Source organism: Rhinichthys klamathensis, unplaced genomic scaffold (genome assembly GCF_029890125.1).
Source record: "Rhinichthys klamathensis goyatoka isolate OS25496 unplaced genomic scaffold, OSU_Roscu_1.1 h1tg000006l_1, whole genome shotgun sequence".
Taxonomy (NCBI): Eukaryota; Metazoa; Chordata; class Actinopteri; order Cypriniformes; family Leuciscidae; genus Rhinichthys; species Rhinichthys klamathensis.
In genome coordinates this window covers 6,489,710-6,778,067 of record NW_026606559.1, presented here as the reverse complement: position 1 = coordinate 6,778,067, position 288,358 = coordinate 6,489,710, and the positions used below count along the sequence as shown (strand labels likewise).

At 40.2% G+C, this 288,358-nt stretch overlaps 5 protein-coding genes across 7 annotated transcripts; 3 read left to right on the top strand and 2 right to left on the bottom strand.

The window, feature by feature from the left end:
- The first annotated feature begins 70,709 nt into the window (after nucleotides 1-70,709).
- Nucleotides 70,710-125,715, top strand: LOC130090414 (lysophosphatidylcholine acyltransferase 1). The gene is made up of 14 exons (XM_056257775.1): nucleotides 70,710-71,066; nucleotides 101,024-101,163; nucleotides 103,851-104,065; nucleotides 106,843-106,955; nucleotides 107,784-107,844; nucleotides 108,226-108,284; nucleotides 112,069-112,103; nucleotides 112,328-112,382; nucleotides 117,296-117,378; nucleotides 118,335-118,460; nucleotides 121,626-121,779; nucleotides 122,592-122,690; nucleotides 122,800-122,941; nucleotides 124,336-125,715. The coding sequence occupies exons 1-14, from the start codon at nucleotides 70,953-70,955 to the stop codon at nucleotides 124,494-124,496; spliced, it is 1,557 nt and encodes a 518-aa protein (XP_056113750.1). The 5' UTR covers nucleotides 70,710-70,952; the 3' UTR covers nucleotides 124,497-125,715.
- LOC130090425 (uncharacterized) lies at nucleotides 109,410-110,985 on the bottom strand. 2 transcript variants are annotated; one of them, XM_056257796.1, is made up of 3 exons: nucleotides 110,852-110,985; nucleotides 109,925-110,643; nucleotides 109,410-109,824 (listed from the first exon to the last, which is right to left on the bottom strand). In XM_056257796.1, exons 2-3 carry the CDS (start codon nucleotides 110,413-110,415, stop codon nucleotides 109,428-109,430), a joined length of 888 nt encoding a protein of 295 aa, XP_056113771.1. In that variant the 5' UTR covers nucleotides 110,416-110,643; nucleotides 110,852-110,985; the 3' UTR covers nucleotides 109,410-109,427. The 2 variants fall into 2 exon arrangements, with proteins under 2 accessions (XP_056113771.1, XP_056113762.1); XM_056257787.1 differs by lacking the exon at nucleotides 110,852-110,985 and having other exon boundaries at nucleotides 109,925-110,827.
- Nucleotides 125,716-138,021: 12,306 nt separating the features above from the next.
- On the top strand, nucleotides 138,022-160,924 carry slc6a3 (solute carrier family 6 member 3). The gene is made up of 15 exons (XM_056257766.1): nucleotides 138,022-138,207; nucleotides 139,106-139,450; nucleotides 140,506-140,637; nucleotides 146,112-146,325; nucleotides 147,096-147,234; nucleotides 148,257-148,391; nucleotides 150,049-150,152; nucleotides 150,390-150,514; nucleotides 152,454-152,566; nucleotides 153,034-153,162; nucleotides 153,332-153,431; nucleotides 157,058-157,158; nucleotides 157,284-157,451; nucleotides 159,181-159,252; nucleotides 160,501-160,924. Exons 2-15 carry the CDS (start codon nucleotides 139,162-139,164, stop codon nucleotides 160,522-160,524), a joined length of 1,845 nt encoding a protein of 614 aa, XP_056113741.1. The 5' UTR covers nucleotides 138,022-138,207; nucleotides 139,106-139,161; the 3' UTR covers nucleotides 160,525-160,924.
- Nucleotides 160,925-224,165: 63,241 nt separating this feature from the next.
- On the top strand, nucleotides 224,166-260,217 carry LOC130090389 (doublecortin domain-containing protein 2-like). Of its 2 annotated transcripts, none has more exons than XM_056257755.1 (9): nucleotides 224,166-224,760; nucleotides 227,963-228,014; nucleotides 236,185-236,243; nucleotides 236,908-237,042; nucleotides 237,800-237,949; nucleotides 238,715-238,769; nucleotides 238,843-239,017; nucleotides 258,811-258,863; nucleotides 259,580-260,217. In XM_056257755.1, exons 1-9 carry the CDS (start codon nucleotides 224,474-224,476, stop codon nucleotides 260,135-260,137), a joined length of 1,524 nt encoding a protein of 507 aa, XP_056113730.1. In that variant the 5' UTR covers nucleotides 224,166-224,473; the 3' UTR covers nucleotides 260,138-260,217. The 2 variants fall into 2 exon arrangements, with proteins under 2 accessions (XP_056113730.1, XP_056113723.1); XM_056257748.1 differs by having other exon boundaries at nucleotides 224,168-224,760; nucleotides 236,167-236,243.
- Nucleotides 260,218-270,979: 10,762 nt separating this feature from the next.
- On the bottom strand, nucleotides 270,980-284,662 carry nrsn1 (neurensin 1). Its single transcript, XM_056257737.1, has 3 exons — nucleotides 284,557-284,662; nucleotides 280,309-280,515; nucleotides 270,980-272,990 (listed from the first exon to the last, which is right to left on the bottom strand). Exons 2-3 carry the CDS (start codon nucleotides 280,504-280,506, stop codon nucleotides 272,592-272,594), a joined length of 597 nt encoding a protein of 198 aa, XP_056113712.1. The 5' UTR covers nucleotides 280,507-280,515; nucleotides 284,557-284,662; the 3' UTR covers nucleotides 270,980-272,591.
- Nucleotides 284,663-288,358: the final 3,696 nt, after the last annotated feature.

Sequence of the window (288,358 nt, the reverse complement as noted above, 5' to 3'; positions counted from 1 at the left end):
TTTCAGCTCGACTAGATGGTCCCAACGAGCTCGGTGCTCGCCGAATCCGTCAAGTATTCGCCGAGATATTTGCGTAATAGACGGTATTGTCTATGAGTTCGAGCACGAGCGCTCTTGTAAAATTTGGTTGCAATCTGAAACATCACCACTAGAGGCCGCTAAAAGTTACGTAGAGCACCTTTAACATGAAGCTAAATTAATGCATGCTGTGAAAGTTTTGTTGGTTAATGTTAAACATTGCATTAATGTTAACAGGCAGCTTTACTATAAAAAAAAATACTGGATGTAGATTTTATGGACACAGATAACAATGTCATTGCACAATGTTAAATGAAGACTTTTAGTGCTTTTCTCATAAGAATGAGCACAAGAGTTTGAGTTTCACTTTGCTGAATCACAGGATAGAGTTTCAGATGGAAAAATGTGAGTTTTAGGAAAATAATTGAACAATGTTCTCGGTCCCCATAAAAGGCTCTGTTTACACCTGGTATTAAAGGATAATTCCGGTAATTAACACTTTGAGTCTATTTTTTAGTTTGTTTTGGATGAACTAGAGTGGTGGACTTAGAAATGTTGACGATGGGTCCTGTCTCGACTTTTTGACTATTTTAGAATCGCCTCTGACCGCTTCAGATTGGATGTCTATGGGCATGCTCAAACATGTCCTTAAAACAACCCTTAACGTTCGTTTTCAAAACTGTGCAACTCACCGAGTGGTTAGTGGTGTTTGTTGATGATTAAAAACAAATATATCGGCGCAATGTATGCTTTCAATCTGTGTTATTTGCAATAGTGGAACTATTTTTTTCAGATACCTCACAACCGCGTATAAACTTCCGCTCGATATTTGAGTCTGAAGCGTTAGCACACTCCCGACCACTTGATGGCGACAACCACTTTGCCGCAGTTGCTCAGCTCACGCTAGCCTTCTGAGAGACGGAGAACCGAGCGAAAAGACTACAACCAAATGTAAACAGACCCCTTTCCGTTTCCGGTAGCGCAGTAATATCAACGAGCACTGAGACCTCCAGCAGACATCAATGCGATTTTAAAAAATGGCAAATAAAACACGACAGAAACTGTATTTCGCTACGCTACTTGTTTTGGAACATCAACGAACACCACTAACCACTCGGTGAGTTGCACAGTTTTGAAAACGAACGTTAAGGGTTGTTTTAAGGACATGTTTGAGCATGCCCATAGACATCCACTCTGAAGCACTCAGAGGCGATTCTAAAAAAGTCAAAAAGTCGAGACAGGACCCATCGTCAAAATTTCTAAGTCCACCACTCTAGTTCATCCAAAACAAACTAGAAAATAGACTCAAAGTGTTAAATACCGGAATTATCCTTTAAGGTAGTGGAAAACGCATTCGACCGGATTGCTTTTGCAGAGTAGATGCTTATGTGTTAGAGTGTGTTCAAACAGCCACAAAACACCATCTACTCTCCGCCTACTGACCAAATGCGTAAACATTATGGGAAGCGTTCAAGCCAGATGTGACTTGAATGGTTTTATTAACAGAGTTCGGGAGGAACACGTTCAAATTATCTATCCAATCAACATGAGAGAAGGCCTATATATACGCAGCCAACTCACCTATATTCCTTGACAGTTTTCAGCATCCCTCCGCCACCCCGACTATGGTTCCTACCACAGCCAGGGATACTCTGGTCTCGGGCCAAAATACTGAGCTCGGAGCCCTCTCCTTGGACAGCACGTCAAATACGCATACTCATACTGATTATTTGTAAGTGCGAACTCGTAAAACTTTGTCGGCTGAAGACCCAAGCTTGCTTTGAAGATGAAAACATACCAAGCACAATGTTTTTTCATCATTCCTGATTTCCACCACACGCTCACAGAGTCAGGCGTGGTCTTGCGGCTATCAGAAAATAAACGCAAGCTGCTGCTCTCCGTATGTTTTTCCGTCGTCTTTTTTCACGTTCATATGTAAATTGGGCAAGCTTATTTTGTCCATTACATCGAAAGATCTGAAAAACCCCATACATTTACCCGCCCGAACCTGCCCTAAGAAATCATGACAGAAGTGCTGGAAAGTGGAAAAAAGAAAAACACCAGGTGTAAAAGGGAATATGTCTCCCTCATATACTTGTGATCTGATCGACCAAAACTCATCTTAATAGCAGTTGTAAACAGGGCCATAGAAGAAGCTTGTTTAACTGAACTCGAGTCATAGCATGTGTGTGGTGGGTTTTTTTTTTTTCTAGGTGGCTATTTTGTTTTCTTGTGAACAGCTTGCCATGAAAAATTTAGCGAATGCTAAGTGACTAATGCATTTTCTCAGTCTTGGATAAGAGCAATGAAAAATTAACAATGGAAATAATTAATTTTGATTGCTGCCTACAGAACAAAAAACTCGTGTTGTGCTGGATTACTTATTCATGCCAATGCAAATTCCTCACTCAGCAACACCCAAAATAACGTAAGAGCTTGTTCTATAAATTCTGGAAGACTCTTAACTTATGTTCCTGCGTGTAGCGATTAACGCATGCTCCCCTGCACATTGCAATGCTGAAAATTTAATTGTTTTTATTTTCAATTCAGCCCAGGCATTTAAAATGCATATAACCAGAGGTAAACAAGCATTCCTAGCAGTGTTTCATTTTGTAACTATTAATGCTTACCTTATTTCTGCCATGTCTCCGTGTCACACTAACATGCTGCTTTGTTCTCCTCTGGCTCCTTGACTAGTTGACGCTGCCACAGATCAACATTACATTGTTATTTGCTTTAATATGGCACCTGCTTCAGATTCCAATGAGGTGTCCTTTTCAAAATTAAATTTGATTGATTAGTGGAATAACACATTACTGTAATACAACAACAAAGTCTGGCCTAAGCTTATAGACTATAAAACCCTTTTGAGAATTTGACATGTATTTTAAACAGCATTTTGTCCTGATATTTTTCATAATTAGGCTATACATGCAGCTTTTATGGAGCTCATATCAAAGCGTTTATTTTATTTTTTATAAGCCCTTTTTATTATACTGGTTTAAACTCTCTTCACATCCTGACAGCAATCAATCAATAAAAGAAGTGGTCTAAATATAAATCTTCTGTGGAAGTCTCAGGACCAAAAAATGTTAGTTCAATCATTGCATTTGGTCCGGATGCAATATGATTTCCTACCCACTTGTCAACATATGTATTTCCATACCTCCACACACCTGCTCTCGCAGACATCACACGTCATCAGCGCGTTCCATGAGGAGTTGTAGACAGACAGTCAGTGAGTGCTGCAAACAAACAGCAGACATCTTTTCTTAGACTCGGATTTATGCATTTCTATAACAACACTATCGACGCCGAAATTAATCTGCAGCAGTCAGGTGGTACAAGTAAGAGCTCTGTAAGTTGTTTACGTTCATTATTATTGTAATGGGATGTGCTATGAGGTTTAACGCCATTTCTCCTGACGCTTTGCAGACTCTGCTGTGTGTTTATGTGTTTTGAAGGAGGCGTGGCTTTGGAGCTTTGAGTGGTACTATATAGTAAGAAAGTTATTCATTTCTTGGAATTTCCGGGGCTTTTGGGTCCCTTAACATGCTCAAAAACTCATGAAAATTTGCACACTGGTTTAATAAACAATTACCACTCAGTGTTTGCTGGACAAACAGGTTAATTGATTGTAGTATTAATTCTGCTAAATTAACTTAATGCTATTTACTGATCCAAATATTTCTAATTAATTATAACTAGCTGTAATAAAATATTCATATTTCCCTTGAGCTAATTTGCTACAATATCTACGTAGGTTTGTAATCAAAAGGATTAGGACTCATGCTGGAATTGATAGGGTAAATCTGACGCCATTGATACTGAGCTGAAATATGTAATGGACTTTTCTTTTCTGTTGACACTGTGAAAACAAAGAGATGGTGTGCAATGTATATTATGAGAAAAATTAAAGTGTTTTTTGACCTTGGGTGCATGTAATCTTTTTGTAGGAGACCTCCAAAACAAAATTAGAAACTTAATAGCATAAACTGGGCACTTTAAAAGTCATTTGTCTCAGCAGAATAATTTAAAATTAACTAGTGGATAAAAAAGGTGAAAACTATGACCAGTTACGGCACGTTAACTATACACTTTCACTGAAAAAAATAAAATAACACTTTACAATAATATTCCATTTGTTAACTTTAGTTAACCTCATTAATTAATGACCTAACAATTAAAAGTACTTCTAAAGCATTTATTGATCTTAGTTAATGTTAATTTCAGCATTTACTAATACATCCTGTTAGTATTATTTAATGGACCTGAGATAGCATGTACTAACAATGAACTGTTGTGTTTTTACGAAGATTAATAAATACTGTGACAAATGCATTGTTCATTGTTATTGTTAGTTATTGCATTAAGTAATGTTAATGGAACCTTATTGTAAAGTGTTACCAAAAAACAATACTAATATTCTTGCTATTGATTTAAAAAAGGAAGTGTATGTAAGAGTTAATTACTCTTACATACTGTAAGGAATATAGAAACTTTGAGCTGCATAAATGAGAGACTTTCTCCATCTCAGTCCCGACCTTAGAGCCCAATGCATCTTGACAACAAATGGATATAAGCAAGAGAATATGTTTCTCTTCACCCCACATGTATTACTAATACATATTCTGTTGGTTGCATGGCATAAATACTTGAATAGATCTCCATTTGTAACTTGCGGCAAACATTTCGGGAGATATGAAATATATATTGTCGTTTGTAATGGTCCTACGTGTCACGGTCTACAGGGACGATATTGTTCTGTGCGAGACAGAGTAAATTGAAATGCTTTCTGTGGGGAGTTAGCTGAGTACAAAGAAAATACATTTCATCTGACACTGTCACTGTAATTATCCTCTCCTATTATCTTTTACTGAACAGAAAACGAATCTCGCCTGGTATGAGCATGTCACTGTGCTTACTGAGGCGACCGCATGGTTTGCACCAGGGATGTGATCTTTTAAAAGCAGGTAACATCCAATGGGTGTGTGTGTCTGTGTGTGTGTGTGTGTGTGTGTGTGTGTGTGTGTGTGTGTGTGTGTGTGTGTGTGTGTGTGTGTGTGTGTGTGTGTGTGTGTGTGTGTGTGTGCAAAGACGCAAAGATCGTAGAGGTCTGATGTTCATCTCCACATCCTGGAAGCCCTGAGGTAAAGGACACCGAATGCCAAAGGATGTCTCAAAACCAACAAATGGAATACAACTTCACCACAAGCAAGATGGTTTTAGCAAGCTTGTCCTACATCTCCCGTACAACTACAAACTAGAATCCACGGCTGCTTGTGGTACTTGAAACATCTGCTCTGCTTGTCTGAACCGTCAGTAACACAGCAAATAGATTAGAGTTACACAGCAGCTCACGATGAGCGGGAGCAGCGTGTCACAGTTTAAACCTGTTCCACATGCACCGATGAGATGTGTTTTACACTATTAGTTATGGCCTTTTCTTTTTGCCTTTATCAGGGACTGAGATCAGAATCACAAGCCAGACTCAAACCCAAACCGCTGTGTGAAGAGCACTGCTTCAACGCGCTACAATCTGCACCAAGACTCAAACATGGATTTGGGGTTTTTCTTTGCAATATTAACGGACTAGTTCACTCGCAAATGTGCTCTTCTTCTTTAATCACTGTCATGTCTCTGAAGTTAAGTGCAGTGAGAAAAAAAATGGTGTAGAAACAGTTTTCATTCAGAATTTACAAGTTAAATTAACAAATAATTACTTGAAATAAACGTGACATTTTGAAGTAGAAAGACTGAAATGATGTTGTTATGAGGTATGTTGATAAGGTTTAGGGAAGAAGGAGGCTGGGACACTGCAAACACGCAGTTCTCTCACGGCTCTCGGCTCGCACTGCTTGCCACAACTGTTCTCTTACGAGAGGTTCTCTCGTATTGCGTAAGCTAGCTTACGCTACGGGAAAGATTCATCTTTTCTGAGAAATTGAAGCCAAAAATTATCCTATAATTTTGTATCTATTCACAACGCAGTTCAGCTGCAGCAGAGCATGAGCAGGCTAGCTAGCAGCTCATTGGCTCGCTCACAGGGAACTGCTTAAGCCTATGAGGAGACACGAATGAACTCTCGGCCAATGAGAGTCTGACCTGCTCTCATTGCGTCAGAGCCCGCCGAAACGGGCGTGGCCAGAGAGTATAAATTCGCCTCTCAGGCTGTAAATTCTGATTTTTCATATCTTCAGCGAGGCTACACGCATCTGCTGATCCTGAGAGAAGCCGCCGTCGTGGAAAAGGCACCTTCTAGCGAGCATCTGGGAGTCTGAGGAAGCCGGCCGTCTTCGCCACCTTCAGCCGTCCTGCAAGCTAGCGCCATCCGACGGATTCATATCCTTTACCAAAAAAGCTTCTTGGATTGTGTGTGTGTATCTAAAAGAGCAGCGAGCGTCTTTTTTAAGATGCCTCGCACACCTGCGGCTCATGCCGCGTCCCTCTCAGCGCCAGAGCCCGCCTTCTTCTGCGCTCTCTGCCTGGGACTGGGACACGCAGAGTTATCTCTTATCTGCTCGCGCTATTAAGCCTGTGTCTTCCCCCTAGCTCAGTGGTGGAACACAAAGCTTTTCGCGCCAGAGACCCGTGTTCGATTCCGGCTCTCGCAGATAATTTTTTATGCAGCTCTGAGCTCTCGGCTAGCTTTCTTACGTTACAGAAAGCGGCCGCGCTCTCCCGCCTGCATATAACGCCGCTACATAAAGGGTTTATAGTGTATCAGTTCCGCTGAGGCCGAACCTGTTTCTGCTATCACGCCCTCTTATCTGCTCGCGCTGTTATGTTTGTGTCTTTACCCCTGGCTCAGTGGTGGAACACAAAGCTTTTCGCGCCAGAGAGCCGTGTTCGATTCCGGCTCTCGCAGATAATCTTTATGCAGCTCTGAGCTCGCGCCCAGCTCTCTTACGTGACAGAAAGCGGCCGCGCTCTCCCGCGCTCATGAGAAACGTTCTCATTTCCGAGCATAAAGCTGGACAAATGGGTTATAGTGTGTTAGTTCCGCTGAGGCCGAACCTGTTACTGCTATCACGCCCTCTTATCTGCTCGCGCTACTGTGCTTGTGTCATTACCCCTGTGGCTCAGTGGTGTATCACAAAGCTTTTCGCGCCAGAGACCCGCGTTCGATTCCGGCTCTCGCAGATAATTTTTATGCCGTCACAAGTCCAGCCTCTGCAGGCTAAAAATAGTCTCGTGCCCGCTTGCAGCGCTCACGTTTCTAACACGCACTTGCACGCGACGCACTTCACAAGTGCAGCCGATTTCAGGCTATATATATATCCCGCTGCAGGCCGCTCACGTGACCAGCCTCAGCTGAGAAAAGGACGGCTATTTCTCACCATGGCTGAACCGCCATCAAGGTTTCGCCCTCTGTCAGTCCCCGTTCACACGGCTACTGCAGCAGTGTACACCGCCATCAACAAGCCGGTCTCTTTTCCCGCTTGCATGTGCACAAACGCCGTTTTCACCGCGTCCCAGAGAAATCCAAAAAAAAAAAAAAAAAAAAAGTGCATAAAAGCCTCTTGTGTAAAAAATGTGCCCACAACACTGTGTTCACTCATACACAAAACACTGCATGTGCACAAACACCGTTTTCACGGCGACCCAGAGATATCTCAAAAAGAGCATAAAAACCTATTGTGTAGATAATGTGCCCACAACACTGTGTTCACTCATACACAAAGCACTGCATGTGCACAAACACCGTTTTCACGGCGATCCAGAGATATCTCAAAAAGAGCATAAAAGCCTCACGTGTAGAAAATGTGCCCACAACACTGTGTTCACTCATACACAAAAGCTTTTCAGTTCCCGTGTGTCTCACAGAGCCCACTCTCATAAAGCGGTTCCAACCCGCTCGAGTTTCAGAGTGCATAAGCGCGCCCACGAGCCCGTGTGCGCGTCCCACCTCTGCTCACTCTGTTACACGGCCCTTAAACTCCTCTCTGAGTGTAAGTCCCGCTGTCATAAACACTATGAGCGCGCCCGCGCGGCCCGCTGTGTGCAGCAACGGGGACCATGTAGCCATTCACCCCTTAGCGTTACGCTTCAAGCATGGGAAGCTATTGCGGGAATTTCCCAGTGGGTGCTAAACACAATAAGGCTAGGCTATCGCTTACAGTTCCACCGCCGCCCTCCAGGTTTCCGAGCGCGGCTAGAAACTATTGTGAACCCAGAAGCAGTGACTCTGCTCCGTTCAGAGATAGCAAAACTATTGTGCAAAAGGGCTATAGAGAGAGTTCCTCTATCTATGAGCGAGTCGGGGTTTTACGGCCGTTATTTTCTGGTTCCAAAGAAAGACGGCGGCCTCAGACCAATCTTAGACCTCAGATTTCTGAACAAAGTTCTCATGAAGAGACCGTTCAAAATGCTCACTATCAGAAAACTCCTCGCGCATGTGCGCCAGGGGGACTGGTTCATTTCACTAGATCTGAAAGATGCCTACTTTCAGATTCAGATAAATCCCCTTCACAGGCCATTCGTACGTTTCGCCTTCGAAGGCCAGGTTTATCAATACACCGTCCTCCCGTTCGGCCTATCCCTAGCACCCCGCACGTTTACGAGGTGCATGGATGCGGCGCTCGCCCCCCTGCGGAGTCAGGGGCTGCGAATACTGAACTATTTGGACGACTGGCTGATTTTGGCACAATCACAGAGGGAGCTACTGTCTCATTGTACAGTTCTCCTCGACCATCTGAAAAGTTTGGGCCTCTCTGTCAACTGGACAAAGAGCGCACTCCAACCCAGTCAGACTATCTCCTTCTTGGGTATAGAGCTAGACTCGGTCTCAATGACGGCTCGTCTGTCTACACAGCGCGCGCGCCGTGTGCAGCGTCTCGCCGCATCTTTTCAGATGAACAGACTCACACCTCTGAAAACTTTTCAGAAGGCGCTGGGTTACATGGCCTCAGCCTCCGCAGTGCTCCAGCTGGGGTTACTGCGCATGCGCCCGCTTCAGTTCTGGTTGAAGAGCCGTGTGTCTCACCGCGCGTGGACCACGGGCCGCCAGCTGATAAAGGTAACGCAGACCTGTATCACAGCTCTGCAGCCATGGACCATGACAGAATGGTTTCAGCGGGGCGTTTCCTTGGGGACCTTTTCTCGCCGAAAAGTCATTTTCGACAGACGCATCCAACATGGGTTGGGGTGCGGTCTGCGAGGGCTCACCGGCCTTCGGCCCCTGGTCAGCTCAGGAGAGTCTCCTCCACATAAACTGTTTGGAGATGCTGGCGGTCGAGAACGCGCTCACGCGCTTTCTGCCGCGCATTCACGGTCACCATGTGCTGATCCGTTCGGACAATATGGCTGTGGTCTCCTATCTAAAACCGTCAGGGCGGCGTCAGATCCATAATTCTCTTCCGGCTGACAGAACGCATCCTAGTTTGGTCCCAGTGTCACCTGCTCTCGCTCAGAGCGACGCACGTGCCGGGCCATCTGAACGACGGTCCAGACAGTCTGTCCAGGAACCCCATTCCCCCTGGCGAATGGTCCCTGCACACTCTTACAGTCCAAAAGCTGTGGCGAATATTCGGCAGAGCAGAGGTGGACCTCTTCGCCTCAGAAGAAAACACCCACTGCCCAATATTTTTCTCAAAATGTGAGGACGCGCTAGCCCAGACCTGGCCCAGCCGCCCGCTTTATGCATTCCCTCCGGTGTCTCTGCTACCACAGGTGCTTCAGAGAATCAGGGAAACACGCCACTCGGTGCTCCTCATAGCCCCGCGTTGGGAAGGTCAGACTTGGTTTCAGGAGCTCACTCAGCTGTCACAGACAGCCCCGTGGCCCATTCCAGTCAGAACAGATCTCCTCTCCCAAGCTCGCGGCACGATCTGGCATCCCCACCCAGAGCGCTGGGCGCTTCATGCGTGGGTGATCAACGACTACCCGTTGCTTTGCCAGAAGGAGTGTTAAACACGATCATGCAGGCTAGAGCGGCTTCTACTAGAAGGCTCTATGCGTCTAAATGGTCTGTGTTCTCTAAGTGGTGCACCGACAGAAACTTGGACCCACGGTCATGCGAGGTTCCTTCCTTGCTAGTTTTTCTCCAAGAGATGCTGGATAAGGGCAGGTCCCCTTCCACTCTCAAGGTGTATGTGGCAGCCGTCGCGGCGTTCGCTGAACCCCGGCGTGGCCAGTCACTGGGCAAAGATGGCTTAGTCATCCGCTTCCTCAGGGGAGCTAGAAGGATGAACCCCTCACGCCCCCCGTCGGTGCCGATTTGGGACCTTTCCATAGTTCTCGAAGCTATGAAAGCCCCCCCATTCGAACCGTTAAACACCGTGGAGCTCAAATACCTTTCGCTCAAGACTATCTTCCTGCTCGCGCTCGTGTCAGTGAAGCGTGTGGGGGAACTTCACGCGCTGTCCAGCAGCGCTTCCTGTCTGGAGTTTGGGCCCAATGACTCCTTAGTCGTTCTCAAACCTAGACATGGTTATGTCCCAAAAGCGATTGGTACCCCATTCAGGGCACAAGTTATTTCTCTATCGGCTCTGCCTGCATCCGATAGCGAATCTGACTCTAATCTCCTGTGTCCGGTCAGGGCCCTGAGATTATACTTTACTCGCACTGCTCCGGTCAGACGAGCTGAGCAGCTTTTTGTTTCGTTCGGTGGGCGCACCAAGGGGTTGGCCGCCTCGAAACAGACTCTGTCCAGATGGATAGTTGATGCCATTGCAGCCGCATACGCGTCAAAAGACCTGCCATGACCTCTGGGCATCAGGGCCCTTTCCACTAGAGGCATGGCCTCATCGTGGGCTTGGTCCAGCGGAATTTCCATTCATGATATTTGTGTGGCAGCGGGATGGGCTTCCCCCTCCACCTTTATCAGATTTTACTATCTGGAAGTTCCCGCCTTGCAGGCTAAACTACTAGCAGTCTAGTATGTTACAGCTCTTCTGGTTGAGCTGCACTATAGGGAGTTATTCACGCAGACCGGTCTCGTTCTGTCCCTCCTTATAATGTGCTTATGTACTTCACAAATCCCCGGCCCGCTCCGCTGGCCTTTGTCACATGTACATATTTTATTCCCACTCATAAGGGTTCCCCGGGGTCCCCCCTGGGACTCATAGTGGATGCTTAGCACGCACGGCGTTGACCAGGTGTTCCCGTAGCGTAAGCTAGCTTACGCAATACGAGAGAACCTCTCGTAAGAGAACGAATCGGTTACCTAACGTAACCTTGGTTCTCTCTAGATGAGGGAACGAGTATTGCGTTCCTGGCCGTGCTTGTGCTACTAGCGTTCTCGCTTCATTCTATGAAAACCAGAATTTACAGCCTGAGAGGCGAATTTATACTCTCTGGCCACGCCCGTTTCGGCGGGCTCTGACGCAATGAGAGCAGGTCAGACTCTCATTGGCCGAGAGTTCATTCGTGTCTCCTCATAGGCTTAAGCAGTTCCCTGTGAGCGAGCCAATGAGCTGCTAGCTAGCCTGCTCATGCTCTGCTGCAGCTGAACTGCGTTGTGAATAGATACAAAATTATAGGATAATTTTTGGCTTCAATTTCTCAGAAAAGATGAATCTTTCCCGTAGCGTAAGCTAGCTTACGCAATACTCGTTCCCTCATCTAGAGAGAACCGAGGTTACGTTAGGTAACCGATTCGTTTTCTTGTGAAACTTACTCAAACAATCTTTGTTTTACTCACAACTTCAATCATTTAAAGTAAATCTTTATGTGTCATTTCATAATTACTTCTATTGTCTTTGAAATATGCTTAATGCGTACTGCCGAATGCACTGACAAGCATTTATGGTAAGCTAAACGTACTTTAATATCTTTATTATACTTTAATAAAATATACTTTAATGAAATGTATTTATATGTATAGTATTTATACTATTTCTAAACTTGTATATCATACATTTAAATATATTTGTTATTACACATTTGTCACGATGAAGTTGCAATTTAGTACATTTAAAATAACTTTAAATGTAATATCGAATAACACTACAGTTAAAATTATAATCAGGTACTTTACATGTGCTTTCATATGTTATTCAGCAAATGTACTACTTTAAAGATTATTATAACAATGATGTAAAATGTTCTTTAAAGAAAAAAAAAGTTTTAATTTGATATTACAAAGTGCACGTTTTTATAGGTTACATTATACATGTGCTATTGGGTTTGGTTTAGGGTTACTTGCATGTAATACAAGAACAACTTTTAAATATATATACTTTTAAGATTTTAAGTACAAGTTAATGTTTAATACAATTTAGCAGTTCTTTTTTAGAAGGGGTTGTTCCAAAGTTATGACTTTATGTGTAACTCTCGCAAAAAGAGTTTATCAAAATATTCACACTGCTCGATTCCATACATCAAAGGTAAATGAGGACAGAGGCTCTTAAGCTTTTTGTATATATTCCAATATGGGACAAGAAAATGCATCATGGCACATCAAACCTGGCTTCGTAACTCTTGGAATATAAGTCGCACAAACTGCTTTCATGATGCTTTGTTTTTGGGAGTTTGCCAGCATCCATCCCTGTTCATTATAGAGAAAAGCTTCTGCAAAAGATCTTCATTTTTTTTACACTGAAGAGGCAAAGTCATATGCATTTGTTACGGCATGAAGGCGAGTAAATGATTTTCATTATTGTTTGTATTAATCTCAGTTTGTTTGTTTATAACAGATTATTATTCAAAGGTTTGAAGCTGCTAACATCATCCGTACGCGTTTCCACTCGGGGCGATGCAATCTTTCTCGTAACCCCTGCTGGCTGCAGACAGACTGACAGCGGGCAGGGGGAATTCGTGCGTCTGACCCCTATTTTGGAAAGGCCAAGCGGTATGTGTTCTGGACTCAGGCTACAGCGTAGAAGGAGGTCAACACTGTCACTCAGCCAGTCCACACACACACACATACAGCTGGTAATACACAGAGGCCCAAGCACACAAACACACACACGGTTTGCCGTGGGCCTCATTACCCCCGTGTCTTAAACACACAGCGGCCGTGACCCGGGCAGACGGGAATGAAAGCAGCCTGACACCGTGTTCGAGCGTCATCCAGATCCTCTGCTCTGCTCTCTCTACTCTAGAAGAGCCGACAGCTACAGTCAACACTCACACAAATACACACAGAGTCGTTCTATAGGGGACATTTATGTCCCCCACACACATACACACACACTTTCCCGGTCCAATTGCCCTCTCTTGGAAAAAAAAAAACAAAACAACAACACTATTGTTCGGTTTATTCAGAGGCTATATTATTCCAGGTTGAAGTTAATTTATAAATATAATATTGCTGATCCTTAATTCATGTATTGTATGTTCAGTAATACAACATTAACATTACTGGGTTTTTTTTTTTTTTTTTTTTAAATTGATATGTTTATGCGCAAATGTTGGATTGGAACACCAAGATGCTAATTAAATCTCCAAAATGTACATAAAAATGTATAAGCTTGATATATAATTTATAATAAAAAAATATTTATAATGGAATAATCAATAATAAATTGATGCACAGAAAAGGGTTGTAACTTTTTCTAAATAGGTCATGTCACCAAATTATTTACTCAGAAAAAAAAAATGAAAAAAAAAATATATATATATTTTATTTTTTTCATATTTTTCCATGTTAATATATATATATATATATATATAACAATTTGTTACAAGTTTAACAATAATTACATTTTAAGGCCCTATGAAATCTGTTTTTTTTCTTCCATTTTAATATTTCTTGATCCCGTTTTAGTTCAATTAAATTTGATAATCAAAAGTCCAATCAGTTTAATTAAATTGAAAACTTTAACAATTGAATGATTTATAAATAAAACAAATACAAAAAATTTTCAAAAGAAATGTTTTACCTTTTCAGAAAATCTGTTGTCTTTTTTTTTTTTTTTTTCATTTTTAATAAAACGTAAATGTAACATAAATGGCATAAAACATAAATGTAACAATTCCTTTCACATTTATGGCAAAGTGCTGCAAAGTTTATACGTTTTATCATTTTATTATTTATATATAATTTTTGTATTGTTGTTACTTTGAGAAGAACATTCTACTGCACAGTAGTAATATATGTCTGTCATAATTTCTTCAAGTTAAAACAAACTTTTATTTCAGCAAGTGGTCCTGAAGAGCTTGGACTTTCTGTGTGTATCTGATGATACTTTTCTCAAATAAAAGGGTGAAATACTAGTGATAGTTTACTAGTGACTATAGTTTACAGACGATTGATTGCGTTTCGATTCATTCTACAATCACCGTATCAAACTAGTAAAGGTCCCCTTCACAAACACAACGCTCACACACTCAAACACACTCTCCCAGTCAGGACCTCTTACAAGCTCTTTCATCATTTGACAAGAATCGGATTGAGCCAAGGCTGCGGAGAGCCGCTCTGATCGGATGAAGGCCAGTGAGAGGTTATCTGGCACCTCCTCTCCCTCTGGACCTTTATCTAAAGCCTCTTTGATTGGAGGCCCGAACTCAGTTTATAGTGCAGAGAGAAGCAAAGCGGCAAGACAGGCAGCGGCCCGCTGATATATGAGGCCGGTCGCTGTAACCAGCATCGGCACTGAGAGTGACGTACACCCTGCGGGTGGATTTCTGTCCCAAAAACATTCACCGACCCCTGTAGATCCGCTGTGACCTTCATGGCAGGACTACGGCACAGGTACAGTATTTGATAAGGCAATCTAGTGTCCGAAAGCCCGGCAGATTAAGGCACAGAGAGCGTGGCAGGAGAGATAGAAGCGCCACCCTTCGATCCGTCCAGATAATCTTTTTATCCTGCTGTGATAAGTATATATTGGATGGTCTGGTCTGACTGGAGGCTGTCTGCTGAAACACACAGGGGATGGATAACGTTACAGTTAAACACTTAGTGCCAGCCGTCAGGACGAATGCGTCCCGCTGATGGATACTGGGCTAATGGAGAGGAGAGGGGGCGAGTGCTCGCTAAAGGTTAATACGTCTTGGAGGGAATATTGTATGGCAGGGATGGTGATCTCTTCATAACTATCCCGTCTGTTTCCATTAAGCCGTCTCACCCACTGGCACAGCGCGGGAGAGAAAGCGAGAGGCATTGAGAGACTTAATCGTTTTAAGATCCCTCCATGGCAGTAAGGTTTATCACACGCCATTGAACTTCCATTTTATTTGATGAGTTAATGGACTGGCATAATGTTAACAGTGGGAAAGATGCTGCGCTTTACATCTGAATGTATTAATGAAAGGGGTGAATATTTCACCAGTGGAAATGGATTCAGACTTAGAGAGATCAGCATTATATATTTGCGTTCACCGACACACCAACAGTTTCCAAATCGATTAGAACTGCTGGTTTAACGAAGCCACTTAAATAAGGAACTGAAAGCTGATTCTGTGTATCATGTGTTTCTAGTGTTCTCATGAATGCTCATACTGTATTTGGACCCATCCTGTGATAAGTTGGTGGTATATACGGCCTACAGATTCTCCCATGAAAATCATGTCCTTGGCCCGTGAATTGAAAAACATGCCCATTTACATGTCGTTTTTCAGAGCGGCTCTTACAAAAGTGGTGAATGGGCAATATTTTTCCCTTTTCTTTAACTATTTACTAATGCTTAACTAATGATTCATAGCATGCAGTTATTATAAAGTGTTACCAAAGTGGGCAATGCAATACGTCATGCAAGTGAAAAGGTACACTCTAAAAAATGCTGGGTTGTTTCAACCCAAATTTGGGTCAAATATGGACAAACCCAAATGTTGGGTTAAAAATGTAATTAAAAAAAATTACAGTTGAAAGTGAAAGTTGAAGTTGGGTTAAAATTTTAAATTACATTTTTAACCCACCATTGGGGTTTGTCCATATTTGACCCAAATTTGGGTTAAAACAACCCAGCGTTGTTTAGAGTGTAAAGATGCATATTTGGTTCAAATGGATCATAAAGCAACAATACTATTTAAGAACTTAAATGTAAATTTATGTAAAAAGAGAAATTGAGTGACGTCAAGAAAAGAAACATGAAATATTTATACTAATTGAGTCCCTAAGTGGACATGGTGATTGAAAAAAGTACGAGTTGGACATTTTTATTATTATTTAATTATTTATAATAAAAAAAAATGTCATACAAGACAACACATTCAATAACAATACACGCATTATTTCTATGATAAAAAAAGAGGATTAATATTAATATGGAGACAAAATTGTTACTGTCACGTTATGTCTGAGTTTGTGTTTAGTTTAAGTGGGACGGCCGCATTTACAATGCAGGTCTTGATGCCCAATTCTGATTTGTTGACTTTATGTCATTTGTTTGACAGCCAGCTTACATCTTCTTTTAAAGTGATCCATTTCCGATATCTGCATTTGCATACACTTGGCGAAACAACTGAAGACATACTGACCTGGGAAAAAGCTGAAACGAAATAAAATTCCTTTTCATATAAAGCCCCGAAGATATGGAATGTGCTTCCTCTTAGCCTCAGAAATGCACCAACGTTGGAACATTTTAAAAAGTTGATTAAGACACACTTATTTAAGACTGATTTTTAATTGTTGTATTGCTTTGCTGTTTTTGTGTCTTTTACTGTAGCGCTTTGGGTTTAAGAAAAGCGCATTTAGAAATAAAATGTATTATTATTTTATTATTAAAATGCCACGATTTGCAATGGACTCAGATGAAATAATACAAGCTATTCCTTTCCACACCATCTTTAAAGGTCAGCAAAACATTGGGTTGAGCCTTTGTCCTCCATTGCGCCATTGAAAAGAGTCATGTGACTGCCACCTGAGTTGATGTCATTCGCCACTGTCACTTTTTCAATGAGGTATGACTCGCATTGTCTGATTTTCGAATATCCGATCTGTCTGCTTACATGGCAGACGCAAATGCACATATCCGATTCATATCAGATTTATTTCCACAAATGAATGAGGCATGAACCGATCTGAGAATATCGGACTCCATGTGCTTTTTTCCTGCTTTACATGTTCGTGGGTCATATCTGATCTGTGCCAGATCCGTTCCGTTCTCGTCTCAGTGGCTGTTTTGTTGCTTCGTATTTATATGGCCAGCACCCATATCACCCTCTAGCCCAAGACTGGTTTCCCACTGAAGCTAAGCAGGGTTGAGCCTGGTCAGTACTGGATGGGAGACCTCCTGAGAAAACTAGGTTGCTGCTGGAGGAGGTGTTAGTGAGGCCAGTAGGGGGCGCTCACCCTGTGGTCTGTGTGGGTCCTAACGCCCCAGTAAAGTGATGGGGATACTGTACTGTCAAAGAGCAACGTCCTTCAGATGAGACGTTAAACCGAGGACCTGACTTTCTGTGGTCATTAAACATCCAATGGCAGTTCTCATAAAGAGTAGGGGGTGTCCTGGCCACATTCCCTCCAATGGCCCTTGCCAATCATGGCCTCCTAATAATCATCCAATGGGATGCTGCACACTGGTGGTGGATGAGGAGAGACCCCGACATGATTGTAAAGCGCTTTGGGTGTACATCTGAAAAGCGCTATATAAATGCTTGCTTCCTTCCTTCCTTCCTTCCTTCCTTCCTTCATTCATTCATTCATATAGTGCAATTACTGAGTGTTTGATATTTTTATTTAGAGTTTATTAAAAACACTGCTGTGAATAGATCATCTTTATCTTCCTTTGCTGCATCCATGACAGTTTCTAAATATGTTTGTCCTAAATCTTGAATACTAAAATCTTTAATTTTCCAAATGTTTTGTATTTTCAGGTTTACCTATATACAACAAGCAGTCCATTTACAGTTCAGAAAAAAAAAACAAATTAATTAAATTAACATAAATTAAACGTTAATCAATTTTGATCAAGTATGATGTTTTCTGTAAATTCGCTATTTGAAATTTTATAATCTTCATTTAGATCTGCATAATTTCACCCTAAAGGTCTGTTAAAAGTATTAATCTCATGTAAATATTTTACACAAATTTACAGTCATGAGCGTCAATATAATGCATGTATGGGTTTATACAGCAGTATCCACATTAAGGATGATGTTGTGTTCACTGAATACTGTGTTTATTTCCAGCCACTGTAATGTAAGCCATCAGTATGCGGTCCACGTCCGCTGTTCAATAAGTTTCCATGCAGATGCAGGCAAACATTACAGTCACTGACAAATGAACTAACAGACAGTCCTCTTTATTTATTAGCTTGTTCTCTCTAATAAGAGATATTATTCACCCAAATGCAAATGTAGTTTCAATCAATTGGCAGCGTGTCTCACATAATAAAAGCTATCCATTTCACGCGGCTCCTTACATGTATCTAACAAGGTCCTCGCAGTGAAACTACAGTCTTCACGCTTGGCTCAAGAGCCAGATAACACATGCAAAGGAGAGAATTAACCAATAGTCAAATTTAATTAATGACTTTCCCATATGCATCAGGCGGATAATTAAGCATTCGCAGGTGAAAGGGACCGATAGGAGTGGCCTTCCTGGACAAATCAAATGAGTCGCGATAGCATCGATGGCTCGTCTCGCTTTTTTCAGCCCTTTTTTTCCAGCGTTTTCCCTCTAGTGTCCTTTGGTTATCAAATTATCAAGAAAATTTGTCCACCGTCCTTTGGCGAGAAGAGGGAGGGGGAAAAAAAAACTTTAATTATGGTCCTGTCTGATGGCAGGTCATTAATAAAACCTAGTTATCTTCATTCAGAGTACTGGGAAGGCCTCTCTCCGATCCCTCCCTTATCTCATAAAGAAATTTGGGATTTTCCGCAAGAATAATTCAAGATGGTATCCGGCCGGATATTCAAAATGTTGTAACATGATAATCATTGTGTAATGGAAAACTTCCATGTGTGTGTTCTGTGGACAAATGTGCTGGAATTACATGGACCGGCTTCATAAACATTGATGGATCTTACCAACCTGCGAATGCAGATAAGGACCGAATAACGGCCAGGTTTAGTTCTGGCAAATTTATATTTAAGGGCCTATGGGTTACATATGCATTACTTATTCCTCGGCCACATACATCAATGCCATGGCAGAGAAAAATGATCGGCCAATAATAATGCTCTGCTTTGGCCGTGCATGTGTTGCCGGCTGGACTATCACTCACAAATGGTTGGTAATAGTGATCTCATTTCCTTGACTCTAACCTCTATGGCCCGTGTGCTGCAACTAACCACAGATAGTCACAGAAGCATGTTGTATATCAACCCGTGGAGCACAGAAACACTGTTTAACCAGCTCTCATCCATCTTTCCCCACTAAACTATAGTTTCTGTGAGGGAAAGCCATGCACCATTCAGGAGTCGCATATGAATGGTCAAATCAGTCATTTTAGGACCAATTTGAGGAGATTGCACTTGCACCAATAATAGTAGAGACTTAATCGCAGTACGATGACACAAGCAAACCTCTTCACTCCCGTTTAAATGCAATTTTCATGATTCTGATTATTCGCTAAGAATTGGGGCTATTTTTATCACCATTATTCCCACATCCCGATGCACAGCATACATTAAATACTCACATACTGTACAATAGGTGCTACTGGCCACCGTTTTAATCCATTTACGTCAAAATCAAAACTCATTTCTGGGTGTATTGGGTTTTTTCTGTGACATGATGCTTAATATCTGCATTTCAGTGTTTTTAAACATCAATATACTGGATTATATTCATGTCGCACTACGTTGTAAACATGAACGCAGTTTCTTCAGCACCCCAAAAATGTGAGGCCTTCTTTACCACTATGTTTATGAATCTGCACATGACAGCATCATCCATGTACATCACAAGCACTTTCACACAGTCAGAGGGGAATAGATGTGAATAGCATATTAAGGTCAAGTCAAGTCACCTTTATTTATACAGCGCTTTTTACAATACAGATTGTTTCAAAGCATCTTTACAGCGATAACAGGAAAACAATGCAACAAAGAAGAAAATAGCATCATAGTCCAGCTTAATTAAGGTGTTCATTGTGATGCCTGTTTGCCTGTTTATTATGATTTAAATCGGCATACGCCACATATTTTACTATGATTATGGTTACTACGATTATGAGCTCAATCGCATCAATTTGATCAAAGTATTGTGTTGGTAACATGAGGTAATTTATAATCGCAATGTTGCCTAAATCATGTAAACACAGTCACTAATATGTTGTTCCTTGGAAAGAGTTTGCGATCAATATGAGATATTTTAATCCAGGTATTCTTCAAAAACTTCATAAAAAAATCACATAAAACATTCATTGATCTGATTCACTGTTTGCATCGCACAGCAAAGAATTAAAGTTTGTCAAATTAAGAAAGATAATAATTAATGTGACAACTATCAGGGGTGCGTTTCCCGAAAGCATCGTTAGCCAACTATGGTCTCAAGTTCCGTCGTTATCAGCATAGTTCAACAAGTCCATGTTTCCCAAAACCATCGTTCCAACGAACATTCGCAAACTACATCGCAAAGTTGTGTGGTTGGAACGACAACTCTCGAGCTGTGGTTAGAAGCATAGTTTCTAGATTACATGGCATGTGGACTTAATAAATCCTTATCTTGAGCAAAATAAGCAAGCTGACATTCAGTACAACCTGTGTCTTTTATTTAGAATACATACAAATGTTATTTACGTCTTTGAGTTGGTCAACAGATTTAAAGCACCGTTTTTGAAGACTGCGCATGTGCGAACGTGCTCTACTATGCAAGAAGGAGCATATTATTGAATCTGGAAATAAAGCGAAATGACTGAGAAATAGTCTTCAGATGCCATGTCTGTAATTTATATCAAAACATCTAACATTAATTCGATCTCAAACAGTTTCATTAAAATAAGTTATTACTCCACCACGTGTGTGACGTCCATCAACCAACGTGGTTGAACGACCACTTTGCGACAATATGGTTTCGGGAAACAGTCGTGACTAGCTAGTTGATTTCTTCAACGATGCATCGTACTATGGTAGTGAAGCATCGAGTTATGTCGTTGTACGTGAAATGTACCCCAGATTAGATGGACACCGACTAACAAGGGACTTCACTGTAAAAATCTCTTAAATGTTGCTGCTCTCTGAAGCTCTTTCCAGTGCAGTGTTCAAGACAACTCATTTTACTAGTCAACTAGTCCAGACTAGAGGTCAACCAATAGTCCAGGGTTCCTCAAATCCGGCAGCGTTTAGCTCAAACCCTGATCAAACTCACCTACCTGTGATTTTCAAGTAATCCTGGAGACCTTGGCTGAATCCGAAATCACCGCCTAAACCCTCAATCACTATTCCCTACGTTAGTCACTAATACAGTTCACTTGAAGGAGTGAATGAAAACAAGTGAGCGAATTCGGACAGCTGTTGAACGTACATCGGCTGTACACTCGTTATTGCGGTGAAATATGGGATTGAATGAGTGCACTCAACAACGTCCACTGTGGTTTTGGACACCACTACAAATGGCTGTCCACTCAAATAATGCCCTATTTGAGGGTATAGGGGGCGATTTCGGATTCAGCCCTTGATTCGCTTGCTCGTGTGTTTTTGATCAGGGTTGGAGCTAAACTCTGCAGGGCATTGGCTAGTCCAGACTAGAGGTCAACCAATAGTGCAGGGTTCCTCAAATCCGGCAGCGTTTAGCTCAAACCCTGATCAAACTCACCTACCTGTGATTTTCAAGTGATCCTGGAGACCTTGGCTGAATCCGAAATCACCGCCTAAACCCTCAATCACTATTCCCTACGTTAGACCACTAATACAGTTCACTTGAAGGAGTGAATGAAAACAAGTGAGCGAATTCGGAAAGCCGTTGAACGTACATCGGCTGTACACTCGTTATAGCGGTGCAATATGGGATTGAATGAGTGCACTCAACAACGTCCACTGTGGTTTCGGACACCACTACAAATGGCTGTCCACTCAAATAATGCCCTATTTGAGGGTATAGGGGGCGATTTCGGATTCAGCCCTTGATTCGCTTGCTCGTGTGTTTTTGATCAGGGTTGGAGCTAAACTCTGCAGGGCATTGGCTAGTCCAGACTAGAGGTCAACCAATAGTGCAGGGTTCCTCAAATCCGGCAGCGTTTAGCTCAAAGCCTGATCAAACTCACCTACCTGTGATTTTCAAGTGATCCTGGAGACCTTGGCTGAATCCGAAATCACCGCCTAAACCCTCAATTACTATTCCCTACGTTAGACCACTAATACAGTTCACTTGAAGGAGTGAATGAAAACAAGTGAGCGAATTCGGAAAGCCGCTGAACGTACATCGGCTGTACACTCGTTATAGCGGTGCAATATGGGATTGAATGAGTGCACTCAACAACGTCCACTGTGGTTTCGGACACCACTACAAATGGCTGTCCACTCAAATAATGCCCTATTTGAGGGTATAGGGGGCGATTTCGGATTCAGCCCTTGATTCGCTTGCTCGTGTGTTTTTGATCAGGGTTGGAGCTAAACTCTGCAGGGCATTGGCCCTCCAGGGCAAGATTTGAGGAACCCTGCAATAATGGATTTAGCTAACACTGAAATGGGAACACAGAACAATAACTGATTGATTGCCAGATGGTTTCAATGATTATAAAACTATGCTGAATTTCATTGCAAAATTAACAATAGTGACTAGTGATGGGGAGTTGACTCCAAAAGAGATGGAGTCAACTCCTAGTGTAGAAGTCGACTCCAACAAATCAATCGACTCTTGTTGTCATTGCTGTTTCTGAAATCACTCACTCACTCGTGCATCAGAGAACTGGACCTGTCACTGAAACAATGTCACAGTCACATACTTTTATGCTTCATGTCGCTTATTTTACAAAAATAAACAAATAAGCAAATTACAATGTAATAATACAATGTAGCCCCTTGCCAGCTTTGTGGTTTCATCTAAGTAGTAATACAATGAATATTAATTTGGTTTCCCATGGTTATCCTAATTTGTGTTCATAATCATTAAACTAATCATATTTTTTTAAACTGCCAACAAGAATAAACACAACATTAATAAGGTTACTTTATTGCATGTATTTAGGCTAGATATTATTTTTAGTATCTTGAACTCTCCTGTCCAAGCTGTTTGTTTGCACTATTATAAGACGGCAATGCGCTTACCACCCTCACCCAACCGTTTAGATTAATTATTTTAAGAAATTTTACCAGGAAGTCTCATTGAGATCAAAAATCTCTTTTACAAGAGAGACCTGGCCAAGGTAGCAGCCATACATAAACACAACATATTAAAATGCTACATACAAGGTAGTAGCCATACATAAACACAAAATAGTAAAAAATGCTACATACTTACTGTTACGGCGTCCAGTCTCCCTGAGTCCATCATTTCTCAACCACGAGCGCCCTCTCCTGAGTTCTAGTGTGTTGCATACTCTCTTATTAGTATGCATCATCTGCGCTGTGACTACCTTCACCTGTTCTGCATTAATCATTGCTCAGCCTTTATCTGCTTCATTGACTCAGTGTTCATTGCGAAGTATTGCCTCTCTATGTGTGCATGTCCTAGCCGTTTCTGTGTATCAAGATTACCCGTATTTCTGATCCTCGCTATACTAACCTACTCTGATTGCCTGCAGCCATCCTCTCGACCCTCTGCCTGTTCCGGACACTGATTCAAGCCGCCTGCCAAGACCTTTATGCCTGTCCCTGTCTATGAACGCTCGCCGCCTGCCCAGACCTTTATGCCTGTTCCAGTTTGCTGCATGCACGCCGCCTGCCTCCGACTTCCAGCCTGATTTCACCCTGCTGCCTGCGCAACCTCATCAGTGGCTACCTGAGTTTATTTCTGACTGTGTCTTTGAGTTATCCTCCAAGAATTCCTGAGTTTATTTCTGTCTGCCTTTGAGTTATTAAAGTTGTTGCAAATGGATCTGCCTCAGCCTTCTGACTCGTTACAGAATACTTCGCCACACGAGGATCCAGCAACTATGACCGCATTAGCCGCAGCGTTCAACTCACAAGCCTCGCAACTGGCTTCCCATCACCATCAGCTTACACGTCTTACAGCTGTGACGGAGGAACTGGTAAAGGCTGTACAAGCTCTACGTACCTCTTCCTCGGGCGCTTCTTCTGATTCTGTCTCTCCGTCGCCGGCGCCGATGTCTCCACTACAGACCACCGCGAGCCCTCGACTCGCGTTACCGGAAAAGTTTGACGGTAATCCAGGTAAATGCAAGGGATTCATCCTTCAATGTTCTCTGTTTCTGAGCCAACAGCCTTCTCAACACCCAACGGACGCCAGCAAGATCCATTTCGTCTCCTCCCTGCTGACCGGCCGCGCACTGGATTGGATGACGGCCGTTTGGAGAACGGATGGCACTGCATTCCGCTCGTACGACGCGTTTCTTCAGGAATTCCGGGCCGTCTTCGAACATTCCAAAGAGGGGAAGGGAGCGGAGGATTTGCTACTGGAACTCACGCAAGGACGTAATTCTGCAGCTGAGTATGCACTAGAATTTCGCACTTTTGCCGCGCAAACTAACTGGACTGATGATTCCCTCAAAGTGATTTTCCGGCGTGGTCTGAGTCACGTGTTACAGGCAGAGCTGGCTTGCCGCGATGAAGGAAGGGATTTCAACCAGTATGCTCAACTCGCCATTCAGATTGATAACCTGATGCGCTCACGCCGCGCTGGCATGCGCCCCTCTACCTCCTCTCGCAGTTTTCCTGCGCCACGGTACCACGGTTCCATGCCTTCTGATTCAGGTGAACCTATGCAAATCAACTCGTTTCATATTTCAGATGAGGAAAGAGAACGTCGCCGATCACAGAGACTATGCTTGTACTGTGGAGGGGAAGGTCACGTTCGTCAAAACTGTCCACGTCGGTCTGCCAACAGAGAGAGTGCTGCGGTGAGTCTAACCCTTGACTGTTTAAATCCTAAGTCATGTGTTGTAGTGCCCATAGAATTAACTGTCAATGGTAAATCCGTTTCCACATCGGCATTGTTGGATTCTGGCGCTGCTGGGAACTTCATGTCACAAGAATTTGCTAACCTACATAGGATTACTCTAATTCCATGCATTTCTCCCCTTTCTGTCGAGGCTGTTGACGGTAGACCGCTGGGCACCGGTCACGTCACTCACCTGTCTCAAGAGTGGCGCATACACACCTTCAGCGGGCTGTCAACCGTGGTAAGAGGCAGGCTGATCGTCACCGCCGTCCCAACCCAGAGTATCAGCCAGGTCAATGGGTATGGTTATCCACGCGTAATTTACGTCTAAACCTTCCGTGCAAGAAGCTCAGTCCAAGATTTATGGGGCCTTACAAGATCTTGCGTCAGATAACTCCAGTATCCTTCCGTTTAGCTCTGCCCAGGCATCTGCGAATATCTCCCACTTTCCATGTCTCACTACTCAAACCCGCCACACCTCCCCCTGAGGAGAGGAGGGGAGAATCCGCTGAACAGTCCTCCCAAGCCATCATTGTGGAGGGTGAGGAAGCCTACCGTGTTCATCAGCTACTGGATTCCAGACGTCGGGGGGGATTTCTGCAGTATTTGGTTGACTGGGAGGGCTCCAGTCCAGAGGAACGGTCTTGGGTCAACTCTGGTGACATTCTGGATCCCTCGCTCACTCAAGAGTTTCACCGTACTCATCCTGACAAACCTGCACCTCGTGCTCGTGGCAGACCCCGCCGTCGTCAGCATCCTCGCGCCAGGAGTCGCTCGCAGGGAGGGGGCTCTATTACGGCGTCCAGTCTCCCTGAGTCCATCATTTCTCAACCACGAGCGCCCTCTCCTGAGTTCTAGTGTGTTGCATACTCTCTTATTAGTATGCATCATCTGCGCTGTGACTACCTTCACCTGTTCTGCATTAATCATTGCTCAGCCTTTATCTGCTTCATTGACTCAGTGTTCATTGCGAAGTATTGCCTCTCTATGTGTGCATGTCCTAGCCGTTTCTGTGTATCAAGATTACCCGTATTTCTGATCCTCGCTATACTAACCTACTCTGATTGCCTGCAGCCATCCTCTCGACCCTCTGCCTGTTCCGGACACTGATTCAAGCCGCCTGCCAAGACCTTTATGCCTGTCCCTGTCTATGAACGCTCGCCGCCTGCCCAGACCTTTATGCCTGTTCCAGTTTGCTGCATGCACGCCGCCTGCCTCCGACTTCCAGCCTGATTTCACCCTGCTGCCTGCGCAACCTCATCAGTGGCTACCTGAGTTTATTTCTGACTGTGTCTTTGAGTTATCCTCCAAGAATTCCTGAGTTTATTTCTGTCTGCCTTTGAGTTATTAAAGTTGTTGCAAATGGATCTGCCTCAGCCTTCTGACTCGTTACACTTACTATCATCCAATAATCATTTAAACACAATGGCCTCTCAAGAAAAACAACCACATGTCTCCTTTACCACATTTTTTAATGATGCTCTTAAATTGATCAATCGATATACACGTTTCTAGTTTAAGATCTTTTTGCAAATTATTCCATGCACAGGGTGTATAGTGTCAAAATGCAGTTTTCCCCAGATATGGGTACATTAAAAAGCAACCACTTGGAGGAGCGTAGCTGATAACTGATATTCTGATAACAGAATACATTCCTCGTTTATTTAACTCTTAAATAATAACTCTTTTTCTTGTGACTTTTCCTTCTTTAAAATTAGGCATTGGCAACAATTATGAAACAGTGGTGATACTCATTTCAAGGTAATGTCATCTCTAAACTGGACTAATTTGTCCTGTCACGCTTGTTTAAAAAGGGAGATTTAGGCTTTGTGGCAGAAAAAAAAGAATAGCCAACATTTAGTGTGTAAAAATTATGGCAATCTTGTATTCTTATTGCTGACCCAGTTTTGCCTTAAGGTAAATGGAGTAAATTGAGTCGATTCTGGGAGTTGATTCCATCACGGTGGGAGTCGTCTGCCAAAAACCGGAATCGAAGACCTCTAATAATGACTTAACCATGACATTGTTTAGTAATTAATAAAATAAAATAAATATGTTTAATTACCACTGATTAACTTACAATTTATATTATTTTTATTGTATTGTCATATGAAATGTATGGTATACAAGAAAATGAGAGTAGAAATAAACTGGTAACACTTCACAATAAGGTTTCATTCGTTAACATTTATAAATGCATTAGCTAACATGAATTAACAATGAGCCATATATTTTGTACATCATTTATTAATCATTGTTAATGCAATTCTTCATTGCTTGTTCATGTAAGTTCACAGTGCATTAACTAATGTTAACAGATACAACTTTTGATTTTTATTAGCCTGGGTTACCCCATGCTGCCTTTGCGCAGCGTGATTTTATTCATGCTGCTAGGTAGTCTGGATTCCATGGACCAGATTTTCGCCTCAGCGAGGGGACCAATCACAGAACGGGGAGGGAGCAGCAAGACGATGACGACGTCTATGCGACACACCGAAGCAGTTTGTTATGGATCAAACATGGCAGCAGACGCGAAGTTACCTTTCGATGCAGCCTTAGATATTGTTCTAAGTAGTTTAGAACGCAAGTTTATTTTGAAAAAAGAGCAGCTTTTGGCGTTAAACCATTTCATAACCAAGAAACGATTTCAAACGTTTGAAACTATGAGCTACGTAGCTCGATTGAAACTATGAGTTACGTTGTAAATGAAACGATTGGCAACGAGCTACGTACAGGCGCATTTGATAGACATTCGTAGCACCCAATAAACGGCTCTGGGCATTCGTAAACCACGCCTCAAATTCGAGAAAATGAACATGCGGTTCCCAGACCCAAGTCTCAATGAGAAGTGGTCTGACGTTAGCCAGGCTAGATTTTTATAGTAATTGTTAAAAATTAACATTAACAAAAAATAAAAAATTAACAAGGTTAACAAATGCTATATAATAATTGTTCATTCATGTTTACTAGTGTAATTATCATGAAACCTTGTTGTAAACTGTAATCAATAAACTTGCACCTTTTAAATATCAGTTTAGAATATACATAATATATACCCAACGACGTGTCAACTAATGGCAGAAATAGCCATACACTCCACTCTGGATCTGACCCAAAGCACTGCATTCAGCTGTGTTTGTGAATATGAGGCTCTTGTGACTGAACACTCGTCCTCTTGATGGACGGTAGGGCAAAGGGACACTGTAGACAGAGACATCAGGAGAACTTACAGCTGCCTTGTGCTTCTCTTTTTATCTACATCTCTGTCAAGCGTCAGTGACGTGATCTGAGGTTAAACTGGACCCCAGGGCTCAACAGGTGCACAGGTGCCCTACTACACAAGAGAATGCATGCTGTTATCACAACACAGCGACTACATGTCCCATTTCACTCATGTTTCCTTTCTCACACACACACACACACACACACACACACACACACACACACACACACACACACACACACACACACACACACACACACACACACACACACACACACACACACACACACACACACACACACACACGGTTTCCAGGTCAATATCTGGCATGTATTTATTACTCTCATGAATCAAGCTTGAGTTTTTCTTCAGCAAATCACTCAATAGTTCTTGTGTTCAATAACAGTTTGTGATCTAGACTAGTCTATTCCTCATGATGATTAATTATCCACATATATCAATTATATGGTGATATAAAATTGTATGAAACATAACATTCTTTATTCATTCTTTCCCACAGCAAAAGCCTGCACCGGGGCCCCGGATACCCCAGCCACGGCCCTTACTGCAGAAGACTTATAGCGCACAGGTCAAATGGACCGATACTTTGATGGGTTGTTTTAATTTATTTATTTATTTACGTGAAATGAGTCTAGTGCAGTTCTAAAACAACATGAGAGTGAGTAAATCAAGATAGATTGGGTAACACTTTACTTGAAGGGGTGTGCATAAGACTGACGTGACACCCGAATAATCATGATATGACACATGTCATGAATACGAAGGAGGTTTTATGCATGTTTATGACAACTAAGTGTCATTCGCTCAATTATGACATTTTTAATGCAAATATGACATTGTTTGAGATGTCTTTGTTATGACAACTTGACATAAACTAATACATCATAACCTGTCATAAATATGTCATAAACATGACATAGCAGATTAATTATCAAACTTAAGTAACCACTTATCTTTATGGGTTAACATTACATTAAACTGTCAGGTGGTTGGTTTTGACATTGGCTGTCATGAGGCCATTATAACTGTCATGAATATTTTTCTTGACCTCAACTACAGTGGTACAAATTGAATTTGTCATTAAAATGTTATAATAGTCTCATGACTGCTAATGTCAAAACCAACCACCTGACAGTTTAATGTAATGTTAACCCATAAAGCTAAGTGGTTTCTTAAGTTTGATAATTAATTTGCTATGTCATGTTTATGACATATTTATGACAGGTTGTGTTGTCTTAGTAATGTCAAGTTGTCATGACAAAGACACTGACAGGTTATGATGTATTGTTTTATGTCAAGTTGTCATAACAAAGACATCTCAAACAATGTCATATTTGCATTAAAAATGTCATAATTGAGCGAATGACACTTAATGACAGTTGTCATAAACATGCATAAACCCTCCTTCATATTAATGACATGTGTCCTGTCATGATTATGAAGGTGTCATGTCACTCTTATGCACACTCCTTCAAGTAAAGTGTTACCATAGATTGTGATATAAAATCGTATGAAACTCATATGACATGCTTTCTTCCATGGACGTTTTGGTCTGTTCCTCTCTCAAAGCTTCATATTTACATTTACATTTATGCATTTAAATTGTGAACAAGCTCCTCTTTTTATTATAATACTCAGCAGTTTTAACACAGTCTTTCGGCTTGTGCAGCACTTGTTAAAGTAAACTACCCTCATTTGAGTTATTAAGACACAGATTAAAGTCTCAGTAAGACTCAGAGTGGAAAGTTCTTCAAGTGGAAAATTTGTTTGCTGGTGAAGAGGGAGAGTTTGGTTCTTTTTATCGTTTGGAGAGTAACTTGTGCCGTCTCTTCAACTCCAGTGTCAACATAATAAAAACTAAACGCACCGGTGCACAGACACAAATGCACAAACTGCCATTCTTTAGAGTTGATGTGCATGTAACTCCAAGCAGCTTTTATAACTTAGTGCGCATATTATAACGGATTATTGTTCATATTCGAACAAACCCCTACCCAAAGTATTCAAATCTAGGTAACTCATCCTGCAGACACATCTAAATGTACGGCTTGTTGAGGAAGACGCTCTGTAAAGCCTTGCTGGTATCAAACCTGTTTCCCAGTTTTATTTTATTTTTCAAAATTTCGTTTTTAGGATTTAATTTTTTTATTTTCTTTTTTTATGGTTAAATTACATTTTAGTAATCAAAAAGCATTTGTAATAAATTGAAATCATGAAACTTAGACAATTTAACAGCAATTTTTTTTAAAGTGTAGAGCCCTATAAAATCTGTTTTATTTTTCCCCAAATTCTGTTTCATTAAAAATTCCACGTTTACTGTTAAAATGAAACCATGGAGAAAAATTTTGATATTCCTTATAAATATTATTATTATTATGGTAACACTTTACAATAAGGTTTCATTGATTAACATTAGTTAACTACTTTAGTTAACATGAATTAAGAATGAACAAGACTTCTACAGCATTTATAAAACTAAATTAATGTTAATTTCAACATTTACTAATACATTATTCAAATCAAAAGTTGTATTTTTTTTACATAAGTTATGCACTGTGAACTAACATGAACAAACAATGAACGACTGTAGAAGAAGTTTTTAAGAAGGATTCGTTTTTATTAACCAATATTAACAAAGATTAATAAATACTGTAACAAATGTTTTGTTCATTGTTAGTTCATGTTAGTTAATATAATAATTACTAACTTTATTGTAAAGTGTTACTATTATAATTGTTATTATTATATTACTATGAGAAGTAGATTCTACTGTACAGCCATATACTTGCCATCATTTCTTCAAGTAAAAGAAAAAAAATATATATTTTGGCAGGTGAAGACCATTGAGTTTCTGTGTGTAAATGATATGTATAGTATTAAATGAAATGGTAAATGTGGCGAGGGGGGCGTGGTTCAGCGGAGTCTGTAGCGGGAGAGCGAGGGCGGAGCCGAGCGGTGAGTAAGTGGGTCAAGTTCAAATGACAAACACCTGTTTGTGATTTCAGTAATTGGCGTGAGGAGACCGCAAATAAGCGGGCTGTGCTGATAACGGAAGGGAGAGAGAGACTGGAAGCTCGTGCATGCTGACGATCGGGACGAAAGGTTTATGAAGCTGTGAACAGTGGAAAGAGTGCTGCCTCGTTGGTAACCTGAGAAGCTGTAGTTAGCGGGAAGAGTATTGCCTTACATGTGAAAATTGAGTGTTTTGTTTTGAGTTAATTCTGAGAGCGCAAGAAAGCGCTGTGCAAAGAGCATCATTAATAAAGTACCTGCGGTCTCCTCACGTCAATCACCTGACCCACTTCCCGCCACTGGGATGGCGGGGAGGCCTGGGCCGGCCTGCTGGCGTTGCGGGGACCCTGGGCACTTCGTGGATAGGTGCCCGGTGATGGAGGTCGGAACGCTGGTCAGGGTCCCCGACGCGCCACAGGTTGCCCCCGATCAAGCTGGGTTGTACCAGATACCAGTAAGTGTAAAGGGGGGTACCTATCAAGCTTTGGTGGATTCAGGTTGTAACCAGACCTCCATCCATCAAAGTTTAATATATCCAGTGGCATTGGATAGGAGCCGCGTGGTTAAGGTGCGGTGTGTGCACGGTGAGGTAGTGGGTTACCCCTTAGTGCCAGTCACTATCCAATTTCGGGGGAAAAAGCATAGTGTAGAGGTGGCAGTTAACCAGCACCTCCAGCACCCGTTGATTTTGGGAACCAATTGGCCGGGGTTTAAAACATTATTGGCTTATTTATGTACGGGTGCTTCTGGGATTAAAAGAAGGCAGGAGAAGAGAGCGGTGGTTCAGGTTGGAGAGGCTGTGCCGGGACCCTCGGGGTCTGTCTCAGAGGAACGGAGCGCTTCAGAAAGGGAAATCCTTTTTGAACGCGATGATTTTCCTCTGGAACAGTCCCGAGATGATACACTTAAAAATGCGTTTGATCAGGTCCGCGTGATCGACGGACAGCCTGTCCACCCAGACCAACCGCTCTCGTATCCTTATTTTGCCGTGATAAAAGATAAGTTGTATCGGGTGACCCAGGATACCCAGACAAAACAAGATACAACTCAGTTGTTAGTTCCAAAGAGCCGCCGGGAAATGCTTTTTCAGACGGCTCACTGTAATCCGATGGCTGGCCATTTAGGGCAAGCAGCTACACTGAATCGTCTAATGACCCGATTTTTCTGGCCAGGCATTCACGAGAATGTGCGCAGGTGGTGCGCATCTTGTCGTGAATGTCAGTTGGTGAATCCACCGGCCAACCGAAAAGCACCTTTGTGCCCCCTTCCATTAATAGAGGTCCCCTTTGAGAGGATTGCCATGGACCTCATCGGGCCGTTAGAACGATCCGCACGGGGGCATTGCTTTGCATTAGTTCTGGTGGATTATGCAACGCGATACCCCGAAGCAGTGCCGCTTCGCAACATTTCTGCTAAAAGTGTTGCGAGTGCACTGTTTCAATTAATCTCCCGGGTGGGAATCCCGAAAGAGATTCTCACCGATCAGGGCACGGCGTTTATGTCACGCACAATTCGCGAACTGTACGAATTATTGGGTATTAAATCGATTCGTACCAGCGTCTATCACCCACAAACAGACGGCTTGGTAGAACGATTTAATCGCACGTTGAAGTCCATGATTCGTAAGTTCGTACAGGAAGACGCCAAAAATTGGGATAAGTGGTTAGAACCCCTCTTGTTCGCTGTACGCGAGGTCCCCCAAGCCTCCACGGGGTTTTCCCCTTTCGAGCTGCTCTTTGGTCGCCAGCCCCGCGGGGTGCTGGATGTACTTAGGGAAGCTTGGGAGGACGGACCTTCGAATAGCAAAAACGAAATTCAATACGTCCTGGACCTGAGAACAAAACTCCACACGTTGGGGCGGCTCTCTATGGAGAATTTGTTACAGGCCCAGGACAAACAAAGTCGGCTGTACAACAGGGGGGCTAAACTACGTAAATTTGCACCGGGAGATAAAGTGCTTGTATTGCTTCCCACATCCAGCTCTAAATTACTCGCCAAGTGGCAAGGACCGTTTGTGGTCACACGGCGAGTCGGGGATCTCAACTATGAGGTCCTTCGATCAGATAGGGACGGAGCACATCAGATTTACCACCTCAACCTGTTAAAAAAGTGGAATGAGGCGGAGTCAGCGATGCTGGCGACGGTAGTGAGTGGGGAGGAGGATCTCGGGCCAGAGGCGAATTTAAAGTCTCAATCCTCCGCTCTGGCCATTTGCGGAGACCACCTCTCACCGTCCCAGATCGCTGACATTCGAAACTTACAAACAGAGTTTGCTGATGTGTTCTCGCCCCTCCCTGGTCGAACAAACCTCATACAGCACCATGTTGAGACCGAACCGGGTGTGGTAATACGCAGCCGCCCATATAGATTGCCTGAGCATAAAAAGAAAGTAGTTCAGGCTGAATTAGAGGCTATGCTGGATATGGGAGTAATAGAAGAATCCAACAGTGACTGGGCGAGCCTGATAGTTTTAGTGCCTAAAACTGACGGCTCAGTGCGGTTCTGTGTGGATTATCGTAAGGTGAATGCTGTATCGAAGTTCGATGCATATCCAATGCCACGGGTGGACGAATTGCTTGATCGGCTCGGCACGGCTCGATTTTACTCGACACTGGATTTAACAAAGGGTTATTGGCAGATCCCCTTGTCTCCAATGACTAAAGAAAAAAACGCTTTCACGACGCCGTTTGGATTACACCAATTTGTCACCCTTCCTTTCGGCTTGTTCGGGGCACCTGCAACCTTTCAGCGCCTGATGGATAGAATCCTCCGGCCGCATTCTGCATATGCCGCGGCGTACTTGGATGATATTATCATCTATAGTAATGACTGGCAGCGGCATATGCAGCACTTGCGAGCTATCCTCAGGACGCTGCGAGGGGCGGGGCTCACGGCCAACCCAAAGAAGTGTGCGATTGGGCGCGTGGAAGTCAGGTATCTGGGCTTTCACTTGGGTCATGGGCAGGTGCGTCCCCAAATTGATAAGACGGCAGCAGTTGCGACCTGTCCAAGACCTAAGACCAAAAAGGAGGTTAGACAGTTCCTGGGGCTAGCAGGATATTACAGAAGGTTTGTACCTAATTATTCGGACCTTGCTAGCCCGCTGACTGATCTAACTAAAAAGGAGGCACCAGATACCGTCCAGTGGATGGAGCAGTGTCAGCAGGCTTTCACCCAGATAAAGGCTGCCCTGTGTGGCGGGCCGCTATTACAGGCTCCTAACTTTTCTCTCCCTTTTTCCCTGCAGACTGACGCGTCGGACAGGGGGCTGGGCGCCGTCTTGTCCCAGGAGATGGAGGGTGAGGAACGGCCGGTGCTGTACATCAGTCGTAAGCTCTCAAAGAGAGAGACTATGTACAGCACCATTGAGAAAGAAGCTCTTGCCATCAAATGGGCCATCCTCACCCTCCGCTATTATCTCCTGGGGCGAGAGTTCACCCTCTGTTCGGACCACGCTCCTCTGCAGTGGCTCCACCGCATGAAAGATACCAACGCGCGGATCACCCGTTGGTATCTAGCTTTACAGCCTTTTAAATTCAAGGTGATCCACAGGCCGGGTGCGCAGATGGCGGTGGCCGACTTCCTCTCCTCCGGGGGGAGGCTGCAGGCCGGACGGCTCCCCGGCCTGAGACGGGCGGTGGGGGTATGTGGCGAGGGGGGCGTGGTTCAGCGGAGTCTGTAGCGGGAGAGCGAGGGCGGAGCCGAGCGGTGAGTAAGTGGGTCAAGTTCAAATGACAAACACCTGTTTGTGATTTCAGTAATTGGCGTGAGGAGACCGCATATAAGCGGGCTGTGCTGATAACGGAAGGGAGAGAGAGACTGGAAGCTTGTGCACGCTGACGATCGGGACGAAAGGTTTATGAAGCTGTGAACAGTGGAAAGAGTGCTGCCTCGATGGTTACCTGAGAAGCTGTAGTCAGCGGGAAGAGTATTGCCCTACATGTGAAAATTGAGTGTTTTGTTTTGAGTTAATTCTGAGAGCGCAAGAAAGCGCTGTGCAAAGAGCATCATTAATAAAGTGCACGAGCTCCACTACTTGCCAACCCCGAGTCTCCTTCCATCACCCACACACGAACCCTGAGCTACATCACAGTAAAATTCTGGTTGAAGTGACTCTTGAAGAAGACTCTTGAAGCTTCATAATAAACATAATAATAGTTTCCTTATGAAAGCATATTGACCATTACCTGTGGGGTGATGTTCCCGACACAGTAATGATGTTGCTTCCAGTTCCCAGGTCTGAATTTTTCTCCACATTAAAGTTACACCAAAGAACCCGTATCGGAGAACAAGAACAGTGAGCAGAGCAAGAGCTTGATGCTGATTAAAGGATCAATAGCGAGTTCTGTCGAGTCATTGAGCGGCCCAGATGTGCCTGTTGTTCAAACGTCCCGATCTATAGCCGTGTCACTTCTCACGGCTCTCGAGTAAGCCAAAATTTGTTTAAAGAGAGACCCGAATCAAACATTTCACGTGAAACTTTCATCAGGATTTTGATACAGAGAATTAAAGACTGCCCAGCTAACAGCTAAATTCTCATAGAACATATTTCTGTTAGTTGGGTGGTCTCTGAAATGATTTAAATCACTGTATCAGCTGGAATATAACTGGTCGGTGTAATGTTGGAGAGCATCTATCAAAGTGGCCACACTAACCAGGCAAACCTTGACCCTCGTGTCCTGCCCTGGCATATTAATTTCCCGTTCAAACGATGTATTAAATGATCTGCCGTTCAGGTCCACATCGTGAAGTATTGGGGGGAAACACATTCAGGCCCTGATAAGAACGTGACCACAGCGGCGTCTCTGGAGAGGTCCTATCAGCTTTTAAACAGAGACGTTGTATGCAAGTGAGATTGATGATTAGCATTTGCGGCCCTGGAGAAGAGGGTCGCCTGCGCCTGCGATAACCAGGAACGGAGAGAGAGAAGAAAGATAGACTAACCCTTACCAGCATGCAATTATTTTCTGCATCCTCTCTGGCAAACAAACAGCAAGAATAAGCTTGTACACCATTGTCTCACAGTCTGTGTAATCTGTAAGAAGTGGACAACAGAGAATCCCTCGTGTCACAGCCTTAGACTTGTTACAGCAAACCAGATACACGCTGCTATGACACACATCACAGACAGGATCAGTCTGCAGTGAGTGTGAGCTCTTACATTCACAACACAAACACACGGTTACTTCTTGTGTTTCATCAGAGGGCTTTTGATTTGGATGTGTTTTTCATGAGGGTTGAGCATTTCCTCTGTGTGTGTGTGTGTGTGTGTGTGTGTGTGTGTGTGTGTGTGTGTGTGTGTGTGTGTGTGTGTGTGTGTGTGTGTGTGCGTTAGAGGTCTGCACGGGCTTTAAACTGAAGCCCGAACCCGGCCCGTACCCGCGATCATTTAACCCGACCCGACCCGACCCGACAATTACATTTACATATTAAGCCCGAACCCGACCCGAACCCGAGGTCCATTCTGTTTCTCACAGCAATAGAATTTTTGCAAATATGCAATGTTGGATTTAATGATTGCTTGACATATTAAACAAATACATGTAGGCGCAGCGGCCCTATCAGCAGGCAGCACAGCAGTAAGAGAAAAAACTTACCAAGTAATTTTTAGCTTTATCAGACTCATGGTTTGCTTGTTGTCGTCGGCTGTTTGAATTGTGACTGAAATAGCGCGCGAGAGCGGTAGCACATGCGCAAAACAGTTTTGTGATATAAATGATATGATAAAATAAAACAAATAATTAAAAAAATTATATTTATATATCATTATATTTGAGAGAGAGAGCCTGTATGCACATATTGCACATCTGCGGACGTAGCCTATACTTTCTCTCTCGCGCGTGCCGGTCACCACAACACAGCAAGCAGGCAAAGCACACGGCACGCAAACTATATAGCCTATTTAGTTTTTCTTAGTTAAACCCGAACCCGACCCGAACCCGAGGCTGTTCATTAACATTAACCCGAACCCAACCCGAAACCCGCACATTTTTCGGGACCCGTCGGGCTCGGGTCGGGTAGCAGACCTCTAGTGTGCGTGTGTGTGCTCTTGTTTTTATTACATTATGTGAGGACCAAATGTCCCCACAAGAATAGTAAAAAGTGTAATAAACTCCTAATTACTGCTTATTAATAGTTAGTAAGGTAGTTGTTAAGTTTAGGTATGGGGGATTTAGGGATGTAGAATATGGTGAGTAAAGGAGTGAGTGAGTGTATTAATTAATACATTTTAATTCCTGTGATGCAAAGCTGTATTTGTATCATCATCATCACTCCAGTCTTCAGTGTCACATGATCCTTCAGAAATCATTCTAATATGCTTATTTGGTACTCGAGAAACATTTCTTATTATTATCAATGTTGAAAACAGTTGAGCTGCTTAACATTTTTGTGGAAACCTGAAACCATAGTACAAAAATTTGATTAAGAGAAATTTTAAAAGACCAGCATTTATTTGAAATATAAATCTGTTATATTTAAAATTGCCGTGTGACAAGAAAACAAGAAATGATATCACAGACTTTAACCCTCAGGATCAGGTAGTGCAGACTGCAGAGACTGTTTAGAGAAGATGACGGTACATGTATGAATGGGAGAAACTGTAACACTCGATTTGGCGGAAAGTGTCACCTTACAGTTACAGAACCGAACAGCAGGGAAATATGTAATCTTGAGCAATAGTTCTTTTTCTCGAAGTAAATGAATCTTTACTGTAAGTGACAGTAAAGACGTTTATAATGTTACAAAAAAAATATATAAAAAAATGCTGTTATTCTGAACTTTCTATTTATTAAAGAATTTTGAAAAAACGTATCACTGTTTCCACAAATATATATATATATATATATATATATATATATGTGTGTGGAAACAGCTACATTTATATATATATATATATGTTATTTATATCTGTTATATATATTTAATATATATTTATCACAACTGTTAATATATATATATATATATATCACAACTGTTTTCAACATTGAAATTAATAAGAAATGTTTCTTGAGTAGCAAATCAGCATATAAAAATTAAGTAATTAATGATGTTTGATTTCAGAAGGATCATGTGACACTGAAGACTGGAGTAATGATGCTGAAAATACAGCTTTGCATCACAGGAATACATATATTTTAAAATATATTAAATATTTTACTAAACAGATTTAAATTATAATAATATTTCCCAATATTACTGTTTTGACTATATTTTTGATCAAATAAATTACCAACCCCAAACTTTTGAACAGTGGCATTGAAAACATGTGCCTTTTTTTTTTTTTTTTTTTTTTTTAGAAAACATGTTATTACTTTTTACTCGATTTCTACTTCATATTTTGTTATTAAATCATTTTTTATATTTTTTTTTCTTGGCTATCCTTATTTGAAAAAAATATATATATATATGTTCTCTGATGAATGGCAGACTCCTGCTTTGTTGATCATCTGGTTTTGTATTTCCTCTGTCCTCAGAAGCCTATCTTCAGTCTCACCCATGAAGAGAAAAAGCTTGACATGTGATGCCTGGATGAGATATTTGGTCTTTCGCCGTCTCCATCTGTGGCTCTTACTCTCACTCACTCACCCAGATGATGGTAAAAACATCACTAGAGCTCCTCCATCTGGTGTCTGGCAGCACTGCAGCTGCATTATAGAAAATATTTTGCTTTTAAAACAAGTGTCTTACATTAGAATGAAGTCATAAAGATCATAAAGTTCAAAGAGAGACTAAATCTGGTTTTAAAGTGAGTGACAGGTTTTCAAACCACCCTATATTCCTCTATATGGGACATTTTGCACACATGTTTTGCTAATTCAGCGGTTTAACAGTGCTGTTCAACATAACATCCTGATATATGAATGACCCTTGTGTGTTTACCATTCCGGTCTCATTGACTTACCAATTACAAGGGTGTTTGGGGTTTGAAGGGGCTTTTGGGTCACTGATCTTTACTGGTCTGAGTGGCTAAGAGAGAAAAAACAAAAAGTGTGAGACGGCCCTTGAGAGCCATATAAAAGAGGGGTTTTGTTTGAGACACTTGAGCCCGCAGGAGGAAATGCACGAGGAATTTCATCACTTTGATACGGCACTCATCACCACAGATGCTTTCCGCATTAGACCAAACAGCATCTGCCTCTAGCAGGCATTCTTTGTGTGAGATGGTTGGGTCAGAGTACACTGCTGCTCAGTTTCAGCAGCGCGCATTTGTCGCGATGTTGACGGACAAAGTGATGCGAAAGGGCACCTTCCTACGTTTCCTGGAAACATAAGAAGGAACAAATACGGCAGTGAGACCCACTCGAGCCAATCAAAGGGGCTGGTTTGGTTGCGGTCTTTTTGATCTGGCTTGTCGAGCAAGCATTTGTGGTTGTTCAGACTTTCTTCTGTCGTGTTTGACATTGGGCCGTCTGCTGACAGACGTGGCCGCTAGCCTTTGATGCCAGGGTTTAATTATGGCAAAGCTGCCTACACTGACTGATTGTGTTGCTTGCAGTGTTGTTAATTGTGCTTGTAGTCGCGCATTTGAGCTCTGCTAAATCGGCGCATGACGTTCAGATCAAATCGCCCCGGCAGAGAGCAACTGAAACAATTAGCCCGACACCACGCTAAGACGATAACGGCTTCCACGATAATTGTTTTATTTCAAGAGCTCCGTTTCAGAAGCCCTTTCTAATCTTCGAAAGCTAATTGAACTCTATGAAGTCGCCATCAGCAGATAAGATGCCATGCAAAACAACCAAACAAGTGCTATTCTGACCATTTCAAATCAAGCACTCCACTGAAACGCTGGAGGACGGGACGTACGCGAGTCACGGATGGCGAGAGGAGATGCGTTCAAGAGCTTCGTCAAGGACTAAAACTCTAGATAACCTTAAAATAACAAATGATGCTCGGGTCAATTGCTGAGACTCTTATCGGCTTTAGGCGGAGGTGGAGATCAGTGCTCACTGTCAGCTAACACTCGGCCCTGTCGATACCTTGCAGGTGTTGAACATCCCAACGGCTCATCAATTTGCATTCCGCGAGTCAATGCGCTCAAATCAGGGGCCAGTTGCATAAACATAACTGTTATGTTAGTCACCATTAAAACTTGACAATTCTTGTTTTTTAATGCAATATTGCTGTATTTTTTAAAATTGAATTTATCAGTGCACATATTTTTATTCATGTGCCTCGCGTAAAATTCAATCAAAATAACTTCCCCTCCATCTTGCAGCAGCATTTCTTCTCTGATGACGTGTTTACTGGCACATGGGCAGGACCATAGACATAATAAATACATAGACGCCCTATCGGCCGCTGGAGCGTACGTCAACGGCGCCGCCATATTGGGGATGGCAACTTTCCCATACCTCTCATACCGGGAATTGAGAAAAATGCCTGTTTTGTGCGCTGTACAAATCGCCACACAATTGAAAATAGCTTTCGAGGAATTACCTTTCACAAGCAAGACTGAACGTTTGTTTTTGGTTGTATTTGGTCATGATTTAATTAGTAATAGTAACGTTCAGAGGTTACATTTAAAAATACTACTGTTATTGTGTCACGAAATGTAGTTTTAATAGTTTTTCAGTCGACAATGTAGTTGTTTAAAGCTCAAATATGTGGTTTGTTTATAAAGATAGCGCCTATTTAAAAATTTGATGTAAGTTGTAAGATGCTATCACCGGGCGCTCAGCGCTCGTCTACCCCGCGTGGAACAGCCGTACCTCGGCCAGTGCTTCTGACGTTTCCCGCTGGCTCGGATGTCTCTAGGCTAGTGGTTAAACATGAGATATAATTCGTCTTGTGCATATCTAACGGGCGATCTTTGGTCTCATTAATCTATAAATGGTTCCCTGGTAAATCGTTTTTGCTGAGGGCAAAGTGAAGTTTCATAACTTTATATTTAGGCTATTTTAACGTTGTATCCTGCTGTATGTTTGACTGAAGCTACTTCTGTTATACTGATCAATAAAACTGAAATTTAACAAAAAGAGTTAAATATTAAATATAAGTCACTATTTAACTTATTTTTTATTGTGTATATTCTGTAATTGATATTTCTTATTCTATTGCTATTATTATAGTATTATTAATAAACTATATGCTATTATCAATATTTTTATGATTGTCTTTTTGTACTTATGGTATTATATAATTATACTATTCATTACTATTTTATTTGCTGTATACTATTTTTTTATTTTATTGACTAAACTATTTACTATTACTTCTCACTTTATGTTATATTTACTATTTGCATTGCACTGTAGTTGTACCATAACATGTATTATCATAAAGGATCCATCAGTTATCTTTGTTATTGCTAAAATCTGGTCAATCACAGAAAATGCTTTTTCCACAATAAGAAAACTTAAATTATATCTCAGTATGGGGGTCTTCACCATTCTTATCCAAGAATAAAAAGCCAGATACATGACAAGCCTGAGCTTTGACCATTCTTTATTAAAAAATATATTTTACAAGTCTAACTATCGAGATTTTAAATAACTAGAGATGGAACTTTTTGTACACCACATACAAACCACTGAAATCGGTTGATAAATGTAAAAACAGTTTTTGTTTTTATCCAGAAAAAACACAGCTCACCATTTACTTGCATTTGATTACAGTGCAGTCTTGCCCTCCGCAAAATGGCGGACCCGTTGACGTATCGCTGCAACGTTCCAAAGTTGCCAATATGGCGTCTATGTATTTATTATGTCTATGGGCAGGACGACCTGTTACTCACATGAGATCGACCAACAGCAAACCCCAACCACCCGATCAAGTCCCGTCCTACATTTCCTCTTGTTCCAGAAGCCGTTTCACTCAGATATACGTCACGATAGGGAAGAAAAGATGATCACAGCCCGTTTCATGCCAACTTTACGACTGTGGGTGCTTCCCAATTCACGTACTTATAAACTATTTTAGGACGTTTTGTAGTATACGTAGTTTAAGTAGTGTGTTTACACAAAAAAATACCAAAAGAAAAAGGGTCATGAAACCCTTTAACACATTTTTTGAGATGTTAGATATGTACAGATAAGTACAAGTTCCACATTAATGAAAACAACTATAGCACACATTGGGCCCTATCATACACCCGGCGCAATGCGTCGCGACGCAAGTGTTTTTTGCTAGTTTCAGCCCGACGCAGTTATCATTTTCACATCCAGCGCCACATTGTTTAAATAGCAAATGCATTTGCTCCTATTTGTGCACCCATGGGCGTGCTGGTCTGAAAACAAGGTGTGTTCAGGCGCGTTGCTATTTTGAGGCAACTGAAATAGACTGCGCCATTGACCAACTCATGTCATGGGTCATACACATACACAAAATTGTATTCCCTGACCAATTATGCCTACTGTAAAAATACAAATAAGTAAATATAACTACATTTAAAATAAAATATAGCAAAAAAATATGTAAAAACAAGGTTACAGACCCATCAGTTAACTACCATCAAGAAATCTTTAGTCTCTCGAAAATATTTGAATTGTTGTGATTAGAGAGATGTTTGGATAAAATATCCCGTAAACAGTGAGAGGCTACGATTTATCTCCATAAATACTATTTCCTCAATTCTGCGCGTCTGAACCGCAAAAATCAACCGGAGAAAGAATGAAAGATAATCTCTGCGTATCTCAATGAATTACAACACAAAAGTACACAATAATATAAGAATGATGTTTTCTTTCATCTCTCATAGAGCACCATCTTCTCTTAATTTTAAAAACATTCATTATATATAACCAAGTTTCAAATGCAAGTTCCTCCTTACAACAAATGCGAACGTCGCTAAGACCGGAGTGAAAGTGAACATACTACATATCTATACAAAATGTCACAAAAGACAAAATAACACTGACTTGGATCCCTTCATGCAATTTAAGATAGCTTGGTCTGTTTTAAGTTCTGCAAGGTGAAAATAAAAAGGCAGAGTCTCCTCAACAAAATTTTATTTGAGGAATCATTCATGTCTGAAGCACAAACAATGACGACACAAACTTAACTTATTAAAATACTCAGTGCTAGAGGTTTCAGCACATCACTAACCTCAAGAATGAGCAATAGTGTAAAAGTGCTAACACAATATTTGTTTTCTTTCTTTGAAAATAGTTCAAAATAGTATCTATGTTCTAGATAAAACCATCTGTTATCTCGGTTAAGTGTTAGTGAAAACCTTTTGCAGTATCCCCAGTTTCGCACTGTCAGAAGAAACAGTGAAGAAGAGAAAAAAACACAGAATACCACATCACAAAAACTGAAAGCAGGAACCAAAGAGACACGCACAACACTGACACGCAGCCGACCTCAGACGAGATGTTTCTCCATGACACCTGTGAGGCCTTCGAGAGACCTGCTGCCCCTTTTATCTGTCAGACTCGCTTTGCCATTTCTAAGCAGGTTAAAATTACACAGCGCAGGTGTTTTGGAGGCAGGATTAGGCTGACAGACGGGTATGTCACAGCACAGCCAACCACTTGTGTTCACCACAAAGATCTCTCTTGTCCGACAACAGCCTCGCCACTGTAACATCATGGCTCTGGTTACTGAACCGCCCTCCATCACATGTATCGCAGCAGTGCAGACTGAGTTTCAAAGCCAGCAGATATAGTTTTTTAGGGGGTCTGTTTGAAACGCAGAGCACCTGTCACTGATGAGACCCATTCTTGGAATACTTCGATCTTTAAAGGACTAGATAAATGTTTAAACCGTCTCATTCTAAGATGCTTCTCATAAAATGGAGGTAAAAGACATGAGCTTGGTCCTAATGATGGTGACAAAAGCAGAAAATGTTAACGATTACGTGCGGACCATCCACTCTCTCCCTGGCTTCACAGAGTCCAAGTAGTGTGAGCATATGATGATAACTACAAGAATATAGACTAAAACATTAAGGTAGATTCAGGAAAAATAGCTGTGTTGATTGTGTTCATTATTTTTAATGCATTAAGCAGCAAATATTAGTCTTCGAAATGAACTAAAAAAAACAAATTGTCAGAATCAGAACTGTGAAAAGAAGTTAAGTGTTAATGTCAGAGATTAATATAGAACCTACCATTACATGCAATCTGCAAGCAATCACATCATTACCGCATGACACAAGCTGATTGGCCTCTGCTCAATGAGATTGCTTGCTCAACAATTTTTTTTTTTTCAATTTAAAAAAAAATAAAAAATAAATGTAATATATTTTATTTCGATAATGTTTTTATTTCATATTTTGTATTTTTAGGGGATTTTATAGTACTAAATTATATTTATGCTGTATTTATAATCCATTTATTCACTTTTTGAGCATAGACCTGAAAATTAGAACTTCGTAACTGTCGTAAATATTGAATGTTTTAGAGGACAGACTTAAGTTTGATCTCTTTTCAAAGACGACACTTGGCAGATTATGGCTGAAGTGAAAAAAGTTTACTTTAAAAAAGTTACAGAATTGTACTTTTATTGTTATGAAAAACGTGCAAAAATACTATTTGCAATTTGTATATGAAATATATATATTTTCAAAAACATGTTTTAAAACTGAGAAAATCCAATCCATAAATCTAAACAAGTTGTGATGATAAATTGAGGCTGATATCTAAAAAATTAGCTTTCAGTAAGATTTTGTTTAGCCACAGTACCAAAAGTTTTCACTAGATGAAATTAGTCTCCCATTCATTTCTACGGAGCCCGGGAAGTCACCTGTTGGAAAAAAAAAACAATTCGTGGCGACGGTTTTGCAATCCGTCCGCTCAGTTTATAAACCGTACTCACGAATTCTCAATCTGTTCCCTCGGTTTAACAAATCGTGCTCACGGATTAATAAACCGTACCCACGAGTTCCTAATCCGCGCTCTCAGATTTGTAAACCGTGCCTTCAGTTTTTGCAATCTGTACCCACAAATTCATAAACCGTGCCCACGCTTTCGCAATCCGTTCCCACGGGTTTGTAAACTGTACTCACGGATTTGTGGCCTCTCCCCCAGTCTGTGCCAACCAGGCCTTCTGCGGGATGCATTTAGGCCTATTATGTTTAAACTTAATTCTTTTGATGGATAATTTCTTGAATTTTCTAAAAAACGACATTTAGGCTACTTGTATCTTTAAAGTCCATTTGTTTAGGAGGAAAAAGCTCAGTATAATAGAATAAGCAAAAAAAGACTTCACATATAAAAAAAGAAATATAACACAAGGTTAGGTTATATAAAAATAAAACATTCATAAATTATTTTATGATTAAAATATTACTGTCTTCAGTGAACTCATTTATAGTTATAAACGCAAATGATGATAATATTATTAGCCTGCATAGGCCTACATTTAGAAGGCGCTTTTATCCAAAAAGGAACACAGCAATTAATCAAATGTCAGTCATAATACAGGTTTGACAATAATAATACAGGGCTAAGATTATCACAAATTAACACAAGATTTTGAGCATATCCAAATGTGTGTGGGAGTGTGGAGCCCCCGTGCCTGCATGGCACGGGGGCGCGCGCGTGAACACTTGCATTTTCTTATCAACAGTGGAAACAACTTTTACTCCATCATTTCTGGTCATACAGAAAAGAATAATACATAATTCGCAACTACTTTTATTTGTCCAAACTCACATTACAAGAAAATGTAATACCCCTTTATTAAACATTTAAAATATTCACAAATTAATATGGGGGTAAAAAAAATCGATTTTACTGGTTTTCTAAGGCCAAATTAGAACCTGGAAATAATATTTTTCCCGCAGTGCTGAATGTGAAGAGCCATGTCTCTGGAACCTTAGAGAGATGGTTTATAGGCTAATGCTAATACATGTGTCTGAAAAAATAACGAGGCATTTTAATTGTTCGTTTAAAAGTGAACATTTCAAGCTTTATATAGGCTATGCTATATTTTGTTTCAGTTAATTTAGTTCATTCTTATGAGACGCGCTCCAGTTCACGGAGATCATGAAAGCGCGCCTGATTGTTTTATTTTACAAAAGCACAACGTTTTCTTGTGAGTTTGGACAAATAAAAGTAGTTGCAAATGATGTATTATTCTTTTCTGTATGACCAGAAATGATAGATTTCCACTGTTGATAGGAAAATGCAAGTGTTCGCGCTGGCGCCTCCGTGCATAGTGCGCGCTCCACACTCCCACAAACACTTGGATATGCGTCAAAATCTTGTGTTTATTTGTGATAATCTTAGCCCTGTATTATTATTATTGTCAAACCTGTATTTTGACTGACATTTGACGAATTGCTTTGTTCCTTTTTTGGTAAAGCGCCTTCTAAATATAGCCTAAATGTAATAGTAATAATATTATTATCATTTGCGTTTATAACTATAAATGAGTTCACTGAAGACAGTACAATTTTAATCATAAAATTATTTATGAATGTTTTATTTTTATATAACCTAACCTTGTGTTATATTTCTTTTTTATATGTGAAGTATTTGTTTGGTTATTCTATTATACTGAGCTTTTTCCTCCTAAACAAATGGACTTAAAAGATACAAGTAGGCTAACCTAAATTCAAGAAATCATCCATTAAAAGAATTAAGTTTAAACATAATAAATGCATCCCGCAGAAGGCCTGGTTGGCACAGACTGGGGGAGAGGCCACAAATCCGTGAGTACAGTTTACAAACCCGTGGGAACGGATTGCGAAAGCGTGGGCACGGTTTATGAATTTGTGGGTACAGATTGCAAAAACTGAAGGCACGGTTTACAAATCTGAGAGCGCGGATTAGGAACTCGTGGGTACGGTTTATTAATCCGTGAGCACGATTTGTTAAACCGAGGGAACAGATTGAGAATTCGTGAGTACGGTTTATAAACTGAGCGGACGGATTGCAAAACCGTCGCCACGAATTGTTTTTTTTTTCTCCAACAGGTGACTTCCCGGGCTCCGTACATTTCCAATGCGGTCAACAAAAATTAACGCCAGGAGCACAAGCACAACTATTTTTTTCAGGACCATTTAACCTGTTCAAATCATGTCCATGATTTTTTTTTTTTTTTTTTTCAAATAGCAAGTGCCAAAACCTTTACCAAGTTACGTACCATTCCGAGAAAAAAACTAATTTAAAAATTTTCGGTCAAAAATGACCGAAGAGCACCAGAGGAGTCTGGTTCATTGTTTGCTGTAAGCTAGTCCTGCAGCGTCTTTTTATCCAGCAGCATCAGAAATAATCAACAGCAGCAGCTTAGCCGATAAAGTACATAGTACATTAAAGTACATTAAAATACATTAACATTGCCATATTCAGTGACATGGTAAAACTATTCAGAGAGTTGTCACGATATACGCACACACTCGCTTTCCTGCTGCTCCAGAGTGATTGACTTTGTATAAGAGGTATTTTAACATCAGAAAGTGACACACTTCACCTCTACATTCAATTACCTTTTTAGTTTGTTTTGTACTTTTTAAAATCTACATTTTCCCATGCTCAACTTTATTGTGTGAGAACATTATTTGTTAACACACATTATGTGTGAAACTACAGCGCAAAAGCAGGAAACACACGCCAATCAACATGCCCCCCTTGAGGCTGCATTTCTTGCAGCTAATGCATGTTCATATTTGTGTTTGGATATGTTGGGAACACGGCCGGGTTTGATTGACATCCAGCTGCGGCTGGTAAAAAACATTCTGTTGTGAAACAACATCAGTTCTTCTGTCACTGGTGCTCCACTGTGGCCTGAGGCTTCAGTATAATGCAGCTGAAGCAGAAATATATCCGAAAATACAGCTCTCAAACATCCCGACAGGCTGGAACTTCTGTTTCTCCTATTTCTATTTCCCCCATTTATGTTATCAATGAAGGAGAGTTATTGGATTAGTGGCTTTATAAAACCAATACACTTAGTAAAAAACTACTAAAATCCACTTGGTACTAATTGGAATTTTGGAAACAGTACAATGGCAATATCTAGTGTTTTTTGCACTTTCCACTTCTGCAATGTAATGTGCCATATTGTGTAAAATGTATTTTAATGTATTTTTAATCCATCTTTTATTGCAAAGATCAATAAATTGATTGATTCACTCTCTTTCACTATTAATTGCATTGATTGTTTTGTATTTGTAAGCACAGGATTACTTACAAAGATCACAACATGAATATCTTCTAAACCTTGTTCTAATGTCAATGAATTTGGCATATTAACAAGTGGCTGCGTACCTGAGGTAATTTGCATAAAACACGCCCAACCATCTTCATTAAGGTTTTCTTAACAAGCTTTCCTTTACAACTTTTCATCAATTTCAGCAAAGATACTGTGGCCCTCTCTAAAGCAAGATCCTCAAGCAATGCCAAACACAATCACTACCTTTAAAACAGACTCAGATTACAATGCTCTCATTAGCCAGCTGAACATATGGATACTAGCATTGTCAAACAGAGAAACCTCTTTAAATGCAGATTTTCTTAGTCTTTATATATATATATATGGTGAAATATACTGTATTTAAGATGAAATACCTGAAATTACATCACAATTATAAGGCCACCTAGAGTAGGCCTATGTGACTTTTTGATACGTGTGGTTTAATTTTTTAGTAAGTCAGAATTTGCGAGATATAAACTCGGAAACAAGCTTCCATACATTTTCTTGCACTTTTGCTGCATTGTAAAACATTTTTTGCTGTGATTATTTATCATAAACTTAAATTTCAACATTAGAATAAGAAATAATGTGTTTCGACTTAAAAAAGAACGTATTCGTGCTTGACTTAAAATATTAAGTTGAGTTAACTTTAGTTGTTTATTAAGTTGGATATTTACTTTATCTCAACAAATTTTAAGTTTTTATAACTAATTGCAGCAACATTTTATACAGTGTGCTTTTATCAGTGACATCAGGGCCTGAAATCCTGTGACATGAATCTATGGCACAGCTAAATTATGGTCATGTTAGCAGAGACTTGCTGGTGATGTAAGACAACAACCAACTTTTTCAGTCACATCAGCACTTCAGTGTCCCATGCAGAATAGACTCAAATACACTCTATCCCTGAAGTATTCTCTGAAGTGCTTCAGATCACAATATTATTTAGGTGATCATTCAGTCCCAAATTATAAGTCAAAGTTCACTTTTAAAAATAGACCATTACATTTACGGTAAAAAAACAACAAAAAAAAAACCTTAGAGTTCATTGTAGGCGGCCTCTCCATAAAACATGGCTAATACTCTTATATAGAAGTTGAACATGGTTATACACACAAATAAAAACACCATCAGGCTAACACACATGCCATTAAAATAATGTGATAAACATTTAGGGGCCCTTTACACGACACCGTTTCCAACTGAAAACATAAACTTTTGTATGCGTTTTGGCCGTTCATTTACACGACAACTGCGTTTTGGGGGCCTGGAACCCCAAACTTTTGAAAACGGGTTTCAAAATGCACATTTTTTATTTATTTATTTACAAAGCGGCATCGCCAACTACTGAATAATATAGCGTTTTAATCATTTTCACGGATCTATGTGATTGTGAATAGGGATCATTTTGACAACAATGTCGTCTGTATGCAAAAAACGTAAAGGAAAAACTTTTTAATTTGTAGTACATCGTTGTACTAACTATAAATGACATAAAATTTAAAACAAAACACTTAATGTGCATTACCGATAACAAAAATAAGAAGAAACAAAATTATTTATAAAAAAAATAATCATAAGTGATGTGTAACACAGGGACTTCTGGGAATGTCCTTTTCTGTTTTTTAATTATTATTTTTTTACTGTAAATTATATGGTAATTCGTAAACCCATAAACTTGGAAGAATTGTACAGTAAAACTATGTTTAATGTGATGTTAAACCATTTACATTTTTTCACCATATATGTTAAGGTAACTTACTGTTAACCAATTAATATGTTTTTAACGTGTAATTTTTACAGTATTTTTCTGTAAAAAATTACTAACATGGCATGACCATCTGATACCATGGTACGAACAGTATACAGTATCTTTGCAAAGGTAGTTATGAGAATGTACTCCAAAAAGCACAATCCATTTAAACTCACTCCATGGCAAAAGGTTTTTGTACCGTACCGTACTGACAAAGCGACGTGTAATTGCTTCTCCTTTCTCTGCAATGCAGTTGCACAGTTAGGCTTAAAAGTTCATATTATCTTTCTTTATGAAACAAATCCTTTTATTATTCGTGTTTAGTAAGCTATAGATAATAAAACATAGCCAAATTTAGACTTTAATTTATGGGACAAGCATGGCGAATACAGCATCTTCGAGATGCTGCTTGCTTGTGTTGCACAAGTAGTAATTGTCTCCCGTCTCTTGTAATTGTGTTGCAATGCATTTGATTTGCAAAGAGAGACTTCGGGTTTGTTTCTGAGAGGGAAACAGAAGTGCTGCAGTATATAAAACACAATGTTTGATTGTGTGAAATGTCATAGGGATTGATTCTGCTCCTGCATTACCATTCTAATCAGTGGTGTAGAACCACATGTAAAAAAAAAACACACGGCGCCCCGGGCTACGACGGAATTGGACAAGGCCCGGGAAATTGTGTCCGTGCTTGAAACAAGTGTTAGGTGATTGTTTACTTCATGTCTTTAAATTGCATTTCTTCCGTTTTAATTCCTGCGGCGTTGGGAGAGGGACGAATGGGGCTTTTTTTTCCCACAGTCATCCTCTTGCGATGTGAACGCAGCCTTTTGGATGCTTACCAAATGCAAATGTCACGACCCGAGGGCAGGAGCGACAGCACTGTCTCCACGGAAATTCAAGGCAGAGTTGAGGGACACAGTGTGGCAGGTGACTGCTGTTGACACACGCAATTACAAATATGGGCCGAAAACACGCCGCGGCGCTCCGACCCAATGACTTGTGCGCGTATGAGCGAGCAAAGTCTGTTGTATATGATATTATAACTCAATATAGCGTCATGTTTTCCACTCCAGCAACTGAGAACAGAGTTTTAGCAAGGTTGTCCGATCCGCTTCTCATTTACAAGAGTAAAGAAAAATGTTCTGCAGTAATATTTCCATGGCTCAGAGAGATGTCCATCACTGCAGTCACTGCACCACTGCGGCACAAAATTCACAACTGCAGGAGTACATGTCTGCGCACAATGAGATTGTAATAATATGTCCTCAAGATGTTTCATGGGTACAATTCCTCTCTCATCATCACAATCATCACAACATGTAATAGGGGGAAGTTACATTTCTGCCTGACCATGATGAACCACAGTAAACTACAAATGCTACACAAGGAAAACATATACTTATATATAATGTGGAAGCAAATTTAGGGTTACACTTTATTTTAAGGTGCACTGTAAATTCATACAGTTTTTTAGATAACTTTACTTAAAATGTCTTGTAAAAATCTATTAATCTGTACTATTCACATACGTTGCCTTGGTTACTTCCCAAGTTAAGATTAATTGATTGGTTTGTGTGCCATTTTGTCAAGCAAAAAAAAAAAAACATTTTTTTAGGGCAAGGCAAATCTAAACCCATTTGTGCCCAAATTTTTCTGAATGGTTTCATGCATATATAGTAGGCTAATCATGTTAATAGTGTCCTATGTGAACAGGTTCCCGACGTTTTAGTTTTTTTTTTTCTTGAAAATCGTATTTGAATGAGCGGCAACTATAGTTGCCGATGGGCAAATATGTTGTATGCACCCCCTCAATGTCAAATTTGAATTGGAGGAGAAATTTGACACCTAACACAAAATAACTGCTTTCAACAGATCAATCTTTATTCTTAAACAAATTTATTATGTATAAAAGTCGAAGAACATTCGATGTAAACCCAAAAAGCTGCATCTAGTTTATAATCTATAATCTTATGAAAACACAACAAACAACAAATCCATTTGTCTTAACATTTGTCCCTGTGAAGGCCTCCTTCCCTTTCCTTTACCTCCGTACAGATAAAACGTTGTCAAAATGATTCCAGTTCACATGGATACACGGAAGCGACAAACAATTCGGTATTATGAATTTAAGGCCAGACAAGTAACAAGTTGTTGAGGTCAATCTGTAAAGAAAGACTACACACCTGCGCACATATATATTCAAACGCGCATACCTATAGACTAAACACGTAAAACGAATGTGCGGAAATGTGAGGAAACCTGCTAGCGGCTGCTAGCAAATACAATAGACCAATACAGCAGAAAACTTTGTTGCAGCTCAAGAATACAGAAAGAAAGCCAGAGGTAACCTACCTAGAGTGTGAGTCGTCGGCTGAATGAAACTTTCCCTGGAACAGGTGTGAGATTTTCTTCTTGAATCTATTAGCCTCCTGACGATGCTAACACTAACCATCGTCTAAAAGTGACAGTAAGTGTTCACTGGATATTTCGTTCTGATAGTCATAGAGCTTTACTTAAAGAAATCCTACACTACAGTGACTCTTTTATACAAGTGTTTGTGAATACATAAGAAGATTAGAAGCTGTGGACAATACCAGGAATTGTGACAGTTTTGTGTGAAGATTTTAAAGTGACATGACATAGCAGATGAAAGCGCAGCTGCGTGTGTTGATCAAAAGAGGGCGCCAAAGCCCACAGAAAAGGCTGTAGAGGAGAAAATACAAAGGCTGAGAGGAGAAAGCAAGGGAAAGTTGGCACAAATAACCAAACAGAAGAATGATTTAGCCAAATTGAAGGAAAATGAACACAATGTTATTTTCATTAAAGATGAAGCATTGCTAAGGTTTGAAGGATGCTTAAGACAGTATGAACGGATTAATGAAGAGTTGTGTGAGTTAATAGATTAAGATGATAAGAAAGCTGTTCAAGATGCTTATGAGAACAAATATTCGGAATTCAAGAGGTTTATAGAAGACACAAACAAATGGATTGCAGATGTCTTAAAAGATGAGGAAGATGATATTAGGCCACATGATAGCGTATCCAAAGCTAACTCTGTGGTAAGCCACACTGCCAGTACTAATTCTGCAATCCTGAGAATTGAAGCTGAACGTGAAGTGTTGTTGGCAAGAGCTGCAGCAATGAAAAAGAGAGAAGCAATAGAACAGGAAGATATTCGCTTGAGAATTAGAAAAGAGCAATTGGAGCTTGAAACTGAGCTTGCTGCTTCAGATGCCAAATTAAGTTGTATGAAGAATTTGAAGATGCTCATGAATTTAACTATGATTTATTAGAGCCACCTCCAGGACCCAGATTTGAACCCCTGATGCGTAGACAAGAAAAACACAATGCGTCGTGGAGCTGGTAAGGCGTCCCTTACATTCAATCCAAAGCCAGCCACTCAAGTTGGTGCTTCAGATAGAAGAAAGTCATTGTCAAGGTTTGATGCTGTCAGCAGCATGCCGCATCTTAATCATCATGATCACACTGATTCTTCTACAGATAGCCTGCACGAAGTGCTACAGCGTCAAAACGAACTCACCGAGATGCTCATTAAACAACATAGTTTGTCTCAACTCCCTCAAAGAGACATATCCATGTTTACAGGAGATCCTCAGACTTACAGATCGTTCATAAGGGCATTCGAGCATGCTATCAACAGTAAAACCGACAGTCATCAAGACCGGCTGTACTACCTCGAACAGTTCACGAGTGGAGAGCCACTTGATCTCATTCGGAGCTGTGAGCACATGAGACCCGACAGAGCTTATAAAGAAGCTAGAGAACTGCTTGATCGTCACTATGGAGATGAAATGACCATCACTACAGCTTATATCAAGAAGGCTATGGAATGGCCTCAGATAAGGCCCGAAGACAGAAAAGGATTGAATGCTTTTGCTTTGTTCTTAGTTGGATGTTAGAACACAGTAAATGATGTGGACTATATGGACGAAATGAACAATCCTACCAACATGTCCATTTTATCCAAACTTCCATTCAAACTGAAAGAAAGATGGTGAAGTTATGCTTATGACATTCAAGAAAGAACAAGAAAAAGTTCTCCTGATTTAGTGGAATTTGTGTACCGCCAAGCAAAGGTTGCCAATGACCCGCTGTTTGGAGATATCTTGGACTCCACTTCAAGTAATCAGAACAACTCAAAAAAGCAACTAAGCATTAGAAAAAGTGAGTCTAAAAGAAGCAGCTTTGCTGTGAATGTGTCTGCTATCGAAAATAATGTCAGTAAAAGCCAACCTGAGAAGAAAACTTTTGCAGTCAAATCAGCAAGTTTCTTTCAAAGTCCCGGTCTTTACTGCCAGAAGAACCATGTACTGAATGCGTGCAACAAGATTCGAGAAGAGCCTCTGAAAGAAAGAATTCAGTTCTTGAAAACGAACGGCCTTTGTTTTGGGTGTCTGACGGCAAGTCATATGTCCAAGGACTGTAGAAAAGGGCCTCTTGTCCAGATTTTTCACTCAAGCACCCAGCTATCTTGCACGTTGTTAAGGAAGATGCTTTATCAAAGAACAACAGTGCAGATGACAGCTCACAAAGCACAAGTGAAGTCACAAGTGCTCTCGTGTCTGAAGGGTGCAGAGAGGTGACCATACTGGGGCCGGGAACAGTGAGGTTTCCCATCGTACCTGTGCAGATAAAACACAAGAAAGACACAAAGATAATCAAGACCTATGCTTTCATTAGGCTATATTTGGAGACCAATGTTCCCATAGCTCCCTCTGCCATAGTGGCCTGGGAGGCTATGAAGGCCTTTCTAAGGGGATTTATTATTCAATATTCTTCTCATAAGAAGAAGGTCAATGCTGCTAAGCTCATAGATCTAGAAAAGAAAATTAAGAACATTGAAGCTAAATCAAAAATAAATATATCTGAATCTATTTTAAAAAGGATTGGCCCACCTTAAATATGAATATAATACTATAACATCTACCATCAGGTAAATCTCCAGGCCAAGTATTTTTTAAATGTTATGCAGAAGACCTATTACCATTATTTGAAAATATGCTTGCAGAAGCATTTGAATTTGGCAACTTACCTCCCTCCTTAAAACAAGCAATTATCACACTTATACTTAAAAAAGAAAAGGACCTGACTGACTGTAAAAGCTATCGTCCAATAAGCTTAATATCTGTTGATTGTAGAATTTTATCTAAAATACTTGCGAATAGATTGGATAAAATACTTGGGTCACTTATCCATCCTGACCAAGTGGGCTTTATTAGACAGAGAAATTCTTCTGATAATGTGAGAAACCTTATAAATATTATGTGGTCGGATCCAACAGCAGCTATCTCAGTTGACACTGAGAAAGCGTTTGATAGGTTGGAATGGAGGTATATGTTTCATACGCTTAAAACTTTTGGATTTGGTCAAACATTTCTCAGATGGATAGATATTCTTTACAAAGACCCACAGGCCGCAGTGAGAACAAATGGTCTGATTTCCTCTTATTTCACACTTTGTAGAGGTACCCGGCAGGGCTCTGCATTGTCGCCAGGGCTTTTTTGTCTAGCCCTTGAGCCTCTTGCGGCAGCTATTCGCAAGAATCAGAATATTCAGGGAGTTCAAATTAATGAGTCTACACATAAGCTTCTGCTATACACGGACAACATTTTGTGGCTTGCCTCGGACCCAGCCAGATCTGTCCCAGCACTATTGGACGTTATTGAGTCGTTCTCCAAGATATCAGGGTATAAAGTCAACTGGTCTAAGTCAGAGGCCCTCCCGCTGACATTATACTGCCCAAAAACTTTATTTCAGGCGTGTTTGTTTCAGTGGCCAACTGAAGGTATAAAATATCTTGGCATTCTCTTCCCTCACCACATTGATAAAATAATCTAAAAGAATTTGGACCCACTTTTTAAGAAAATTTGATTAGATACAAATAGATGGTCACCACTATTCTTATCATTATGGGGAAAGGTCAACGTCCTGAAGATGAACTGTATCCCGAGGTTGAATTATTTGCTTCAATGTCTTCCTATTGCAATACCCCAAAAGTACTTTAAAAGTTTCGACCAAATTTGCAAAAAGTTTTTATGGAATGGTAAACGTGCAAGGATAAAATTAGAAAGGCTTCAGGTGCCAATCAATAAAGGTCCTTTCACACTGGACGCGATTTTGACGCGCGAATAATTCGCGCAATGGTTTTATTTTTTGATCAGCTGTTTGTGTAATGAGGGCTTCCACACCGAACGCGAATCTGATGCCGCGAAAAAACTACTTTTATTTTTTTCGCTTCAATGTCGATTTTTTTTTACTTTTGCAGCGACAGAAAAGGCTTCGGCCAATCACATACAGGGAAACAAAGGTGACGTCACAGAAACAGTGACAGATCTTCTGATTGCGTGTGTAATAAACTGAAAGGGGAATAAACAACCCCTTTCAATCCGATCGAAATTTCGTTCGGATCGAGCCCAACCGGATCGATGTGTTTACATGAAGGCTTTTCGGTCCAATTGAGACGTCAATCTGATTACTAATGGATTGTTTAACATTATTTGATTGCATGTAAACGTAGCCCCTGATGATTTTAAGAGGACAGCTCACCTTAAGCAGACTACCAGACAGTGCTCCGGGTCGATTGGTTCCCTGAAGTTTGTGGTTTGTCTTGTCAGATGCGGTGCCACTGTCTGAAGAAGCTCCTCAAATTGTCCCACAGACATCCGAAAGTAAGTTCGGAACCGGCCATGATAAAGTTTTAGCTCCTGTACAAGGTTAGCATACTCCCCCTTCAGACTCTCTGTTCTTTAAGATCAGGTGCACCCAAAACCTTCTTTTCTGTCATTTAAATAAAATGAAAAGCTCGTCTTCACTGGATGACGATGATGAAGTGTCCATGTTTTCTCAGCTGTCGGCGCGAACGTTTTAGAATGTTGAAGCTCTAAACGTCGCAAATTCGCGTCGTGGCTGATGTGAATTGTTTTTAATCGAACTATTCGCTTTTTCGTTTCATTTTTTCGTTATGCGTCCAGTGTGAAAGGGCCTTAAGGGTGGCATGGGCCTCCCCAAATTAGCGCTGTATCATTATGCCTTCTGCTTGAGACATATAGCTCAGTGGACACTGCCCCCTGAGAGAGCCCCTCCCTGGTTTGAGATTGAACGAAGATTGTTCTCCCCACTTACCTCTATAAATGCTCTGTCTAGCAATATACCCTCTGAATTAAAATCTCACCCTATCATACCCAATCTATGTAATGTGAGGAAGAAGTTTTCCTAAAGCTTTTAATATAAATGTCTATCTTAATTCTGAATCTTGTATTTGGAATAACCCAAAGTTACGTATTAATATGCATTCCCTTCTATGGAAAGATTGGGTTGAAAAATGATTTATTACACTAGCATTACACTAGCAAACCTATATGATAGGGATAATATAAAGTCATTTGAAAGGTTGGCTGGTGAATACAATCTGCCCAGAAATAATTTCTGGAAGTATTTACAAATGTGTCACCTGTTAGTTACTGCCATAGGGAGAGGAATAGAACCTCAGCAGTCAAACCTTCTCTCTCAGACTACGAAGATAATGGGTCTGGGGCATGAGGCTGCTATCTTTTATGCAATGTTATTGCTGTTACCATATCTTATGCAACAATGTTAACTTGGTCGGCAGATTTGAACATTGATGTCACACATAAAGAGTGGGATCGTATTTGTGAAAACAGACATTAAAATTAGATTAATCCAGTTTAAGATTCTTAATCGCTTTTATTGGACCCCGACCCGGCTGTTTAGGCTGAAGCTGAGGGATAATACAGACTGCTGGAAGTGCTGCAGCTCAGAAGGGACTCTTTTTCACCTGCTCTGGGAATATCCCATGACTCAGAATTATTGCCTAAAGATTCATGATCGCATTGAAAACATTACCCACACTGTAACAAATTGCTGTAAAAATTACAGCAACTTACTGGCAATTTTGGTTGCCAGTAAGCCTGTACATTTTACAAGAGTACTGTAAATCATAAACTACAATTATACTGTAAAAAATACAGCACACCTGTAAAAACAGCAAAACAAGACCAGCTGTGAATTTACAGTTCTTTACTGTATTATTTACAGTATGTTACTGTTATTAATAATGCATTGAATTAAAACCTGAGACAACTCATTTCATTTGAGGAAATTTGCCATGAAATAGTTATACCGTGAGCTAATTTCATTTGAGTCTACTAAGAAAAAGACTTTATGAGTTAACTAGAAACATACATTTAACTAAATCCTACTAGATAACAACAGCAGCACACATGAATGAGTTCAATAACTTTAATGCATCAGCAAATACACAGTCGCTACCTTTAAATAAAGCAACATTCAGCTTAACCTCAGTGTTTCTCTGCTCCTCCTGAACTGAAGCACAGGCTCTACTCTTCAACACAATGGTGACACACAAATCTCAACAGAAACACTTTAAATCCCAACAGATTAAACACTAACAGATCTCCACTATATCATTATGTGCAAAAACACATAAAATCACATAAAGTAATTCACATAATTTTACTTTTTTGTTTAGTACATTTGACTGAGATTTTTCAGGAAACAACTGACTTCAGCCACAGCCTTAGAGGAAATCCACTGAGGAGAAAAGAAGACATTAAATCTGTGAAGATCTCAGCAGAGGAGGATTAAACAACTCCACAAACAGCATTACCAGCTTCACTTATTACTAACCAGACTCTCTTTATTTCTGTCATAATCAGACTTACTGAGAAATAGCTGAGGGTTAGATGTGGATGATTTATTGAAAATATTTCATTTGAAGTTACCATGATCGTGATTAGTGTTTACTTTAGTTGGGCTCTTGACTCTTGATAAGTTCAACATTAGTTTTACTTTGACTACTATAACCACGTCTTTATGAGACACATTTGTTATGGCAATAAAAGTCAAGTAAAATGATGTTCAGGTGTTGATGGTTGTCTATTGATATCAGCCTTGACAACATCTAGTGGCTGATCTTGATCAGAATAATTTTTTTGATTATGAAATTGAGGTTATAATAGATTTCTCCTTACTGATTGGTGTAGTCGTGTGATTCTACAGCATGATGATGTTCAGTTGTGATTATATCAGGTAATTTGTGTTTGACGTATATAAGATTCACAAAACCTTTCAAGCAACTGGAACACACGTGTATCAAGAGTCAGTATATGAACCTCAACTATGGTGACAAACATAATATAGATATATCAACTCTGAACATCACAAATCAAGCTACTAAAAAGTCACATCAAAAAACAACAACAAAAATAAAAGCACATGGTAAGAAGAAAAGAAAATAAGACAATTCAGCTGCATAATTTATGCATGCTGCAATGCATGCTGGGAGTTCTGTATTAAGGTGATACCCAGCATGCATTGCAACATGAAGCGTTTCATTTGAGTGTCACCATTGTTGAGATTCATACGCTGATTGTTGATGTCTGTGTGTGACTTAATAACATGATGTTTTTTTAAACTATCTATGCCATATTGTTTTTAAAATCATTCAAATGATAATGCTGTTAAATTGTTTTATGGAAAATCGCTATATCAATCAATTATATGGAAAGAACCATAGGACTGAGAAGACATCCAACTCTGGGTGAAATGAGGTGCTACTCATCTGTAAGCTCTTTTGATGACATCATCAATACACAGTCAGAGTCGCCAGATTTCTTTTATCTTGGCTTTATTGCTATAACTGTTGTGCCTTATAAACACACAGGTAAAGCAGCCAGAGAAAAACTAATGTTGCAATGTCAAGGGTAACAGCCCAACTAAAGCCAACACTTATCACCATCATGGTGACTACAAACTAAACCATAAATCATCAACATCTAAACCTCCGTTAATTCTCAAAAAGACCTTGACAAGTGATGCTGGTAATGAGTTATTTACTCCTCCTCTACTGAGATCTTTAGATATGTACTGTCTTCTTTTCTTTTCAGTTGATTAAATATATGGCTGTGGCTGGAAGTCAGTAGTTTACTATACAATCTAAGTCAAATTTACTAAACAAAATAAGTTATTTTCTGTGCATGTATTTATGTGACAATAAATGTGAAATGTAAATATATATTTTTATGAATGACTGCTCAGGAGAGTAAATGCTGAAATGAAGTGTGATTTTATGTGTTTTTGCACATAATGATATAGTGGAGATCTGTTAGTGTTTAATCTGTTGGGATTTAAAGTGTTTCTGTTGCGTTTTGTGTGTTACCATTGTGTTGAAGAGTAGAGCCTGTGCTTCAGTTCAGGATGAGCAGAGAAACACCGATGTTATGCTGTGTGTTGCTTTATTTAAAGGCAGTGACTGTAGTTGCTGATGTATTGATGATCTTTTTGTTAAGTTCGTCAATTCAGGTGTATGCTCTTGTTAACTAACAATTATCTGCAAGAGGATGGAGTTAAATAGATGGTTTGTTAACTCATTTAAATTTTTTTTTTTTTTTTAGTGGACTCAAATGAAATAAAATCACAGTATAAATATGAAATGTCAATTGACCAATTTAAGATAATCGGTTTCCTCAAATTATCAAATAATCATACTGTAAATAATACAATAAAGAACTGTAAATTCACAGCTGCTCTTGTTTTTCTGCTTTTACAGGTGTGCTGTATTTCTTACAGTTAATTGTAGTTTATGATTTACGGTAATCTTGTAAAATTTACAGGCTTACTGGCAACCAAAATTGCCAGTAAGTTGCTGTAAATTTTACAGTAAATATTTATACTGTGCAGACTAGCTTGGAGTTCTGCCCGAGGTTGTATGTTTTAAATGATCCACAAATCACATCGAACTTTGGAGCAGTGGACTTTATTTAGACCTGTATAATGATTGGAAAACAAATAAAAATGAGAAACTGGAAGAACCCAGGTGAGCCCCCTTTCCAGGAGTGGAGCAGGAGTTGGCAAAAGTGGCATCATACGAAAAAATCTCTTTCAACATTAATGACAGGGCGGAAAAATGTGTGGAGAAATGGGGGAAATACGTGCAATATATTGCTACCAGATGAGAGCATGGTGCTTATTGTAAAACTGTACATTTGATTCATGTGTTGTTGTTTTTTTCTTTTTTTTTTTCTTCTGATTTCTATTACCTCTTCTGGATTATTCATTTCAGGGTTTTTTTATTCATTTATTTTTATTTAAAAATGTATCATCACTGTGCGATATATGTTAAGATGTCAACTATAATGTTGATTACAATGTAACAGTGGTGTTCAAAATATTAATTATATAAAAATAAAAAAAAGACCTATGCTTTCCTGGATCAAGGAAGTACAGCGACTTTCTGCACTGAAGACTTGGCGAAGAAGTTGAAAATGCGAGGCAGAAAGACAGAGTTCCTGCTTCGCACTATAGCGCAAGAACAGAAAGTGAATAGCTGTGAACCTACCGATCTGGAGGTGTGTGGCTTAGAGGAGCTAGATTACATTCAGTTGCCCAATGTGTATACTCAGCCAGATATACCTGCAAAAAAGGCCAACATCGCACAGGAGAAAGATTTGGAGAAGTGGTCTTACCTGAGTCGAGTGCATCTCCCAAAACTTGAAGCAGAAGTTGGTCTGCTCATCGGTGTCAACGCGTACAAAGCCGTGGAGCCATGGGAGCTCATTAATAGCCAGAACGACGGACCATACGGTGTGAATACAGCTCTTGGTTGGGTCGTCAATGGGCCAATCAGCAGATGCCAAGAGAAGGAATCAGATGATGGCGAAAGACAAAGTTTCCTTGTCAACCGTATTTCTGTGATAAGCGTTGAAGACATGCTGATTAAGCACTACAATGTAGATTTTCCAGAAAGAAGATGTGACGAAAGACGAGAACAGTCTCAACTTGACAAGCAGTTCATGCATACGGTGACAACATCAGCCCAGCTTGTGGATGGTCACTTCCGCATCAAGTTGCCTTTGAAGGATGACAAGGTGAAGATGCCATGCAACCGTGGTATTGCTGAACAGAGGCTTAATTCTTTGAAGAGGAAGTTCAGTAGGAATACAGACTTCTTTCAAGAGTACAAGGCTTTTATGGACAACATACTGGAAAAAGGCTACGCAGTAAGGATTCCAGAAGAACAGTTGATTTGCAGTGATGGAAGAGTATGGTTCATTCCACACCATGGGGTGTACCATCCAAAAAAAGAGGAAACTCCATGTCGTCTTTGACTGTACCAAGGTGTGTCCCTAAATGACCAGTTGTTGCAAGGGTCTGACCTAACTAACACCCTCATCGGAGTGTTGCTGAGATTCAGACAGGAGCCTGTCGCCATGATGGCAGATATCGAGTCCATGTTTTACCAGGTGTGGATTCCAGACACGGACAAAGATATGCTACGCTTTCTCTGGTGGCCAGGCGGCAATCTGAATGTGGAAGCAGAAGAGTACAGAATGTGTGTGCATCTTATGCAACAATGTGAGGGAGCTGATGACGTTGTGCGCCAGTGGTGGTTTCCATTTCACCAAGTGGGTCAGCAATAGCAGAGCCCTGCTGGGCTCCATTCCTGACCATCAACGAGCGGCTGAAGTCAAAGATCTCGATTTGGAGCATGATGAGTTACCAGTGGAACGGGCATTAGGCGTGCAGTGGTGCACAAGTTCTGACAGCTTCAGGTTCAAAATACATCTGCCGGACAAGCCATGACCAAGACGGGGCATTTTATCTGTAGTCAGAATGACCCAATGGGTTTTTTGGCACCTCTCCTACTACCTGACAAACTCATTTTAAGAGATCTCTGCCAAGAGAAGAAAGGTTGGGACGAAGAGATCCACGAAAAGACATGCCGGACATGGATGAAGTGGTTGACAGACTTGGGGACACAAATTCTGCTCAAATCCACAATTTCTCAGATGCTAGTCAAGATGGATATGGCGTTGTGTCGTATCTCTTGCTGACAAATGACCGGGGTGAGAAACATGTATCATTCTTGATGGGAAAGTCCAGAGTCGCTCCACTCAAACAGATCACGATCCCGAGAATGGAGTTGACAGCAGCGACGGTTGCAGTCAAGAACGATCGGATGTTGAAAGAAGAACTTGAAGTTCCCCTGATGGAGTTGGTCTTCTGGACGGATAGTACAACAGTACTAAAGTACATTGAAAATGATGCCCTTCGTTTCAAGACGTTTGTGGCAAACCGTGTCTCTTTCATTAGAGAAGTGACTACATCTTCTCAGTGGAATTATGTCAACACCTCACAAAACCCAGCAGATCAGGCTTCCAGAGGTTTGAAGATCTAGAGCTTCATGGAAAGTAAGAGCTGGTTTCAGGGGCCTAGTTTCCTGCTAAAAGAAGTTGAATGGCTGGAACAACCTGAACAGTGTACTTACCTGACTGAAGATGATGTCGAGGTGAAGACATCCGCTGCAGTGTCATGTACAAACTCAAAAGAGTGCACAGATCCACTGAACCAACTCGTTGAGTATTACTCCAGTTGGTATAAGCTGAAAAAGGCGGCAGCCTGGATTTTCCACTTGAGAAGGACCTTGCGGCACCTGAGCAAGAAGAGAAAAGAGTTTGAGCAGAACATACAGCAGAATGAGAATGATCCAGAGAAATGCAGATCTATAGTTGAACAGCAAATGGTGTTGTGCAAGAAGAACCTGGAAAAAATAATACTTTATACAAATTAAATTAAAAACAGATGTTTGAAATAAATGATAAACTCTAAAGACTCCTTCAAAGATTTTTCTCTTTGTAACATCCTGTTTAGGTTTGATTTTAATCATAATGTAACATTGTTGAAAACCTGATTTTTTTCAGTACAAAAACTGCTAAACTTTGACGAAAAGTAACTTTTATTGTTATAATTGTTGATTTCATAATATGTAGATATGAATCCAACTGGAAACACTTTTAAAAATATGTATTTTAGTTAGTAAAATAGAAAATAGCAAATAGGGGAGCTCTGCAGCCATCTACTGGTTAAAGTGATATTTTTTTTTACTTTTAAAACTGCATTTTCCAAAATATGGGCAAACATCTTACACTAAACCATGTCATATAATCCATGTTATCCCTATGAATGAAATTCAGAAATGTGTGTCTTTTATAAAGTGAATTTTACAATGTCCAAATGTGGAGTAAAAACATTAATAAACTGAGTAAAATTTAATTTGTTTAATATATATATTGTTTCCTGGGGTCTCTGGAGACCGCAAACGAATAGCACACAAGGGTTAAAGTGGTGGAACATAGTGCAGAAGAAAGTCAGCCATAACAGGGCATTGCCATTGTTAAATGAAAATAAATAAATAAAAATGAATAGAATGAAGAAAAAAATACATCTATATAAATAGCAAAAATAACAGTGCATGCAGACAATTTATGTACAGTAGATATATCATTTAAAGGGTTAAGTTATGCTTATGCACTAAACAAGACCAATAACCTTTTATTAACCTATTATCAGTATACCCCAACAATAGTTGCTGCTTGGACTTTTGACTAAGTATACAAAAAACTATAGATCTCTTGTAAGATTTGTTTTGTTTGGATGATTCTAGAGATCTTCATGATTATGTAGATATATGTCAACAAAAAAAATACTTATTAGTAACATGAAAATTACCTTTCTTTAGAGGGTTTGCCATCGCCATGCTTCCTGGAAGTAGGGGAAGAAGTTGACAGCCTCATGTGACAGGAAGGAAGTGAATACCTTTTTTTTTCTTGAAAGCCTTTATTAAGATTAAAAAAATGTGATCAGTTCTTGCTTTCCCTTGGAAACTGAACCTTAGGGTTGCTAGCACCACATTCTGTTTGAGCTACAGGAATGTCTATAATGAAAATGTCTTTATAGTTTCTATTTATTTTTATTTTATTTTGTTATTTTAGTGCTTTAAAAATGAGAAATGATGTCTCAACTCATGTCTTATATGGTTTAATTTGAGTTAAATATAATAACCCTGTTTTTCGCACAACAAATGTGCTGCAAAAAGGACAGAAAAGCTCAATAAAAGTGTTGTAAAAGCTGTTCATATGACCTTTACACTTTATTTCATGTTTTCTGAAGTCATAAAATAGCTTTGTGAGGAACAGACCCAGATTTATCACAAGTCTTGTGACCAGCTGTGGTACCTTTCTTTTTTTCTGAATTAAAGCATGAGACTTTCAGCAAAAAAAATATATATATATATATATATATGTGTTTATGGTGCTGTCAGAATGTTTGACAGCAAGAAACATATATTCAGGAGAAAGAAAGTCACACGAGTCTGGAACAACATGAAGGTGAGTAAATGATGACAGGATCCTATTAAATGACTCTCAGTGTAGAGACACAAATGTTCTATAACACAATGGCACGTAATGGGCAGTTTGATAAGAAGACAACCATACATCATCCAAATGCATAGTTATGAATTAAGTGCTTTAATAAGTGTCAAATATATCTAGTAAATAGTTTAATAAATTATTACATAAATTCCATAAATCTATAATTCCTCCATATTTTTAACATTATTTTGTCTCGAAATGTATAGGGCTTTAAATTTATATTTACAACTGTTAAGCTCATTATGGCATCATTTATTTTTTTAGTTTATATGACAAACACAGGGCATAAAAGCAAATGATTGATTATTTAATTCCATGTAGGGTCTGGAGGCCTGTTTGTGCACATTTGTAAATTTCTACAAAAGGACTTTCTCACAGAGCAAAAGTTAAGATAATATAATTAGACAATAAACAGGAAAACAATTCCCTCCGCCAACACAAGATATGTTGGCGCCCTCTTGTGGCTAATATTGTTGAACTGTAATGATGTCAATGCCGATGAGCAGCCACAAGAGGGCGCCAAAGCCTGTAGAAAGAAACACCATCACTGACCAACGCGTTCTGGTGCGCTTCCAGGCCGTAAAAACAAGCTTGAAAAAAAATACCAAATATGACATAAATAACAGTTGGTAAAATAGATTATTCACCACAACACGTTTACAACAACGGACGAGCTTTTATGGGAGGTTTTTCTCAATGTTATCACCAGAGGACTTTATAGCCTATATGTGTGTAGCCTACTATATATATATATATATATATATATATATATATATGCTCAGTGTGGGCCTTTGAATAAAATTTGAGTATATCCTGGAGTATAATCTCCATATTCTCACGTTATCGTAGAAAAAAATAAAATTATATAAAAATATAATAAAACAAGCAACGCATAGGCTATGCAAACCTTTTAATATTTCGTGTTAAAGGTTTAATACACTTTTTTTTCGGACTATTATTATGTCAGGCTTTATAGGGTTAATACCATAGACAGTAAAAGAATACAGTTGGAGAGGAAACTCGCAGCTCTTCTTCTTCTTTTGTGTTTTATGACGGTTTATGACATTTCCGCCACCTACTGGAATGGGGGGGGGGGGGGGGGGGGTCATACACGCTTAACTGTTTCTCTGTTTCTAAATATATTCTTAAAGTTAACTGACATTAATTTCCATATCTCTTAGTTTTTCAACAAGCTGATTTCTTTCTCCTTTTTAGCCCTCACAGTGTAAGAGCACATGTTTCTGTTATTCCACAGTAATGGCAGCGACCTTACTCACTTTTTCCTATAATGTGCAGGGAATAACTAAGGTAAGAATGTCCTACGGAGCCTGATTATAATCTTCTCTTCCCCCACTTTAGGTTGAATGCTTAGTGTCTCCCTTTTGACTCCTTGTTCCATTCTTGCCACATGTTTCCAACTGCTGTTTTAATAATAGCCTACCTTTTACTTCTGTTTTACTTAATGGAATTTCTGAGTCAATCTCTTCTTTTCTACATGCTGTCTTGGCCAGCTTATCCACCACCTCATTCCCTTCTACCCCAATGGGTATCCTTAAAATTAAACTCTACTCCTGTTTGATTGATTATATAAATTCTGTCAAATGTCACATAATATGTGCTGTTTTATAATATATCCTGCGGATTTCCTGCTCTTTAAACTGTTTAATGCTGAATATGAACATACACTTATAGGAATTTCTTTCACCCACTGCATAGCCAATAGAATTCCCATTATTTATCTTGTGAATACAGATGGTTGGATTATCTCTTATCAATGCTGTTTTTAAAATAAGGAATATGGCCGCTACTGTATTCCCAGAGTCTGGATTTGTTTTACCCATCTGTATATATTTGAATACTTTTGAAATAGTTTTGTTTCAAATATTGATCCACTGTTATTTCTTTAGGCATAGGTCTACACCTTTCCTTTTTATTTATCTACATAGGAACATGGGTTGGAACATGGGTTCGGTATTACTGTTGAGCTTGTTTTTGTCATCAATTCCTATTCTTGGCATCTGTAGGCTATCAGTATTTCATCCCAAATTATAGTACTGTAATTTACATATACATGTTCCCAAATTTTTGTAATACCTCTTTGACTGGATGAGTTACTACATGCCCCCTTAAAGAACATCAGTTGTCCATCTTTAACTTGAGTCTCCGGAGGTCTAAAGGCAACTCTGAGACTGTTGATGTTCTAAAAGACCCATGCACTTCCTATTCTTAGTGCTTGAGATTGAATACTTTCTTTAACAGAAATAACTTTACTGATGCCATGTACTATCCTGACATAATCTATCATTGGTCTTATCATTGCACAATATACTCTTTTCTGTTCCTGTCGGGTTGCAGCCCAATCTACCCCTGCCAAGCATCTTAAAGTAGTTATTCCCTTTTTACATTAACTGTTACTTTCTTTATTTGTGATGCAAAAGTTAGTTTTTAAATCCATCCATTCTGCTAAGAACCGAATTTCTGATACCTGCTCTAACAAATGCCCATAAGGCTTCAGTTCGCTTTTTGAGAAACGTCACTTTAGTTTTAATAATTTACTGATAATCTAAAACTTTTCACTTCATTAACTGCTTTTTGCACACACTACTTTCCACATATGCTATACATTTCTTCCCCTTTTCCACAAGGCACCATCAACTGATTTATCAATTCCTTGTCCAATCATTGCAAATATGTCATTTATCATTATATTAAATAATACACACACTTCCTTGTGGGGTCCCATTATCTGTTGAATAAATCCTAGAATAACTTGTTCCGACCCTTACTTGTATGGTCCTTTTAAGGAAAAAGTCCATTATCCAATTGTAGGCCTACATTTTCCCTTTAATTCCCATCTTATCTAATTGTATTAAAAGTCCATTGAAGGGTCCGATTCCGGAATGCACTGCCGCTTCACGTAAATGCGTCTCTATAGCACACATTGTGTTTTATCGTGCGAATTATGCGCGAAACGTGCATATACGCAGTTTTCGCGTGCATTTGATACACAGTTCATTTGCGTGTAATAGCCTACACATGCACCCCACACACTACCCAAACGTATAATACACATGCACCCCACACCACTACTAAACCTACCCTAACCCATGCGTATCCTGTGGACGTAAAAACTCATTTTCGCGTATAAATTGCATGATAAACACACTGCGTGCTATAGAGACGCATTTAGTGTGAACGGGCTGGTATAGGCCTATCTTTTTGAGTGATTATTAATCAGTAATCAATATTTTTCCTTCTACATATTAAATGATTTGAATGACTTCTTCAAGATGATATTGTCTGTGCCTCTCACTGAGAGGAAGAACAGGTTATCAGGATGTTTTGGGGAAGTTTTCAGTTTAGCTCGGCTAATTTCAACCTTGACGCGGCTGGATCCTGTGAGCTGTGTGTGTGTGTTATTCTTTGTTACAGATTTGTGAAAACACTGGCACTATTGAAAAATGTAATGACTTCTTGTTCCGGACAAGCTGGTGCCCAGAAATGCAGTTCTGCCCTGGAAGGTCACTATGTGCCGAAAACCAGGGTCCGGGTGTCAGCCTGATTATCAATTGATATCTGCTTCTGCCTATCTGTCCATGTGTGGAAATGTGTACAAATGTTTATCTCTTTCTTAGACAATCAGAAACATTCAACCTGAAGTAATGACGTAGCTTAGACCTTGGTGAAGGGTATAATTGTGGTGTAAAATGTATTGTACGCGGGGCGGCCAACGAACTCCTCGAGAGTCTTGAAGCTAACTTCTGCCTGGTGAAATTGAAAATTGAAATCTTCAGTTTAGTATAATTCTGACTCTTGTCTTCAATTGACTGCACTTCTGACTCCGGGTTATCATTCATCATATCTGGGTCTTTAACTGTAAATTCCCCAAAGCATAGCCTTTTCCACATCGAAGAACACACTTACTAACACCTCCTTATTCACTATTGCCTATATCTAATTTCAGATTCTTGACATTATTGAATCCATTGTATTACATCCTTTTCTAAAGCCACTCTAACATGAGCATATTAGGTTTTTCCTTTTCTATTACATAGTTTAATTGGGTGATTATCATTCTCTCCATCACTTTAAAGATGTTAACGCAATTGGTCTATATTTGATGCTATTGAGTGATTCTTTCCAGGCTTTGCAATTGGAATTATTACTCCATAACTCGCAGCTCAAGCTAACACATCTTTACTGTTGGTTCTGCCCAGGTGTTTCCTTGCCACTCCCCCTTGTTAACTTGTTTAGCTTGTCCCCCCTTATGTATTTATAGGCCTTGTGTTTTACTTGTGTTTTTTTTCAGTCATTGTGTTTGCTGTTAAGGCGGTCTTCGTGTGAATATGTTTCCCAGTGCTTCCCAGTTTGTTCATTAAATTTTCCTGCACTTAGATCCACCTTCCTGACTGTTCATTAACAAAATCATGGCACTGTGTGTCATATGCGATAGCAAGGAGACATTGTGATACTTTTTTAATATGCAATGACATTAGCAAATCATGCTGATAAGCCTTAAATGAGCAGTGCCTTAAATGGAAAATGTCAGCAAGGGGTAAGAATGAGGGTTGAAAAAAAATCTTTTTTTTTTTTTTTTTTTGTGTGCAGAAAAAGGTTTGTTAACATTATAAGTGAACCTCAAGTAACATATTAAAATAATAATAAAAAATATACATGTATAATGACCACTTTTATATATTTTTTAAATGTTATACATTTATGTAGTAAATGAGAATCTATTACAGGATTTGTTGTGCATATGTCACGTTAACCTGCAGCAATCCAAGAGAGCCCACATGAAGACGAATGTTTAATAAACACAGAGAGAAACAAAGCACTGCACGCTATAACACAATATTAATACTAGACCGGGAACTGAGGAAAACCAAGGGCTTCAATGCACAAGTGAAGTTAATCAACAGGGAACAGGTGTAACTAATTAGAAACCATGGAAACTAACTGGTGGCAACATAAATGTGACAGTGAGACTATTTGAAGAATAAGTAAAAATATGATATTTGGGCTAAAAAGCACCCCCACTGTTGCTAAAGGCACAATAAATTACATGATGGCTGACCTTTCCATTTGTTAACATGACATAAATTCAGGTGGCAAATTCTCCACAATATATATTAAGTAATTAAGTAATTTCATACACATCTGATCTAACATAAAAGTTTTTGATTACATAATATATGTGTGCATATATATGATTATATTCATATACAAACACACATATTATGTTAACAAAAAACTTTTATGTTAGATGAGATGTGTATGAAAGTACTTAATTACTTAATAACTGATTAATAATTGACAGAAATGATGGTCATACAATAGGCCTAGATAGATGCCTTTTGAATTTTAGGATGGGGCTCCCTCATATTTGGAAACTGTTAGCCATCAACCTTTACCGCCCATTGAAGCGGATGGAGGATCTGCGCATGCGTAGTCACATCACAGTGGAGTATCTTATGGCGTGAGCGGAGGAGGAGCGGGCCCACGCATGCGCACAGCCGGCAGGATTCTGTCCCTCCATGACATCCAGCGGGACTGACTGCTGCTGTTGCGCACACGGAAAGAGGAGTGTTCGTCAAATACATGATCCTCCTAATCCCTCAACGCTCCAGGACTGATAGATAATAACGCGCTCGAGTGGAATCCGCAGGCCTAAAGGACGCAGATACGGATATCACGGCGGTTCGGTGACTGTAATTGATTGGGATTTTTTCGAGGATGAGGCTGATCAAGAGCACACATGCGGATGGAGGACAGAAGCGCGAGCTGCCTCCTCCATTCAGGAACCCGTTCGTGCATGACTTAAGATTCACGTCCGTCCAGAAGCTCCAGGTATGTGTTGCGTTTGTGTGTGCTGATGTGGATGGGGATGTAGGCCATGAGATGTTCCTCTCTGGCCTGCTCAGATGAGTTTCCTTCCTGTGCTACATGTTGCACTCAGTCTCGAGGAGCCTATCAGCATTCAGGAATCATGCATGTTCAGCTGCTGCCTGCAGCAGAAGCGCTCTTCAGCACACGTGAGGCTACAACGGGCTTTTGTTTTATTCGCTGATCTGCGCCATCAGCTCGAGTGTATATAACATGCTAGTGTGTGCAACATCCATCATACGTCATATCACTTAGAAAACTATCTATCTGTCTATCTGTCTGTCTGTCTGTCTGTCTGTCTGTCTGTCTGTCTGTCTGTCTGTCTGTCTGTCTGTCTGTCCTGTGTGTGTGTGTAGAGAGATGGCAGCTGCTTGACAGATAATCAGCTTTGCAGGGTGAAGATGAGTCCATGTGTGTTCATGGTGGTCTCTATCAATAAACTACAAGTTGCAGTTTTTTTAAAGCAAAAATCACTAGTTAAAATGTTGCATTTTTTCTAATGAATGCATACTTTTAACAATGTATTCAGCATTACAATTTGAGTGAAAAGTTGAAGTGGAACATGAATGAGAGGTGGTTCAGTGTTCACATGAGCTAAAGCTGATGATTGTCTGTTTTTTTTCCAGCGGGATCTTGATTTTCATCTTTAAATCATAAAACATTTTAATTCAAGTTTGAAATGAGAAAAAAACAACATGTTTCAGTGTAGTTTCAGACTTTAAGATAAGTTCCTGAATTCAAATAAATGCTGTATTTACATAATATAATCAGACTCCCTAAAATTATATATCCCTGATAAATATCAGAACTCCCTACCTTCCCAAGAATGAGGGTATACAGTAAAAAAGAAAAGGACTAGTAGTTTATTTATGCAGTATTGCATGAACTATAACCCTACACACATCTGATCTGCTGATTCTCATGGTAATGTGTGAGTTCAGTATGTAAAGGTGTGTGACAAGCAGTCTTTTCAGGGACAGCCAAGCCATTAACATGGGCTGAATTGACCTCTCCAGGATCCTTTAGCATCTCCGTGTTGAAGGCTTTTGTTCTCGGATCTATGCCTCTGAAATCCTTTAATTCTTCAGCTCTCCAATTAAACGAGAGGTCTTGAAGCCTCAGGTAGTGGGCCGTTTAAGACAAAAGTTTCTTATTTGTCAGACACCGACTTTGAATAATCAGTCTTCATTGCGATTGACCGGCTTTGTCAGTTTTCACGCTTGCTTTGTTTTCGTCTGTCAGGAAAGTTTTGTTACACTTCATATTTGTATAGTGATGCAACCGATATCACCAGAGCACTTTTAGTCTTATCATGTGCAGATTCTTGGCGTTTCTTGCTTGTACAGTGAATGATATCCCTTGAATTATTCCAGTGAAATGCACACGAAATCTCTCTTAGCTTTTCTGTCTTGTACGGTGAACAATATCCCATGAATTATTCCACATGAAATCTCTGCTTTCTCCTCATTTGGACTGTTTTCACAAGGGCAACTTTAAAACTTCACCTTCATTCCTTTTCTTCACTTCTAATCCCTAATAGCATAATTTCCTGTGTGAATGTTTCTAGAATAGGAAAATATAATTGTCAATATTATTGACTGAAAGCATTTTGAATGATCCAACTGTGTTATTTTAAGTTTTTCAAGTCTTATTTTTGTGTTGGACAGACTCGTCCTCCTGAGTCATTCATTCAGAGATTGTCTCTGGCTTGTCTAGTAATGCATCATAACAGTTTATAACCACAGATTTATATGTTTTCAGACTGTTTTCAAAAGCAATACATCTGCACCGGCTTGGGTATTATGACTTTTGTGTAGATGTCAATGTTTAAATGAAAACAACACATCACATGTTAAGTATACAGTTATTGCTTATGTAATGATTGTGTTATATATATACAGCCCACTTGTTTCTCAAAAGGTTTTTAAGTGAACGTCACGTGGAGCCATTAGTAGCACAAACACATCATTTTTGTCCACGCTGGGTGTAATTCTGTGCTTTTTTACTGCTTACTCAGCTTTGTGGGATGTGTGCGTAAAATTATTGTGTGAATTTAAATCGCTCTCGGCTCCTTGAGGAATCGTTATGATATAATGTTAATGTTTACTACAAATGGTATCAGTGCATTAGATTTTTTCCTGCAGAAGCAATTGCTTTCAGTGTGCTAATCTTTATTACATCTGTCATCAATCCTGAGTGTTTTAAGTGTTCATTTAAAGCGTGTTTTCCCAAGACGTTCAATTTTTTTTAACTCTTTCCCCGCTAATGTTTTTGAAAAAAGTTGCCAGCCACCGTCAGCATTTTTGACCAGTTTTACAAAAGTTTCATTGGATATTCATATTTAAATATCCAATATATCAAACGAAGACCCTCTGCTTTTAAACAAAAGACCTGTTTTATGCTAGCTTCATTCTTTTTTTTTTTTATCAACAACAACACTTGAATGTGTTGAAGTTTCATAAAATAAACATTTTGAGCAAAAAGCTGAGAAAATTGCGTTTCTGTCAAAGACTCTCATTCTGTTCTTTTTCTCTTCCCTTCTGCATTTCACCTCTGTTTGAGCTTGTGTACCGATTCTGTGAATCTCTTTGGATAAGTGTTTGCTAAATGAACGATTGTAGTCATAGTGTTTTATCATTTTCTTTAAGAGTGTGTGGGGAGAGGACCACTTCTTAGGGGTGTTCGATTCCTGTTTTTTGGAGTCGACCCCGATTCCCGAGTCGACTCCTGTTAGATTGTGTTATGTTTATCAAAATAGACCCACTGCATTGGTAGTATAGTCTTATGTTGAACTTTATTCTTGTACAAACAGATGCTGTATTAAGCAGTGCTATAGTATTAAATAGAAAAGTATCTGTAATGTCTGTGTATTCAACGCTATCTCACGACCAATTCATACGAGTGATTAAAAGGTGGCTAATTCGTAGCCTACTAATTCATACGACCTCACTTGTACGAATTCGTACGATTTGTCTCTAAACCCACGTGATGGGTAGGTTTAGTGGCGGGGTCAGGGGTAGGTCATTCGTACGAATTTGGTAACTCGGAAAATATGTACGAATTAGCAAAAATCGTACGAATTTGTACGAGTGAGGTCGTATGAATTAGTACGAATTAGCCACCTCGTAAAAATTCGTACGAATTGCCGTGAGATCGGGCTGGTGTATTTGACAAATATTGCATTTATTTCACTTCAGCTGTCATAAAGTATGCAAACACACGCGAGCATCACTACGAGAAGCACAAAGTGTCCGACTTCATTTCTCCATTTTCTGCTCCTCCCCGCCTGCACGCGGCCGACGAACCATAGACTGTAAAAAATAACACGAACACACCTCACGTCTTAAACAGAATCGATACTGGTAGTCGATTCCGGTCCTGGAGTCAATTCCGATGGCTATTGAGAGTCGACTCCAAATCACTACCATTTCTTCTTTTGCTCGCGCAACAACAGACATTTTATTTCTCAATTTTAGGCTGGGCTTTCCATTTAAAGATTATTCAACAAGTGTGATTTGCTCTTACATAGTTTTAAATACTCAATAACTAAGAGGGTTTTTGACACCAAATAATGCTTGAAAGTGGACTGGTTTTGACTCCGTTTGTGAGCTCATGTATGCGGTTGTTTTTTGCAGCCATATCAGGGCTCCAGACTGCGACCAAATGGTCGCATTTTGCGACTAAAATTGGAGTGTGCGACTGAATTTTACATCCAGTCGCACATGTGCGACCAGTAAATTTGCCTCACGTTAAACGCATGGTTAAGCATTGAAGGGGCGCGTCAATGAATCCGGAATGAGTGAGTGTGACAAGAATAGAGAGCGCGCGTGTCTGTGGGAAGGAGAAGGAGACAAATATCACAAGCTGCTATGTGCGTCTGAGCAATGAGCGATCTATCGACTCGTTACCAAGCAGCGAATGCAAACAAAATGAAAGTGGAACGAAAATACGCTACTCATTTATGCTTCACGGACCGTTAATTATTCCGGACCAATAATAGACAGAGCAGCGCATAGCCTTTCTTATGTATATCAATGGAGCAGTGCCCCGAACCATTGACAGTAAAATAAAGACCTGAACTTGCCAGTCGCGGGCCGATCTCGCTCACGCGACACTGTTACTAGGAGATCCAGTGAAGAAATCCATTAAATTCGCCTCAGAATTAATAACATCATCGCTACCAGATCCAGTGAGAAACATTCCGATTCGGCGCAGAGTTCTGTTATAAACCATAGATATCAGATCACACAGTGCTGACGTGGAAACCAGGAGAAAAACTTGTAGAAGTCCACAAATCAGCAACATTCACCATGGATTTAGGCTAATGTAGTAAGTAGCCTAACTCTAACCATAAATATGAAAATGTGAAATAGTCAAACGCAGCCTACACATCTTTTCTAGCACTTCAAAACTATAATATCATATAGAAATGCTTTTTTAAACTTATTTTTTATGTGATGACCAACACATTTTTTGTTCATCCTTCAAACATTGTCCTAAAACTAAACATTTTAAGATGTTGGATAACTCTTATTTAAACACTTATTTTAAAAAAATACCATTGTAAACAAGTCAAGTCAAATATATTTATATAGCACTTTTCACAATACAGATTGTATCAAAGCTGCTTCACAGTATCAGTCAAAACAACTTAACAGTGTTTGTTTATTACTGGAAAAAGACATCCAAGTTTGGTAGAGCTGATCAGTGGTATGATGGGTCATTTAATTTGAATATCCCCACAGGTAGGATGTTTATTGGCTATGTTCACTCCTTAATATACATTTTTTCACTCCTTTTTTTTTTTTAATTAATATTAAGACATAATGAATGATAATAATAACAAAAGTTAATTTCATCTACACCCTAAATAAAGCTTAGTGATTTATTGTTTTTTTCTTTTTGTAGAACTCAGTGTGAGTTCTCATTTGAGGTCATGCTGCCCTCAAAATTGAGTCTGGATCCCTGTGAACTTAAAATAAAACTGCATATCGTAATATCTGTACGTTAAGTCTCTTTATTATTAAAGAATTTGTCAGTATTACAGTTATTTTGGGTAAAATTTGAATAATTGCATTGCAAGCTGATTTAAGGTGTGCCCGTAAATTTTCTGCTTGTGCTCCTAAAATTTTCAGTCAGGGGCAACAGCGCTCCTAGTAAAAAAAGTTAGTCTGGAGCCCTGCATATACAAATAAAGAAGCTGTCACATAGTGCCACGTTGATGCCTTCCTGTGTATTTTTAAGTGGTGATCTTTCACATTTCTTGCTATGCCTAATGTTCATTTCTTTAGTCAGTGAGATTCAGGATTTTTGAAGGAGTCCAGCAACTTTTGTAAAGTTGTAACCTCGTTCTGCAGACCACTCATGTCGTTCCAAACCCGTAAGACTTTCGCTCATCTTCAGAACACAAATGAAGATCTTGCTTTCTGTCTCTCCATTGACAGCTACCATGTTGATGCTTCAAAAAGTTCATAAAGAGATCATAAACTAATCCGTATGAATCGAGTGGAGTCCAATTTTTTCGCTTTATATTATAAACAGATTTAATTTAGTCTTTTATTCATATTTTATTCCCCTCTTCATGTCAAGTTCTCCAGCACAAAGTTTTAATAGTGAAAAAAACTCTAAAAAGTAAATGGGAATTGTGTGATCTCCTTAATCCAAAATGCAAGACTACAGCTCTGAATATCCGGAGCACTTTTTAGAATCTACTTTATATGTCATGAACTTGAAGATAAATCAGGAAGCATTTAGTAGTAGTATATAACTATAAGCAGTTCTTCAAATGTGTGTAAAAAATTCATTTCTCAAAAAAAATAAATATATATATATATAAATATATTTATAATTGGGGCTTAACAGTTAAAAAAACTCACTGTTCAGTTTTTATCACGGTTTCAGTACGGTTCGGTATGTGCTATGTTCAAGACTACTGTCAAATACAAATAAAGAAAATGAGAACAAATAATCTAATTACAAGCAACAGCAGTCCTCATTTGCTTCTGGCTCTTGAATGTTTAAATTGGCAAGACTCTGTCTGTCTGTTTTACACGTTGTTCTTTTCAATAAACCATATTATAGATGCGTCGTCAGATTTAAGATGAACCACGGTGTAAGTGTGTGCCAATCCGGGGGTGGAGAACTGTATGGTTAGTTTTTTTTTTTACAGAGAACCGTTACACCACTAATATATATATTTTCACTACATTATTATTTTGTCCCCCTGAAATGCTTCAGTTCGTTGAACGCATTACTTACTATCTAAGGTTTTGGGTGTTTTCACACTAGCACTTCTGGTGCACAGCCAAGTTCATTTAACATCAGACCTTGGTTCATTTGTATGACGTGAATGCTGTTTTCTGAACTCTGGTCTGGTGTGCACACATGAATCATACCTGAATCTGTTTAAAAGGTGTTCTGGGATATCCAAAGTATACAATTTGATACAAGAAATGCTTTGCATTTATCTGTCTTGGGTGAAGAGCTGCCGGTTTGACTCAAATGCATCGCAGTTCAGACCCAAGGGCAGCCAGATCGGTCAAACTCCTCAGACCAAGCAATTAAAACAGTGAAAGTACCTTTCAACAGTCACTGTGTCGTGATGTAGGCTACTTAAATCATTTAAAGGTGCAGTATGCGATTTTTCAAAATCGTTGTTGAACACTGTTGATATTTGAAATCAGCCCAAACAAACACAACCCTCCCTTCATTGCTCCGCCCCCAAAATGCACGAACACTCGTTGTTTTCGTTGTTAGTCGCCACCAGCACATAAAACAATGTCACTCACGTATGGAGCATACAATGCAACCTCGGCGTCGGTTTTCAGGCCCTCACACTTGCGCCGGGGACACACTTAACGACTGTAAGGCTGATTATGAATGTAATCTGATACTTACGACTGATCGTGCCCAAACGTGCAGAGTCAGAGACAGCTGCGTTCAGTCGGTGTTCACAGTCAATGTTTAAAATCTGCTCCAGTCATTGGAAACAGTCTGTTAGTGTGTTCATTTCAGTCTTAGAATGTTTCAACTAGTCGCTAAGTGTGTCCCCGGCATTAGGACCCTATGATTTCCGTGATGCGGAAAATTCGGACAGAATCGCGGAATCCAGTCATAAACGGAATTCACTGTATAACGCAGAATTTCACAGAATTTGTCAAATTTTTGATGATTAGATAAAAAGCAGGTCAGTGCACTTAAATCAAATCGCAATATAGAGTTGTGAATATTAAACCGCAAAAAGACTATATAAATATGAACCCTGCATGTTTCGCGTGTCTCTTTGTGAATGAATGGCGCAGACGGGCAGTTTCATTTCCCACACACACATGCGTGATGCTCAAAGTGTTTTTAACCTTTGCTGTCTCACTATATGAGGACATGAATGCATGATCTCATCTCCAAAGCGCACACACACTGAAGCAAAAAAGCGAGTCACTTCATGAGGATTTTACCATTTCATTTGAGAAAAAATATGGTCATATCATATACACAGAAACTCAAAGGTCTTTATGGCAAACTGTCAAAATAACTTGAAAAAATTATGACAGAAATATATTACTATTGTAGAGTAGAATTTAGCATTGTCTCAATGTAAAAATAATACTAACACTAATACTAATAATAATAATAATTACTATTAAAACTTTATTTTTTTGTGCAGCACTTTGTTTGACAAAAAAGTTTGTTTGATTTTCATATAATAAAAAGATAAATTAAATTAATGTTTTATGTCTTTATTTGATTGCCAGAAAAAATTAAATACGCAACACAGAATTTCTGAAATAAAATAAAACTTCTCTTAGAAATTAAATTAATTTTAAATTAATAAATGTTTTTTTATGAATTCAATTTGATTATTAGAATTTAATTAAACCATTAAAATGGAATCCAGAAAACTTAAAACAGTTGAAACAGAATTTGAGAAAAAAAGAAATGTATTTCATAGGGGCTCTGAACATGTAATAAATTGTATTATGATTTCAATTAATTAGACATGCTTTTTGATAACAAAAAAATAAATTTAACCATTAAAATGGATTCCCCAAAAATGTAAACGGAAAAACAGAATTTGGAAAAAAATAAGACGGATTTCATAGGGCCCTGCTTAGCTCTTTTCAAAAGGCGTTGTCATTTAGGAATAAGATTGCATTTGTGTTTGAATCAATATCACAATATTTTAATGATTAATCGTGCAGATCTAGTTTCCACTGTCTTTTTGGTTTTCCGCTTCAGATGGTTGATTCCACAGTGACACCAGATGGTTCATGTCGATATGTGGATCTATCTCAGTTTGAGGTGGCTTCAGGACAGGTGGCGTCACCTGCATGCTTGACAGGTTTGACAGAATCACTGAGTGATGAGCGTGAACCGAGCAGGAGGAAACACTCACAGCACTGGGAGACGTTGTGTGGAGGAAATGACTCATGGGTTTCAGATGATGCAGAATGAGTCTTCACTTCAAGACCACTGATAAGGCAGTGGTCAGCCTAGGATGCGTCTTTAAAGGAACGGTTCACCCAAAAATGACTTTTACTGTCATCATTTACTGTCCTGATGTTGTTCATAACCCATGTAAACTTTTTTTGTTCTGTTGGACACAAAAAAAGATCAGATCCAAACAATATTGGAGTTTCATCAAAAGGAAAAAAAGACAAAGATATTTTTCCAAAATATCATCTGATACCATTGTTATACCACCATGGTACTTTTTATAAGGATTTCTTTAAGGAGAAATACAAATGCCTTCGTCTTTAAGTCATTAACGGCTTGAGCATTAGCTGATCGAGACAGTAAGATTTTTATATTTCAGTTAGATTTGATACATATATCAAATCAATAAATCACAATATAGTTATTTTTGCTTTAAAGGGTTAGTTCACCCAAAAATGAAAATTCTGTCAGTAATTACTCACCCTCATGTTGTTCCAACCCCGTAAGACTTTCGTTCGTCTTCAGAACACAAATTACGATATTTTTGATTAAATCTGAGAGCTGGATCACTCCTCCATAGGCTTCTTAAGGGATCGAAACTGACCGGCCCAAAAGTTATTGAAAGACATCGTTAAAATAGTCCAAGTGACTACAGTGGCTCAACCTTAAGTTTATCAAGCGACAAGAATACTTTTTGTGCGCAAAAAACAAACAAAAATAACGACTTTATTCAACTAATCATTTCCTTCTCTGTACGGCCGTGATATTTCACGTAGTGATATTGTGCAAAGCTTCTAGGTTGCACGTCACACGCAGGCTCACTATTGGCCGACGCTGGTCGTGTGTGATGCGTGACGTACAACCTAGAAGCTTTGCGTAGTTTCACTACGTGAAATATCACGGCCCACAGAGAAGGAAATGATTAGTTGAATAAAGTCGTTATTTTTGTTTGTTTTTTGCGCACAAAAAGTATTCTTGTCGCTTGATAAACTTAAGGTTGAGCCACTGTAGTCACTCGGACTATTTTAACGATGTCTTTCAATAACTTTTGGGCCGGCCAGTTTCGATCCCTTAAGAAGCCTATGGAGGAGTGATCCAGCTCTCAGATTTAATAAAAAATATCTTAATTTGTGTTCCGAAGATGAACGAAAGTCTTACGGGGTTGGAAAAACATTAGGGTGAGTAATTACTGACAGAATTTTCATTTTTGGGTGAACTAACCCTTTAAGGTTTTTATGATATCAAAAATGTTGATAGCATTGAAATTTCATAATTCTTATCTCATATGCATTTTCAATATCATTTAAAAAAGTAATACTAGCCTAAAAAAACCTCTCAATCTTACTGAAGACAAGTAAACGGTGATAAAGAAAGAGCAAAGAAAGCAAACTACAATAGAACAAATAAATAAATGAAATAGACCTGACAAACTCAAGCACTCGTAGTCTTTACTGTGTAAAATAAATATACATTCATTCTTATTAAAGTGATTCAGTCAAGAGCAGTGAGATATTTTCTCTCTTTTTTGTTCATTCAGGGCCTGAATTTTTAATTTTTGAAAATGGGGGGAATTCCCTTTTAGGTCACTCTTTTGGGGGGTTTAATTTTTTTTAAATTTGTGGTGCGATGTGGTGATGTAAAGCCATTTGCACATTTTGAGAGGGAAAGAGAGAGAGCAGTTTGTGAAATTACGTCTCACAGAAAGTTTTCAAATTACTTTGTAAGTTATTTAATAAAGAAATATGAATTGTACCTCACCTTCAGCATTGAGGCTGTGCCGCTGCATGTCATGTCATAACTCTCACTGCAGGCGTGCATCTTTATGCGTAATCAGCATGAGATCGGTTTATTAGATCAGCCTTTATAGTGACCGCCGATCAAACTTCCCAAAGCGATTATCGGCCGATCAATCGGAGCACCCCGATTAGAGAGCGCCCGCATACTAAAATGAGTTCTCTTTCACTGCTAATTGTGCGTCAACAGTTTAAAAGCATGCTGTTTTTAAACCGCTATGCTTCAAAACGCTTGCAATCTATAATGGTGTGTTCACACCGAATGCGAATTTAATTATTTGCGCGAGTAGATTACATACAAAGTCAATGCAAAGATGAGAATAGACGCATCATTCGCGCCGGGCGTCGCGAATGACGCGAATTGGGTGACGCGTTTTCCGCGAACGTCTTCCTCGCAAGTTGAACAATTTGAACTCGAGCGGAAGATTCACATGACGCTTTATTGCGCCAGCCAATCAACGAAGAGCTAATTGATACGTCCGGTTTATCACTGTTGTCGAAAATGGAGGAGATGCTAATTGTTGCCGTCTGTGGGTACCCTGAAATATACGATACTACGTTGTATGCTTACAGAGACCGGGCAAAAAAGGAAATAGCTTGTAGAAAAATAAGCGAGAAAGTTGGACTACCTGAGTGATGAAAATATACACAGATGGTGCTGTGAACCCAGACACGTCGCCGTTTGGCTTTCCTCCGTATTTGGGACTTCCACAACAAGTACAGAGCAGCAATATCTTTTATTTCAGACATGACGGAAACGTATGCCAGAAAGAAATTGTGTTTTTTTTTATTCGCGAATGACGCGGACACGCGAATGGGTTCAAAATGTTTAAGCGTCTAACTAGACGCGTATTTGTCGCTCTATTCGCGTTCGGTGTGAACACACCATAAGCTTTCGTGACCGCGCAGCAACGTCACATGAACGTAACCGCGACAGGCAAATATCTCGGTTTACAAATTTCTACTGGTTAATCGTGTCTACTAGGGCTGGGTATCGGCAAGGGCCTCACGATATGATATATTGTGATTCGATACTGCAATAGCCTATATTGCGATACTTAAAAAAATATATTAAATGTAAAGGATAATAGAGCTGAAAATGCAACTTGCTGTGTACCAGCTGAGGTATTATGGTACATGTATCACACATTATATTGATAACTCGGCAGAAAACTAAAAACTTCCATTCCAATTTATTAGGAAAGCTATTTGCATTGCACAGTGTCACTGAACAATGAACACTGAAATGTATGAAGTGTATATTGTGCCACTGAACACTTTTAACTAAAAATGAAAATGCCACAAAATGTATAAAACTGAAATTCCTTCTGTTGAAAATAAAAGTTATTTTTACGAATGTGGGTATCTAAACAGTTGCTGGTCCCCTGTGACTTCCATAGTAAATATTTTCATACTATGGAAGTCAATGGGGAACAGCAACTGTCTGGTTAGCCACATTCTTCAAAATATCTTCTTTTGTGTTCAGCACAAGAAAGAAATTAATACAGGCTTGGAACACTATTAGAGAGTAAATAGGAACACAATTTTCACTTTTGGTTCAACTATCCCTTTAAGGACAAGCGGCAACATGTTTACTTTTAGGCTACTGTCACTTTAATACTGGCACGCATCTAATAAACACACATAGGTATGGCACGCAACTAGGGATGCGCGGTATACCGGTACTGCAAAAATACCGGTTTATATTATATTTCAAACGGTACAATATCATCATTTTGTTCAATTCGGTATTTGATGCGCTGCTGTTTCGAAGTTCACCGCTAGGCGGCAGTTTGCTACCTAAACTGACGTGGGTCACGCGAAACCGGCAAACGGTGACAACAGAGGAACACGATGGATCAAACCGGATCAAACGAAGCTCATTCGAATTTCTACACGCCCGAAATTAATAAATAGAGAGAGCAGTATAAGTGAAATAAGGCATTACTTTGCCAACAAAAGTAATGAGAAAAGTAAAGAAACCGATCTCAATTCACCACTCTGCAAACGGGGAGGCAACACATCAAATCTGCCGAAGCACTTGACTTGTCAGTTGCTCATCTTGACTTGTTCAAAGAGTTCAGAGATCGACAGGTTAGTCCATCATTCAACTGATTTAATTTAGACTTTTATTGAACACTGAACAGCGCACATACATAAGAGCTTATCAATTATATATGATACGGTAAACACGAAAGCTCAAATCTGATTGCATGACACGCTAGAAACAATTAAGATTAGGTTTCATCATTTTTGCACTTTCAAACAAACATATATTAATTGAATTTGAACGAATAAAGAATAAAAATGTGAATAATATTAATTTTAGTATTAGTGATAGTAAAATTAATGGCATATTAGTGCAGCTGTGGTGACCCCTAGAGCAATAAGCCGAGAGAGTAATAGTAGTAATATGAATATTACTAATATTACAATTAAGCTACATTTGTAAACATTAATTAGGTAACCTGACCTAACAATATAGCATTTATTAATCTATATCAATCAGTAATTAAATGACCTAGAAAATTAAATTTACTAATACATGTTTTTACTTTTTAGCATGTTAACATTACTATATGCAATGCATTAAACTAATATGAACCCAAACAGTAACCAAACCAAGATGAATAAATGCAATAAATGTTGATAAATCTCTGTTGATGCATGACAGCTAATAGTTTACATGTCATTTCATTATTCTATTATTATTATTATATGTGAATCTATTATTATAGATATTAACCTATTTTAATTGTATAATTTCAGTTTTTTTTTTTTTTCAAAATCAAAATTTAACCTACTGTATGTTCCCTGACTGAATTTTTTTTTTTTTTACAATTTGATACATTTTCTTTGCACATTTGGTAATGGGTAATTTCAAGCAGTGTTTTTTAAGTGTCACTTAAATTTTGAGACTGTTTTTTTTTCTTTTTTTCTGTGGTATCGATTTAGTATCGATACCGAGGTATTAGGTTCTGGTATCGTACCGAAGCCCAAATTGTGGTATCGAGCCATCCCTACACGCAACCAAATTTCTCTCAAATGTTTGCTTTCACTTTAGACATAACCAACTGTGTTTATGTAAACCTTGTGTGTATTTGACAGTATGAGCGTAATGAGATTCGAAAGAATTGTTGTTGAGATTCGAAAGAATTGTTGTTGAGACAGAGGCTCCAGAACTGAACTGATAGAATGCACTGTAACATGATACTACGATATTTCTTCAAAAGCAGATCGTGGAGGCCTTTTAATCGTCCACGATCAAAAATCGTGATATCGCACACGCCTAAACCAAAGTGCACCCACACGTCGGCTCTGCAAGCTCATATGTTCCGCCATGCTCGCTCCCGCTTACCTCTGAGACATTGGCCGTATGAATCTATATGACGGGCAACTGTTAGCGTTGTAGACAGTGATTCAGCCGTCTACATTAACTGACGATGTAGTTTGACAAACAAAGGGATTTGATGAAATGTTAACGTCATTTTTAAATCCGTTTAAAACATGATTTAAAAAAAAAGTATAGCTACACTGAAATGAAAAAAATTATCGCGATAGTTAGCTGTATCGATATTTTTGCACACCCCTACATACAAGTGTCAAAAATACTTTCAAAAGATGATTACTGTACATTTACATGGCAGCTGCTCTCGCCGGATCAACGACTGTGTGAACGCAGGTTTGAATGGTGCAGTGTGATGATCATTCTTTCAAAGGTTAACCAAAGTCCCTGAAGTCTTTGGTTTTAGTTACACACCATAAGCGTCAGCGGAGCGTGAGCAGCACATGTTTTGTCACTACCCATACCAATGAAAGAGTGCGTTCACATTTTTCAGAAATCCTCAATGACAAAATTCATGACTAGAAAAATAGTATGCAAGTGCATTTTAAAAATGTTTTAACTAATAATCTTCTAATGCATGTCATTTCAAGTCTACTTTATGAGTATGAATTATCAAATGCATTAAAAGAAAACAATATACAAGCACTGTAAAAGGTTTTTACTGACTGGCTTTTCTCCTCAGATTCACATGAGTCACTTTAGACCTTACTGTACATTTATGAGCTTCCAGAACTTCTGACTGAGGCTGTGTGTGACCTCATAACTGAACTGCTTTACACAAATTGAAGAGAAATAAAAACAGTATAAATAACTCAAATAAATACGTTTTTTTAGTTCTTAGTCTTATTAAGTGCAAGTGCAACCATAATCAAAGTACTGTAGCGCATGCACAGACTCGTGAAATTGCTGTTTTATTTCGCACAGGCAGTTATAGGGTTAATGCGGTGTGTTCGTGGAGGGAGCGGGGCTTGGGTAGACAACATATAATTGGATATTGCAATATTTTTTAAGGCGATTACCAATAATATTTTTTACATATCACCCAGCCCTAGTCTCTTTGGATAAAAGCTTCAGCCGATGTACTTGAATGGGCAAATGCCAAAATCTCACTGCCAATCTCACATTTCAATAACATTAGATCGGCAATACAGTCTGATATGAACTTTCCCATAAATGTTGTTTTTTATGCTCCAATAAGCATTAAAAAAGCCTTTGTCTTAGGTCAAATCTACTTTTAGTTGCAAATGTGAAATGCTCACACCGTAGAGCTCTGGTTTTCAACAACAACATTAATCAGTGTTAAGGCCTGTTCACACCGGGACGAATTTCGCGCGCGATATTCGCCGACGTTTAACGCCTCGTGACTAAACAAAGGGCGCCAATGTGAGTGTGCACACCGACACGAAAAACGCCACGCGTAAAAGCGTCATTTTTTAAAAAAACGCCTCGGGTTCGTTTTTTTAGTTTGACGCGCCGCGTCAAAAACTATCCGACCAATGAGATTGGCGCTTTTGCTCACGTGTCTGGAGATTCTGAAGTTACAGTAAAACACAACTTGGGGGCGCTCAAATACAAAACGGTCTTGCCGAGCACACATACGTAACGGCGAAGAAGATATACAGCGTCTACACTCTGCCGGGAAGAAATAAGACGAGGAAGATGCAAGGCAAGATGAATGTAGAGCTGCTGGTCTCGTTGGTGTCGGAACATAAATAACTATATGACAAACGCGACAGCGACTACAAACATCTTGATAAAAGAGAATGTTAGGGAGTGGTATTGCAGAGCAAATGGGTGCCATCTAATGTCAGGGAATGAATTTGCATGTTCACTCGGCTCATCGTCAGCGAAAATCGCTTGGGTGTGAACACAAAAAAACGCGTTGAAAAACGCTGCCGAATAACGTGCGCCGATATTCGTCCCGGTGTGTACGAGCCTTTATACTGCTAGAGTAATGGTCAGCCTGAGTTGTTCGATTCATCAAAAACTATTTTTGTGCTCTACAGAAAAACAAATATGAGTTGCAAGGTGAGTAAATGACATCACGAAGGAGCTCACGGCTGGTCGGCAGGTTTGTGGAATCAGCAAAATCTGATTCCTGAGCTCTCGCCATGTATTTTTAGCGCACACTCATCCCACGCTTCTACTCACTGATATGGGATTTGGCAGCCTGTTGGTCTGTTATCAACTCAAATAAAGCAGCTCATTGGAAACCATTAATATCTTCCAGCGCTCACAACACTAGTGATGTTAATTGGTCACTTTGAAAGCTATCAGTGTGCAAATGCAGCTGAGTGCTGATAGGAGCAAGATAAATATTGACTGGAGATATCCCATAATACCCCTCCGCTGATAAGACGTGTTTCTGTTTGATAAGGCGGCGGATCAGCCTGGTCACTTTAGGATTGATGGCAGAATAAAGCTTTTATTTATGTGTGTTGTAATCTGTGGAATGCGTCCCATGTCACACCTCCTCATGGAAGATCTGTAAGATGTCTTATGTCTCGGTCTTGTCTTGGCATCTAACCTGCTTCCAGACAGGAGGTATAGACTTTATCAGGTAAACTACCGTAAATATATCGACCATAGCAAAATTGTGGTTTCCTGGTGTCAATAACACAGTTTGCCAACAGCCTTCTCTGTGGAAAATACACAAGTAACTCTTGCAAATGTTTTAGTCCGTTAAATCAACTGATTCATATCAAATCAGAGTTAAAATTACTTTAACATTTAAAACAGTTAGGGATGGGACGGTATGAATTTCATATCACGATTATAGTGTCCAAAATTATCGTGACACTGATTATCAATATTATCACGGTTTTGTTAAAATGAGATGAAAGTGTTCAAAAAGAACTGATGCTCACACTGAAAACATTTCAACAAGTTTTATATTTGAAAATCAACAAACAACAAATAAATAAGCAGCTCTATGCAGTTTAAGCAAGATTCTATTCTGTGCCATTTCCTTTTTTATAATTGTGCGTCGTCAATAGCAACGGATTACTGCACAGCGCGCACATCCGTGTATCACAACGGACGCGCGCTCTTGTTTCATTCAAATACAACTTGCTGTCTTGCGTCTAACGCAGTGGTCTCAAACTCGCGGCCCGCGGGCCATTTGCGGCCCGCAGGGTGATATTTTGTGGCCCCCTACTTGACATTAAAGTTTAATGTTAGTGCGGCCCGTCGTTGCGTGTGCCGCGTAAATATATATATATATATATATATATATATATATATATATATATATATATATATACTCACCGGCCACTTTATTAGGTACACCTGTCCAACTGCTCGTTAACACTTAATTTCTAAGCAGCCAATCACATGGTGGCAACTCAGTGCATTTAGGCATGTAGACATGGTCAAGACAATCTCCTGCAGTTCAAACCGAGCATCAGTATGGGGAAGAAAGGTGATTTGAGTGACTTTGAACGTGGCATGATTGTTGGTGCCAGAAGGGCTGGTCTGAGTATTTCAGAAACTGCTAATCTACTGGGATTTTCACGCACAACCATCTCTAGGGTTTACAGAGAATGGTCCGAAAAAGAAAAAACATCCAGTGAGCGGCAGTTCTGTGGGCGGAAATGCCTTGTTGATGCCAGAGGTCAGAGGAGAATGGCCAGACTGGTTCGAGCTGATAGAAGGGCAACAGTGACTGAAATAACCACTCGTTACAACCGAGGTATGCAGCAAAGCATTTGTGAAGCCACAACACGCACAACCTTGAGGCGGATGGGCTACAACAGCAGAAGACTCCACCGGGTACCACTCATCTCCACTACAAATAGGAAAAAGAGGCTACAATTTGCAAGAGCTCACCAAAATTGAACAGTTGAAGACTGGAAAAATGTTGCCTGGTCTGATGAGTCTCGATTTCTGTTGAGACATTCAGATGTTAGAGTCAGAATTTGGCGTAAACAGAATGAGAACATGGAACCATCATGCCTTGTTACCACTGTGCAGGCTGGTGGTGGTGGTGTAATGGTGTGGGGGATGTTTTCCTGGCACACTTTAGGCCCCTTAGTGCCAATTGGGCATCGTTTAAATGCCACGGCCTACCTGAGCATTGTTTCTGACCATGTCCATCCCTTTATGGCCACCATGTACCCATCCTCTGATGGCTACTTCCACCATGTCACAAAGCTCTAATCATTTCAAATTGGTTTCTTGAACATGACAATGAGTTCACTGTACTAAAATGGCCTCCACAGTCACCAGATCTCAACCCAATAGAGCATCTTTGGGATGTGGTGGAACGGGAGATTCGCATCATGGATGTGCAGCCGACAAATCTGCGGCAACTGTGTGATGCCATCATGTCAATATGGACCAAACTCCCTGAGGAATGCTTCCAGCACCTTGTTGAATCTATGCCACGAAGAATTGAGGCAGTTCTGAAGGCAAAAGGGGGTCCAACCCGTTACTAGCATGGGGTACCTAATAAAGTGGCCGGTGAGTATATATATATATATATATATATATATATATATCCCTTATGGTCTACCATAGATAGTCTCGTGACAGCTTACGGTGGGTTTGTAAAAATGAACGGTGGGTTTGTTGTCAATAGTTGTCATAGACAACCGCGAAGTACAAACATACTGTGCCTGGAAAAAATGAGCGCGTCGCTTCAATTATGAGCGCGCTTACCGCGCGCCTACATTTGAAATAACGAACTTGAGCGCGCAAAATATGTAAGCGCGATATGTGAACGGCCCCTTGCCGCGAGCGACGTGTTGGAGAGAGACCCTGCTCTAAAACAATGTGAGAATAATCACTTTGAGCTTGTAATATGTGTCCAACAGGTTGATAAGAAGGTTTGCTTTGATTTGTGCAGTCGGTAATTTGAGACACTACATGTGTAGAAAGAATTCAATAAGACGGGCAGACATGACTGCAAATATTTGTATTTCAAAAGCAATAATTGTTTTTCTAAGTATAATAAAAGGAAATGTCCCTTCCAAAAAAAAATAATAAAAAAAATCAATATCATTAATGTGTTGTATAAAGAAAATAAAAAGGACATAAGCCAATATAAATATCACAAATATGTGTTATAGACAAAGAAAGTTTGTAAATATGAACTAATTCAACTGTCAGAAGGACAGCTCATGAAGAACCAATGATGTACAGAAAGGAATGTTCAAATTCAGAGGAACAGTTCAGAAGAAACGTTAATAATAAATATTGAGAAGATTGGATCAGTTGTGCTCCTTTTTGGGAATATTTGAATTCTATTTTTTGTGGAATACTTGATGCGGCCCAGCCTGACCCAGACTCTACCTCCAGCGGCCCCCAGTTAAGTTGAGTTTGAGACCCCTGGTCTAACGTTACCGTTTTTGATTGTATTGAAAATGAAATCAGAGTTGATTTATTGTTTACAGAGTTTGATAATATTGTTGTGATCATCTTGTCTGGACGATTGTTTTGTACGCTGTACAAAATGGATTTATAAACGGGTAAGATTTAAAACATTAATCTCAATTCAATATGTTCCCGTAATTATGTGGTAAAAATAAAATCGGTGTAACAAGTGTACAATGAATCTATACATATCCCTTAAAATGTCACTCTTAATAATAGTCTGGTTTGAAGTTGTTCGTTCGTCTTTGGCTCAAAGCCACTTGCTGCGAACTTTTCTTCGCGGAAACTTCATGTCTATTTCAAGTGAGTGAGATAAAATATTTCAACTCAAAACAACATTTTGTGAATAATAAAAAAAAACATTGTGCGCTGCGCGCCTGCGTCAGACTGTTGCTGGCTGGACAGGATTTATAGAGAGTTATTAAAATCGCGACAATCAAACACGGTTTTAATGATAATTAAATTTTAAACGATAATACTAACCGTCAGAACATTTTATTATGGTTTACCGTGAAACCGGTAATCGTCCCACTCCCATCCCTAGTTATAAATTAATATAGATACATCGACTTGTAGATGACCCTGTATAATTCACTCTTCCACTTCTTCTTCTCAATCAGTTTCTGTTTTTAAAGTTGATCGAGTGGATCAGAGCTTGTGTGATTGGAGGCGGAGACTAATTTGCATATTAATGAATCCGCGTATACTAAATGAAGCAAGGGTGTAGTAGAGTTACATTCAAGCTATTTTAAAGGGGTCAAATAATGGTACATGCACTTTTACAAGTTGATTGTACTGAAATGTGTGTTGGCAGTGCCTGTACACAACCATCATAAAATGATAAAAATCCATCCAGTGTTTTTGTTTTAATCTCCTTATATGTTTTCCCCTGCCTCAAATTGAGCCGTTCGATTTTGTGACGTCACACGCTCGGAAGCCCCTCCCGCGATTGTTGATTGACAGCATCGTTTCAACACAGACCCGCCCTCGCTCGTGAGGGAGCTGTCAATCATAGTCTGCGTGGACCGGCGCGGTCATTGTTGATATGCTGGAGCACTGTCTATGAGCAGAATGGCGTCTAAGCGATTGTGGTGTTCTGTTCTTGGGTGTAATAACGAACACAGCAGTCATTTTAATGTTCCTAAATCCAAACCACTGAAGACGCAGTGGCTGAGTTTGTTTTCGAAGGGAATATTCCCCACGAGCAATGTCAATGCTTTCATGTTTGCGCGAATCATTTCACACACCAGACTGCTTTATAAAGGAGGGTCAGTATAAAGCTGGTTTTGCTAAGAAGCTGCTCATGAATAAAGGATCGGTACCAGCTATTCGTGTTCCTGCTGAACCTCTAGAACATCTGAAGTGAGTGTAACGTTTTATTAAACTTTATATTAATATTTATATTAATCTTTGCAAATCGCTAGCTGCACGCTTCACAATGAATGCGTCTAAGGTTTACACTCAGGGTACATTACGGCATGTTTTCTATGTATGATGTTCTCAATATAATTCATAATCCCACGTTTTATACTGAACAACGCGTTATGGTTATTGTGTTATTGTGTTACAAACGGTGTACACACAGAACAGAGAGGCGGGGTGAGCAAAGCTCATTATATGCACTGAAACGGCGTGCTGAAAACAGAGCTGTTTTTGACCAAGTAAAATAAGTGTTTTCTTACAATACTAATGAGAATTTTTAATTAAAGTATATTACAAACTTTTAATTTAGACCCTAAAGAATCATACTAGTTTGTACAAAAATGGCATTATATGACCCCTTTAAGGCATGAAGAAAAACAATTCACGGGATTTTTTTTTTTTTAAGTATGTCATATTGGTGATCAAAGATGGGTTTTAAGGGATATCATTATTGACTACAGGGGGACTTTAATAGATTGAATTTAGATTTAATAAAACGTTTAATAAATGAAATGTTCTTGGGAGCGTCAAGTCACCTACACACACACACACATATACTCACCTAAAGGATTATTAGGAACACCATACTAATACTGTGTTTGACCCCCTTTCGCCTTTAGAACTGCCTTAATTCTACGTGGCATTGATTCAACAAGGTGCTGAAAGCATTCTTTAGAAATGTTGGCCCATATTGATAGGATAGCATCTTGCAGTTGATGGAGATTTGTGGGATGCACATTCAGGGCACAAAGCTCCCGTTCCACCACATCCCAAAGATGCTCTATTGGGTTGAGATCTGGTGACTGTGGGGGCCATTTTAGTACAGTGAACTCATTGTCATGTTCAAGAAACCAATTTGAAATGATTCGAGCTTTGTGACATGGTGCATTATCCTCCTGGAAGTAGCCATCAGAGGATGTTTACATGGTGGCCATAAAGGGATGGACATGGTCAGAAACTGCTCAGGTAGGCCGTGGCATTTAAACGATGCCCAATTGGCACTAAGGGGCCTAAAGTGTGCCAAGAAAACATCCCCCACACCATTACACCACCACCAGCCTGCACAGTGGTAACAAGGCATGATGGATCCATGTTCTCATTCTGTTTACGCCAAATTCTGACTCTACCATCTGAATGTCTCAACAGAAATCGAGACTCATCAGACCAGGCAACATTTTTCCAGTCTTCAACTGTCCAATTTTGGTGAGCTCTTGCAAATTGTAGCCTCTTTTTCCTATTTGTAGTGGAGATGAGTGGTACCCGGTGGGGTCTTCTGCTGTTGTAGCCCACCCGCCTCAAGGTTGTGCGTGTTGTGGCTTCACAAATGCTTTGCTGCATACCTCGGTTGTAACGAGTGGTTATTACTTTTTACAAAACAGATTGTTTCAAAGCAGCTTTACAGTGATAATAGGAAATTAATGGAACATAGATTGTTTTGGCTGTACAGCAGCTCTAGAATAATGTCATTGTCCAGTTTAAGTAAGTTTTTGATTGATTAATTTCTGTTGTAATAGTCATTAGTTATTAACTTAGGGGCCACTTACACAACACCATTTTCAACCGAAAACAGAAAACTTTCATGCGTTCTGGCTGTTCATTTACAAGACAACAGCGTTTTGGTGGCCTGAAATCAAACTTTGAAATAGGGTTCAAAGTGCAAGTTTTTGAAAACATGTTTTGAAAAAAGATACCATTATCATCTCCATGTAAACTTCAAAAACTTGAATCTGTGAAAACGGTGGTGGCATGCACATGCTTATTATGCGGTTTTAGTCTATATGGGAATGCACGTTTGAATGCGTATGGGCGCGTAGTCTTTTTTTACAAAGTGACATCAAATTACTTGTCTGACCTGCATAATACAGAGTTTTTAGTCGTTTACATGGATCCATGTGAACGGGAATAATTTTGATATTGTTTTTATCTGTACAGAGGGAAAGGAAAGGGGAAGAGGCCGAGAAGGCCTTTGCAGGGGACTATTGTTAACTATTTGCTACAGTAATGGCAATTTTTCAGTTACCTCATCGAACTTTTACCAACCTGTTGTTAAGATTTTTAGCACAGGGATGAGCCTCATATGAACCATATTATACTCGGATTATCAATTTTAAAACATTTTGAAAATGTATTTTTTTTAAAAAAAATGACAAAGCTGGGTGTGCAAAATGCTGCCTTTGCTCGAAAGACTGAATACATAAACATTTTGACCATCAAGTTGTGGCTGGTGTTCTAAAAAGTTTAAGTGGTTAATAAATGTGCTTTTTTTTACCTGAAGAAAATGTTGTCTTTTCCCTTTATTTTCTTGTCAGAGTGCACCAGAGCGCTGCATTTACATGTGAAATTCATAAAATGTTCCTTCTAGGGGAGATAGCCCCCAGACCCACACCACCAGTGTGTCTGGCACTTTTACTCCAGGTTGCTCCAGGGGGATTCTCCTTGTAATAAGTGCACTGTTAGGATGAAAAAATCAATCAAATGCATAAATGTAAATCCTTTTTTTGAAAGCGCCTCGGGCACAAACACTCAATAAAACGGATTATTTCTTAGTTTATTTCTTCAAGGTAACTACTATAATAGAAAAGCATACATTTATTCCATAGAATTTCTATTTGGGGGGCTTAAAGGGTTAGTTCACCCAAACAGATATAATTCAGTCATTATGTACTCACCTTCGAGCTGTTCAATCCCTGTGGTTAACCGTGTTGACAACAGTCAATTACACTACACTAGGCATGTGCCGGTATCAAATTTTCATGCTGCGATTAATTGATTGAGCTTTTATCACGGTATACGGTATTATCACGATATTTTAATTGCTCAAGAGAAACAGATGGATTGTGGGTATCAAAAAAAAAAAAAACTTGCATCACAACAATGTGATTTTCAAAACATATGGTAACTAAACAGAATTTGATTTAGTGCAACATGTTACAATGTTTACATGGTACAATGACTGGTAGGCTACTGTTTGTATTATTCAATTAAATTCTTGGATTTTTTTTTTATTATTATTATTTTTTATCCTTTATTTAACCAGGAAAAAAAAACCTGGTTAAGGATTTGATTTGAATCTTAATTCAATATTGACTCATTTGGATAAATATTAGGTAGGCCACAGTCTGCATGTTAATTTTTCTCAAGAAAAAAATATATCTCACATAATGCTGTAAACACACAGAGAGAAATTAAATATAATGCGGTTTTCATTATAATAACAATTATGTAATGACAAGTAAACATATAATAAATATGTAATATAGTGCACATATTTAGCAAAATACTCCTCGCTATTTTTTCTAGTCAACTAATGTGCTGGTCATTAAATGGCTTTCCTGAGGTAAATGTAACGTTCTGTGACATAAGTTCTGTTCTCCTGCAGTTTTATTGACCTCTTTCCGTGTTTGAAAAACACTGATTGATCGACATTATGTATGAGGCATATACCTTACGGTAAGTTGTACTGTGTCTTTTAATAAAAAGTAATAGATGATCGGTTTACTTGAACTGAGGCGCAGCGATCTGTCACAATGGACAGAACCTAAGAGCTGATTTATTTATTTTTTTGTTCATATCAAAAGTAACCTGCTCTGTCTAGTCTGTCGGTGCGTAAAGCGCCTTTCAGACAGGACGCGAAACGCGATTTGCTATTTTGCAAATAAAAAGTTTAACTACTTTGAACTTTGACTCCGGCGTGCTTTGGTCGACGCAGCAACAAAACGTCCCCGCGCGTATTCCGCGTCCTGTCTGAAAGGCGCTTGAGTCTCAAGCTGAATGCGTGAGAGTTGGCAGCCCTGCGGGGGGTAAATCGTCGGCAGCGTTCCTCCTTCCGCCATGCTTCTACTCCATGTGAGGATTGTTTACATTAGACTAGAGTGCGCACTGCCGCCGCATGCACACAGTGCTTGTACATGTGGGGATTGTTTACATCAGAGTGCGCACGTGTTTTGCGCAGCATATACGCAGTGTTTAAGCGGTTGATGGAAAATAAGCTAATGCGCGTTCTAAAAGTCTAAATTCGAATCTATTATTTTTCACGGTATTTTGAAGTGCCCGCGATAACAATATCGTGCATATTCATTATCGCGATTTATCGCATTACCGAATACCGGCACATGTCTACACTACACAATAGATAAGTCACAGATACAGATAAGTCGCATACATTATGTGCACCTTGTCAGAGAAGTACGGCTCGTGATCAGTAGTAAATGCTGCTCCATCTGAACACCAGAGGGTGCTCTCGCGCAGACACTCCAAATATGCCCTGCCACAGAAGTACGATAACATGCATCATTCCAGGAAATCCCTATGGGTATCATACTATCTCTGTAGCTGAATAAACAAAAGATTGAAACGCTTTGATTTTTTTTTTTTAAATGTTGTCTTTTCTTGGACAAGAGGTTCGGCGTTTTGCGTGTATTGCTTTTTCAAATTCAGGTTATAAGCGACTCAAACTCGCAGTGCTTTCAGATGAAGCAACATTTACTACTGATAACAGAGCCGTACGTCACTGATAAGCAGCCTTTGCGATTTCATAATCGCAATAAACCAAATCGGTTTAAGCGTGATTTCATGTTAATTGCGATTAAATTGTGCAACCCTAGTTTGTACAGTATAAAAACCATTACGTCTATGGAATGTCCCCATTTAGATAGCCAAGTAAACGTGTGTGTGTGCATGATGTGCCTGCGTGATCACTTGAATATGTTCCTTATTACAGCGGAAACAACTTGAACTTGTCATAAAGTTAAGAGTAAGACATTGTAAGCCCGTCTAGATCGGCCCAATGGTGGCATCCAATAGAACAGGTGAAGGTCTCTGCACGTTACTGTCTTTCCGCGTGGCAAAGTAATTTAATTCCATTTAAGCTTTTATCTGACTCCATTTTATCACGACCTCGAATTTAGGTTAGATTGCCAACTGGTTATTGGTCAATTATATAATACTTCAGCAATACATTTGATTGTTCTATTTAACTCTTTACGGTCCTCACGCCTTCTGCTTAACACGGGTCTCACGATCACAAGCTCATCAGTTTTGGTAACCAAACAGAGGTAATTGCTATATATCTGAGATCGGTTGCATTCACGCTTACACAATCAAAGATATTTTGGTATAGCCCCCGTGATTACATACACTTGAAATGTTTACTTCAGGCAGAGGTATGGCCACTATTACAGATATAAGTTGACCAACATTACTCTTTCTTATAATAGCTTTGGATTGGCCATGCCGTGGTTTTGCACGTACACTTATCTAAAGTAACATTAAATTAAAACCGAGGTAAGACACACCCAAATTTAGATTGGTCAAGCAGCATTTTTGCTGTTCTAAACGGAAATTCACTTCTTGTCTTTGCGAACCACGTACACTTGAATTAGTGCCAAATATTAGTCGCCACTAATCTGACGCAAAATTTGTGGTAACATACAGATTTGTTTAATCTGCGTGCCTGCATACACTCTGCATTACAGGCTAATTTGAGTTACAAATCGCCCTGACTCTGAGCCTCTTGTTGCATTTCTTTATATAGACAGAAACTTCTTTCACATAGAAACATTTGCTAACAATGGGAATTTGCATTCAGAGTTTAGACCTTTTGGGAGCAGAATGCCATTTGCCTGGAAGACACGCCCTCCTCTGTGTGCAAGTTATCTCTAAACTCTGTAAGGTCCACCCATTGGCCCAACACCGGAATCCAATGGTATGGTCGAAGGAATAATGCGTGTATGTCTTTTCAGCGCTCCAGTGAAGTTCACTTAATTTATTGGAATTTAGTTTAAATAATACTTTAGCTCTACGCTTAATCTGACTCCAATTTCAAATGTTAATCAAATTTAGATTGTGTTTCTTATTAGAAAACAGTCATAAATACTGATTATGAGTTAATTTAGATCTTTGATTATTCTGGCCATTTCATAATTTCAAATATTCGTTCATTAAGGACCTGGTGTCGCTTTGAGACGTCACGTCGCGAGTGTGCGCTCACGATCACAAACTAGCCAGTCCTAAAATAGTCAGAGGGTGCAGTGCAAACTATCTTACCCTACGTGGCCGCTCACTGCTGACTCATAGGTGTAATTTTTCTCAATAGTTGCAGCGTACAACATGCTAAGTTAGGAGATAGTCAGGAATCAGAAGGTCTAATTCATTAGTGCCTTAGGTGTGATCTATCCTGGACAGAGATTTGCGGGAACAACAGACTACACATAATCTACTAGAAATAATGATTCCAGAAAACTTCAGAATAATCAAGGTTAACATTTATTTTTGTCAGGAAAAATGTACCGTGCCAATTTCACAAGTAAATGATTAAAAGCCAATTCAGAAATAATAAATGCATGACATCAATTACTCAAAGATGATTCTAAAAGTAAGCAATGCATTCCTGACAGAGACACACAGTAGTGTGTGAGAGCTTTCCAAGGGGATAACACTGACACATTACTGCATGGGTTTTTTTTCTGGTTACAGTTCCCAAAGATTGCTCTGTTACCTAGCCTTAAATACCCAGACCAGAAAAAGGGTTGTACCAATATTTTTCCAGTGTGTTTTGGGTCAGTTCCTGTACCCCAGGGGGTAGCACCTGGTCTTGGGGGAGAGGGGAGATGTCTTGAAGAAACATCACCCAAAGAGGAACACAGGATTCTCCTAAGTCCTCAATCTTTCTCATATTACCAATGACTGCAATGAAATTAAGACCATTTTACCAATCGCACCGAGACACTTAAAATGATGCCAAACACGAAAAGAAAAAACAATAGATTCCCAAGATACATCATATATGATATATAAGCATTCTTAGTGAACTTTTTGGTGACTTGACTCAGGGGGAGAGGGAGAGGGGGATGCAGAGATAAGGTAGGATAAACGTTTGGACAAGACTCCTTGTTTTCGCATGGGTCCGGTTGCAGTCTCTTTTTTTCTGTAAGTTAGCCACTCCGAAGTCCGAACGAAGTATTTAGCATTTTACAACGGGTGAATCTATTGTCACTGGTGATTGTCGTTTGAACCTTTCTCGATCCGCCATCAAATTGATAAGTTTAATTATATCAAGTGATGTGAGAAAAGGCTATAAATCTCCACCTCCAACATCCTCACACGCAATATAGCAGGGGTCTCCAACACGTCGCTCGCGAGCTACCAGTAGCTCGTGGCCTGATTGGAAGTAGCTCGCCAAGGGGCCGTTCACATATCGCGTCTTTTGCGCGCTCAAGTTCGTTATTTCAAATGTAGGCGCTTGGGCAAGCGCGCTCATAATTGAAGCGACGCGCTCATTTTTTCCAGGCGCAGCGAGATGAAAACACCTCAACTTTTCAGAATGCCGCGAGCGCACCGCAGGTCATGTGACAAGATCCAACCAATCAGCTTCACCCTTTCCGTAACAACATTGAAAGCTCAGTCAACATTAATTTTACTATTAATAATAAAAGATAAGTTAATGTGCATTGTAAATGTCCGTAATTTATATTTTTTTACTCATTCTTTTTATAAAAAATGATTTAAAGGCTGAAATATGTGAGGTTTATCTTTTTATAAAACCTTTTTTGTCAAAACTTTATTTGAACTTGTACATGTTAGTAGATAACATGTTGCAAGACACTCCTTTAAAATCTGGCCATCATTTTTAATGTTATTATTTTAATGTTTATTTAAACAAAAAGAGCATATTGATGCTATTTTTTTGTTATTTGCTGGTTTTCGACATATAACTTGGTGAATTGATTTTATTTTGTAGTATTTTTTTAACAGGATTCTGTGATAACCGTGATCATTTTGGTCACTATAATCATGAAAGGAAATTTTCTGACATTTAAGGGTGACATATATAGGCCTAAAAAACTCTTTTAGGTCTAAAACAGTTTGGATAGCTGTTAATATGAGTTATGAGACATTATTTAGGAGATTTAAGTATTGTATTACATGAGTAGCTCTCGGCCACTTTCATTTTTAAAAAAAAAAGTAGCTCTCAAATGAAAAAAGGTTGGAGACCCCTGCAATATAGCTTATACTAGCCGAGACTCCTTCTTTATGTGTATAGATGTGACGTAATGACGCAAAGACATGCTCGAATCTCCCGCGGAAATCCACCAGTACCACTGGAATTAAAAACATTATTACAAGCTTACCGCTTTGAATCGAGCTAAGGCAAGCAGATAGTTTTGAACACTGGCTGGTTATGTATTTTCTCAAATATGTATTTTGGATTATTTTTAACCCCCAAAAAGCTACGGACTGCAGCTTTAAACCATATAGATTTTTGGGTGAATTTTGGTGATCTCAGCATGAGAGAGAAGGAATGGGGGAAGAGGGGAAGAGATGTATTCTGAGGTGAGAGACTTGCGTCTCAAATGTTGATGCTAACTTTACAAGAGAGAGTTCAAATGTTAATTTCCTTTGTTTTCTCTGAGAGTTGCCCTCTCTTCCAGTTCTTCCAGTTTTTCCAGTCTTACAACATCATTAGAAACTGTAAAGGGATTAATTTTATTTGTGTACACACAATACAAACTAAATATTGTGCTTTTGTAAAATAAAGAAAACGAACAGGATGCTGCTTTCTGTCATCTCCGTTTAATTTCTGTTATCTTATTTTTGTAGTGTCACAAAAATGAACCGAAACTACTTCTTGTCGCAGTTTTTTCTTTCGTTTTGTTAATCTTTTAAATATATTTTGCATATTAATTCATTTTAACTGCATGTATTTTATTATGGGTTTTTTATTACACATAAGTTCTGCAGTTGCGTGATGTGCCGATGAATCCTCATTTTCTGTTGTTTATGCTGCTATTTACGCATATCTAAACCTCTGGAAAACAAATGTTGGTATTTTTAATGGGTCACAGACACGTATCCATTCTATTTGAATTGAATCTAATTTAACATAATCTTGTCAGTTTAACATAAACTTGTCGGTTAATGAATGATCGGTTAACGAGCATTGGTTGTCGGTTTGGGGAAAAAACTAAATGAACATCTCTATTCTGGTGGTAACTAACCAAGTACTTGATGCATGTTTGTCAGTACGCTCTCGTTTCATTCTGGACAGTTTTAAGCAGATGTTTGTTTTCATAGTATAATAATGTATTGAAGCCCTTTTCCGAGACACAAAACATTCTTTTGTAAATCATAAATATGACATATGAAAAGTCAGAATTATGACATATTATGAGTTAAAATTACAACTGACATTTAAAATCTTGAAATTGACAATCATAATTTCATACTTTTTTTACAATGTCATAATTGACGTAGTGTGTCATAGTTTTGATGTGTTTTAGTAATTTTGAGTTTTTTTTACATAATTATGATTATGAATTATGATATACATTTTTGACTTAGTATGTCAGTTTTGGTAATATACATTTTTAATGTCATAATTTTGACTTATGTGATAATTATAACTTAGTATGTCATAATTTTTGATTTACTACAACATTTTGGGTTTTCTCTTATGTGTTGGAAATAGGCTTCCCTAAAAATGAACTCAAACAAATGTTTAACAGCCAACGTGACCAATAAAAGGTTTGTGTGTGTGTGTGTCATTTTCTCTGCAGATTGGTTTGATGACAGTGACGGTGTTCCCCATCCGGCTCTTCATAGCGGCGTTCATGATGCTGTTGGCCTGGCCGTTTGCCTTCATCGCGTCCGTGGGCCGCTCCGAGACAACGGTGGAGCCACAGTGCTTATGGAGAAAGTAAAGACCTCCTCTTCCTTATTTCAAATCACAGATAAGACACTACAGCGAGAACAACTGAAGACAAACGGCTACAGCGTTTGCATAGTTATTACTTATTCAGAATTGAAAACACACTCTTTGTATATTTCCTTCTCGTATCTTGCTGTAGTGTTTATGATTGATTTGTGGTGAGATTAATTTGATCCTTCAGATCCTCTATTTCATAAATCAGGAAGTTGATGTCCAGTACAGAAGTCATGCAAGACCAGCATAACACAATCGCAGCTTCTCTGTTTCTGCACCACTGGATGCTAGTGCAAAAAAAAAAAGTGTCTTTCAAATTAGTGTGAAAGCATGCCTACTTCAATAATTATTACACCATTGTTCATACTACACCATTGTTCAAAAGTTTGGGCTTGGTAAGATGTTTTTCAAAGAAATGTCTCTTATACTGGCCAAGGCTGCATTTATTTTATCAGAAATATGCAGTGAAAACAGTAATATTGTGAAATGTAATCAGCATTTAAAATAATTGTGTTATATGCCAATCTATTAAAAAAATATATAATTTATTCTTGTGATGCAAAGCTGAATTTTCCAGTCTTCAGTGTCACATGATCCTTCAGAAATCCTTCTAATATGATGATTTGCTGCTCAAGAAACATTTATTATTATTAAAACATTTTTTTTTTCAGAATTCTTTGATTTATATAAAGTTCAAAAGAACAATGTTTATTTGAAATATAACTTTTATTCAGCAAGGATGCATTAAATGAATCAAAAGTGACAGTAAAGATGTTTATAATTAATATAAATTAATTATCATTGTATTTAATGTCTCTTTGATCGATTTAATGCATTATTTGTAAATAAAAGTATTAATATATCTGCTTACTAACCCCAAATCTTTGAACATAAGTGTATATATTCAGCTGAGGAGTGTTTGAATCGTGTGGAATGCAGATATGAGGCATAGTCACATAGATGTTATGTCACACTGAGCCTCAATGACACACACACATACACATGCTGTTGTCCTTTCAATGGCTATTTCAAGATGCCCACTGGGAAACATCCTCTTTCTGTACAGTAGATCAAGCATCTAATTAAACACTCTTTTTAAAGATGCTAATTACGTCCAGCAACGTTAATAACTACTAATAACCTCACATGACCTCTTAATGAAGCGGTTGTGTCTTATTGAGCTGTGAGATGGTTAAGCACCCTCCTGTGGGCAGAACCTGACTCAGTAATGCTTTCCAGGTGTCTGAGCGTGTGCCCGTCTGCACTGCTACTAATGTTTCTCCCCATTTAAACGTGGTATTAGTATAGTTATCAATAGTGATCTGAGCACTCAAACCACATTCATAGGACATCAGGGATGCATGTGTACTGTGCATGCTGATGCACAAGTGTTGTGTGGTGCGTGATCATTGTACCTCAAGCCTTTGAACTTTGCCTGAACTCAACTGTATAGATTAGCTTTTCGTGACATATCGAAATAAAGTCAATATCATCATATGGCTTAGTGCGATTATGAAATTGCAAAGGCTGTCATTTAATCAAAATAATCAAAATAAAAAAAGAACTGCTGCGTAATGCGTCTTTCAGAGTGACATGTGGCACTGTTCATTTACACGTGAGCAGCTTATGAGCAGCTTATAATACAATGTTCTGCATCATTTACTATGGTCTGTACATCACCCTGAAACCCCCATGCATTTGTTTATTTGCCAAAAAGAAAAGCTTGATTTTACAGTTCAGGAAAATAAAATATTTTTTATTAATAATTACTTTTATATATATATATATATATATATATACAGTATAATAGCATTGTTACTATATGCTCTTTATTATAGCCTGTTAACTGTCAGTGTCAACACTTGGCACACTTTTTTTATTGCTTTTTCCCTTATCACAAATTTTAGTAACCATCATAAATTAGGTATAATTCGTTTGGTGATTGCATTACCATGGAAATGGTTCTTCAAAACCATTTAGCTGGCTCAATGTTTATGAGATCAACTTCAAATTTGGAACTCAGATTGGTTACACATATGACTTTGATTTATTTTTAGCGATTTTAAAATCAGTATTTTAATTTTTGAAATAAAAAATGCTTAGTTCTGTACATTTGCTTTAACAGTAAAATTAAACTTGTGTGAATTAAAAGTGCTTTCACTTCTGCAAAATGCAGTGTGTCTTTAAAAAGAAACCAATATTAGGTCTGTATTCCAAAGCATTCATGAACTTCAATCATTAAAGTTCAGATCTATGCTCAAAAAGAGGGGTGACAGTTAACAGGTTAATATTTTTATCTAATAATAACAGTCACAACAAAAATCATAATAGGTTCAAAAACAGTGGGAATGTGGCCTATGAACTCAAGTGGGACATTTTTTCCAAATAGAGCTATTTAAGTCATCTGGTGTAAAAAGGTAATCTGGTGGGGTTTTTTTCATGTCACAATATATATATATATATATATATATATATATATATAGCAGAAAAACAAAATATCGCAAAGTCATTTTTTCCCCCAGTGTGGTGCAGACCTAGCATACATAACAGCAGTTCACATACAGCTCACTGGTGTTCAGACTACACTCACACTAATGAAACAATCCACCTTGATGTTCCCAAACCTTTCGTCTGAATGACGCTGCATGTGGTCTGATCTCAGACTCGCTCTTCTTCTGTAGGGTGGTGGACCTGGTGCTGAAGACCATCATGCGGGTCATGTGGTTTGCGGGCGGCTTCCACTGGATCAGTGTTAAAGGCAGAAGGGCTCTGCCCGCCGAAGCGCCCATCCTCACCCTCGGCCCTCACTCGTCATATTTCGACGCTATTCCCGTCACCATGACCATGGCGTCGATTGTGATGAAAGCGGAGAGCAAAGACATTCCTGTGTGGGGAAGTAAGTGTGCATAAAAATCTGTTATTTAAAGGCAGTGAAACAAAAAAGGACAGAAACGCTTTTCTCATTCATTCAGCCTGTTCTCATTATCATTGTCAACTACAGTTTATTGACTTGTCTATGTTGTCATTTTATAAAAGGCATTATAAACTATACAAATATTTTTTTTTTATAAAAAAGTACTATATAAATTAGTGGTCAACTGATATATTTTTTTATGGCCAGTGCCACTATCTTATGGGGAAAAAAGCAGATAATATGATATCTATTTATTTTAAACGCATACATGAAATTTATTTATTTTACGTGGTATTTGCTTAATTAGAAATAAATAATAAAATCATCTATTATATGGAAAAATTAAATCTGATATTTTTTTGGATAGCAACTTCTTGATTCTGTAATCCTACTATAGTATTTTTCATAAAATAAATTGTTAAAATATTAAATGAAAAGGAAGTAAACAATAATCAACTGTATACTTTTTTGGACATCATTTACTTCCTTTGTTTAACAGTTATGTCCGATCATTTATTTAGAAACTGAAACTAATGAAAATTGAGAATGGGAGCTCAGGGGCTGGCGTTCTCAGTGCTGTCAAAATAAAAGTCACTTCAGACACATTGGCCAAACAGAAAATCTTACAGTCTGATGCCAAAATTTAAAACATGCAAAATAGTGGCCTTGGTGATAAATGATGGTTGATCATTATTATAAAATGAATAGTTTATACTCTTAATGGTGCTATGCTGAGGGGACCGTGGAGACGAGCAGCAACAACGAATAGAAGAGCCTCGAGGGATTGCTACTGAAATGCACAAGTGAGGGCTACATGATCATAGATAACACTGGTGTCTTTCTCTTCTCAAATACATCCAGTTATGTTACTGAGGAAAGAGACTTTAAAGCATTATTTCACCCAAAAATGAAAATTCTGTCATTAATTACTTCCCTCATATTGTTCCCAACCCGTACGTTCATATTCAAAACACAAATGAAGATCTTTTTAATGAAATCTGAGAGCTGAGAGATTGTTAATGCAAAAATACAAAATAGAATTGTGTGTTTAACAAGGAAAATGTGACAACTTAAGTGTAACTTGGGCATGAATTTACATTTGATTTATAAAAAAACTGAGGACTTTGCCTCCTCATTTCAAAACACTGGTACAAATCATAGACTGTGTGCAAAATGAAAAAAAAAATCTAGAAATAGGCCGATATTGATTATTTTTTTTTTTTTTACCAATTATTTGCGTTTGTGCCCGATAACCGATATATAGAACTGATATTTATTTATATTTGCAGGAATACGCAAAACATTGTTAGAATAATAACAAAACAGAGAATAGATCACCACAATTAGAATTACCGAGTTCACCTGGCATGTTAGCAGAATCATTAATAATGTTTTTTTGTCGGTCTCTAGATTATGATATACCTGCTGACAGAGCACTGTTTTATCATTTATGTAACATATCTTATTTGTGCATATCTCATTTGTGCATTAATGGCTGTTATGTTAAATAAAGTTTATTAATTAAGGGAGGGGACACCGTTGTTGACTCATCTCCCCTCAGACGCAGTGCGGTCTTGTGTGCAATTCTCAAAACAACCACAAGAAAGCACCATTTATCGGTGAATCCGATATTACAAAACCGATACCAGATTATGGGAAAATGCTTAAATATCAGGGAAAATATATATTGGTTGGTCTCTAAAAAAAGGGTTAGTCACATTTAAACATTGCACAGGCATCATCTTTGTGTGCTGATAGTCTATATAATGCACCTTTGAGAGCCGAGCAATTAGATGAAGCTGGTTAGTGCATGCTAATTTTGGTGTAGGCGTTAAGTCCCTGATCAGCCGGGCGACTCTGAGCCTCATATGCTGCAGCTTAATCCCTGGATAGTGACGATCTCTGTCCATATCTGCTCTCCCACTCATCAGTGATCTCAATCATCATCATCATCATCATCATCAGCAGCAGCAGCTCTTCCTCCAAACACCTCCAGAGCTCACGCTCCTCTTCCCTGCAGTGACGAGGAGTTTCAGCAGCAGCTGTAGGGAAGTGAAAGAGGAAGCTTAGAGTGTGACCCTCTGACGTCTCAACATAACTGAACAGAGAATTCTAATGTATTAAATATTAATTCAAATAAATATAAAGTATGTATATATATCGGCTTTACAACGGCCATCGGCCACCCTGCTCTCTAAGATATCCCCCAATATCGACCGACTACTAATATAATAAAATCTAAAGTTTGTAAACCATGAAGATGACAGTTAAGCATATGTAATTCCACACAGCTCGATGTGAAAACATTTCATTTTAGTCTTGCATAAATGTATTTCATAAATTAGATGATCATCATGTCATTGTTTTTACGCATGAAGATATTCATAACAGCCCTAAAAAACATATTTTCCTTAATGCAAAGTTTCACTTTTGGGGTGAAAAATGACACCAAGCGTTTTCTGTGAGATTCACCCTGTAATGGGAAACACAATGTTTCTTTCTCTCTGCTTATTATGCTCAATTTTGACCATTTTGATGAGATTCACCCGATAGTGTTTCATTTAACACTGTCCTCAATGTGTCATTGAATCAGATCCTGCAATCATGCAGCTCATTAAAGTCTCGAGAGTAAAAATAGCTCGTCACCTTTACAAACCTTTGTACAGCCATCGCACCAGGGCAGATGAGTTTTTACAGGATTGTGTGACCTTCTGAACCTGTGCATGTGACCCATGTGATCATATCTCTCCCTCCTCTAGCTCTGATCAAATTCATCCGGCCTGTGTTTGTGTCGCGATCAGATCAGGACTCCAGACGGAAGACGGTGGAAGAGATCAAGAGAAGAGCTCATTCAGGAGGAGAGTGGCCTCAGGTATGACCACCAGGGTTTGAGATGAACTTTTTCACCCACCGGCCAATTTTGCTACTACATTTTTAGGTTACCTGCCATTCAGAACTTCTACTAGCCAAAAATAAAAAATAATAAACCAGATTAACTATGTAACAGAGAGTCGGTGAGACTTGAATATACTGTATATCGTCTACGATTATATTGTTTGTTGTTTTGATGATGTGCGATTTGACATTATCAAGTATGTCCCTCGTTTTACAAAAACACATCTAGCGAGTGCACACATAGTGTTTTAAGTGTTGCAGTCTAGTAGGTTAGGCTAGTGAGCTTGCACATTTAGAGTGCACACTAAATGTTTTAGACACAAACCAACTAACCTCAGCACAAAACCTCAGATCTATTGATAATACTTACTGATGCTTCTGGTGTTGATTTCCCTCCAAAATGATGTCACTTCCTGCAGGATGATGTCATTAAGGACAAGTCTTTTCTTAAATGCATTTTACAAAAGACTAACATAATGGAAAGTGATATCCATTGATATCCAAAAATTGATTATCAATAAAACAATTTAACACAAACATCCACTTAAATCATAGCAGTGAAATGATTTCAGATTTACTCCATGTCCCTTTCTCTGTGCTGCTTTGATGATGATTTATAATTGTAAACATTGTGGGTTTAATATTTTAAAGTCACATGATTGGGGCATTGTGAGTTTGCATTTCTTTTCAAATAATTTCCCTATAATGCAATGAATATGGAGAGTCATTGTCACATACCCGGTACTGAGATTAAGTGAAATAAGGAATAATTGTGGACAGATCAGAAAATCTGTGTGTCTTCCAGATAATGATATTTCCAGAGGGGACGTGCACCAATAGATCCTGTCTGATCACGTTCAAACCAGGTGTGTATGTGCTCTTGCTCCCTAATTATCTTGCAAATTCACTCCTGTTTATTCATATTATCCATAATACTGTAAATATGTTACTACTCTGTAAATATGTCTATTCTAACTTAACCTAACTATGTCTTTATACTTCATATTTTTATTCTTTAATTTTATTGTTATGTGTCTTGTTGTATTTATGTGCGCACTGGAAGCTTCATTAACAAGAACAATTCACTTGGCAATAAAGCTCTTCTGGAATTACAAAATGACTAATCAGTTTTCTAGGGTTTCTGTTCAGTCTGTTCTGTGCTAATTTTATGCAAATGCAACCTTTGTTTCTTTAGAGCATAACAATTGTGCTTAACAAATGTTATGTTGTTTGTTTGTGTGATTCAGGAGCGTTCATTCCAGCAGTTCCTGTACAGCCTGTAGTGATCCGCTACCCAAACCAGCTGGTGAGACGCTTGACTTTTTTCTTGATTCAATATCTGATATGATCATTTTTGAGTGAAAGCAAAAACATGCTGTTTTCGTCCATGTATCTGAAACGCAAATGAGCCGCTGCTTCCCGCCTCCCTATCCAGAATAGTGCTGTGCCTTTACAGCTCGTCCCTCGGATACTCAATCAAAACCAAACAGATTCGTTAGTTTTTGACTGTCATCTCTATCGCAGTCACGCTCATGTGACATTGCAGTTCTTCGTCATCATGAACGTTTAGTATTTGCATGTGTTTTAAAGCCATATCTGTTTCAATTTTTGATATATGGTTTTCTGAGCGCACGCACACAGAAAGCTGGCTGTCAGGCGGCAGACTGTCAGTTAGGGTGCCTGAACCGATACTTTTTTTAAAAGAGCTTCAAAACGATGGTGAATGATATTGAAAAACTGCTTTTTTTATTGAAATTTTTTTTTTAATTGAATATATTAAAATTATTAAAAGTATATATAAATATAAGTAGTCTAAATACAAAAAAACAAATTGACATAATAAGTAAGCAATAAGGTACGAGAGGCTGTGCTGTATCGTGAATAAGTAGCGGCTGAAGGGCGTTGTTAGGCACGACGCGAAGCGGAGTGCCTGCAACCCCTTCAGCCGTTACTTATTCACGATACAGCACTTGCCTCGAGTACCTTATTGCTTTTATAAAACGGTTACCACACAATATTAAAGAAAAAAAAAATTATTAGTGGAAATTTCATGGAAGTTAAATCAATAAAAGCATTAAAAGCATTCCTTCCGCTAGAAAAAAAATAGTCCCTGACCGTGAACAACAACGTTCCAATGTGTAATATGCATGAAAGCTCAAATAAAAACAACAAACCGTTCTCAAACTTGTCTCATTCTTTTTATTTTTTACAACACAATATTTGTGAAATTTCCTCACACAAATAGGCATAGCTTATCTCTCAGCATGAGAAAACGTTTACTTTTTTGTTTATTCCGTTATTTTCTCTCTGCACTAAACTAAATATTTACATAGCCTATAAATAAAAACACAAGGGCACATATTTTGATAGATAACAGTTAGGTCTTTAATCTATTTTATTAATGTTATCAATTCAGTTATTAAAATGCTGCCTAACAAGAGATTCTTTTTTATTGTTGTTTATTTAAATTTATTTGAACATCTCCGTTAATTGTGCACGCATTAAATATTTGTCTCATTTCAATCGGCTCCACTGTGGTGATATTTAACGCGGTTCTCTTTAGTTGGGGCTCAGCACTGTCAGCAGTGTTTTCTGTTGCAGCAAGAATGTCGCTCCAGTGCTTTCTTTGTTTTAAGTTTGGCCTCCAGTAGCTCTGTAGTGAACTTTCACACTTATGTCCACTCACAGACATAATTTCCCTCGATTCGAGACCAGCATCGGACAATCTCTGCACCATGGTGCTGCGAAGGCAGTGATTTGTGTAAACCTTTGAGGTGCCTGCTGCTTTACAAATTCTCTGCAACATTGTTGCGAGGTAGTTCACACCCATAGGCTCTCTTGTGTACCTGCAACAGTCAAAAACGAGAAAAAACTTTAACACAACAAGATTTAACACAAATTATAAATAGCTAATATGATGTATGTGCCGCTGCGTGATCTACGTACCAAACACATTTAGAGAGGTTTTGCTTTTTGGGGTGAAGGTAAAAAGCAGGGGGGTTAGATGGCAGAAGAGAAACGTACTTCTCTAGAGAGGCAACGGGACAAAGCGGGTTCCCAGTTTGTTGGAACATGAAGCCACGCCTGCTCTCCTTATTTCTGTCATGTGGGTCCTTATGGTTTTTTGTGTCTTCATTGAAGCTCATTGTGACATACTTTACACCATTTTCGTTTGTTAAAATGCGGAATGAGTCTGGAATGAGTTCTCGGTTCCCCTCTTTTCCTCTACGTCCGAAGTGTAACTGCACGTCAAACCAGACTTTGTTAACGAGTCCTTCAGGTGTGTTAGGATTAAGCGCATCGGACAGTTTTATGGTGCTGAAATCTTTCGTAGAAATCGATGTGTGATGCTCCGTTTTATCACGACCCTCTCTTCTCATTGTCTTTACGACTCCAACGAAAACATTATTGGATGAGGTGAATTCGCTGTCTCTCATCAGACACCAGGACAAACTCAAAGGTGGATCATTCAGGAATCTGTTCACACCCGCACGTAACGCTACATAGCTACTGATCCCATATTTTTCGCCTTTGGAGCTTCTGACAGTTCCGTAGAAGTCACGGAGAAGTGCGTTGAGTTCCGTCTTGGTGATTTGTTTAAAATCAATGCTGCAACCCTTTTCACTACACCAGTCACCGAAGCATTTCACTGCCCATTGGGTTTGCTGCACGGTATTTTTTTCATTACGAGTCTTCTCGAATGTATCAATGTTACATTTCAGCACTTCAGCATGACGGTTCATATTTGTAGAAGTCTCTACAAATTGTTCCTCAAACCACTTATCCATCGTCATGCCACCTAATAAATCGAAATTTACTTTAAACATTTTAGCCTTTTTAATTCTTACGTTTTTTGTCTGTTTATGTTGATACGTGTGGTTGCTAAGGGTGTTGCTAAGGGCGCAGTGATAAATAGAACCGTTGGGTGAAGCGGTCATAGCCGTGTTTTATCGTGAATAAAGCACAGCTATTGACCAATCAGAATCAAGGATTGTAACTAACCGTTTTATAAATTCACAATAAAACCTATGCCACCTAACCCAACTACAATAATTTAACACTAAAAAACACTACAGTACTAAGTCTGTATTCTTGGTATGCTACAAACCAGCTTTAAATTTCAGCAATTCTTTTCACATTTGTTGCCTTCTCTGGCAAAATACGACACCTCTCCTGACTTATTGCTAATGCCGTGACGCGAAACCCCTCGTGGAAGAAGGACGCCGTCATGTTTACAACTGTGACAATGAGCTCTTATCAGGATCAACTGAATGCTGAATTTCAAAAGTATGCTCTATTGTTGCTATAAACTTGCACAACGTTCTTGAATGATTAATTTATTAGATGGATACGCCGGTCTGTTATTGTAGGGACGTCGACTTCACATTTTTCACACTAAACATGACGCGGAACAAAACGAACTATGATTGGTTGCGTTACATGTCAGTCAGTCTTTGGCTGATATTTTTATTCTTAAATACATAAGTGAATGTGGTTTGTCATTTAAGAAACCTTTATAATGATCATTCATGTTAGTTGATCTGTAACGCACAATGGGCGCACAATGTTAGTTGGCTAAGCGCCGCAGTTCAGAGAATTGTATCTGTCAACACGTCAATTCATCCAGTAACATTCTAGTAAGACATCCATGTCTTACTAGAATGCTGCTGTTAATCTTCTGGCGAGGAGATAATAAAAAATTAAAAATAAACGTTTTTTTTTCCCTCATTTCATCTTGCAATTCTGTTTTTGCCCAGATTTTTGGGCAACATGACTGCATTAACATGCAGAATTCGGAGGAAAAAAAGGCAGAATCGTGAGATACAAACTCGGAATTGCAAGAATTAAAATGTAATTTAACATGGACAGTGGACGGTCAATGACTGCCCTAGAATAAGCTACAAAGCTACATTTCATCTGCAGTCCCATAATAAAATCAGAATTGGGAGAAAAAGAATTGGGAGGGGAAAAAAGTCGCAATTACCTTTTTTTATTTTTTTTATTCCACAGTGGAAACAAGCTTTCATAAGGTTAGGTTTCCACTACAGAGCTGTATTTTGATGGATTAATGTTTTTCTTCCCCATGACAGGACACTATTACCTGGACGTGGCAGGGGCCTGGAGCGTAAGTGCCATATTTCATACCAGAGGTTTTTATTGAACCTGTTATCAGCCTTCATAGCTGCAGTACTGTATGGAAATGAGTGGTCAACCTGGATCTGTACTACCAAAGGACCAACAACACCAGACTGAAATGCAGAACTCTAAAAAAAACACTCTAAAGAAGAGAAATTAATAAAATGTTACACATCAAGAAACATCACTAAGTGTAACCTTGTTCTTTTGCAGATTTAAGATCCTGTGGTTGACTCTGTGTCAGTTTCACAATGAGTTTCAGATTGAGGTGAGTGTCTCTCTCTCTCTCTCTCTCTCTCTCTCTCTCTCTCTCTCTCTCTCTCTCTCTCTCTCTCTCTCTCTCTCTCTCTCTCTCTCTCTCTCTCTCTCTCTCTCTCTCTCTCTCTCTCTCTCTCTATATATATATATAGAGCCTCATGACTTCATGTCTACAGATGACAAAGCAAAACAAAAACAATATATATATATATATATATATTGTTTTTGTTTTGCTTTGTCATCTGTAGACATGAAGTCATGAGGCTGGGTGCTGTGAGGCTTACTAGAGCTTATATGGGATTTAATCAGTATGGATTCAGTCATAAAAATAAAATTTAGTCTATAAACACGGAGTGTCACTGAATTTGGCAAATTTTGGTTGAATAAATGAAAGGTAGGGCTGTACGTTTTATCTAACCGTGATATGGACTAGTGTCAATGAATATTAAAGGATTAGTTCACTTTTAAAAAAACTTTTGCTGATAATTTACTCACCCCCATGTCATCCAAGATGTCCATGTCTTTCTTTCTTCAGTCGAAAAGAAATTAATGTTTTTGATGAAAACATTCCAGGATTTTTCTCCATATAATGCACTTTGCTGGGCACCAAACGGTTCAAGGTCTAAATGACTGTTTCAGTGCAGCTTCAAAGGGCTTTAAATGATACCAGACGATGAATAAGGGTCTTATCTAGAGAAACGATCTGTCATTTCAAAAATAAATAAAAAAGTTAGTTTTATAGGCACAAATGCCCGCCTTGCGAACTCTCCTGTTCGAACTCGTTCATCAAAATGAACCAATCTTTTTTCGAGTCAATGATTTGAAAAAAGATTCGTTCATTTTGATGAACGAGTCAATGACTCAAAAAAAGATTCGTTCATTTTGATGAACGAGTCACTGACTCAAAAAAAGATTCGTTCATTTTGATGAACGAGTTCGAACAGGAGAGTTCGCAAGGCGAGCATTTGTGCCTATAAAACTTTAACTTTTTTATTTATTTTTGAAATGACAGATCGTTTCTCTAGATAAGACCCTTATTCATCGTCTGGTATCATTTAAAGCCCTTTGAAGCTGAACTGAAACGGTCATTTAGACCTTGAACCGTTTGGCTACCATTAAAGTCCATTATATGGAGAAAAATCCTGGAATGTTTTCATCAAAAACATTAATTTCTTTTCGACTGAAGAAAGAAAGACATGGACATCTTGGATGACATGGGGGTGAGTAAATTATCAGCAAAAGTTTTTTAAAAAGTGAACTACTCCTTTAAAGCGCAAAAAGACTGCTATTGAAATCTGACACCGTGTCTACATCGGACGTGACCGTCATCGCTCGCTTCACGCCGCAACAGCTAACAGCTAGGTTGTCTACACTAGATGCGACAAAGCGCCCGTAGCAAAGCATTTTTCCTTCGTCATAAATAGAACGAGGCATCAGTTTACTGTCGAAGATCACTCTCGCACTAGCCGTTATCACTGCGCAGTGTGACGCTCCGCTCAATATTATCTCTCTATGCTAAGGGTTAAACCGATCGGAGTGGATCCGTGATCCGTACGGACCAGGCCCCACGTTTCGGCACGCATGTGTTTTGCTGATTGCTTTCACCATCAAAAGTTTCACCATCAATTCGGTACCACAAAGCGTGCGAACGGCGAATTGATTCCTCTTGCATCGCCGTACGCTTGAACGGACACATACAAATTTATATCAAAATACCAGTCTCTGCAAATATTCCCGTAAACACAAAGATTACAGTGAACACATTTAGGTCTAATTATTACATGTCTGTACCTGAATACACTACAATTAATTTATTTGTAACTTTGTTATACTCTATCTATGCTTGTAATTAGTGTATTTTATCTTAACCCCTCCCCCATATATATATATATATATATATATTTATTTATATGAAGAGTTTGGTTCCAAAACGCAATAAATCCATTTAGATTAATTTGAGTAAAAATGTGTTTTCTTTACCAAGAAAGTAGAAAGATGAAAACCACTATTTTCTGTTTCAAACTTTCACATAGCATTTGTAGGTCATAATAACAACAACAAAAAAAAAATCCAGGTTTTGATTTTCAAAGATTTATTATAAAAACGGATATTTTTTTCCCCAAAATGCAATAAATCCATTTAAAAAAAAAATCAAAATGCAATTAATCCATTGAATCAATATAAACGTTTTTTTTTTCATATTGAAACTGTTGAAAATACACAACAACATAAGTTTATTAGTATAATATTTTTATTAAGAACTGTAAAGAAGATTGAAAACATTTTTCCTCCTCCCGAGTGCCTCATCTTCTTAATCTCCTCACGTAAATGATTCAATTTCGATGCCTTACGCTTCTTACCCACCGCAGAAACAACCACAGGTTCATCAATGCCGTCAAAATTATTCATTTTTTTGTTTGTTTGTTGATCGAAAAGTACAAAATAGATAAGAAAAACTAGGAAGCCGGGTGTATTTAAGGCGCTGCCGTTACTGTTTACATTGCGTGGAATGGTGCGTTGTGATTGGTTGAGAGCGGAAATATCGCATTCTGCAAAGGGAGACTGGCGTTTGTCGCGGTTTGGAAAGAAAGGGAGAAAACATGACAGAAGAACACGGCAGATATCGCATTTTACTTAAAATTAAACATTGACTTTTCAATACCAACCAGATACAATACTGATTTTTGCAGTAACTAATTTTTTTTTTTAAATGGCGTTTATCGCTTATTGGAACCAAACTCTTATATATCACATACACATACAGTCAAAGCTAAAATTATTCAGACAGATATATTTTTTTACTAGTGGTTGCAGGACACTATAGTTAATTTATGTAAGTAAGGTCGTAAACTGACATATTATACCCAACAATTCTTCATACAGTAAAACTACCTGTAAAATGTATAAAAATTTGGGACCAAAAATTATTCAGACACTTTGACCTGACCATGTTTTGCTTAAGTGTTTTTCTTTAATTGCTAATGCAACCCCTTTTACACCACAGACTGAACAAAATTAAGCATTACTTGGTAATTGGTTGACCTAAATTGGTGTTATCTAATTGTGTATCTAAATTTAACAGATGACAGCTATTCAACCTAATTCATTTGTGAGACAGTCTAACAGAAGAATGGCCAAAACCAGTGAAATATCAGCTGTCATATTGTTCTTGTCATTACCATTTTCTAAACTATAGCAAATAAACTGATAATGTGAGAAATGTTGAAGGTTTCTGAATAAATTGTGGTTTGACTATATATATATACACTCACCGGCCACTTTATTAGGTACCCCATACTAGTAACGGGTTGGACCCCCTTTTGCCTTCAGAACTGCCTCAATTCTTCGTGGCATAGATTCAACAAGGTGCTGGAAGCATTCCTCAGGGAGTTTGGTCCATATTGACATGATGGCATCACACAGTTGCCGCAGATTTGTCGGCTGCACATCCATGATGCGAATCTCCCGTTCCACCACATCCCAAAGATGCTCTATTGGGTTGAGATCTGGTGACTGTGGAGGCCATTTTAGTACAGTGAACTCATTGTCATGTTCAAGAAACCAATTTGAAATGATTAGAGCTTTGTGACATGGTGGAAGTAGCCATCAGAGGATGGGTACATGGTGGCCATAAAGGGATGGACATGGTCAGAAACAATGCTCAGGTAGGCCGTGGCATTTAAACGATGCCCAATTGGCACTAAGGGGCCTAAAGTGTGCCAGGAAAACATCCCCCACACCATTACACCACCACCACCAGCCTGCACAGTGGTAACAAGGCATGATGGTTCCATGTTCTCATTCTGTTTACGCCAAATTCTGACTCTAACATCTGAATGTCTCAACAGAAATCGAGACTCATCAGACCAGGCAACATTTTTCCAGTCTTCAACTGTTCAATTTTGGTGAGCTCTTGCAAATTGTAGCCTCTTTTTCCTATTTGTAGTGGAGATGAGTGGTACCCGGTGGAGTCTTCTGCTGTTGTAGCCCATCCGCCTCAAGGTTGTGCGTGTTGTGGCTTCACAAATGCTTTGCTGCATACCTCGGTTGTAACGAGTGGTTATTTCAGTCACTGTTGCCCTTCTATCAGCTCGAACCAGTCTGGCCATTCTCCTCTGACCTCTGGCATCAACAAGGCATTTCCGCCCACAGAACTGCCGCTCACTGGATGTTTTTTCTTTTTCGGACCATTCTCTGTAAACCCTAGAGATGGTTGTGCGTGAAAATCCCAGTAGATTAGCAGTTTCTGAAATACTCAGACCAGCCCTTCTGGCACCAACAATCATGCCACGTTCAAAGTCACTCAAATCAACTTTCTTCCCCATACTGATGCTCGGTTTGAACTGCAGGAGATTGTCTTGACCATGTCTACATGCCTAAATGCACTGAGTTGCCGCCATGTGATTGGCTGCTTAGAAATTAAGTGTTAACGAGCAGTTGGACAGGTGTACCTAATAAAGTGGCCGGTGAGTGTATATCTCAAACATGATGGTTTGGTATGTACCTGTATCTCGGTTTTAAAGTCACAGTTCAGTACGGCTGCAGTACAGAAAACTTAACTACAGAAAACAGTTCAGAAAACTTTTTTCTTTTCTTTTTTTTATTAAACTGATGGCTTTGTCTTCCTTATTGATTATTCAATCCTGCAAATTCTCCAGACTCATTCTTTTCACAAAGAAGCCATGAATGTGGTAAAGTGGCTTTAATTATGAGTGGTATAGAGGGACGAGGTGATGCATGTAAATTCTGGAGTGAAGCGACCTCGTTTTCCCGCCTGCACTCCGGAGCTTGAATCGTGCTGGAAGTGAAGCTTGTCGTGAACGTGTTTGGGCTGCGTCTCTGAGCCTGGACTTCACTTGACCTGGATTTGCACAGACGTGTCTCCAGGAAACTGCTGACTGGTTTTCTATTCCTTTCTCTCAGTATCTGCCCATATACTCGCCCTCAGAGGAGGAGAAGAATAATCCCGCGCTCTTCGCTCACAATGTGCGCCGCTTGATGGCAAAGTAAGATATGAGCTCTCCTCGCTGTCGATCTGTGTCTGGATTGTCTGTCATCTTGTTGGAGGGGGTATCGCAAGATATTGTTTTGTGTATAAACATAAATGCTTGGAAATTAAAGTTAGATAACCTGTTGTAGCCTGTTAAATTATGTGACCTGTCCACAAGTCTATGCAAATAGTTTTTTTTTTTTTTTTATTTAGTTGTAATCAGGCCTTAATGGAAGAATCTCGCCATTTCATATATAGTATAAAAAATATAAACCCTTTTTAGGACCATTGTTACTTATCTTAAGATCTCTGTAAATCAATTAAAGTAATTAATCATGATTAATCTCATAGTATTTTTAGTAGTTTACTCATTACTGCATTCAATTTAATTTAATTATTTAGAAAGCTAAATAATAAGCCCAAATCAAATAAAAAAAAATGTCCTTAATGGTATTTAAATAATCATAATACAGTTTGTTACATAATTTAAATAATTATTACATTCTTTTAATTGAACAAATAAGGACATGCCCCTAATTGTCATGATGTAATGCCGGGAAAAACAAAGATTTATTATTAAAAGCTTAATTATTTATGTATGATGGTGGTAATAACTTAATTTATACAGCTTAAATAAAAATCTTTGTTCTGCTGTTACAGTAATGAGATTCAATATTGTGAATACTGCAGATTGCATAAGACTCAAGTCTATGAGATGAGAGGGTACGATGTGTTTAACTGTAACGTAAACAAAGCAACAAAAAAAAAGTAATAGTCCTAGAACAATTTAAAAAAATATGTATATATAGAAGATTTTTTACTTTGGACATGGATAAGAAATGTGACAGCATGTTAATGACAGGTTTTGTGAGATTCACTCTTATTTTGTGGTTTCTTCTGGATCTGAAGAGCATAATTTGTTCCTGAATGAAATGATAGCGGGTGTCTAACACTGATGTGTTGTGTGTGAAGGGCCCTGCAGGTCCCCGTGACAGACTACTCGTTTGAAGACTGTCAGTTAGCCATGGCTGAGGGTCAGATCAAGCTGCCCGTGGACACGTGTCTTCTGGAGTTTGCTAAACTGGTCCGGAGTCTGGGGTGAGTCTCATTACAGCACTGAACACAAACAAACTATTTATTTGAAGTTTAACAAAAATTTCTTTTTTAGGGTCCTATGAAATCCGTTTAAATGTATCTCAAATTTTTTTTTGTAAATTCTGTTTTAATGGTTAAATGAAATTTTAGTAATCAAAAAGCATGTCTAATTCATTAAAATCATAAAACTGTTTATTAACCCTCTGGGGACGGATTGGGCGGTACCGCCCAAAATGGCATACTTTTACAAATGTGTAATTATCTTAAAAACTATTAATGATAGAGAGATGCGGTCTTTTTCACCGTCTTCCTCAGATTCCGCTGAAAACAGTGATAACTCACCCGGCTTGTAAATATACACACTTCCTTGTTGCGCAATACCACTATGTAAAAGGCCAATGAAATCGATGTTGTTTGGCAGATTCCGCGAACAACAACCAATGGAAAAATTGCCGATGGAGAAATATTTTTCTTACCCAATCAGAGGAAGGTTACCATGACGTTTCTAGCAAATCAGAGGACTCTGTAGCCTTGCAAGGGGTGGTACTATATAGTTAGGGATATGACGCAAACAGCGTTGAATGGAGAGAAGGAGAGAGAGCGAACGGAGGCTTACGGAGCGGATTATCAGAGATTTATGTTAAAGAGAGACAGAACAATTATAATATATATATATATATATATATATATATATATACACAAACAATTATAGCATTATTTATTGTTTTAGCACTTTTATGATGGCAAGCAGTAAACGATTTACGGTGGAACAAGCTCTGGAACAATTACTGGAGAGAGTGACGAGGAGAAAGCATTGCTTAGAAAATTCTAAGCATTCCTAAGAAAAACGCCTAGGACTATTTGTAAATAAAGTCACAGTTTTCATTGTTCTTTACACATTTTATTTAACAATTACACATGTCTGTCAAGCAAAGGCTTTGACAAATATATTTTTTTTTCAAAAACTGTTCACTATTGTTGTGTGATGTGTGATTTTCTGAAATAAATGACAAAAATCTAATTTCCGTTTTTGAAATTCTCTAGTTTATAGTACATTTTTCACTCATACTTCCTTTGTAAACACATTACATGCATGCTTATGTTAGCTTAGGGTCTTCTGAATCCATAGATACCAAACACATAGTGTTCCATCTCCATTACATATGGTTTATAAGGCCAAATGTAAAAATAGAGAAAACGGACCAAAAAGGGCTTAGTCCCCAGAGGGTTAAAAGGCCCTATGAAATCCATTTTATTTTAATTAAATTAAATATTTTTTATATATTTTTCTGGATTTTGTTTTAGTGGTTTAATTAAATTGTAATCATCAAAAATAATCTAATCAATTCAATTTATAAAACTTAATTGAATCATTTATTTATTTTTTACGCTATGAAAGGTTGAATTTTTTGGATTTATGATTTAATACAAATTTATTATCAAAACACTGGTTATGAAATGAAGGCATTAACAATTGAATTAATCTTTTTCAATGTAATCAAATGAAAATGTAACAATTCCTCGTATTTTTTGGCAAAGTGCTGCACAACAGAAATGTACTGTTAAAATGAAAACATGGAAGAAAAATTTAGGGATGTCCCGATACCACTTTTTCACTACCGATACCGATTCCGCCGCTTTGGCTATTTGCCGATACCGATATCAATCCGATATTTTTATTTTATTCTATTTTATTCTTGAACTAATACTAATAGGCTACTAATAATATTATGGAAGCACTTTGCTCAATTAGCAACCTAAAAACAATTAACTCAAATGGAGAACAAATACTTCTCCAGTAGGCTATAGGCTAGTCCACAACACAGTTGATTAGGAAAGACTGCCACCCTTTATTCAAACACACAAAAAAAAAAAAAGTTAAAGTACCAACGGGTTTAAAGTTAATCATTAACAAGCTTTAAAATTACCCATTGATCCGTGTACTCTTGCGTCCATTCGTTTTTCCTTTTTTAACCCCTAAAACGAAAAATTAACGGTTGTATTTTTAAAACGCAAAGTTGAACACCAAAATTTGAATTGGAACTGTATGCACACCAAAAGCTGCGCAAAAAAATTAATTTTGACGTAAGTTATATATAAATAACTTGTTATTTTCTGCATGACCAGAAATGATAGAGTATTTTAAGTTGTTTCCACTGTTGAAAGGAAAACGCAAGTGTTCGCGCCCGCGCTCCGTGCCATGCAGTGCGCGCTCCACACTCCCACACACACACTTGCTTTATGCGTCAAAATCTTGTGTACAGTTTATAAACTGAGGAGACGGATTGCAAAACCGCGTCTATAGTACACCGAAGGTAGTGGGAGGGAGTGTCTGATGTGAGTTTAGGGGGCACGCGTCAGCCAGAGATGTGTGTGTGTGTGTGTGTGTGTGTGTGTGTGTGTGTGTGTGTGTGTGTGTGTGAGTGAGAGAGTGAGACGGTCGCCGAAAGAAGGATCTGAAGTGCCGGTGTTTCGGCTACAAAAACCCGCCGAACTGATCCGAAACCAGCCCAATTTTTATCCACCCGCCCAAACCCATTTTTGCCCGCAAAATAAATTGCAAAACCGCCCAATCTGCAGGCTGCGCCGCTTATCTGGATAAGGGAAATGCTAATATTCAAGCAGGTTTCGGATCATATTTTTTTCTCCCCTCCGATCTCCGATCTAGCGTTCTGGGCCAGTATCGGCACGATACCGATGCTGTGGATCGGATCGGGACATCCCTAGAAAAATTTTGATATTCCTTAAAAATAAAGTTTTAAAAAACGTTATATTCATTTTACTGTACAGTAGTAATATATTTCTGTCACAATTTCTTTTTATTTTGTTGGGTTGTCATGAAGAGCTTTGAGTTTGTGTATCTGATGATATCTTCTCAAGTGAAATGGTAAAATGCTGGAGAAGCGACTTCGAGAAGAAGTTTCTGTCCTCGTATAGTGAGACGTAGACCAAACTGAGACGTGCTGAACATGCAGACTTCCGATTTCAAAGCAGTCTTTTTCACTTTAATATTCACAGGTACTACTCCATATCGCCATATTAGACAGATTAATTGTACAACCCCTACTTTTGATTTATTAGTCCAAATTCTGTCACATTCCGCGTCATACTGTAAATTCCATCTTTGTGACTGGATTCTGCTGATAGTGTGTAAATGTTAAATCTCAGGTTGAAGCGTGAGAACTCGGAGAAGCTCCTGCAGGATTATGGGAACAGGGCTCATAAACTCCAGGGCGAGAGACTGAGTCTTGAAGATTTCGCCGAGTTCCTTGACCTGCCCGTGTCGGACGTACTCAGAGACATGTTTGCTCTCTTTGACGAGGTAAATTGTTCTTTGGCTTTTAAATATTACCCTGTATGGCACTTTCTAAATCGAATCTGCTTCCCTTCACAAAATGACTTGAAAGCATAACAGCTGAACTAAATTAATAGAAAAACTGAGCATTTTATGAACTAAAATGTGCTAGGAGTGCATTTGTTATATTAAACATAACTTAAAGAATCAATGGCTTGTATGTTTGAGACATTAATGTTTCTGTAAAAAAAAAAGACTAAATACTACTACTAATAATACTAATACTGTTACTAAGAAAACCAATTCTGTCTTTGAAATTTTGACAAATTTGGGGATTGCTGCTTGGTCTCAAAGTCTTAGTTTAATGTGAAAAGCTAGTATAATTAACAATTCCAGCTGAATTCTGGTAGGAAAAAAAAAGTCACTTTCTCACTCTTTGCATGTGTATGAAAGAAAGAATCCAAGAGATAGCGCTTTCAGCTAAGAGACGGTAAGAAACGAGCTGAGGATGCGGCGAGTCCATTGATATCAATTGGAAAAGTGCACTGTAAAGATGAAAATCCAACTTTCTGCGGTCCAATTCGCTGTATTCTCATTTTATTTGAATATTGAATGGCTCTTTATAGTGCAAAACAGTTGTAATACACGACGCACAGTGGAAATATATCTGTCCTTAATGTATTTAACGTAACTCAATCACTGGCAAGTGAAATGGATCAAACAACAGGCATTTAGTTGCCTAGCATATGCTTTGTTGTTCCCTCCATCTTTTCTTATACATTAGCTGTTTTTCATGTTCAATTCAATGAAAAAGGTCCATCTTTTCTCTCTCTGAGTAGCATGAAGACAACTCAGTGGATGTCCGAGAGTTCGTGATCGCGTTCTCTGTGGTGTGTCGGCCTGCAAAAACACTTGACACCATCAGGTTGGCCTTCAAGGTGTGTGACTTCTCCTAAAAACGAATAGGTTATGCCCAGTTTTATGGAGTAATTGATCACTACAGTGATGACGCTCAGCTCTGAGATGAGATGTATGCATTGCTTTCAGATGTTCGAGGCAGAAGAGGACGGTGCGATCACAGAGAACGAGCTGATGTGTGTGTTGAGGACGGCGCTGGGCGTTGGAAAACTCAAAGTCAGCCGTCTGTTCAGAGCCATCGATGACGAGGACACTGGCAAAATCACTTTCGGTAAGAGAACCATTCATTCCTGGATGAAAGTCTCAGTTAGCGTTCTTAATCTTTGTATCTTGGAATGGTTCATTAGTGACGTTATTGTTATGACTTGACACTTGTAGTTACCGCGTCAGTTTAGATCCGCATGATTAATTCACCCTTCACCAGGAGACTCATTGACAACGTCACTGTCGCAATGTATTTTTCACTGCGTGAGAACATGACGTGTGGCGTGACAGCACCATGGCTTGTCGACCTAGCAACAGTAACTAAGTTACTGGGGCGGGTGCGAAGGGTCAATTGAAATAAAACAAAAAAACGTAATAATTATTTTAATGAGCACTAATTAATGAGAATTGTGGTAAATGCTCATTTTTAACATTTTAAAAATATTACAATATATATATTTTTTTTATCAAGTCACTTTTGTATTTGTGCGACCCTACAGTGAGTGCATGAGTGTAGTAGTAACTCCGGCCTGCAGTGTGTCAGGAGGTCTCGTGCTTCATTCTGGTGTCATTTAGTGATGAATAACATTAACATCTTTAAAGTCTGATTGTTTTTTTTGGGATAATTTCCACAAGGTGAGCTTAAAGGAGTAGTTCACTTTTTAAAAAAAAATTTGCTGATAATTTACTCACCCCCATGTCATCCAAGATGTCCATGTCTTTCTTTCTTCAGTCGAAAAGAATTAAGGTTTTTGATGAAAACATTCCAGGATTTTTCTCCATATAATGCACTTTACTAGGCAGCAAACGGTTCAAGGTCCAAAAGACAGTTTCAGTGCAAACTGCAAACTGTTCAAAGGGCTTTAAACGTTTCCAGACGATGAATAAGGGTCTTATGAAGCGAAACGATCGCTCATTAAAAAAACAAAAAACAAAATGTAAGTTTTATAAGCTCAAATGCTTGCCTTGCTCTGTTCTGTGTGACTCGGAAAAAGATTTGTTCATCTTGATGAACGAGTTCGAACAGGAGAGTCACACAGAACAGAGCAAGGCGGGCATTTGAGCTTATAAAACTTAAACTTTGTTATTTATTTTTTAAATGAGCGATCGTTTCGCTTGATAAGACCCTTATTCATCGTCTGGAAACGTTTAAAGCCCTTTGAACAGTTTGCAGTTTGCACTGAAACTGTCTTTTGGACCTTGGACAGTTTGGTGCCCAGTAAAGTGCATTATATGGAGAAAAATCCTGGAATGTTTTCATCAAAAACCTTAATTTCTTTTCGACTGAAGAAAGACAGACATGGACATCTTGGATGACATGGGGGTGAGTAAATTATCAGCAAAAGTTTTTTTTAAAGTGAACTACTCCATTAAGAGAAACATTTGGACTGTATGTTCTGTAGAAACATCTCTGTTTCCCACTCTGACTCTGGTTGTTCCTCTGACGCCACCTGGTGGCAGAGAGCTTTAGGGAGTTTGCGGAGGAGCATCCCGAGTTCGCTGAGCAGTTCCTCTACTCGGACAATGCAGGATTCGGCAGCAGCTCCCCTCCTCACGCCAACGGCTTCTGTGCTGATTTCAGCCCGAGAGACCACCACGCTCCTCAGAAGAAACTCGACTGAGCCCATCTTACACGTCCCTGAGAGGGCGAGGGCGGAGCAGCTTTGCAAAGTTTACCACCTGGTATCCATGACATTTGATTGGTTACTTCACGCTTGCCGGTTTTCTCTTCCCCTCAGCATCATTTCTGTCATTTTGAGATCGGGAACTTTTCTTATCACTATTATTGTAAGAGCAAATTGAAGGGAATTTTCTTTCTTTCTCTTTTTTTTTTGTTGTTTTTTTGTTTTTGTAAAACAACTACTTGAAAGCCAAGCACTTATTTCATTCTCATTGGGTGATCTATTTGTGCGAGTGATACTTGACCGACTGTGCATGTTTTTTTTAAATACGGGAGAAAAAGGACGCAAGCGAATAAACGACCCAGTCAGTAACGGATCGAAACGGTTTTCTCGGTTGGCTTGCGCTCTCTTTTTCAGTCCCTCAACCGTCCACATCTTTTGCTTTCTGTTTTCTGACTGTAGATGCCTTTATGAATTCATAAGTATTTGCATGGGCTTGATGCTTGATAGCAGTATTACTCAGTGTTTGACTAAAATGATCGTTGAGCGCCAGTGACAGATATCTGAGCTCTGTCTCCTCCTGCTGGATGTTTATGAGGATCAGATTTGAGGTGCAAAATACGATCGATTAAGTGCTGGTCTGAATCAAAACGAGTCAGTTTTTATTCCTTAATATTTCGTCCCTTAGCTCAGGGGTGCGGGAAAGTGGCTATCTGTTTGTTTTTGGTGTGTGTGTGTTCTTTTCATTCATCTTTTTGTACGGTAAGTTGCACTGTACTTTTGTAAATTCTGGACATCCAATTACCAATTTAATCCATGAGCAAGTCTCAGTCAGCTGTTTCAGCTTGGGTTTTTGGGGGTCATTTTTACGTTTTATTTTGATTTACTTCAGGTATTGAAATAAACATAACATTTTACATTTATATGGACCAAATACAGAATAATAACTGTGGTGTAGTTAGAGAATCAGGATTCTGAAAAATGTTATTCATAAGATATAGTATATATATATATAATGGAGTGTTTACCTTTTTGATAGACAACATTTTCCTGTATTTTTCTATTTTTCACTCAGAGGCAAGTGAAAAATTGACATCATGTCCAACAATTCGACCAAGAAAAGTGTCTCTTTCTAATGTTCTTGAGTAGAGTTTCTCTCTTAATGTTTATCTGCATCTTGCATTAAGTAAAGTCTTCCTTCATTTCTTCACACAAACAATCGGAGTCCAACTAATGTCACATTGAATCCCTAATGAATGATGTTTTGTGGTAAATGGAAAAATGGTGCCTGTGATTGTTTGAAAACATTGACCTAATTAAATTTTTGTTTTTGTTGTTTTCTTTTTCTTTTTGAACCACGTAATGAGGCCGAAGTGAAGTGAAATGCAGTCATTTTCTTAAATTTTGGTCTTGATATTGAATTTACAACAAAGATTTCAAAAGTTTATTTTGCTAAAAGATACTGTCATAACTTTTTATAAGATTTTTTTTTTTTTGTTTATGATTGATTGGCTAATGTGAAGGATACAGATTTGACTTCTTGATGAGTATCAGTTCAGTGTTTAGTCGCGGTCCACAGCGTTTCGTGAGCATGTACGGTTAGACATCTGCATTTATTACAAGATCCTGATCCTGGATCTGTTTGATTCACACTTTAGTTTTCTAGTGAAATCTTCACTGTTAATTCTCAACTAAACTTAACACCACGGCAAAGCAATATTTTATTGATGTCACCACCTTTTTTTAACAAAAAAAAACAAAACACACTTCTGATATGTATTTTGAATATTCCGAGTGCGGGGCATTTTGTGAATTTTGCTATACATAAAAGAATTTCTTCTCACTGCCATGAAAGATCTGTGATCTAAAGTGTTATTTTCAGATTGACCTGGTTTAACTAGATTAGCTCCTTTGTACATACATTCGTGATGTTTTCCTTGGTGATGGCTTTATGTATGTAATTATTGCCGTTACAGATTATTTTTGTCCTATACACATTTCATATTATTGTTGGCCTTGAACTTCAATGTAGTTTTAAAGAGGAAAGGAGAATGTATTGACAATCCATCACAATCAACAGTCAAAAGCGCATCATACTTCAGTATTGGTGAGCGAAGGATCTCGACCCTGATGTACAGTCTCGTGCACATGATGGTTCGATTCTCCGGCTCAGTTCTCATGGATTTCCCCCCGTGTTTTCCAAATTTTGATGTACATTTATTTGTGCTGGCACTTTAGATTTTTAAGCCTTCTTTTCATGAGTTCTCTGACAAATGTGACAGTATGCTGGTGTGCATGTTCAGGTGATTGGTTATGACGTTACAGTGGCTTTGTATCAATATGTACCCATACAGACCACAGATGAAACCGGATTGAGTAGAAAGGGATTGTGGGTTCGCTCTGGATCTGATGGACATTAAACTAGTTTCCCATCTTCTCTGATGGGAATCATTGTTTTTCTGTGTGTATAGAGGTGAATCTCCTGAATCCTTTCAAGAACATGTTCATCTTCACCCTAAAAACCTTCAGTGAAGAACAAGAAGCCTATTTTTAGAAGGACAATTAAGTTTTAGTTTTTTGCTTTGTGACATTTTAATGACTATTAAATGTATTACACTCATTATCATAATCCACGAAGCTAAATTTATGTTTAGAAATGTAAGTATTCTACAATTTAAATAAATAATATATCATGGTTATTGCCTTTGATTTATGCTGATTTAATTTCAAATTTGTGTAACTTAAAACTAATGAGAATAACAAGGCAAAATAGTCAAACAGCTGGAGGGGGAATGTGAAGCATATTTGTATAGGTTTTTTTTGCATTGTGACATTTTCATGACAATTAAACACATTTAACTCGTGACTAATGAGAATAACAAAGTAAAACAGTCAAATAGCTGGAGGGGGGATGTGCTTTAATTGTCATGAAAATGTCACAATTTAAAAATATCTTAATAGTTTCTTTAATATTCAAATGTTTTCTCTTGAGATTCAACCGTAGGCATTGTAATCTTTGATGGTTTGGGGTTATTTGCTGAAATGGCCAGAATATTATTGAATTAAATCATATGTAACAATCAGAAATGTTTGTTGGCTTCAGACCAGAGCAGATCCCAGTCTCCTTTCTCACCATTGCAGAAGCAGTGATTTAAGATGGATTTTTTTTTTATTTCTCGTTAATTTAGCCACTGTATCAAATAGATACCTAGGGTTGCATTTGTTTTCTTCTAAGCGAGGAGAAAAATAAGCAGATCTAGCAGTTCCCTTTCGTTGTCACTCCGAGTTCCGTCGGATGACGACGAATGGGGTTTCGCTTAGAAAGCCTATCGACTTCGAGTATACAAAACGAGCCAATGGCAAGCAAATGCCATGGGTCTGCGGAATTTGCATGGCGCAACTCCGCCCCACCTCGTGGGAATAAAAGGAGAAAGCCGGCAATATGCAGATATGTTTTTGCTTCGGAGCCAAGATGTTCTCTTCACTCCTGCAGTCTATTCTCTGACTATCTTCGAGAATCTTCAAGACGAGCAGCTTCCAGTCGGTGTTGGTGTGATGGCGTGTTCCAGCGAGTTTCACATTCCTGCCTGCTGATTTGAATAGCGTGTGTGCTTCTTCCTGGGCGCTTCAGCACTGCTGCAAGCTTTTATCTCACAAAAAGAGCGTGCACGCGGCGCGTCTTTCTAAAGACGATCTGCCCGTGTATTTCTGAGTGCGGTAGTCTGATAGATTCAGCTGATGGGCACGAGCGCTGTTTTGACGTGTTTGGGCTTCGATCACGTTCGAGCAGCGTTCGCGGATGTGTCACGTTCTCTACGGGGAACATGACCATCGCAATGACGGTCAAGACTCAATGAGCTCAACCGAGTGAGAGTCCCCTCATCCACACCCCGATCTATTATCTCCACGTGAGAGAATACTTTGGCTGGTGGCCAGGGTGACCTGAGATGGCTGGTGTGGAACTAAACCGCCGATTAATATCCGTGGTCCACACCCCTCTCTTTAACATTGCAACCCGCGCGGTTCTGAATGAATTAGCTGGTCAGCTGGGCCGGCATCTCATTCAGTTCCCCGGCTGATGAAATCATGTCTATCGCCGCGTCACAAGGTGAGCTGGAGTCCTTTGGAAGTGAGGGCTCGTCTATGTTGCCACTCTCGGGTGTGCAACATAGCGAGTCTGATCCAGAGTTGACAGCTATGCTTCCCGGGCCGCCGCGAGTATCGGGCATGTGTGGATCACTCTGCCATGTCTCGAGCACTCAAGGCTGATGATTGGTTTTGGGGAGGCGAACCCAAATCCTTTCTACCCGGATGGGCATAAAGAGGTTATGAGATCGTGAGAGTCTCCTTTGACTTTTGCGACTGCTCAGCAGCCTCTTCCACCTTCTCTGCCCTCGTAGAGGCCGCGGCCATGGGTACACTGGGGTTCCCCCCGTGGAGTGTTCTGTGGCAGCACATCTGTGCCCCCACAGCGCCTCCACCTGGCGTGGCGACCCTAAGCACCCCTCCAATGCCTGTAGGTTTTTTGTCTACTCCGGTGGCAAAGACCCACAGAGCAGCGGACAGGCTGCCGTCTCACTGCATGTTATTGCCATCCTTCGGGGTGCTCAATGACATGCACGAGGGTAGGGCTGATTCAGGGCTCATCTAAGAGACTGCCTGCCGCCACCGACCTCGCTCTACGAGTGACGAAGGTGACCGCACGCTCCCTGTGTCAGGTGATGTCCACCTGTGTGGTCAGACATTTCTGGGTTAACCTGGTTGATATGCGCGAGGCTGAGTGAACCCGCTTCCTCAACTCCCCCATATCCCAGGCTGACCTTTTCGGCGGCGCGGTCGAGGACTCTGCCCAACAGTTCTCGGCCGCCCAGAAGCAGACTGAGGCTACCAAACACGTTCTGACCCCGTGGCCAGCTGCTGCCGCCGGCTCAGACGCCTCAGTCAGCTTGCCGCCGAACGCGCCCTCCTGCGACTTTCGCCCCCTCCCGCCCGGCCCCAGCAGCTCCGGGCCGCGCCGTGGAGGTGGTCGCAGGAAAGCTCCCCAGCCCGTACCAGCCCCGCAGCCTGCCAAATGCCAGGCAAAGCGGCGCTCCGTTACGGGCAGCTCAGAGATGGGTTGCAGTTCTCCAGGAGGTGGTTGCAGGGCCACTCCTTTCCCCGGTGGAGGGCCGGGGGAGAACCTCTTTTTTCCAGAGAGCTGACTTCCCATCTCTAAGCACACAGAGTTCTCGGACGACACGGTGCGCCGCCCCCGGGCCGTGCACCCCTCGTCCTCCTCTGTCCCAGAGCCGGATGACAGTGCGCGCCGTCCCCGGACCGTGCCGCTCTCATCCTCCTCTGTCGCCAGACCCCTGGCAGAGCAGACCCCCGTGGAACGTTCGTCCTTCCCTGGTCTCCTCTGTCAGGACTCTACGGTCTATGACTGTACCCTCACACCGGGCCGCTATGCCGTCCACGTCTGGGTCAGCCATACCGCCTCGCTGCTCCACCGACGGGAAGTCTGTGGTTCACGTGACCCCGCTGGTACAGTCCTTGGGAGCCTGGCTAGAGCTTCCCAACCTGTCCCGCTGGGTCGCACGAACGATCAGGCTCAGCTACGCGATTCAGTTCGCGCGGTCTCCTCCCCGCTTCAGGGGAGTCCGCTCCACTATGGTCGGTGGCAATGCCCCTATCATGAGAGGGGAGGTTGCCACCCTGCTGGCGAAGGGTGCGATCGAGACTGTCCCTCCAGCCGAAATGAGGACCGGCTTCTACAGCCCGTACTTCATTGTCCCGAAGAAAACCGGTGGGTTACGGCCAATCCTGGACCTGCGCGTTCAGAACCGCTCCCTTCACAGGCTGCCGTTCAAGATGCTCACCGCCAAACGCGTCTTCGAATGTGTGCGGCACCAGGATTGGTTTGCAGCGATCGACCTGAAGGACGCCTACTTTCATGTCTCCATTCTCCCTCGACACAGACCGTTCCTGCGGTTTGCTTTCGAGGGGCAGGCATATCAGTACGCAGTTCTCCCATTCGGGCTAGCCCTGTCTCCTCGCGTCTTCACGAAGGTCGTCGAGGCAGCCCTTGTTCCCCTCCGGGAACACGGGGTTCGCATTCTGAATTACCTTGACGACTGGCTAATTCTAGCTCACTCTCGAGATCAGCTTTGCGAACACAGGGACTTGGTGCTCCGCCATGTAGCCCGTCTGGGCCTTCGGGTCAACTGGGAGAAGAGCAAACTTTGCCCCGTGCAGAGGATCTCTTTTCTCGGTATGGAGATCGACTCGGTCGCCATGTCCGCGCAGCTTACGAGTGAGCGCCCGCAGTCACTGCTGACTTGCCTGAAACAGTTCGAGGGCAAGAGTGCGGTTCCACTGAAACTTTTTCAGAGGCTCCTGGGGCATATGGCATCTGCAGCCGCGGCAACGCCGCTCGGATTGCTTCATATGAGACCGCTTCAGCTCTGGCTTCGCGACCGAGTCCCGAGGTGGGCATGGCAACACGGCACCCTCCGAGTACCAGTTACTCCGACCTGCCGTCAGACCTTCACCCCGTGGTCGAACTTCCGTTTTCTACGGGCCGGTGTGCCCCTGGAACGAGCTTCCCGGCATGTTGTGGTTACAACAGATGCCTCTGCCACGGGCTGGGGCGCCATGTGCAATGGACGTGCTGCCGCGGGCTCCTGGACAGGACCCCACCGCTTGTGGCACGTCAATTGCCTCGAGTTGCTGGCTGTACGTCTTGCTCTGCGCCGCTCCCGGGCCGTGCTCAAGAATCAACACGTACTAGTCCGATCAGACAATACCGCCACTGTAGCGTACATCAACCGTCAAGGTGGTCTACACTCCCGCCGTATGTCGCAACTCGCCCGCCACCCCCTCTTATGGAGTCAGAAGCATCTGAGGTCGCTTCGTGCCATCTACATCCCCGGAGCCCTGAACTGTGGAGCCGACGAGCTCTCACGGCTTCAGCCCCTCCCGAGAGATTGGCGACTCCATCCCCAGTCGGTTCAGCTGATTTGGGACCAGTTCGGGGACGCACAGATAGATCTGTTTGCCTCTCACGACTTGACCCATTGCGCCCTGTATTATTCCCTGACCGAGGGCACGCTCGGCACGGATGCACTGGCGCACAGCTGGCCGCGGGGCCGCAAATATGCGTTTCCCCCAGTGAGCCTTCTTGCGCAACTTCTGCGCAAGGTCAGGGAGGACGAGGAGCAGGTCACTCTGGTCGCGCCGTACTGGCCCACCCGGACCTGGTTCTCCGAACTCATACTCCTCGCGACAGCACCTCCTTGGCCGATTCATAACCCTATGGCACCCTAGTCCCGATCTTTGGAACCTCCACATGTGGCTCCTGGACGGGACGAGGCAGGTTTGAGTACCCTACCACCAGCGGTGGTGGCTACCATCACTTCCGCTAGAGCGTCGTCCACGAGACACGTCTATGCGTTGAAGTGGAACCTCTTCGTCAACTGGTGCTCTTCTCACCGAGAAGACCCCCGGAGATGTTCGATCAGTGTCGTGCTTTCCTTTCTTCAAGAAGGGTTGGAGCGAAGGCTGTCTCCCTCCACCCTCAAGGTCTATGTCGCCGCCATTGCCGCACATCATGACCCAATAGAAGGTAAGTCTGTGGGGAAGCATGACCTGATCGTCACGTTCCTGAGAGGAGCGAGGAGACTGAATCCTCCTCGCTCTCCTCTCGTACCCTCTTGGGACCTCGCAGCTTAACTGCCTGCGCAGCGCTCCCTTTGAGCCTTTACAGTCGGTCGAGCTTACTTCCTGTCAATGAAGACAGCGCTTCTGACTGCACTGGCCTCCATCAAGAGGGTAGGGGACCTGCACGCATTCTCCGTTGACGAAGCGTGCTTGGAATTCGGGCCGGGTTTCTCTCACGTGATCCTGAGACCCCGGCCTGGATATGTGCCCAAGGTTCCTACCACTCCCTTCCGGGACCAGGTGGTGAACCTGCAAGCGCTGCCCCCGGAGGAGGCAGACCCAGCCTTGGCACTGCTCTGTCCAGTACGTGCTCTTCGCATCTATGTAGACAGAACGCAGTGTTTCAGGACCTCAGACCAGCTCTTTGTCTGTTATGGTGGGAAGCTGAAGGGAAAGGCTCTCTCCAAGCAGAGGTTGTCTCACTGGATAGTGGACGCCATTGCTTTGGCATACCAGCAGCAAGGTCAACCGTGGCCCCTTGGTGTGACCGCACACTCCACCCGGAGTGTCGCGTCCTCTTGGGCTTTAGCGCATGGCGCCTCGCTAACAGACATCTGCAGAGCTGCAGGCTGGGCGACACCTAACACATTCGCCAGATTTTACAATCTCCGAGTGGAGCCAGTCTCCTCCCATGTACTGTCTTTTTCAAGCTAACATGGGACCCGTTAGGTGTCTTCGCTTGCTCGCCATTCCACTCCACGGACTGGATACGTGCGATATTTCCTCAGGTGAGCTTCCCCGAAAGCCCTGAGCTCCTCCAGCACTGCTGACGCTGGCGCCAGTGTCTATTGCCTGCGCGTCGGCTAGGTGCCTTCCGTGTGCATGGTACCTCCTCTGAGCTACCCCCACATGTGTATTTCCACTGTAAGCCTCTCTGAGCATGTGTCTTTCCCTCGGCAAGCCACCTTGCCACCCCTGGGGTTGAAATATTCCACCTGCGGCTGGACACCCCAGTGATTCCCCATATGCATCCCTCGGGTCATATGTGTATTCTTAAGTCCCCCCCCCCCCCCCTCTGGGTTGGCAGTAATCGCATACTTCCCTAAAAACTGGGATATGCTCCCCAGTGTACCTTGGTATTCCTGTGCTAAATAGGAGTCCTTCGTCCGTGCTAGTTCACGACAGGGATCTCAGATTTACGCAGGGCACTGGTAGACAGCTGAGAAGGTGGCGTGATTAGACTGGTATCCCCATTCGTCGTCATCCGACGGAACTCGTAAATACTCCAATAAATACTGCAATTGGATCTACTGTTTCCCGTGTGTGTGTATCGTGACAGTCATTAAGTGTGTCCCTTAAAGCTGCAGTTGGCAAGTCTGGCAGATTGAGTGGATTTAGGAAAATTTTGAATGTTTACAACTCTCATGCCCCTCCCCCACTATCAATGGCTCACCCTCCCACCGAGTTCATGCTTGTCAGTGCGTGTGCACCAGATTTTTAGTGAACGCGCCCATCTCATCAGCATCCATCAACACCATGGATTATTTGGAGGTATGCTGTCCTGGCTAATCTACCGATAGATTGCAATTGCTAACGTAATTTATACTCTAAATGAGCTTACTTGATTTTCCGCCATCACTCTTCGTTACTGCGCGAACTTCCGCGAACTTCAGGCGTGTGCATGTGATTGTAACGTGCGCGAGGGGTGGCGTGTGCCCGATCTGTGATTGACAGTCAGATCTCACACCACCCTGCGCTGATTGGACATGATGAACCGGGAGCTGTGGATTTTTGCAAAACAAATAACACGCTCCAGGTGGAGTTAGAAGCTCTGGGTTTTTTCTAAAACCACTTTATTTATGTTGTTCTGTCAGATTATAGTGTCGATTTCACTGAATATGATCCAAAAAATGTTGCCGACGGCAGCTTTAAGAAAAGTTGTTGTGGGCGTGGCCTCTTCTAAAGCTTTGCTGTCTGAAGCTTCTTTACAAGATGTTTGTGATGTAGCAGGATGGTCCTCTCCACACACATTTATACAATTTTACTGCCTCAATATGAGTTATACAGGCTCCTATAGGTGCTCCTTTAGTTTGTTTACATACAATGTCACTTTGCAAGAGCAAGCATCCTATCAGTATGGCATAGTGGGTATTAATGCTCCCATAGCGTCAACAACCTGACTGATTTCTCCCAAAAGGGAACGTCTCGGGTTACGACTGTAACCCCAGTTCCCTGAGTGTGGAATTAGATGCTGCATCTCATTGCCATAATTTCTTGAGTGTCTTCCTACAGCCAATCAGAAGCTGATGACGTTCAATGCAGGCATAATTTGCGATGCGCCATTTCACGTCATATGACTACCGGCAGCTAATAGAATTAGCGTGATTTCAGAGACTTCAAAGACCGGTCACACAGAAGCTTTCCCATAGCGACAACAACCTGACACAGCATCTTGTTTTTTACTCAGGGAACCAGGGTTACAGTCGTAACCCGAGACTTTCCCTAAATTTTGTCAGTTAATAATGTTTGATATTTTTTTATGTCATTGACAGTTTTAAACTCTTAAAAATAAAGGTTCTTTATTGGCATCTGTGGATTATTAAAATGTTTTTCACACACTCAAAGTTTTTCTTTAAAAAACTGTTCACTGAAAGGTTATTTGGGGAAACCACAATGCTGCCTCTATGGAATCTCTTCAAAAACCTATTTTTGGAACTAATAATAGTGTAGCTCCAAATGAACTGAAACTTAACCTAAAATTAATAGAAACCTCTGTAAATTGTGCTAGAGTTTGAGAAGTGCAGATGTTCTTTACTGTATATGTCACACAGGTCGAGGGGAGGAATGCTCGGATGACCAACCACCCCCCCTCTCTCTTACTGAGCCACCACCGTGGGGAGCCGACACCACAGGCACACAACAGAGGACTACGGAGACACAGATAAGTTTCAAAGGAGGAACAATCTTTATTGAACGATAAAACAAGGGGCATCAATTGGATAGCCTTCACTGTCCTCTAGATATCCTTCTGTCACGGGCGGGCGTGTCGCAACTGTCACGGTGTCCCCTGGGCGACAATTTAGGGACTCCGTTCACCAGCGGTGCTGCATGCTTCTGGACTCAAACAGTAAGTAGAACAGGTAAGGATATTCACAGTACCGAGAACTCTCATCGGCACACCATAATGGAACAATGGTTTGAAAGCTTACTTTTTCCCAGCAGTGCTGCAGACTTCCGAACTCGGGCAGTAAGTATAGCAGGTAAGGATCCCTCGCAGTGCGCGGTACTCTTCGGTCCACAGGAGGGAGACAGTGAGTTAAAGATTTACTTCGCCCATGATGCTGCGTCCTTCTGGACTCAAACGGTAAGTAGAACAGGTGAGGATCTTCACAGTACAAAATACTCTCTTCAATGTACAGCAGTAAGACAATGGATTAAACAGGGTACTTTACCAGTGATGCTGTATACCTCTGGACTCGGACAGTAAGTAGAACAGGTAAGGATCCTCACAGTACACAGTACTCTCTTCAGCTCGCAGTAAGGAGACAGTGAATTAAAAGGCTGCTTCCCAAATGATGCAGTGTGCTTCTGGACTCAACAGCAAGTAGAGCAGATAAGGATCTTCGCAGTACAACGTACTCTCTTCGGTACACAGCAGGAAGACAATGAATTAAAATGGTACGTTACCAGTGATACTGTAGGCTGCTGAGCTCAAACAGTAAGTAGAACGGGTAAAAATCTTCACAGTACAATGTACTCTCTTCAGTGCACAGCAAGGAGACAATGGATTAAAAGGGTACGTTACCAGTGATGCTGCATGCGTCTGGACTCAATAGTAAGTGGAACAGGTAAGGATCTGCACAGTACTCTTCTTCAATTCACAGTAAGGAGACAGTGGGTTAAAAGGGTACGTTACCAGTGATGCTGCATGCGTCTGGACTCAACAGTAAGTGGAACAGGTAAGGATCTGTACAGTACTCTTCTTCAATTCACAGTAAGGAGACAGTGGGTTAAAAGATCGTTTCTCCAGTGATGCGGTAGGCTTCTGGGCTCAAAACAGTAAATAACAATTAAGGACCTTCACAGTACAGGGTACCCTCTTCAGTGCAGCTGTATCACACTGGACTTTCAATGGGGAGCAGATATAGTAACTTTCCACAAACGTGTAAATGGGGCTAGGGCCACTTCTCAGCAAAGGCACAGCACACTTGTGTTCACTTCAATTCCACAGCCACAAATCAATGTGTATCAAGGCAAAAGCACTGCAATTCACTCACACGTTAAGGCTGGTCAGAGGCCCCACTCAGTTTGTTGCGCTCGCTCCACGAGGGATTTCTCTCTCAATTCCTCCTCAACACACTCTGAAACACATAGCTCTTCCGACAATCAGATCCACATCTACTGCATCCTCTTCCAGCAATTTAAATACTCATAAGATGAAATCAGTTCACTTATCTCTTCTCTCTCCTTCCACAGCACCAATCCAGACGATAGCTCAGTCCCGCAGACTTCCCACAAACGATCACTCTGATCCAGCAACTCAAATGGGCGATCTCCACACCCCAACGGTTTTCCTGAGGAAGCTTGTATCCAACACTGCTCCAAGTCAACCCTTTAGGCTCTTCAACACTTCCAACTCATTGAGCAACGCGAACCCACTGAACAAACGCGAACCCACTGAACAACGACCAACACTCTCTGAATGGTCCCTTTTTATCCTGGCTTGCGTAACAGGAAGCCTGTGTGAGCGCCGCTTCTCTCTCACACCTGCAATGCATTAGCGCTAATCAGTGCGGGCATGTTTACATCACCGGAGTGGGGCGTGTTGCACACAATACCTTCCCCTGGGAAACTTAGGACTCTCAAGGGGGTTCCGCTTGCCGAGCGATTTTGTCACCCGTGACATACTGAACTCGATTGGTTTGTCATCCTGTTACAGCATGAACGCAGTGAGTCAGATGAAGGACAGGTGAGTGTGTTATTCACACTGATGAGATTCCGCGAGGTTTGTGTTCTTATCATCATAAGCGCTAGAGTTACAAGCATCTCTTATCAGGAGTTTCCTTTTGTTTGGACATGGCTGTAAGTGCGGAGCATAATGGGTGGTGGATTTGTGGTGTCTGTGAAAGGGTAAGATGATAACTCTCTGTTTGATCTGTTATTTGCTGCGCTTGAGCCAAACTGCTGTCTTACTTCAGCAGATGTCGGCTTCAGATGATTAATTCTCAGCCTCAGGCCAAGATTAATGCTTTGAAATATGACATCGTCACAATCAAACCACACACATCACAAATATATATATACATAAAATGTATTCATTCGAATAAGGAGCTGTTGAGATTCAATGTCTCAGTTGTTTCTCCTTGACAGCATTGAGTTTCTATGGAAAGCAAATAGAGACATTGAGACAGCCTGATCCTCTGACATTTCTCCTTTGTAATCTCACACGTGTATCATCGAGAGATCTAAGCGATGTTTCAAACTGTGCCCGATATTCCTGAAATTTTGAAGTAGAAAGACTGAAATAGTAGTTTCTCGTAAAATGTACTCCAATAATCTGTTTCATCTACAACTTACCACTTACAATTTAACAGTGTTCCTTATCAAAACTGCATTAGGTGTATTGAACTGCTGAGAAATTAACATTGTTTTTTTTTTTGTTTTCCTGCTATAAGCTTTCAGAAATAGTTTTATAAGGGTTTTATACTTGAAATATGAAAGAAATGCAATGCAAAAGATTCTCTGAAAACAAGAATCATTATCTCCTGATGTTGCTTCTGATTTGAGAATGTTTTTTTTTTTAAATGAAGAAGCAGAATGAGGAGGTGTCAGAGAAAAGGAGGAGGAGACACGGGAAGGTGCTCATCCTTCATATTTCATCTACTGTGGTCAGTGGAAGTGTGTCTGCTTCTACCTGTGTGGGAGAAAGACCACATCCCTGCTCATCACCGTCCCTCCTTCATTCACGCCTGCATTGACAAATAATGGCCATAATTATCTCACACATTGACGTGGATCATCAATGCATTAAGTAAGAGGCTTTTTTGGAGAAGTGCTTTACCCCAAATTGAAGGTACGATTCTTACTGTGTTTTTGTGTTTTTATTGCATGATTCATGTTTGGACAGATATTTCAGAAGCTCAACAAGTGCTGTTTTTCTGTCGTGTCACTATTTGACTAAAACAGCTTGTGTACTATGTTGTGATCTTGTGTGAGCAGCAATTGAGTTTGTCAGAGAAATTTAGCTTCAAACTATTTCATTCTTGTGGTTTTTTTTTTTTTTTTTTTTTTTTTACTATTTTGAATTTTCATAGTAATTCCCTTAATATTTTGCAAAATGTCTTTATTTATTTTATGTAAAACGATTCAAGCACATTTGGGTCATCATTTATCAAATATGAATATTATTTGTAAACACTTGCAAGGAGATATTTTATATGATCTAATCCTTAAAAATTCGTTTAATTTCCCTAATTTATCATATATCAATTGATTCAAGCTCATTTTAGTCATCATTATTAAATATTATATTATTTGTAAACAGTAAAACTGCACAGTTGTAAGGTATTTACATGATTGTTAAAATGCCTTTCATTGGTGGAACCAATTGATTTGGTCATTAAATAATGTTTTGATCAGAGGAAAAACTGTTAATTCAGACGAAGCTCATGTTTAGCATTTGCTAGAAGGATTATGGCAGTAATGAATCATCTATTACATGTTTATTACAACATAATGAGTATCTCATTAAACGGATCTAAATGTGACATTCTTGGTTGTTAATTTTTGAATAGATCTGTTGCTTCAGTCTAATTTATTTAACAGCCTGCAGACTCATTGAGCGAGTTTTAGCGGGCGCCATCCGGTTCGGGTTGATCTCGTATCAACATGGTTGATTTGCTCCTCCCTCTGTCTCTCTAATCATCCCTCTTTCCTCCGCGTCCATCACTGCGCTCTCCTCATCCCATCAGAGAGGCTCCTGCATTCGAGGTCTCTCTCGATCCTCTGCACTCCTGCCCAGCGACCCATGCCAAGAGGCAGACTCGCAGTCACACTCATGTCCTCGGCCATCGCCCCCGTTAAACCCTCCAGCACCGCGGGCCCCAAGGAGGTGGAGCTGATCCTGGTGAAGGAGCAGAATGGAGTTCAGTTCACCTCCTCCACCCTGGTCAGTCCCAGCGGTCAGACTCACCCGTCAGGGGAGGAGAGGGAAACCTGGGGAAAAAAGATTGACTTCCTCTTGTCAGTTATTGGCTTTGCTGTGGATCTCGCCAATGTCTGGAGGTTCCCCTACCTGTGCTACAAAAACGGAGGAGGTGAGAGAGACTGGCGTCTTTGAATGTTAAAATAGGGGTGAAGTCTGAGATGCGCTTGTTTGGTCTTTAAGCCATGCGGAGGAAATTGATTTAAACCTATAGTTGTAGAGGAATGTAGATTTACTAGCAATTTACAGGTGAATTAGTCGGTGAAGAGAAATGTTTAGTGAAATGTTAACATGTAATGATATTGAGCCTTTAAAACCTTGATAAACAAATATTGTGAATTCAATGTACATTACCAGTTTGGACAAGGGTTATTATAGTTAACTAAAACCATTATAAAAAAATAAAATAAAAAAAAACTCTTGTTGAATTACAATGGACATCAACTGGGGGAAAAAAGTAATAATAATAATTAAAAAACCTTCAACTAGTTCCCAAAGCAAAATTTATCAGTTTGATTTAGTTTAAATTGATTTACTAAAATAGCAAACTGAAACTGAAATAAAAATTAATAAAAGCAAAGGTAACTTTATTTGGACAGTCCACTTTAGACATTCTACTAACAATATGTAACTTTGCAACTACATGTCAACTAGAAGTCATTAGAGTATTAGTAGACTGTAGCTTAATATCTGAACTTTGCAAGTACATGTCAGCCTATTCTACTAATCCAAACCAGTCTACTAATACTCTAATGAGAGTTAGTTGACATGTAGTTGCAAAATTGCTACCAAGAAGATCTAAAGTGGACTATAAAAAGAAAGTGTAACCAAAACTAAATAGACATATCAATAAAAAACTTTTAGTTGTTACTTTTATTATTTTTAATAAGTTATAGAATCATCATGAAGTGCTTATCACACGTTCCTCCTTCACTAGTCTTTTAAAGTGTTGAAAGTTGGTTGATGAATGTCCAGAGTGAATCTAGACAAAGAAGAAGATCGGATATAAGAGAGATTTCATGTGTCACATGTTTTCATCATGACATCATTCCCAGACTTCCATTTTGTGTGATTTCAGCATTTTCATCACTTTACTCTTATTCTAACATGTATATTTCAGAAGGTTTCATACTCTATAACTGGTTGGTTGGGTTGTGGTTGTGTCAGGTGCTTTCCTGGTGCCGTACCTCTTCTTCATGGTGATTGCTGGGATGCCGCTGTTCTATATGGAGTTAGCGCTCGGCCAGTACAACCGTGAAGGAGCAGCAGGAGTCTGGAAGATCTGTCCTATCTTTAAAGGTAAGCTGTTGTTTCTCGTTTATTGAGTAATTTTATACAGCTGGCACGTGCACGTCTTAAGATTACAGTGCTGTTTTGATCAGATGTTCACTGGCTCTGGAGTCAGAAGGTGTTTGTGTCCCCGAAACGAACTCATCATGGCAAACTCTAGACAGGTGCTGTTTATCTAAAGCTGAAGTCATCTGCAGTCAAATGGAAGACAGAAAAATTGGCTTTTAGAATGAAATTTGCCTGCCAGACCTCAGTTGTTGGTGGGTCGCAAATTTTGCGTCACTTCACATCATGACAGTGGCCTGACACAAGCATAAAGAAAATATTAGCTAAGTGACCTTCACTCTCAGATCTGCATTGTTCCTAAATAAATAAATAAATGTTATGTGATGAGAAGCTTTATATAAAAGAATGTTATCTATATTGCTTTCTATGTTATTTAGAAATCATCTACACTCTTAAAAATAAAGGTTCCAAAAGGAGGTTCTTGCAGCGATGTCATAAAAGAACAATTTCTTGTTTTCCTTTCAGTGAAAAGTTCTTAAAAGAAAAAAAATCTTAATTTAATAATCCAAAGAACATTTTTCCACTATAAAGGACCTTTTGTTCAATGAAAAGTTTCCATGGAAGTTAAAGTTTATTCATGGAACCATCAATGCTAATAAATAAACTTTATTTTTAAGAGTGTATGTGCTTTCAAAATTCCAGAAACTAATGTGCTGATCTGAAGAAACTGTAGTCACATTGAGGACTTTTATTTTTCACCAAATAATTAAATGTGAAGAAGATGGCTCTATGCTGAACATTTTTTTTGTTTTAGATGCATTAGTTGTTTTTGATGCTGCTTATTTTTCATGCATGTTGGATTTCAAGTTGGTAAATAATGGCTCTTCAAAATAAAATCTTAAATATGAATCGAAACACAGTATCTAAAGCTTGATTTTGAACACACTCTGCATGGTTGACAAAGCCATCATCAAATACGCCTGTTTTCCGTATCCGTAACGGGCTGTCAAGCATATCGCGGATGGAGAGAGAAGGAGACGGACATTTTAATCACAAGCTTGGCTCTCTGTAAGCCTGCCACTCAACAAGAGATTACTGTAATTACCGCTGATCAACATGTTTGCTTCCTCAGGATCGATGCCGGGAATCACACATGTGCTGCTAATATATGACGGGAGAATCCTGCTGTTTGCTTTAAGACAAAGAACTCAGTTTGAAGGCACCATGGGGGTTTGATGGCAGTGAAAACTAACTCTGTCTTAGACCCGGAAGCTTTTTTTGTTTTGTTTTAGTGATTATGAATTTTTATTGCACCTCTTTTGTCAATTTGGTTGACTGATATGCTACGAGGAACTTCTTCAGGAGTAAAGACTGACCTAGACATTTTAAAAAGTGAAAACTTTCCACAAACAGTGTAGCAAAAAAATCTATACCTTATTATATTATATTATATTATATTATATTATATTATATTATATTATATTATATTATATTATATTATATTATATTATATTACTATGATTATTTACTATGAATTCACTGCTTTGGATTTGCTTTTTTTGCACTTCTCGAACACTACCTGGTGTAACACTCCCGCCATTGTACGCTAAATGTACGCACCATGTTGATGCTGGAGTGACCACACAATACATGGTCCAGATCAGCCTCCTGACAGCAGATGGACTTCGGGCATCGGCGTACACCATCCACACTTACACCAGGTATTGTTTCCGACCCGCTCTTAATCCCAAACCAGCGGAATCCCAACTTCTTCCACCTGTAACGGTAGTACTGCTCGGTCCCCTCGCCATATCGACTCAAATGCATAAGCAATTGGACTTATTATGGGCTTAATAGTCCTTTCTAGTTCGTCTTCTTCCATTTCAAAACAAGCTTGTGTTCAAAAAGTAAAGAAATGCTTATATTACTTCACTGGCCAGCGGAGCAAACCAATCTCGTGACATCATACACTGGGGTATTGCAAGATGGCGACGCCCTTACTCCTAAAGCTATAACAAAACATATTTTTTTTCTTTAAAATGGTTGCATTAATCGTGTTTGGACTCCAGATCTAAAGTATGAGAAGAAAGATGGAAATTACTGCCATCAATGAGGCACCGCAAAGCTGCGCTGAACTGTGTGGAGGAGTTATTTTTATTTTCCTTGGTGGCTGATGTTTGTAAGATTATGTGGAGTCCACTGATCTGCCACAGAGCGATGTGCGATGACCCCATGCTCATGGAAGGGTTTTGGTGTGGGCTGGACGAGGACATTCGCTTCCTCATGTCCAGAGGGGATCCCTGTTTGAGTCTAGTGGAGTACATCAACTTTGCTCTCTGGGTGGACGAATCTTCCTTGGGAAACGCTGAAGAGGAGAACAGTGCGACCGTCCAGCCCCAGCCAACATCCATCGTCATGTCGCCAATTCCATAGCCCAGCCAGCCATCACCCACTCACATGGACATTCAGCCAGACCCCACCGCAGACGAGGAGCTCAAGCCTGTCACGATGAGAGAGCCAGAACCTGAAAAGAGGACAGTGCCAGCCATCACCCCGGAGCCCAAGCCCCATAAAGAGTCTGACCATAGGACGTGGGACGCCTGGTGGATTATGAGGATATGGACAAGGACCCCGCCCACCATCCCACCACTGAGGGTGAGCTAAAGTTGGTCTATGTGGAGTATAATTATTTGGACATCCTTTTTTCTCCCGTCACCGCATATCCCGCCCGGCTCAGAATTTCTTGTCCCTGTGTCATCACTGATCTCCCCTAGTTCAGAGTCCCATGTGTATTCGTTGTCGCTGTTCCTGCCCAACTCTGAATTACTTTTACCTGCAGAGCACCAGCCCAGCCCAGCCTCCCTCTCCCGCCCCCTCTTCACAATCCAGCCAGCTCTTTGGCCCTGACTCTGCTGGTTCCCTACAGTCCCTCAACATCCCAGTAAACCCTATCAAGTGTGCAGATCTCCCATGGGTCCTCCGGTCGCCAGCACGGTCTTGGCAAGTGGTTCCCATAGCTCCTCCTTCAGCTTCACTCCACATCGGCCAGTCGACTCACAAGCTCAGCTTTGGCTCCTCCCTCCCTTGGCTTCACCCAGAACCTTCGTCCTTCCGCCTCTGACTGTTCAGTCATCGTTCCATATTCTTCCAGGACGTCAGCTACGCCAGAGACAATTTATATAGAGACATGCCACTTCCTCAATCCTCAATACAACTATATAGGGAAAACTCGTAACGTCAAAGATGGCGTTTGTATGCACATGTCCCGCCACTCCCGCTGGAAAGCCAATCATCTGCTATTAACAGTCAAGCCGGGAAACATGTAAGCCTATCGTCTGGTTCCACTGACGCATGCACACAGTTGAGGTTTGCGACAGCTGAGACGATTTGGCGACAGCGAGTTGTTTTGTGCCATTGTGTTGTGTGCAAGATCAGATGGAATCCACATGGAAGAGGGTGATAACAACGCGAAGACCCCGGACTACCAAGGTAGTTGTGGCGTGCAGGCCGAGGACGAGGGACGTGAGAGAGCGGCGCGAGGCCGGTGGCGTGATTACTGATGAGCGGCACCTGCGTGACGCATCGGTCTCGTATCTCTCACGGAGGAGGCATAAAAGGAGGAGCGACGACATGGAGATCGAGAGAGGAACAGGTCTGATTTTATGTTGTGTTTTGTTTCTGTTTTGTGTGGCCAGCAGCTCGTCCGGGGCTGCTGGCATACTTCCATTTTTGTATTTGTTTATTTATTAAAATGGTTGAATGTTCGCCGGTTCCTGCCTCCTTCTTCCCATAACATCTGAACCTTGTTACTGTAGTTAAAGCATTTTATATCGACCAAAAATAAATTACCTTATATTCTAAGTATGTGCTGTAGAGCACAACACTGGCATTCTGGATAGAGACGTAAATGAAGTTGGTGTCGTGAACACTTGCGCATGCGTAAAAATATAACCTGTGGGGAAAAGGCGTTTTAAACCTTCTTTTGGGGCAAAGTCATCAAACTTTTTCAGCGATTTTTATCATATTTTACTGCTGTTTCTATACATGCAGTTTTTATGTCCCGGTGACCAGTGAAAGTGCAGTTCTGACTCTCTGCCCATTCATTTAGATAGGAGCCTAGTCTTGTCAGTCCGAAATAGCTGCCCGGAAGCGTTGCCAAGATGGCGGCCGAGTGGCATGACTTGCCTAAAAGGACTTTGGCTACGCTTAGTCACTCCACCCCTCTGGCTCCTCCTCTGTCCTCCACATTGCCACCTCAGTCCTCAGGCTCCTTGGCTCCACTTCCATCGCTCATCATGGTGGCTTCGCCGTGGTCTCCTTAGCCATCAGAGTCATTCAGCCACGTCAGCTCTCTGTCTACGCCCTGGTCTACTCTGCCAACGACTCCATCTCCGTCCGTCATTGCCATGGTCCCTCCAGCATGGCTCCTCCTTTCATCGACTCCGCTATGAGTTTGGCTACTCCTCCTATGCACGCCATCATGGATCCTTCCGCCATTGGCTCCAGATATTGCCACCATATGCTCCTCCCCTGTCCCTCTCGTTTCCCCTCCTGCCAGTTTTCAGCCCTTCACCAGCTCCTCGTCCTCCTCCAGAACCCCCGGGTCAAGAATCCCTTGGGGGTGGGGGTGGAGTGTTCTGTCACACTTTCATTGTGTTTGGTTCTCATTTTCAAGGACTTTTAGTTTACATCCTGTTTCCTTTGTTCCTTGTTCCCGCCATTATTAGTTTCTATGGTTATTCATTAATTAGTTCACCTGTTTGCATTCAAGTCTTTATCATGTGTGTATTTATATCCTTCAGTTCCTTGTCTTCATTTGTCTGGTGTTGACTGAGTTTTAATACTCACTGTTATGTTGCTTGATCGTGCCGGGATATCGGATTTTGTTTATTTTTTATTAAAGTATTACCTTATTTGTACTTTCATCGTCTCGTCTTCTTCCATTTTGGACTCTACACGTTACAGAAACAAAGATTATTGGAGTACGAAGAAAATACTATTTCAGTCGTTCTCACGTTTAATTCAATGTGTTACTTGCCATTTCTTTGTAGCTGTTCATAAAATTTACTAGCATGTTTTGAGTGAAAACTGTTTCAAAGTAAATCCTGTAATATTTTTTTTCTTCAGTGCAGTTTAAGGATTCTCTCATCTGGATTTTAAAAACGAATCAGTTTTGACATTATAGCTGACAATACTTTTGACAACAACACCTACATTTGTCGTCATCTAATATCCCAAGATGCAAAGATCATTTAAACCCATTAATTCCAGGCTGGTTAGTGCTTGTTTAGCTGGTGGAATGACTTACTATTATTGCTGATAAGGCTGATTGATCAGCATGTTCATTATAAGGCTGACCAAGGAAATCTTGCTTGTTAAATTAGTTATACACCAGCATCAAAACATAACTTGGTGAGCAGTCATGGTCTTTACAGTAGTGATATCTTACTCATGTCAGGTTTGCTTGGTTTTCTCAGGTGTGGGCTTCACGGTAATCCTGATCTCCCTGTATGTGGGATTCTACTATAACGTCATCATCGCCTGGGCTCTGTTCTACCTGTTCTCATCGTTCACCAGTGAACTGCCCTGGATCCACTGCAACAACACCTGGAATAGTCCCAACTGCTCTGACCTCAACGATACTCTGCTCAACGACACGCATAAGGCAACGCCGGCGCTCGAGTACTTTGAGTACGGCCAGCACAAACACAAGCTGTCATTTCAAAAGCATTTCAGAAATACAGAGAAACCCCTCTACAACCATTACTGTACAGTCAGCAAGAACAATCTTCATCTACACTGTAAAAAAAAAAAAGTAATTTTAACAGAATAATTCTGGTAAAAACAGTAAAAATGCAAACATATTTACAGGACAACCTTTACATTTTACAATTTAAAACTTTAATTTACACAAAAACATTACATTTTAAAAATCCAAACAACAGTAAATCCAACAGCCCGAATTAGGAAAGGCCACAAAATCTGTTTTTTACCTTTATAATATACTGACATCCACCATAATAACACGGGTGTTAAAGAAAAAGACATGATGGATCAAAGTTCTTCACAAGTGACTATAGCTGAGGTACAGTGAATACTAATTTATAGAATAGGCACAGTGTCATACACACACAACACAAAACAACATCATGGTAACATACATGACACTAAATAATGTAATAAACATTTAACAACATAAGATGTAACATAAAACCCGAATGTACATGAATGATAATAAAAATTAAGAAGAAACATAATTATTAAAATGAAAACTTATCAAATTTGATTCCAGGAATGTCAGTATACAACTTTCACTGTAAATGAATGTTCTTTTTTACTTCCAAAAACTTTGGAACTTACTGTTAACCATTTAACAGATTTCTACTGTTTTTTTTTTACAGTCTTTTATAGTTAAAATTACAATCAGTATTTGTTTGCTCCGGTGTCTCTTGCACCTCCAGGCGAGGCGTGCTGCACCTTCATGAGAGTACTGGGATAGATGACCTGGGTTTGCCCCGCTGGCAGCTCACTGCTTGCCTGGCCGTGGTCATTGTGGTCCTCTACTTCAGTCTGTGGAAGGGAGTCAAGACATCAGGAAAGGTTCGAGCTCTTACACAAACTCTAATATATCTCTGCGGTCTTGCCAAACTGATGTTTAGCTGGTGTAGCAGGTGCCCTCTAAAATAAACCTGCCCAAAACAGACTGACCGGACTTGGAAACCAGGTAACCAGAAGATTCCACTTTTAGCACTTACCACAAACAGTGTAGCAAAAATCGGTATAAGTATTGTTTACTTAGTATAAGGAGATCAGACAATGGTGATCATCAGTGCCATGAGGCCAAAACAAATGAGCTGTTTTGATAAGAGTTTTAAAAATGTTTCCACCCTGTTAAATACAAAGTTCTGTCGTGAAACTCGCAGGCTGGCTTAAGCTGACAGGTCCTTAACTCAATCCGCTTGCAATCACATCAGTCTCTATAGGGCACAGCTGATTGTTTCCTGCTGTATCAGCAGCCAGTGAGCTCGCATGCGCAACCTTCAAATACTGGTCAGCATTTTCGGTTGGCAGTTACTTTCAGAAACCCTCCACCTTCCCCAGCTCCACCTGTATAGTCTGCTGCGGGTAATTCATGTATGCTATTTTTTACAGCAGCAGATTATGGGTTTTTTTTGTAATGAGGGGAAATCTTGCTGAAACATTGTTCTGCACAAAATGTGTGACACAATTAACTACTTTTTTTGTTAAATACAAGTTCTTAAAATTACTAATTTACAATTTTTTATGAATATGAGACTTCTGCGGTGGGACAGATTAAAAGTACAATTTATTTTCATGCATTATTGTTATGTTAGATAATCATTTAAAAATGTTACTAATAGTTCTCATCACAAAAGAAACAAAAACAAAAAACAAATCAATGTTTCTGATCGATTAGACATGCTTACAAACGACGTATCACAAACACTACTCATGATTTCTTCAAAAATCTGGTTTGCAACTGTCATGCAACTTATCTGTTTTCAGAAAATGAGTGAATAATACTGTTGTTTGGTAGTTTAAGCATCATATAAATATGATGCATTGATGTTGTACGTGACATTCATGATATATGTGTGCAGGTGGTGTGGATCACAGCCACAATGCCATATGTTGTCCTCACTGTCCTGCTCCTGCGTGGAGTCACACTGCCTGGAGCCATGGATGGCATTAAAGCTTACCTGAGTGTGGACTTCCTGCGGTTGTGTGATGCTCAGGTATACACATACACAAGTGTACATACACTACTGTATATTGATCAAAAGTGACAAAGACATTTATAATGTTACAAACAATTTTTGATTCAAATAAATGCTGTTTTTTTTTAACTTCTTATTCATGAAAGAATCCTAAAAAATAAAATGTGCCATGGTTTCCACAAAAATATGAAGCAGCACAACTGTTTTTAACATTGATAATAATAAGAAACGTGTCTTGAGCAGCAAATCAGCAAATTATAATGATATCTGAAGGATCATGAAACGTAAGAAATTATGCTAAAAATTCAGCTTTGCATCACAGGAATAAATTACATTTGAAAATATATTACAATGGAAAACAGTTATTTTAAATTGTAATAATATTTCACAATATTGCTGTTTTTACTGTATTTTTGATCAAATAAATGCAGCCTTGGTGAGCAGAAGAGACTTCTTTCAAAAACATAACAAAAAACAACTCTAAACTTTTCAATGGTAGTGCATCTCAATTAATATCTTAAACTGCATATAAAGCTAATCATAGTATTTGTATAAAAAGGCTAACCCATAATATTAAATAAAATGCTTATTTTGGAATAAAACAATTATTACAATAAATCGACATATAGATAATTTTGTCAGATGTACTGTACACTCTTAAAACAATAAGGCAAATAAAGCCTTTGTGTACAATGGATTATAAACATATTCATAATGTATGTTACAATGCATTATATATTTTCATAAATAATTATAACCAAAGTTAAAATGCATTTTTATATTTGCAGACTTCTTGTTACATCTGAAATTTTTTGTTTGTCATGTGTTTTAATGCATCATACTTTCTAAAGGCCTAAAATAAGTATTATAATATATTATAAGTGTGGTTCATGAGACCATAAAATGCTTTATAGGGTGAATTACAATGCATTATTCATTAAAAAAATACTTTTATAATGCATTATATATAAAGGCTTTAAGGAAAGAGTTACGAATTAAGTTTCTTTATTGGCATCGATGGTTGCATGAAGAACATCCATGGAATCTTTCCAATAGGCAAAAGGTTCTTTATAGTGGAAAAAGGTTCTTTGGATGTTTAAAATGTTATTCACACACACACACACAAAAAAGGTTATTTTAAGAACTGTTCACTGAAAGGTTATTTAGGGAACCAAAAATGGTTAACTAAGAACTACGTAACGTCTCCATTAAATGCACATGCATATACTTGCATTAAAGAGCATCTCTTTATTGCTCTTTGAAAACCAGTGGCATTTATACAAAATAGTTTTGATCAGTCAATAGCACATACTCAGATTCATTTGTGTGTGTGTGTGTGTGTGTGTGTGTGTGTGTGTGTTTACGAATCAATTTCTTGAACGCCTCATAAGAATCGCTCACGTCATCGTCATCGGCAGGTGAAGTTACTATTAACCTTAAGTAAGTTTTTCCACGATCCACGATTCTTTCTCGGAGGACCACTTGGCAAAGAGACCTCAAAGCGGCAATTTCAGAATTAGATTAGACACATGTGTGCAGCAGCAATTTGCAAAATTACCCTGTATTCACAAGTGTCTTTCATCTTTCTGCTGAATGAGTTTCCTGCAATTATCTCTAATGATAGCTGTTGTGCGGGCCCTTTTGTGCGGCCGGCCGGGGCCGTTTTGTGTCGCAGGTCTGGATCGAGGCAGCCACGCAGATCTGTTTTTCTCTGGGAGTGGGGTTTGGTGTGCTAATCGCCTTCTCCAGCTACAACAAATTCAGCAACAACTGTTATAGGTGAGCAAAGTCGAGTCATATACTGGAGCGATAACGCAAACAGACACAGTGGGATTCATGAGCGACACACACACACACACACACACAAATGCATTTTCTCACACTTTGAATTGCTGAATTAAAGCCCCTTTGATGATTTTTAGCACAGAGGCTTTTTGCATGTTCATCTTGACATCAACTGTTTCATCAATATCAGGCTGAACAGAATAAAGCCGCCGATGTTTGTTTGTGTTACAGAGACGCCATCATAACCAGCTCTATAAACTCTCTGACCAGCTTCTTCTCTGGGTTTGTCATATTCTCCTTCTTGGGTTACATGTCACAGAAGCACAACGTCGCTCTAGATAAAGTCGCCACAGATGGTGAGTGAGTGTGTTTGTATTTTTGCACTCTCAGAAAAAGAAAAAAAGGTACAAAAGGTGTCACTAGGGCGGTACCCATTCAAAACATACTAATATGTAGGCCTAGGCTATATTTAATTACTAACATGTACACTTTAGGGTTAAATGTGTACCTATTGAAAGGGAAGGCTACCGCCTCAGCTTTTGTAGGCATACCTTTTTTTTTTCTCAGAGTGCCATGTGATTGCTCACAATGACTTTAATGTATTGTTACCACAGCATTTATTAATGTTCATTTCTACATGTAGCACATTTTTAACACTTCAAGTTGTATAAATTAACATTTACATTTATTCATTTCGCAGATGCTTTTATCCAAAGCGACTTACAAATGAGATTATTACATGAAGAATACATAAAAAAATGAACATTAATCAATGGATTATGAACAATAGTATAGTTATAGTTCATGATAACTTATGTTAACAAATCAGTAATCTTACTGTAAAGTGTTACCGTTACATTTTGCTGAACAACATGATGCCTATTTTCTTCGCAAAATGAAGTTTTGTTTACATCCTTTTCATAATACTTAAGCAGAATATCCCAAAACGTTAAATTACTGTAATGCAATATATATATATATTTCTCATTAGTGTCATACAGAATTTAAATAATATACTGTAGCATATTAAAAATTGAATTTAAACTATTTAGGTAATAATATTATTATTATTAACAGTATTATTAATGTTTCATAGATATTAGATATGCTCAATGCTTCATGTCCTCTGTGAAATAAACACGTGGCACTGGATTCCTGATTGATCTCTTTTAAAGCTTAAGTGTCAGAGCCACTGGAGCCGGTGTTCATTGTGCCATACTCTTCCTAAACACCAGCGTCTGGAGACAGAGAATGATTTCTCTGAGAGCAAAATCAATGTGTGCGATGCAGAATGTCAGTGGAATCCAAACATGTCGATTTGTCTGATTCTCAGCAACATTTTCTGTTGGTCTGATTCGTATTTTCTGGAACAAATGTAAAACTAATGTATGTTTTCTTATGAACTTTAAAACATTTTGATCACAGACTTCTGCCTAAGTGCTACAATATTTTTTTTCTGATAAATAAATGCTATGACTCAAAAGTTTGGGGTCAGTCAAATTTGAATGTTTTTGAAAGATGAAAAAAAAAACAGTATTGTATTTTCAGTACGATATATATAACAGTATTTTTCGATATATATTTTAAAATGTAATGTATTTTTGTGATCAAAGCTGCATTTTCAGCATAATTACTCCAGTCTTCAGTGTCACATGATCCTTCAGAAATCATTTTAATATGCGGATTCGCTGCTCAAGAAACATTTATTAGTAATATCAATGTTGAAAACACTGCTTCATATTTTTGTGGAAACCGTGTTACATGTTATTTTTCAGGATTCTTTGATGAACATATTTAAAATAGAAATATTTTATAACAATATAAATGTCTTTACTGTCGCTTTTGATCAATTTAATGCATCTTTGCTGAATGTATTTTGATGTACGATATAATTCAGATAGTGAAGGAAAATTATAGCAGTGTTTAAAGAGCATCCCAGGAAAAAGGTGGGGAAGGTTTTATATTTTTTTTACTGTTTGTGTTATTGTTATTTCATCATTTTACTATTATTCTAACATGTAGAAAATGGTAAAAAAAAATTAAAGAATGAGTAGATGCATATATTTGTACTGTTAGTGTAAATATAAAAAAATATTTTTGGTGATTCCATTCAGTTTTTTATAAAAACATCTTCAGTGTAAAATCATTTTACAGTGTGTTGGTGTACTTTGTATTGATATGATTGTGATATTCTATTAAATTATAGACTAATACAGTAACCTCAGAGCTGCTCTCTGTGGTTTTTAATGCAGTGTATGTAAAGGTGTTGAATCTTTGCTTTTTGCTTCTCTCCAGGTCCTGGTCTGGTGTTCATAATTTACCCAGAAGCCATTGCTACACTACCAGGTTCATCAGTGTGGGCTGTAATCTTCTTCATCATGCTGCTCACTTTAGGAATCGACAGTGCTGTGAGTCGATGTGATAGACTTGTTCTGTCCATCTTAGCATGCTCAATCTGAAACAAAACTCCAGGTTGCATGTATTTACCAACACAGTCTCATGAAAGTGCGTATCTATACCACGAATGTCATTTCTCGTGCCATTTATACGCCAAAAATGTTTTTTGCGTGCATATGCTACGCACTGAAAACCCCTTGGGTAGGTTTAGGGGGGAGGGGGGTGGGGAGTGCGTGCGTATTACACGCCATAAAGTGCGTATCATATGCACGCGAAAACTGCGTATCATATAGACGCAAAAAACATTTTTGGCGTATAAATGGCACGAGAAATGACATTCGTGGTATAGATACGCACTTTCATGAGATCGGGCTCTGTATCAGTACAGTACAGTGTTACTTAATGCTATACATTAGGTGATGACTGTTGAATTAACACAATGTTCTGTCCTCATAGCCTGGTAAACTCTGTTTTTTAGATGGGAGGGATGGAGTCGGTGATCACGGGACTCATCGACGAATTCAAATGCCTGCACAAACATCGAGAGCTCTTTACGCTCTTCATCGTAGTTTCCACGTTCCTCATCTCTCTCATCTGTGTCACAAACGTATGTGAGAGGCAAACAGTCCTTTAATGAGAACGCTCTCATATAATGAACTTTTCATCTGATTATGAAGAGTCTCTCAAAGACTTATGGGGCGAATGTGTCGAATCTCTCTGTTCATCGTGATAATGTTGTTCTCTTTGGTTTGTTCTCATCTCACTTCTTTCTCCAGGGTGGCATCTATGTGTTTACCCTGTTGGACCACTTTGCCGCCGGGACATCGATTCTGTTTGGAGTGTTGATTGAGGCCATCGGCATCGCCTGGTTCTACGGTGAGGCTGATTGCTCTTCTTACATGTCCAGTGAAGCTGATGTGGCATTAGGGCTCTGATGGGCTTTCAGACGGTTGTGCTCCGGGGCCGCTCGCGCTCATTAAGCTCCCAGGGGTCCTGATATGTGGCTTATGGACTCATGTCTGTCTGGAATGCGGAATGGTTTACTCTTCTTCGCAAGGATTTGAAAAACCACTTATGAATTTGCCATTCAATTTTAACTCTGTATTGATCTACTTGTAATCAAGGAAACATTTTCATTTAGTTTAACAGGATGTACTAAAATAACAAAACTAAAACTGAAAGAAAATTATATATATATACAGTATATATATATATATATATATATATATATATATATACATATAAAAAGATAAAACAGAAAATTGTTAAAACTTCAACAAAAATGAAAATGGGAAATATAAAAATAATAATAATAATAATAATAAACTAATTCATATTAATAATAAAAACTATAATAGCATCTCAATGATACAAAAATAACACTGACTATACTAGCACTAAATAGATTTGGTTTTTACTGAAAGTCTTTTAAAAGAGCTACAAGAAATGATAATAATACTAATCTGAATGATGGTCTTCTGGGCAAATGAAGATAAATTATGATTATTTACCAGTTACCACAAAAGTAATATTAGAAGTTAGTCAGACATTATTATTATTATTATATAACCATGTGCACATGGCAGGTCCTATTAGTAGTGGCATATATTGAATACAATGTTGTTTTTTAACAATCTGAACGATGGTCCACTGGATTAATAATAATAATAATAATAAAAGATCATTCTGTACATTTCAACAAAGTAATATCACAAGTTAGTCCATGGCAATGATAACTATTTTAAATTTTGGTGAATCATGACTAAACTGTATGAATTCGTATGAATCTCATTTGTACGTTCCCAAGACGTCATATAACTGACGTCTTGGGACGTCTTTTGACCATACGTCAATATCCGCCTTTTTAGGGTACCCTTAAACGTCGGTTAGATGACGTTATCGGATCCTAACTCTACCCCAGACCTAAACCTACCCCTAAACCTACCCCGTCACCTAACTGACGTTAAAGGTAAAGCGTCAGTTGTATGACGTCCCAGGATCGTCATAAACCGACGTTTAAGGGTACCCTAAAAAGGCGGATATTGACGTATGGTCAAAAGACGTCCCAAGACGTCAGTTAAATGACTTCTTGGGATGAGACTGTGTTGTTTTAAGACGATCCGACCGCAGTGACGGTTATGTTCAGGGGTGGACCTTCATCTTTTTTCCCCCAAAAAATCATATGTATTTGTACAATACACGGTGTACAAATTGATACGAAATCGCCACCATTTAAAACAAATATGTTTTCCCATGACATCTGGATGGTTAGCCAGAGTGTATATTTTCACTTTTGGTGCAAAATAGACTAGAGGCTTTTGCATCTGGATTGCACATTGGATTGCTCAAGAATATTTAGTATTTAGCCGTTATTTATCCCTTAATCAAAGATTTACGACTTACAAATATATACTGTAACATTTGATTAACTGTGCTAAGGGTGGACATAGACTATTGTGGTTACATAATACGATTGTATCCTGAAAGCTACAGTTAGAAATTCTTTTCAAATACTCAATCCCTAAACGTTTGACGCATTGACTTTGTCCTCGAAAAGCCATTTCTTTGCTTTTGACAAACTGGCATGTGGTTGGAGGAATGTGAACTTTGCAAACATACCTAAGGCAATAAACGATTCTTGGAGACCTGAACTTCAGCGTGACACCATAAGCTCCGGACTGAGAGATCAGCATCAGAGAGCAATGTTTGAACCTCTGGATCTTGAGGTAGCAGGTCACAGGCTGATGCTGTCAGTCAGGCCAAGACCAACCAGCCTGAGGCTTCAGTGGCCTTTTTGGAAGTTCCGTTTGCTGTCGAACACCTGTGCGTTTGGCCCTCTGCTCGTGACAGCTCTGCTCTCGATGTCTGGGGCATTCAGACATCAAGCCTTGATCAAAGCCCTGCGGCCAACCAGACTCACAATGCAAGAGATCTACATGGAAGCCACTATGAAGTTTGCTTCTGATCAGTTAGTCATTTTGTTTAGTTTTTTTTCATAACAAACAAGTGCACAACTCGAAGTGATATTGTTTCATGTGGAGCATGGCTTGATGGTGTCACTCAATATTGGCATTTTCATATATTAAAATATGATTTTAAGTCAAGTACGCCTATGAAGTATAGCGGATAGAGGGGCCAGTTTTCATACTTATTATGTCTTCCTTCATGACTCACTGGCTACTAGAAATCTACATGCCATTTTTGGCATACAATGATGAATATCTATATGTTTCAAATGTACACTACAATTGAAACTGTTGGGGTCCTTAAGATTTTTTTTAAAGAATTGAATATGTTTATTCAGCAAGGATGCATTAAATTGATTACCTGTGACAGTAAAGACATTCTATTTTAAATAAATGCTGTTCTTTTGAACTTTCTGTTCATCAAAGGATTCTAAAAATTAAAAAAGTATAACGGTTTCCACAAAAATGTGAAGCTGTTTTAAACATTGACGATAATAAGAAATGTTTCCCGAACAGCAAATCAGCATTTAAAGAATGATTTCTGAAGGATCATGTGACACTGAAGACTTTAGTAATGATGCTGAAAATTCAGCTTTGCATCACAGGAATCAAATCATTTTAAAATATATTACAATAGCAAACAGTTATTTTAAATTGTGATAACATTTCACAGAATTACTGTTTTTACTGTATTTTTGATCAAATAAATGCAACCTTGGTGAGCAGAAGAGACTTGAAAAATAAAAAAAATGAAAAAATCGTATAACTTTTGCGCGGTCTTGTATCATTGATCAAAGATTAATGTATCACTGATCTGTTCTTCAGAGAAAGGAAACATCAGAGTTCACAATATGCCAGTGATACAATTGATTGTCACAGTGGTTGGAGACAATCACCTGTTTGCCTCTGTTCCCTTGTTCTCCTTATGGCTTCCTGCCATAATCAGTTACCATGGATATTAAATTAACCATCACAGCTGTTCATCATTGAGTTCATCACCATGTTCCTTGCCTCACCTCATTCTTGTTTCCGGTATTGTTTGTGCATGACACACTGTTTCGAGCTGTTGGCTTATGTTTAATAAAGACTGTCGTTATTGTACCTTCTTCTTCATCCGTGGACTTAAACCATAACAACTGTGTACAAATGTGTGTTTATAGTCTAGTGCCTTTTAAATATTTAAAATTGGTTAAACCTTTTTTAAATAAATGCAACTGATATGTAAAAGAAGACAAGTCTTTAACTAGATATTTTAAAGAGTCGGATTCTTAATTCAGTTATACAATTTTCAATTCTTACTTTTTGTAGCTGACCTCACAGCCATGACAATATCTCGGATCTGTTTGGTAGGAGCTGCAGTATCAGTGACATTCATGTTCATATTTAACCAACAACCTTATTAGATTTTAGTTTGGATTCAAAGGTGTCAACAGTTTGGAGAGCAGAAGATACAAAATTTACATGGAATAAAGTATCAACTAACCTAAATAATTTGAGCTTCACCTTCTGGACATTTACCAGCGTGTGTGTTTTTAGGTGTGGATCGCTTCAGTGATGATATCGAGGAGATGATAGGACAGAGACCTGGCCTCTACTGGAGACTGTGCTGGAAGTTTGTTAGCCCGTGTTTCCTCTTGGTACGTTAACAATCATGATTCCTCTGTTAATAACACAACAATGCAAATAATTCCATGCCATTTGTATCATGAAAACTCCTTTATTTAGCATTAAACGGTCCTTGTTTTCTCTTCCCTTCATTCAGTTCATGGTTGTTATCAGCTTTGCGACGTTCAACCCTCCCAAGTACGGTTCCTATTATTTCCCCACATGGGCTACGATGGTGGGTTGGTGTCTGTCCATATCGTCTATGATCATGGTGCCTCTCTACGCCATTTATAAGTTCTGTTCTCTGCCGGGAAGCTTTTGTGATGTAAGTATTCCATACGTTGAATATGCAAAAAAAACTTTATCGAAATTAATTACGTCAAGTCAGATTTATTTTTATAGCACACAATAAAATGCAGATAGTTTCAAAGCAGCTTCAGGTAAAATAATTAAATCAATAATGCAAACTCCATCAATTATGAAACGGCTTTCAGCTGTAAAGCAGCTCTTCTGAAGACAACAAAGTCATCACTCAGCTCAATTCAGTTCAATAACATTGTTGATGTTACAAAGTTAGTGTCATTATCAATTCAGCTCAATTCATTTTTAAATTTTTGTTCTCGTCCAATAGAGTATGCACATGATATCACAGTAATTACACCCACTGAGTGCCAAAAAGACTGAGTGGCAGCATTAGTGTTTTAGATTGAATGCAGGGGATGTGTGACCGGAGAAATAGGATCTAAACCAAGTGAGAGGGACACCAGTAATACCAATAGACATTAAATGACCAGAAATGGTATCGAAGGCCGCACTTAGATCAAACAAGATAACTATAGTTAAGAGAACAGAATCAGCCGCCGTCAACAGATCATTGGTAACTTTTACCATGGCAATCTCTGTACTACAGTATGTAATGGATGGAAACTGAAAGTGTTCAAACAGATTTTCCAAGATTGATTGTACAAATAGATTAATCAAGCTATCTTTTTACAGACTGCCAGAAGCTACAGAAAAGAGAAGCAAATAGATCACAGGCAATTCGCAGAAACAACTAGAAACCTGTCACAGAAGTGTGTAATTACAGTTACCATTTTGTGTCAGATACGTTTAAAATAATAAAGTCCCTGGTAAAATCAAGGGTAAAATCATACCCTAGGTTATATTTTATATTAATATTGTATTGTAATTAAATATTTACCATCTTCTATTCTTTCATATAACATCCATTTTGATGAACCTTGTGTTTTACAAAGGGGGATGGTTGGATAATGTTAGACAAAACCAGTTTTCCTTGCAAAGCAAAGCAACTCATCGTTTGCCTTATGGTAATGCTATCCAGATAACTTTAAAAGTTTCTACAAAGTATTTTGAAATGTCCAGAATATCCAGTGATGTCCTCGTCACTTTAATTTCGCCATCAAACCCTGTCTTGAAGTAAGGCTTAGTGTGAAGTAAAGTAAGACTTCTCAATACACCGTCTATAATGCCTTAGTGCTTTAACAAGTTAAAGGGCTGGGCGATATATATAGCCTAACAATGATATAAGTGATCATCTGGATTTATAGTGTTGTTTAGCAGAAAAAGCGTTCACAGGCTTTGCTTTATATTTCCCCGGCATCGATAAATGTCATGAATTCCTGGCCACATGTCAGTGTCAATGGACCACTGGTTCTTTGGTAAGTTGTAAGGGTCACTGTCGAGTCTAACTGTCTTCAATTTAAGCAGATACTTGTTTGTTTTACTCCCGTTTAAGCAGTTTACCAGCCATGTTGCAGGATGTTTTGCCACTCAGACTGGCTGAGGGGGCGTGGCTTGGCAGAGAAAGTGACATCAGTGCATACCATCTATTGTGTCAGAGAAGCTGAATCGATAATATTACTCAACAATCAATGTCTTTTTTAAACCTACTAAATTCTACTACTAATTGAACCACTTCTAAAGATTCATCATATGCAAAAATGATAACGCATTATTGTTGATATTAACATCCTTGCATTCATCTTGTTGTTTCCATGAATCGGTGCGAATGTGTTGCGCTATTATCTCGACAGAAACTGGCGTATGCCATCACTCCAGAGACTGAACATCACTTGGTGGAGCGTGGGGAGGTCCGGCAGTTCACGGTGAGATCTTATTTTCAGGATCACGGGTTGAAAAAAATCAGACAGCCGTTTCATGTGTACTTGGAAGATTACATAAATTTTATGGGTGAACTTTCAATTATGCTAAACATGACATTTTACAGCACCGTTATCACAGATACAGTACATGACTTTTAGGGCAATCCGATCCTCAGTGCAGATATGCTGTGATTGTTCTAGCCTCACTGATATTCCTCCATAAGAGTAGAAGAGTCTTCAGTTCATTTAATCTTTGTGTCTTTTTTCACACTCTTAAAAGCATAGATTCTACAGTAAATAGAACATTAAAGGGTTCTTTCAGATGCTTCATATGTAGAACCTTTTAAGGGGTTTGCGTCATGAGATTTGATGGATTTAGTTGTAATTAATTCATTAAGTTTTAATTCACTTTTAGTTTTAATTACATTTTATGAATTAAACAGCCCGTAAACATACTTTATCACTAGAAAAGTAACTTTATTTTAAGGTGACGTAGTTACATCTTACTACATGTACTATAGTAATAACAGTAAATAACCTTATAACAAATCCTAACCATAACTCTACAGTCAGTTCATTAATATTACTCAGTACTTATTTGAGTAAGTACAATGTAACTATATCACCTTAAAATAAAGTGTAACCTAAAACATGTTACACATGAAAGTATTATGCAATAATTTAACTTCTAAAAGTTGCTTATATATAACCTTTTTGGCTTATAGTTTTGGCTTTGAAGTTGAGTCAAGAACACTAGGGTTCTATTATATATATAAAAAATGTTCCAAGGGGACATTTACACAATAACGATGTACTAAACGGAAAAGTTTTTCGCATACAGTTAACAGCGTTGTCAAAACGATCCCCGTTCACACGGATCCACGAAAATTACAAAAAACGCTGTATTCTGCTCCCGGGCCATTAGTTGGCAATGTCACTTTGTAGAGAAACATTACGCATAGACTGATTATGTAATGAGCATGTCGTTTTCAAAAATTAACATTTTTGTACTTTACACAGAGACGACAACAGTATAGTTTTCAATAACTTTCCCTTTGTAACTCATTTTCAGGCCCCCAGAACGCTTTTGAAAATAGGGACCAAAAACCCAAACCATGAATGACCAAAACACATAAAAAGTTTTTAGTTTTTAGTTGAAAACGGTGTCATGTAAAAGATCCCTTAGAGTGCATAATTTCTGTAAAGCAACTTCAAAACGACACATGTTGTGAAAAGACTTGTTTCTTACAGCTTCAACACTGGCTGGTGGTTTAAGCGGCGCTCTACATGGAGGTTACGAAGGCACCGGAGGACTCGGCTTGACAAGAGCCATGCGTGTCAGTGCCAACAGAAGCGTATTACTAGTTGTTTCTTTCTCGCATAATCGGATGTGGCTGTTTCGTGACTTCGATCACAATGTGGTTGACATTCTGTCAGTATCAAGTTTTACTCTTCACTATACGATGACTGTTATGATATCTGATGTTGTCCCCACTGAATTATATTGTTCATTTATTTCTTCTTTTTTTGTGATCAGAGTACAACTGAGCCTTATTGATAATTGTGATTGAAGTGTCAAAAACTGTACAAAATACATCTTTAGCAACACTTAAATTTAGAAAAGTGTAAATAGTGCTACTGAAAAAATAAATCTATCCTCTTTGTGTCTAAGAAATGCAAATGCATTTATGTTCAGGTTGATCACAAGTTTCATGCTTGCTTACAGTGTCAATCAGATGCACATTTGATTCATATGACGTCCCAGAGAAGAGCTCTCTTGACAGAAGACTTTAGATTGCATTGGTCATTTAAGGGGCGCCAACAATTGCTCCATGTTTGCAGAACTGCAGAAAAATTCATCTGCATGCAACAACATGCTATGTGTCAAACAACGATTCCTTTTGTGGGCTATTTGCATACACATCTTTGCAATTACTCAATGCTGTGGGAATCTTCCAAACGACAAAACACAGTGGCATTTATGGGATTTCTGTCTCACTGAATGTTGTCATCCACAACTATACTACTGGAGATTTATTTACATGAAAGTTTATTACGAATATAGTCTTTAGATTTTATGATTTCAGTGCCTGCTGAAATTTGTCAACTACTGAAATGTTAATAAAGAGTGTTTATGTAAAAAAAAAAGGGAAAAAAAGAGAAAAAAAAGGAAAAGGGATTTGATTGTTTCTTAACACAAACACTTCACTTCATTGGAATCAATATTTGTGGAAGAGAAAGTGCTGAATTCATGCTGTGGACATACTGTATCACAAAATAGGCAATGATATGGCCAAAACCCGTGTCAAGTTTCTACTGAAACAAATTCAGTTTAGGACATTTTATTCTACTCTATACAGAGATAAAATATAAGTTTCTTTGAAAAAAAAAAAATTCTGTTACTACTTGTTTCAGAACATTCAAAAGTACCGTTCCCATAACGTTTGCAAAATTATCAAATGGATTGTTCCCCTAATGTTCGCATAACCAAGAAGAAACTTTTCAAAACCTAATATAAAAATTAGCAAAACGTTTTTAGAAAAGTTTTTGTTAGCTGGGTATGTAAAACGGAGTCCCAAAACTACACAGTACTGCCAACTCCATCATGTCGGAATCTATAAACAAATCTTAAATATTTTAAGAATATTCTCAGGCTTTTGTTCATTCATCATTCTACTATACAGTAGATGATTCTCATTGCCAATTATTTTATTTTGAAATGACATATGTATAAAAAAAAAGACCTCAAACAAATTGGTCTCCTATCTATTTATCAATTGTTATGAAATGTTCTAGACCTTTAACACAAAAGCAGGAACTAGATAGTATGATTATGCCACATAGAGGAATATAACAGATTCAAAACCAACTCTTCCTAAAGTGCCTGTGTAAGTGACCACAGGAAAACATTTGTGTCAGTCTGTAAATAAATGGCAACAGACACAAAAGTAAATGCAATTGTAATTGGAACTGAGTTCTATTGAAAGAGCATTGGTGTAAACATAATTTTAGCTTGTACAAAATGTTTGTCTATGGTAATCGACAGCATGCCACATATGTTGTCAATAACGTTTAACTTGTATTGAACCTAGAATGTTGACAATACCATTAGATAGCAAGGTTCACTTCAAACTAAAATGTGTTATTATCAGCAATGTGATTTGCCAAAACGGTCCCTCACAGGCTGTAGAACATCTGTGGTATAAGCTTACATTTTTGGTGATTGAATTCCTGACTAAATATATTCTGACATAATATAATATTACAAACATGGACCCTAAACATGATGTTAAAGTCACCACAAAATCAAAAAACATATATTTTTTATGGAATATTGCAATGTTTATTATAAATTATTTATCCTTGCACATCATTTTTTTTAATTCATGTTTAATCAAAATAACTTCCGCTCCCTCTTGCAGCAATATCTTTTCTCTTCTCTGATGATGTGTTTACTGGCACGAGGGTGGGACAACCTGTCACTCACATGAGACTGACCAATAGGAAACCACATCCATCCAATCAATTCCCCATGGACAAAATCAAGTCCCGCCCTTCGTTTTTTCTTGAATGCCGCTTCACTCAGATATACAGAAAATATATAGAAAAGACTATCACAACGTTTCATGCCAGATTTAAAGATGCATTTGTTATTCTGTCATAAATACATGTAGGATATATGATTAAAACATCCCTATATATATATAAACTTCTCATCTTACAGTAGTTATTTCTACAGTATGTGTTTCATCTGACGTGATTGAACATGGTGACCCCTTCTGGATAATTTTTTCACCGTTGCATTTATCCCTTGAATTCTCATCAGTTTGCTCTATTTTCTGAGAACTGGCTGTTGGACGACCTCCATTTTTTTTCTAGTCAGGAATAGATTTGTTCCTGTAATCCTGTCCTTTTTTCCTGTAGTTGTGTCTCTAGGCTTAGAAAACAAACATTTTGATCTACATGTGTTTTGACAACAAATGTTGAAGCTAGTGATGGTATTGAACACAGAAATCTTTATTTATTGGTACTGTAAGTCATCGCATTTACCAGAAAGACCAGTTGCAGTCAGCAACTAGACCAGAACCACACAAGCTAAACAGCATAAACCTGCCTTAAATGCTGACCCAAGCTGATCTATTCAGCAGATATCTTTTTTTTAAATAATCTAAAGAACATTTGGTAACACTTTACTTGAAGGGATGTGCATAAGACTAACATTACACCTTCATAATCATGAGAGGACACATGTCATGAATATTAAGGAGGTTTTATCCATGTTTATGACAACTGTCATTAAGTGTCATTCGCTCAATTATGACATTTTTAATGCAAATATGACATTGTTTGAGATGTCTTTGTTATGACAACTTGACATAAACCAATACATTAAAATATGATGTATTGGTGCCAAAATATGATTTTTGTGACCTTTCTAGTGATTTATAGTTATAGGCCACCTACATTTTCCCCCAAAAATAAGTTCTTTCATGTAAAATTATTATTATTTTAATTACTGTATTATTATATTTATTCTTAAATACTGTAATAATGTTATTAATATAGTGATAATTCTTATTTAAAAAATTGTATTTAGTACTAAAAATAATAAAAAATAATCATAAATATTATTATTAGTCATATTGATATAAGTACAAAATTCAAACACTCACTGGAAGCAGGAATTCAAATCCGAGATTTATCTAAAAAAAATTAATCTTACTTTAAGTGAAGCTGTGAATCTGCAACTTAAGCTTTACCTGAGCAACCCTAGAATCAAAGATGAAGAGCTGATAGAGCGAGTGAATGAAGCGGCAAACAAGAGCAACAACAAAAATTGAAGCAGAGCAGACAACAGAGCAGAAGTCCTAGAAATGAAAAAGATAGTAAATGAGACACTGTAAACAGCTAAGGTGCATGCCATAACAGAACGAGTAATACCTGCAAACGCCAACAGACTGCGAGGATGCTTCAGTGAGCAGTGCAAACACTGTTTCCGTTGTGGACTGGAGGGACACCTTTCCAGAGGTTGTCGGCGACCCAGAGAACAGCGGGGTAATGGGAGGGGGCTCCTGCGTCGGGACCCTCAGTAGCCTATGAGATATGGTCCCCCCTCGATTACTCGAAGCAGACCGTGAAACAGAATGGTCTGAAAAATGTTGTTAATGACACTCCTCTTTACCAAAATCCAAAACTGATAAACCACATTGGTAGCAAATGTCTGGTTCACTGTTTGCTGGAGGGAGTTCCTGTGGAAGTTTTGTGGGACACAGGTGCACAGGCAAATGTTATCAATGAGGAATAGAGAAAAAAAACATACCTCATCGAACGGTGAGAACTCTTCACAAACTGCTGGAGTCCAGTACCATGGTTGGGTTAGCTTAGCTGTAATTGTGCGTACACACCGCCGCCGACTTGAGCTTCTAGCATGGTTTAAATCCAACGCATTCTCATCCTTTGGCGTCATATAGGTGACGCCTGACAAAACGTCGAAATACTACGCACATGGCACCCTTTAGCGTGAATATAACACGCGAAGTGATGGGTAGGTTTAGGTGTGGGGTAGGGTCTGCGTCTCATATTCACGCTAAAGGATGCCAGTCAACTTTATGACGCCTTGGGTTCGCGTGTTATATTCACGCTAAAGGGTGCCATGTGCGTAGTATTTCGACGTTTTGTCATATAGCGTCACCTATATGACGCCAAAGGATGAGAACGGGCTGTTTAAATCATACTTATCTGACCGTTATCAGTTTGTAGCAATAAATGAAGATATGTCTTTTCGATCACAAGTTCAGTATGGCGTACCACAAGGCTCAGTAATAGGACCGTTGCTGTTCACTCTGTACATGCTACCCTTAGGAGATATCATTAGGGAACATGAAATTAGTTTTCACTGTTATCCTGATGATACTCAGCTCTATATTTCTTCACGCCCCGACGAAACTTACCAATTCACAAAATTAACAGAATGCATAGCCGATATAAAAAATTGGATGACTAGTAATTTCCTACTACTAAATTCTGAAAAAACAGAGATTCTAATTATTGGACAAAAAACTTCCACACGTAATAACCTAGAATACTGTCTAACACTTGATGGCTGCTCTGTTAAGTCTTCGTCGTCGGTTAGGAACCTGGGTGTGCTCTTTGATACCAATCTCTCATTTGAAAGTCACGTGTCTAGTATCTGTAAAACCGCATTTTTCCATCTTAAAAACATATCTAAATTACGCCATATGCTCTCATTAACAAATGCAGAACAATTAGTTCATGCGTTCATGACATCAAGGCTTGATTATTGTAATGCTCTACTGGGTGGTTGCCCTGTACGCTTAATAAATAAACTGCAGCTAGTTCAAAACGCAGCAGCTCGAGTTCTTACCAGAACCAGGAAATATGACCATATTAGCCCGGTTCTGTCAACACTGCATTGGCTGCCTATTAAACATTGTATAAATTTTAAAATATTGTTGATTACTTACAAAGCACTAAATGGTTTAGCTCCGCAGTACTTGAGTGAGTTTTTAAAGCATTATAGTCCTTCACGTCTATTGCGATCTCAAAATTCCGGCCAGTTGATAATACCTAGAATATCAAAATCGACTGCCGGCGGTAGATCCTTTTCCTATTTAGCACCAAAACTTTGGAACAGTCTTCCTACCATTGTCCGGGAAGCAGACACACTCTGTCAGTTCAAAGCTAGACTAAAAACACATCTCTTTGACCTAGCATACACATAATACATTATAGACTTCGATAATTCAATGTTAGGCTGCATAGATTAGGTCAGCCGGAACTGGGAACACTTCCCTTAAATCCAGATGTACTCGTTACATCATAAGAAGAATGGCATCTACGCTAACTTTAGTCTCTTTGTTTATCCCGAGGTTTTCCTGCAGCCTGCTGGATCCAGGCCGTATCCAGATCTGACGAAGGAGATTCGCCTGGACACGATGACAATGCAGTGCTAAAGTGTCAACTATCCTCTCCCTATGGAGGATCCCTTTCCCACTCTACAGATAAAGCGTTGTTGAAAATCCGGTTCGCGTACCCCGAAGTGATAAAATAAAATTCTGTATCAAATTTATAGGCAAGACAAGTAGTTTGTTTAGGCATGGTTTGTAGGGAAATTACAAACCTGCGCACACATATTCAAACGAATATAACTATAGAATCAATTTTTAATGCTCATGTGAACGCCATCAGGTCACAGGTTCGCGTTTAAAGTCTGTTTAGAGAGAACGCCGTCGTCTTAGTGGCCCCTAATGTAATAACAAATGATAATTTTGCTGGAAGTGAATCAATCAAAACCAACTTTAGCCGGAAATAACATTATTCAAAATCGCTATAAAGCCAAAACAATCTCTGTTACCGTAAATTGTATGTTTATCTCTGTAAAGCTGCTTTGAAACAATCTCCATTGTTAAAAGCGCTATATAAATGAAGATGACTTGACTTGACTTGACTTCTAAAGTTACCAGAAGTCATTCATTTTGGCTTCTCTTACCTGCAAGGAGCGTCAAATCCATCGGTGTCGTGTTTTGAGCGTTTTGAGCGACCAATCAGAAATTTGAAAGTACCTCAACCTCATGGTAATGAGCTATGACGCGGTTCAGCGGCAAGCAGTGGCAAAACACCAGCAACCAATCGGAATATAGACGTCCTTTGCGCTGGCTGATTCCGGAGAAACATACGATGTAAACTTTCATTCCTACCAAAACATTAGTTCCGAGAAAATGGAAGAGAAGCTAATCATCATCGTTGCTGGGTTTCCTATCATTTATGATATGACGTTGTTTGCATATAGGGACCAGTTACAAAAGAACGAGGCATTGGAAATATTTACGAACACTCCTTTTAAGCGGGAATGCAATTAATTTGCTCACGGTAACACCGATTTGACCAATTGCACTAGATGCAAATAATAATAATAATAGCTAATTATTCTTTCCTTTTTTTTGACCAAATGTGACCAAAACGGTTATAAAAATGCTGTCATTATAAAAGGTTTCTAGTGTCAATGTATTGCTTGTTTTTTTTTTTCTGTTTACATTTCATGTTGTGACACTTTTCTTCTCCCATGATCGAACATAGAATGCTGCTATGTCAGAGCGGCCAAAGCGTCAACAAGCTTCCCCGTACTTTTTGACAAGCATCCTTAACAGGAGGGCCAGAGCTTCTTTGCAGCTCAAGTCGGCGGCGGTGTGTACGTACAGTAAACCAGACTGTCATGTCATTCCTGGGATGGATTGAAGCTGAGTTCAGTTTAGGCCAAGACTTGAGTGCTACCCCGCCGTTACTGGTTCCAATGTTAGTATCCACTGACCCACATGTAGCAGAACAGTCTATCATAGGGTTCAACGTAATTGAAGCAGTTCTCAGTCAAAAGAGAGGCCACAAGTCAGAAAGAGATACCATCTGCGAAGCGAGTAGAGCTTTCTCTGTGCCATTTAAGACAGCAAAATTGGTGCTAAAGGTAATTCAGTCTACAGATTCTGGAAGTGATCAGGTATTGTGCAGACGGGAAAGAGACAGATTTATTTAGCAGCTAACCAAGTCATGACTGCATTGGTTAAAATCAATAGAGGGTCTCAGTTTAAAGGTCAATGCCTACTCTTAGTTCCAAGCAAAAAGCCTTCACTGCCAGAAGGGGTCGCTATTGAAGAAGGATTAGTTACTGTTCCCTCTAGCAGATTTGCAGTTGTACCAATGCCGATTGCTAACACAAATAACTATGCTGTTACCTTAGATCGTCGAATAGTCCTGGGTCATCTTCAAGTCTGTTTTATCTGTGGCTACAAACAGACAAACAGGGACAATTTCACAGAGAGCAACGGCCCGAATAACGTTGACAACAGTAAAAGAAAGGAAAATGTGAGTAAACGTGATTCAAAGAGACAAAAACCTCGTCAATGGGATCCTCCAGTCTTCTTGGATTATCTGAGTGGGACACAGTGGGACACAGTGAGACCGTTGATGAGGGAGGAGTATCATGCTTTCGCCTTTGACGAGGACGAGATTGACTGTATTCCCTCATTGAACCTGCACATTACACTTCACGATACCATACCTGTGAAGAAATCATATGTGTCAGTGCATCAGGAAGTAAAAGAGTACCTACAAGACTCACTGAATCGTGGGTGGATTGAAAAGTTCCGGTCAACCTATGCATCACCGGTGGTCTGTGTAAGAAAGAAAGATGGGACATTGAGACTGGGCTGTGATTACAGAGAACTGAACAGAAAATCAGTACCTAATCGACATCCAATTCCAAGAATTCAGGACATGCTGGACTCTTTAATCTGTAGTTCCTTGTTTTTAGTGTTGGATCAGGGAAAAGCATATCACCAGGGGTTTCTGGACGAGGAAAGCAAACCCCTGACTGCCTTCATAACCCTCTGGGGTTTATACCATTGGGTGAGAATACACTTCGGCCTCAGTTCGACATCAGCCGAATTTCAACAGACTGTGGAGGAGTGTCTGGTAGGTCTTAGAGATGTTGTGTGTCAACCTTACCTTGACAATAATCTTGTCCATAGCCCTAGTTTTGAAGACAATGTCAACCACCTCAGAGCTGTGTTTACAAGAGATATCAGTAGCATGGTGTAAAGCTCAGTCCTGGTAAAAGTGAAATCTTTAAGAGGAAAGTAAGATTCATTGAATGCCTCATGTCAGGAATAGACCATGGATCCTGCTTATGTGGCTCCCATGCATGTCTTAAAAGATTGAGTTCCTGGTAAAGTACTGTAGGTGATTATAGAAAGCTGCTTGGATTAATCTCATATAACCCTGCGTACATACCTGATTTTTTCCAGTCTGGCGAAACCCCTGTACCAGCTTTTGTCATCACCTCCTGAGGAAGCATCTCCTGTTGAGAAAAGAGTAAGAGGAAAATGTATCAGCAGACGACGCAAAGGTTGTCTTTCATCAAACACACTGATAGACATCAGAGACATTGAACTTTCTCATTGACAAACTGACCAACCCAGCAATATTAGGATATCCAGATCTCACTCAAGTGTTCATTCTGCACTGTGATGCATTGTAAGAGGGGCTGTGTTGTATCAGAGGCAGAACAGTAAATTGGTGGTGATTGGTTATGCTTCCAGAACTCTAACCACGTCTGAGAAGAATTACCACCTTCACTCAGGGAATTTAGAATCCTTAGCATTAATATGGACAATATGTGAACGTTTTCGAGACTATCTGTACCATGTTCCAGCTTTTACAGTGTATACTGATAATAATCCTTTGATTTATGTTCTCTCCACAGCCAAGCTCAACTCCACAGGCCATAGATGGGTGACTCAGCTGGCAGATTTCAACTTCTCCATAAAGTACCAACCTGGCAAGTGCAACGGCAAAGACTTTATATATAGGAAGACGGTGCACTCCGATTACTTATGAATGGGAAAAAGTGCAACGCCCATTATGGTAAATAAGCCCTGCCTTCTCAATGAAAGTGGCAATCATTGATCAGTTAAGTCATCGCGTCACTGCAGCTGCCGTTAGAAGCTCTGGTTGCTGTAGAAACAGGCAGTGTTCTGAGACGAACACTTAGGACTGTGCATGCACATTAGCTTTGTCCAGGCTGAAAAATGCAGCTTTTTGTCATGATTTGAGCATTTACATTTAGAAACAACATTTATGAGACAGTTGTTGTCAGATTTCATTGGTGATTTCAAATATGAAATTCAATCGTAAGCTTGGTTAACAGTTTTGGAGAATTTGATGTTTCCCCATTCAAAGAGATAGGAGCTGCACTTGTATGCCAGAGAGGCGTTTCAAAGATGGCCTCCGAGTGAAATTACTTGTATTGAGAGGACTTTGGCAACGCGGACGCTGATGCACTGTCCTGGATACCAGTGGACATGGATCAATTCATGAAGCAGTGCACTGGAAGAGTGAGTCATGAGGCCATCCTTAAAAATATTCTTGTTTGCCGTAACCCGACCGACCCTGTCAATTTTGGACCGACCCAATTTTTTATTTTTTTTCTCTTTTAGTCCGACCGACTTGCCGGTTGTAAACTTGCATTAAGACCGACCGATTTTTTTTTTACTCTTCAAACAACTAATACAAATGCAATAAAATATAAATTATATTATAGTAAGCATAGGCTACGTTCTTTCTTTTAAATAAAAACCCGTGGCGTCATCTATATGATGATTATGTTTACACCATTGGTTTACGCATGTCACACTATGGTCTGTGCGTTCGCTTCATTTCATTCACGGTCAATGGTTCGTGCTCGGTGATGGCTGCGGCGCGGCTGCTTGTGAAATACGTCTGTATGAGCCTACATTTAGGCGCTCATTATTCGAAATTCTTAATGGTCAAATAGGGAATAGATGTTAACGGCCTTTTCTCGGAGCACGTCCAGCTAGTCGTCACGACATGGCCGCCGCGAACGCGCGTCACACAGCAACGGCAGGCTCTGACAAACACACATACCGGTAAGTATGGGAAGCCAAACACACCGAAAGTGGGACGAAACGGCGCGGTGTTACAGAGTTCGCGCAGCGCGGACATGTAATCTGTGCGGCTCAATGGACCGAGACGCGCGAGCGCGACAGACTCGACAGCGCAGGGAGGAAGTGTTTGCTTGCGCGACCTAATCTCACCAGCGCCGCGCTGACCAATAAAACAGCACATCCCATACCGAAATGTACTAAATTACACTAAAGAAAATCGACCATTCCATAATATGTCAGGACTACTTAATATAGTTTCTACAATGAGCCTAGCCATTTGACCTCACTGATTTCCGTTAATAATAGCAGATGTTTATGGGTCCAATTTAAATGAATAGTGCCAAATGCGCTGTTTTATTGGTCGGCGCGGCACTGGTGAGATTAGTCATTTTAATTTATTTGTTTCCCTCTGAAAATCCACTCTTTTCCCCCAAATGAATGCAGCTGGAATTAATGCAATAAACATGTTTTTTGACAAAGATTTCAAATTGTTTGTTGTCTATAACCTGTATCAGAATGAGATTCGCAATGGTGCGCCCAAAGGCATGGGTTGAAGACACTGTCAGTGGCGTCACGATATGCAAATTTGTTTAAATTCATACCGACGTAATCACCATGACCAAAATTGTCCTTTTTTTTTTTTCATTGAATTTTGGGGAAAAAAAACATAGACCTACCTACCGACCCTTTTTTTTTTTTGCTGTTACTGCAAACCAAAATATTTTTAAGGATGGCCTGATGTCATGATGGTGTCTATTCAGAGTCTGTTGGGAGGCAACTCTACTACTGCAACTCAAGTACAAACTCTCCAGATGGTGAGTGATGCTACTGAGTCTACGTCAGACAAACCGCTTTCACTGAATCAGATCTTAGAAAGTCAGAGGAAAGATCTTGTTATCGGTCGAGTTCTACAGTATAAAGTTAACAACCGGAGACCATCGAGACAAGTATTCAAAACAGAGCCGACAGATGTGAAAATGCTTTTGAGACAGTGGCCAAAATTGTACATCAATGAGCATGCCACACTTTACAGAAAAGCCGGTGGAAGAGATCAGCTTGTTTTGCCAAAAGAGTATCACCAGACTGTATTCAATGAGCTTCATAAAGAAATGGGACACTTAGGAGTAGAGAGGACAGGGAATTTGATTTGTGATCGGCTTTATTGGGTTCGTATGCAGAGTGACACAGAGCATTTCATTGCCAATGAATGTGAGTGTTTAAAGCAGAAGAAACCACACAAGGCCACGAGAGCTCCTCTTGTTTCAATCGTCCCCACACGACCATTTTAGCTAGTGTCTAGAATTTTTACATCTGGAAACCTGTAAGGGAAGTAGGTTTTCAACCTACAGCCAACAGAAGGGAATGAGAATTATGCTGAGTATGTGAAGAATTGGCAAGAGAGGATGCGTCAAGCTTATGAGATTGCCTCCAGAACAGCTGACAGGGAAACCTCAAGGAGTTAACCTGGGGTATGACAGGAGAATTAATGGTGTAGATCTTCAGTCTGGTGGACGAGTGCTGGTTTGGAATCTAGGAAAGACGTGGACCTGGTAAGCTCTGGTCGTACTGGGAAAACAGAGTGTATGTGATTGTCAAAAGGAGTGATGAGAGTCCTGTGTATGAAGTCGTACCTGAAGGAGGAGGTAAAATGAGATTGTTACATCGGAATCTACTTCTCACTTTTGCTAGTTTGCCATTGGAGAGCTCAGAAGCAACCAAAGCAACCAGTTGACAACCAGAGACAGTGAGAAAGACAAAAGTAAGGAGAAAAGACAGAAACTGCTTGAAAGAAGTTCAGAGGGATGTGTCAGAGAACAAAGACTTCCAAGATGGTGAGCTGGTGTTACAGTTTCCTACTTCCTTGAGTTAGAGGCAGAATCCGCTTTGTCTCATCCCTGGAGCAGAACCGTTCATGCCAAGTGTAGAGCAGCACTGAGAACGAGAGCCACAGAGGATTGAGGAGGGGATTGCAGATGATATGCTACATGAGCGAATGGAGGATCCTGGGATGCCTGTGGGACAGTCAGAGGTATCAGAAGAACAAGCATCAGTTGAGAGTGAGGATGATTACTCTGATTCACCTGTGAATTTTTATCCAAGGAGAGAAAGCCATCATCCAAAGATTCTGACTTATTGTTGGGTCAGCCATCTGTGGTGGAAGTTGCAATGGATAGACTGAATGTGAGTAAAGAGTCTGCAGTTCAAAGACTGAGGGCACCCTGGACAATGTTGGAGGTAACTAGTTAAACTTATACTGTGTATCCATATTTAACCAGAACTTGCTTGGAAACAAATGTTTTCATGGACAACGATATACACTCACCTAAAGGATTATTAGGAACACCATACTAATACCCTTTCGCCTTCAGAACTGCCTTAATTCTACGTGGCATTGATTCAACAAGGTGCTGAAAGCATTCTTTAGAAATGTTGGCCCATATTGATAGGATAGCATCTTGCAGTTGATGGAGATTTGTGGGATGCACATCCAGGGCACGAAGCTCCCGTTCCACCACATCCCAAAGATGCTCTATTGGGTTGAGATCTGGTGACTGTGGGGGCCATTTTAGTACAGTGAACTCATTGTCATGTTCAAGAAACCAATTTGAAATGATTCGAGCTTTGTGACATGGTGCTTTATTCTCCTGGAAGTAGCCATCAGAGGATGGGTATATGGTGGCCATAAAGGGATGGACATGGTCAGAAACAATGTTGAGGTAGGCCGTGGCATTTAAATGATGCCCAATTGGCACTAAGGGGCCTAAAGTGTGCCAAGAAAACATCCCCCACACCATTACACCACCACCAGCAGCCTGCACAGTGTTAACAAGGCAAGATGGATCCATGCTCTCATTCTGTTTACGCCAAATTCTGACTCTACCATCTGAATGTCTCAACAGAAATCGAGACTCATCAGACCAGGCAACATTTTTCCAGTCTTCAACTGTCCAATTTTGGTGAGCTCTTGCAAATTGTAAGATCAGCACTGTAGAAATCAAGGAAACCAGAGTCTTTGAACAAATGCAGAAACAGAAACAATCTCTTGATACTTGAACAGGAAGAAGATTCAGAGATACTTCAAACATAAACGTTGACTCGCAGAACTCAGAACTTGGTTGCAGACATGTAGAAACTCAGGACTTGCATATAGATTCGTAGGTTCTCAGAACTTGGGTATAGATACAATGATATTCACAACTTGGACACTGCTACGTAGATAGTAGATACAGAGGTCCGTTGATAACACAGAGGATGACTGGAGAATCCTTGAGAGCCACCACACACTGAAGCTGCTGAGATACACACACAAGAGTGATTAGTGATGAACTTGATAATACTTGCTCCAAGATCAGAGATATCCTGGAACCAGTATGTAAGCCAAGGAGTCACAGACATCGAATGACGAGACCGGACCCAGAGTGCAGGGTGAGTGAGGCTTATATCCAATACTGGTGTGTAGAGTAAAGTGATGAGGTGCAGGTGCTGAGAATTCATAATTAGTGAGAGTGCGTGCAGGTGAGGATCAGGGGAAACCGTGACAGTAACACTATATATTATGTTTAGTATTAAATATCCAGTGTGAGCTTAGTAAATGACTGGGTACACCAGGGGCCTGTACCATGAAGGTAGCTGAACAAACTTGGAGTTACAGGATTAGTTTTGAGTTGACAAAACCGAACCGATGCAATCAGGCTTTATTGGCACCATGAAGCAGCTCATCAACTTTCTCTGTCAACTCAGGCTTTGATCTTAAGCTATGATTACTCCACGAGCGCGTGCACATACCAAAGTGACGTTGGCACCGAACAACCAATCGCGTTCGATATGGATAGAGCGAGAGCGATATTTTCTTTCCGCGGAGGTAAGAGATAATCATTCAGAATTACGATGAATTTAAATATGTATTACAAGCTCGAAACAATACGGTCTCTGCTGCCAAAGCAAGAGAAGACTGTTGGAGAAAGATTGCTGATTGTGTTAATGTGTAAGCTAAATAAATACGTTCTTTATTCATGTAAAATGATGTATATATAGGCTATGAATGTATGTGTGTGTGAAATATAGCCTATATTTTTATAATATATAAAAAAATGTGCATGTATATACTAATAAAGATTAATATTCATTGATTTTTAGATGCAACTCCAAACGTTCTTGGCAGCTGATAAAGACAAAATATAAAAATATAATTCAAAGTAGTCTAGTAAGTATTTACACACAACCTTTTTTATTTTTTTTTATTAACACTTGTTTGAGGCAAACCAAAAAAAGAGTGACATTCAGAAAACCAGTGGAGGGCCACTCCTCCAGAATACACTGAGTTGGCTCCGATAGGAATAAGGGACGGCCGATTATGGATGGGATTACAGGTGCTGTACAATCTGACCCTGGTGCCGGCTCCTCGAAGCAAGTAACACTGGGTACGTGTGCGATACATTACTATTTTAAGTTTTAAATATGGCTGACTGTAAGTCTCTGCAGTCGAGGGAAATGCAGTGTCCCTGTTGAAGCCAGCACACACACACAGTCTCCCACACAGAGGTCAGTATGCAGCAGACAGAACACCAGAAACATATTGGCCTACTTTTATTTATCAGGGAGGAGGAAATGATGAAGACACTCTGTCTGTGTTCTGGGACAGTTGCTGAGGTGAATGCACTGGGCTTTTTATTAAGGCAAACATTTGAATGTGTGGCATAAAACAGGGACTGGCCCAAGTTACACATCTCTTTTATTGTAGGATTTTTCACAACCTTTCCCAGAAACTGAAGCCTCTACCTCAACAGGCTTCAAAAGAAATGTGAACGAGGTAAGGATTTAAAACCCTTGACATATATAACAGGTGTTTGTCAAGGAACTTTCAAGGAACTTTTTGTGAGTTGAATATCCTCCCAAAAACTTGTAATGATCATGTTTGTGGTGGAATTATGTTTCAGGTGGAAACAGACTCAGTCAGGGCCCTTTACAAAATGAGCCTATGGAGCTAGACTGCACACTAAAGGAGCCTATAGAGCTAGACTGCACACTAAAGGAGCCTATAGAGCTAGACTACACACTAAAGGAGCATATAGAGCTAGACTGCACACTAAAGGAGCCTATAGAGCTAGACTGCACACTAAAGGAGCCTATGGAGCTAGACTGCACACTAAAGGAGCCTATAGAGCTAGACTGCACACTAAAGGAGCCTATGGAGCTAGACTGCACACTAAAGGAGCCTATAGAGCTAGACTGCACACTAAAGGAGCCTATAGAGCTAGACTGCACACTAAAGGAGCCTATAGAGCTAGACTGCACACTAAAGGAGCCTATGGAGCTAGACTGCACACTAAAGGAGCCTATAGAGCTAGACTGCACACTAAAGGAGCCTATAGAGCTAGACTGCACACTAAAGGAGCCTGACTGTGAGCTGAGGAGGCTCCACATTTAAAAAATAAATGCAACAGCTAGATTAAACTGATCTCATGTGAACTTATTTAACCAAGTAACACTTTAGCATGATTATTTATTAATGCAACTTTCTATTGCTTTCTTTCTCTTCATCGGGGAGAAGCTTTCTGTGGTGGTTCTGGCTCCTTTCTATGGTGGCTATATTGTGCAGAATGGCACATGCAGACACTATCTGTGATGCCCACTGTGGTGACTCTTAAGCGCCGAAGACAGTTGAAACGTGCCTTTAGGATGCCAAAGATCATCTCTAACTTTTACTATGGTTTTACTGACACATGAGGTTCATGATAGGGGGTTATTGTGTAGGTTTTGCTGTCCCAATTCAAATTAACAGTGTTTTGTACTGTACCAAATTTAACTAGCTTTCCTCAAAGCGCTGACACAACACACTCACGGAAAGTAGATTGTTATCTGTTAATTTTACTATTAATTTAAAGATTCATCTCACAGAAAATAATAATTTCACATGTTCACATAATCTCTACCTGAACATTAAGGCTGTGAAAAGACTTTCTATTAACATAATCTGCCTCATGTTCTCCTAGAGAAGTGGAGATTGCAACATGTGTGCAGTGACTCTATAGGGAAGAGTCCAATATACAGAGTCCAATGACTCTATAGGGAATCCTATCATGAGATTAAAATAATGCTTAACATGTACTGTATTATATAGTACATTTGTGAAATTTGCTTTTTGAAAAAGAAAAAAAAACGTGATGTCACCCTATCAATATATTTTACCAGCAATTTTTAAAAACCCTCTCTTATGACATGGTCAATAAATGTCTGGGGAACACTATTAAACTATTAATGTACTCCTGCAAAGCGAGGACCACCTTGCGAATGGTTTGACAAACCGTGTTTTCCCCTAGATTCTGTGCATCACCGATCGTGCAAGTATGCAGGCTACCACTTGCAAAAAAACGCAACGCAATACCATTTATGGTACAGTAAGTAATAATAATAATAATAAATTTTATTTGTAAAGCACTTTACATTTGACCCAAATCTCAAAGTGCTACAATAAAACATAATAAAAAAAATTAAAGTAAACAATACAATAAAGACTAAAAACACAACATGTCAAACGGCGGGACTAAAAACAAACGTTAGTTATTAAAATAAGCCTGTGTAAAAAGATGAGTTTTTAGTCCTTTTTTTAAAATTGTCAACTGTTTGTGGGGCCCTAAGGTGGTCTGGGAGCGCATTTCACAGGCAAGGAGCGGCGACTTGAAAGGCCCTGTCGCCCATTGTTTTGAGCCGTGTCCTGGGCATGACCAAACGGTGCTGTTGGCCTGACCGGGTTCTGGTAGATGAATTTGGTGTGAGCAACTCAGAGAGATAAGTGGGGGCCACACCGTGCAGACAGTGATGGGTGTGAAGGAGGACCTTATATTTTATGCGAGACTGAATGGGTAACCAGTGCAGTGAACGGAGGATGGGAGTGATGTGCTCATGTTTTCGCACCCCCATCAGGACCCTGGCAGCGCTGTTTTGAACATACTGGAGCTTTTGAAGGCTCCTGCCAGAAATCCCGATGAGGAGTGCATTACAATAGTCCAGCCTGGAGGACACAAAAGCATGGACGAGCTTCTCTGCAGCAGAAAGGGAGAGGGAGGGGCGCAGTTTGGAAATATTGCGTAGGTGGAAGAATGCAGTTTTACAGATGGTGGTGACATGACTGTCAAAGGAAAGGTGAGGGTCAAATTTTACCCCTAAATTAATAACAGAGGAAGAGAGAGGAGTGGTGTGTCCAAAAAATGAAACAGTGGAGATTGGAGAGGAGCGGAGTTGATGGACGGTACCAGTTTGAATGGCCTCTGTTTTGGAGCCATTTAGCTGCAGGAAGTTTTGACTCATCCACGCCTCTATCTCCTCCAGGCATGAACTAAGGCGTGCAGCCGTGGCAGAGGGGGAGCTAGAGGGAGTAACTTGAAGGTAGAGTTGTGTGTCATCAGCATAGCAATGGAAATTAACTCCATGCCTGCTGATGACACGACCCAAGGGGAGCATGTAAATGGTGAAGAGGGTTGGACCGAGTACGGAGCCCTGGGGGACCCCACAGATGACAGTGTGGGGTCTGGATTTTACATCCCCCAGAGCTACATACTCGGTTCTATCAGTGAGATAGGAGTGAAACCATTTCAGGGCAGTACCAGAGAGACCCGTGTAGTGCTGAAGTCGGTGCAGAAGAATGTGATGGTCTACAGTGTCAAACGCAGCAGAGAGGTCGAGAAAAATGACGAGGGATGTAAAACCGGAATCAGAAGCCATCAGCAAATCGCTGGTGACTCTGATTAGGGCTGTTTCTGTACTATGGGATGGACGAAAACCAGATTGAAATTTCTCATATAGCCTGTTTGATTTGAGATGATTATGGAGCTGGGTGGAAACAACTTTTTCCAGGAGTTTGGAGATGAATGGGAGATTTGAAATTGGTCTATAATTCGACAGCAGTGTAGGGTCCAGGGTGGGTTTTTTGAGGAGGGGTTTAATGAGAGCAATTTTGAGGGAGGTGGGAACATAGCCCGTCTCTACGGACATGTTTATTATTTTGGTTATGAAGGAACTGATAGAATTAGTGTGAGTTTTAAGCAGAGAAGATGGAAAAGGATCAAGGCGACAAGTGGATGTTTTGGATTTACGAATGATGTTTTCGACCTCCTGCTGCGTTGTGGGCGACAGTTTTGATAGGGTTTGAGCAACCGGTGTTACGGGCAAATCTAGTGAGGTGCTATTTAGAACTGGAAATGAGGAGCGAATATTGTCAATTTTTGATGTGAAAAAATCAAGAAACCGGTTGCAATTTATATCGGTTGGACTATAGAATGAGGAGATCTGTGGTTTGATGATGTGATTTATAGTGGAGAACAGTTTTTTGGAGTTACCTGGGTCGTTGTTTATAAGTGTTGAATAGTGTTCTGACCTAGCCTTGGAGAGTGCTTTGGCATAAGCCCTACGATGCTCCCGGTAGGCCAACTTATGCACCGTCAGGTCAGATGTTTTACAGGCACGCTCCAGGACACGGCCAGACCTCTTCATCCCTCTCAGCTCGTTTGTAAACCAGGGGGCAGAGCGGGTAAACATGACTGTCCGGGTTTTCAATGGAGCAATACGATCCAGAATAGAGGTGAGGCTGGTGTTGTAGTAGTCCATTAAGCCATCAACTGATGAGTTAGGAGGGGGGAAGAGATGCTGGAGATGTTGACTGAGGGAGGTGGCGTCTAAGTTCTTGATGTTCCTGAAGGTCATATGGCGTTTTGGTTTGGTGAGAGGAACTAATATTGGGACTTCAAATGTAACCGCAAGGTGATCAGAGACACCCACGTCATACACTTGAAGGCCTGAAACTGAGAGGGAGTCTGTAATGACAAGGTCGAGTGTATGCCCCCTATTGTGTGTGGGGGCATCCACAAACTGTTGAAGGTTAAGACAATCCAGGGTTTGCTTGAAATCTGAGGCCAGTTTACAGTTATGGGAGTCCATGTGTATGTTGAAATCACCAATAACCAGAATATTTGAGTGCGCTGTGCAGAGGGAGATTAGAAAATCATGAATGTCAGAGATGAAAGTTGGTTGTGATTTGGGAGGGCGATAGACGAGGGCTATTGTTGCTGATAAAGCTTTTTTGCAGCTGAAAACCAGACTTTCAAATGAGCCAGTGCTGGGCACAGACACGAGGGATACTTCAATGTTGCTGCGATGTAAAACAGCTAGGCCCCCACCACGGCCAGTTGTACGAGCCTTATCGAGATATTTGTACCCGGGTGGGCAGGCCTCATTTAGGGATGAGTATATTCCAGGCTGCTGCCATGTCTCTGTAAGACAGAGAATGTCTATCCCCTTATCCAGAATGTGGTCGTATATAAGTCCTGATTTGTTTGACAGGGACTGCACATTCAGCAGTTCAAATGTCATTTGAGCTCTAAAATCCAGTTTATTGATAGGGCGGAGAACCCTGTGATCCACTCCTGGTTTTACAGTGCACCGTTTACACCCAGCACTATCTATGCTAGGAGTGGCGGTACTCTGATGACGCAAACGGTGACGTGTCAATTTCGAAGCGGGACGCGATGCCGACCAGAGGGATGGAATGGAGCTATGGTCATCGGATTTAGACAGAACAACCCGGCGCCTCGATCCCCTATGGATATATCGAGGTCGGTACGGAAGATCCAGTTGCTGCAGGGGAGCTCGGCCCCTGCCATTGAGAGCTCGGAGATGTTGCATCGAGGCGTCGGGCCACAACATGATGCGTGAGGTGTTAGCGGCTAGCCGATATCCAGGCGAGTACCGGTGAAAGACAGCGACACAAGCCAAGGTAATCCACAGGTTCCACAGGGATAGTATTCCATGTGCAAACATCCGCTTGAAGGCAGAGGCAATACAGAACCCAAAGTTGGTTCCAGGGCTCAGGAATTTGAAGTCAAAGAGTGGAGAATACACTCAGACTTTGCCGGTTTCAGCTTTCTATTTCTGTAGCGATTTCAGTACTATAGTAAGAATAGTACAGTAGGGCGAAATTTGCACGAGTTTGCAGAGAAGCGGCGAACAGCCAGGGCCAGCGTCCTCTCAGCCCTCTCCACAACATGAAAAGTTGTTACATTATTCTACAAATTAAGTGCATGAATTCGATGTGTTAAATTATTTATGTGCGGCTCAAGAAGTTCGCAAAGATAAGATATTCCTTCCGCAGAAAATCTGTATCTTTCATACACAAACTCTTTCTCTACGATGTGCTCGTCTAACAATTTGCGCTGAGATGTCCACAGGATTTGAAAGAAAATGTAAAGCCATTGCAACAAACACTGGGAATTAGTTACGTCACCTATATGTTTCTTTGCTCACAGCTGATTGGTCAAACTTCAGTCTGAGATCTCGAATCCAGAACCTAACCTGCCCCGGAGCAGGTTAGCCGTGCAGCGTAAGGTACCATGGCAACGAACACCGATTAAAGCCGAGCTACTTTCATAGTACCTAAAACCCAGGGTTGGCGGAAACTAAGCTGAAACATAGCTGGCTAGCCACCTAAACCGGCTTCATGGTACAGGCCCCAGTAGGTGAAAGTGATTTTGCATAATGTTGGTTATGGAACCGCAGTCTCCTTTGAGTTTGAGAGCAAAACTTCCCGTGAGTGAAGTTCTAGGGAGTTCGAATTTGCCCCCTATACCATCATTTCATATTCCCTACATTACTCCACTAATATAGTCCACTTGACGGAGTGAATGAAAATGAGTGAGTAAATTCAGACACTGAGTGTTCTGGAAGGGCTGCCGCTTCTGCATAGTTTGAGCTTGTTGTTTAATAATTAATTGAAACATAGCAAACTGTCAGCTCCAGTAGTAATGAAAAGATTGATCCTGAACTCTACTATGGAAACTAGCATGTATAAACCTTAATTTAACAATTTAATAATCAATTAAAAATGAATTTATACCAGTATGATATTACACCAGCGCGGTTTGGAAAATGGATGGATGATTGATTCAGCTACGGCACCATCTCCTGGCGAGAGACGGGAATTCATTCGGTGCGCAACTCTCACAGTGCATTATGGGTATTCTCTAGCCATTTAGCATAGATCAGTTGTACACTCGTTATTGCTGTGCATTGTGGGATTGAATGAGTGCACTCAATATTGTCCACTATGGTTTCGGACACCACTACAAATGGCTGTCCCCTCAAATAGTGCCCTATTTAAGGGTATAGGGTGCGATTTCGGACACAGCCCTAGACTTGGTCGGTGTCTAGTCATAGCTAGGGGTGTGGCGGAAAACAATACTTTCCCCCTGACAGGAAAAGCAAGGTGTTAAACCAGTGTGGCCTACGTAGAATCACTTCTGCCGCTCGACAGAGCTACATAGAAAAACTGAGCCATATTGGGTCAGATTGTCCTTACAGTATCCGTGACTGGACAAACGACCCAACGGAAGGGGCAGAGGTGTCGTTTCCCGACATTTTTGGTACCTGAAGGAGTCTCCAGGTAAGAGACAGGGCAGACAGCTAATCTTATTATTCAATCTGACTGTAATATCAGTATTCCAGGGTCATCCAACAGTCTATATTGTTATCCCATGTTCATTAAATTTTAAAAACTAGAAGTTCATTCGTGCATGGTACAAACAACAAGAAAAACAAATAAATAAACAAATAAAGCTACATGCATGACAACAGAAAACAGACGGATATATAAACTTTATCAAAACCATTGATAAAGTGTCATTGATGCCAAAAAACTCATCAATAACTGTCTTTTAGGCTTTTGACAAAAATATTTGTTAAACTTGGTACTGCTGTAAATTAACATTTGACATTAGACTAATTTCATGTTTCTACTCTAGCCCAAAATAACCGTATAAACAAAAGCCCTTTGCATTGCACACGGCATATTCAGAAAAAATACATAAATTTCATAGCACAAGTCTCTGTTTCATGATCAATGTTAAAATGTTAAATGCATGTAATACATTTTATTGACAAGACACAATAGGGATTGTTTAAAAGTGAGGATGATCCAAACAGTAGGACAGGCAGTCAACAGGTGAAAGGGTAGACCGATGAAATCCGACCCAGGCAAGGCTATGCTGGAGAATCGAGGAGATGGAGAAGCACCAGATAAATGACTGGAGATCCGGCAGTAGCTTGAGGAACCAGAGGCTGGAAACTTTGAGCTGCATCCGAAGCTGTATCAGTCACTCTGCCTGGTCTTGAAAGCAGCAGCCAGGATGGATCAGGATGGAGGACAGGAACAGACACAACAAAACAACAAGAGAGAACAAGAAAAAGCAAAACAGAAATAAAAACTGACTCAGCACATCGACTACAGAAAAGAAATAAACTAATGTAACTGAAAATAGAAAATAAAAATTATAACCAAAAAGAAATAATAGGAATAAATAACTGAAGCGACAAACAGAGAAAGGCCAAATCAAAACTAGATACCAAAAAATAAGGCTTGAGAAACCTAGAGCAAAAGACTGGAACTAGACAAAGCAAATTCAAAAGAATAAAATGCAACATCTAGAACTGGCAGGAAACACAGTCTAAAAGAACAGTAGACAAGCAAGAATCTCATCCACTACATACACATGCACCGAACCAACAGAGACATGAGGGAAATGAGCACAATATAAAGGGACCAGATCACATGAGGATCTGAAACAAGGACCAGACAAGGGGTGTTTCTCAAAACCAAGAATGCAAAGAACGGACTTGTGGAGAACGCTCTTGCTAGTTGTTCTTGGAAGAATAAACTCACAAGGTGACGAGCACACAGAACAGCAGCGTTCTGTGTGCTCGTCGCCTTGTGAGTTTATTCTTCCAAGAACAACTAGCAAGAGCATTTGAGATGATGTGTTCTTGCTGGTATTGCGCAATAATACCGCTGCACAGACACCGTCTGCAGTACCCAAACATAACGAGAATTATTGACGATAACAGCCAGGCTGCAATGGTCCTGACTGTGGGGTAAAACGAGTCTGTCAGCAGACTAGCCGGTTGGCTGCTAGCTAACTTAACACCCGCAGGTGCTTATGGAGATTCTCTCTTCCGAAAACGTTTGAGCACAATTTCGATTCGCCATAAATTTTCATAAAAATGCCAGTATTTGAAATCTACACAGTTGATTTGTCGCATCAAATTTTCTCAGAAGTGAATTTAGTGATGAAATAGCGTACGAATTTTTTGAAAAACTAATTACTGTATTGACCTGCCTCTCCTTCCTCGAATGCCGAATTGAATGCTGGGATATTTCTGCCATCAAGTTCACACAAGTTACCAACCGATGCATCCTCGGTAAAATGGGCGTGTCAAGAACACATCCGGGATTTTTAACCGTTCTTGCCAAAATGCAAACTTGTGTATTGGGACAGGGCCACAAAAGATGACGTTTCACATGAACACAAGGACACAAGTACGGACAAGAACACAGATTGAGAAAGGCCCAAGGACTAAACAAGGGGGCGTGGTGAAGGGAAACAAGGGGGTGGTACAAGAGGAGCAAATGGCCAACACAAACAAAGACAAAGCCATGTGCTCAGGCACAAGACAAACAAAGAAACATTGAACAGAGACAAGACTGTCAGGGCAGAACCCTGACAATATTTGGGCGAGCAGCATGCATTTTGATGAGAAAATGTCAAGTGTTGTACAATGTAATGTGACATATATGAGCCAGTGAGCTTGAGGCACAAGTTAACATGAGCCCAGCCCTTCCCATAATGAAACAAAGAAGACTCTTGAATGATTTGTACATCAATTTGTACATAATACGCTTTAACGTTAAGCTGATTGCTTGTCTTGACGCAGTTCCAGTCCCGTAACTAGTATTTTGGTGTTTTTGGTAAACAACCTTTAGCCATTACAAGCAATGAAATTGAAATCTTTACAATAATAACCAGCATCATGTAGTGGAAATGTTGGTTACACTTTATTTCAATAGTCCACTTTAGACATTCTACTAACTATATAAGTAACTTTGCAACTACATGTCAACTAACTCTCAATAGAGTATTAGTAGACTGTAGTAGACTGTCAGTAGACTGTTAGGTTGTTCGAGGGTTCGGGTTAGGAGAATAAGTTGACTTGTAGTTGCCAAGTTACTTACTTAGTAGAATATCTGTTGGGGGGACCATCAAAATAAAGTGTTAGCAGATATCTGTAACGTAAGAACTACGGAAGCAATTGCAAATAACAATATTTATTGGAAAACTCAGAGCACAGTCCACAGACAGGCAAGGTTGGAAACTCAGTACACGATCCACAGACAGGCAGGGAAGTGGCGCAGGGACTCGATGGTCAGATGGATACAGTGCAGGTGAAGTGAGGTGACGATCAACAAGACGAATCCAGAACATCCACAGGGAACAGACAGGAACAACGAAGGATACTGGAACGTAGAGGGATCAAACACCGGACATCACAAACAACGATCTGACAATGGAGATGAGAAATGGGTGAGATTAAATAGACCGGGATGATAGACTGCAGCTGGTGATGAGTGATTACTGAATGAGCTCTGATGAGCAGCCACGCCCCTCTAATCAGCACACACACACATGTAACAACAGAAACACGAGACATGAATGAGACATAGGATTTACCCACCGTGACAGTACCCCCTTCCCTAGGAACGCCTCCTGGCGTTCCCAGACTCCCTTACCTGTCGATTGTAATCATCGATAAGGGAGTGATCCAGAATGTCTCTAGCTGGCACCCAACTTCTCTCCTCCGGACCGTAACCTTCCCAGTCCACCAAGTACTGTAATCCGCGTCCCCTCCGTCTCGAGTCCAGAATACGATTAACCGAATATGTGGATTCCCCATCTACGAGGCGCGGCGGGGGGGGGAACCGGGACTGGCGGATTAATGAGAGCATAAAAGACGGGCTTAATTTTGGAAACATGAAAGACGGGATGGATTCTCCTGTACACTGGAGAAAGATTCAGGCGGACTGTCACCGGGCTAATGATTTTGGTGACAGCAAACGGGCCAATGAATTTAGGTGCAAGTTTATTCGAAACGGAACGGAGAGGAATATCCTTGGTAGAAAGCCACACTTTAGAACCGACGACGTATACGGGAGGCTTCCGCCGGTGGCGATCGGCTTTGGCCTTGGTGCGCGCCCCCACTTGGAGTAGAGTCTCACGGGCTCTCGTCCAAGTGCGATGACACCTCTGGACGAAGGCGTGGGCGGAGGGGACCGGGACTTCGGATTCCAGACTAGGAAAAATTGGTGGCTGGTAACCTACACTACACTCAAATGGTGATAGGCCCGTGGATGACACTGGCAACGTATTGTGGGCGTACTCCACCATAGAAAGTTGCTGACTCCACGAGGAAGGATTCTTGGACACTAAACATCGCAACGTTCGTTCCAAATCCTGGTTGGCTCGCTCAGTTTGACCATTGCTCTGGGGATGGAACCCAGATGACAGACTCACAGTCGCCCCCAGAAGTTTACAAAACTCTCTCCAAAATTTGGATACAAATTGGGGTCCTCTGTCAGAAACCACGTCTGTCGGGAGGCCATGAATCCGAAAGACGTGGTCAACGACAATGACCGCTGTCTCCTTGGCTGAGGGTAATTTGGGCAAGGGAATGAAATGGGCCGCCTTCGAGAACCGGTCCACCACGGTCAAAACTACCGTGTGACCCTGGGAGGGTGGGAGGGCGGTAATAAAATCTAGTGCGATATGGGACCAGGGTCTCGAAGGCACCGGCAGCGGTTGGAGTAACCCGTCCGGAGATCGATTGGAAGTTTTACCTGTGGCACAAACTGAGCAAGCCAATACAAAACTGCGAACATCACAAGCCATGAGAGGCCACCAGAATCGTTGCTTGACTAAAAACATAGTACGATTGACTCCTGGGTGACAAGCCACATTGGAACAGTGACCCCACTGAATAACGCTGGACCGTAAACTCTCCGGCACAAACAACCGGTTCGGTGGGCAACGAGTCGGAGGCGTTACCCCTTCTAAGGCCTTCTTGACCTTCGATTCAACCTCCCATGTGAGTGTAGAGATGAATAGATTCTCAGGTAAAATGCACTCGGGAGTAGACGGGCGATCGGAACGGTCAAAAATGCGCGATAAAGAATCGGGTTTGATGTTTTTGGAACCCGGGCGGTACGAGAGAGTAAAGTCAAAACGTCCGAAAAAAAGAGCCCACCGAGCCTGCCTGGAATTGAGTCTTTTAGCCGTACGAATGTATTCCAAATTCTTGTGATCGGTCCAGACGATAAAAGGTACCCCCGACCCTTCTAACCAGTGGCGCCACTCTTCCAATGCTAACTTGACTGCCAACAACTCTCTGTTGCCAATGTCATAATTGCTTTCGGCAGGGGACAAACGATGGGAAAAAAACGCGCAAGGGTGCATCTTGTCGTCTGAAGGAGAGCGCTGGGATAACACTGCACCTACCCCCACCTCTGACGCATCGACCTCCACCACGAACTGACGTGATGGATCAGGGGTTATCAGGATGGGAGCTGAAACGAAGCAGCTCTTCAGTTTGGCAAACGCAGCTTCTGCTGCGTCTGACCACCTGAACGTCGTTCTGGGGGAGGTCAAGGCAGTCAGAGGCGCGGCTAGTCGGCTGAAATTGCGAATAAAACGCCGGTAAAAATTGGCGAACCCCAGAAACCTCAGTAGGGCCTTACGGGAATCAGGACTTGGCCAATTTACCACAGCCTTAACCTTGTCAGGATCCATGCGCATTCCCTCAACCGAGATGATGTGACCTAGGAAAGGAACAGACTGTGCATGAAACACGCATTTCTCCGCCTTGACAAAAAGCCCGTTCTCTAACAACCTCTGAAGCACCTGTCGTACGTGTTGCACGTGTTCCTGGAGAGACGATGAAAAAATCAATATATCATCCAGGTAGACATATATGAATTGATCGATCATGTCTCGCAACACGTCATTGACAAGTGCTTGGAAGACCGCTGGGCTATTGGACAAGCCGAAAGGCATGACCAAATATTCAAAGTGCCCCCTAGGGGTGTTAAATGCGGTCTTCCATTCATCCCCCTCCCTAATGCGGACCAAATGATAAGCATTTCTTAAATCCAATTTCGTGAAGACGGATGCTCCTTGCAACCTCTCGAAAGCTGAAGACATCAATGGCAAAGGATATGTATTCTTTACCGTGATGTTGTTCAGCCCCCGGTAATCAATACAAGGTCGCAACGATCCATCCTTCTTCCCCACAAAAAAGAACCCCGCCCCCGCAGGAGAAGAGGAAGGGCGGATGAACCCTGTTGCTAGAGAATCAGAAATGTATTTCTCCATGACCTCTCTCTCTGGGACAGAGAGTGAATATAATTTTCCCCCTTTAGGCGGAGACGTACCTGGCAATAATTCTATAGCACAGTCATAGGGACGATGTGGAGGGAGAGAATCAGCCCGAGACTTACTGAACACCTCCTTCAGATCCCGATACTCCGTGGGCACGTTAGATAAATCCACTGTCTCCTCCTGTAACACATGAACAGAAACAGACGGACAAGCAGAGACAAGACAGGACTTATGACAAAAGCTGCTCCAAGCCGCTACGGATTTGAGTTGCCAGTCTATTTTGGGATTGTGACGAGTGAGCCATGGGTGACCAAGAACTATGGGTGCAAGCTGAGTGTCCAGGATGTAGAATGAGATGGTTTCTGAGTGATTGCCTGATGTGGTGAGGATGATATCTTCAGTAACCAGAGATATGGTGGGGAGTTTCTGACCGTTGAGGGCGTGCACTGCAATCTGATGGGTGAGTGGTTTGAGGGGAACTTGGTGCTTGAGTGCAAAGTTGTGATCCATGAAGTTACCTTCGGCGCCCGAGTCCAGAAGTGCATGACAATCGTGACGGTGGTTGGACCATCGGAGTCTAACCGGAAGGAGAGTCGATGTCGATGAGGTCTTCTCGGCGGAGATCCCACCCGATAGTAGCCTCATACTTACTACCGGGCTGGGCCTTTTAACGGGCAGGTGTAGGCAAAGTGTCCCGCTCCTCCACAGTACAAGCAAAGGCCCTGGGATCTCCGCCTTTCCCTCTCCTCCCGGGAAAGCCGGGCTCGACCTACCTGCATGGGCTCGGGATCGTAGACGGGGCTGACCGCGTCCCCACCTCCAGCACGGTGACCCTCCGATTCCGCCGAAGAACGGTAGTTGGGTCCTCTTCGCTCCACACGAGACAGTCTGGCGTCCACTCTCAGTGCTAGCGCGATTAAATCGTTGAGTTTCGGTGGTAAGTCCATGGCATAAATCTCCTTTTGGACGCGGTCAGCCAACCCATGCAGGAACATATCCCACTGCGCCTCCTCGTTCCATTGGCTCTCCGCCGCCAGGGTCCGAAACTTGATCGAGTAGTCCGACACGGATCGATGTCCTTGACGTAACTCGGCCAGCAATCTGGCCGCTTCTCTGCCTCCCAAGGCAAGGTCGAAGACCCGTTTCATTTCGTCGGAGAGCGCTTGGAACGAGGTGCAGCAGTCTTCCTGGTTTTCCCACACCGCCGTTCCCCATAGTGCCGCTCTCCCAGTCAGCAGCGTTAGCACGAAAGCCACTTTAGTTCTTTCCTCCCGGAAGGTTCTGGGCTGGAGAGAGAAATGCATGGAGCATCTAGTTAGGAAAGCTCGACAAAAATTGGGTTCACCTGAGTATGTCTCTGGGGCTGGTAATCGTGGTTCCGACTGGGAGGGGTCCACTGGTGGTATTTGGGGAATCGGCGGTGGGACCGGCGCAGCGGGAATACGCAGCTGTTGGACTTGCTGGGTGAGCCCGGACACCTGCGCCACTAACGCCTGAACAGCACGAGCGGTGTCGTTGATATTTCTCTCTTGATTCTCCATCCGCCGTCTGCTGTTATTGACGAAATCCTCCAACGTCTCAGGATTGTCACTCGCTGCTTCCATTTCTGGTCAGATCGTTCTGTAACGTAAGAACTACGGAAGCAATTGCAAGTAACAATATTTATTGGAAAACTCAGAGCACAGTCCACAGACAGGCAAGGTTGGAAACTCAGTACACGATCCACAGACAGGCAGGTAAGTGGCGCAGGGACTCGATGGTCAGATGGATACAGTGCAGGTGAAGTGAGGTGACGATCAACAAGACGAATCCAGAACATCCACAGGGAACAGACAGGAACAACGAAGGATACTGGAACGTAGAGGGATCAAACACCGGACATCACAAACAACGATCTGACAATGGAGATGAGAAATGGGTGAGATTAAATAGACCGGGATGATAGACTGCAGCTGGTGATGAGTGATTACTGAATGAGCTCTGATGAGCAGCCACGCCCCTCTAATCAGCACACACACACATGTAACAACAGAAACACGAGACATGAATGAGACATAGGATTTACCCACCGTGACAATATCAAGCATGCAGTCGACTAATAATCTAATGAGAGTTAGTTGACATGTAGTTGCAAAGTTACTTATAGTTAGTAGAATGTCTAAAGGGGACTATCGAAATAAAGTGTTACCCAAATATTTAATTTTAATGGACGTATTGCACAGGCTTCACATCTGACGTAAGGTCACAACTTAACACGGTAACAGTTAAACCGTAACATCGGTTCCGTCTATTTATTCGGCAGTATATAAAACTTCAGATTTTTTTTTTTTTTTACTTATTAGAGGTGCAGAACGTCACACAGCAACTTTTCGGCATTGCACCAAGCAAAAATCAATCATAATCATTACAAAGATTAAAGATCAAGCACCAAACAAGGTCTTCACGCGTTGTTGGATAAGACGCATGTTTTTGAGCTGAAATACTGCATGCAAAAGTGATGCAGCTGTTAAGATACTGCATAACAGGAAAGACCTCTTCCGCTGTAGTGAAACTTGTGCACATTAAAGTCAGCATTGATTGGAATGGAAGTTGTTATATTTTTTCTTCCCTATTGTGACATACGGCTTCTGGAACAAGAACACCTGTAAGGCGGGACTTGATTTTGTCCGTGGGTAACTGGTTGGATGGATTTGGTTTGCTATTAGATTGCTATCTCATGTGAGTGACAGGTTGTCCCGTTATTGCGCCAGTAAACACATCATCAGAGAAGATATGTCACTCCAAAAGGGAGGATATATGGTATTTTGATTAAAGATTTGGAGACACGTACATTTAAAAATAATAATAATAACAATACACGGATAAATCTTTTAGAATAAATATGCTACTGCAAAATTGTCATAAATTCTGCTAATTGATTTCATGGTGATTTTAAGAAGTTTGAATCATTTGCGTTCAAACGAAACAATGAGTCTCTGATTGTTGATAAACAATACATTTTTCTGGCTGGCATATTTTCTGAGACGTTTTGGCGGTCAATAAAACCTCAGAAGGAAAGTTCAGAATATTACATAAATCATCTAGCACTTAATAAAGGTAAAAGCAGAGGCCCCGGTGAACTTATGGGTAAATAATTGTTTTGGCCTTTATCGAGATGACTTGCGTGTTCCCGAATCATGCTTTCTGATTATGTGCGACAGCCTCAATCTGAGGAAGAGTTCCCGGCTGAGGACGAGCGCTGGTGAGCCAACCGGAGACAAACGCAGACACACACCTGAGGACAGATGGGAAAATCTGATCACTGCAGTGGTGTCAAGCAGGCAAAGCTTCGTATTAGGCAAATAAATGAGCTGATTTAGACGTGCAAATGAAACACTAACCGTCATTGATTGAAGCTGATCAGCAGCTGTTGACACTTATGAGACAAATTGGCATAAATGTGACCATCTGGAGCACAGAGCTGGTTATAATACACCTGTTGAACTCTGGTACTTAAAAAATGAATACAGTAGCTATGGTTGTGTTTTATTTTTATTTAATTTTTGAGTTTCATTCCAGCTCTTCAACTTTATCAATTATAAATACAGTTACTATAACTTCAAGTTAAAACTTGAAAATGAACAGGATGTTGATAAAAAAAGTGGAAGTCATCGCTCAATGAGGGAATGACATGATGTCAATCTGAAAATCATTTTCATATTTTCAAGCATTTTTTAAAATTTGAATATTATCAAAAATATTTGATCAAGTAGGATGAATCATTTAAAGAGACACACCATTTGGTCACACTTTTAGAATACTGTTCTGTCATTAATGAATAACTAATAGGCAACACATTATTAACACTCTAGACACTACTATTAAGTAACAAGAAACTGATTAACGAATTAGTAATTAGTAATAGTGCTAACTTGAATTTGGGAGTTCTACCAGAAAGACTCGGGAGATAAATTGATATAACAAGCGTAAATGATTGGTTAGAAGTGAGGTAATACGGGGCGCACTGATTGAGTCTTCCTGGCAGAACTTACGCTAAAGCTTTCCTTTCACTATTAGCTAATCAGTAACTACTATTTTTTCATACTTACCAGAGGACTACTAAGAACTACATCTTTATAATTAACATGAAAGATGCATAATTTATAATTAATTCTAAAGTGAAGGTCATGTTAACCCACTAGTAATGACCCAAGATCCTTCAGAAGGTATTACTAATTATTTGGATCAGTATTCTAAAGTGAAAAACATGATATATCTAGTAATGACAAGATCTCCATCTAATGACCTTACAGCAGAATACAGGGCTTTTAGTCGTTTTCGCGGATCCTTGTGAATGGGGATCGTTTTGACAATGTCTGTACGCCAAAAACTCAAAGGAAAAACTTCTCCGTTTTAAGCATATCATTGTTGTGTAAACGAACCCTAAAGTAAAAAAAAAACATGATAACTCCAAAGTAATTACTGCGTCATTGTAAGCTTTTGAGGTTTTTGTATGTTTTAGTAAGTTTTTGGATAGAAATTCCTTCCGATGGATTTGGTAACACTTGAGTCTTTACTGGTAGGTTACCATGATCTTCACTTTAGAATACTTATCCAAATAATTAGTAATTCCTTTAGAAGGATGTAGTAACACTTGATTCATTACTATCCAAATCCTTACAACAACATCAAAAGCTTACAATGATTTCAGTTAATATTAGGGAGTTGCTAATTAGGGAGTCATATGCTTTTCTCTTTAGAATACTGATCCAATCCTTCTGAAGGATACTTGAGTCATTACTTGTGGGTTACCATGATCTTCACTTTAGAATTAATTTATTAAACATTATGTATTATAAACATTAATTAAAAACCTGTAAATAGTAGTTCTTAGTAGTCAAAAAATAGTAGTTAGCCTACTGATTAGCTAATAGTGAACTACCACATTCTAGTAAGCACTATTACTAATTCGTTAATCAGAGTTTCTTGTTAGTTAATATCAGTTACTAGAATGTTAATAGTACATTACTCATTTGGTCCTGTGTAGTTATTCATTAATGACAGAGCAATATTTTAAAGTGTTACCAAATTATAACACTGCAAAATATCATCAGATCTAGTGATAATACTGAGGCTTCACTGAATAAAGTTAGTTAATTTCACACAAATATTACTAAAAGTTAATTGCACTGAATAGAAGTTAAATGAATGAACAGAATAATAGTTTAGGTTATATTTGGAAGTGGTTATTTGTCCCCACAAGGACAAGGTTTTCGGATACTGCAATCTTCGGGGACATTTATCCCCTTAATGCAGAGTTTACCTGAACCACACACACACACACACACACACACACACACACACACACACACACACACACACACACACACACACACACACACACACACACACACACACACACACACACACACACACACACACACACACACACAAACACACACACACACACACAAACACACACACACACACTTCTAAAGTAGTCAAGTCAAGTCATCCTCATTTATATAGCGCTTTTAACAATGATACTGCCATGATACTGGAAAACAATGACCAATCATATTTAAGTCAAGTCAAGTCAAGTCACCTTTATTTATATAGCGCTTTTTACAATACAGATTGTATCAAAGCGCTTCACAGTGATAACATAACATGAAAACAATATAACAAAGTTTGTTTCTAAAAGAAAATTGCGTCAGCGTCCACCTTAAGTAAGGCAGATCAATAACATTATTGAATATTAAATGTCCCCAACGAAGCAAGCCAAAAGCCAAGGCAACAGTGGCAAGGAACCAAAACTCCATCAGGTGACAGAATGGAGAAAAAAACCTTGGGAGAAACCAGACTCAGTCGGGGGGCCAGTTCTCCTCTGGCCAACGAAGGAACAGTGCATGATTCGGGCAGCATTACAAGTCAGATTGGATCGGAACGTTTAGAGTATTTATCCATTTCCATCTTTTGGAAGTCCAAGTAATCACGCCGGTATTAAGACGAGTTGTTGAGGATCAGTGCCGTCCACCATAGAGAGTCCATATCGCCCGTGTTGAGTCGTCAATTCACAGGCTTTGTGATTGGAGCATCTGAAGTCTCCGTGAGAGGCTGGATACAAACTGGAGCTGAAGAACGCCATTTTCTCGGGACTCGCGTCCCGAGATAACAGCAGAAAAGCAAAAAGGGAAAATAATTAGCGTAGCTGCTGTTCATAATGATGATTTCCATAACACAGGCGTAAATGGTAAAACATGAAGACAGTGACTCTTGCGTCCCAAAATCACCCCCCTCCGTCCCCCACTCAACTCAGCCTTGCTTACTGACCTCTACGTCCCTCCTGCTGCTGAGACCTAACCACAATCTCACAATCTCTCCGCAACCCAACCATACGCGCCAACCCGTTGACTAAGGCTGTCGAGCCCCACTGGTGCGTTAATATGCAGTTTCAGTGGACAACGGTTCCGTATGGCATACCACCTACCGCAAAACACAATATCTGCCCAACCACCCGTCATTCACGCAATATACACAGGAACGTAATGACTGTAAATACTATGCAACCTATACAAATAACCTACAGTCTCTTCAAGTTTTATAGTATTAAATGCATTTGATCTGATTCAGCAGTGGTATAAAAGGTAAGCATTATGTAAATGCTTGGCTAAAGAGATGAGTCTTTAATCTAGTTTTAAACTGGGACAGCGAGTCAGAGCCTCGAACAATATCAGGAAGGCTATTCCACACTTTAGGAGCTAAGTGTGAGAACGCCCTCCCTCCTTTAGTGGACTTAGATATCCTAGGAATGACCAGAAGCCTCGAATTTAGTGATCTTAAAGAACGCGATGGATTGTAGGGCGATAGAAGGTCCATTAAATACACAGGAGCTAAACCATTTAGGGCTTTATAGGTCAGTAATAGTACTTTGTAATTGATACGGAACTTGATAGGTAACCAGTGTAGAGATGATAAAATTGGTGTTATATGATCATATTTTCTTGACCTAGTAAGAACTCTAGCGGCTGCATTTTGCACTAACTGTAGCTTGTTTATTGAGGATGCAGGACAACCAGCTAATAAAGCATTACAGTAATCTAGTCTCGAGGTCATGAATGCACAACGCATTCTCATCCCAAAGCGTAATATATTGACTCTTTTGACAAAGCGTCTATATCCAACGCACATGGCACCCTTTAGCGTCAATATAACACGCTTCGGTTTTGGGTAGGTTTAGGTCTGGGGTAGTGTTAGGGTTAGACCACTAGGAGGCGCCATATATCTGCGTCTCATATGACGCTAAAGGGTGCCATGTGCGTTGGATATAGACGCTTTGTCAAAAGAGTCAATATATTACGCTTTGGGATGAGAACGGGCTCGAATGCATGAACTAACTTTTCTGCATCGGAAACAGATAGCATGTTACGTAATTTAGCAATGTTTCTAAGGTGGAAAAAGGCTGTTCTTGTAACATATGAAATATGATTTTCGAAAGACAAGTTGCGGTCTAGTATAACTCCCAGGTCTTTTACCGTAGAGGATAAAGTAACAGGACATCCTTCTATATTAAAGTTGTATTGTAAGTGGTTTTGTGGGTAGTTTTTTGGACCAACAAGTAATACCTCCGTTTTATCTGGATTTAGTAGCAGGAAATTACGCACCATCCAGCATTTTATATCTTTAAGACACTCTGTCAATTTTGATGAGTTAGTGTTTTCATCTGGCCGTGATGAAATATATAATTGAGTGTCATCAGCATAACAGTGGAAATGAATTCCATGTTTTCTTATATTACTACCAAGTGGCAGCATATATATTGAGAATAGCAGAGGGCCTAACACCGATCCTTGCGGCACTCCATAGTCTACTGACGTTATCTTCGATTTTTCCCCATTTAAACAAACAAAATGGTAACGGTCCGATAAGTTCGATCTGAACCAGCTTAATGCCTGTCCCTGAACACCAGTGTAGTTTTGTAGTCGATCCAAGAGTATTCTATGATCGATAGTGTCAAACGCAGCACTAAGATCGAGTAGAACTAATATTGAGATACAGCCTTGGTCAGAAGCTAAAAGTAAATCATTTGTAATTTTAACTAGCGCAGTTTCTGTGCTATGATGCGGTCTGAATCCTGACTGAAATTTTTCATATATCTCATTTTCTTGCAAGAAAGAGCACAATTGAGCGGACACATTTTTTTCTAGTATTTTAGACATAAATGGAAGATTTGAAATCGGTCTGTAATTTGCTAAGTTATTTGGATCTAATTGCGGTTTTTTTAATGAGAGGTTTTATTACTGCCAGCTTGAATATTTTTGGAACATGACCTAAAGATAAAGACGAGTTAATAATATTAAGAAGAGGCTCTTCCACTACAGGTAACACTTCTTTCAGAAATTTAGTTGGTATTGGATCTAATAAACATGTTGTTGGTTTAGATGCAATGATAAGTTTATTTAGCTCTTCCTGTCCTATAGTTGTAAAGCGGTGTAGTTGTTCCAGAGGGGCCATAGTTGAGGCTGAATCATAAGACACCATGTGTTTCGGATGCTTTCTATTTTCTCATTGAAGTAGTTCATAAAATCATTACAGCTATACTGTAACGGAATATTTTGCTCTGGTGATGTCTGTTTATTTGTTAGTCTAGCCACGGTGTTAAATAAAAATCTTGGATTATTTTGGTTATTTTCTATTAGTTTGCGGTGATGCTCTGCCCTGGCTGCATTTAGAGCTTTTTTATAACGTGACATACTGTCTTTCCACGCGATTCTAAAGACCTCTAAATTAGTTTGTTTCCATTTACGCTCTAGGTTACGAGTTTCTCTCTTGATAGCATGCGTAGCACTGTTGTACCATGGTGCTTTAGTTTTCTCTCTAACCTTTTTTAATCTAATTGGTGCAACAATATCTAATGTACTAGAGAAAATGGTGCTCAAACTGCTGGTCATTTCCTCTAGTTCATCTGTTTGTTTGGGTTCACTTAGCAGCAGAGATAGATCAGGTAAGCTATTTGAGAATCTATCTATAGTGGTTGGAAGGATTGTTCTGCCTGGTCTATAACGTGGCGCAACATGACAAATTTCAGCAGTGCGTATTATACAAGTTACCATGTGATGATCAGTGAGATCGTCACTTTGCGGTATAATATCTATATCGGTTAGATTGGTTCCATATGATATAATTAAATCTAGTGTATGATTTAGACGATGAGTGGGACCACTGACGTTCTGCTTGACCCCAAAGGAGTTTAATAAATCTGTAAACGCAGTCCCTAACGCATCGTTTGTGTTATCTACGTGTATGTTAAAATCTCCAACAATTATTGCTTTATCGGTATTGACCAATAGATCTGAGAGAAAGTCTGCAAACTCTTTTAGGAATTCAGCATATGGTCCTGGAGGTCTATATACATTAGCCAAGGCTAGGGATAATAGGGATTTCTTTCTTACATCTAAGAGCGTAACGTTTAGCACAAGTACTTCAAACGAATTAAACCTGTGACCTGTTTTCTGAGTAACATTAAGAATATCTCTATAGGGGGGCGCTGCCGAGCATCAATGGAGTAGGACGTGAGTTTGTTAGCTCCTGCCGATTTCAGTTAATATTGTTATTTTTCTGCGCTTTTTCGTTACATATTTAGTATAGTCTCACTCCGCAACATTTTTTACTAAAAAGTCTAACTCCGGACTGCATAAGATGGCTGGAAAGAATTCTAAAACTCGCAAAACTATTCAGACACAACTGCGGCCTGGTCTGCAAGTTGCGACCGCGTCTTCGAGCGGTTCATCTGTTACCTCAGAGGTCGAGGGCGCCTCGACGGATGCCAACCTTGACATCGCTGCACTCAAGCTCGAGTTATTGGCCTCGGTGAGGAAAGATATTGCTGATATTTTTAAAAAGGAACTCCAGGATACTCTCGGGGATGCTTTGCCTACTATTAAGCTCGACCTGCAAGCGGTGAAGTCACAGCTGGCGAATGATAAAGCTGCTACCGATGCTACCATGTCTGAGCTAAAAGGTACGGTCGGAGAGATGGAGCATGCACTCACCGAGTGCTCAGATGACATCGCCGAGATGAAAACAACTATCGAGCGCCTCACAGCTAACATAGCCATGCTGGAAAATAAATGTGAAGACTTGGAGTCCAGATCACGGCGTAACAACATCAGGATAGTGGGAGTACCGGAGGGCCCTGACACCTGTACCACGGCTGCTGTGGCCGCCTTACTGAAGGAAGCGTTCAATTTGGAAAAGGAGCCGCTTTTGGACCGGTCCCACCGGACCCTCCAACCCAAACCCAAGCCGGGTGATCGTCCACGAGCCATTGTGTGCAGATTTCATTATTACAGTGGCTGTGTTGACATTCTGCGCCGCGCGAGAGAGCTCCGACAGATTAAAGTCAGAGACGTGACCGTCTCAGTTTTCCCTGACCACACTGTCAAGATAGCTCGGGCTCGGGCTGCATTCAACGAGGTCAGACGTCAACTTCGTGGCATTGACGGTGCTCGATATGGTCTGTTTCATCCAGCGCGTCTTCGCATCACATACAACGGTGTTGAGAAGGATTTCGTTTCTGCGGAGGAAGCCAGCGACTTTGTCAAAACTTTGGTTCCTGGGTGAGCTCCAACTGCGTATCTGATCTATGTTCTATTAGGCCTATTCCTTAGAGGTTGTGAATACACCAGTCTTAATTTGTTTAGTATTAGGTGGTTCTCTTATGAGAGTATCTCTCGTACTGCGTAATAGCTTACGCTAGGGGAAAAACTCTTTTCCACGAGATATTGAAGCCAAAAATTATCCTTAATTTTGTATTAATGTAAAACGCTTTGCAGCAGCAAGCAGACATAGGCGAAACAGCTCGCGCGCCTATTGGTTGCTCTGCAGCAAATGCAGCAGCCTATCGAGAGAGACTCTGCGTGACGTAATGACCAATGGGGGCAATTCGCGCCCATATCGTCACGTCCCGCCAGAAGGGGCGTGGTCTCACCCTATAAATATGCTCGTTAGGCTGGTACAAGCTGATTTTTATCTCTTCAGCGACGCACACGCATCGCTGGATCCGGAGTGAGAAGCCGCGCCGTCGAAGCAAGCCTTTCAGCGGGACGAGCTCTGGAGTCGCTGGCCTCGCCGCCTTCAACTGCCGTACCTGCTGCGCTTTCCGGCGTTCTATATCCTTTTATACTCTGTGTGTATTTACTCTGTTGAGAGTGTTTGCTCGCTTACTTGACGCGACTCACACTTCTCTCACAAAAGAGCTGCATCTTTTTAAAGATGCCATCCTGTGGCTCGTGCCGCGCCCCGCTCAGCGATGGAGACCGGCACGTCATCTGTGTTTCCTGCCTGGGTGAGGATCAAGCGGCTCTCGCGCTCGCTGACGGCGGATGCCCTCATTGCGAGTTTTTGCCTATGGTGACTCTGAGGACTCGCCTGGCATCATTCTCCGAGCCTTCACCGCAGCCCGCCGTGGTGCCGCGCCGCAAGAAGCGCCGCGCCCAGCGCGCTCCCGAGCTTTCTCCAGCCCGCCAAAGCTCGCCGGTTCGCCCGCCGGCTTCGCTCGAGTCGCTCACTGACGGACAACGGCCGCCGCCTGCCGCCGCGTCCATCCACGAGTTTGACGAACCCACCGAGGCGTGTTCTCTTCTGGCATCCGATAGCGAGGATTGGGCGAGCTCCGTGGACCTCCCCTCCGCTAGCGTTTCCCGCCAGACCACTGGTAAGAGAGCCGGCATTGAGACTGAGCTGATGCGTCTGCTCTCTCAGGCCGTGGAAAGCATCGGCCTCGACTGGGAGGCGCCCGCGCAACCGCCGCGCAACAGGCGAGCTCTGTGGACCTCCGCCTTCTGTCCGCGAGTCGTCAAGGAAACGGGCCAGCATCAAGACCGCAAGCCCTAAAACCGCGGCTAGCTTTCTTTATGTTATAAGAAATCTACCCCGCCCCCCATGGGCGTGCGTCACCAGCAAATGAGAAAAGAGTGTGTTTTAGTCCCCGCCGAGGCCGGACTAATCTCCATTTCTCAAACATTTCTCAGCTCCTAGTTTGAGCGGCTGAAAATGTCATTAGCCGCGTTTCCACTGTCGGGCAAGTGCTAGGCCAGGGCTTTAAACGGGCCGTGCCGGGCTAATAGCCTCGGGCCAGTAGCACCTGGCTTGCGTTTCCACTGCCGGGCCAGAAGCTCCACAGCGCGTCACTAAAACACGCCCGTAACACGCCTCTCTGGAACAACGTCACACTAACCCATCATTTCACCAACAAATGGAAGTTTTATCAGAAAACTAATCAGAATGAAATCACTGGAAAGAGCGTGCATCGCAAAACAAACATGATAAAAGCGGCGGTTTGCTGGCATTTTTGTTGTTTACTTGAATATTTAAAACCCAAGCATCGATGTTTTACCACAGGTTTACAATAAAAAGTGATACATTGATCATAATAAATTAAGTTATGTCAAAATTGCACATTAGTCACACAGAAATAAATTACCGTTAGGTCTATTTCACAAAAGAAAGAGGACACACTTACTTATTCAGTCGAGGCTGTTTCTGTTTATTTGGTAGTTACAGGACAAATATCACATTTAGAAAGAATGATACTTTCTACAAATATAGCACTATGCCACCAAAAACACGACCTGCGGAGCTTTAGCACTCTCTCGACTCGGCTATATTTTCAGTCAGAGAAACAGAGGAAGCTCCCGAAAAAAAGTTGCTTTTTTATGATAGTCCGGTATATAAAGAGCGAGACGTAGGCTACTGACAGATAGAATAAAAACATGATTGTGATAGCCTTATGATTGGTCTGATTTCTTCAAGCGTTCACCATGTTTTTTTACTATGCGTATCTTCAAGCGTTTACTATGTTTACTATGGTAATGGTTAGCGCGCAATGCGCGCATAGTCTTTTGCATCGCGTATAAATATTTCTACCTTATACGGTGATCAGAATCCACATCGGATCACAAACAGAAGGCATTCAAACATGAAAGTGAGTTAAACTATTTTAAAAGTAGCCTATTTAATGCTGACAGAATCATCCAGCGCTGTCGTCTCCAGACTCAGGTAAACCCCGCCTCTGTTCGTAACCACTCCTCTAGCCCGAGCTGGCCCGCTTTGGCCCAAGGTATTCGACGGGCCAGAAATCCTGGCCGTTGGCCCCGAGTAAGCCCCGATCAAGCCCCGGAAGTGACAGTGGAAACGCGACTGGCCCTGGCACGCACTAGCACGGCCCGGCCCTGGCCCGTCAGTGGAAACGCGGCTATTATTGCAGCAATGAGCCTGTTGTATAACACGCACACCTGTATACAAACGCTGACACACAGTGTAGTTCTCCCTGTGGCCCAGTGGCGGAACCCGAAGCTTTCACGCGGGAGACCCGTGTTCGATCCCGGCTCTCGCAGCAGATACAAGTTTAGTCTCGCCGCGGCCAGACTTCCATCGAAACTTTTCGCTCGTTCAGTTCCAGAAAATGTGACTGTTCCAGTGTATTTTGCAGTAAACAAGCTGGTACCACGGCCCGCTTGCCTGCACATAAAGGCCGTTTCCACGGCGACCCAGAAAAATCATGTAATCTTTGTATTTCTGGTTTTCCGGCCACAGCCGATGGTGTTATAAGTGTAATAAAATGCTCACAGCCCAGTGTTCATTTCTACACACAAACACAGCCCGCCACGGTACAGGGCTCGCACAAATGAAATCGACGCATGTCAATTGTGCATTAAATGTAGTGAATGTGCCCACAACCCAGTGCCCACAAACACTACCACGGTTTCTGTAAAACGAAACCAACACAAGTCTTCCTAGCCTCCTAGGAAATTGATGGTGTTTCAGTCTCGCCGTGGCCAGACTTCCACTGAAATTTTCGCTCGTTCAGTTCCAGAAAATGTGACTGTTCCAGTGTATTTTTCAGTAAGCAAGCCAGTACCATGCCCGCTTGCCTGCACACAAATGCTGTTCCCACGGCGACCCAGATAAATCACATAAATGGTGTATTTTCTGGTATTCCGGCCACAGGCGATGGTGTTATGAGTGTATTGAAAATGCCTACAACCCAGGGCTCATTTCTACACACAAACACAGCCCGCAAAAATGCAGGGCTCGCACAAACAAAATCGCCTCATGTCGATTGTGCACTAAATGTAGTGAATGTGCCTACGTCTCAGTGCCCACAAACACTACACACCACATGTCCCACGGGTTCTGTGAAAACGAAACCAACACGCATTCAGTCAGCTCAGGCCGACGGTGTTTTTCAGTGCAGTAAATGTGCCCGCTGTCCTGCGCCCACATTCACTCACAGACATGTTAAGCCCCACGGGGCTCGCCCCGCTCTCTCTCCCTCAGCAAACTGCTATAAGGGTTTTGAGCGCGGCCAGGCTGCCCGCCGCGATCGGCGCGCCCCCCGCCTCACACACTGTAAACACAGTGTCTGCGTTACAGCACGCCGGAGCTCTCTTGCCGTCACTATGTTTCGGCCAGAGCCCAGATCTCATTCTACCCCTAGCTATTCACGCGAAAGTGTGGGCACAGCTTCCTGGGGTATCAGAATGGGTGCTGAACACTATATAAAGAGGCTATTCGCTACAGTTCGCTCGACGTCCCCGCCGTTATACGGCGCGCGTCGAGACGACGGTGGAAAACGAAGTATCTCATCTACTTCGAGCCGAGATAGCGAAACTACTGAGCAAAGGCGCTATAGAACCTTTATCTCAAGCTCAGAGCAAAGGGGGCCTACACAGCAGATATTTTCTGGTACCGATAAAAGATGGAGGTCTCGGACCCATTTTAGATCTGCGACAGCTGAACAGAGCGCTTGTGAAGCGCCAGTTCAGAATGCTTACGACCAGGAAAATCCTCGCGCAAGTGCGCCACGGGGACTGGTTTATGTCAATAGATCTGAAAGACGCCTATTTCCAAATACAAATAGCGTCCCATCACAGGCGATTCTTGAGATTCGCCTTCGAGGGCCAGGCATATCAATACACAGTCCTGCCGTTCGGCCTGTCCCTAGCACCTCGTACATTTACGAAGTGCATGGACGCGGCGCTCGCACCCCTGAGACTTCAGGGCATGCGAGTCCTGAACTACTTGGACGATTGGCTGATTCTAGCTCGATCACGATCGGAGCTCATAGAACACAGGGCCGCATTACTCGAGCACCTCGAGGAGCTGGGCCTCACAGTCAATTGGGCGAAGAGCTCACTGTCTCCCAGTCAGAAAATTTCCTTTCTGGGTACCGTGTTGGACTCGCTGTCCATGACAGCACGCCTGTCACCAGAACGCGGGCTAAATATTCAGCGCGGCGCGAAATCCTTCCGCCACGGCGCGATAGTTCCGCTCAAAAGGTTTCAGAAAATGCTGGGGCTGATGGCCTCAGCAGCCTCTGTACTCCAGTTGGGCTTGCTCCGCATGCGCCCACTGCAGATGTGGCTGAAAGCGCGGGTTCCACCCAGGGCATGGACAGCGGGTCTGTTTCGCCTCAGGGTCGACCTTCAGTGTGTTTCAGCTCTGGAACCTTGGAAAATAACCGACTGGTATCAGTCAGGGGTGAGTCTGGGGACCGCTTCGAGTGTGAAGGTGGTGTCTACGGACGCCTCCACCTCCGGGTGGGGAGCGCTGCTCGAGGGCAGACCGCTAGCTGGCCTGTGGTCAGAACGGGAAAAGCTCCTTCACATAAACTGCTTGGAGATGATAGCAGTCGACAAAGCGCTACGGCGTTTTTGTCCCCAGGTTACAGGCCACCACGTCTTGGTCCGGTCTGACAACATATCAGTGGTGGCATACATAAATCGCCAGGGCGGCGTCAGGTCACGAAACCTTCACAGGCTGACGGAACGCCTCCTGGTCTGGGCTCAGCACAACCTGCTCTCACTGAGAGCAGCGCACGTGCCTGGTCACCTGAATGTGGGACCAGACAGACTGTCCAGGAACAATGTTCCAGCAGGGGAATGGTCGCTGCACCCGCAGACGGTCCAGCTGCTGTGGAAAACGTTCGGCAGAGCACAGGTGGACCTATTCGCGTCCCACGAAAACGCTCATTGCCCGGAGTTTTTCTCGAAAAGCAAGGACGCGCTGGCTCAAGTTTGGCCCCGCTGCCCCCTATATGCTTTTCCTCCTGTCTCGCTCCTGCCTCAGGTGTTGGAACGAATCAGGGAGAACGGATGCCCAGTGCTGCATGTAGCTCCGCTCTGGACAAACCAGACGTGGTTCCCTTGATGCAGCTGACCAGCACTGCCCCATGGCCTGTACCATTGAGGAGAGACCTCCTCTCTCAGGCGGAGGGCTCGATTTGGCACCCTCGCCCGGAGTTGTGGTCCCTGCACGCATGGGCCATCAACGGGTACCCGCTAGCCTCCCAGAAGGAGTGTTAAACAAGATCGCGCAGGCTAGAGCTCCGTCTACCAGGCGGCTCTACTCCTCGAAATGGTCTGTTTTCTCTGCATGGTGTCAAGCCCAGAGCTTTTCACCTGTGGAATGCGGGGTTTCGGAAGTGTTTTCCTTCCTTCAAGAGCTACTGGATAAGGGTAGGACCCCATCCACGCTCAAAGTATATGTGGCGGCCATAGCAACGTTTGCAAAACCGGTGTCTGGCCAGTCGCTGGGGAAAAACGACTTAGTCGTGCGTTTCCTTAGGGGAGCTCGGAGGCTGAACCCTCCCAGGCCCCCTTCAGTCCCGACGTGGGACCTTTCCACGGTCCTGGAGGCCATGAAAGGCGCCCCGTTCGAGCCAATCCAGCTGGTGGACATGAAACACCTGTCGTTCAAAACAGTGTTTCTCATGGCTCTCGCTTCAGTGAAGCGCATAGGGGACTTACAGGCGCTTTCAGTAAGCGCGTCGTGTATGGAGTTTGGGCCTAATGACTCGAAGGTCATTCTCAAACCAAAGCACGGGTATGTCCCGAAATCCCTCAATACACCGTTCAGGGCCCAGGTAATTTCCCTGTCCGCCCTTCCGGTTCTCAGTGAGGAGGATGCGAGTCTCCTTTGCCCCGTCAGGGCATTGAGAGCTTATGTGTCACGCTCGTCTGTTTTCAGACAGACGGAGCAGCTTTTTGTTTTGTTTGGCGGGCGTTCCAAGGGACTCGCCGCCTCAAAACAGAGTCTATCCAGATGGATAGTGGATGCCATTGCGCTCGCTTACTCTGCGAAGGGCCTACAGTGCCCCTTGGGTGTCAGAGCGCACTCCACGAGAGGCGTGGCCTCTTCGTGGGCGTGGTCGAGCGGGGTTTCCCTGCAAGATATCTGTACTGCCGCGGGCTGGGCCTCGCCGTCTACATTTATAAAATACTATAACCTGGAGGTACCCGCCTTACAAGCTAAGCTTTTGGCGGTCTAAAATTCAGTGCTATCTGCCCCGCTGTGCGGCCCAGATGCTGAGTTTACTGCAGCCCCATGAGTGTTGACACACGTATGGCCACCCAGATCAGGCTGAAAGCTTTCACCCTGGCTGCGCGTTTTATTGTCATATGATAGCCCCACTGGGTGCTTTTTTATAGGGAATGACGCTTCCAGCCTCTCTTCCTCCACTCTATGTGAGTTTATGGTGATTATGCACTACATGAGCCCTGGGCTTCGGCCCCCGGGACTTTGGTGTTGGATCCCTGTACGCACGGCGTGCTGCAATGTGTTCCCCTAGCGTAAGCTATTACGCAGTACGAGAGATACTCTCGTAAGAGAACGTACTCGGTTACTAACGTAACCTCGGTTCTCTCTAGAGAGGGAACGAGTACTGCGTATCTTGCCGTGCTTGGAATACGCTCTGGTTCGCTTCAGCGATAAAAACCAGCTTGTACCAGCCTAACGAGCATATTTATAGGGTGAGACCACGCCCCTTCTGGCGGGACGTGACGATATGGGCGCGAATTGCCCCCATTGGTCATTACGTCACGCAGAGTCTCTCTCGATAGGCTGCTGCATTTGCTGCAGAGCAACCAATAGGCGCGCGAGCTGTTTCGCCTACGTCTGCTTGCTGCTGCAAAGCGTTTTACATTAATAAAAAATTAAGGATAATTTTTGGCTTCAATATCTCGTGGAAAAGAGTTTTTCCCCTAGCGTAAGCTATTACGCAGTACTCGTTCCCTCTCTAGAGAGAACCGAGGTTACGTTAGTAACCGAGTACGTTTTCTAGCTTGCTGCACTTACTAGATCTGATCAACATTACCTCATTTTATGCTTTCTGCATCTATTTGCACAGGACTGAGGGCCCACTGTTATTATTTGTATTTTCGCGTGCTTTACTGTATTCATGCGCATATGTTTAAATAGTGTTGAGATCGGCGGGAGTTTTTTTTTTTTTCTCTCTCTCTCTCTTTTTTTCTTCTCTTACTTTTGTTTGGTTTGCATGGCCTCCGAGTTGTTCAACGGTGTTGTGGACAACTTTTGTTTACTGTGGGAAGCACTGCTGTCTCCTTTGTTCTGTGGTTATATGGGGACTTGGGGTGCATCTGTGTTTAGGGGTATGTTGGGAGGGGAGGGGGGCCCACCTCGGCTCTATATGATCATTTTCAAAAATAAATTCTTCTTTTTTTTTTCAGATGGTTAATGGCAATATAGATCCCAGCATTGCTGGGTCAGGCACACCTCTCAGATTCATCAGTCGTAATATCAGAGGTATGGGTAATCCTGTTAAGAGATCTAAGGTTTTTGCACACTTGAAACGTTTAAACTCTGATTTAGTTTTTTTGCAGGAGACTCATCTTCGTGTTAAAGACCATGTTAGGTTACATTGCCCTTGGGTAGGTCAAGTCTTTCACTCAAACTTTAATTCAAAAGCTAGGGGAGTCGCTATTTTAATTAACAAAAAAGTCCAGTTCTCATCCACTGACGTTATTGCTGATAGGAATGGCAGATACCTCATGGTTGCTGGTACCCTGATGCAAAAAAAGGTTTTGTTCGATGATGTTGAATTCGCTAACAGATTGCTGAGTAACATCCCCTTCTTGAATACACACCTGCTGATTTTCGGTGGGGATTTAAATTGTGTTTTCGACCCAATCTTAGATCGGTCTAATCCTCGAAATCTATCTCAATCTGCTATGTCTAAAACATTCTCTGATTTTATGGAACAGTATGGTTTTATTGATCCATGGAGATCTCGTAACCCCTCTATTAAAAAATTCTCTTTCTTTTCCCAGGTGCACCATTCATATTCTAGGATTGATTATTTATTTATTGACAGTACGCTTAATTCATGTGTTAATTCTTCGGACTATTTAGGTATTGTAATCTCCGACCATTCACCTTTACTATTAGATATTCAACTTTCTACCTATAAACGTAGCCCACCACTTTGGAGATTTAACTCTCTCCTTTTGGCAGACCAAGAATTCTGCAAATTCATTTCAAACTCTATTGATGAGTTCTTGTCTTTCAATCATAATGACTCATCTTCATATTCATTGCTGTGGGAGACACTTAAATGTTACCTGAGAGGTCAAATTATTTCTTATTCTGCTCTTTCTAATAAAAAGATTAATGCCAGGCTTAATGCACTTACATCTGTGATTGGGGACCTTGATCAAAGATTCGCGCTGAACCCTTCTCCAGAACTTCTTAAGCAGCGTCTCGATCTGCAAGTCGAATTTGATCTCATCTCAACTAAAGAGGCAGAGCGCCTGCTATTACGCAGCCGTGGCTCATACTACGAATATGGCGACAAGGCAAGTCGTTTACTGGCACATCAGTTACGACGGCAGGCCACTTCCCGTTTGATACCTGCTATTAAAAACACGCATGACACTATTACTACAGACCCCTTGGAAATTAATGCTATTTTTAAATCATTTTACTCTTTATTATATAAATCTGAATTTCCTACTGACAACACTAAAATGAATACATTTCTTCAGAATCTTTCGAACCCTGTCATTGATACAAATACTGCCAAGCAAATGGACTCTCCACTCTCTCTTGAAGAAGTATTAATAGCAATTAATGCTATGCAATCTAATAAAGCCCCAGGCCCCGATGGGTTTCCGATTGAATTTTTTAAAACATTCATTGGCAAATTGGCACCGTTACTTTTATCCGTATTCAATGAATCCCTAGAAAGTGGTTCATTACCACCAACCTTGACACAAGCCACTATTGCTCTCCTTCTCAAAAAGGACAAAGATTCGACCTCCTGTGGGTCTTACAGACCATTGTCTTTGCTTAATGCTGACGTCAAGGTATTGGCTAAAGTAATTGCATCCCGCTTAGAGAATGTGCTTCCTCATATTATATCTGATGAGCAAAATGGTTTTATAAAGGGACCTCAACTGTTTTTTAATACCCGTTTTCAATATAATTTACTCAAAACACTCGGCTGAACTTCCTGAGCTTGTGATTTCTTTAGACGCCGAAAAGGCATTCGATAGGGTAGAGTGGGAATACTTGTTTGCAGTTCTGAAAAAATTTGGATTTGGTGAAAAATGTATTTCTTGGATTCGCCTCCTTTACTCATCCCCCAAGGCTAGTGTTCATACTAATGATGTTTATTCTGATTATTTTGCCCTTGGACGTGGAACTCGCCAAGGTTGTCCTTTATCACCTTTGCTCTTTGCTATTGCTATCGAGCCTCTGTCAATTACATTAAGATCTTCCCCTTTATTCAAAGGTATCACCCGTAATGGATTCGAATATAAATTATCACATTATGCGGATGATTTGTTATTGTATATAACTGATCCTACACTTTCCATCCCTGTGGTTTTGGGTATTCTGGAGAACTTCAGTGCCTTTTCAGGTTACAAATTAAATTTTGGAGAAAAGTGAGTGTTTTCCCATTAATACTGCAGCATGTCAGTTGCAACAGTCAGATTTGCCTTTTCGTTTTAGTCCATCAGGGTTCAAATACCTAGGTGTTAACGTGACTCGTTCTTTATCTAGCCTTGCGTCTGCGAATTTCACTCCCCTTATCTCTAGGATTACATCCAATATTCAAAGATGGGGTAACCTCCCCCTTTCACTAATCGGCAAGATCAATGTTGTTAAAATGAATATTTTACCGAAATTTCTTTTTTTATTCCAGTCAATTCCTCTTTTTCTGCCAAAACATTTCTTTGACTCATTTGATAAGATAATTTGTTCTTTTATTTGGGGCGGAAAATCACCTAGGATTCGTAAAACTCTACTGCAGAGATGCAGACTTAATGGAGGACTGGCATTACCTAATTTTTTAACTTACTATTGGGCGGCTCACATCCATAAACTTTGCTACTGGTTAAAATCCCCTGGATCCTCTTGGTGTAAATTAGAACTATCATCCTGTAGGGGATCTTCTATACCTGCTCTACTTTATTCCTCTTTACCTACGAAACCTTCTCTATACACTGATAATCAAGTGGTTCTTAACACACTCAAAATCTGGTATCAATTTAGACGACACTTTAAATTTGTAGATGCATCTTCCTTGGGTCCTATCAATAACAACCATTTATTTCCTCCATCACTTTCGGACTCGACATTTTCACTGTGGTATGACAAGGGTGTTTTTCAAATTTAGAGATTTATATGTAGATGGTGTCTTTGATAGCTTTACCAATCTGTCATCTCGCTTTGAACTCCCTGTTACTCATCTGTTTCGCTATTTTCAAACTCGCAACTTTGTGGCTAAGTGTTTCCCTAATTTCCCTTCTTTACCTCCAGTGCATCGGTGGGAAACCATGCTTTCATTTGTCCCTCATCACAGGGGAATCATTTCAAAGCTATATGACATTATCTTAGCTTTTAGCGACCATTCAAATGCCAAACTTAAGGGTACATGGGAAAGGGAACTGGGAATACAAATACAGGAGGAGTCTTGGGAACAGGCCATAGAGAGGATACGTTCTACCACCTCTTGTGCTCGTCTTGGACTTATTCAATTCAAGGTTTTACATAGGGTACATTTCTCTAAGCTTAGACTATCTGAAATATATCCGGAAGTGGAAGACAAATGTGATAAATGCCATGGCTCCCCCTGTCATCTTAGCCACATGTTTTTTTTTTTTGTCCTGATTTGGTAGATTTCTGGGTGGCTTATTTTAATATTATGTCCTCTGTTCTTGGGGTAAATCTCCAACCTTGTCCTTTGATTGCTATATTTAGGATTCCTGACCCCTCAATGGCACTTAACCGTACACAAAAGGACATCATAGCTTTCACATCCTTACTAGCAAGACGCTCCTTATTGCTACATTGGAAGTCTGCTAAATATCCTTCTATCTCCCGTTGGCTCAGAGACATCATGTATTTTTTAAAACTTGAGAAAATTAAATATACATTGAGAGGATGTACAGTCAAATTTTTCCATAAATGGCAACCCTTTATTTCCTATTTCACAAATTTAAAGGTACTACCCAATTGAATGTGTGCCTGTTATTATTGTACTGTTTGTATTGCATAGTTAACCAGTAATTTGTGTGTTGGTCATGGTGAGCTGAGTGGGTGGGGGGTTGTTTATTATTTCTAACACGACACTCTGTGATCTAATTTACTTATTTCTAATAATTCTTATTAGAGTGTTTTGTTTTTGTTTTTTTTTGGGTTCCTTTTTTTTATTTTTTTTTTATTTTTTTTTTTATTATTATTATTATCTTCAATGTGTATATGTGTCCGGGTACATGTACATATATGTTTAAAAAGTGGGAGGAAAAAACAAAAAAGGGGGGAAAGGATAAATTGTATCTGTGAATGGAAATTCTGTATTGTTTGTTATTGTTGTATTGTTTTTCCTTTTTCCTTCAATAAAAAAAAAAAAAAAAAAGAAAAAAAAAAGAATATCTCTATAGATTGTTGCAACACCGCCACCACGACCGATCAGACGGGGCTCATGCTTATAACAGTATCCTGGCGGAGTGGACTCATTTAGACCGAAATACTCGTTTGGTTTAAGCCAGGTTTCAGTAAGGCAAAGTACATCGAAGCTATTATCTGTGACCATTTCATTTACAATAACCGCCTTAGGTGTGAGCGATCTAATGTTTAGAAGACCTAGTTTTAGAAATTGTTTTTGTTCACTGATATTTAGATTTTCAGGTTTAATTACAATAAGATTTTTCCTAGATCCTACAGTAGATTTATTATTTGGCCTCACTAAACGAGGAATAGACACAGTTTCTATATAATGTTCTACACTACTTATATCAATTAAGTTGGCAGACTGTGATTTGGAATTTGATTTTCTAGTCATACGGTGTGTAACGTCTTGGAGATGTTGTCCGACAGAACAGCCGCTCCGATTCTGCTGGGGTGCAGGCCATCAGCACAGTAGAGCCTAGGTCGCTCCCAGAACAGATTCCAATTATTTACAAAGAGCAGTTTTTGTTCATTACACAATGACATTAACCATTCGTTTAGTGCAAATAATCTACTGAACCTTTCCTGTCCTTGTCGGTACGTGGGAAGCGGTCCAGACACGATGATCGTTGCTTCAGGCAATGTGCTGCATACCGTCTCGATCAGGCTCCTGTAGTCCTTCTTCAGAACCTCCGTCTGCCGCAGCCTGATGTCGTTCGTTCCAGCGTGCAGCACCACAGCTCCGACGCGCTCTTCACCGTTCAGGATCTCGGGAACCTGTGCGGCGACATCAAGAACACGAGCACCATGAAAGCAGTGAGTGCGCACCTTACCCTTACCTGAGGTAGCACGGACATGACGGACCATGGAAGTGCCGATGACCACGGCGTCGTCGCGTTCCGACTCGCGAAGAGGGGAGAAGCGGTTCCGGGTGGAGATCTCGACGACCGGGAGGGGCGGAGAGGTTCTTGCTCTGGTCCTGGCTCGTGTCTTCCGCTGTGGGATCACCCAGGGTCCATGGTGTTGGGTCGGTGCCGGAGTGAATGATGCCAGAGATGATCGCGTCCTCCTGGGCAGAGAAACGCACGGAGTAGACGAAGTCGGAGTCAAAAAGTTACTAACCACTGACTTATGTGCATCGGCGCGTGACGTTTCAAGCGCTGATCGCCGATCCCGCAGCTCGGCTTGTTTCTCCAGCAGACCACGGATCTGTTTCTCCACCGATTCCAGCTCCAATCGTACCGAAATCAGCTCGAATGTGTCCTCACCTGCACTCAGAGGTAACGTTAGACACACATCTGATATGTTCGCCATAACAGATGAACAGTAAATTAGTAGTGATACTACCAATATCACTACTAATTTAGGACTGAAATGCCAGATATAACCTGTATCCTTTCAGTGAAACGGGTGTAAAATCAGACGGTCAATAGGCGCGAGGCCACGCGTGAAATGCTAGCGGACTAAAGGCTAGTAGCCGAGATTCGCAAAGTTGGATCTAAGCGATATCAAAGCAATCCGATTGTTTTTTATAGGGAATAGTATTGAGGATAAGTTCCCATGATATAGAAAATGACATAATGACATAATGAGAAAATTTAATGACATAAACTGATCCTCGTGTTGTTTTCTCACTTCAATATGTTAAAAAAAGATGAAATCTCTGCGCGCTAAAATGGTTTTACAGTCTCAGTGTTTTACAGTTGGAATAATTTTTAATTAATTTATGTTCTTTATGCTATAAATTTATTGCAGGTGTCGTCGAACTGACGTCACGGGGTCTCGCCTGGGAGCCAAATCACCTCACTTTATTCATATTTTGCTTTGGAGCAGAGCGGTTGTGACAGCGATCCTCATTCCAAATATCCATCTGTGAAAGAGCATTTCTTTAAGAAGAAAGAGCAAACAGCCATTTTAATTGCTAAACGGGAGTTTATCTCCAAAAACAGCTATTTTAATTGCTTTGAAAGTAGCTCATCGTGGGATCTATCTGCCGGTGTGAGGGGGCATACAGCAGTGTTTTGCATCCAGCTTGCTGTGCACTGAGCGTTTCACCCGTCAGCGCTTCCACGTTCAGAGCAGTTTCCCAAAAAAAGAGCAAGCATGGGCAGTCAGCGTCTTTTTAAAGATGTCTTTCCATCCGTGTGTTTCTGGATGAGGTCGTGTCCTGACTTCATCTGACGGCCATGATTGCTGTCTCTCTTGCCTGGGCAAACAGCATGCTGAGAGAGCATTTGTGGATGGTGCGTGCTCTCACTGCGTGAGCATGTCCATGTTGGCATTGCGGTCGCGACTCTTCTTCTTTAATACAGAGGCACGACTCCCCTCTGCTGTTACCCAGCCTGCCGCCGCTTCTCAGAGCCGAGCTGCAGGTTTGGTTAACACTTTGGAAGACATGAGGTTTACAGTGGGAGCTTCTCTGCCGGGCCAGCCCCCACGGACCTCCCCCTCCTCTAGCATGCCATGTGCTGTCGAGTTGCCGAATGTTGGTGTGGGTCCCTCACGTGAGGCACCTTGCGTCTTATTCGTCGCAGAGGGCGTCCCCCTGCGACTGCACTGGCTCCGGGTCGACTGTACTCATCCCATCCACTTGAGCCTCCCACAGCCCGTCCAGACCGCTAAACCCTTGAAGCATACATCGAAGCGGCCCTGAGATGGGTGTCTCAGAGATGGAGGGAGCTGCTCTGAACCAGGAGATGGTGAACGCACCATCTCTTTCCCCGGAGGAAAATCTTCAGTTTAATTTTGTTTCTGGTGCCCACTGTCTCAATAAAAGAGCAGTTTCCTCAACCTCTGGGCCATACTGGGTCTGTGCTGACAGTGAGCTACACTCCGCTTCCTCACTCTCAGCCACACCCTCTCGACAGTTTGCGTTTCGAGGTGACCTTAACACGTTCAGGGAGGTGGGCATTCGCATCTTGAACCATCTTGACGGCTCATTCTAGCTCACTCTCGGTATCAGTTATGCGAACACAGGGACCTGGAGCTCAGGCACCTCAGCTATCTGTGGCTTCAGGTCAACTGGGAAAAGAGCAAGCTCCTGGACGGGACCTCAACTGCACTGGCATACCAAGAGTTACTGGCAGTGCTGTTTCCCCCAAGCCTGTTTCGACCGTTGCTTCAGGCCAAGCACGTGTGGGTCCGCACGGACAACACTGCGTCTGTTGCGTACATCAACCATCAAGGCGGAGTACGCTCACGTCGTATATTACAACTCGCCCGCCCATCTCCTCTGGAGTCAGCGGCAGCTTAAGTCACTGGCCGCCATTCACATTGGCGGCCACCATATGGAACCTGCATCCAGACCTCTGGAACCTCCACGTGTGGTCTCTGGACAGGACGTAGATGACTTAAGTGGCCTACCACTGGCAGTGGTAGACACTATCACTCAAGCTAGAGCCCCCTCTACCAGGCGCGCTTACGCTTTGAAGTGGAGTCTGTTCGCTGAGTGGTGTTCTTCCTGGCTGGAATGCCCCCTGAAATGCCTAATCAGCTCTGTCCAAAGAGGTCGGAGCAGAGGCTTTCCCCCTCCACCTTGAAAGTGCATATGGCCACCATCACAGCACATCACGATGCTATTGATAGCAGGTCACTGGGAAAGCACGTCCTGGTCATCAGGTTCCTGAGAGGCGCCAGGAGGTTAAATCCTCCCAGACCGTGCCTCTTACCCTCCTGGGACCTCTCTGTGGTCCATTTTGGTCAACAAAGAGCTCCCTTCGAGTCAGTTGAGCTTGATCCTGACTGCGCTCGCATCCTTCAAGAGGGTTTGGGACCTGCAGACATTTTTGGTCAGCGAATCGTGTCTTGAGTTCGGGCCCACTCTGTTAGATATGTGCCCAAAGTTCCCACCACTCTCTTTAGGGACCAGGTGGTGAACTTGCAAGCGCTGCCCCCAGAGTAGGCAGGCCCAGCCCTCGCATTGAGTGTTTACGTGGACGCACGCAGAGCTTCAGAAGCTCAGAGGAGCTATTCGGGAAAGGCTGTCTCCAAACAGAGGTTGGCCCACTGGATAGTGGATGTCATCGCATTGGCGTATCAGTCCTAAGGCGAGCCGTGCCCCCTCGTAGTGAGGGATCCACCGCTATAACGCCAAAACAATCTGTTACCTTAAATTATATGTTTATCTCTGTAAAGCTGCTTTGAAACAATTCATTGTTAAAAGCGCTATATAAATGAAGATGACTTGACTTGACTTGACACATTCCAGAGGAGCTCAATCGTGCTGCCAACGCGCTCTCATGACAGCTCACATTCCCGGGAGAATGGAGACTCCATCCCCAGGTGGTCCAGCTGATCTGGAGTCAATTCGGGGATGCACAGGTAGACCTGGTAGAACTGCCAGGTTTTCTATTCCCTGACCGAGGGGACCCTTGGCATAGATGCGCTGGCACACAGCTGGCCCCAGGGCCTACGCAAGTATGCGTTCCCCCCAGTTAGCCTGCTTGCACAGACACTGTGCAAGGTCAGGGAGGACGAGGAGCAGGTCTTGATGGTTGCGCCTTACTGGCTCACCTGGACCTGGTTCTTAGAAATGATGCTCCTCGCAACAGCCCCTTCATGGAGGATTCCCCTGAGGAAGGACCTGCTTTCTCAAGGATGGGCCACCATATGGAACCTGCATCCAGACCTCTGGAACCTCCATGTGTGGTCTCTGGACAGGACGTAGATGACTTAAGTGGCCTACCACTGGCAGTGGTAGACACTATCACTCAAGCTAGAGCCCCCTCTACCAGGCGCGCTTACGCTTTGAAGTGGAGTCTGTTCGCTGAGTGGTGTTCTTCCTGGCTGGAATGCCCCCTGAAATGCCTAATCAGCTCTGTCCTAAGAGGTCGGAGCAGAGGCTTTCCCCCTCCACCTTGAAAGTGCATATGGCCACCATCACAGCACATCACGATGCTATTGATAGCAGGTCACTGGGAAAGCACGTCCTGGTCATCAGGTTCCTGAGAGGCACCAGGAGGTTAAATCCCCCCAGACCGTGCCTCTTACCCTCCTGGGACCTCTCTGTGGTCCATTTTGGTCAACAAAGAGCTCCCTTCGAGTCAGTTGAGCTTGATCCTGACTGTGCTCGCGTCCTTCAAGAGGGTTTGGGACCTGCAGACATTTTTGGTCAGCGAATCGTGTCTTGAGTTCGGGCCCACTCTGTTAGATATGTGCCCAAAGTTCCCACCACTCTCTTTAGGGACCAGGTGGTGAACTTGCAAGCGCTGCCCCCAGAGTAGGCAGGCCCAGCCCTCGCATTGAGTGTTTACGTGGACGCACGCAGAGCTTCAGAAGCTCAGAGGAGCTATTTGGGAAAGGCTGTCTCCAAACAGAGGTTGGCCCACTGGATAGTGGATGTCATCGCATTGGCATATCAGTCCTAAGGCGAGCCGTGCCCCCTCGTAGTGAGGGATCCACTCGCATCTCTGGCAGACATCTGCAGAGCTGCAGGGTGGGCAAGACTTAACACATTTGCAAGATTCTACAATGTCTGAGTGGAGCCGGTTTCTTCCTGTGTGTTGGGTACAAACGGGTAATGTGCGGGAAGGCTGGCTAGGTGTCTCACTTGCAGTGCCATTCCCCTCTAAAGGGAGGATTCAAGCGCCTACTTGATCTTCAGGTGAGTTCCCCATTTGGCGAACCCTGAATCGAGTTCCTCCAGAATCCTTCGGCAGTCAGACGCTTGCCAGTATCTGCATCTCCGACACTCATAACATAGTTCAGTGGCTGTACATGCCACGTTCCATAGGTACCACATGACGTCAGTTCGACGTAACGTCGAACGTGACTGACTGAATCGGAACGTCTAGGTTACGAATGTAACCCTCGTTCCCTGAAGGAGGGGATGGAGACGTTATGTACCCCCTGCCACAGCCCTGAACCACCGCTGAATGGCCGGGATCCGAGATGTCGCTGCAAGAGGGAGGGGAAGTTATATTGATTAAAGATTATGAGAGGACACAAATTTTAAAAAGTCCTCAGGTACATTGGATGAAATTATTTAAATTCACCTCCATGTTCAATGAATTCTGATTTTATGACATAGAAAACTAACAGAATTTATTTACATTTTAAATTGAGATTAAAATGTTGTCCTGTTAAGACATGTTTGACAAGAAGACAGGAATGAATCTTGGAATGAATGGTTAATGAATCATGCAATACACAATTATTTGTGCTTCATTTGAATCAATTGTCCTCTTCCCTGGTAAATCATGACTGAATTGTTCTAATGTCCAAAAAGGTATATTGGATGTTTAGATTAGAGAGAGGAATCATAGGCCGTTTCTGAAGAGTAGACATGATTGTAGAGGTGTATTGTATGGAAAACAGTGTGTGCTGACATTGTCCACTCAGATAGTGTCGTCTCAGCACTCCTGTTGTCAAAGAGCTCCAATTATGAAGCACTTTGGGCTACACAAGGACATGGTGTAAACGCAGCCATTACTACACCCAATAAACAACAGCAATTACCCAAAATTTCATGTCATGTTGCGGTGGTTGAATCTAAAAGCATATTTGCAAAGGACAAAAACAAGTGCAAAGCCCCCTACTTCAGTCTCTGTTCCTCTCTCAGTCATGAACACACACATACTACAGCTTTACATTACCTTAATGCACACATAACCAATTAACAAACTGAGCACATATGTTGTTGTTTATCTTTTGTACTCTGATTTGATGCATATTAACTTGATTTTTTTTTGTTCCCAAATGGTCAAGTCAAATTAAACACAGGCGTGTGAATTAAATTGGTTGTATCATAATTGTAATCCCAGTGTTAGAAATGGCTCAAGTTTATTTTCAACAAGATCCCTGATCATTTAAGGCTGATCATTTCTGAGCAATTTCTGGGGCACATTTCAGAGCAGACTGATGTATGAATCTGCCATAATATACAGCTTTCCAAAAAGACTGAAACTAGATTGAACTGAAAAGCAGGTGAAAATGCAGGTGTTTATTTCTGAAGAAGGGTTTAATAGGAAATGCTTAACACAAAAGGATATATTTTGAAAAAGGTTTGAAACCAAACAGTTTTGTTGACCACTGACTAAACTGAACAAAAACGTTGTAGGATTTACTTTGAAACAATTTTTGCTCTGAAATTGATAGTACATTTCATAAATAATTACAAAGAAACAGCAAGTGACACATTTAATTAAACATGGAAGTTTGAAATAAAAAGACTGGACTAGTATTATCTTGTAAAAAATACTCCAACTATCTTTGTTTTTATTTACAACTTTGAAAAAAAAATTAAATACATGTATAGGAAAAAATGTGTAAGACATCCCACAATTCATATAGGTTTCCAACTACATAATGCGAGTAAATTATGACAAAATTATCATTTCTGAGGGATGAATACCCTAGTATAATTACACCAAAATTTATTTGAAATACATTTATTTTATGCTAAGTATACTACAAATACATTTACATATTAATGTACTTACTATAAATACCCTGCAATTGTACTTTTGGTATACGTAATTGGTTTACTTAAAGTCTGCCAAATTGGAACAACTCATTTTGTACTTAATGCACTCTAGTTAACCGGAAATAGTGCTGAGGTCCAATTAAAGATAGCTATTTTTGATTGTGCTAAATTGGAACTACTGCAAGTATACTTTAGGTCAAATTTAAATTTCTTGCATTTTTAGATAGAGATCATACTATCCTTACTAATAAGGGTATTACAAAACATTAATACTAAGTTAATGTTAGTATTAATGTTTAACCTAACGGGCTTAATATTAAGAAATGTGCATTGTGCAATAAAGAAAGACTCCAAATAAAGTTTAATTATAATATTTATATCAGCAAGTCTCAAGCGATATGTCAGTAAATATGTTAATGGATTTGTAGTATACTTAGTATGAAGTAATGTATTTGAAATACATTTTGGTATCTTTTTTTCACTAGTGTAATGCAGATATCATATCAGGGACTTTAGCCTACATTAAGCCATCTCAGTCCTGTGCAAAGGTTTTAAGCCATCTGATGTTGAGCTGATACAGCACATCCCCACATGTAGTTGAATTGACTATTTATCAAATTAACATGTAGCCTGTTGAAAATGGCTAAACTTGACCAAATCGACCTGTCTTTCTATTGGACTGAGCTACTCCAGCCCGCCATTCCATCTCTCTAGTTTGATATATCTCGCCATCTTGTGGTCAATGATAATAATGCAGTGCTAACTAAGTTTTAAATTACAGTATGATCTAAAATCAACATCATGACACCATATAGATGCTATTATAATTATCCTAAACATGTCATTAAATATTTCTTGGTAAATGCAGAAAATGAAACAATATAGACATGAATACTGAGTGTAGTAAGAACAAGAGAGGTGTTACAGGGAAGTAGTCTGATGTTCCCCCACAGACCTGTTAGCAAGAGCACTCTGTATACAGATTAGCTGTACAGATTATTAGGTCAATGGGTCACGTTTAGTTTTATACTAATGTTAAATGACTTAAACATCATTTCTGAGTGTGCAGCATTCAGGAGCAAAAAGGTGCCTGACAAGAGGATAACTTCTGAGAAGCATGAACATACTTCACAGTGATGGATCGATTGATTGATGATTGATATTTTGCTTTTGTGCATGCTGTTATTTTAAAGCTGCAGTCCGTAGTTTTTCCTCTTTGTCGCCATCTCTGTTCGAAATCTGCAATTGCAGTTATTCGTGGAATTATCAACTTTACATGGGTTGTGCCTCGGCACGGCAAAGAGCGGATGAATCCAATGTTTGAGGAGAGTGTGCGGCTGTCAGTCACCTCGCCGGTGTAGATACTGTCATTCGGAATCACAGATTCTACTTTTTGGAAGTATGACCAACATAAGAATTTTCACCGGAAAATGTCATCTGAACAAGTAAGTAACATCCACTTTTATTCTGACCAACTAAGGGGAAAAAAGCATTGCAGTAAATCGCGCTGATTAAATCTAATGATCGCTTATCATATCACGTCAAACCGTGCAAATTATACTTTGTTCTCAAATTGTTAATGTTAACAATATCAGCTTTGCGTGACTGTTAAAAGCCCTTCTAGGGACAGGTGTTGCGAATTAGCCTTGGTTATAAACACTGTGATACAGGCATCGGATTGTTCTTTATGGAATAATCTATGTTTTTTTGTATCTGTCCCTATTCAAATAAACAATAAATAAATAAATAAATAAAATAAATAAATTTAATGCCCTTCCTGGATCCGCCATCAAATTAATAAGTTTAATTATATCAAGTGCTGTGAGAAAAGGCTATAAATCTCCACCTCCAACATCCTCACAAGCAATATAGCCTACTAACACCTCCTTTGTGTACAGATGTGACGCAAACACATGCTCGAATTTCCCGCGGAAATCCAAAAATTACAAACATCCTGACATGCCTAGAAAACAATTTGAAATAAGAAATAAAATAAAGTTTGAATTACATCAGTCAGTTGCCTGATAACAGAAAAATAAATAAATTACTTTATTATAAATACATTTTAAAAATAAAAGTTTTTTTAAGTATACTTAAAGTTCAAATGTAGTATTACTAGTAGTATACTTGTAAGTGTACTATTTCAGTACTACTTGGGATTAAATGGCCCACCTTTAGTGTATAAAAAACACTTTAAAAAAAAAAACAATATATTCAAACTACTGTATATAAGTTTACAAAACAGTACGTAAAACTATGTGAAAAATATTGCTACTCAATAAAAAGAATACAAGCCAAGTATACTTAGAATAATTCATTATGCTTTAGTATATCAATCAAAAGATTAATATGGAAGTAAAATAATGCCAAAAGTTTTTGATTTTTGAAAATCAAACCTTTTAGATTGTTGATATTTAATAAAATAAACTGTCATGTGTAACTAAATATTGATTTTTTTTCTCTCTACTGCATGAGCTCATGTTTATTAAATACTATCTAACACTTGTGGGGGGGATTCAGTATCTGGAGATGTTGCTTGAGCCCACCACAGACAGCGGAGACCGACCTCCCGTGAGTGACAGGACCGTACCGAGGATAAGGACGGAGAGCATCATCACCACGGAGACTGGACCACCGACAGAGTCTGACCAGGTGCGTGAGCCGGCAACACAGTGTGTCGAGGGAGTGATTGTGGAGCTTAAGGGCTGTAAGGATAGCCCTACCCACAACCCTACCGCTATGAAAGTGGATATGCTTGACTTTGGCATATATTCTGAGGAACTTAAGTACATTTTTTTAGGTAGATCTTATTGACTTTTGTGCTTATAGTAGTATGGCCTGCTTGTAACAGTATATAAAGAACACAATGGCCCTCATTTATCAAAAGTGCGTACACCAAATTTCCAGCGTACACCTGGCGTACACCCAAAACCACGGTGACTTTGAAATTTATCAATATGGACGTTGGCGTATGGCACGCTCAAATCCTACGCCAGCTCAGGAGGTGGTGTACATGTACGCACGTTTTGAGTTAGTGCGGAAATGCGCAGAAAAACAATTCCTAACACCATGAAATGCACTGACAAACTAAAAGATATGATATATTATGACCCACTGTAAAACAAAAAAACAAAAACATAGTAATTATTTACTTCAGTGTTTATTTTTGTGCAACATGGACTTCAATGTTTAATTTGTGTGACTTTACCAAAGCATTTGATTTATAAGCATATGTATTCCTTCAGTTGCGAGCCTGTGCGCTTTACCCTGACGTTTCATGGTTAGGCCTATACCCGGCAGGTGCGCACGGACTGGGTTCGGTAACAAAAGGCTTTCAATGACCAACAAATAATTCAGACTGACAAAATAATAAAAAATACATTCTTCTTCTTTTAAATAATAATAATAATACAAATAATAATAATGACATTCTTCTTCTAAATAACAATAAGCGTCATTAATAATACAAATCATACTAATAATAAGAAGCATATTACAAATTGTCATGCAATTATTAATGTGAATGAATGGTAGGCCTACTCCACATCACATCATCATCATCACTATTGTACACCCCAATACATGTAACGTGATTCGAAATTGAATGCTAATTCAGAAGACGTGCTGTAAAATATTGCATTGTGATAGGTCATTTCGGCTCCACGTCGGAGAAGTTTCTCTTCTTTGCCGTCTTCCGTGTGTCCATGGCGTAAAATGAGGGCGTGGGGGAAGCGGAGACTTGGGCGTGTTATTCTAATGACGATCGTTTTCGGCCGTGGGATTTATCAAGGGCAGGTATTGCGTACACCTGGATTTCAAAGGTACGCACAGCTTCATAAATCAGGCGGTGAGAGGAGTGTAAGCATAATCTTACGCAAACATATACGCCCGTTTCTATGCAAGAATGATAAATGAGGGCCAATGTGACCCCAGTTTTGTGTGATACATATTTGTGTGGTGGCGCAACTGGTAAAACGAGTGCACTTGTCTGGCAGCGACCTGGGTTCAATTCCAGTCCGTAGTGGTTCCTACATTCAGTGTACATATATCTGTTCCCATTGTCTCACTGATGATAAGTAAGTTACTGGTATACTGGGGGGTGTCAGTAAAAGACAAATTCTTAAGCTGTGCCATTATTTATAAATATTACTTTATTGTAGCCTATTTGAAGCACACGATAATGATGCCATTAGCACACTTCAAGTTTACTTGGAATGCCATTGTAATGTGTTTTTAAAATTTACTAAAAGTTTGTAGTCAGTATAATATTAATGTATTTTCAACACTCTTACAGTGTAATGGAATTGCAATTGTAATGTCACCAAAATACATTTGAAGTTTATGCTATTTAATTCTGCATTTCAAAACTTAAATACTAGAGTATATTTAAAGTGTACTTAAACTTGGAATAGTTCCACTTTAGCACAAACAAGTATATTTAATACAACTTTAATTGACAACTACAGTAAACATGCATTTATTACAAAATTAACAGACTTTAAGTATTCCAATTTATAGTTTGCCACAAATACATTTAGTTATACTAAAGTACATATGAATAAATTGTGCTTAAGTATACATTTTTTTCACTAGTTTGTGTTTATTTTGTGTTTCATGCTTTGGATTATTACCTGATGGTTTATGTTTCATATTTTTTTGGATTATAACCATTATAATAAACTGCACTTGGGTCCTCTACATCATTGTTTTCATCTGCTTCCATGTCAGCATCGTTACAGCCCTCATGTCGTTCCAAACCTCTGGGACTTTTTATTCCTGTGGAAAACCAAAATTATTGACAAATTATTAAAACACAAATTATCTGGATAAGAGCATCTGCTAAACGGCATAAATGCAATATGAATTTCACCATATGTGTATAATGGATATTGTTCTTTATCTTCATAGGAAAACGCTGTTCCCAAACCTGTACAGAGAGATGCACTAATTAACCAAATTTCCAAGCCTGCTTTCCCTTGACGCTAATCTTCCAAATGGTCAAGGCATTTAACACACAGTTGTTATGCAACACACCAAACAAACATGTTTTTGTTCCAAGATATAACTGGGTTCGAGCAACAGAGGGGTTGTACTTGCACATGAAATCCTTAGTGTCCAATTAGACTGGAGACTGCATTTTACTCTGAGTGCAGTATAAGGCCTACATCCATATCCAAAAGTGGCCATACATTAACGTCTATATGTAAAGTCTGTTTTAGCAGTAAATGGTTATATATGATAGTACACTACATACAGTAGGCCTGTATAACCCATATTTACTGAATATACACAGTGTGGCAATCTGGGCCTAGTAACTTTGACCAGTAACTATTCATACAAACACTTCTTTTGTTCTTTAGTATTCCCCCCCCCCCCCCCCCCCCCCCCCCCCCCCCACCACCACCAAATAATTTCATGCTATTTCATGCTATAAAAGTTTTCCTAGTAACAGATGAAAAAACGTATGCAATAAGTTTATAGTCACATTTTTTATCTTAGTAAGTTTTTAATTGAATTGTAAAATGGTATAAGACAATTGTACATAATGAGATGAGAAATATTACTAATATTTGCAAAAGTATTAGTGGGAGTAATACTAGGGTCTCATTCATGGGTAGCCTACTACATTAGCATTTAATAAATCTGACAAGTACTATTAAATTGAATGGATACCTATTAGTATTGGAATGGTTTCTAAGAAACTAAGTAAATTTAATAAGTATAAACAGTAGGCCTAGAAGTGTACAGATCCCCTATAGAATTCAATGGCAAAAATGTGCAGTTTGTACAACATGAAACTTGTCTCTGACTAGCAATTGAATAAATAGACTACTAGTAGCCTATCAAATAAAGTTACTGGTGACCTTGGGGGGGGATACTAGTCACTTTTGGAATACTTACTTTTAGCACAGCTACTAACAAAATAGCAGCTTGTTTTAAGGTAGGCCTATAGGCTAAATGTTAAAACGGCTTGCCATATATAATCTCGAGTCTCTTGAGTTAGTGCAGTGTGGTATTAGCGGGCTTTAAGATTGTAATGTCACTATAGAAACCGCTGGAAAGAACACAAGAGTTACCATGACCATTGCAGACAGGCGTTTAGTGCGCGAGATGCCTGCGTGTCCGCTTCACGCGCGCTGCGACACCGCTATTCAGCATCTTTCTGTTTAGTCTGCGCTTTATATCTTTATATCATCAGAATATGAACATCCCGCTCGAAAGTTTTATTTGCGGAAATTCCACGAGACCATGAGGATGATATGCAATGCATCACTACACTGGAGATATAACCGAATTGCGCTATAACTGTTTTACTTTTGTAAGTTTTACCTTTTGTGGCCATGAGTGCGGAGAAGCCAAACTTTCTGTCTCAACCTGAGGTAAAAAATATCTATTTCTATCGGAATGGGGATCCGTATTACGAGCCCAGGCGTTTGGTGATCAACGCGAAGAGGGTTTCGACCTTCGACACGCTGCTGCGGGAGGTGACTGGTGGCGTCCGGGCTCAGTTTGGAGCTGTGAGGAACATTTACACGCCCAAAGCGGGACACCGGATAGACTCACTGGAGCACCTGAGGAGCGGAGAACAGTATGTAGCTGCTGGACGAGAGAAGTTCAAAAAGATAGAGTAAGACACATTTAAGAAACATCTATCTATCTATCTATCTATCTATCTATCTATCTATCTATCTATCTATCTATCTATCTATCTATCTATCTATCTATCTATCTATCTATCTATATTAGCTAACGTTCTGGAAAGGTTCTCTCAATATGTTGAACAAATTCTTCGTTGATAGAATGTTCAAAAGTATCTGGTCAACGTTCTCAAAAACTTAAGTTATTCGTTAATGGAAGGGTTTTGTTTTATTTTTGCTGAAACATTTTAGCTGGACGTTTATCTAACAGTCCTCAATGTTACTTGTTTCAGAGAAAGGTAAACATTCCCATAATGTATGTAGGCTATGCGAAATGATAAAATAATGTGTCCTTAATGTTCGCAAGAAAACAACTAGTCTATTTAAAATATGTTTTTTTTTTAAAGAAAAAGGATGTTTTGAACGTTCAGAGAACATTCAGAAATACCTTTTTAATAACTTAATAAGAGCCTTATCAAACCGTTCTTAGAATATTTTTTTTTTGTTAGCTGGGGAGGAGGCCATGAACGCAGGGAAAGTTCTCATAACTTTGGCAAACATTCTGAGCAAACATTTTCCAGCAACGTTAGCCTTAATGTTCCCACAATGTCAGCATAAACATTTTTTTATACAGGTCCTTCTCAAAAAATTTGCATATTGTGATAAAGTTCATTATTTTCCATAATGTAATGATAAAAATTAAACTTTCATATATTTTAGATTCATTGCACACCAACTGAAATATTTCAGGTCTTTTATTGTTTTAATACTGATGATTTTGGCATACAGCTCATGAAAACCCAAAATTCCTGTCTCAAAAAATTAGCATATTTCATCCGACCAATAAAAGAAGTGTTTTAAAAAAAAAAAAGTCATCCTTCAAATAAATATGTTCAGTTATGCACTCAATAGTCAATACTTGGTCGGGAATCCTTTTGCAGAAATGACAGCTTCAATGCGGCGTGGCATGGAGGCAATCCGCCTGTGGCACTGCTGAGGTGTTATGGAGGCCCAGGATGCTTCGATAACGGCCTTAAGCTCATCCAGAGTGTTGGGTCTTGCGTCTCTCAACTTTCTCTTCACAATATCCCACAGATCCTCTATGGGGTTCAGGTCAGGAGAGTTGGCAGGCCAATTGAGCACAGTAATACCATGGTCAGTAAACCATTTACCAGTGGTTTTGGCACTGTGAGCAGGTGCCAGGTCGTGCTGAAAAATGAAATCTTCATCTCCATAAAGCTTTTCAGCACATGGAAGCATGAAGTGCTCCAAAATCTCCTGATAGCTAGCTGCATTGACCCTGCCCTTGATAAAACACAGTGCACCAACACCAGCAGCTGACATGGCACCCCAGACCATCACTGACTTTGGGTACTTGACACTGGACTTCAGGCATTTTGGCATTTCCTTCTCCCCAGTCTTCCTCCAGACTCTGGCACCTTGATTTCCGAGTGACATGCAAAACTGAGCAACAGTCCAGTGCTGCTTCTCTGTAGCCCAGGTCAGGCGCTTCTGCCGCTGTTTCTGGTTCAAAAGTGGCTTGACCTGGGGAATGCGGCACCTGTAGCCCATTTCCTGCACACGCCTGTGCACGGTGGCTCTGGATGTTTCTACTCCAGACTCAGTCCACTGCTTCCGCAGGTCCCCCAAGGTCTGGAATCGGTCCTTCTCCACAATCTTCCTCAGGGTCCGGTCACCTCTTCTCGTTGTGCAGCGTTTTTTGCCACACTTTTTCATTCCCACAGACTTCCCACTGAGGTGCCTTGATACAGCACTCTGGGAACAGCCTATTTGTTCAGAAATTTCTTTCTGTCTTACCCTCTTGCTTGAGGGTGTCAATGATGGCCTTCTCGACAGCAGTCAGGTCGGCAGTCTTACCCATGATTGCGGTTTTGAGTAATGAAACAGGCTGGGAGTTTTTAAAAGCCTCAGGAATCTTTTGCAAGTGTTTACAGTTAATTAGTTGATTCAGATGATTAGATTAATAGCTCGTTTAGAGACCCTTTTCATGATATGCTAATTTTTTGAGACAGGAATTTTGGGTTTTCATGAGCTGTATGCCAAAATCATCAGTATTAAAACAATAAAAGACCTGAAATATTTCAGTTGGTGTGCAATGAATCTAAAATATATGAAAGTTTAATTTTTATCATTACATTATGGAAAATAATGAACTTTATCACAATATCCTAATTTTTTTAGAAGGACCTGTACATGTTTCATAAAACTTTTCTTTCTGAAATGTTTTATTTGGACGTCATGTAATGTTTTTTAAATATTTCAAAACATACATGAAACAAATGTTTTTAGAATATGTTTTTCCCGTTTGATCTGATTATTTAAAGGGATACTCCACCCAAAAATGAAAATTCTGTCATCATTTACTCACCCTCAATTTGTTGCAAACTTGTATGAGTTTCTTTCTTCTGCTGAACACAAAGTGCTGAACACAAACAAAAATATCTTCCTTTGTGTTCAGCAGAAGAAAGAAACTCATACAGGTTTGCAACAACTTGAGGGTGAGTAAATGATGACATAATTTTCATTTTTGGGTGGAGTATCCCTTTAAGGTCCACCCCTTTCAATCCGATCGAAATTTCTTTCTGATCGATTGAGATGTTTAAATGAAGCCTTTTCAATCCGATAGAGCAGATTATTTGGGTGCATGCAAATGTATCATATCTTAACCCTTTCCTGATCAAACCTAAATATGCCATGAGTACATTCACACTACCTGTCAAACATTTTAACACATTTCAACTGATTCTCTATTTTCTCTATTTTACAATGAAAGTTACGAAAACACAAATGAAAGTCTGCGGATGATGTAGTGATCAAAACAAATAATGGCACAAATAAAAACTCTGAAGAGTCAGCTCTGACTTCACGAGGTGCATTCTGGGATGTTTTTTTTAAAAGTTCCCATGTATGGTGGACACATGATTATGCTTTGCCTTCGATTTCTGACCCAACTCATTAATTTCAACAAATTTAAAATGTTAGTTTCATAAAGTTGTAATACAAATTTAGATAACTAATTTCATTTAAGCATGAACTTTTAAATCAAACACAAATAATTAAACATTTGACTATAAAGTGCATCTGGTTTATGGCAACGAGGAACAAAATCTGCAAATAATACTTTTACTTTGCATTGTTAAAGGGGGAAAACTAATTCAGCTTACTTTCTAGTTATTTACAGATAGGAACCAGGAAGAAAAGAATGCTTCAGCTCAATGGAGTGGTAAGGACAAATAATTACACTTTATTTACAGCTGAAATCTGTGTATGTGTATACAATGAATACAAGCTCTATTCATATAAAACACTGCTGATCATATTAATTAAGAACACAGCACAAATATTCAACATACACAAACATGCAGTGTAAAGCAGTCAGTCGCTACTCAGTTTGTTTGTTAATGGAGTCAGCGGGGTATGTTCAGAGTCCCCGTGTCCCAGAGGACTATGTACCAGAACACTAACCCCAGTAGATTTAGACATTGGCAAACAAAGCCAACAATTTAAGAACATGTTTTTCAAAACACAATCTTTTTTTTTCAAGGTATATGTTAAGGAAAAGTAACATGCAGATCCAGTCACACAAATGACCATGTGCTAGTTCAGCATACAGTATCGCACCTGCTTTAGCATTCAAGAAAAACTACCTAAGCGAGGTGTAATGTTTAGACACACACCGTCTGCGTTGTCGTCTGGGAAGAATCACTTTGTTGTCGGCTCATTTGGCAATGAATTATTAACCTGTGAATTATTATCCACCTTCTTGGATGCATATTTAAGTCAATGGCTCTGACCCAGAGCGCAAACAAAGCTCCCTGGACTCCGGAGACAATCTGAATGACACTTCATATACTCCCGCTGTACTCAAGACTAGTTAAAGAAGAGAAGAATGAAAAGAAAGAAAGAAAATGAGCACAGGGACTTTACAACAGTCTTAAAATTTTATGAACTCTCTAAGGCAAAGAGAGTGAGTATCATCACAACTGCTCAGAGACCCCTTTATTATTGCGGTGAACTAAATGGCTGTTGCCGTGGTAATTGGTGATACAATGTCCTAATCATCATTAGGCAAGATTGAACAGGCCAATTTATTTATGATGTGGGCCACACTTTGTTCCTACTAGCTTCTGATTGTCTCAATTAGAGCGGCTGCTTTGGCCTGGCAGCGTCCCAAAGACTCACTGTCCCTCTGCTCTTTACACAAGCGCCTGCAGGGTTACCAGGGGATACGGCAGGGGCCTGAGAGACACTGAAACACTAGATGAGAGCAGTTGTCTGTCTGTGTTTGGGTTTAACTGAGCAAGGCCCTCGCTTAAACACACTAGTTAATCGAACTCACGTCTGACCCTGACAGCAAGTGAGCAGATCTTACATTTCACATCTTGAGGCAGTGTTTTCTACTGTCTGAAATGCAGTTTCCTATTTATTTTATTGGATTCATTTTTACGTTTAAATTGATTAAGTGTAAACAAAAAAACAGATTTAGAAACATTCAATATGAGCTATCAGTTGCAAAAGCTGATGAACTAATACAGTTGACTTCAGTGGGCTTTCACCAGCGGTGATAGACACTATCACTCAGGCTGAGCCCCCTCCACGAGGCAGGCCTATGCTTTGAAGTGGAGTCTGTGGAGACCGAGGGGAAGACCCACAGAGATTTGAAAACTCCCTCTCTGCTGCCAGTTGCTGCGTTTGTATTAGTTTCTTCCTTTTCAGATAGTACCTACCACAGGGACTTATTTCCATGTGTGGTACTTCTCAGGTGTTCCCAGAAGTCCATGTGATGTAATCTCCACACACTAACCTCCCCTTCGGGTAGGATGTGGTCTCTGTAGGGTTTCTTCTCCCATCTGGTGGTTGAGGAGATTCCCCCTTCCATGTAAAGCGCTTTGAGTACCCGGAAAAGCGCTATATAAATGTAACAAATTATTAATTATCTGGGAAGTAGTTCCTCAACGCTCTGATCTGCATCAGCTGTAGATTTTTCCTTGGGAAAAAAAAGAACAAAAAAGATCAAGTGCACTTGTTACATCTGCATTGCCGAAACTGATAACACAGTTCACCTGATTGTGGCATTTAGTATAGGGACCCCTAGTGTCAGTACATCAACACAACGTCGAAGTGACTGACAGATAGGAAACCTCTCTGTTACTATTTTAATCTACATTCCCTGATAGAGGGAATAAGAGGTTGTGTCCTTTCTACCACAACTCTGAACTGTCTGCTGAAATGGCCGGGACGCTATCTTGGCTCCTCCGCACAAACCTGAATGAGTGGAGCTCACCAGCCTCCTTTTATATACCCACATGTCACCAATTCTCATTGGCCTTTTCTGAAGTATCAGAGGTGTTTGGGGCTCCCACGTGTGACCCCTAATGTCAATACATTGACACTACCTCTTATGCCCTCCATCAGGGAACGTAGGCTACAATAGTAACCGAGACTTTGTTTTTTTCATCTTTCTCAAGTGTGTAATGTTGCTGTTTGAGTGTGAAAAAGGTCTGCAAAGTTACAAAGCACAGTCAAGTAAAGTCAAGTCAAGTCACCTTTACTTATATAGTGCTTTTTACAATACAGTTGTTTCAAAGCAGCTTTACAGAGATAACAGGAAAATAATGCAATAAAGTTTGTTTCTAGAAGAAAATAGTGTCACAGTCTAACTGAAGTAAGTTCAGTGATGTTCATTTTTGTAGTTATTAATTTAGTTCATTTAGCTGCTCTGGAGAAAACCGTGATGTCATCGTTCAGCTCAGTTCAGTTCTCATATAGTGTCAATGCAGGGAGATCAATAATATTGTTTAATATTAAATTAAATGTCCCCAACTAAGCAAGCCAAAGGCGAAAAAGGCGACAGTGGCAAGGAACGAAAACTCCATCAGGTGACAGAATGGAGGAAAAAAAACAGGGAGAAAACCATGGTGTCACAGTCTGTCTTGTCTCCGCCTCTTCACTACACTTCCCAGCATCCCTCATGTTTTCGCACCTGCCTGTCAACATCGTTGTCACCTGTGTCTTGTTAATTATCATCATCTGTGTCACCTGTTTCAGTTCTTCAGTGTTTGTAGGCAAGGCAAGGCAAGTTTATTTATATAGCACATTTCATACACAATGGGAATTCAAAGTGCTTTACATAGGAGAAAATAAAATAATCAAAACAAGTAAGAATAATTAAAACAGTTTAGAATAAAAAATAAAATAAAGTACAGTAAAAACATTTGGACGAACAGTGGCACAGTGCTCATTCAGTAAATGCATAGCTAAACAGATGTGTTTTGAGTCTGGATTTGAATGTGACTACTGTAGGAGCACATCTGATCTCTTCTGGAAGCTGGTTCCAGATGCGGCTGGCATAATAGCTAAAAGCAGACTCACCATGCTTAGAGTGAACCCTTGGTATTTCTAGCTGAAGTGATCCTAATGATCTGAGTGATCTGTTTGGTTTATATTCAGTGAGCATATCTGCAATATATTGAGGTCCTAGGCCATTGAATGATTTATATACCAGTAATAATACTTTAAAATCATGAGCTGCAACTGTCTTATGGTCTTTTTAGGAAGGCCAGTGAGGAGTCCATTACAATAATCCACCCTGCTGGTGATGAAAGCATGCACAAGTTTCTTGTCAAGTGACTGGAAACAAAGCATCTAATTCTTGCAATATTTTTCAAATGATAGTATGCTGATTTAGTAATTGCTTTGACATGACTACTGAAACTAAGGTCTGACTCTAGAGACACACCAAGATTCCTGACTTGATTTTTAGTTGTTAGACCCCTAGAGTCAAGGTATGCATTCACCTTGAGAACTTCATCTTTGTTTCCAAATGCAATGACTTCAGTTTTGTCTTTGTTTAACTGAAGAAAGTTTTGGCACATCCAACCGTTTATTTCATCAATGCATTGGCACAGGGAGTCAATGGGGCTGTAGTCGTTAGTCGTTAGGCTAAGTAGAGCTGTGTGTCGTCTGCATAGCTGTGGTAAGAGATTCGGTTCTTTCTCATTATTTGGCTCATTGGGAGCATATACAGGTTGAATAGGAGTGGTGCAAGAATTGAGCCTTGGGGGACTCCGCATGTCATGGATGTCCACTCAGACTTATGGTCTCCTATACTCACATAATAACCTCTCCCTTCTAAGTATGACCTGAACCATTTTAAGCCCCTCCCAGTTTTCCAGCCTGTCAAGAAGTATGTTGTGATCGACAGTGTCAAATGCAGCACTGAGGTCGAGTAGTACCAGCACTGATAATTTTCCTGTATCAGTATTTAAGCGAATTTCATTTATTATCTTTATGAGAGCTGTCTCTGTGCTGTGATGCGATCGGAAACCAGATAGAAAATTGTCAAAGTATCCATTCAAGCTTAAGAATTTGTTCAGCTGATTGAACACAACTTTTTCAATGATCTTGCCTATGAAAGGAAGATTTGAGATCGGTCTATAATTGATAATAAGATGGTCTTTTCCAGATTGCTCTTTTTCAGGAGGGGCTTGACAACTGCAGTTTTCAGGTAGTTTGGAAAACTCCCAGAGAGAAGTGAGGCATTTACCGCTTCTAGGAGATCTGCTTCTAAGCTGTTTAACACACTTTTGTAAAAAGATGTGGGAAGTGCGTCAAGGGCGTATTTAGTTGTATTTAGTTGTATTTGTATTGCATTTGTATTTAGTTCCTTCAGTTCAGTCAGTCCTTTGTCTGTAGTTAGTCGTATTTAGTGTGTTATCCTGCCTGTCTGTACCTGCCTGAAGTTTCTTTGTAAGTAAAAGTAATTTCAATGGAGCTCTTGCCTTTTCGTCTTCTTCTGCCTGCACCATGCTGTGACAGAACTACAGACCGCCCTAAGATGCTAAGATGTCCTTGCTGCGAAAAGCCAACACTTCCTCTCGTTCGTCAAGGGGTTTGTCCGCATTGCCATCCACAACACCCTTGACGACGAGAGGTTGTGTACCTTGTTCCAGCTCGGGGCCACCTTTCACCACCGGATCGACCTTCCAGACACCACCGGACTCAGCTGGAGGGAGACTGTTATCCGGTGTCTGGAGAGCGTCGATCCCCGATCTGGAACATAACCTGCCAGTCCTGCCAAGACCACTCCTTTAGGGGATCTACACATTCTGGACCAGCCCATTCTCCACATCCTGCCTGAACCCTTGTCTCCAACCAAGATGGCAGAGCCTTCACCGCTGGTCTAGTCCAGCACAGAGCCTGCGCTTCACGTCAGCCACGCCGAGCCTGCACTTCACGTCAGCCACGCCGAGCCTGAGCCTTCTGTTCCCGAGCCTGAATTCCCACCCAGCCTCCCTCTCCCACCTCCTTCCATCTGCCTCTCTACCTTTCCTCCACCACTGCCTGGCAGCCCCTCTGCTCCTGTATCCACCCTTGAGGAAGTGGAGTCGCCGAGGATCTGCCTGCCACCAACGCCTTCAGGGTCAGTGGATCCCCGGTCTCCGCCTCCAACCTCCTCAACCAGGACTCTACTTCGGCCCTTCATTTCATCTGTTCCACCTTGGCTCTTACCTCCCTCAGCTCCACCATGGCCCCTCAGTCCCCCAGTTCCGCCAGGCTCCCTCGTTCCCCCGGATTCACTTTTGTCCCTCGTCGGCCTTCCCTCACCTCTGGACTCCTCTCCTCTGGCTACGCCTCGTCCCTTCGGCTCTGTTGGACTCCTCACTCCCCTCAGTTCCCCTTTTGTCCTCACTCCCTCTGTCTCCACCGTGTCCTTCTGTGTCCCTGTCTACACTTCAGTCGCCTGAGCCTTCGGTGTCACCATGTCCCTCCAGTCCCTCAGCATCACCCGGTCTCGTCTGCTCTACGGCTCCACCCTGGTCTTCTCTCCCACCTGCTCCACCCCCGTCAGTCGGCCCCCTGGAGTCTTCTGCCCTGTCCCCTCCATGGCTCCTCCCTCCGTCGTCTCCGCCCTGGCCGCCCGCACTGCCTTATCTGCCCTGGCCGCCCGTACTGCCTGATCCGCCCTGGTCCCTCTCTCCCTCTGCTGTCGGTCCTTCTACGGTGCGAGGACGCGCCTACCGGAAGGGGGGTGTAATGTCACAATCTGTCTAGTCTCCGCCTCTTCACTACACTTCCCAGCATCCCTCATGTTTTCGCACCTGCCTGTCATCATCGTTGTCACCTGTGTCTTGTTAATTATCATCATCTGTGTCACCTGTTTCAGTTCTTCAGTGTTTGTATTTAGTTCCTTCATTTCAGTCGGTCCTTTGTCTGTAGTTAGTCGTATTTAGCGTGTGTTATCCTGCCTGTCTGTACCTGCCTGAAGTTTTTTTGTAAGTAAAAGTAATTGCATTGGAGCTCTTGCCTTTTCGTCTTCTTCGGCCTGCACCACGCTGTGACACATGGGGGAAATCAGGCTCAGTCGAGGGGCCAGTTCTCCTCTGGCCAACGAACGAACAGTATATGATTATGATTCAGGCCGTATAGGTCAGAAATCAGATTGGATTGGAACATTCAGAATATTATCCAGTTCCATGTGGTTGAAGATCGGAGTCATCAAGCCAGTATAGAGACGAATTTGTTGTGGATCAGTGCCGATGTCTGTCGTGGCGATGAGGCCTTACAGGGGAGAGTCTAGTTGACACAATCTCTGCTGACACTTCAGTGATGCGTTGTGTTCGTGTCTAGGTGCAGGTTCTCTGTCTGATCTGGATACGGCCCGGATCCTGCTGACTACATCATGCGTTGTGGTCGTGTCTACGTGCCGGTCCACCATCTGACAGTCACTCCAAAGGGTCATTTTCTATATCAATAAGCACTGTTTCTGAACTCCTTGAAATGCTTCAACTGTAGTCTTGATTTTATTTATTTTTTTCTGAGAATGTACGTGTCACATATTCTTTATTAAAAAATTCCCGCCCAAGGCACACGCGAGGCCTGGTTGAGTTGGGTTAGTAGTGTGTTGAAACCCGCTGTAAGGGGCGTCACGTTTCTGAAATGGTTGAAGCGGTTGACCAATCACTACACATTGGTCCAGCAGACCAATCAGAGCACATTGTGCCGTTCAGAAGCAGGGAACAAAAGACAGGAACTAAACAGAGTGTTACAGAAAGACTGGGAAGAGAGGTGCTTCAATAATTTCAAATATTTAAAGAATAATGTGTTTGAACATTCAAGCATGAAAATCTATTCTTGTAGACCCCTTAAAACTAAATAAAGACTTTGAAAAAGGGCATAGTTCCCTTTAAAAAGAGTACTTGGTACAAAAACATATAAGTGTGAACCGAATGTTAGGATTTCAGAAACACTTAATTGGATGTTATTTACAATTAAATTAAAATGTAGACTAGTTTAAATTAAAGGGTTAGTTCACCCCAAAATGAAAATTCTGTCAGTAATTACTCACCGTGATGTTGTTCCAACCTCGTAAGACTTTCGTTCATCTTCGGAACACAAATTAAAGTCCCTGTACAGGCAATTCTAAAAAAAAATTCTAAACCCATTATAAATGTTAGAACTGTTTTGCTAAAACATATTATAAAGACTGTGAACTGTGAATTACTGAATTGTGGAGTTAGACCGTTAAACAGTTTTTCACCATTGCTACCAGTATTTTCCGGATGTTTTGGGCGGGGCTAAAACGGGGCTCGATGACGCACTGGAGCCCCTGAGCTCGTGGACACGCCCCTACTTGATGACGCACTGAGGCCACTGAGGCCACTTTAGTTGAATAAAGTCGTTATTTTTGTTTTGTTTTTTGCGCACAAAAAGTATTCTCGTCGCTTGATAAACTTAAAGATTAAGCCACTGTAGTCACTTGGACTGTTTTAACGATGTCTTTAATTTTTCTGGGCCGGCAAGTTTCAATCCCTTAGAAGCCTATGGAGGAGTGATCCAGCTCTTAGATTTAATCAAAAATATCTTAATTTGTGTTCCGAAGATGAACGAAAGTCTTACGGGGTTGGAACAACATGAGGGTGAGTAATTACTGACAGAATTTTCATTTTGCGGTGAACTATCCCTTTAATATGAAATGCAGTTAGTTGAACTTTAGAGTACTTTTTGACCCACTTATAGGACTTAAGTACATCTTTATATGTTATTTCATACTTCTATTGTCTTTGAAATATGTTTAAAGTGTACTGCCATATATAATAACAAGCATTTGTGGTAAACTAATATTGAAACTTATATGTCATGTATTTAAATATATTTGTAATTACACATTTGTAATGATGAAGTTGCATCATGATGTATCTTCACATACAGTTTTTTAAATATACTTTTAAGATGTGAAGTACAATACAATTGAACATTCAATACAATTAAGCACACTTCTTTTTCATAAAGGGTTACCAAAGATGAGATTCATGAGCATGAGAAAATGAAAACTGTTATTGTGCCACACATTTAAGTCTTTTCACTATGTGTAGATGAAACCCATTCCTCAGAGTCGTGTGGTAGTGTCTGCCAGATTCCTCAAACCTATCAATGAACCCTGTGCAATATTGTAAGTACAGTTTATTTCTTTATTTCATAGTCCTTAACTTTAGGCACACTTCAATCATTAATTTCAAATGTATTGTTAAGAGGAAAACCTCTTGAGATGTGACATCTCGTTTTTGAGGGGACCTCAAGAAAAACATACTTCACATCCATACATCCATACTAACAGAACAAAGACATTTTTAGTCAGCATCACTGCAAACATTTGAAACCTTAGTGTCTAAAAGCAGCATTTGTGTTGAGGTATTTCTTTTTTACCACATTTAATCAAATATCTCTGTGGGGTACTTAAAAGCCTTACATTTTTCAAAAATGAAAATTCTTCCATTACACTCCCTCCTGTTGTTCCAAACCGTTTATTTTTTCAGTAAATGTTCTGGATGAATTTTGCAGCTCTTTGCTCACAGTGACAGCTCATAGTAACCACAGCGGCCAAGCTCAGAAGGGAAAAAAACATCAAAAGCACTAGTCAAACTGAAAGGAGGTTGGATGTTTGGGAAGAACTTTCATTTTGATTAACTATTACTTTAAGCAACTAATGAACCAGCAAGTATGTATTTATGGATGAATGGATGTACTGAATTCATACATTTTGTTTGTTTGTATACATCTGCAGAATTACAAATATACATTTGTAATATAAATGTAAATTTTTTCTGTGTCCTCAGTGTTGTGGCAAATGGAGATGTGCAGAATCCAGCAGCGAGGCTTCTGATTCCCAGCCGTGTGATTGGCCAGTTTGAGCGGATTCTGGAGATGATCACAGAGAAAATGGGCCTGCGAATTGTAGGTGGTGTGCGGAGGTACATTAGAGTGAATTTATTTTATATTAGTCAGAATTCATATCATGAATTGAATTGGCTTCTAAAGGATTTTTTTTAATACTAAAATCAGAGGTTAACTCTTTCAGGCAAATGTGTGCACTTGTAAGAGTTATTATCATTATGATAATTAATTGTTTTTTAAGAGATGCAAAAAAGAACAAAAATTAATATATATATATATATATATATGTATATATATATATATATATATATATATATATATCATTTCAGATATTTGGGAATTCACACCATAATTTACTTTCATGATTGTGCTTCTCCAGGACACTCCCAGCTAACAGGGAATGTTCTCAGAACTTTGGCTAATATTCTGGCAAGGGTCTCTCAAAGTTATGAACAAACGTTCTTTCAGTAACATTAATAGAAAGTTCATTCAAAGTTATCTGATCTTTAATAAGTTCTCAAAAAGTTAGCACAAAAAACATGATTTATATCATTATTTATATAATCATTACATATACATGTTTTTTTTTTTCTAAAATGCTTTAACAGGACTTTTTTCTTTCCTTTTTTATGATGTTTTTAATGATGTTTTCATAACTTAATGGGAATGTTAGCAAAACGTTGTTAGAACATATTTTTATTAGATAGGCTGTAAAACGTTTAATCAAAAGTACTTTAGATGATAAGTGCCCTTTCCTCATTTGGGAAAAGAAAGCATTTTTATATCATCTGAGCAATATTGACTTATTTAAGCCTTTAACATCTTTTTTTGCAGCCTGTACACCTTTGAAGGGACTCTCGTTATGGATGGAAAGAAATTAGAAAATGGACAGTTTTATGTTGCTGTTGGCAGAGACAAATTTAAAAAGCTTCCATACAGTGACCTCCTGTTCAATAAACCCATAGGCATAAAGCGAGTGAATGGGTAAGAGAAAGATGCTGCCTTTTCCCAGCAGATGAAGTATGTTTTCGGTAACGCTTTACAACAAGGTTTCATTTGTTGACATTAGTTAATGCATTAACCAGCATGAACTAACAATGAGCAATACAGTACATTTGTTACAATATTTGGTCACACTTTATAGTAGGTGTCCTTAACTTCTGTGTACTTACATCAAAAAATAAGTAAAATGTACTTATTGTGTTTGTATTGTATTGCAAAACACGTTTGCTGCTATTGAGGTGAGATACAGGTAGGGATAGATTAGGGACAGGTTTGGTGGCATGTATAGGTTTAAGGGTGGGTTAAGGTGTAAGGGAAGGCTCAACATTGTAATTATATGTGTAATTAATTAGAAATGAATTACAGCTGTAATTACATGCAGTTATTTTTCTAAAATATAAGTACGTACACAATAAGTGCATTGTATCAAATGATTAAATGTTAGTACATAAAGACACCTAATATAAAGTGGAACCCATTATTTATTAGTCTTTGTTAATGTTAGTTAATAAAAGTTATACAGTTGATTGTTTGTTCATATTAGTTCAAAGTGCATAATGTTAAGAAAAACAACTTTTTATTTCAATAATGTATTAGTAACATTAACTAAGATTAATAAATACTGCAGAAGTATTGTTAATTCTTAGTTCATGTTAACTAAAGTAGTAATACTAATGTTATCTAATGAAACCTTATTGTAAAGTGTTACCACGTTTTCAAACAGAATGTAATTGAATGTGATTTTAGGTCAAAAGCAGCGTCATTACCACCTATATACAAATACAGACGACAAAATGGAGATGTGAGTACAAAAACTAAAAAATAAAAGATGTTGGGCATTCATTTGTTAAATCTTTGAATATTTCTGTTGTCAGGTGGGGAACCATCATATCAGTAAGTCTGATTGTGGACAAGAGAAGAGCAGTCCTTCGGACCAGAGCTCCAAAGAACAGCTGTCGTCAATGGTCAGAGAGATCTCTCAGGCCAGACTCATGAGCATACGCAAGAAGAGGAGCGAACTCGCAGCATCTATCGAGGCTCAGGACGATGGTAAGAGACACACGTTTGACCATGAGCAGAAAATCTGAAATCAATTAAAACACAAACAATGAAGAAATTAATACACATGATGTTTTATTAACAAAGTTCGGGAGGAGCATGTTCAGTTAATTAACACGAGTGGAGTGCACGTAGCAATCAATGATAAGAGGTGTATATATAGATTCAGCAATCTCACCTCACTCCATTGATAGTTTAGCAGCATCCCTCCACCGCCCCTTCTCCACAGTTCCAGTCCTAAACACTTACATAGGGGGGAGTACTCTGGGTTCGGGCCAAACTCCGAGCTCGGAGCCCTCCCCCGGACAGCACGGCAAATAGTAATACGCATTAAATCTTATCCACTCTAATTATATGTAAGTGTGAACTTGTGAAATACATTTGTCTGTCCAAAACAGGAACACAGCACAACTACATACTCTAGCGTTCTAAAGTTTGGGGTCGGTAAGACATTTTTAAATGTTTTTGAAAGAAGTCACTTATGCTCACTAATGCTGCATAATTTTTTTTTTTTAAATCTGTAAAAACGGTAATATTGTGAAATATTATTACAATTTAAAATAGCTATTTTCTCTATGAATATATATTTTTTTAATTATTTATTCCTGTGATCAAAGGTGAATTCTCAGCATCATTACTCCAGTCTTCAGTCACATGGTGCTTCAGAATTCATTCTAATATGCAGATTTTCTGCTTAAGAAACATTTCTTATTATTATCGGTAACGCTTCCTTTTACAGTCCTGTTACCCATGTACATACTAGGTACTTATTATAGTAATTACAATTACTGGGTAATAACTAGGTACTAACCCTGAACATACCCCTAAACCTACCCCTAACCCATGTACTTACCTTATATTAGCCAGTACTTTCTAGGTAAGTACACGTAAGTACTGTACTGTAAAAGGAAGCGTTACCTTATTATCAATGTTAAAAACAGTTGTTCTGCTTCATATTTTTGTAGAAACTGTTATACATTTTTTTCCCCCAAGATTATTCGATGAATAGAAAGTTCAAAAGAACAGCATTTATTAGAAACAGAAATCTTTTGTAATATTTTAAAGTTTTTTTTGCGTCATTTTTGAACAATTTAATGCATCTTTGCTAAATAAAAGTATTCATTTCAATTAAAAAAACTTTTGAACAGTAGTTTATGTACACTGTAAGAACAAATGTACATTTAGCTTGTCACTGTCTCATGACAAGTGTGCTGAAATTAATCAACATGAATAGTTTTAACTAGAATATTTGACTGATTTAACTGTAATATGCATAATCTATCACTATCAAGTCAAGTCACCCTTTATTTATATAGCTCTTTTTACAATACAGATTGGTTCAAAGCAGCTTTACAGAGATAACAGTAAAATAATGCAACAAAGTTTGTTTCTCCTGAACAGCAGATCTAGAGGAAAACAGCGTCATAGTCCAGCTTAAGTAAATTCAGTGATGGTTCATTTCTGTTCATTTATTATTTAGTTAATTTAACTATACAGCCACTCTGGAGAAAACAGTGATGTCATCGTCCAGCTCAGTTCAGTTTTCATATAATGGAATTCAATGCAGGCAGATCAATGATATTGTTGAATATTAAATGTCCCCAACTAAGCAAGCCAAAATCCAAAGGCGACAGTGGCAAGGAACCAAAACTCCATCAGGTGACATAATGGAGAAACAAACCTTGGGAGAAACCAGGCTCAGTCGGGGGACCAGTTCTCCTCTGGCCAACGAACGAACAGTGTATGATTATGATTCAGGCAGCATTACATGTCAGACGTCAGATTGGATCGGAACTATCACTACAACTATGTAGTTTTCGTTGTCTTTTGTGCACTCACCAAAGTGTCTCTGCAGCCACTATTGTCTGGATAACGATGATGTAATTCAGTGATGCTTATATAATGCGCTTCCCTGTGTGTTCAAGAGATGGCACTGGTGCTCTGTGAGTGTGTTGCTCATGCTCTTGCTGTGGCATGAGAGGGATTACATCATCATCATCATCATCGTGTGTCCTCAGATTGCAGCCGGCGGTGTGCGATCAGCGCCATGCTTGACTGCACGTGTCTCTTTTCAGAACATCTCACCGAATGATGACATTTCAGTGCAAAAAGAGCCCTTGCAGAGATCGCCTGCAAATGCTATTAGTCACGCTCCAGATTATGAACGAAATTGATTCATACTTAAATTGATGTGGTGAAAATAAAGCTCAGGAATAAGAGGTTTGGTAGTGAGCAGTGTCTGTAGTTAGTGTAGAAGCGTCTCTCCCTCATTAGCACTCGAGGTCTTGCTGGTACCCAGGTGTCTGAAACAAGCCTATTAAATCTCCATGGCGATGAAATCAACAAAAGCACATCTCTTCTCTTCTTTTCTTGGGCCGAACAGAATGTATTTCTGATTGAAAACTGTTCTTTTGTAATCTGTTGTGATTTTAAAAGGACATTTGATCTGTTTATTTCATGAATGAAGACTTTAGCCACGACTTTATTTCCAGGAACATATTCACCAAGGTCATTTTAGTTGGTGATTTGAGTGTGTATGACAGAATCAAGCCATTAAACAAGTGGTAATAGTGAGTCAGTTTGACCATATCAAATTGTAAATTAATGAAGTTTCCATTGTCACAGGATAAATGTCTCCATTTGATTCCTTCATGCTGCATATATTATTATAGAACCAGGGAGTTTAGTTGCCTGATGTAATTATCTGCACTGACTAGTCTTATATTTTAATAGAGCTGGTTGTATTCAGTCGTGTAGGGCAGCATTCTGCTCATTTTGGCTGATAATAATTGAGGTTCAGGAATAAGGATTTATTATAGTCTGTTATTTGTCATCAGGCAGTGAAAATACAGATCTGTGTTTAAATTGAATGCTTAATCTACTATTAAGGTAAAAGTGTGGTTGAAGTGACCTGCAAAAATCCATTGCTGTAAGAATTGTCTTGACATGGATTATTTTAGAATAGCAAAATAAGTTACACATAACGTCAGCATTGTTACAAATCTGTATAAGATCATTTGAATTAAAAGGCAAGAGATCATAAACATCACATACTGCCTTTGAACATGAAATCAAAATGGACCCTTTTAGTACATGTTCCACACAAAATGTTTAGTTTTATCATTTAAAATGAGTTTAAAGGTGTACTACTAATTTTTCTCTGTCAATATGGAAAGGTACAACTATCTTGTACTTATACTGTAGCTCAAAAAGTAATGGGAATAGCAATGCCAAGGCTTATATAAACTGTATACTGTGCCTTCAGTGCAACGCAAGTTTCTTTGGATAAAAACCTCTGCCATTTTGCATTTTGAAACATTTAAATTATTCAGTTGATACAATACACTGATTGTGTGCACACATGTTTTTATGTACTTATATATATATATATATATAAAATACCAGCATGTAATTAATTTCTCTAATTACATCTACACTGTTGACCCTTCCCTTACCCTTAAACCCATTTTACCAAACCTGTCCCTAACCTTACCCGGTATCCCACCTATAGCAGCACGTTTTGCAAACAACATGAACACAATAAGTGCATACCAATTTGTTATGTATTTATGTAAGTCCATTATAGTTAAAGACATCTATAAAAAGTGGGACTAAAAACAAAACATACCTTAGAAGTACTGTAAATTTCTTTAGGTATAAAACTTTTTAACGACAAACATATTACAGAGTTTGCCTTAATTAAATGACACATCCATTTTAAAATGTCAATGAATCACAAAGACTGTTTTGCTCAGAATAAAGCTCAGTCTTAAAGCACAGCTCTCAACGCAGGCAAAATATTTTGTGCGACTAATAAATATCCCTTTTTGATAAATAAACCATGCATTAAAAGGCAGGAAACTATGTGCTGGAATATAACACTACATGGATACATTTGAATATCAATGATTAGTGAGGATCTGACACCATTAACGAGGGAGTCTAACAGATGGCATAAGTGTTAAGTGAATGTAGGGCAAATTCTCCAATCACATGGTGAAATGAAGTCAGAGGTTTCTGGAGGAGAGTGAGTATGTGTGGCTTTGTTTGAGAGAGGGAAGGAGGAATCGGGGGAAATTGCTGCGGCTCCGTCCCACTCCAGTAATGACAGGGAGGGATCAGAGGAGTGTAGAGACGTACAAGAGCCGCTGATGGCTTTCACAGTTCAGTATCTCAGAGCTCCTGGTGACAATCCATCCACAATACTGTAATAATGCTCTGAAATAGGCCATTAAGGTGCCTCTCTGTGCCTCACTTCCCTGATCAGAACGTGTGTGTGTGTCTGAGGTCTTTCAGCACCTCCGAACAGACTGAGATGTGACAAGTGCTAAAGTCTTGCTCGCTTCTAATTAGATCATGGCCTGCAGTGATGGCAGTAATGCAATATCTGAACCAAAGGTGAGAGACGAGGATAAAAGAGTATTTGGAAGAGAAAGTCAGACATTTATTTTTCTTGTCTCATTGTCTTTTCCTCCCTTGTCCTTGCCAGTGTGATCTCATTAGTGTTAGATGTACCAGAACGTAAACTGTAGTAGTGCCGTACCTATTTTTAATGCAAATAATATACTATTAATCAATAATAATATCACATCACCGCTTCTAAAACATAACAGTATGAATGTGCAGGTACTGAGATGCACAATAGAGGGTGAAGTTGTGGTGTTTTTTAATTGTAAAAAACTTGATCCTGTCCTACCTTAATATTCATCAAAATCTATAAGCAAGAAATTAAAACTCTGTTTGATTGAGCATCCCAACCAGCCCGATATGGCAAATTGTTTGACCATGTTGATGACAAGGAAAGTGTTCAGGAAAACCTGTTTTTAGAAATTACATACATTACACATTTCAGCTGTAATTATTATTTTTTTAATTCTGTCATACAAATAGTTCATGTTATTACTTGAAGCAAAACTGTTTAAGCAATCTAACCACTTGTTTCATTCTTGAATGAATCAGAATTTTTTAATGAATCAGTTGAGTGAATCATTCAATGACCCTCTTATAAAGACAGGCTTGTTTTCATTTGTGTATGAATCAGTGACTGCGTCCATCTCTGAGTAGGTACTTTTGATTAAGTAATTCAGACCATTAAAAAGTATGTTTTACAGTATATGGTATGAATTTGTGTGGTATGAATGTAATCCCGATGTACTGCATTCATTTTCTTGTCATTGTCATGTGACCTACAGGTATTGTACCAAGATCAATTGGGTTGCATCACTGCATTCACAACTCCTCTCCCTAGACTTCATCGGATAGTAAAGTGTTCATCGTATGCGCACTTCAGAGTCTCTGCAGAAGTAGTAGATCATCAAGTCCCCTAAAGGACCGCCGCTCTGCGTTTCACTCATAGCCGACTCACTCCATAACCTGTCCATAAACAATCAGTGTACATTTCTGAGAACATATTTTAACATCCTAAGTATGTATATTCGGTATATTTGTTTATGAAATCATAAAATTTTGATGATCAAAAAGCCCATGATGAATAACTCAACCCCTGGGTTCTTACGTCTGACCCAGGAGCTGGGTTACACAAAACTACCCAATCACTGGGTTGTTACATCTGACCCAGGAGCTGGGTGACACAAAAACTACCCAAACACTGGAAAAAATAACCCAAGGATTTGGGTAGAAAAAATAACCCAAGATTTTTTAAAGTGCATGTTCTTTTTTATGGGCTCCGGACTAGAGTCCTGCGCGGGACTGTTTTCTTCATCCCGCTCGCGCCCGCACCCGCCGAATTTCTGACCATTACCGCCCGCTCCCGCAACGTATGTGTTACACTCCCGCCCGCTCCCGCAATATGTATGTCCACTCCCGCCCTCACCCGCAAAACTCGGAGAATTTATTCCCGCACAATAATAGAGATGCATTGACTTTGTGTCTTCTCCTGTCCCGAAGGAAAAAAACGCGTATTTGTTTTGCTATTATTAAAGAGATTCATGGGGTTGTTGGTTTCGTTTCCCTGGCCTGCATGTATTCTGACGCACTGATCAGGAAGATGACTTGCCTTGCTCAGGTTTTGTGCTGTAAATACCTCGTTTAAGGTTCTTTTCCACATCATTGACATCTCCATCATGTCGTTAGGCTGCCTCCCGATCCCGCAGGGTTTTTTTTTGGCCGCCCATTCCCGCCCTCAGCAAAGTTCAAACCGCCCGCTCCCGCGAGATTTGCGTTGGGTCCCGCGGGACCCGGCGGGACTCAATCCCAATGCAGCCCTCTACTCCGTACGTTCACCTATATTCAGGGCCCAAAACTAACTTTCTTTCTCAACTGTTTATGCTCACTTAAGACAATTGACTATGTTATTAGGATACTCATCGAGACGGTAATTTTCCGTAATTTTCAAGAAGACGTGAAAGAGAGTTCAATATACTGTTCACGCCCTGTCTGAGACGCGGCTTTCTGGGTGCGCACTTCGGATGTTTAAACTTCCCACACATAGCGCAAAAGTCACGAATTGCACTTGAATATTTTACATTCGCTTAAACACTGGCCCGTCAACTGTCCAGAGAGTTGCTCACATTTGCTCACATTCATGTTCTCACAATATTGCATTGTTAGAATTCATAAAAATTTTACTGGCCAACTGGAGATTGGCACCTTTTCAAATACTCGCCAAAGCAAATTTTTACTCGCATTTGGCATTTGGTGAGTGTTCATTTTAGGGCCTATCTCTACTGTTTTAACACGGATTATTTTTTATTTTTTTTGTAGGATTGCCACTCAGAAATTGATAGTGATTTTCCAGAAATGTTTACAAAGGACAGGCAAGTGAAACATAACATTTTTGAAGCAGAAAGACTGAAATTGTCTTTTATTGTAAAACATACTCTAATAATCTTAATTTATTCACAACTTTGAAGAATAATTTTTAACAGCGTATATGACTACTGTGAATTTGGACATACTACTCTTTTCACATACTGTTTTTCACCTACAATATAGTTAAGAAGTATGCGTATTTTGGATGCTGCTGCAGTCTTGAATGAATCGGTTAAATCAATGATTCAATGACCTGCTCATAAAGTCATTTGTTGCCACCCACTTGTATAACTATGTACCTGCAGAAATGTTCACTATAAATGCTCACTCCTCTCTGTCTGCTGACTAAATCATAACATATTTTTCTTTCAATGATGCATGAAATATTCATGTTTACAATTAAGCCAAGGCTGAGTTAGTGTGTGGTTTTGAATCAGGCCCCTGGATGTATGATGTTTTGGAGGAACTTTTCCAGAACCGTCTGTTGAAATTCTTCTGAAAGAGGCTGCTGTACATGATTGGCTGAGATGATGGCCTGTGTAACAGTTGCTGGGCGGAGATTGGACAGTTGCCTCCATGGGTTTGCTGCTAACTGGTAACAGCGCTCTTATAGGATTCTCCTGTCTGCCTCTGACAAATCAACAGGAATGCAAGAAAACACTCCAGCGAATGAAAGTCAGCACTGATTATCCCTCCCCCGGTTTTTGTACGCACTTAGACAAGGAGGAGGTGGTAATCAGTGCGATTTTATACAGTCCTCCCACCAAAAGCATGGTGATTTATTTTTGTCAGAAGTGGCAAATTGCTTTCCACCAAATCTGTGCCTTAAAATATTCCCAATTAAGCCTCATTGCAGTGTGATTCGTACTGATTATGCAGTGTCAAGGCCATTAAAGACTCAAAATCACAGCAGTGACTTCTATTGTGAGTTATATAAGCTTTACATCACTATTATAGGTGAATAAATTGCTTCTTGAGAGATCTACTGTTAGATGTTAGATCTACTAAAGATTGTATATTTGTTCTCTATATTTTGAGACCCCACTATAATAGAGATATTGGCACTTTTACTTTGGTACTAAGCAACTATCACTCGCATTTTCTTTGGAACAATGCAACTAATCACAGTATAGTACAAATTTTGAAATGTTTGCACAATTAAGAGCCACAGCTCATCAGTGTGTTTCTTTGCCCTTGTGCTTTATAGAGGCATAACAAAACACCTCATGTTGAAAAGGTCTCTTCCATCGTGCACATTCCTTCAATAAGCCTGCTATTAGACTGAAGGTTACACATGTCTTTTTAATGGCACCATAGAAGCTTTAGTGTTGGTATATCATTTGGCAGATATAATCAAGTATAAATGCATTGCCACACTGGCAGGTTTTTGCTTAAAATTCATTTTAAAGATTAGACATGATCAGTTTTTGGGAATGATAAAACTGTCATTTTGGTCATTGATGCATTTCAAGGCCACCGCCTTCTAAGAAATCATGTCTCTGTTGGTTTTCTCAGTTTTGCCTTCTATTCTATCTGCTTGCACAATCTTTTCATAGTTTAACCTTGTGAGAGCAATTTGGTGCCATCAACTTCATGCAGTGAAATGAATAGCTCCTTTAGCTGGAAAATTTAATCTATGCAAGGTCAGTCGCAACTGAAGTTGACTGTTGGGTTGATCTCTCATCTTCATTTGTTGTAGAGGACAGCGTTACAGCCATGTGTTTATGACTCTGGTAGCATGTGATTAAAAGCGCACTCATTAATCTGGCAATCAGCGTGTTAAAAGCTGCTTTTATAAGCAAACAACAAGATTTAATATTTCCCCCCGGCTCTGATGGAAAAAGGTGACGCTGCCAAAGCGAATTAGCCTATCAGTGCGTCTTCTTAATGCTTCACAGCAGTCTTCACTTATGAGGGAAAAACAAATGCTGGAGCTGCACGTCTGAGCAGACAGGTCTATCTGTAAGCGAGCGTGTCTGAGCCCTGTGCTGTTTTCGTGTCTCTTCTTCATGAATTGCCATAAAAACATTACATCCTTATCCTGCTTGCCAACCATCCTGTTTTATGATCCTTTGAAGGAGGCTTATTGGATTAGGGGAAATAAATAATATTTTGTCGTTTTAGTCTGTAGACTAAATGTAGAGTATGTTGAGAAAAACATGTCTGCACATTTATAGAGTTGCGCTTGACCTGAGAGATTAACAACTTTGAGGGGTTGATGTGTGCAATATCCTTATTATTCTGGTTTTATTTCTACCACTGTTCCTGCATTATAACTCCATTAATGCCATCAGAATAAAAGTAGATCAAACTAGATTTCACTGTTTTTCTGAAGACAATGGCTGCGTCCGAAATCGCGTACTATGTGAGTAGGTACTACATTTAAATAAGAACGTACTTCGCGACCGTTAAAAAAGTACGTTCTATATAGTATGAATACGGGTAGTATGAATGGAGTCCGGACGTACTACATGCGCCATGTTGGAATTGTCACGTGACATCCGCTGTCATAACAGCGCGGAAATTTAAAGAGCCCCATTCCACTGACTGCACCAACTTCGCGCTGTTTTTAGTTCTGCTTTCTGTTTTCATCGGCGTCTGTCAGCTGCTCGCAGATCACGCCTTCATCGAGAGCTTTTGCGGAGTTTCTCAAATAACGTAAGTAACATTTATTTACCTAATAAATTTTACTTCAGAAAACACACACACAAACCTATGAACAATGACAGATGTTGATTTTTGGCAAGGAAAAAACAATTTATTTGCTTGTGATATTACCATCGATGAATAAACATGAATGAATCAATAGATACATGCATGTGTGTCTGTGTGTACCTGTTACCTCTATTGATTCATTCATTGATGGTAGGCTAATAGCACAAGCGGTGTGCCTGTTTGCTTGTGTATGTACGTGTGTGTGTGTATATATATATATATATATATATATATATATATATATATATATATATATATACATATACATGTATGTTAGATTTTATGGCAATAGGTTCTTTTCATTGCCATTACAGTGAAATTACTGAACACAAATATACAAGCTTGTTAAAAATTATAATTCATTTAAACTACTACATCTGAAGTCAAATATATAATGTTATATATATATACACATTTGACTTCAGATGTAAAGTGACATCTTAAAATTTCTTCTAGAATTATAGTTTTTATCAAGCTTGTATATTATGATATATATATACACACACAGACATATATTCAAATACATCATGCATAAGAAATGGATCATATACATATAAATACATACATATTATATTTATAAATAAGCCAACACAGGAAACAAGTGTCTTGTTGATTCAAATTGTATTTTATATTAAAACTATATAAATGTTTACAGATTGTGAGCCCTACTGCCACCTGAATGCTGCTGTGCCAATTCTTTGGCTGTATTTTGAAGATGGAGCTGACCGGGGCGGAGGTCAGCTCCATCTTCAAAATACAGCCAAAGAATTGGCACAGCAGCCTCCGACTTTCACGGCAGTCCATCCAGTCCCTGATTGCTGCAGTGAAACCAGATTGCGACCATGGGTGGGAAAAGGACGTTGAGGTGCTGGTGTTCCCGACCTTTACTGGCTGGCCCATGCAGCATCGTACCGGGTCGTGCCACTCGCCTTTGACATCCCGAAGTCTACTGTGCACAGAATGAGTAAGGCAGTCATCAGCATTTTGAGACAGGTTATCGCTTTCCCCAGCGTAGATGACCTGGAGGCAGTGGGAGCAGGTTTTACCCAGCTGGCAGGGTCTCCAGCTTTCAGTGTAGTAGCTGGTGTATCACATCCGCATCAAACCACTAGCAAGTGACGTCCAGTGCTACTTCAACCGGAAAGCTTAATTCTATCCAGCTGCAGGCCATCACTGACCACCAGGGGAAGTTCCTCGACATTTTTGTTGGGTATCCTGGGTCGGTGCACGATGCCAGGGTGCTGAAGAACAGCCCTGTGTACACTGGCCGGCTGTTTCCTCCTGCAGGAAAGTGCATCCTTGGAGATGGTGGGTATCCTTGCCTCGTCTTGTACACATGCGTTGAAAAAAAAACATATTGAATCATTTTAAAGTGATGCCCTACAAATGAGATTGCTATTATCAAAGTCCCTTTAGATCTTTTTAGAAACCTGTGAAAGTTACCTTACTGAAGCTGCTAAAGTTAATTGTCTTTCCTCATGATGACACCATAATATATTTTTTTTAATACTTTTCCTTTTGGTGGTGCTTTAAGCTGTATTATACTAACTTATGCCTAAGTTATGTGATTTTGTTTTAAGCTTTGTATTCTGTATCCATTTAAAAGTTAATACACAAGTGATTTGGTGCCTAAAGTGGAAGAATGGGTAGATGTAATGCTAAGCATTTATAAGATGGAAAAGCTAACTGCGTCATTAAGATTGGAAGTCGATAAATTTAACAATATCTGGAAAGGATGGATTAAATATATTAGGCAACATAGAACGGATTTTGTTTAGAGACTTGTGGTAAGGTCTGAATGTTTTATGAATACCTCTTTAATGTACTATGTAGAAGGATGAAGAAAGCAAATTTACTATGCAAGGATTGTCACGGAGAGTAACACATACCACACCCCAGTTCTAAGCTACAATTTTATTTTAGTTTTATGTTTATGTTTGGTTTATGTTTCAAAAAACGAATGTCTTATCATTAAGGGAATTCAAGGAAAAACAAGTTTTGACTATTTAAATATTGTCAATGTTTGCCTTCCTTGTTGTTCTGTAAAATTCATATTGTGAAAAGACAATAAAATATAAATGAAAAAATAAATAAAAGTTAATACACAACAATAAAGCAAATACATTTTAAAGGTGTCTGAAGTGTGTGGGTATTTCTCTACAGTGCGGCATTCATAGTCAGACAATATATTTTTCAGATATACCTGGAATTTGCTTGTTTGCTTGTAAAACATATAATTCGTTAAAAGATTGCATTACAGGGCCAAACATGAGCATGATTCAACCATGACAGAATTCTTATTTTGGGGTGAACTATAAAAAGAATAAAAAATAACGGTAACACTTTACTTGAAGGGGGGCGGCATAAGACTAACATGACACCTTCATAATAATGACATGACACATGTTTGTTTATGACAACTCATTAAGTGTCATTTGCTCAATTATTACTTTTTTAATGCAAATATGACATTTTTTTAGACAAACTTGACACTGACAGGTTATGATGTAGGCCTATTGGTTTATGTCAAGTTGTCATGACAAAGACATCTCAAACTGTCATATTTGCATTAAAAATGTCAAAATTGAGCGAATGACACTTAGTGACAGTTGTCATAAACATGCATAAAACCACCTTAATATTAATGACATGTGTCATGTCATGATTATAAAGGTGTCATGTCAGTCTTATGCACACCCCTTCAAGTCAAGTGTTACCAAAATAACTTACTTTATATTTTTGTTTAAGGTTTTGCCCTCTAGGCTCTGCTCTGTGATAAAAACTGCAATAAATGCACAGAAATCAAGCATAAAAGAAATGCAGTAAGAGATTGAGTCGAAATGTTTACATCTAAGCTACAAATAACTTACCATTGAATCTACATATTCTTAATCTTACCATTTTGCCCCTGCAAAATCAACACAGGATTTAACATGTGATGAACTATGGTCAATCTATTAATGTTACATTGACAAGTTGAGGTTAGTTACACTTGTTAACAGTAGTTTGCTATGTAGCCAACACATATTTCATAATAACAACACCGGTAAAGGAGAAATAAAATCGTTTTAAAATAAATAAAATAAAAGTTGTGTAACTATCTCATTAAACTGCGAAACAACGAACGTCTTTGTTTAAAGAAAACAGAGTTAGCTAGCTGACAGGCATTAGCTCGTTCTGTTCGGTAATAATGATAATGATAAAAAGTGTCATTTTGCAGCCAATTCAGAAAATTGTACCCGCGATTTACATTATTTAAACGTTTAACACGTCAATGGTTTACTTATATGATGTTAAACAAACACAATTTAACCACAAATAAACAAAAAGTGTTTTATATAGTACTTACACTTGAAAACTCCCGCGTCTCCGGTTTCCGGCATTTTCAAATATAACGGCGTCAACTCCTCTCCCGTGGCATCATGGGATAGCAAAGTGTCCATCGTATGCGCACTTCAGAATCTCGCCGGAAGTAGTAGGTCATCCGGGTACTTTTCGCATACTGTTTTTCGAATTCTATGATTTCGGACATACTACTCTGCTCGCGTACTGTTTTTCGCATACTATATAGTATGGAAGTACGCGATTTCGGACGCAGCCCATACTAGTGTGTTGTGGATGGTTTCCAAGGTGATGCTGTGCTGTTGCTAAGGTGCTCTGGGTGGTTTCTAGGGTGATACTAGGTGTTTTCTTCCAGTCTGGTGTAAAAAGAGTCTCTGTGTTCGTTTTGTTTTTAGATAAGGCTTAGATCTCTTCTTGAATTAAGGAAAACACACTTTACATTATCTGCAGTAGAATGAAACGACTATTAAAATCAATATCACAGAAAAGCATAATGTCACCAATGCTCTTGTTGCTAATAGGCTAATATTTGTTGTATAGCACTGTAACTCAGTGTAGCTTAGAAAACCAAAGAATGGAGAACCGTGGGCAGCTTCACTACAAAGAGAGACTCTTGAACACTATCACAAAACAGCGAAATGTATCACACGTACCACGTTTCATCAGGTAACGTTTCATCGGTATTTAGACTTAAGGGTATGAAAACTTTTGAATGGGTTTTCTTGAATAAATTCAGCCCACTGTTTTGTCTGTAAACATTTGTTATGTGAAACAGCCTTTTCAATTGACCCTTCGCTAAGCCACGCCCGAAAACCGCCACTGGCCAATCGTGGCTTAGCAACCGTAACTAGGCGCGGGAGGTCTGTCAAGCTTTCGAGCGAGGGAAACATGCCGACGCGTTGTGCGTATGGATTGTGCAAATCTGATACCCGGTATTCTAAAAGTTTGCACGGTGGGGTGGCATTTTTTCTCTTCCCGAAACCTAAAAGCCAAAGGGGAGAAATCCCGGGCGTGGATCAAGCAGTGTGGAGACCCATTAACAACTAAATGTCGACAGGATTAACAAAAAAAAAAACGCCTATTGCTTGGAAATAATGGCGGTTCTTTGTTCATAATGCATATATTTGAACGTAAAATAAGACGATTAAAGGCAAGACGGAGGCTCACTGACATACTTTAAAATATATTTCAGCATTTTGTTAATCGACGGCCTACTAATGTTACCCCTGTAACTTTACCCCAATCCGATCGCGGCTCTCCCGGTGTTAGATTGATGGATAAACTGTTTGATTTGTAATTATTAGATTATTTTCACATTTCACTTACTCTGTCTGCTGTGCATGAACATAGCTGTTCAATTTGTGTGTTTCCCATGTGAATGGTCTCCTAAGGAGGCGGCTGCTCCTTGCGCTGGGACCTAACGTTATAGGCTTTAGCTTCAATTTTGATGAAATTATTCTCTAATCGGTTGCATATTATGTCGTGGATATATCCCTCGAATGCATACTGCTGTCCCTTTTGTCTTGCTCTCTCAGATATTTCACCTGTTCGCCAAAAATGACTAATTATCTCCTTGGGAATGTCTGACACCAGTGCATTCACACTGTAATAGACGTGGCAGCCGCGAAAGCTTGACAGGCGTAGCAACAGTAACTAAGGAGGGCGGGGCTTAGCGAAGGGTCAATTCAATTAAATTCACATTTATTTGTATAGCGCTTTTCACAATACATATCTTTCAAAGCAGCTTTACAGAAAATTTACCATTGGCACAGAGTTTGCGTTATCTGTTGTCCTCGCAGGAGTTTTTCAGGGCAAAACCAAATCAAAAAACAACATGCAATTTTTACAATTTATTTTGCTAAAATGGTGCATGGTGGATGTACATACAGTATCTCACAAAAGTGAGTACACCCCTCACATTTCAGCAAACATTTTAGTATATCTTCTCAAGGGACAATACTATAGAAATGAAACTTGGATAGATTTAGAGTAGTCAATGTGCTGCTTGTATAGCGTTATATATTTACTGTCCTCTGAAAATAACTCAACATACAGCCATTATTGTCAAAATAGCTGGCAACAAAAGAGAGTACACCCTAAGTGAACATGTCAAAACTGTATCCAAAGTGTCACTTTTTTGTGTGAGCCCCATTGTTATCTAGCACTGCCTTAATCTTCCTGGGCATGGAATTCACCAGAGCTTCACAGGTTGTTGCTGGGATCCTCTTCCACTCCTCCATAATGACATCACAGAGTTGCTGGATGTTAGATACAGGGTGCTTCTCCACCTTCTGCTTGAGGATGCCCCACAGGTGCTCAATAGGGTTCAGGTCTGGAGACATACTTGGCCACTCCATCACCTTCACCTTCAGCTTCCTCAGCAAGGCAGTTGTCATCTTGGCGGTGTGTTTGGGGTCGTTATCATGCCATTCAGCCCAGTTACTGAAGGGAGGGCATCATGTTCTGCTTCAGAATGTTGGCAGTATGTTAGAATCAATGTTTCCCTCAATGAAGCGCAGCTCCCCAATACCAGCAGCACTCATGCAGCCCCAGACCATGATGCTACCACCACCATGCTTGACTCTAGGCAAGACACAATTTTCTTGGTACTGCTTACCAGTGCTTCGCTACACATGCTGGACACCATCTGAGCCAAACAAGTTTATCTTAGTCTCATCAGACCACAGGACATGGTTCCAGTAATTCATGCTCTTAGACAGGTTGCTTTCAGCAAACGTTTTGCGGGCTTTCATGTGAGCCAGTTTCAGAAGATGCTTCCTTCTGGGACGATGGCCATGCAAACCGACTTGTTGCAGTGTGCGGCGTATGGTCTGAGCAACCTCTAAAGCAATGCTGGCAGCACTCATGCGTCTGTTTTTTGAAGCCAGCTTCTGGACCTGATGCACAGCACAAGGACTTAACTTCTTTGATTGACCCTTGCGAGACCTGTTCCAAGTGGAACCCGTCTTGGAAAACCTCTGTATGACCCTGGCCACTGTACTGTAACTCAGTTTCAGGGTGTTACCAATCTTCTTATAGCCTAGGTCAACTTTGTGGAGAGCAACAATTCTAATTTTCAAATCCTTAGAGAGTCCTTTGCCATGAGGTGTCATGTTGAACATCCAGTGGTCAGAATGAGAGAATTGTACTCAAAGCACAAATTTTAACTGCTCTAATACAAGATACACAAATTTGTATGGTCCTGTCAAGCAGACAAAAACATGAAAATGATGAATAGGACATGTGGCTTTGCATGATTAAACGACATACAGCTATTATCACTTAGGGTGTATTCACTTTTGTTGCCAGCTATTTTGACAATAATGGCTGTATGTTGAGTTATTTTCAGAGGACAGTAAATATATACTGCTATACAACCAGCACATTGACTACTCTAAAATCTATCCAAGTTTCATTTCTATAGTATTGTCCCTTAAGAAGATATACTAAAATGTTTGAGGGGTGTACTCACTTTCGTGAGATACTGTATATGACCTGTAAATTCTTAATACAATAAATAGTTGAAATACATGTTTAATATTTTATACACACCCAAAGAATCTCAAGTGCATAGCAACCTCAAATTATAAAAGTGAAATTTTATCATCAGATGAACTGTTTCTGTCATACATATTTCATACACTATCAGTTTTGATGAGGTTAAGAATGTGATTGGTTGCCTCTGGAGCAGCACATGTTTTTGTCCTCGTTTGCATAGGAGCAAAATCATTCAACGCGTTTGATGCCAGGTGCATGCATACCAATCGCATTTGCACATTTTATTACCATATTCTTTTGTTTGGCTCAATTGCTTCTGCTGTAATTGATTTGCATCAGATTCAATATGCATCACGTGGTCTAAGAACGAAAGTAAAGCTTGTCACAAACAGTGATGTAAAGCAGAATTCATGACAGCGGAGCAACTCTGATGCTCCGTCTCGTGGGTCGTGTAGTTTGCTTGGTAACATGTATGAGAGAAAGCTATAGCGAGCTTTAGTAGGTCTTTATTAAAATAATCCATAAATACCTCCTCTGTAGCGTGTAAACAGCAGGACTTGTTCTTCTCCGAGCCACGGGAGTTAAAAAGATTGGCCCAGTGCCTAGCAACCAATGACTGCCTTAACAGCTTCACATGTGTGAGTTCTTCACATCACCGCTGGAGCCGGTCTTTTGTGTAAAATCGTCCGAGAAGTGCTGAACATCTGACACGGGTCTTTCCAACACACATCTCACTTGTAGTGCTGCTTTGTTTACTTGTCACCGTCTTTTGTGAAAGTCTTCATTTCTAACTGAATGGAGTAGATGATGTTCTTCAATCTTTTTTTTTTTTTTTTCAGAGTTTGTTCTAAACCTCTAACACTAAGTGTTAAAATTATGTGGTTGATTGTGCCTGAACCGCTGAGACTTTGTTTTGTTATGGTTACGTTTCAGTTATGGTTATGTATGCTTTAGATTACTGCTTTGTTGTAAACCTTATTCCTTTTAGTAAATTTAAAGCAAGACACCTCAGGCAAAAACTTTTTTTTTTTTTCTTGCACTGGTCAAATTTGAGATTTTGGCCTATATTTGGCTTTTCATAACGTGTTGTTTCAGACTAGTGGAAAGAAAACATTTAAAATACACTTTTAAGTGTATATTTTATTGCACTTATATCTATTTGCATCTGTAGATTTCAATTACAATACATATATTTAAAGTCAGAAATATCCACTTTAGCAGCACTTACACCAAATCAATTAATTTGGCATTTGCCTGATTTGCATTTTTTTTTTTTGTGTGTGAATTAAAAAATATATCTTAAATCCCCTGTGTAAAATCCTTTAACCCTAACATGTAAAAAAATAAAACAAGAATTTTGAACCTATAGCTTCCTCCAGTGTTGAGATTTCTCTTTTGGAAATTAATTAAATAATGCCTCATTTGCATATTTAAACATAACATTTCAGAAAACTTGTAATACAAAACATGTTTGCAGTTCTTAAATGGTTAGTTCACCCAAAAATAAAAATGTTGTCTTCATTTACTCACCCTCATGTTGTTCCAAACCTGTACAATTTTCTTTCTTCTGTTGAACACAAAAGAAGATATTTTGAATAATGTTGGTAACCAGACAGTTGACGGTAGCCATTGACTTACATATGATATTTTTTTCTACTATGGAAGTCAATGGCTACCGTCAATTGTTTGATTACCAACATTCTTTAAAATATATTATTTTGTGTTCAGCAGAAGACAACTTGAGAGTGAGTAAGTGATGAAATTATTTTTTATTTTTGGGTGAACTAACTCTTTAATGTAACCAATCAACAACGAATGTATGTTGATACCCTACTGGAGTATGTTGCCGTAATATTTAAGTTTGACTGTCTCCTCATGTCAACGTTATATTTCCATAATTGTGATTAGCCTTTTCTTGGACAGTTTATAGCTGTCTGTACACTACACAGTGACATACAGTGATTCTTATGCACAGACGGCAGAAAGCAAGACTGAAGTCTAATTTAATATGCAGAGAAATAAAACTAACTAACACTAGTTGTGTTGGAAATGAAGGCTTAAAAACAGGCGGCAAAACTTGCGTCATTCGAGTCAGGCTTTATACCCCCTCCCCCATCCCCCATCCCCCATCCAGCAGCCTTTAATGAAGGCAGGTTTTAAAATGTTATTTAATTTGATTTAGCATTTTTATGAGACGAGCCCTTCTCTCAATCACATTTAACTGTTTATTGTTACATTAGCGGTCCTGCTTACAGTCTGGGTTTTGGACTACAGTTAATAAATGTGAGCGATTTCCATAAAATATTCAAAGAAGCCCATTATTGCTACGGCGGCTCATCTCTGCTGCTAAACTTCAATCAGTTTTGCATTTGAAACGCATTAAATGCCTGGGTGAAATGCTATCATCTGCACAGCAATATTTTTATAGCCGCTATTGGGGAAAGCGTGAACTTAAATGAGGTGCATTAATTCTGCTGTTTAATTATTTAGAGTATATTGATTTCACACAATGTTTGGATTTATTGCTCATTAAGTATTTAAAACACTCTTGTAATTTTCTTGTTTACTAGAGAGTACAATGGTATGACTGTAAATCTTGCAAAAAATAATTACACCGAACCATTGAAAGCTAATGGTCATTTTAAAATCGACTCTAATTAATTAATGAGAGATTTTAATAAGAGTGGGACATAGGGCTATTTCTGTACATGCTTGTTGGAGTTCTGAGGCTAAATCTACCATATCTGAGTACCATTTTAACAAATCTTGGAATGTTGATCATATTGGTCACCGTTGATTTCACCAATAAAATCACAAATTTTCATAAATGAATATTACAGTATTTTATATAACTAGGCCTATGTACGAATTTCTTTATTTCATTTTTGGCCATTTGCTAATTTTATTGATACAGTTAAAAATATTAAAACTTTAAGACATGAAAGACATTTCCCATCTTTTTTTAAAGTCTTTTATAGAAGCATCAAATTAGGAGGTAACACTTTACAATAAGGTGTCATTTGTTAACATAGTTAATGTGTTAACTAAAATTAACTAACGATAAGCAATACATTTGTTAATTATTCATCATTGTTAACATTAGTTAATACAAATATAACGGTTCATTGTTTGTTCATGTTGGTTCACAGTGCATTAACAAATGTTAACATATACAAATTTTGATTTTAATAATGTATTAGTAAATATTGATATTAATATTAACTAAGATTAATAAATGCTGTAGAAGAATTGTTCTTTCTTAGTTAGTTCAAGTTAACTAATGCAGTTAACTAATGTTACTTGGTAAAGTGTTACCAGTTAGGATTTAGATACATGACCAGATGTTTGTTAATGTGTAAAGTAGTAGTAACTATTGACCTGCAGCAATTACTTTGTAGTTTTAATCCTGACCAATGGATGGCGCTGCTGTTTTATCTGTTATGTGTGTGTTTGTGCAGATGATGGAGAGGACAGAAGTGCAGAGAATGACAAGTCTTCACCAGTCAAGCAGGTGAGATGCTCTAACCTCATCATGATCTCTAATACTCTTACTAGACAGGCATAAACTCAATCTGCACACATATGGTTCATTTCATAACAGAGTTACTCAGAAAGCTTTTCAGCCTTTGCAAGAATATATTAATATATATATATATATATATATATATATATATATATATATATATATAACCCTACCCCTAAACCTACCCATTACAGACAATGTTTTTCATTTTTAGATTTTTAAAACACTTTGGTACGTTTAGTACATTTAGTCCCTTGGGGGGACAGATGTCCCCATACTGTAGCGAATACGAATACACACACACACACACACACACACACACACACACACACACACACACACACACACACACACACACACACACACATAAACACATTGTGTTTTCATGTTTTATGGGGACATTCCATAGACATAATGATTTTTATACTGTACAAACTGTATACTGTATTATATCCCCTTACACTAACCCAACCCCTAAACCTGCCCATCACACAAAACTTTCTGCATTTTATATTTTCAAAAAACATCATTTAGTATGATTTCTAAGCTATTTTCCTCATAAGGACCAAAAAATGTCCCCACAAGGAAAAGGATTTCTGATATTGCCATATTTTTGAGGACATTTTGTCCCCACAATGTAGGGGATTACCAGGCCACACACACACACACACACACACACTCATTTATAATGTTGTTTAATTAAGGAGGCAGCAGAGGCCAGTCCAGAAATAGACGACTCATCCAAAACAGAGAGTGAACCAGCCGAAAACACAGAAGTAGACGACTCATCCAAAACAGAGAGTGAACCAGCCCAAAACACAGAAGTAGACGACTCATCCAAAATAGAGAGTGAACCAGCTCAAAACACAGAAGAATCACCATGTGACGGAGAAGAAGAGACGAAAGAAGAGGATGAAAAAAAAGAAAAGGAAGAGGAAGAAGAGAAAGAAGAGGATGAAAAAAAAGAAGAGGAAGAAGAGAAAGAGGAGGATGAAAAAAAAGAAAATGAAGAGGAAGAAGAGGATGGAGAGATAAAGGAAACGGGACTGACATCAGGGCCAGAGGCAAATGAAACCAGTGAAGAGAAGAAGGACGGAGAGTCTGATAGAGAGGACGAAGAAGAGAAACAAATGGAAGGAACAGAAGAGGAAAACCAGGAGAAAACAGAGGATGAGGGAGATCCAGAAGAAAAGACAGAAGAGAATCCAGATCCCAGTGAAGAAGAGTTGGCAAACACTGAGCGAGAGGACGAGAAAACTTAAAGTAGTTCACAGAGAAATTATCATTCTGTTATCATCTACTCACCCTCATGCCGTTCCAAAGCTGACTTTTATGCAGAATATAAAAGGAGATTTATATATATATATATATATATATATATATATATATATATATATATATATATATATATATATATATATATATAATGAGAGTAAGATTATCAAAATTAAGATAATCAACGAATAATTGCTTAAATATCTCCTCATTCACATTGTTGGAAAAGTGTGATCAGCACATTCTTCAAAATATCTTCATTTTTGTGTTCTAAAAAAAACCCAAAGTCATACATGTTTGAATTAGCTGGTGAGTAAATGATGACAGAATGATAATTGTGAATTATTCCTTTTAGAGTAATGATTAATGCTTTGATTACTACTAATTTATTCATATTATATTATTAATATTGTATTGAGATTACAATAATGTGAATTGATTTAATAACAGCTAACTTAAAAATATCTATTCTCCATATAACATCATTCCTCTGCAAATACAGTATCTGCTAAGCTAGGTGTAATGTTTGCTAAATATATTTATTTTAGACATTTATTTTGTAAAACAAAGCTAAATATATATAGATTTATGTTTCATGCCTCATGTTTCAGCATCTCCTCCATTGTTTATGACATATGATGTCAAGTTATTTGTCGTCATTATGATTATTATGCTATCATTCTAACCGGTTTAACTGAGTTGATTAACATCAGTCCTGAACGATAAGCTATATGCATACTAAAATACATATCTAAATAAATACAGTTGACTACTTTTACAAATCTGTCTGGATATCCCATTCATTCAGTGTGTCTTCTTTCATCAGAGAGTTTGTACTGTGTTGGTGTGAGGGTGTGTTTGTGTACGGTCAGTTTATTACACTGATGGTTAATGTAATACAAGTCACTAGATTTTGTCCATGGGGAATTGACTGATGGTTGTGGTTTGCTATTGGTCGATCTCATGTGAGTGACAGGTTGCCCCGCCTTCAAGTAAACGCATCATCAGTGAAGAGAAGAGTTGTTGCTGCAAGAGGGAGGGGACGTTTTTGAAGTATTTTGATTTAAAATTATGAGAAAAATTCCAAACCCACATTATTATTATTTTGGGGCTAATATATCCAGGCTGCTAATTTACATACAAGAACGGAAAGTGAATATCTCTTGTACCTTAAAAGTCGTTCATACATCTTGCACATATTCCAAGTCTTCTGAACTGAAGTCATTTAATGCTTTATAATGACCTGACTGAAATTTATTTTCATTTGAGTCTGTTCCTCACACAAAGCCTCGTATGATTTCAGCAGTCATATCGACTAACAGTGAGAACAATCTCCAAAATTTGTTTTACTATAGAAAAAAAATCTGTTTTTCTTTTATTAGGTGAACTTTTCCTCTCATTTTACCTAAATAGACCCCTTATGAATATTCAAATTATGTTATACACTCACCTAAAGGATTATTAGGAACACCATACTAATACTGTGTTTGACCCCCTTTCGCCTTCAGAACTGCCTTAATTCTACGTGGCATTGATTCAACAAGGTGCTGAAAGCATTCTTTAGAAATGTTGGCCCATATTGATAGGATAGCATCTTGCAGTTGATGGAGAGTTGTGGGATGCACATTCAGGGCACGAAGCTCCCGTTCCACCACATCCCAAAGATGCTCTATTGGGTTGAGATCTGGTGACTGTGGGGGCCATTTTAGTACAGTGAACTCATTGTCATGTTCATAAAACCAATTTGAAATGATTCGAGCTTTGTGACATGGTGCATTATCCTGCTGGAAGTAGCCATCAGAGGATGGGTATATGGTGGCCATAAAGGGATGGACATGGTCAGAAACAATGCTCAGGTAGGCCGTGGCATTTAAACGATGTACAATTGGCACTAAGGGGCCTAAAGTGTGCCAAGAAAACATCCCCCACACCATTACACCACCACCACCAGCCTGCACAGTGGTAACAAGACATGATGGATCCATGTTCTCATTCTGTTTACGCCAAATTCTGACTCTACCATCTGAATGTCTCAACAGAAATCGAGACTCATCAGACCAGGCAACATTTTTCCAGTCTTCAACTGTCCAATTTTGGTGAGCTCTTGCAAATTGTAGCCTCTTTTTCCTATTTGTAGTGGAGATGAGTGGTACCCGGTGGGGTCTTCTGCTGTTGTAGCCCATCCGCCTCAAGGTTGTGCGTGTTGTGGCTTCAAAAATGCTTTGCTGCATACCTCGGTTGTAACAAGTGGTTATTTCAGTCAAAGTTGCTCTTCTATTAGCTTGAATCAGTCGGCCCATTCTCCTCTGACCTCTAGCATCAACAAGGCATTTTCGCCCACAGGACTGCCACATATTTAGCCTGGGAAAACCCGGACAACTTCCGGCAAATTTAGATTTGCTCTGAAAGTTAGTCTGGCAAAGAGCTCATTCAAGCCCATTTCCAATTCGTCGAAATCGAGGCACCAAACAGAAACGTCGGGGCGGGCTTTACATGATGACGACAGCGCTGGGATTTTGAAGCAGATTTTGTAGCCTAACTTACATTACAAAGATGGTTGCCGCCGTCAAACATCACTCGTTCGAATCAGCTATCTGTTTTAAGCGATTTGAACGTTTCCTTTTTGTTAAAAACCGAGCAAAGAACAACACTCCGAGATGTTTCTCCACCGCTCTGCATACGTCATCTCCTTCACCACTCTGATTGGTTTTAGGTCTATCCGCGACGTCCGTTGGTGACGCCCCTCTGGAAATGATTTGTCTATGACGCTTTGCCAGACCATAACTCAGTTACAACTGAGAATGGTCTGGTTTTAACCAGGCTACCGCATACTGGATGTTTTTCCCTTTTCACACCATTCTTTGTAAACCCTAGAAATGGTTGTGCGTGAAAATCCCAGTAACTGAGCAGATTGTGAAATACTCAGACTGGCCCGTCTGGCACCAACAACCATGCCACGCTCAAAATTGCTTAAATCACCTTTCTTTCCCATTCTGACATTCAGTTTGGAGTTCAGGAGATTGTCTTGACCAGGACCACACCCCTAAATGCATTGAAGCAACTGCCATGTGATTGGTTGATTAGATAATTGCATTAATGAGAAATTGAACAGGTGTTCCTAATAATCCTTTAGGTGAGTGTATATGCTATGTATTTTATTATTATTATTATTCTTTTTAATTGGGTTATAAACCAGAGTAATTAGAGAGGTTTTTGCCGTCTAAAAAAGGTGAATAACAGGTCACCCTATAATAGACATTTCCATCAGTGACTACGTTTACAAGCGTTCAATTTTCGGGTTATGGTCGGGTTAAAGGTGCAATGTGTAATATTTCTGAGGATCTATTGACAGAAATGCAATATAAGATCCATAACTATGTGTTCAGTGGTGTATAAAGACATTACTCAATGAACCGTTATGTTTTTATTACCTTAGAATGAGACATTTATACCTACATAACCGCGGGCACCCCCTCCTATGAAGGTCGACATATTGTGACGTCATGTTTCTACCGTAGCCGACAGCGAACAAACAGCGCTACAGAGCGCGTTTCGTCACTACCTTGAAAGAGAAGCCGCAGAAGCTAGCCATAGACACCGTGAGTAGTGACTTTTCCCTTGTCAGTGGTGTGAAATATGTAGTTGGATTGTTTCATGTAACTTAGTTCTTCTCCCTCGCTGTGTTATACTTTGACAATCAGCTGATTAGTACTATTGACCGTAAAACAGTAACGTTACAGGAGACACCAACACGTCGATCGCGGTCGACAAGTCGATCTTGGAAGCATTTTAAGTCGATCGCGAAGAGTTTTCAAAACCAGAGAAAAAAAAACAATATTTGTATTCATTATTATTTATTAATTTGTGTGTAGTAAATGGTGTCTAGGGGACCTTTGCGCTCGTGCGGACGCGTCAAGTATAAACAATGCTTTACGCTTTAACCACCTCAGCCACAGCCCTACAGCATAACAGCTCATATTAGCCAGCTAAACTTTTACTACCCTGTTAGAAAAAATATGTAGTTGGATAGTTTCATGTGGTTCTTCTCCCTCGCTGTATTATGGGTTTGCTATGTGGGGAGAAATGTGCTGGTTACGTTCGTGAGACAATCAGCTGACTACTATTATTATATTATATATTAAGACCCTTGATCCTCACCTGACTATGGCTTTGTAAACTTTATCCATGATGTGGTTTATAATGCTCTCCAAAACTAAGAAATTATGGATTTGATCAACTGGTCTCTCAAGGCAATTGACACCATCTTCTCGACAAGAAGCTTGGGTTCGGGGGAACCTGACTGCCCTGCCGGAACGTTCGCAGCTGGCTACACGATGGACGCATGGGAGAGGTGGCGGGTCGAGTGTCTGGCGGCTCTTTCCGTGGAGGACATTGAAGATGTCTACCTATTCGGAACCATGATAACAGGTTTTCTGCTGAATGGATCAGGCATTGCCCTGGTTTATCGAGGAATTAAGAAGTCGGCGACAGCTGTCCAAAGCTCCACAAGGCTGCCCGTCATGATTGAAGCAGTGGGCAGAGCTGTCAGCACTCAGACTGGGTCTATGAACCACTATATGGATAACATCATGGAGAAGCTCACAGCTTTGCAAAGGCAAATGGATCGTTTCAGAGACCAAAATGGACCAGGAGCTGTGTAAATCGGAATGCGGCTACTCGTCCCAAGACCAAACAATCCCAATCTTATCTGCTTTCGGCCCCCCTCATCCAGCACTGGCCTTGGCCAAGGCCGCTGTTGGAACAACAACACCCCCGGAAGAGCACTGCAGTGAGCCGCTCTTGCGTTCCTTCCCCCACTCCCCACAGACACCTGCTGATTGTTGACTCTGTCTGGGACATGATCAGGGTTGTCTCCATGGCAACTTGCTGTGTATCGCTATGAAAATCCTGCGGACTTGAGACACCTAGATTATGAAGCCAGGCGCAGCGACTCTCCAGGCCTACACATACACGAACTCTTACATATATACAGATATGCAATCACCCCCCATCCCTCGCCTTCAACGCTTTGTACCACCAGTCTGACAGGCGGGTCTGTGACCAGCGCCGAAAATGGCTGCAGGACCGGACGCTGCCTGCCTGTGCTGGGTTACCTCCATCCCCCACTCCCCTCCCCTGTTGCAAGTCTTGTGTGTTCATGTTGTAGAGTGTACTGATTGTGCTAATGTTGGTGAGGTGTTTTTTACTGTTCCCAAACTGTACTCGTCACAGGAGCATAGTCCGGGGGTTGCCTTTTTTTTCCTCCTCACCTCTCCTCATGTTATACTGTATTTTCTTCCTCAATGCTCTGTCTTCCTGTCCTGTCTACCCCCTTGTCATATTGTATGTATGTCTGTATGGACAGGTTGATGGCTAATTTCGGTGGTACTTGTGACTAGTGACAATAAAGGCTACTACTAATGGACTGTGGTACAGAAACAGTGACAATGTTACACACTCTTGGCTTACTCTGGCTATTCTCTGCTGTCTCAGACAACGATATGTTTGTCCCGTTTTAGCAACCGTAGCTTCTTCGAAAGGGAGGGGTGAGCAGTGGGCTGAGCCATTAGTGCAACTCGCAACCGAACCGCTAGATGCCGCTAAAATCTACACACTGCACCTTTAAGGTCACTATTCGGGTTTCTGAAACATTCGGAATAACCCGTTTACATGCGTGAGCAGAGAGAGTTACTCCTGTATACATGGAATTTGTAATCAATTGGTAATATCCCGATGTAAATGGTGACGCACGGTTAGTTTCTGGATGTACGGACAACCTTAAGACGCAATCTGCGTAATTTCCGATTCTTCTTAATGTATCCAAAGACAACAACAACAGCAGCAGCGCGCGGATAATGAATAGTTCGGGGCAGATAGCGATCACCTTTGTTTGCGCTTTGGTGCTGATACTTTGGTACTGGTCCAAAATTATGGTGCTGTGCTGCGTCTCGCCATGTTTACCTCCACTTCTTGTTTTCTTCCGGTATACTGCACGCGGGTTTTTGTATGCGCCAGACGGCAGGTTTTTGCCGGTGTTTACATGGCCGTGCGCGACGGGGTTATTGCTAATATTCCGGTTTTGAACGGGTTATTGGCTGCTTGTAAACGTAGTCAGTGTTAAACAAACTGCTTTGGTGGACTTTTATATTGTCTTTTGACCACGGCTAAATCATAACAATCATCTCAACATATGCGATACCTTCCACAGACACACATACAGCTGACAAGAATTCTTGTAGATTGTGCTGCATTTCTGCTGCTTAGGTGAACAGTGTGAGTGAGTCATCTCTTCATCTGAGAGACAGCAGCAGATCTTTAGCATGACTCACTGAAATCAACATCTATTCCTAGCCCACTGACTCACTCACACACCGGAAAACAGCGAGATATCACTCACTATAACATAGTTCATACTATGGAAGCTTGTTTCCACCACATAATAGTTCTAGTTCTACTCGATCTTAGTGCTGCGTTCGACACTATAGATCACAAAATACTCTTGGATCGACTACAAAACTACACTGGTGTTCAGGGACAGGCATTAAGCTGGTTCAGATCGTACTTATCAGACCGTTACCATTTTGTCTGTTTAAATGGGGAAAAATCGAAGATAACATCAGTAGACTATGGAGTGCCGCAAGGATCGGTGTTAGGCCCTCTGCTATTCTCAAAATATATGCTGCCACTTGGTAATATTATAAGAAAACATGGAATTAATTTTCACTGCTATGCTGATGACACTCAATTATATATTTCATCACGACCAGATGAAAACACTAACCTATCTAAATTGACAGAATGTCTTAAAGATAAAAAATGCTGGATGACGTGTAATTTCCTGCTATTAAATCCAGATAAAACGGAGGTATTACTTATTGGTCCAAAAAACTACCCACAAAATCTCTTACAATACAACTTTAATTTAGAAGGATGTCCTGTTACCTTATCCACTACAGTAAAAGACCTGGGTGTTATACTAGACCGCAACTTGTCTTTCGAAAATCATATTTCATATGTTACAAGAACAGCCTTTTTCCACCTTAGAAACATTGCTAAATTACGTAACATGCTATCTATTTCTGATGCAGAAAAGTTAGTTCATGCATTCATGACCTCGAGACTAGATTACTGTAATGCTTTATTAGCTGGTTGTCCTGCATCCTCAATAAACAAGCTACAGTTAGTGCAAAATGCAGCCGCTAGAGTTCTTACTAGGTCAAGAAAATATGATCATATAACACCGATTTTATCATCTCTGCACTGGTTACCTATTAAGTTCCGTATCAATTACAAAGTACTACTACTGACCTATAAAGCCCTAAATGGTTTAGCTCCTGTGTATTTAATGGACCTTCTATCGCCCTACAATCCATCGCGTTCTTTAAGATCCCTAAATTCGAGGCTTCTGGTCATTCCTAGGATATCTAAGTCCACTAAAGGAGGGAGGGCGTTCTCACATTTAGCTCCTAAACTCTGGAATTGCCTTCCTGATATTGTTCGTTGCTCAGACTCGCTCTCCCAGTTCAAAACTAGATTAAAGACGCATCTCTTCAGCCAAGCATTCACATAATGCTTACCTTTTATACCACTGTTGAATCAGATCGAATGCATTAATATTATGAACAGCAGCTACGCTAATTATTTCCCATCTGCTTGTCTGCTGTTATCTCGGGACGCTAGTCCCGAGGTAAATAGCGTTCGTCAGCTCCAGTTTGTATCCAGCCTCTCACGGAGACTTCTGATGCCCCAACGCCTGCGATGAGACGACTCGACGCCTGTGAAGAGACGACTCAACGCCGGCGATATGTTATGCCCTAAATTAATACATGATGATTAACTAACTATATTCTTCTATGTACATTTCTGAAATGCACTTTCTGTAAAGCTGCTTTGAAACAATATGTATTGTGAAAAGCGCTATACAAATAAATTTGAATTGAATTGAATTGAATAATAAATTACTTTTTATCTCACAATTGCAGGATATAAACTCATAATTGTGACTTTATATCTCACAATCCATGACTTTGTTCCTCAGAATAGAGAATGTAAAGATACGTCATGCCGCTTGCTGGGATAGTTGTGCCATCCTTATTTTTCTAGCTTAACTTTCACAGAATGGAAAGCACAGGATTGTGGGATATCAAAGGCAGCGATGGATACATCTATGCTGCCTTATAAAATTGATCAGATGAAGGTATTTCAGGAGACAGGAAGTGAAACTAACATTGCATTCGGATGTGCCTTGATGCATTCCCACCTTGGAATGCGTCCTCCGAAGTCAGCATTTATCAGTTTTGGGATGCAGCCAATGATTCAATAGGCTTGTTTGAGATGAGCAAAAGCTGTGCAGAACCAATCACATGGGATCACCGAAAGACGCATACAGGTTAGAAAAGTGGGCTGCATTCGAAAACTAAAAATGCTCCCTCCGCAGGCAGGATACGGAGGTAGGAAGGTAACAAGACAAGTCCGAATCCAATGATCGTGCCACATCCTGTCTCCTGAGAAACCTTCATCTGATTGATTTTTGAAGGCAGCATAGATGAATCCTTTGCTGCCTTTGATATCCCACAATCCTGTGCTTTCCATTCCCTGACTGTTGAGCTGAAAAAATAAAGATGGCGTCTGAAATTTGAAGTTTGTGGTCAGTTTGTGTGTAAGATGTACATTTTTACCAACTTGTCCCACTTTTGATGACATTTCTAGCGAGAAGTTAGTATTGTAGTAATTAAATATTCAATTTGTTGTCACCAAAGCTCTCTCTGTTTTGTTATCGATCATTAAATTGTTACGCTGCCTCAGAAGTCCGTCTGAAATCAGTTTCGTGAGGTGTTTTCATGCACAAATACCGCCTGCTAAGTCATTGCCTGACAGGGCAGCGAGGCAACAAGCTCAGCTGCCTAGGTTTTTGGATGCAGCCGTGATCTGACTTGCTCTAATGTCATGCTGACATATATCAAATAACTTGTGCCGGCGAGGCGGCCGTGTCGGATTGCCCAGTTGCTCTCCCTCGACTGAACTGATCAAAAGCACAACAGGAAACAAACTTGCTGAGAACACAGCTTAAAGGCACAATATGTAAGATTTCGTTAAATATCCAAAAACCACTAGCACAGTGTTATACAGTTTGTTGACTTGGGTACTTACATTATCCCAAATGTTTCTAACAATGTTTAAATCCAGAGAAAAAAGCTATTTTAACCACTGTAACATCCCTCCTCATTGTGTCGCTTGTCAGTGACATCATATTCGTGTTTCCCTATATTTCTGGTTTTACTTTTGTAGAAACCATGAAAACATCACAGACGCTTTAATATGTTGTTTTATTAGAAAGGTGAGCAACTGTTTAGATACCTCATCGACAGAAAAATAATCATTGTTATATATATAGCTCAGCACGGTTAGTCTTACTGTTTGAATATCTTGTTTTCTTGATTTACTGTGAGTAATATTTATGTACCATTGAAGACAAGACTATTCTGTCAAGTGGCTAACATAGCGTAACCAGAAAGAGCTTTATAGTTACAGTAAAACAACATTTTCTCCATCATACAATATACTTTTAAAATGAATTGCATACCGTTTAGCAACAAGTAATTTATTAAAGGGATAGTTCACACAAAAATGTTTACTCACCCTTAAACTGTTCCAAACATGCATGAATTTATTTCTTCTGCTGAACACAAAAGAATATATTTTGAAGAATATGGATAACCAAACAGTTGATGGACCCCATTGACTTCCATAGACTGTTTGGTTACCGATAATTCTTCAAAATATATTTTGTGTTCAGCAGAAGAAATTCATGCAGGTTTGGAACATCTTGAGTGTGAGTAAATGATGACAGGTTTTTCTCATAACCAATGAGATTTGTTTTCGTGTGTCAAGCAGGTTTGGTTGAGCTTCTGTTTATGTTCGCTGATCAATGTTTATATGTGGATAAAAGCCTAAAAATTTAGTCAGTTAAATTCAGTCGAATTAAATAATTTGACTGAATTTAACTTCACATTTAACATTTAATCGAGTCTCTTCAGAAAATGTGGACTAATCCGCTCGATTGATATGGATTAGTTTTACAATCTCTTTATTAACTTTTTGAAGCTTAAGGCTGGTAGTTGCGTAGCGAAGAGTACAGAACTGGCTCAGATTTTATAAATAATATCTTCATTTGTGTTCCGAAGATGAACGGAAGTCTTACGAGTTTCAAACGACATGAGGGTGAGTAAATTATGAAAGAGTTTAAACAATTTGGTGGAACTAACCCTTTAAGGTGTTGTTAACAAAGAAAAGGTATGCATTCCAAAGAGGGTAACCTCTCAGATTTCTACAGGATAAAAAAATAAGGAAGGGAAAATTTAAATAATGAAAGCAAAGCAGCATTGCAAGATGCTCCCAGATTGAGAGGGAGCTGGTGGAAAGCAATATATCATTTGGAAAGGTAGGGAAACTATTGCTGGCATAAAGAACGATAGGAACTCTAAGGTGACACTTGAAGGTTATAGAATAAGTTGTATCTGAGGTTTGAAACCCACAATTTAAAAAAATAAATAATTTCGTACAGGAAAATGTTAGAATCTATAGTAATTTTAATAGGAAACCATGGAATCTGGAATTGATTGATCTTTTTGCCCGCAGAATTACGTTAAAACTTACCTAACATGACCACACTTTTTATACTATTATGACAATAAAGCTATAGTCAGTAGTATGCAATTAATGAATGCATAAAATGAATAATGGGAACTTTTTTATGTACTGTGATTAATTGCCATCTCTTCAATGATCATTTCAATGTGCAAATTCAGAGCAAACAAGAAAAACAGACATTGACGGTAACAAACAGTTATTTTTATTCTGTTTGCTGCAAAAGACATGTTCCAAGAGTAAGAACAGCTCCGATACCTTCTCCTTCCAAATAGAAGACGGCACAAACCAAACAAGAAGCTTTGATAGTTTGAGATAATAACCAGCATTGTAATCTACACACCTCTGCAAAGTCACAATTTCACATACAGTGTCATTTTAAACAAGAAGTATCAATTCTTGAAGCAGCTTATATTAAAAATGTTATATTTCAACTTGATTTAGGCCTGTCTGAGAGATTAGATTGTTAAATATCCTGTGATTAATGTGTTCATTAGCCTTGTCATTTTCAAATATCTGAATGCATATGCAATATGTTCAGCGATCAGTCATAATAATCAGTAAATAACAAAGGATTACACTCACAAAAGCGGCTATTGTTTTTCATTCTTATCAACCTTCTTGAAAGTAGTTTGCAATGTTTAATCAAAGTGAATAATATGACAATAAAAAAAAAGAAATACCTGCACAAAGTAATCGTGTTTTTAGGAATGAGTGTCACAAACAGTGAAATGAAACTTTGCAACAGCAGTCACGCTACCATGAGTTCAAACAGCAACACACAAAAGAAAACCAGACGGAAAGAAAGTGTGGCGTTTTCTCCAGAACATTAGCAGAAGCGCATGGAAAGTCCTAATGGGCTCCGCTCCAATGAGTGTAATTACCAACAGACAGAGACGGCGCTTAATGTCCTCTTGAGAAAACAGAGGCTGAAGCAAGAATGATGTGCTACGCAATGAGAGGATATTACATAATCCCACAGGCGTATCTTGACGTTAATCTATTTTCGCCCCTTGATATCGCAAGCAATGATGTATTTGAGTAGATGGATGCGTGGTATTGAGATGCTGCCGCATGATGTGAAATTGTGGCTTCAGCTGTCTGGAACGCATTGCGTTCTGTCAACTAACTATTGATTGACTGTAGCAATAGAGCATGAAGCGTTCGCTTGGAGAGATTTGGAGAAAAATTGCACCTTAGGTGTTGGCAATGAGCCAACGTGAAGGTTTTTGAATGAGCAATAACAAATCATTGTAGTTTCCGTTGGCAGCGATGATAAATTAGCCAGTAACACGCACAGCCTTCTTTCTGCTTGTTTATGAGTGACTCTGACTAGCTCCATCTCATATATCACAATGGAAATTGTGATTAAAGCGAGAGGCTGTGAAGTAGCGAAGACTGCGAGGATCACTGCAAGATTTGAGTGTAATAGAGAAACCATTCTTACTTATTCGGTATTAATATGCACATGCTTAGACACCTCTGAAGAATATGTTGCTCTTTGGAACAGCTGCCTAAAGGTGTTCTGATTCCTAGCCGTTGTTATCAGCATAGCACGCAAGTATATTTGTGCTGTTTGTCTATTCAGGAGCACCACGTTTGTGGCATGATGATTTACAGGGGTACGCTTACGTTAAACACCAAATACTCTCTGTACTCTTGGTCGATATAGACGAATGATTTGCGCCGGAGAAAGTGCAGTGTTATCTATCTCTACTGTTCCTGGAACTGTTGTTTTGCACGAAACCATTGGAATCTCGTTTTGCTGACGTTTAACTGTGGTGAGGGCTGAGGTCAGGTTTCTGCCCCGGGTTGGACGCTCTGAACCTTGGAGAGCGTCACGGGCACCTTGCCCTCCCCCGGGGTGGGTGCGCGAGTGACGGGCTGAACGGAGGCCTGGATCTCGGCAAGCCGCTCTTTGAAGCGCTGCTGCAGATGGAGCTCTTCCTTCGAACTGCCCTGAGAGCAGGCAGCCAGAAGTAGCCCCACCGCCATCCCGCTACCACCCACGCAGAACAGCACCGCTCCGGCCAGCTTACAGGCATCCAGTGCCCGGTTAAAGCGCACGGCGCGTCCATCCACGAAGAGCAGCTCATCTTCTCCGAATGCCTCGAGTCGAGGCGGCGTGGCGTAGCCCACCAGCAGCACAGATAACCCCGCTACCAGAATCAGAGCTCCTAGCGCGAGACAGACCTGACAAAGAGTAACAGAACAACCAAATTAGTCTATTCAACAGCAGTGGCTTTAGCAGGATGACAGTACTGGCATCTGCTGCATAGGTTCATTTATGATTCAACCTCAAACTGACCGTCTGATGACTGCACACATAAAAAGACAGAACTAGAAGAAAACTGGGGTCACACTTCATATTAGGTGGCCTTAAAGGGATAGTTCACCCAAAAATGAAAATTAGCCCATGATTCACTGACTCACCCTGAAGCCATCCTAGGTGTATATGACATTCTTCTTTCAGACGAATACAATCAGAGTTATTTGTATCCAAGCATTATAATGGGAGTCAATGTGTATATTTTTTTGGAAGTCCATCAAAGCGCATCCATCCATGATAACAGTGCTTGAAACGTCTATGGCGGGTTAATAAAGGTCTTCTGAAGTGAAGCGATGTGTTCGTGTAAGAAAAATATCCATATTTAAAACTTTATCGACTACAATATCTAGCTTCCGCCAGATGGCCGTACGCAAGTTGACTAAAGAGTAACCCTTGAACTTGACGCACAACGTAATGACGAACGCGGTTGTCCAGCCCTGTTTGTTTGAACCGCGAGAGGAGTCAAAGCTTACTCTATTCCTACATCATATGTCATACACATACATCGTCAAGTGTTACTCTTTTGACGCAAGTCGACTTGCGTAGGCTGTTTGCCGGAAGCTAGATATTTTAGTCGATAAAGTTTTAAATATGGATATTTTCTTACACAAACGCATCGCTTCACTTCAGAAGACCTTTATTAACCACCCAGACACGTTTCGAGCACTTTTATCATGGATGGATCCACTTGATGGACTTCCAAAAAAATATACCCATTGACTCCCATTATAAAGCTTGGAAGAGCCAAGACATTTTTTTATATAACTCCGATTGTATTCGTCTGAAAGAAGAATGTCATATACAACTAGGATGGCTTCAGGGTGAGTAAATCGTGGGCTAATTTTCATTTTTGGGTGAACTATCCCTTTAACTACTATGTACTTAACATTTGATACAATTTACTTTAAAAGTAATTACAAATCCACCAGTGGCGGCTTGCCTAAATAGGGCGCCGCCCTCCCTGAACATCACACACAAAATTATTTTTATTATTATATATTATTTAAATTGATATTTATATGATGTGATATGGTAGAAAATCATCTAATCATCAAAATATATACTTTCTCCATATGTCCCATCTGCACATCTCAATTTCAGCTGTGAAATTTGAACTATAACAAAGGCGGACGCAGTCATCAAACCTAACTCTGTAAAATCTCTACTCCAATGTCTGTTTGAGAAGAGAGCTTTGGCAGAAACACTAAAGATAAAAGAGCTGGGCCCAGACCAACATGCAGGTTTTTCGACCACATTGATTTTTTTGGTAACACTTTACAGAATAAGGCCTCATTTGTTAACATTTGATAATGTATTAACTAACATGAACTAACAATGAGCAATACATTTGTTACAGTATTAATTAATATTTCTTAATGTTAGTTAATACAAATGCAGTTGTTCATTGTTTTTTCATGTTACTTCACAGTGCATTAATGTTGAAATTAACATTAACTAACATTAATGCATGCTGTAGGAGTATTGTTTATTCTTAGTTCGTGTTGACTAAAGTAGTTTACTAATGTTAATGAAACCTTATTGTAAAATGTTACTGATTTTTCTTGTACATAGTTGTCCTCTGTTTCATTTGTTTAAATCGGTCATGGAGGTATCCACAATTTAATTGAAACTGGTAAATTAACTCATCATAGCTGATTTTATGAATAACCAGGTGTCAAGGTCAAGGAGATGTTCTTGAACTTTGCCTGTTTTGCAATAAATCATACTGCAACCTGCAACGCTTGCTGAAATTGTTTGATATGCCACAGCCCCACCTAGAAAATGATTCACCAGCCACCACTGCAATGCACCAACATGTACGTAAAAAGTAATTGCATTTAATTAACATTTGTAGTTACACTGTTAACTTTACCCCTAACAATGACCCAACCATTACCTCAAAACCTCAATAACTCAAACTCATTAGCAATAAATAATGTAATTGTAATTTCACAGTAAATACATAGTATTGTGGGTATTTAATGTTAGTACATAGTAGTTAAGTCCACCTAATATAAAGTGTGACCAATAAATGCAGTTCTAATCTGATCATGAGGCTGCTTTGGACCGGCTGAAAAGGTGATGGAGGGGGTTCTATTTCGTTCTTACTGACCGCCAGAGGCTGAATATTATCTCTCTTGCTCATGCACAGGTCGAGTCTAATAACATCATCACATGACCAGGTACTGGGGATCCCCTCCATTTAACCCTGTGACATCCTGCAAACTGTCCCTATAATCGTCGCGCATACGTGCAAAGATTGCAGGTCGAAGGAAAAACTTTCATTCAGAATACTTGAATTCCGTCTTTCACAGCCTCGTAACAATAATTTTTGTTAGAGCCGCGCATTGTGCGTCCTCCAGAAGCTGCGGCGGATTGAAGACAAACTTTATTTTGTTGGAACACGTCTGTTTATTCCGGTCGCTGCCAGAGAAGTTTGAAGTTGCTTACATAAGCACCGGATATTGTTTCTATTATGAAACGTGTATAAATGGCATTTCAGAGTGGTTTCGCTCCATAGAAAAGCCATATAGTGATTAATTATCACAAACAGTAAGAGTGTGTGCGCTTCAGGAACAACAATATATCTTTTTCGTTACAGACCGGCGGCGTGCACTGCAGTGCAGGTTGCATTCATATTGAGCATTCAATTTAGGTAAGTAATATTTTTATAGATTACATAGCCTTACACATGTAGCTTTGTACATGACAATTTAATTGTTTTTTGTTTGGTTTTCTTTAATATAGGCATATATTTATATAATATTTCTTGCAGTTGCATTATATACGACTGTTTTTGCTCTGTTTTCTGTACTACTACCTGGTACTTCTATCAACAGTGGGCTAAAGTATTAGCACTAGTTTGGCTGTAAAAACAAATTTACTTTCTTTCGGTATCTTACTATTATAGAATTTTTGTGGCACCCAGAGTGTTCTCGCTCGGGCTTCAGTAAAGCACTGCTGTGGCAGTATGGAACAGCTTAGCCTGACATGCACTGTTTGCAGGGCCACTTTACACCAGGACGATGGACATGACTGCTGTTCCTCCTGCTTAGGCTTGGAACATTTGAAGCAGGGCCTCACTGATGATGCCTGTATGAATTGTAGCACCATGTCGTGGGAGCGGAGAACTTCCAGACTAGCTGCAGTAGAGGCACTCTTGACCTCAGATGCGCCTCGGCAGGGAAAAGTGATGGCTAAGCGGAAAAGGGTGGAAGCAGTGAGTGTCTCCACCAGTAAGAGACATAGAGAGGATTCTTTAGCTAATACAGTGGAGGTTTTGACCTGCAACCAAGGGAGGTATGAGAGTAGCACAAGACCTTCTGACATGGGCCTTCCCTCGGTTCACAAGCATCAGGGCGATGCATATACCGGTAGTGTCGAATGTGGTGGCAGACTTGTCTCGCCACAGACCTTCGCCAGGAGAACGGAAACTCAATCCAGAAGTAGTTCAGATGATTTGGCAGAGCACAGGTGGATCTCTTTGCCTCAGAGACCTAGACCCACTGCCCCCTGTGGTTCTTCTGGACAGAGAAGTCCAGCCCATTGGGTCAGGATGCGTTAGCACATGCCTGGCCAAATCTTCTACTCTTAATTCTGCCAACTCTCCACATGATGCGTCAAGGGCACCACAGGATGCTCCTAGTGGCACCGAACTGGCCAGGCAGGCCTTGGTTCCCAATGTTATGCTGGCTTCTCAATGGGGAGCCCTGGAGCCTACCCAGGAGGCCGGACCTGCTCCTTCAGTTGCAGGAGCAGATTTGGCACCCAAGCCCAGGTCGGCTACAGCTCTGTGTTTGGCCACTGAGGAACCAGAATTACTGTTGAAGTCTTGTAATGTTAAGGTGCAAAACACAATCCTGAATTCTAGAGCACCTTCCACCAGGAATATCTATGCTTGTAGGTGGAAGCTTTTCACTGATTGGTGTACACCAAGAAGATTGGTCCCAGACCACTGCCCAGTGCCAATGGTGTTATGTTTTCTGCAGTCCCTGCTAAACAATAACAGGGCTCCCTCTACCCTAAAGGTATATGTGGCCGCAATTTCTGCCCAGCATGTAAAGGTAAATGATCAATCACTAGGGTCACATATTCTAATCACCCGCGTTCTGAAAGGTGCTCAGCGATTGCACCCTGCTCCAACTGTTAGGGTGCCCTCATGGGACCTCAGTCTGGTTTTAAGAACACTTACACAACATCCCTTTGAGCCAATGGAGTATTGTGACCTGAAGTGGCATTCAATAAAGACTGGATTCCTTTTGGCAATAACGTCAGCTAAACGTGTTGGGGAGCTACATGCATTGTCAACCAATATGTCCTGTATGCGTTGGAATGCGGATGGAACAATGGTGACATTGTGGCCTAAGCCCTCATTCCTACCCAAAAGGCTCTCAACATCATTTAGGAATCAACCAATTGAGTTGGTAGCACTTAATCGTTCTGTGTCTGACACACAAGATGGCAATCCAATGGAACAATTATGCCCAGTGCGAGCCCTTCGGGGCTATCTGAGTGCCACAGAGAAACTGTGACAGTCAGACCAACTCTTTCTCTGCTACGGTGGGCCAAGAGAAGGGCAGCCTCTGTCAAAACAGAGGTTTTCACACTGGGTGGTGGAGGTCAATGTCCAGTCTTATAAGGCCAACAACCTGACATTGCCAGCCGGCATAACATGCCATTCGACGAGAAGTATCTCAACATCTTGGGCAGCATTAAAAGGTGTCCCTCTAATGGACATTTGTGAAGCGGCTAATTGGTCATCCACTGATACCTTTTCCAGATACTACAGAGTTAATGTGGCAGCCCCTGGTGCTATGGAAGCGGCAGTCCTGTTGGGACCCTCAACTTCGGCTTAAGGCTAGGAGTAGCCTCCTCATGACCTTGTTGTTATGAGCCATCCAGTGGGAAGCACTGCCTCTGGTGGTCAGTAAGAACTAAATAGAACGAAAGTTACGTATGTAACTACGGTTCTATGAGTTCTGGATGACCGGCAGAGCACCCTGTCACTCAGAGTCTCGCGAGAAGATTCTGTAGAGACAGTTTGCAGGATGTCACGGGGTTAAATAGAGGGGATCCCCATGACGTACCTGGTCATGTGATGACTTTGTTGTTATTAGACTCGACCTGTGCATGAGCAAGAGAGATAATATTCAGTGGGAAGCACTGCCTCTCGGTCAGTAAGAATGAAATAGAACCGTAGTTACATAGTAGTTACGTAGTTGTTTTCTAAAAAAAATCTTGGGTTTCACTTTATTTTAATGGTCCCTTTAACACATTCTGTTGACTATAAGTAGCGTTGCAACTACATGTCTACTAACTCTCATTAGAGTGTTAGTAGATTATAAGTAGACTGGTAGGGTTAGAATAAGTTGACATGTACTTTCAAAGTTACTTATGGTCTGTAGTAGGGGTGTTAAAAATAATTGTTTCTCTATGTAAGTTTCTCTATGTATCATCGTTTTACTCTTTTAATTCATTTTATAACTGTACCATATATCTCTTTTAATTCCTTTTTCTCTAATTCTTTTCTGTAAAGCACTTTGAATTGCCATAGTGTATGAAATGTGCTATATAAATAAACTTTTCTTGCCTTGCCTTCTACGATTCATCGCGATGCGTACGTGGACGATTCTGCATCGATGCAGTAATAGACCATAATCGATTATAGCCTAGAGACATTTCTCTGACGTCATTCGTCACATATGCGCTTCTTGCGCTACTAGCGTAAAATGGCAGAGGGAGGCAAAACACAAAAGCAAGTAATAAAAAATGCACCCACTATTTTAACATTTACAGCATGAGCTGTAATGGGGGAGCATCACAATAAAGAGTTAGCAGATATTAAGCAGACAGTCTACTAATACTCTAATGTGAGTTAGTTGACATGTAGTTGCAATGTTACTTATAGTCAACAGAATGTTCAAAAGGGACCATCAAAATAAAGTGTTACCAAATCTAGTAATCAGCAGTTGAAATTGTGTCTGGAAATTATTATATTACAATAGAACTACATGTACAGTAGCTTTTGGTAACATGACATCATTAACAGCAAAATGACTAAGAACTACAATTTAAACAACTTTACAAGTTTAAATAATACAAGTTCTGAAAAAAATTTAATCATAACATGTTAATTTATAAAATGTGAGAAGTATGTTATATCTAATTGGTTTGAATAAAAACAGCAGATTTGCTGTTCTAATAGTAGGTGGCAAAAAATTCAGAAATTCAGCAGCTACCCCGGTTACCCCAGTACACAAACCAGTGATGCGCTTATAAGTACGACTTTATTAGTCATCATATGGAGGTAAGAAAAGAAAAAAGCTATCTTAACATTTCTAAATAAAGTCTAAATAAACATTAATACTCCCCCCAAATAAAAGCTCAGATTTGCACAAATCATGTAAATGGCCCATTTTAATGTCAGAATGGTAAATTTCGCAGGTATGATAATCATGATTATTTTGGTCAATATTTATATCACCATTATTAAACACAATTACTCACTGACACTGAAAACATCATCATGGATTCATTAAACTTGAATAATATATAAAATTAAATAAAGTAAATAATCTTGGTTTGAGCTAAACTGAACATGCCACAGCTTGGCAGAGAGTGTGTTTAGGCTTTTATTAAGGGGTGAGAGCGCATGTGGGTGCTCACTGCTCACTGTGCTGGATTTAGAACACAACACAAAATGAGAGCATCATTGCAAAACTGAATGCGGCACAATAATCGTTTAATATCAATGATCTTGTTTTCATAAATGTTGAAAGCTAAAACAGTTATTAAAAATAAAATTAGATTTCGCCCAGCCTTATCTGATCGTGACATCTGTCTGTCGGGGTGCACTTGGTTGATAGAGCGAGAGCATTAGAAGAAGAAGAACCAGGTTTGTGATTGGCAACACATTCTGATATTGTCTTCTGTGTTTCATTAACTGAAATTTCTGTCTAAATGTTTGAATGTTTTTTCCCTGCAACAAACTGTTTGGCTGCTTTACATTTCAGTTAGATAGACCCGAAGTGTCAGTCCATGGTCAGAATAAGTTGCAAAGTAAACCATATTTTATACTGACAGTCAGAAGTCTGGCTACATTCATGCAAACATAAAAACGGGCTTACAGCTGCAACTTTTTTGCATGGAAATAGCACATGGCCAGCCTTCACAAAAGCTCACCTTCCAGAGCACAGAGCTCCAGCGATTAGGCGATCTCTGTGTCTGAAAATCTTCATCGCGCTCCCAGATGGAAGCGGTGCACTCCTCGTAAAACTGGTGCAAGTAGGAACGCACCCCGTAACCCTGGTGACCGCTGCTGAGTGCACCGTGGCTCTGCTCAGCGTAATCCGACCCACAGATCTCTGAGCAAGAAGTCATCCTTCACATCTGCACCCACACACAAACGAAACACTGTCATTTAGTTATGCAACATGGACATTTATAAAATGCATTTTGTGCTCAAATTAACAGTGAGGAAATAACCAATCTCAACAAACAGCGTTCAAATTATAAGTAGAGATGCACCGATTGCAATTTTCTTGACCGATTCCGATTTCAGTTTTTTTTGTAAGTGTGACCTACCAATACCAATTTTTGCAGATTCTGATTTTCTTTCAAAGAACTATAATTGACAGCTGCATTTACAAACCAAAATCTACTTTTCTTCATGCTAAATTTTATTTTCATAAAAAACAAGTAAAAAGACAGTACTAATTAACAAAAAAACCTTATTAACAAATGTCAAACAACAGCATAAATAAATGCAATATACCGGTAATAAAGAGAAATAAACACGGCTTTAAGTTTTTTTCAGGTGGGTATACAGTCCATTCAGGTAAGAAATACTACAGAATTTAAAGTAATCAAATGTAAAATAACACTGGATAGTCTTCATTGTAAAATTAAATATAGATTAATGCTTACAGTTAGTTACAAAAGTTATTCGGTCAAGAGCAGAGAGTGATTTTCTTTGTCTTTTGTTCTTTAATTAACATGACAGACAGCAGCAGGAATATTAGACTGCTGTCAATTTAAAGGGATAGTTCACCCAAAAATGAAAATTATTTCATGATTTACTCCCCCCAAAACCATCCTAGGTGTATATGACTTTCTTCTTTCAGACACACAATCAGAGTTATATTAAAAAAATATCCAGGCTCTTCCAAGCTTGGTATTCTAAAAAAAGTCTAAAAAAGTGCATCCATCCATCATAAAATATATCCATATGGCTCCAGGGAGGTAATAAATGCCTTCTGAAGCGCAGCGATGGGTTTTTGTAAGAAAAAAATTCAATATTTAAAACTTTATAAACTAAAATAACTAGCTTCCGGTAGACGCAAGTCAACATGAGCCAAAAGAGTAACCCCTGACGCGATGTATGACGTAGGATGTAGTATAGTAAGCCTACGACTACATCTTAGATGCATCTCGTGGTACAAACAAATCGGGCTGGGCAACAAACTCAAGCTCCTCTTCTCTTATAACGAAATCCTGTTTTGCTCTTTCCTCTGCACTTCCGCGTTCATGATCAGACGTTACTCTTTTGCCGCAAGTGGATTTGCGTAGGTCGTCTGCCAGAAACTAGTCATTTTGTTTTAGTTTATAAAGATTTAAATATGGATATTTTTCTCACAAAAACCCATCGCTTTGCTTCAGAAGGCCTGGAGCCGTGCGGATTACTTTTATGATGGATGGATGCACTTTTTTGGGCTTCAAAATCAGGAGCACCATCCACTACCATTATAAAGCTTGGAAGAGCCAGTGTACTTTTTAATATTACTCAAATTGTGTTAGTCTGAAAGAAGTAAGTCATACTTGAGGGTGAGTAAATCATGGGATAATTTTCATTTTTGGGTGAACTATCCCTTTAAGAGTTTATAAACGGATCCAATATACTGTTACCCAACTTGAGTTAGGCTCCCAAACTGACTGTGTTTAACTGAATATTCGCCAAGACAGTCATTTTGACATACTTTTGTGTGTATTTGACCGTAAGCCACTCATTTTGGTACTTGCGACTCACAAGCTGCTTGAGAGGGGGCTTATGTGCACTCCACTTATATAGCGATAGATCAGTAGTGTGCACGCTTTTGGTGTAAGCAACAAATCTGCGGGAATTTGTAAAATTATGTGCAATACAAGCACTATTTAACCGGAGCGAATGAGACGAGCGACTGAGAGGAGGCGGGTGAGTGTCACTTCGCCGACGGAGAGAAGAACGTGCAGCTGGTGTTATTGCCTGTGCCGCTGGCAACAAAACGGACCGGCTTGGAATCGGAAAGATGTGAGACTGACCGGCCAGTTACCGGTCCGGGCCGATCATGCGGAAAATCGTCCGATTCCGGACCCTGGCCAGTAGATCGGTGCATCTCTAATTACAAGACCATGTAGTTTTAGTAAATTAATTAATAAATAATTGACTAATAATGGGCGGGGCAACCTGTCACTCACATGAGATCGACCAATAGCAAACCACAAACGTCCAATCAATTCCTCATGGACAAAATCAAGTCCTGTCCTACTTTTTGATGTTGTTTTTGTCATTGTTGTTGTTCCAGTAGCCGTTTCACTTGGATATATGTTACAATAGGGAAGAAAAGACTATCACAACTTCAGTTTCATGCCGACAGCCACACACTGGTGTGCAGAAAAACAGTTCTGATCTTCTGTCATATGCTAGATATGTTCAAACACCATGTGGTTTTCAGTGTGAGTTATTTCTGTTGAGGTTCAGATATTAGCATTTTTAAAGGATGGTTTGCGTGATGGGAGCACAAGGGTGAATAAGGCTGTTAGCTTCCAGCAGAGCGCTGTAATTAAATCACGACTCAGTGTGTACCTGCTGAAACCCATGAGGAAATGACTCAGCTGCCCTTCAGCATAGCTCTCTTCTGACAATATCAGTTTGTTTCATTTGAATATTTAGGCTCATTTTGTAATTAAAGTCATGTCATGCAAAGATACAGAAAATGAAGCCAAATTTACCCATCGTCAGTAAAATTTCAATACCATCACTTTATAACAACATAAGCTAAAACGTTAAGTTATAGAGAGCATCAGTGCCTGTCCACTTTTTCAGTGGTGTTGGTTCTGAATTTTGTTATTTATTTTTGTTCCATAGGGATTTAAAAATAAAATATTGGTTTAAGCATTATCGACCATTAACCAAACCATCTAGCTACGAGATAAATCACAACATTACACACTTTGATTTGTAGCAAAGACAAAAATATTTGAAAATCAGACAAAAAGACAAATACAAGAAAGACCTACAATCCCATGATGCATTTTCAGCGACGATTGAGATTAAAACGATGCAGTAATATAGACCTATTGATTTAAATATGTTCATTATTTATATAGAAACAACATATTTGACATTTATTATAAAATTTATATATACAAATATTTAAGAACTTCGAGAGCGTAGGGAGAGCAACTCAATTACGTCATTCGCAGGGCTTCAATTGAAGTGGGCGGAGCTGAAGTGTTGTTATTTTGATTTCCTTGTCCTGATTATCTGATTGGTGGAGATTTCTTTGCAGAATCATGAGTATTGTATTTTAGTTTCTCACAAGGAATTCTACTGTTGAGCATGAATATATAAAAAAAAGGAAATAATGTGGGTGGAAGCCTTCAACAAAAGCAAATACCACTGAACAACCTTGTAGCTCACAGTAGGTCTGCCTTTTGTTATTGTTGTTAAAAGATATTATTTAAAACCTATTCCCCTATATGGAGAAAATGAATGGGATATGCATTTCCAGAAACAGACATTTGCCATCTATTTGGGCTCCATAAATGTCTCTCCACTTGGAGGAAATTTACATCATCAAGTCTTCTTGATACGACAACTGTAACCACCGTCTCTGGATGATATACCTCAAATGAAAATGCATACATTCTGGATTCTTTCAAAATATCATACATCTGATTCATTACAAATTATATTATTATCAGTAACAAATAATAATAATTGACCCCAATTTGTCAATGTCTTTGAATTTGGTTTGAGGACATCTGTGTCAAGCAAGCTGTAGGTTTTCCTGTGATGAAAGAGCAGTAAAACGTCAAAGATGACGTCATCCCAAGCTCTTCATGTCATCTGATGTTCCTGAACAACTGAGACACTCTGTACCCGACAGTCCCCCCATTAGAGATATGAAAATATATTAATAGCTGCTGGCATGTCCGATGCACCAACGAATGTTTTAAAAAACGTGTCGTTCTTAACCAACAATCCAGCACAAAACAGCCTTTTACACATTTGATGATCACTATATTAGTAGATTCATCCAGCAGTCACAGTCTTACCCATCAAATGTGTCATCGTGACAGACATAACAACGATGATATCTGTATAAGTGACCTCGAGAGGCTTTGATAGATCAGTGTTCTTTTGCGCATAAAATATAAAAGTGAATATACCTGTCATTACCGGGCTGGAGCGCGATCGCTGCTCTTCACTCTTCACAGCCGACGACTCAGTGACGCACTGCGCATGCGTCAAATCCATAGAGGTGGGAGTCTATTCTGATCAGATGCTTTTCTGAGTCACCTGCAAAAGTGTGTGATGCATTTTTAATGAGGTTTAAATCCCTTATCAAATGAAAGAATCTGCTCTGTCCTTCCTCATATGTTACTCCTTGAATACTAAATCATATAATCACTATTTAATACTAAAGGGGAGGTGATTCCCTTCAATCCTATTAAATATCCAGAACTAGGTCGGCTATTTTTTGCATTGTGATTAAACCCAATTAAGCTTTAAAAAAATTGCAATTGCACCATAATTGCATAATAAATATCAGATTGTTTATATCAGAAGGCTAGAAAATGGCACATTTTATTTTTGTTATGCAATCAAAAAATAAATAGTTTAATAAAACATTTGCATGTTATGCTTTTTTTATTTTCCAGCATTATATTTAAAAAGCTCTACCTATTATGAATAATGAGATAATACATTTGCTATATTAGCAAAGTCACAAATCATAAAACTACATTTTCTTGATTGCTGAAATATTGCAGAAAGTCAAAATTTTTCAAAATGTCTAACCTGCTGTGCCTTCTCTTAATCAGTGTATAATGAACATTTTAGTGTATCATCCAACAAGACAGTAGTTCGGCTGAACATTGTTGTGTCCCGTTATGCGAGGCCTCCTCAAAGTTTAACTCTATACTGAGTTTCCACACTTTTCCTGTGGACGAAGAAACACGCAGAGAGTGGATTCACAACATTCGACGTGACAGATTAAACATCACTTCTCATACAAGGGTCTGCAGTCGTCACTTTAAAAGTGATGATTTGACTGAGCCATCGACCCCTAAAGGGCGTCGCTTGCTGCGAAAGGGAGCTGCACCAACCTTATTCCACTGGAACGGCTACTCCGTTGCTGAACCAAGGCGCACCGGGGTATAGCAAAGAAGGGAGGTTTACACTCAAGTGGATGAAGGTCCTGTGCCAATGGATGCCCATTATCTGAAACATGATTATTGTTTAGTTCCAGAACAGGCAGTTGATAATGAACTGGATCAGACTGATCAGATCTCCATAAAAAGGTGGACCGACTAATGAGACAGGTGGATGAGTTGTCAGGCAGTCAAAGATTTAGTTTGGGGCAATTTGCTGCTCCTGACGAGGATATAAGGTTTTAAAATGTCTGTATGCGTGTGTAAATGTGCGTGTGTGTGTGTGTGTGTGTGTATATATATATATATATGTGTGTGTCTGTGTGTGTGTGTGTGTGTGTGTATGTAAATAAACATGTCTTACATCTCATTTAGGTTCATAACTTACAGGCATTTAATGACTTCCTGGAAACTCATTGAACCTGCATCCCACAACATGATTCGTGTGACCAGAGCAAGGGCACCTACAATGAGGAGTGAAGCTGAAACAAGAGGCAGTGCATGGGTAAATAAAGAAATAGAACAACAAAACCTAATTTTACATTTTCAGAGAAAGTTTAGCCTACACATTATATGTACATAATTGCAAACCTTGTTATTTTTAGGGTCAGTCCCTGCAGCCCATTGATGAGTTCTTCCTCTTCATGATCCACCTCTCAGTTGGCCAAACACAGCGGAATCTGGCCCACAGATTCAACATTCATCAGTCTACAGTTAGCCAAATTATTACAACCTGGGCCAATTGTTTGTACACCGTTCTTGGCTCTGTCGGCATTAGGAATCGACTGCATGGAACTGCGTTGCCAAACTCCATCCTCTCTCCGGCTTCAAAGTGAAGTCTTCTCCAATTACAAATCCCAGTGCACCTTCAAGGGGTTAATCGGCATGGCACCACATGGTGTGGTCACCTTTGTGTCATCCCTGTATGCATGATCTGTCAGTGACAAGGAGCTTTTTAAGCAGTCTGGGATTGTGTCGCTGTTGAAACCCGGAAAGGCAATAATGGTCGACAAAGGTTTTCTTGTTGATAACTGTGTGCCATGCAAAGTCTACAGACCTGCTTTCCTGTCAAAAAGGAAACAGATGACGGCTGATGAGGTGAGGAAGACAGTCCATTGCTCGGCTGAGGGTCCACGTCGAGCATCTCATCCGCAGGGTGAAGGAACACAAGCTGTTCGACACAGTCATCCCTGTTTCCATAACAGGGAGCATCAACCAGCTGTACACAGTTGCTTTCCTCCTTGTAAATTACCAGAATGGCCCCTTAGTAAAAGCATGGGCAAAGGATTAAAGACAAGATAACTTTGGTTGGGGATTGATGAATTTGGATATATTTTTGTTCGAATATAAATAATATAAACGTGTATAAATATCTTGAACACTTGCACTGCAGGAATGTAAATGTAAATATAAATAACTTTGATACAGTGTTAAACATTATGTACAGTGATGTTGTGTAAATACAAAAAAACTTTGATACAATATTAAATGATTATTTGTCTTTTTACATCTGTAGGCATCTTGGCAGGTAAAAGTAAAGAAAGAAATGGTCAGCTTTCTCTCGAATGGTCTGAAACAGTTTGATGTCTTTGTATATGCACTGGATCATCATGTCATCCTGTGCATAAACGACAAAATCACACCAGGCCAATCCTGAGATCAGCATTTGTCCTTGAACTTGCCAATAGTACGCATGCTGTTGTTTCAGTTCTGGTGTGCCATTGTGAAATTTAAGGAAAGGACAATCCACGTAACTTATGACATTGGGACATCTTATCTCCAAAAGTAAAAAAACCAATAACAGGGTAAAAAATAATCCCATCAGGAGAGTCCCCCGCCAAGGTGCATCGGGGTGAATTAAGACAGTATTCCTCAATTGCAGTAGATTCCATTTCAAGGCCTCTCTTCGTGTTTGCTGTCTGGCGAGTTCCCTTGTAGATTCTTTCACCCTTGTAGGTGTTCAGCTGAGCTCTGTCCACATGACAAACCTCCCTAAAACGTGACGCTGTTACCCGGGGTTTTCGGACAGAGTGCCAAGCATGTGATGCACTCTGTTCTTTGGTGGCATGCTCTATCTTGTGAGCCATATCCAAGGTTACTGCCAGTGACCTCATGTGTGGTTGTCCATGTTCGCTATATGGGCAAACAGATGCGCCAAGGCTGTAACCAACTAGTGGCAGAGGTGGTGGTGGTGGTGGGGCATCTTGATGGTGAGTGATGTTGCATGTTGTTGCTGCTGGCTGCTGGTATGACAGCACACTTCCATACTGAACTTTACCAAAGGCAGAATCCACCAAAGAATCCTCATGTGACATCCTGATAGTGATGACTGCAGGAGCTACAGCACTGGCGTAGTCCATATATGCCTCTGCTACTTGGAGGACTGAAAGGTCAAGCAGCTCACTGCATGGCGACACCCTTGTAAAGGGTACTCCTGAAATGAAATGAAAATGAAAAGATAAAAGTATTAAGCAAAAAGTACATTTCCTGGTTTTTAGTCTGTCTAATCTTTCATATTAACTGGCGTTTAGTCATCTGAGTTTATTTAATTTCGAGGACAAGACTGATTTCTGTGACTGAGTTAAAGCTCCGGGGGCCGGACCTGGCTGCACTCTTATCCCCGCTGACATAGTGGAGAGAACTGCGCCGCCCCTCTGCCGACTGTCAGGGAGACTACAGGACGATCAGCCGCTTCCAAGGAGGAAAATCGCGGAGTTCAACTGCCTGAAAAACAGGGTTTCAGGTGATCTGTTGATTCATTTCGGCTCATTCGAGTGAAGAGGCCATTTGCTGTTTTCAAGGCCACAACGCTCCCCAG

Bases quoted from the DNA above. Each gene is read 5' to 3' on its own strand.
- LOC130090414 (XM_056257775.1), top strand. From the start codon at position 70,953: ATGAGGCTGATCAAGAGCACACATGCGGATGGAGGACAGAAGCGCGAG. The intron at 112,383-117,295 runs GTGAGTGTCTCT...CCTTTCTCTCAG, and splicing joins ACAATGAGTTTCAGATTGAG to TATCTGCCCATATACTCGCC. The intron at 118,461-121,625 runs GTGAGTCTCATT...GTTAAATCTCAG, and splicing joins AAACTGGTCCGGAGTCTGGG to GTTGAAGCGTGAGAACTCGG.
- LOC130090425 (XM_056257787.1), bottom strand. From the start codon at position 110,805: ATGTTTAAAGTAAATTTCGATTTATTAGGTGGCATGACGATGGATAAG. The intron at 109,825-109,924 runs GTACGTAGATCA...TGACTGTTGCAG, and splicing joins AACCTCTCTAAATGTGTTTG to GTACACAAGAGAGCCTATGG.
- slc6a3 (XM_056257766.1), top strand. From the start codon at position 139,162: ATGCCAAGAGGCAGACTCGCAGTCACACTCATGTCCTCGGCCATCGCC. The intron at 147,235-148,256 runs GTTCGAGCTCTT...ATATGTGTGCAG, and splicing joins GAGTCAAGACATCAGGAAAG to GTGGTGTGGATCACAGCCAC. The intron at 153,432-157,057 runs GTGAGGCTGATT...GTGTGTTTTTAG, and splicing joins CGGCATCGCCTGGTTCTACG to GTGTGGATCGCTTCAGTGAT.
- LOC130090389 (XM_056257748.1), top strand. From the start codon at position 224,474: ATGAGTGCGGAGAAGCCAAACTTTCTGTCTCAACCTGAGGTAAAAAAT. The intron at 236,244-236,907 runs GTAAGTACAGTT...CTGTGTCCTCAG, and splicing joins AATGAACCCTGTGCAATATT to TGTTGTGGCAAATGGAGATG. The intron at 237,043-237,799 runs GTACATTAGAGT...CTTTTTTTGCAG, and splicing joins ATTGTAGGTGGTGTGCGGAG to CCTGTACACCTTTGAAGGGA.
- nrsn1 (XM_056257737.1), bottom strand. From the start codon at position 280,506: ATGACTTCTTGCTCAGAGATCTGTGGGTCGGATTACGCTGAGCAGAGC. The intron at 272,991-280,308 runs GTGAGCTTTTGT...ACTCTTTGTCAG, and splicing joins GGAGCTCTGTGCTCTGGAAG to GTCTGTCTCGCGCTAGGAGC.